General features: G+C 45.3%; 1 protein-coding gene across 5 annotated transcripts; it reads left to right on the top strand.

Annotated features, from left to right (window-relative positions):
- Positions 1-20,090: 20,090 nt before the first annotated feature.
- On the top strand, positions 20,091-171,964 carry LOC142495812 (uncharacterized). 5 transcript variants are annotated; one of them, XM_075601797.1, is made up of 7 exons: positions 20,091-20,146; positions 120,363-120,421; positions 137,842-137,890; positions 148,118-148,289; positions 149,089-149,448; positions 152,204-152,328; positions 171,559-171,964. In XM_075601797.1, the coding sequence occupies exons 2-7, from the start codon at positions 120,369-120,371 to the stop codon at positions 171,865-171,867; spliced, it is 1,068 nt and encodes a 355-aa protein (XP_075457912.1). In that variant the 5' UTR covers positions 20,091-20,146; positions 120,363-120,368; the 3' UTR covers positions 171,868-171,964. The 5 variants fall into 5 exon arrangements, with proteins under 5 accessions (XP_075457912.1, XP_075457911.1, XP_075457913.1 ...); XM_075601796.1 differs by lacking the exon at positions 20,091-20,146 and adding an exon at positions 119,294-119,517; XM_075601798.1 differs by lacking the exons at positions 20,091-20,146; positions 120,363-120,421 and adding an exon at positions 119,294-119,517.
- The last annotated feature ends 90,927 nt before the right edge of the window (positions 171,965-262,891 follow it).

Raw genomic sequence — 262,891 nt, 5'->3', positions numbered from 1 at the left:
GCACCTCTCATGCGCGCACGCTGCACGGCGTCTGATGTCGAGATTACCCTCAGCTGGTCCACACCAGATCCGCAGGTAACTTCCTCTTATCAGCTCTCTTGCGTGTAGACCACTCCCCCTGCCTCCTTTCTATTGGCTCCTGTTTCCTCTTATACCCACTCAGCCCTCTGCTTGTTGCTGAGCATAAACTGTTGTTTAAGCACCGTGCTCACTGCAGCCTGAGATTTTCCTGTATCCAGACCCTGCCAGACTTCTGTTGTGACCCATGCTTGTACCTGGACCTGTCTCTTCTTTATCCCTGGACTTCAGCTTGTAATTGGATTCCTGCTCTTTCTGCTCCTCGACCACAGCTAATGGACAATGACTTCTCTTATCTCTCCAACCTCAGACCACGGCAAGTACCATTACCTACCTACATTCTCCTACCCTGACCTGGCTACACCTCCCTGACTCTGCTATCCAGACCTGGCTCCGTGGTTGTAGGCCAGTGGTTATATACATCCCCACCTTGGCACTGTGGTCTAGTCCAGGTTGTAGTGAGCAACCCTTACAATATGCTCAGCCGTACAAACCTGGACCCCACTGTGTTAGGTCAACAACTACATGAAATTAAAGCCATGTTTAAACAAGTGGAGGGATGTCTGAATCAGAATAATCATCGTATGGAGGGGTTCCAACGTGCTCTAGGGGGCCTAGGTAACTGGGTTAAAGCCCTCAACCCAACCACCACTCCACCTGTGGTTTCGGCTCCTGCCGCCGCTCCCCTAACTTTAGAGCCACGCTTGCCTACTCCAAACCATTATGGGGGTGGCCCTCTAGGATGTTGGGGGTTTCCTCAATCAATGCTCTATACATTTTGAACTATTACCTACACATTTTCCTTCCCAACGCTCTTAAGGTGCCATAATCTCATTATTGACGGACGACGCTCTGGCATGGGCCTCACCTGTCTGGGAGCAAAGACCTGGCCTCCAATTTCGACCAATCCGCTGCAGAGTTCCGAAGAATCTTCGACACACTAGGGCGAAATGTAACCACAGCCTCCACTCTTCTAAATATCTCACAGTGGATCGTACGGTGGCTTGCTACACTCTCGAGTTTTGCACCGTAGCCGCCGAGACCGGATGTAATGACGAGACCTTGACAGCAGCATTCTGGCAGGGGCTGTCCGAAAACCTCAAAGACGAGCTGGTGGCACTAGAACGCCGCGCGGGATTGGAGGGCCTGATAGCCCTCTGCATATGCATGGACCAACATCTCCAAGAGAGAAGGATGGAGAGAGGAAAGCGCCAACGGGGTACGCACTCATTCTTTTCTCAGCCGGCCACAAGTGGAAATGCTCCACCATCAGCCGTAGACGAACCCATGCCGTTGGGACTCACACGCTTGTCCAGTGGTGATAGACTCCGGACTATGTTTGTACTGTGGTAACAGTGGACACTTAGTCGCCCCCTGTCCTGTGAAGCCGGGAAACACCACAGCCCAGTGAGAGTCAGGAGGATCACGCTGGGAACCATCACTTCTCCTCCTCCCAATCTTACATGCAGGGTTTACATTCCCATCGTACTATGCCGGGACACCTTCTGGACTACTTCACGGGCCTTCCTGGATTCCGGGTCAAGGGGCAACTTCATTGACCAAGGGTTTGCAGAGAGGAACAAAATACCCCTGATTATATAAGGATCGCCCATTAGGGCTCGAAGCTATCGACGGCCACCCACTCCAACCTGCCTTCATCATTCTACAAACCAGACCTCTTTCGTTGCAAGTTGATGGAGGCCATTCCGAGAGCATACAACTAGATGCCAGTCACACCCTCTCTGTTGACATAATCCTAGGACTACCATGGCTCCAGCTACACAACCCACAAATCGATTGGATGGGAGTCCTTCCTATCCGATGGAGTACCCAGTGTCAAGGGAGGTGTCTGACTCCTTCCAAAAAAATAGCAGGAGGCTACTACCAGAATCAGAGAATCAGCTGCCGGAAATCTACAAAGAGTTCCGGGATGTCTTCGACAAGAGGCAGGCTGAGGAACTACCAGCCCAATGTCCCTATGATTGTCCTGTAGATCTCCTTCCCGGAGCTATTCCTCCCATGTGGTGCTCTTATCCACTGTCCTCTCCGGAGACCAAGGCCATGAGACAGTACATTCAAGAGAATCTTCAGAGGCCTTCATCCGAAAGTCTTCTTCACCCGTAGGTGCGGGGTTCTTTTTCGTAAGGAAAAAGGATGGGTCCCTCAGACCGTGCATCGACTACCGGGGGCTCAACAAAATAACGGTTAAAAAACGCTATCCCCTACCCTTAATTTCTGAGCTGTTCGACAGGCTTCAAGGGGCCATTCTTTACCAAGTTGGATCTGCGAGGAGCATACAACTTGATAAGAATCCGTCAGGGGGACGAGTGGAAGACAGTCTTCAACACTTGTGACGGTCACTACGAATACTTGGTGATGCCCTTCGGCCTCTGCAATGCACCTGCAGTGTTCCAGGATTTTGTGAATGAGATCTTCAGGGACCTACTCGACCAACACGTGATTGTGTATCTGGATGACAGCCTGATTTTTTCAAAAAATACAGCTGAGCATCTGGAACATGTGAAACAAGGCCTCCAAAGACTACAAGCTAACCACCTCCACCAAACCTGAGAAATGCCAATTTCACCGGACCTCAGCCACCTTCTTGGGATACATCATATCCAACACAGGACTTACCATGGATCCAGCCAAGGTCAAAGTAGTTATAGACTGGCCACATCCTCTATCCCTCAAGGCTGTGCAGAGATTCCTCAGGTTCCCAAACTATTACCGGAGGTTTATTCAAGGTTTCTCATTGGTGGTGGCACCCATTACGGCTCTAACCCAAAAGGGAGCCGATACAGCGCAGTGGTCTCCTGAAGCCACCAGAGCTTTTGAAAAATTGAAGATCTTTAGCTCCGCACCCATACCGGTGTACCCGGACCCGGTACTGCCCTTCACCCTCGAAGTAGATGCTTCGGATATCAGAGCAGGGGCAGTATTCTCCCAGAGGAGAAATCCCCAAGCCAGCCTATACCTGTGCACATTCTTTTTTTTTTTTTTTAATCTTCCACCGAGAAGAACTACGATGTGGGAAATCGGGAACTGCTCACCATTAAAATGGATTTGGAAGAATGGAGACACCTACTTGAAGGTTCTGAGACTCCCATCACCATCCTGACCGACCACAAGAACCTACTATATATTGAAGGTGTGCGTCGCTTGGGGTCACAACAGGCACGATGGTCCTTGTTTTTCACCCATTTCAATTTTACCATATCTTAACTTCCCAGTTCCAAGAATGTAAAGGCAGACATGCTCTCTTATCAATTTCTGGTGGAGTATAACTCAGAGGATCGTCAGGAGATTATACTTCCTCCGGCCTGTATACTCTCAGCCAATACCTTCAACGCCCTACCAGACATTACAATGGCCCAGAGCCATATCCCAGAAGGTCTTAGGGTACCAGAGGGATGCCTGTTCACCCCACCCATCTTCCACCAGGATAGGTGGGAAAAATTATTCCCACTAAGAGATTGGCTGCACTGTTTAGGTATAGGAGTTTTAACCTTATAAAAAACCCTGCAGCCCATTGGTAATCAGATTCACCTGAGATTCACCTAAGATTCATCAAGCTTCGTAAGAAACATCTAAGATTTCGTAAGATACAAAGATTCCAAGTTCCATTACCGCGGTGGCAGAACGAAGGAAGCAGCTCCATCGGAGTACACAACTTGCACCGCTGACCGAGGACAGTTCCAAGCCATTTCGTGAGTAACTCCCGCTCCTGGGAAAGTCCTAAAGACTTTGCTTTTCAAGATTTCGTTCTGGAAGCAATTTATTTCATTTGCCTCCGTCCCAGTAAGTGTATTTTGAGTGTAATTGTGTAACATTGTGTGTATGTCAATTCGTGGAATAAATTACAATTTATTTTACCTCCTTGCTTTGCTCATATGATACCGGTATTAAAAAGGTCTTAAAAGTGCTGGTTTCCCGTGACACTGTCAAAGAGTTCGGTGATGAGAGGTAAGGGGTAGCGGTTCTTGATTATGATTTTATTAAATCCCCGATAATCAAGACATGGTCTGAGTGGTCCATCCTTGTTCTTTACAAAGAAGAACCCCGCACCTGCAGGAGACGAAGACTTCCGCATGAAGCCCCTTTGCAGGTTCTCTTGGATGTAGTCCTTCATGGCCTTGGTCTCTGGAGGTAACAGTGGGTATGAACATCCTTGTGAAGGCACTGAGCCGGGTAGAAGGTCGATGGGTCAGTCGAATGATCATTGGGGTGGAAGCTCCTCGGATTGAGCTTTGCTGAATAAGTCCTGAAATGCAGAGTAGATTTGAGGCAGATGAGAAGTTACCTGCTCTGGTACTGAAACCCCACATAGACCTTTGGACGGCAAAGAGCAGTTCTGTAGGCAGTATGAGCTCCATTGAAAAGGCTGCTCTTCTGTCCAGTCGATCTGAGGGTTATGTAGTTGAAGCCATGGGAGGCCCAGGATGACTTAGACGGTAAGAGAATAAATGACGTTAAATTGGATCCTTTCGGTATGAACCTCTCCTGTCTGCAACTGGAAAGGGATAGTTTGAAGACAAATAATGGCAAGTTGTAAGGGTCGACCGTCAATCGCCTCCAGCCCTACCGGGTGACTTTAATGTGTGAAAGGGATCTTGTTTCTTTCCGCAAACCCCTGGTCCATGAAATTTCCCCCTGACCAAGAGTCCAGAAAGGCTCGAGTTGTGGCCTTGAAGGTGTTGTCGGTTAGGATGATAGGCATCAAAAGCATGGTCGGCATCTTGGGAGGAGAAATAGAAGTAGAGAGTGTGATCCTCCTGGCTCTCGCTGGGGTCTTGGCATTTCCCTACTTCTGGGGGCAAGCAGTTACCTGGGTTCAAGCATTACCGCAATAAAGGCAGAGTCCAGCATTACGTCTGCATTGTTTCTCACCGGGCGATAGCTTGTTGCCTCGAGCTGCGTGGGTTCTTCCAGATCTGGAGGAGGAGAGTCAAGGACCTTTCTGTAGTGGCTGCGGAGGGATTGCATATCTTTCTTGCGTGGATTTCTCTTGGCCCCTCTGTCCTGTAAGCTTAAGTCCACTCGGATGCATAGGCCAATGAGCTCTTCCAGTTTCGTGGGGCATTTCTGTGCAGCAAGTTAATCCTTAAGGTTCTCGGAGAGTCCTTGCCAGAATGAGGGCAGAATAGTCGTGATACTTGCCGTGGTCTAGGATTGGAGACGTCAGATGGTTGCTGTGCGTAGTCGGGGTCCAGGGGTAGAGAGGTCAGAATGGTCATTGTGTGTAGCCGAGGTCCAGGGGTCAGAGAAGATAGAGGTCTGGGTACAAGCTGAGGTCAAAAGGTACAAGAGATCAAGGCAGAATGCACAGAGGCAACAGCAGGGCAGCAGGATGCTTGAGGCAAGCACTTCATACATAAACACAAGTTTATGCTCAGCCAATTTGCCTAAGGGCTGGCTGAGTATATAAAGCACAGAGAGCCAATGGGAAGGCTGCAGACAAAAAGTAATCACACATAGACTGTGTACTGATAGGCAGGGGTGGAGTGAATCGCAGCTGTGGAGCAATGAAGGGAATTAATGTTGTTAGCATTAACCCCTCAAGTGTTTCTGGTCGTGCGACGCCGACGTGTAGCGGAGACAGGAGCGTCCTCTGTTGCATCACGGGACGCGATGTGGGGGCGGAACCTAGGTCTAGTGCTGGCAGGAGTACTGCGGCGCTCGCACGAGAGGCATCACCCGGTGTCACTGAGGTCCAATCCTCACATATACTCACGCAGTAATTATCAATACATACTGAATTAGGAGACAATAGTGTCACCAGCTGATCCTATACAGTGTATAAAGGGATTTATTTATTTTACCCCATCACACCCCCTATAAGGGGGTTTCTCCAATCCTCATTGTAACATATCTGAGGACTAACTTTGGTCATCAGTATACACCTACGTTTAATCATGAGCACTCCTACAGAGCCCATCATACGATCAGTCACTATACTAGTGTTGTTAGATTTTATTACCCTATACAGTATTTTACATTCATTCGGACATTAACATTATTTTTAACTACTGTACTTCACGAACCATCAGCAAGTGATTGAGTGCTTCAAACTAGGTTTCTTGTGTTTTTTGCTATCCTTCAGTCACAGCACTGTAAAAACATATAACTAATATTAAGACATAGGTGCAAAAAAGGGGAAGAAAAAGCGGAGCACTACCCAATACGAAAGTGAACAGAGAGATGCGTATCCCATAGTTGTAAAAAATAGAAAATGTATTGGATCATGATATGATGGCTAGTATAACAAAAAAGATGCTGCCATGCGCTCAAAGGCAGGTGGATAGAAGCACTCCTTGGAATCCTTGAAGATCAAGAGGGGGGGGGGAGGAAGGGGGAATGTGAACAAATGACAGCAGTGTCCAGGGAGAGGAGATGGGGTAGGGGAAAAAGTAAAGCAATGAGTGTCCTCTTATCCCGCTTGATATACCCTCTAGTGTCCTCCTCCCTCACAGGAATGAAATGCAGCAGTCCTGACAGAAAGTTTTCTATCTATGATGGCTAGTAGCCCACACCAACATGTTTCATGCCAAAAGTGCTTTATAAAGCGCCTTTATCAAGCATCTTTGGCGGGAAACATGGTAGTGTGGGCTACAAGCCATCATATCATGATCCAATACATTTTCCATTTTTTACAACTATTGGATACACATCTCTCTGTTCACTTTCGGATGGGTAGTGTTATGCTTTTTCTTCCCTTTTTTGCATCCAGTTCCATCTCTTCAGAGGATTGCACACAAAGTACCTTAGGACATCGGATATCCACTGGGACCCTGCATGATAACGTGAGTTCTTTGCTACATATCCATACTGACTGAAGCAAGGTTTTGACCCCCTTATTGTGCACACCAATTTTTTCTGGACACAACTCCACTAGGTTGTGTTGAATCTTTACTGCAGTGAACTGTGGGATTCATCCAGTTAGGCTTGCTAATGGGGATACTAACCTGCCAATCTAATATTATATGAGTTACTGGAAAGGTACTATGCACTGATTGCCTAAAGCTGTATCAGATTTGATTAGTCTGTCATTGATTCTTTGAGCATCGCACAGTTTTTTGTAATATTAAGACATAGCCTATCCAATAACTGCAATATTAAAATACAGCTCGACCCAAAGCAATTATATCACACCCTCAGCTCAGGGCAATCTGCTGTGCCAATATGTTACAAATGCAACATTGCAACACCATCACGAGCTATCCTCTCAACTACAGAAGCAACACTGTTGCCTCTCCTGCTGCTTAGACATTTAGATACTTACAGTACTATTCGGCTGGTTCTATACATATACTACAGACCAGTTTAATGTCAACTGCAACTGTATCCATCATGATCTAAGATATTTTCCTGAGATACTCAGCTAAAAATAGCTGCATTTGAATGGGGGAACAATAGTGTGGACTTCCGCCCTACCCCTCTATCCCGCCTCAGGTTAAAAGCAGAGCATACTAATTTGTTCACTAAACACAGACCTGCTTAAGAAGAGAGAAATAACCTCACTTTTAAACTTTCAATACATTAAAGAGCACCGGCTATCTTTGCTCCACATGTGCCTTATTTTTATCATACCGAATAAAAACTGATTTTTTATTCAATACATTTTTCCATCAAACAAGGTGGTGTGCACCAATACTGAGATCTCTGTACCCTCTGGCATAACCCCCACTTATTTAAGGATATTTCCTAGGTAGCATCCCCGCAACAAACAATTTTGGGAGTTTGCAGCTAGGTGATTTCCCCCTTTTTAAAATCTAAATAAATGCTACTGTTTATTTCCCCAATCTATGTTTCCCTGGTTGTACCTCTGCACCCGTTTCCTATAATCCCGATATGTTAAATCTCTGTTGCTGCTTTTTTGCTTTTACTGTAAAACGATTCATCAATAGATTCCTGTCTGTCTTGTTTTTAATAAGACAAAGAAGAATTATCACTGAAATTAAGACTCTATTTGACACAAAAGCACAGTAAACATAGTTATATTTATAGCTTTATGAATGTGCAATGAAAATCATAAAACTATAAACCCCCCCAAAAATTTTTTTAAGTCCAGTATGTCCAATTCTCTTATCTACTTCCATTACTATTTTTGGCAGGCCTATCTGGACAGTACAGAAATGTTACTGCAATTTGACTTACTCAGGGGCATAGCCAGCGTAGGGCCAGAACGGGCAAGGCCTGGTGTAAAATCCCTAATTGCCCAATTGGGAAGGGCACAGAAATTGTGCTTTGTTTTTCCATAAATGTAAGGCCATTCCTTTTATCAGCTGCAGTCTTCATAAAGGGAGGAGCGCAGGTAATATATACAGTATTTGTTTTCCATAAAATACTAAATACCTGATCTAAAAATCCTGTCCCTGAATGATGCTCTGGGTGGGCTGTACGGCACGGATGGAATTTAGGACCATGGGAATAAGAGCTTCATGTGAGCAGGCCAAGCAGAGATGGAGGGCTTGGTAGTGGGGGAAGCTAGCAATCAAGAAGGAGAATGTACAGACTGTCACCCACTGCCCACGTCACTCACTGCCCTACTCTGTCACACACTGTTACCCGCTCTTATTCTTCTACCTGTCACTCTGTTCCTTTTATCCCCCATGTCAACCACTCTCCCTCACACCATGTGTCACCCCCTTTCCCAACCCATGTGTACACACTCTCCCCTCACTACGTGTCACACTTTCCCTCCCATGCAAAGGATATTTTTTTTTATATCTCTGTATGTAGTGTGCTGCACTGTTTTAGTGTTGCTTGCTTGTTATGGTAATGTATTCTGTGTTGTAATCTGTAGATTCATGTGAATCTACTATTTCAGGTAAACTGTATTGGTGTATACTGCGGTCAAGTTGTACTGTTAGTGTATATTGTGGTCAGGTTGTACTCTTGGTCAGTCGATACACTGACTGAGTATAACCAGAGGGAACTATTCACTGACATGGAGTATAACCAAAATGAATTAGAGTGCAGACAATCTCAGGGCATGGAATAGAGACAGCAAAAAGAAAAATAGTGCAATGTGTCAAAGCATTTAAAAGTAATTAGAAATAGATCACCAGCACACTCCCAAGTGAAGATGTCAATCATGCTTTTTCAATGATTTGAGTAGACAAAGATTTGAGGAGAGACTGAGCACAGGGGGGCACACTTCCAGTCCAGTGGAAGCTAGGGCATGCTGACCGGGAAGCTGCAGGAGGTCTGAGTTGGAGTGTTGTAGAGTACGCCAGGATAGCAACCCCAATATTTCAACAGCAGTGACCAGAGGCTCCAAACTCCCCGGATCTTTCCAATATGCCTATGACACACATATGTTTGTGAGTCTTTTATGTGAGTTTTATATTTTCAGTGAAGCTGTTCTAAACTATGTGTAGCTCTCTTCTGTATTCTTGAAGTGCTCCTGGACAACACACTAACCGGAACCCCACACTATATACACCCTTGAAACAGCATGATTAACATCTACACGTGGGAGTGTACTGGAAATGAATTTCTAATTACTTTTAAATGATGTAATATATTGCAATCATTTCCTCCTTTCTATTTCTATACCATGAGATTTAAAATTAGAATGTTAGAACACATGACATCTATTACAAAATGACATTAGGCATCCTGTGTCTAAACACATTAGTCAATGTCAACAAGGCAGTCTAACCCATTTTAGATGTGTGGCTATTGAATACATTAAACCTCATATTTGAGGGGCAGATAGGTCCAATTCTTTATATAGAAGAGAAGCATTTTGAATATTTACCATGGACACACTTATACCCAAGGGCTTAAATACCGAATGGGACCTAAGTTTTTTCTTGTAAAGTATTTGTGAGGATTCGCCATTCCAGTAGTTCAGACCCCTTAACCCTCACCTGTCCATCAGGATCTAAAGGCACTCAGAGAGGGCATTTCAGTGGCGGTTCTCATGTGCGGCACGCGGGCAGTGCGCGGGCTCCATACTTCTCCGCGGGTCCCGTTCCCAGGCTGTGTTCCTGCCTCAATCCCAATAACGTGCGACGCATGGGCAGTGCGCGCACTCCTTGGCTCCCTGTGGTCTCCGCCCCCTGACTCAGCCTCCGCTCTGACGACAGGGGTACGCGGCACAGCGGTCACGCGCGGAACTCCCATCTCTGCTCGGGTCCCGCCTCCGGTCTCCACCCCCTCACTGATGCGCGTGCCATGGCGCGCATGGGTGGCCCGTCAGGTACGACGGTTACGCGCGGCGTGCGTGCAGTCACTAGTGGCCCCACCTCCACTCCTAATCGGCTGAACAATAGGGCGTACCTGCGCAATCCAGCAGCCTATCAGTGAAGGTGCTGTAGAAAGCCAGTGCATCAGAAAAAACAAGTCCTGTTTGGCATAATAAACTGAGGTTTAGAATAAGCTCCTTCAATCTAAGCATATAGCATAACGAAGCCCTAATAGGGTTAGGGGACTAGTACCTAATGCCAGCGGCACCATAAATAAATAGTACAGACCAACGTCCCATATATCAGAGAAAAAAGGGGTACAGTGACCCACAAAGTGAACTCACTCAGTTTCTCCTGGAGTATCCAATCTCAGAATCTTCATAGGCGTGCAATCTCCCAGGTGATGGCAGGAACAAGTAGAAAAATAAGGCAGTGCACTGCCCAAAGTAACAGAAGGAGGCTCATGGTTTTAAGCAACAAAAATAGTTGACCTTTCCCCCTTCCCTTTGGATAAACCTAAGATCACATATGACCATTATTGATTCCATACTTAGGGGATTCTCCCCTTCTCTTTTTTTATTTTAGGGTTAATTTCTGGTCTATGTGCTTAGTAATCTTAAAGGAAAGAGGGGATAAATGATTAAGTAACATTTAACAATTATGTATGAATCTATTTTGTGCCCTCCTGGTCTTGCAAATGTTCTGTGTGCAACTGTGCTATTTTTGTCCATTTTTAATATTCATGCCATCTAGGACATAGTTAAAATTCCTCATGGGAGTTAATGTATTTTTATCTCTCTCACAATTTTGATTAATAGCACTTTATACATATGTTTATGTTTTTAATTTTAAGTTGTAATTGTTATTAATATTATTAATTTTAGTCCTTATGTAGAATGTCTGTTCTTTATATTTTGTTGTTTTTTATCTTTGCACTAAGGTTTAAGAAGCCCCTTTTTTGTTGTCATGGAAGTTTTTAAATGTCAGTTTAATAAAGTTACAATTGTTTCAGAAGTCAGTGCACCAATCAGAGTGCACTACCTGTTTGCCCATACTCATTGCCTTGTATTTGCAGATATGTGAGGTCTAATAAAGTTTAGTGTATTGATATGACACATCTAATAGGTGCTGCTTTCTGATTGGTCATGATGTCACGTGATAGCATGATCAGTGCTGTATTATAAATTGGGGCTATTTGGGTTGTTCTGTACACCTTGATAAAGGGCATTTTTGCCTGAAACTAGTTGGTGGACCCCTGCTGTGGCCTAAGGGGGACCCTTTTGTCCACTTTTTATGTAATAAATCTATTTTTGTTGCTTAAAACCGTGAGCCTCCTTCTGTTACTTTGGGCAGTGCACTGCCTTATTTTTCTACTTATCAGTGAAGGTGCCACTACTTCCTGGATACCTCCCATTGGTAGGAGGCCCTTTAAATACCCTGTCTTTACTTCCTTTCATTGCCGAGCATAACCTTGGTTTGTGACGCTGCATCTCGCTGCAATTCTGTACCCTGACTTGCCTGCCTTTACTCTTGCTGCCTGACTCTGCATTGGACCTTGGACTCTGTGATACTCTACTGCACTGACCCTGGCTTTGGCTTTACGTCAACTCTACTCTCTCTAATCCTGACCCCGGCTACGTACCATAACGATCCGCTACTCTCCACTCCTAGACCCGGCAAGTACCACGATTACGCTGTCTTCTATAACCCTGACCCGGCTTGCAAGACCATCCTACACTCTAGACGTGCCCTCGCGGTTGTGGTCGGCGTTCTATACCAATCCCTACCTCAGCCCCGCGGTCGCGCCTTGTTTGTGGTGAGCTACGCATTACAGTATTACAGTTGCATGAATCAACCAACGAGGTACATATTCTGTTGTATCTTGACACACACATATATATATTCTAAATTTGTCTGCCCAGTATTGGTTGTTATTATTCTAACTATCTTTTGGATACTATATATTTGCCATATGCTGACTTCATTTCCTATGTTGAATATATTATACTACTGTATACCTTAGTTTGGTTATGGGCTTTCTGTGTATATATGTATTGTTGGAAGATTTATCATTATGTCTGCTTCTTTACTCTATCACTAACATTTCTGTTTATTAACAAAAACTGTTCTTTTAAAAAAAATCTTTTGTGTATTGATTATGAGCTGGGGTCAGTGATACTGTAGTGCCATATGTACTTGGGTAGCAATATTTGTTAATATTAATAATTATTATTTTCTTATGATGGTTACTATGGGGCATATGTCTAACTACTAGTGCAGTAACTTAATTACACCCCTATATGTGTGTATGGTGTTACATAAGGCTTTTTTATAAAAATGTTTTACCATGAAGTAATACATTGAGAGTTACCTCTTGATTTCAAGTATGTCCTGGGCACAGAGTTATAAAAATAAATGGTTACATTAAAAGAACAGGGTTATACAGTCAATTCACAGTCATTTCATGGACAGATGCGTTGTAAAATTGGGTACAGGGGATAAAGGGCTTGTGATTTTCCGATTGAAATAGAGCAGCTTTAACAAAACCAAACAGCAGCGAACGGCAGCAAACAGCTCACACCCTTTGGTTGTCCTTCTGCTGCGCCAAAGGCTGTCTGCCTTTGGGGCAATGCAGATGTACACTGGGGTGGTTGATTTTAATGCAGCTGTGAACAAAACATTATTTGTGTCCTCTTGGCTCATTAACATTCCAGTGGGTGGGGTTGACGTTCCACAAAGTACAAGCAAATGTTAACCCTTAGCACGCTGGTCCTGTGCAGAGGGGAGCAGCTCTTGGGGAGCCCCATCAGGCTTTGCACCTTTGGGGCAATGCAGAGGTACACTGGGGTGGTTGATTTTCAATGCAGTTGTGAACAAAAAGTTATTTGTGTCCTCTTGGCTCATTAAAATTCCAGTGGGTGGGATTGACGTTCCACAAAGTACAAGCAAATGTTAATCCTTAGCAGACTGGTCCTGTGCAGAGGGGAGCTTAGTATACAGATGGGTATTTTGGTTTAATTATATCTGGCTTTGATTACTATTATGGATTGTGAATAGTATTTATTCAGTGACCAAGTGATCACTTACTATTCTGATGGTTATATTATAATATCAACAATCCATAAATGTATAGTATTATATCTCTTTTCAGTCAGATATATTATTACCTTATCCACCTGTTATATAATTAATGTTTTTACTAACCATTTTTGTCCAAGTATGTTTTCTTTTATTTATAAATTGTTTGCATATGTTTTTGATACTGATTGTAATTATTGGGGAGAGGTTTAAATACTACATTCTCTCCTCCTTCACCACACTCCTTGAGAAAGCGCCAGCGAGGGCGTGAAACGCGTGGGAGGAGGATCCTTTTTGTTCGTGGATGCTGTATCTTTTTTTATGTAGCTTAAATAAAGTGTTTTTAATCTTACTTTTTGGCCGGTTGAGTTCGGCTCTTTTGAGTGGTGGCCGTACTTCTGATCATTTGCTTTGCTGCATTAGTGCAATGCCAGGTCACCTCTGTGCTGCGCCGCAGTATAAGTATCACTAATTCTTCTGGCACCATTACGTGCCCCACTGCCAATCCAAAATGCCTAAACTCAGGGAAAGTCATTGCGACGCCCATGGTCTTACTTGAAATATGAAGGCAGTAAAAAGACAATCTTCTTTACATTAAATGTTCTTCCAAGGGCAATACTACTCAAAAATGATGCCTACTGTATTGTCAAAACAACATGAAGTATTAATGTAACAAACAACAAGGGAATTCCAAGCAGCTTATAAGTTATGGTTGGAAATATACAGAAGCAATAGAAATAAATATAAATGCATTAAGCACTTTTTCCATACAGAACTGTGTAATTAAAAAGATGCTTAAAGGAACTTTGTGGACATTTTTGCCCTGGTTCATTGAAAGGTAGCACAAATGGTACTGTAATCTGTAAAGAATGTGAGGAAAGGGAGAAGTGTTTAACTTTTCTGTAACAATTATTGTGATGAGGATATACAAAAAGGAATATAAATGGACCCATATGTCATTGATCCATATCCATCATAACAGCGCTTTGTGATGCAACGCACAGCAAGAAGGTGGTGACAGCAGGTCTGGCAAAAATCTTCTTTATTAGAGGAACATTAAAAACGGAAGGCTGCAACCTTCTACGCGTTTCGTGCAGTGAAAATTGCACTTTATCAAGAAGTCAGTTAAACATGGTACATTGCACCCCATATATAGGGACAGTCTGCCATTTGGCGCCAAAAAACGCTAATTGAAATTTGCATAATTACCTGATAACACATAGCTGTGCCTGCGCTGTACCAGAAGTGGCTGTATACCTGTATAGCCGCCGCGACATCCGCCTCCCATGTACACCTGCTCGATGACCCGCAATGCAGGGCAATGGAGGGCCAAATGTCGCGAGATGCGTTCCAGGACAGTCCCGTCTGGCCGCGCATGCGCAGATTGTGCTGATTGAAAAAAACAAAAAAAGACAGAAGAAACAAACCCCGATCCCGCAGGAGGGCACCACTAAAGTCCTCAATACTCGCGCATGCGCATGTATGGCTCTCTGGCATTGCATAAAGCGAAATTGGCCAGTAATTGATGTGACCAGCCACCCCGAGGGAGACAATCATGGAAATGCCCCTTAGACCCAAGGAGACACCCATGATATGCCACACTAACGGGGGAAGGGACATACCAACCATCTAACACATAAAGGGTTTTAAATTGATGAGCCTATTCAGGCAGACTGTACCCTATATAAACAGACACATATAATAACTGTAAAATTAAAAACTAAGTGGTTAAATAACAAAAATCTTAATTCTAACTTATACCTATATTAAAAACATTTGAGCAGCCCTCCAAAGGAACAGAGGAAAACTTATTCAATTAATTTGCATAACCTTTTTCACAAAAATCTGAAAAAAATCTGAAAAAAATCAGAAAAAAATCAGAAAAAACAACAATCATGGACATCAAAAGCACTTCTCCTTAGTTAATATATTAACAAATTTCATAAATCAATAAAGCTGTTTATATTGTGGACAATGTATTTGCGCCAGATAATTATTTTTAAGAATTTACAGAGGCTTGTAGATACAATGTGGCTGACTTAAGACATATTCACTTCTTGTATGTTATTTGGATAAGCTTATATGATCACAACCGGGATATTAGTTTTGTATTATTTATTATGGAACACTGGAACGACCATAATTATTCCTTGTGTTATATTCCCAAAATTATACATATCTTTGGCGTACTTTTAGTTTTATTATTTCAAAAAATGATTTATGCTCCATTCTATATTTATTCCATCTGGAGAGCGGGTTTTTAGCGTGAAGATCCAATAAGACTCTCTGCAATCTAGTCTTTTTACTAGATCTCCTCCCCTCATTTTGGGGAGAATGTTCTCAATTCCCATAAATGAGAAGTTCTTAATGCCACCCCTCTCACATTCAGAAAAATGCTTGGAAACCGGATGTGCCAGGTCTCCTCTTTTTATTAATCTAAAATGTTCTTGCATTCTAATTTTTAGAGACCTTGTTGTCCTTCCGACGTATCTTTTCCCACAGCCACAGTTGATCAAATAGACCACGAAGGATGTGTTACAATTAATAAAATCTCTTATTTCGAAACGTCTATGAGGGCTGTGGGAAAAGACATATCTGGAAGGTTTCATGTACCTACACATATTGCAATTATTGCATCTGAATGAACCTTTTGTCCTGAAGGTGTTGACATTAATGTTGAGGTCTGGAATAACACTAGGGGATAGATAATTAGCAATAGTCTTGGCCTTCCTATAGACAATCTTAGGACCCATTTTGGTGTACTCTCCCAGAATGGGATCCATGCGTAATAGGCCCCAATGTTTGTTAATTATCTTATTCACTTGGCCACTGGCCTTACTGTATTGTGTAATAAACAGGGGTGGTGTACATCCCAACCTATTCATATCTCTCTTCTTACCAATATCCTTCACCCTTGACTCTCTGGCGGGGAGTAATGTTTTTCTATCTTTTTTAATTATTCCCTCCACTATTAATTGAAGGGTCTCCCTGTTATAACCCCTTTCAATGAACCGATTGGTAAGAGCCTCAGACTGAGTTAGGAATCCATCCAGTGTGGAGCAATTCCTCCTCAGTCTGAGATACTGGCTTTTCGGGATGCCAGTAATCACCGATCTGGGGTGACAGCTGTCCGCCCGAAGAATTGTATTTCTAGAGTTACTTTTTCTGAAAGTATCTGTTTGGATTTGCTGATTCATATCCACATATAGTAAAATGTCCAGGAAGCTGATGTGATGTGCATTGAAGTTGGTGGTAAATTGAATATTAAAATCATTATTATTAACATATTCAAAAAATGATTCCAATGTGTCTATACTCCCGTGCCAAACTATGAGTAAATCATCAATAAAGCGCTTATAGAAAACTATATTGTGTCTAAATTTATTAGTGCTGTTATAAATGAAAACGTGCTCCCACCACCCCATAAAAAGGTTAGCATAAGAGGGGGCAAAACTTGTCCCCATTGCTGTCCCCCGTTGTTGCAAGTAAAACTGGTGCTCAAAAAGAAAATAATTGTGTGTGAGAAGAAAAAGAATAGATTCAGTGATAAAAGTGGTCATTAACATTGAGCTTCCTGGACATTCAATGAAGTGACGAACAGCTGACAACCCCAGATCGTGCTCAATAATTGAGTACAGAGAGACCACATCCATGGTTACCCATAGATAGTCAGGTTTCCACGTGACCTTTTGTAATTGTACCAACAAGTCACCAGAATCAAGGATGAAGGAAGGCAACGCCCTGACAAAGGGCTGCAAATAAGCATTGACGTAGCGGGATAAACCATCTCCCAAAGATCCAATGCTGGAGACAATTGGACGACCAGGAGGGTTGACCAATGTCTTATGGATCTTTGGGAGATGGTGAAAGACTGGGATTATGGGGTGGGGGTTGACCAAAAATCCTATCTCTTTTTTGTTGAGAACCTGAGTTGCGGATCCCAAGTCAATTAAGTCCTGCAATTCTTTCAAGAAGGTTGGTGTTGGATCAAGTGGTAGTTCAGAGTAGGAGGACATATCCCCAAGTTGGCGAAAGGCCTCCTTGAGATAGTCTGTCCTACTCTGAACCACCACAGCACCTCCCTTATCAGCATTTTTAATTATCAACAATGGATTACTCTGTAAAGTTTTAATGGCCAAACGCTCCTCCCCATTCAAATTGTCATCACTAATACTTGAAAAAGAAAAACCATGAGCCAGAAACCTAAGGTCACGAATCACTAGATTTTCAAACATTGAAAGATAGGGACCCTTGGCAAAGGAAGGATAAAACACAGACTTTTCTTTAAACTTAGAGTCCCAGTCTCCAAAAGTGTAGGTCTGGGAATCCCCAACATAATTGCTTTGGTCATCGAGGTCATTCAAATCACTTAGGGCACATATGTCTTGAAAAGAGTCCAATGACACCTGTGGTGGGGGAATATCAGAGGTAATTTGGGTTAAGGCAGAACCAATAGAGTTCTCAAGAGGACTAGCCTCGAGTGAAGTCTCAGTCAGAGATTTGTCCCCACTTTTTTGATGAAAGAATTTCTTTAGGGTCAGCTTGCGGACATACTTGTGTACATCCACAACTGTTCCAAAAAGATCAATGCCCATAGAGGGCGCATACTTAAGACCCTTATTGAGGAGAGAAATCTCTGACTTTGTTAGCTCAATACCTGAGAGATTTATAACATTATTAGAGTTAGCTAGTAGTTCTTCTTTCTCTTGTGTGCTCTTTTTCCCTCTACATCCTTTCTTCCCCCTCCTGGTTCTTTTTCGTTTTTCCTGAAAACTGAGTAGTTTTTTGACTGCTGTCCATTATGATAAGAGTCATTTAATCTGCCTGCTTTAGGATCTCCTCTTGAAGGATTACCATCAGTTGGCCCCCTTGTGTCCCTGGTTTGAGAATTTGTTTCGCAATCAGCATTACTGGATCTTGTCTCCATATCCACAAATGAGACAGAATGTGAAGCACTTTCTCCATCTGAAAATTCAGAATCACCGCTTAGATGATCACTATTACTGCCTTTTAGTATTGATTTATTTGGTGTTGATCTACGAGTGTTACTCCTAGATGTATTTTGGGTGGATCGATCAGAGACAGTAACAGTTCTTTGCCATCTGTATATTTGTTTTTTCTCATAATCAATGCGGTCTCGATCATATTTATTCTGTTTCCTAATCATAATTTCACGTTCTGCTTCTTCAACAGTATTAGATAGTATTTTATCATAATTGGCGAAACCTCTCATGTCCTGGAACTGGCGCAACTTATCTTGTAAATCTTTGATCTGAATGTCAATAGAGTCCTTTTCCTTAATCTTTTGTTGCAATATTAAATCCATCAGCTCAAAAGAGCAGTGGTTAAGCGTTTGAATCCACTGATTCTCAAAATCCTTATCAGGAAAACCGAAGGTTGGAGCTTTTTTCACCCTTAAACCTCTGGGAATTCTTTCCATTTTAATGTAATTTTCGGTAGCCACAATATCCCACCAAATCCTTGTCTTGTAAATTAGCAGTCTTTCCAATCTCTGAAAATATATCTTTAGGTCGGCAACATCATTTGTATCAATGTCCACCACATTCTCAAAAACACGAAGTGCCTTCTTTTTCCTTGAGGAATCATCCCCACAATTAAAGGTATAAGAAATCAGTGGTACTGTGACATTTGAATCCTCTGATACTTCCATTACGGTTCCAATTGCAAACAATATATTAAAAGTCCTTAAAAATTATGTGAAAAAATGCACAGACCTGCTTAAACCACCAAAACAGTCATCCGATCCTTTGTAGAAAATTACTGTTTAAGTATAGTCATCCAATGCGAGCTTACCATGTATATGAGTAGACATGCAGAAAGGGTATTATGGTGCTCAAGCTTGAAATCCCATCACTAATAAGTACAGAGGCCACCTCCTGGGACATAAATAATGTGCAACCTAATAAGGGGCTCCAGTTACCCTGAAGGCAGGGGTAGTTGCATAAAAACACCCACCCCTCACCACATCCGCCTCCCATGTACACCTGCTCCATGACCCGCAATGCAGGGCAATGGAGGGCCAAATGTCGCGAGATGCGTTCTAGGACAGTCTCTGGGGTGCAATGTACCATGTTTAACTGACTTCTTGATAAAGTGCAATTTTCACTGCACGAAACGCGTAGAAGGTTGCAACCTTCCGTTTTTAATGTTCCTCTAATAAAGAAGATTTTTGCCAGACCTGCTGTCACCACCTTCTTGCTGTGCGTTGCATCACAAAGCGCTGTACTGGAATTTTCCCATTGGCGACAGCACGCAAACTGAGAGGATCCCTGGTGACTTCAACCATTGTGAGTAATACCTGGGGCCAGCCCAATGAGGTGAGGGGTGGGTGTTTTTATGCAACTACCCCTGCCTTCAGGGTAACTGGAGCCCCTTATTAGGTTGCACATTATTTATGTCCCAGGAGGTGGCCTCTGTACTTATTAGTGATGGGATTTCAAGCTTGAGCACCATAATACCCTTTCTGCATATCCATCATAAGCAATATAATGTCATAAGTCAAACACAGTATCTATTTCTTAGTCAGCAGAAGAGGAAGCCAGGTAAGATAATAAAGTAACACATGAAGGTGTTTCTCAACTCAAGTGGGAAGATCATGAGTTTCCTTATAAGTATCAATTAGTGTTTTTGCATAGGAAGTAGCAATTACTGTGGGTATACGGTATATTTAACACCCACACCAGCTTTTTGTAGCTATAAAACTAAGGCACTTTCCAGGAAGAAAACAGAAACACAAAGAAACCAAGCAGAAAAGCAAGCTCTAATTTGAACAGGTAGGTGTTCTGGTACTTGATCATGCTGTGTTTCATATGAAGTGTTTTCATTAAGTTTCGAGCTTGCTCTGATCAGCAAAATGCACTCTGCTTTGGTATCTTTAGCAACATTTTGTTAAATGGAGGTTGGGAATGGAAGTTCAACAATGTAAATGTGCTGTGACTGGTGGTTTCAAGGGGCTCAGATTTACTTTGTTCAATGTTGGACAAAAATCTTTCACTACTTATCAGGTTTTGCTGACCTAGTACAGTAATTGATCAATTGTACTCAAAGGAAGTTCACGACTTCACGTAGGGTTTGATGATGAAGGAAAGGAGAGTTTCTGAAGCTATACTGTATGCTGTTAAAATGTGATTTCCTGTAAAATGTTGGTAAATCTTTTTCTTAGAAGTTAAATTATGCCAAACACAGGTTTTTGCTAATATAGGTCTGCTATATTGGTTTCGAGCAATAGCTGCTCTATGACTCACAGTATTGTACATCTGCACACCAGTAGATCTTCTAAAGGTTTTTGGAAGGCGTTAAAGAGTAGAAGAACAAGTAGTTTTAGTCAAATATGTGTGTTGTCATTCTCAAGACTGTTCTGAAGAATGTTCAAGTCTAATTGGAATTCCATAAGCAGTGCAATTCCATAAGACACCTTCTGTTGCTGAAAGACAATAGCACTGATTATTAAATATGGCCCCACATGCTTTCCGTCATAATACTTCAATGTTTTTCATTTACAGCTAATCATGGCAGCATATCGTGTTGGCAACTCTACTACTGGACCAATGGAAAAATATTGGTAAGCATTCTGCTCTCTACTTAACCACCGATGTAGCCAACGCTATTCCAACTGTGGCACTCTTCCTCAGGTGTATGTCACAATAGTCCCCTTTTCACACACGGCTGATTAAAAACAATGGCTGCTTCTCACACTTGCGTGTTGTGTAGGTCCCACTGGAGTGGGTCACGGGTTGCAATAACATTGGTTACATCTATATCTTCCACCACACCCAGAAGAAAAACTGAATTTTTTTCCCCATGGAAAATATATGACAAATGGTGTTGAAACAATTTGAATCAGCCTTGAAAAATTACATAGAATGCTTCTGTAATACTGTACCGCTGTATTTCCCCAGACTGATTGTACATATCCTAGGGCGGGGTCCATGTCCTGCACCCCTATGTGAACGATATGCTAGGCCGCTAGTGGAGAGCTTGGCGGAGATCAGAGTGTATGACACAACGCATATCTATGAGTAACAGGGGCTTATATTTATAGGCTCACACAGTAAGACATTGGTGATTCTATAAAAGGAGAATTATACACTTATTATGCAACTCAGGTTATATAACAATACACCAACACGTGAGTCACTGCGTGCTAGTCTCTCAATGTCTTTCTTAAAATCCAAATGTGTTTTATTAAGGGACCCTTTATAGGTACTGGTATAGTATTGGAGCTCTTAGGTGTGTTGGGTTAATCGTTGCATGCTTGTTACTTCGCAACGACTTGAACAGTATCGGGTATGTGTATTGTGGTGTTTGCAAGTGAAATCTCCTCAGGGGTTACTCACGATTCCCATAACACAAGCAGCTCCTATCTGTGGCTGCTCTGAATCAGCAGAACTGCAGTAGTTCTGCTCGCGTGTTGGTCTCGGTCTCCAACCTCACTGGTACGGTGACATGACCCTCATGGTCTCGGCTGCTCTGCCCCATGTGCTCTGCTGGGAGCTCTTAAATTCCCCTCCTTTAGCCCCTCCCCCTCTTGGTAACCAGTCATATCAAAGCTCCCTTTGATTCTTAGTCATTGGCTCAAGAGCCTGTCCATCAATCACAGGTATCCTTACAAGGGGGTTACATTTCATTCTACAATGATCACAGATCAGAGCAGTAGTTTCTTTGTTGTTTTTTTTTCTTGTGTATGGGGAAGTGGTCTACACAATGTGAGGAGTATCGGAGCCTGTCTTGAGTGCCCTATTTGACTTAGCCATGGCTCCCAAATGTTGTTAAATGTAACATTGTTCGTCTCTGAATTGGAAGCAGACCCGCAGGGCTGAGGTAGGGGTATAAGATCACCAACCAGAGCCAGGGGACAGAGTCCTGTTAGAGTAGTCGTGATCCAGGTAGAGGTCAAGGCAGGCGGCAAAGGTGCAAGTCCGGGTACAGGCTTGGGTCAAGGCAGGCGGCACAGGAGCAGTGGTCGGGTAACAATCTGAAGGTCAGCAGCAGGGAATCCAAAAAAACAGGGAGGCCACAGGAACAGGGCAGGCTCACGAATCCGAATACAAGGGGCCCAGGCACACAGAGAAATGCATACAATGCTCAGGCAGGGGCTGGAAGTCACTGCCAGCTATTTAAGCCCTGAAATAGGTGCAGCCAATATAGCAGGCTGCCCGTGATCAAAATGTCCACAGCATTCAGGTAAGGGCAGGTTCCAGCCAAAGCCTGGACTGGAATCCTTACACTAAATGTATTTAAGGAGTCTTTGAGGTAAGCTGTTACTTTTTTTTATAATAAAGCACTTGCCAGACTTTATTGATGATTCTGGTGATATTTAGTACTGGCCCTTTCCAAGAATCTGTTATAGTCTACCTTGTGACTGCCAGAATATGGGATATCAATTTACGTTCCTTTATATGGTATTTTGGGTCGATCTGCGAGTAACGATGTCCATGTGGGATGATCTCGATTGTCCAACCTATTACCATGTTAATTAATTGGTAGACTTTCTGTCATAGTGCAGCTTCACCATATATGCACCACTGTGCCTCTCTAACCACATCCTCATATACATCTAAGAGGACTCTGGCTGAACATATTAACTCTGTTGGGGGTCAAGTACCATCAATAGAGAGCTTTGTACAGTAACCATTCTCTTTGATTGCTGAACTAATGGAAACTGGGGCTGTAGAGATCCATATGTCAACCCAGTCATTGAGGTCAAGAGTTTCCTTTAAATCTGCCTCCCAGTGTCTGATGTAGTGCAGATCTCCTTCTCTACAGGGAGGAATACATGGGACAGTAGTAAAGAGAGATACCCGGGCGCTATCTCAAAAAATAATATATGGGGGAATAAAATAGGAAATTACAACCTTATTAAGTTTATAAGGTTCCCCTCTGCTTCGTACTCTCTTCCTATGACTCAGACCCCAATAGGATCTATCCAGGATCCTTAGTGGTGCGAAAATACAAGAAAGAAGGGGGAGCACAGTTTGAGGGATGATCGGGGTAACAAAATTAAGGTAATCGAGTTAGAGTGTATAAGTCCTCGAACTAATTGACGTGGGGATAGTAGAGTGTATAATAACATAAACACTTACACGGCCTTGTGCAAATGCTGTCGCATCAAGGTTTCTTTTGTTCTTCTTTATTCTTCTGGTATGGTGTTCCTTCTCTCCTGGTCCAAGTTGTGGCTTCTAACACAGCGGGGGTCCCTGGCAGTCTCATTCAGTTTGAATGGGACTGCCAGGGACCCCCGCTGTGTTAATCCGATGGGCCATTAGTCTGGCTGCAGAAATGTCACAGAAATGTTGCAGCATTACTGGGGTATTGCCCCAGATTTTCCCAGGCAAGTGTTCGGATACCCGTGGCTGCATCAGTACACTCTAAACTGAGAAAATACATTTCTCTCTCCACCTTATACCTGGTGGGAGATAAACTGAACCCCGTTCTGGGGTATTTGGGCATATACCGGGGAACCTTTGAATGTGAATTATTCCCCTGCCTGGTCTTACTATTCTTGTCCGTGCTGAAGCAGGGAAATCCTTGCTGGTTGATACGCCTGGAATAGTAAGACACACACACATTTTTATTGCAATATGTACCACTGACTGGAAAGAATATATGTTCAAAATAATAAAATGTTATTTCAACAAAGGCTTGTGTGTATCTTATTTACAGTGATGGTTAACATATAATTAAAATCCCCAAACGGAGGAGCATCTCAAAATTGCTGACCATTAGTGTTATTTCCAAACGTAATTGGTATAGGTCATGCAATTTAAAGTAGTACCTTTGATAATTACAACAGAATCTCAATGTATTATAGAAATTATTGTTTTAGTACTATTACGGACAAAATCGTGGTACAGTAGTGTTAGCTTGATAGTAACATTTTATTATTTTGAACATATATTCTTTCCAGTCAGTGGTACATACAAGGTGTATTCAAACATCCTGTCCTAAAGGAAATACTAATTCTGATGAATTAATCATGTTTATATAATACTAAATGTACACTTTGAGTGCAATGAAAGGGATCTAGTGTGAGAGCTATATCTCACACAACAAGTTGTTATATAAATAGTATTTATTCTCCCTATGCACCAAAGTATCCAAGCATCAATTTGAAGGCAAATTAATATCTAAAACATCTAAGAGCGAGCGGAAGGTTTTTCTCAGTTATTCACTAATACAGTTTGCATGCCATAACTGGGCTGCAGAGATGACACTTCACAAATTCCCTGGGAACCCCCTCACAATTACACAGAGTTTTAAGAACTCAAGCGCAATATCAGGGTCGGGAATTAAGTCGATTCTGTACCAAGGGCACTTGGTAAGATCAGCCAGAAACTGTCGTGGGTTCAAGTTTCTAAATGTTCCAGTGAGGAGAACTTTAGGGCTTGATTGGGGTGGTTTAATTTTTGTTACACAGTACACTATTGCATGGTCACTGAAAATGTCAGGAAGGATACCAGAGGATTGGATTCTGCTAGGATTTGAGGAGAGAATCCAGTCTAGCAAGGAATGGTTGTGAGATTTCAGGTTTATCCGTGTGGGTTTGGAAATGAGTTGCGTTAGGTTAAGTGACTTGAGTTGTGTCTGGATTTTGTGGTTTTTAGGGCCGAGCCAATTGTAGTTGAAATCTCCAAGAACTAGCAGCTCACTGTTCTCATTCAGAGAGGAAATTGATCCAAGAAACTGGGTGATATCAGTCAGGGACTGTAGAGGGGCTTTAGGGGAGCGGTAGATGCCAACAATCAAGACGGGCTTAGAAAAGGGGAGGCAGATTTTGCCAACTAGGATTTCAAAAGAGGATGGGTTTGGGGAGCAATTTAAAAGTGTAAATGGTAAGGTGTTTGCAATATAAAATAACACCCCTCCTCCTCTCTTTGACCTATCTTTCTAAAAAATGGATTATCCCTGAATGGCGGTTTTTAGGGGTTAGCATGTTTCTGTGAGAATGATATTGCCTTAACAATATCGGAAGCCAAAGTGAATACTCTGGACTAAGCCAAATAATTCAGCCATGACCTATATATTAACCCCTTGGACTTGATGAAAGGTCCATATGGGACATGAAACGTTGTCTTTCCACCGTTCTTGGCTGTCAAATTAAAGGAGAATTTAATTATGAACTTGTGAGTAGAGCTCTACTTTGTATATACTGTATATCTTTGAAGAGACCTGAACCTTGAAGAAATTGTTTAACTCCTTGGAAGCCATAGTGGTCATGAAGGCATGCTTTATGGGGTTAATACAAACACCCTAACTACCCTACTACCGATTGTATGTCATAGCAGTGCAAATAGTGCTAAGCAATGCTTTACTAGCCCCTAACGTGATGGGTGAACCACTCTCACCATCCCCCCGAGAGGCCTAACCCGCCAGCCTGGGGCAATTACCCCATCAATCCCCCCTTAAAGTGATGGACCTCTAAGGATCTATCCCAAAGTGGCATATAGTGGTAGAATTCTATATTTGGGATCTGCTTCATTTCTTTGAGGTATATGAATGTTTTAATGGTCACGTTGTTAATTAAATCTCGAACTCTAGTGAGCTCCCTCTTTTTCCTTCAAGCAAAACTATCCTTCTTGCTCCCAAGTTTGAATAGGGGGTAACGAAAGAGAACATCATATTCAATTCAGATGTACAGTAGTAAGGCCTATTTTTTATTTTAACCCTGTCCCATTGTATAAGTGAATGGTGTGTAGTGGGTATCACTTTTTTTGTATCTCTCAGCAGTCTTAGGGCTATAGTGAATAGTTTATTTGAAGCAGGTAATGTAGCAGTCCTTGATGTCAACCTACCCGATTGTGCCTGTGGGGTCATATGATAGTGCCAGCTGTGTGATTTGTGCTGCTTGATAGTAGGAGTTTGTGTGAGGAGCAAAACCACACATTTTATATTTTTTTCTACTAAAACCATAATTTCCAGTATTTCTTTTAGGCTTTATTTGTTAGTGTCACAGACCTAAATCCTGGGGCCCAGGACAAATGAAAGGATCAGTCAGCTCCCACCACACCTTTACCCCCACCACATGGCACACTGAGCTTCCCTGAGTGGGGAAGAGAAGGTATGGGCTGGGGGGTGGGGGGTAGTGGGAGAGGTATGGGCTTGAGGGAACAGATATATTTGGAGGATGGGGGGAGGAGCAGTGCCAGCTTGATGGCAGCTCCATCGGTGCACCGTGCTTACAGAGGCCCCATAGTCTTTTCCAGAACAATAAACCTGATTGCCGATTGTAAGTGTCTCTTACTTTGAAAGGCAGCATTTCTTCCTACAGCATACCATTATTATGTTGCCACAACGTCAAATGGCGTCCCATTGCCATGACAACGTGACATCACAATGTCACATAGCATTACGTTACATGACAATGTGCCGCCGCATGGCGCCACGATGTCACATGGTGCCGAGACATGGAGTTGACTGAGGAGAAGCCATGCCAAAAATGGTTAGCAGCCCCGCAAAAGCCCCACGCACGAGCCCTACAAATTTCCTAGTTGATCTGGTGAGAAGATATGGGCTGGGGTGGAAAGGGAGAAGGAGATATGGGCTTTGAGAAGGAGGTATACGCTTGATGGGGGGTGAGGTATTTAACTAGGGGAGGAGGTATGGGCCTGGGAGGTATAGTTATGTGCCATGAGAGGGGAAGAGTTATTGGCCAGGGGGGGATAAGTTTGAGGCTTGGTGGTGACAAGTATGGGTCTGGGGAGGGGGGAGGGGAGGATAACTATGGGCCTTGGGGGAGAGGTAAGGATCTTGGGGGATAGGTATGGGTTTGGGGGATGGGCCTGGCCGGCAGGGAGGACCACAGCAGAGGGGGGAGCCATGTTCCTACCAAGAGCCTCGGAGGGTGGAGGGGGTCGGCTAGAGGCCCATTAAGGGGCCCGAAAAGGTACCTGCGGGTGGAAGGGAAGCCCTTATAGATTGTGGATCTGGCCCTACAAATTAGGGTCACTTGCAGGGGGGCTCAGGCCCCTTGACTCACCGGGCCCGGGACAGGAGTCCTGGCTGTCCCACCTTGTCAGCGGCCCTGATCAGAGCCACTGTGTACCAGAGTGGCTCAGCTTCAATACCCTCACTGTGTTAAGATCTCTTCATATTGGCTTAACTGATTTGATTTAATGCTAAATTTGATGCAAGGTTATTGTAAACTCAGACTCTAAGAAATAGTAAAACAAAATTATAGCAAGAAATAGAAAAATATTGTTAGATCACATTATAATTTGTGTTGTAATTAACTACTCAACTAACTCTTCCTATTGATCCAAACAATCTATCCTATAGTCAATGCAATGTTCTATATGACGCTTGTAATACCAACATTTTAAGATATGGAGCTTGACACATAGCCTATGTGTTTACAAGAAGTTTCTGAAATACAACAATAAAAATGATAGTATTTAATTTAGCATATTGTTGTATCATTCCAGTGGACACAAAGGAACTTTCCAGGGAGGAGTCTCATCACTGTGGATTGAGGTAAGATTTGTATCAAACATCCTATGAAATTCCATATCATTTAGATAAGTCTAATGATTTTTATTAAGGCGAATATCTATGCTATTCCTAGAAAGAGTACACGCTTTTTTTTGTTGATATGTGACAAGGAGGTGCAACTGAATAAGGAATGAGGTTTCCAAAACATGTCTTCTCTGTAGAATGCAGCATCTCCAGGAAGTTTGCATATGTTGGCAGTAATAATCATGCAGTATGCGCAAATCAGTTAGTAAAAATAATTTGCGGTTGATACAGAATAGTGTCAATAAAAAAATCTAGTTGGTACTATTTCTGGAAATATATTAACTAATTTATTTTATAGTACAACAAAGGTGTGTGGGATTTGTTTAAAATTTCTGTAACATTCTTAAGATGTGTAATGTGCAAGGAAATGACAGACTAGTAAATTTCGTTAGCATCAACTGGGATCATAACAGCTCTGAAAAGTTGATGATACGTACTGTATGGCAGATGGATGCATAAAGCATTCAAGCTACAATGTTAACCTATGGCAGGGTACACTTTCAAATGTGATTTAAATTACTTACAGTTGTGTTGTGTTTTTTTTAATTTTTTTTTATAAAGTGGCATGAATCACCTAGTTTTAAACCTATTCAAATTGTCAGTTAGGTGCTACATGGTACTGCATATTGCTGCATTTCAGTTCTCTCGTCTTGATACACTGAACATATGTTTGTCTATTTATGTTTAAGCGCAGAACTCCATGGGCAACTTCCCGTTGAAGACCAACGATGATTCTGTGTCATATTGGTTCGCACCTGTAGAAATCACATACCCTGTTCCTCCCTATATGTCCCTTCGGGAGAAAGTAAAAAGAATTCAGACTTCGATTGTGAGGCGTAGGAAATTCTTGGATATGACAAAGAAATATGATTCAAATGGTAGGATGAGATATTACTTTCCATATAACAATATAAAATTGATAATCTGGGCTCTTTTATATAGTCGCATTGTGATGCTTACAAGTAAATTATCATGTACCAAGACCAGAGAACTGAAATGCAGCCACGTGCAGCACCATGTTTTACAAACTAGCTGATTCATGTCTCATTGGTAAAAAAAAACCAGACAATTGTAAGTAATTTAAATCACTTGTATGTGTATCTATACTTGAGTGTATTCTGCAAAAGGTTGTTAATATTGTGATTTGAAGTTTAAGTTGAGATTTACAGCACTTACGTGTATTATGCCTTCCCTTAATCGGCCAGTGTGCATCAATCTAATTACTACTTTATGATTGGATTAACAATCACTTCCCTACTTAAAGAGTAGTAACCAATGTTAATGAACACACATGAACATGTTTTTTTTTTCCTAATGGAATCAATCATCAAAGTTTAACCAGATAGAAATATAACTCCCGGTTAATAGTTTTGGTCCTACTGTATGTGGAGCAACACAGCTCAATTGCGAGCCTACATTATGTTAACAACATAGTATTGATGCGTTTAATACAAACTGATACATACATCCTTACTCTATTTCCCGGGGTTTATTATTTAAAAAAAAAAATGCTATTTGTGACACACTGCTGCTTTTAATTCATCACTAGTGAGGAACAACAACAAACTTATCCCTCCATCAGTAAAAAAAAAAAAGTGACATGTTTCTGAATTGCTACAAATATTTTTTCAGAATGCTTTAATTAATTAAAGTACAAATAATTTTTGTATGTTTATTTCAGATATCTCCTCTACATTTCTTAATCCAACATTTATGCCAAGTTCATCCATGAAAGGCTCATCCATGAAAGGCTCATCCATGGGAGGCTCATCCATGAAAGGCTCATCCATGATAAGCTCACCCATGGGAGGCTCATCCATGGGAGGCTCATCCATGGGAGGCTCATCCAAGGAATGTTTCTCCGGGAAAGGGAGCATTAAAAATTCTGGAATATATTATATTACGGATACATCAGACAGGTGGTTTCAAGTGAAGAATGGAGAACTTTTTGCAAGAGCATTGCAAGGAGATAATTTACCTAATAGAGGTCAGTTCTAATTTCTTAATTTTATCTGAAGTATGGAGACATTGCTTAGTCCAGTCAGGATAGCCCATGAACACAGCTATTCATACAAATTACTGTTCAAACAATACTTTTGTTAAAATACTAATTGCTGTAGTTCTGTATTAGTCGTAGAAAAAATATTTTTGTTATTATTTATTTATTTATAAAATATTTCACCAGGAAGTAATGCATTGAGAGCTTCCTCTCGTTTTCAAGTATGTCCTGGGCACAGAGTTAAATTGTAAATTGTGACACCATTTAGGGGAGCAGCAAGAGAATTCTTGTTAGGTGGAAATATAGTGGGCTAAACACTTGAAGAAGAGGCCTGTGTGGTTGTGAAAAGTCTGACCACTATAATTCCACATATGAAGAATTCTCAAGTCGGTCCCCTAAAATGTGTGACAACCTACTGTACTGTACAATTAATCCAAAACTTTACAAATAGCCCAGTGAGAATGTATACTGTAACTCAGAAAGTACTGTAGACATGTATAACTTAATTCTAAAGTATGATTAACTAATTATCTGGTAAACTATTCAAATCTACTAATAATTTGGTCCTGATTTTTTTTAAATGCTGAAGCTTTCAAAATCGGAAAAAATCAGATCCTTTACAAGGCAAGCAATTCACATTACATTGTTCAATACTGTATACCAGAAAGTATCATATTTTCTGGATTTAAATAAATATAGGGATTTGAGCCACTACTTTTTTGAGTGGCTGTGCTAATAACAAAAATACTAACATTTTGCACTAATAAATTTACATTGAACATTATTATATATTTTATTTGTAGATGGTGTGCTATATGAGAAAAAAAGTAAATAATAGTATTCAGTATCCATCTCAGTCATTAACCTTTGTGATCTCTTTTAATGCCACAGGAACTTTCATAATTTCTTCCTGCAGTTCAAAAGATAGCAAATGGGTTACTTTGCAAAATAAAGGTAAAGACAAAGACCTCTACCTCTCTATCTCTCAGTTTGGCACTCTTCAACTGCAGGTGAGTTCATAAAAAGGGTTGCAATCAGTATAAAGTCTGAACTCCTCTCATAATATATACTGTACTTATTTTTACCTTGGAATTACTTAGTATAGTGTTTGTCACATATACTGTACAGTACAGTACAAGTACATATAACCAGAGCAAGGGGAAGGAGACAAAACCCTAAATGAGAGAAAACCTTTCTACTGTGATGAATTGAACCAAGCCTGCTAAAAACTAAAATCCCTCTGGTGTAGCCCAGGTTAATGTTTGATTACTCTGCATACTAATCACTCATAATACCTACTGTTCTAAAGTCTCCTTGATTGGGATCGGGGGTTGTACAACCCCCGGGACATTAACCCGGGCATTCTATGAATTTGCAGTGTCTCCTGCAAAGGGCCGCTGACAGAACTGATGTCCTGGGCCCCGGGGAAATCTAACTGACCCACCATCAGTAGTGTTACGAGCCCCATTTCAAATGTTTGCAAGCCCCCTCTATTTCCCTCCTTTTTCCCAAGTATTTCTCTCCCCTCTGTCTCACCTTTCACTCTCCCCCCTCCATCAATTACCCCACTCTCACTCAATCCCGGCCCCCACGCCTCACATGTATTTCTCTCCCCTGCGTCTCACTCTTACTCCCTCTTTTCCTCACTCACCCTTCTTTCCTCTCACTCCCCCCTGCGTCAATTATCCCACTCTCACTCAATCCCCTTCCTAACACTCATTTCCTCCCCTCACACAATTCCGCCCACAAAATGTATACCAAAAAAACCCACCCCCAATGCAAAAAACTTTCCACCCCAAACACATACAACCCCCCCTAAATACATACAACCCCTCCCACCTCCCCAAATATATACAAACCCCTCCAAATAGATTTTTTTAAAAAAACACCTCACCAACATATTTTTAACCCCCCAATAAATATACCCCAATACAAATAAAAAAACAATACATATATGAAAAAACTATACATATAAAACCCACCAAAATACATATAACCCCCCAAAAAACATATAAAACCCCAATACATATTAAACCCCCAATACATATAAAACCCCCATTAATATAAAATAGACCCCAATACGTATATAAAAAAAAAATACATATAAAAAAGTCCCAATTCATTTAAAAAAAACAATGTACATAAAAAAACCTCAATGCATATAGAAAAAACCCCAATTCATATAAAAAAAACCCAATACATGTAAAAAAAACCCAATAAATATAAAAAAAAACATATTAAAAAAAATGCATATAAAAAAACACCAATACATATAAAAATAACCCCCCCCCTCAATACTTTAAAAACAGACTTACCTTGTGGATGGTGAGGCCGGGCCCGATGTCTGCGAGGGGCACAGTGTCTGCGGGGTGCCCGGTGTCTGCGGGGGCCCAGTGGCTGACACTGCACGTTGGGCCCGACGTCCAGCCAGGCCCGGCTGCCGGTCCTCTTGTGGCCGGGCCCCGACTCACCTTCAGCTGCAGGCTTCTTCCACTTTGTTCCACGTACTTCTAGCACAGGCCTCCCTCTGCTGCCGGGTGCCGGCAGCTGAGCCAAGCTCAGTTCCGTGGCGCTGATGTCACAGAAGCTCGGCATGGGACAGAGAAGGAAGAGGCCTGTAATTGAAGGAGAGCCGGGCCTGGCCGTGAGAGGACTGGCAGCCGGGCGTGGCTAGAGGTCAGGCCCAACTTGCAACTCCGACGCCCATCCGGGCCCCCCGCAGACACCAGGCACGGGATACATGTTCCTTCTGTCCCCTCCTTTCGGCAGTCCTGCTCCTGCATACTGTATGTATACCCTCACTTGAGAACATCCTTGAAACTCTACAATGATCTACTTTATTGCTCTGTGAAAAATTAGTACCTCGTTACTTGTTTATACGCACTTGGGTTCATCTTAAAAATTTCTCTGGAGATGTGTGACAACTCCTGTGACAGCAGGGGCAGCATAGCACCCACAATAAAGGTTATCGGGCCTATTCTGCCCAGGATCAAGATTGGAAGGAAAACCCTTGTGGTATTCTTTGACCAAGGCAGGAGAGTGGACGTCCGTAGCCTTGACCCAACTCCTTTCTTCTGGACCATTCACCTTTTAGTCACAGGTCCTGAATGGATGCCTTAGAGATTCGAGAGTCCAAAATCTTCTGGAAGGGATACTTTGATTGACCATCCACAGAAACAGGAGCGGGAGGGGGTAGAGTCCTGGACAACCGGTTCTGGGTGACCAGTTTCAACAAGGATACATGAAAGGTGGAGGGGATCTTTAGTGATGTGGAAGCTCCAGCTGGATGGATATTTTGTTCACTATCCTGGAAATCTTGTAAGGACTGATAAAATGTGGTCCCAGTTTAGCGGATGGTTGCCGTAAATGAATATTCCGCGTCGAGAGCCAGACCTCATCCCCAACTTAATATTCAAGGGAAGGCCTTCTATATTTGTCTGAGTTTCTCTTCTGAGTCTAAGCTGCTGAGCGAAGAGTGGCCTGTATGCCCTGCCAGAGATCCTGTAGATCATAGGCCTTGGTATCCACTGCAGAAACCCCTAACGTGGGGAAGTCGCTGGGAAGGGTATTTAGGTTATACTCTAATGTGGCGCAGAACAGAGAGCACTTCAGGGACTCTTGGGAAAGCGAATTCATGGTGAATTCTGCCAGAGGCAACAGGTCCACCCAATTGTCCTGCTACTGGAGACATAGAACCGGAGAATCTGTTCCAACGTCAGTTTAGTCCTCTCAGCCTGAGGGTGATAAGCAGAGGAAACATGGAGGTCAATGTCCAACTGGCGACAAAAAGCCTTCCAAAATATTGCAATGAATTGGGAGCCCTTGTCGGAGACAATCTGTGTTGGTAAGTCATGCAGGCAGAATACATCCCTGATGCAAATATCTGCCAAATCTGGAGCAGAGGGAAGTTTCTTCAGAGGGATGAAATGTGCCTGTTTGGATAAGCGGTCAACCATGACCAGGTTTACCGTCATGCCCTGGGAAGGAGGAAGCTCTACAATGAAATCCATGGACAAGTGTGACCATGGACGGGAAGGGAATGAAGTAACCCACATGGTAGAGAACGTGGCACCTTGGTTTGTGCGCATACCGTGCAGGCAGAGACAAAGTCCTTGACATCGTTCCTGATCGCTGGCCACCAGAAGGTCCACTCGAGAAACTTAGCCATTTTCTTAATACCAGAGTGTAGCACAATCCTAGATTGATGGCCCCATTGGAGGATTTGTAGACAAAGAGTGGAGGGAACGAAGAGCCGACAAGGAGAAGCAGAAAGACCAGTAGGGAGTTCAGACTGGGCTTTACAGATGAGGTCCATAACGGTAAGAGTGATTGCGGTGACCATCCTGGAAGGAGGAATAATGGGTGCCTCGTCAGTCTCCAGTGCATCCTCTGAAGCAAACTGGTAGAAAAGGGCATCGGCTTTAACATTCTTGGATCCCGGTCTAAAGGAAATAATATAGTTGAAATGGGGGAAAAAGAGAGCCCATCTCGCTTGGCGGGTATTCAGCCTACGACCGCCCCCCAGATACTCCAGGTTACAGTGATCAGTTAATATGGTCACAGGCATAGACGTTCCCTCAAGGAGATGTCTCAATTCTTCCAGTGCCATCTTTACCACCAAGAGCTCCCAATTCTCAACATCATAGTTATGCTCTGCTGCAGAGAACTTCTTCGAGAAGAAGCAACATGGATGCAGACATGACTGGAAATCCGTGTGCATAAGAATAGGAGCCGTGGAAAAAAGTCTCTATGATTTGAGAAAGGAAGCTTTGGCCTCTGGAGACTAAAAAACATGCTCTACCCCCTTTTTGGTCATGGCTGTTAAAGGTGTGACAATTTTGGAAAAATCCCAGATGAAACAACGGTAATAGTTTATGAATCCAAGGAAACTTTGGATGGGTTTAAGTCCCTTGGGCAGTGGCCAATCTAGAATGGCAGAGACCTTGGCAGGATCCTTGAGCAGAAATTATGTATCCAAGGAAAGCAAGACTAGATTTCTCAATTTCGCATTTTTCAAACTTGGCAAAAAGTTCATTCTCATGAAGGTGTTGAAGCAACTCCTTTACCTGCTCACGATGTTGTTCCAAGGATTTTGAAAAAATAAGGATGTCGTCACAATAGACGATGATACAAGAGCTCAGTAAGTCTCTGAAGATCTCTTTGACAAAAATGTGAAAAACTGCGGGGGCCTTACATAGACCTTAGGGCATGATGAGATACGAGTAGTGACCATCTCTGGTGTTAAACGCAGTCTTCCACTCACCCCCCTGCCTGATTCGGACCAAGTTATATGCTCCTCTTAGATCGAGTTTGAAGAAGATGGCTGTGCCACGAAGGCGATCGAGGAGTTCCGGAATCTGAGGGAACTTGTAGCGATTCTACACCATAATGTTGTTAAGATCCCTGTAGTCTATACAGGGTCTTAGGGAACCATCTTTTTTCTGGACAAAAAAGAAGCCCGCACCTGCGGGAGAGCTGGACTTACGAATAAATTGGCGAACCAGATTCTCTTTGATATAGGCCTTTATGGCTATAGTCTCTGGTTCTGACAAAGGTTAAGTCCGTCCCTGGGGAGGAACCGTACCAGGGAGCAGATTGATGGGTCAGTCAACAGGACGATGACAGTTCCTCCACCTGCCTTTTTCTGAAGACGTCCTGAAAAGCCTGGTAGGCCAGAGGAAGGTTTGCAAATGCCTCTGGTTTGGAGAAATGTACTGTAGGTTCTCCAAGGATTGTGAGAAAACCAGACACTTTGACCTAGAGGAAGGGGCCCATTCCATCACCTGACCCGATGACCAATTGATCCGTGGATTATGGACTCACACCCAATGGAGTCCCAGAATAATGTCCGTACCTGGGGAGTGTATCACAGCCAGCTGTATGGGCTCATGATGAAGCACAACAGTAGCTGTGAGGCAAAGAGTCTCCTGTAGGATAGTCCCGGGGCCCAGCGGTCTGCCATCCAGAGTCATGATAGTCACAGGCGAAGATTTGTTCATGAGAGGTATGCCGACATGAAGAGCAAAGGCCAGGTCCACGAAGGAGCCTGCCGCACCCGAATGCATGCATTCCTGGTAGACACGAAGCACCCCTGCCAGGAGAGGCAGATGGGTAACATCAGACGGCAGGAGGAAAGAGGACAGAAATTAGATGTGCCCACATAAGGTCCTCTCTCCTTCTCTAGGCTTTGGCATTTCCTGACTTCCTCGGACAAGATCGAGCTGTATGTTCCTTCTACCCGCAATAGAGACACAGCCCGGTCGTGCGTCGGACACACCGTCTCTTCCAAAAGCCACATTCCCCCCAACTCCATAGGCTCTTCCTTAACGGTAGTTGGGGCCGGAAGGGGGTTCGGAGGAAGAGGTTCCAGTAGAACCGACAAGATTTGCAGATCCGGCCTCTGCTCTTGTTGCCACTCTAGGATGCGGATGTCCAAATAAATGCAGAGTGCGATCAGTCAATCTAGATCTGCTGAAATGTCTCTGCAGGTAAGTTGATCCTTGAGCCTCTCGGAAAGACCTTGCCAAAAAGCTGCTTTCAGGGCTCCCTTGTTTCAGTCAGTCTCTGCAGCCAGTGTCCGGAATTCAACTGCCTAGTGGCCTACCGGACGACTCCCTTGTTGGATTTGCATAATGGTACCTTCAGCAGTGATAGCCCGACCTGGAGTGTCGAAGACCATTTGGAAAGCTTGGAAGAAAGCTGCAGAGTCATGAATGAGGGGTGAATCCCTCTCATACAAAGGTGACGCCCATGTAAGTGTCTCACTGCAAGGAGAGAAATGATAAACGCCACCTAAGAGCGATGCGAACTGAAGGAGGAAGGTTTTAAGTCAAAGTGAATCTGGCATTGATTAAGGAATCCCCTGCAACTAGTGGGGGAGCCAATATAGCATTCAGGATTGGGAATCGGTGGCTCCTTGAGAACCACCGATATGGGTGTACAGTAGCTTGCTCGAGTGGAGGGGTGGGTGTCGACGAAAAATCTGCCGGGGATACACGAAGCACATGGGTAGCAAGGGTTTGGTAGCTGGCGGTGATGGAAGCCATAGCAGAATCCACCATAGACAGGTGAGTGGAGTGTTTAACCAGGAGTTGGCCCTGAAGAGACACGGCAATCTCCACATCTGCAGGGTCGATAGCGTTTGGCCTGTGCAACGTGTTATGGTCATGTACGTCACTGTGTACTGTCCAGGAGACAGATCCTCTAGGCATAGGTGGAGAGTAGAGACCGACCTGTACCTGGGATACAACTCCTGAAGAGTAGAGTAGTAAGGTCTAGGTCCAAAGTCACTATTTCAAGGTCAGGGCTGTGGAAGGCAGAGTAGTAGAGGTCACAGTTCCGTGGTCGTCAACGATAGGCAAGAACAAGACAGGAAGGACATGGCTTCCAGCAGGGAACAATGTAAGATGAACCTTGCACAGGCAAAGAATAGAGGGGAATGAAGCCTTATAAAGGGAGCTGGCAGTTGCAGGCAATAAGTCCAGAATAAGGCTAACTTCCTGCCTCGGTGGCCATGTTAGTAAAGGCAGATGTCCTGCCTCTGCAGCCATGTTGAGGGATCCTTATAGGTACTTGACCACTATGAATCTGAGTAGAAGATACTGGCAAATTGACTTGATCCCTGAGGCGGCAAAACAAGTCAGCATTCATCCCTTCAAATGGCTTTTACGAATTTACCATAATGAAGTTTGGGATGAAGCATGCTCCGGTCACTTTTCAGCACCTGGTAAATCCGTTGCTGGAAGGCAATCAGGGGTATGCCCAGGCGTACTTGGATGACCTGACTGTGTTCAGCAGGCAGTGGGATGAGCACTTGGGGCATGTGACCATTGTACTAGATAGAATCCAAAAGGCTGGGTTGACCCTCAAGCCTGATAAATGCCAGCTTGGCTTAGCCGAGGTCTTATACTTAGGGCACCAGGTGGACAAGGGGTGAGCTAAAGCCAGAACTGACTAATGTAGAGGCCATAATTCAATCCTCACACTGAAAAGCAAGTGTTGGCTTTCTTTAGGGTGGCCAGCTACTACCACAAGTTTGTACAGTGGGACCGCCTTCCAGTATCTGAAGGCTGCCCTAGCCAGCGCTTCAGTCCTGGTGACTTCCAAAAGCAGTTCTACATCCAGACCGATGCCTTCAGCATCAGTGCAGTCCATAGTCAGGCAGGGAAGGATGGGGCTGAGGCCCCTGTTGTCTACCTCAGCAGGAAACGTTTGGATCACAAGGTTGCTTATCTTGCAGCCCTATGTGTATGGTCCGGCTTTTACAGTGGTAATGGACCACAACCCACTAAGCAAGCTACACTGGTTCTCGTGGGCAGAATGGCAAGTTGCTGCATTGGAGTCTGGAATACATCTTCATCATTCAACACAAAAAGGGCAATGACCACAGCAATGCAGATGGTCTCTCCCCAAAAGAATGATCCCGGACTGGTCAAACAGTGAGGCCCCAACCTAGATCGAGGAGGCTAGCCCATCGGTACTGACACCCCAAAGGTCTAATTTTGAAAGGGAGTTGTGATGGCGGGAGCAGCACAGGTTAAACCTTCATGCTGCCTCTGCCTGTCAACAGGGCTACTCTGTTCTTGTTCCTCACTTGAAGAAGGAACCCAGCCTTGGGTTACTGTGTAACCATTTATTTAATAATATGTTTGATGTGACTTTGTATAGCTCATGTTGAGGTCATTGTATGCCTGGGCCAGTAACAATGGTTGTTTATGTTTGGGGCCAGGTGCTGTGTGCTCAGGACAATTGGGTCAGTTTGGAGGGATGCGCTGCTTGCTGGGGAAGCACATACTCTAAAGACACTGCGTGGCACCTGGAACTGTCTCCGGTGATCGGCAGTCGGCTCCTAGCCCTGTCGGTGCTGTTTCTATTGGTCCATTCCAATTTTCCACACTCACAGTCCCCGCAGAGCCACCCTTCTGCACTTGCTTCCACCCTATCACTGGGATTGGCCCATTCCTGATATCCCCTTTGCTCAGGATTTTTGAGGCGATTAAGGAGACATTGCTGATTGGTCGGCACCCTGTTCTCCATTATTCTCTATGGAGACCGGGACTCTATATGAGCCACTGGCAATTTGTGTTTCGGGAGTTGTGAGGGTTGGTCTCGGTGTCAAGAGACCCCACTGTTTGTGGACTCCGGACTCGAGAGAAGTCCCATCGATTCATGGACCTAGGACTCCATTGGAGGCAACTTACTCAGGCAGTTTGTGGTCCTCCTTAGAAAGCCTATTAGGGATTGGATACTTATTGTGGGCTATTGGCATCCAGGTGAAGCTTGCTTTCGCAGTGCAGTGCACCTAGTGAGCTACTGTAGGAGCTCTATAAGTTCACCTTGTGTTGGGAGTATTGTATATGTTTTGTGCGTGTTGCCACTGTTAGCTTGTGCTTAATAACTGTTTATTAACACCTGTATTCTACCTGGTGATTATGGCCCCTAGATAGTCTGGCCAACCCCAAATCCCAGTGGAGTAGAAGAACACATGAAAAAAAATCTAGTATGTTGACTGAAAGTGATCGAGCATTTTTATTGTAGCTAGAAGAGATGCAGGACAGTGCATTAGAAAAAAAAAACTTAAGAAGCTATAAATCCAGCGAATAAATTTTCTTTTTTAAAAACCAGAACCCTATAGAAGATGTTTCAACTTAACCAACAAACTGTCAGATTTGACAAGGCGGTACAAATAATTTTTATAAAGGAAGACAAAGTTTCCAATCTCAAAGTTCAATTGCAGAGATTAACTCTGGAATCAAAATTGAAGAACCTTACGAATAGATTTCAGAGGAACAACATGAGGTTTGTACATTAGGATTCCCAGAATTGGTGGTATAATAATGCCTACGTTATATCTGTGATCCCAGAAAAAATACCTACAGTAATATATTGGGTTTTCGAAAACTACTGATGATAGTGGCGGGCACAGTGGGTCCACCACAAAATACAAAGGGAAAAAGAGGCACAAATAGTTACCCGAAATGTATTAACTTCCAAGACAAGATCAAGGTAACGTGTCTTCATAGAAAGGATCTGCACCTCTGCTTAATTTCCTTCACAAGATTGAAATGACCCTGAGTGCTAGAATACCTGAGGTTATTTACTGACGCCTTCTCCGTCTGTTCTTCATCCATCTCTACTGATTTACTGTGATTCTGCAAGATGCTTTTTAGAATCTTCTAATAAGGGCCCCCCAGCTCCATATTATTTGTCTTTAGATTGGTTGAGAGTCACTCTGCTCTCTAATATATTAATGTTTAATTGCAACACCATTTCTTTCTTTCAATGTCATGTTTTAGTAAGGTATCTACTGTACGCACTCCCAGTGCAAACAATTCATGTTTTTTTTTTATATGTCGGGCTTATTCTCAGTGATCTCTACTTCAAAAATGTTATAACTTCAAACAAAACCATAGTTACAATAATTTAATGGAGAGTCAAAATGTTATCACACCTGCTGATATAGCGATCTTGCAAGAGAACCTTATCTAACCCAGGGGGCGCAAACTTTTCCCCGGGCGCACCCCTGCCTGCTCTCCTTGGCTCCTTGCCCCCTTGAGTCAAATGACGGGCAGGGTCATGTAACGTTATATTGCCATGGTAATTGGTTACCATGACGACACGTTGCTGGAAGGGAAGTGTGTTATAGAGGCCTTGCACAGTGCCCATGGCATTTAATTTAAATGCCTGGGGGGAGAGTGCGGGACCTCTATAACTGCAGCGCCCCCCAGTTTTCGCACCCCTGATCTAACCCAAAAAAACATGATACACTCGTAAGAGGCTGAGTTGAACACTGTGCTGTAGCAGCATTTAAAGGAGTAAACCAAGCAATGTCCTGCGTGTTTTATTTTTAATCAATTCAGTAGTATTAGATAATTATTTTTTACATTTAAAATTCAACTCTTTATGCCCTTTGTAATTAGTTTAATATACTGAGCATCCTTTGATTTCAATAGCAGACTTTAGCACACCTCCCCAGCAGTTCAAGATCTTTGTAGCACTTTCCTGTTTGTGATTATTTGCTGACAATACTCCCAGCAGTTTGAGCTGTAAACTGTAGCAATAGATAATGTTACCATAGTAATATAAGAATACATTGTAGCTGCTGAGTTATTCGGACTGAAGGATTGATTTGAAACTGAAAGGCAGTCATTTAGTGAACCCTGGGGAACCGGATTTTGCTAATCAATCACGGGAGAACTAATCGATTGGCAGCTTAGGTCATTCGTTTTCAATCAAAGGCTGTGTATATTAAAACAAGTTTTTTAAGCTGCTTGGAATTGCCTCTTTTACTGTGGTTAATGAAAACATTCTCTTTTCTGACACAAGATTTGCCTGCAAGAGTATTTTTAAACAGCTTTAAATCTCCGATATAATGTACATATATACGGTGACCAGACGTCCCGGTTTAGCCAGGACAGTACCGGTTTTAAATGAGCTGTCCCAGTGCTCCAATAATTGTCAAAATGTCCTGGTTTTGCAAGGACAGTTCCGGCTATAAATGAGCCGGTGTCCACCCGGTTTGAGCAGGTAGAAGGAGAGCAGAGGTTAGAGGAGATCAGAGGAGGGTGCTGGTTGCTGAGCGTAGAGCTGATCACAGAAAACCTGTAGGAGGGAGGAGAGCAGGGCTATCTGACTGTTTAACCACTTCTGGGCAGCAGGTGGCGCTGCAGAGCACAGCATAGCTACTCCTCTCTAGATCTCCCTGTTCCGTATGTGTTGGTAAGTGTGCGTGAGACAGTCAGAGACAGTCAGAGACAGTCAGAGACAGTCAGAGACAGTCAGAGCGACATAGAGATCAAGAGCGACATAGAGATCAAGAGCGACATAGAGATCGAAAGAGAGAGAGGGAGAGACAGAGAGGGAGAGACAGAGAGGGAGACACAGAGAGGGAGACACAGAGAGGGAGACACAGAGAGGGAGACACAGAGAGGGAGACACAGAGAGGGACACACAGAGAGGGACACACAGAGAGGGACACACAGAGAGGGACAGAGCATGGGGAGAGGGGAAAGAGGGAGGAGGGAGGCAGGAGGAAGGGAGGAGAGAGGGAGGATAGGGAGGGGAGAGGGAGGCAAGATATGAGGGAAGAGGGTGGAGAGAGGATGGGTGAAGAGGGAGAAGAGAGGATGGGTGAAGAGGGAGAAGAGAGGATGGGTGAAGAGGGAGAAGAGAGGATTGGGGAAGAGGGCGGAGAGAGGATGGGGGGGAAGAGGGAGAAGAGAGGATGGGTGAAGAGGGAGAAGAGAGGATTGGGGAAGAGGGCGGAGAGAGGATGGGGGGAAGAGGGAGAAGAGAGGATGGGGGGAAGAGGGCGGAGAGAGGATGGGGGAAAGATGGAGGAGAGGATGGGGAAGAGGGAGAAGAGAGGATGGGGGAGAGGGAGGAGAGAGCATGGGGGAATAGTGAGGAGAGAGGATGGGGAAGAGGGAGGATGGGGAAGAGGGAGGAGAAAGAATGGGGGGGGAAGAGGGAGGAGAGAGGATGGGGAGAAGAGATGATGGGGAGATAGAGGAGAGGGAGGGGAGAGAGGATGCGGGGAGAGGGAGGAGAGGATGCGGGGAGAGAGAGGAGAGGATGTTGGAGAGAGGGGATAGGATGGGGAGAAGAGAGGATGAGAGGAGGGAGGAGACAGGATGGGGGAGAGGGAGGAGAGAGGAACAGAGAGGATGGGGAGAGTGAGGGAGAGAATGGTGAGAGAGAGGATGGGAGGAGAGGAAGGAGACAGGATGGGGGAGAGGGAGGAGAGAGGAAGAGAGAGAGGATGGGGAGAGTGAAGGAGAGGATGGGGAGAGACAGAGGATGGGGAGAGAGGATGTGGGAAGAGGGGGAGAGAGGATGGGAGGGAGGGAGGATGGGAGAGAGAGAGAGAGAGAGAGAGAGGTTGAGGGGGAGAGAGAAGATGGTGGGAGAGGGACAGAGAGAGGAGGGGGGAGAGGGATAGAGAGAGGATGGGGGAGAGGGCTAGAGAGTAGAGAGGGAGGAGAGGATGGGGGAGAGGGAGGAGAGGATGGGGAGAGAGGATATGATGGGGGAGAGGGATAGAGAAAGGATGGGGGAGAGGGATAGAGAGAGGATGGGGGGAGAGGTATGAGAGGAGAGAGGGAGGATAGGGAGGAGAGGATGTGGGGAGATGGAGGAGAGGATGGGGGTGAGGGAGGAGAGGATGGGGGAGAGGGAGGAGAGAGGCGAAAGCAAAAAAAGGGGATGGGGCACAGTTTGAGAGTTAATTTGTTTTCTAAATATTTTGTAATCCCGGTTTTTACATTTCAAAATCTGGTCACCCTATACATAGACATACTTTTTTGTAGGCAACGCTAAATTTGTAGCAGGAAATGATGCCAGCCTTTTCCATATTTGGTTAAAGAGGAGTTTAAATAGTATCTATCAGTTGCTTGACTTAGAGAGTAAGTTATTACTTACCTTGTATAATTAAAGGGAACAATTTAACTATATACATGCAAAACCATCATTAAATGTAATTATACAGCATTCTGTGGTTTTCTGGATTGAGATCTCTATTGATTTCTACCTAAACATCATTCCATTCCCAAATTTAAAATTATATATATATATATATATATAAAGATATATATATATATATATATATATATATATATATATATATATATACACACACAACACAGACAGTATATCGAGGATACATCAGAATATATGGGCATTTTTAATAACAACATAGAAATACAACCTCTCAGGTTTCCCAAAGAGGTATTTTAACAAGCATGGAGGTGGAAGACTCTGAGGAAATACTTCTTCACACAAAGGGTGGGGGATTCATGGAACAGCCTCCCAGCAGAGGTGGCAAAGTTTAATATAGTAAAGCAATTAACAAAATGCTATCCTACACATGAAAGAAAAGCATGGTTTGAATAGGGCTTGAGGTTATTACATCATATAGGATAATGGGCAGACTGGGTGTTTAACCAATGCTAACAAATTATTTGTATTTTTTATTTAGCCAATGACAAATGAAGACTCGACGAAAAACCAATTTCATTTCCTAGAAACAAGCGACACAAACAACAATAATAAAAAGCTTCAGCCAGCCGCAAATAAAGACTTGTACCTCTGTACCCCAGCAAATGGTGACCGGGTACCTGTTACTCTAGAAACATTTTCAGATAGTCAAAAATTTAATGTTGACTTTATTTATACGAGTTTATAACCAGAGACATAACATAAAACACAGACAAAGCTCAGTGCACATCCAGAAAAACTTATATACGGTACAGTGCCTAAATATACATGTATAAATAACTAATAAATAAAATGGTCTTTTAGTTTAACATTTTGGCCAAATTGTTGTAAGCCCTTGAGCCAAACTTCACGGCAGACCACGTTTCAAGGGTCCCTACACTAATATAAATTCTTAATAACCTGTGCATTGCCAGGAAGAATGATTTATAATAAATCTGTCAATATAAGTTGCAAAAGTTCTAAGTCTGATTGAAGCTTTTATTAACCTGTACATTACCATTACCTGTACATTACCAGGAAAAGCACTCTGTAATAGATTTGTCACAATCACACTGCATGCAGGCAAATGTTAAACTAAAAGACCATTTTATTTATTAGTTATTTATACATGTATATTTAGGCACTGTACCGTATATAAGTTTTTCTGGATGTGCACTGAGCTTTGTCTGTGTTTTATGTTATGTCTCTGGTTTTAAATATATATTGCCATGCTCAGTAGCACTCCTCTGTGAAACTTATATGCTTATATATATGTTGTGGGTATTTTGGGGGTTCAATTTGAGCTTGTAGGTGTTCTGTATGTTTTATTTATACGAGCTAAGGAATGGAAGCAGGCACACGGTCTTTCTCAAGGTGCAGTTTATTGTGCCACCAAAGGTCCAACGTTTCGGCAAATAGATTGCCTTTATCAAGGAGAGGGCTACAGAACATGCTAAACATACCACAATTTATACACAACTGGGTACTCACCCCCCATGATCACTGCTGCCTTGCTCCTGGATGTTGACGCCCCCATCGTGACGTCAGAGCGCCAGCGCAACGTGGCGTGATGACGCCATGTGCCACCAGGGGAGGATCCCAGGGCTCCATGAGGAGACAGCCTCCCCAATGCCTGTAACAGGCTAAGATGGCTGTCCTGCAGGAAGCTGGAAACTCAGAGAGCCGCCCCCTCACTGGCAGCAGAAGCTCCCTTGGTGACGTCAGCGTGCCCTCACGGGGGGGGGGGGAGGACAGCCATCTTAGCCTGTTACAGGCATTGGGGAGGCTGTCTCCTCGTGGAGCCCTGGGATCCTCCCCTGGTGGTGCATGACGTCATCACGCCACGTTGCGCTGGCGCTCTGACGTCACGATGGGGGCGTCAACATCCAGGAGCAAGGCAGCAGTGATCGTGGGGGGGTGAGTACCCAGTTGTGTATAAATTGTGGTATGTTTAGCATGTTCTGTAGCCCTCTCCTTGATAAAGGCAATCTATTTGACGAAACGTTGGACCTTTGGTGGCACAATAAACTGCACCTTTAGAAAGACCGTGTGCCTGCTTCCATTCCTTTGCTCGAGTACTTCTGGGATGTCTGGACCTCCCTGGATACAGCGCACCGACAGATAAGTACCCCCCTCCAGCACCTACCAGCGGTGTGCATGTGCTTCTATATATGACTTTATTTATACGCCTGTCAACACATTTACATCTTTACAGAAACATCGAAAGCGTGAGGCAAATTTCAATTATTCCAAATATCAGCATTCAAACAACTACAACAACTATTTTTTTTAGAGGTGCAAACCCCGATGCCCAATTTTCAAAGACACGGTTTCTGTTGACATTAACCCTTTGAGTGCCGAAGGGTGACCGCGGCATCCAAAGTACCGTGGCCCCTCCGGCAGAGCGCGGCCACATGACCGGTTGGACTTTAACTTGGGGAACGGAAGGGGAGGAGTCTCCTCTTCCATTTCCCTTCGCTGCAGATCACGTCTAGCGCTCCATGGAAACTGAAATGTTAAAAAAGCACTCTGTGGGAATGACGTGGTCACTATGTCAGAGGTGGTCAATTCCAGTCCTCAAAGGCCACCAACAGGTCAGGTTTTAAGGATATCCCTGCAACTGCACTGACTGAGCCACCTGTGGGGAAGCAGATATATCCTTACAACCTGAGCTGTTGGCGGTTCTTGATGACTAGAGTTGGCCACCCCTGCGCTACATCATAGGGTCCCTGGAGTGGCAACAATAGGGTTAAAAAAAATGTATGGGGGCGCATGCGCGACGGACCAGGGTATGGAAGCATAAGTACATAGCTCCGGGCCGCGCTCAACAAAGATTACATTAAAAATACCCCAAAACCCACAAAATACTTATAAAACCTCTAGACAGCACCGCATAACCATATCAGGATGGCCCCAAAGAAGCAAGCAGGTCAAAATAAGCAAAAGTTGGCTGAAGTCAGGGCATACTTTAGAGGCTCGGGCGCGAGCGAGCAAGCAGGAGAAATGGCGCCGGCTTCAAATCCAGACACCGATACGGAGCAAGAGGGGGCCGAGGAAGGAATAAACAGTCAATCCCTTCTCCCAATACGGCGCTGTGATTTTGAAAGAAGCTATAATGATTTAAAATCGCTACTGCAGGCCGAAATTAAGGAGGTCAAGCGAGACGTGGTGAAGCTGGGGACCAGAACGGATGATCTGGAGACTAAAGTAGATCTCACCATAAGAGCAGGGAAAAAAACGGAGAAGAAGACAGGCAACTTGCAGAGACAAATAGACGAATTACGAGAGCGGCAGGAAGATGCAGAGAACCGCGACAGGCGGAATAACATCAGAATAAGGGGGGTCTCCGAGGAGGTAGGAGACTGTGAAGAGTATACAGCACGCTGGCTGGAATCCCTGCTGCCGGACTGTGGCAAGGAGGCGCTAGCTATGGACCGCTGCCATAGGGCCCGCCGCTACCGACCAATTCAAAACGAACAGCCGCGGGACATTATTATCCGGCTACATTTCTACACCACAAGGGAGGCAGTCTTACGACACACAAGGGCCCTGCCTTTCATTGAATTCGAAAACAATAAAATGTTCATTTTTCAAAATTTAGCCCCAGTAACCCTAATGAGACACCGTAGCCTGCTGCCGGTTACTAAGGTTCTCCGCGAGCAGAACGTGCGGTACCGATGGACCTTCCCGTTTGGGTTGCTGGTGGCGCGGAACGGGAGGTCTATCACGATAAAAGAACCTGCAGAGGGGCCAGAGTTCCTAGCTAAACTGGGCCTGAAGGGTGCCCCAATGGGGGCAGCAGACGAGGCAGACACACTAGAGCTGGAATGGAGCGGAGGAGCGGGCTCACCAAAGTCCAAGGGGAGCAAGCGGTGAAGGACTATGACAGCCACAACAATGGCTCACACAAAGTTATAAGTTATCCCGTTAGTCCCAAGAAAAGTTGCCTGCCTGTACATTAAGGGGTCTTCCCGCCTGGAAAGGCATAGCAGTGGCAATGCCTCGTGGAAAGGAAATATTGGAAGCCCCCGGACGATTTACGAACCCCCCCCCCTTCAATCAGCAAAGTTTGCGGCAGCTCCTGCTAAAGAAAAGAGGGAAAGTCACCTTTGACTCCGGCCCTGGAGGATGCAAGAAAATGGCGGGCGAAATGGCGCTCTTCAAGATCCAGCGTGAGGTGCAGAACCAGGAAGAGGTAAAACAGCGGGAGGAGAGAGCGCGCTCCATCCTCCTCGAGGCAGCAGACGATCCAAAATGGCGGCCGCCGGAAACTGGAAGTCGTCATCTACCGGAGCCAAACAGAAAGACGCCATCTTGGTTGGGGCGGCTGACGTCATCAGCAGGCGGGGGCACACCGGCGAGCATCATCAGGGAGAAGAAAGCCCCACGCAGGAGCCCAGCCTGGCGCCGGTCACAATGAAAATGGCAGAAAGAACGGAGGGGGGGTCTAGAAGGCCGGAGGGTTAGAGGGTGGGTAAGGATAGACAGCGGGCCGCCAGAAAAGAATGAGCCAGCTATGCCCAGACGACAGGGGGAGCCAGAGAGGAGAAGAGGAGGAGGAGGGGAGGAAGAGCAGCGTTATAGGAGCTGCGAAAGAAGGGGCAGAAATATATATGGAGGGGGCCTGGAGAGGGACTGGGGGAAAGGGGAGTTAGGAGCACCTACTGCACCGACACACTTTATTAGAGCAAATACCCGGTATGTACCTGGCAGATACCTGGAATGCGCCGCTCCTCACCTCTGACAAGCCCCGTTGCATTTGCCTTCCCAGCCTGGGTTCATGCCTGGCTGATGGGCGGCTGATCTGTTAAATGATAATGATTAGGATTTAATAGGCTGCAATGCTTCGCGTGTCTGCCAGATGGCATAAATTCATGAATTGTAATGCAGTATATATATATATACTGTGCAGTATTGCAGCCAGCGGGAATAAAATGCTTCAATCCCTGCCTGGAAAATAACTCAATGCACTCGGGCAGAAAACAGTCACAAACCTCAATACACCCGGGTTAACCCGAATTCGTGGGACTAGCCAAGCTCGAATAAAGTGTGTCGCCAGTGTAGGTGGGCAGAGAAGAGGGCAGAAAGCAGGTAAACTGGAAGCGCGCTATAGGGGCAGTTCGAGTCTCACAGAAGCTCAGGTTAGAGCTCACGCAGGCTAGTTACGGTTACTAAGGTTATGGTTATGGGTTTAAGGGGTTAAATGGGGTATAGAGAGAGCGCGGGCACGGGGTGGGGAGGGAGCTTCACGCCTCGAGGTTGGCATGTGCTGCGAATGGGGCCAGGGGAGGTGGGTCCCTCTGGATCCTGTTAAAGTCCTTTGGGGGATAAGGGAGGGTCGTGGTCTGGAGGCCGCAGGAGTCACCCCAAAGGCGCTGGACTTGGCTACAGGATGGGGAGGTCCTGGAGCGGAGAACATACTGTTTTTTTTGTGCTTGTATTTACGTGATGTTTTTCCTTCTGTGTTCCCTACTGGTCTTTCCCTATGTGTCACACCACGCCATCCCACACCCCTCCCCCCCTTCCCATGTGCGACCAAGGCAGGAAGCAGTGGAAGTCGACTAGCCAGAGTTGGGAAGAGCGCACCGCTGCGTCAGAACAGAACAGCCCGGAAAGGCACCGATAGAGAGCCGTATCAAGACAAGCACAATGAATAAAGAGATCAGGTGCATCTCCCATAATGTTAAAGGTTTTAACAGCCCCGCAAAACGTAAGTTGGCCTTTAAAGACTACAAACGACACAAAGCTGACATTCTCTTTCTCCAAGAGACCCACTTTTCCAAAGTTAGCTTTCCCAAATTTTTAGACAAAGACTTTAGCACTGTACACCTAGCATCAGCAAAAAAAGAAAAAAAGAGAGGGGTAGCCATTGCAATCCACAAGAGATTATCGTTCAAGCTAGAAAAGAGGGTGGTGGACGCAGAGGGCAGATTCATTATCCTTGTTGGGTCCGTCCAGGGTCAGTCCCTTACATTGGCCTCAATATATTCTCTTGCGAGCCGGCTTCAGACTTTTTTTCCCTTTTCTTCCGGAAACTGCAGCAGGAAGCAAAGGGAAATATGATTGTGGCAGGGGACCTGAACAGGACATTAAACCCTAAACTAGACCATTGCACAGCACCTAACCTCCCCCTCAGACAGGACGTACTAAACATTACCCAAGGACTACGTGACAGTCAGCTGCTGGACATCTGGAGGGAGCAACACCCACAGACCAAAGACTATACGTTTTACTCCCACCCCCATAACCGTTATAGCCGGATCGATTATTTCCTTCTATCCAATAGACTGGTCCCAGTGGTCTCCCATTCGGGAATACACGACATTTCGTGGTCAGACCACGCACCTATAGAGCTGTGGTGCACACTAAATTTGCTAGACAGACCAGGAGCGGGCTGGAGACTGAATGAGCTGTTGTTAAAAATCCCAAAAATTGAAATAGAGATCGCAGACAAGATCAAGGAGTACTTTACGGAGAACGAGGGTAGTGTGTCGTCACTCGCCACGTTGTGGGAGGCCCATAAGGCTACCCTCAGGGGATCTCTTATGTGGCTAGCCGCTAGACGCAAAAGAGAACAAGAGAGCCAGATCAAAGAGCTGCGGGAGAAATTGGCATCCCTTACTGCAAAGCATGAAAGCTCCAAAAATGAATCTGCCCTTGAACAAATTCTAGATACCAAACGACAGATGAATATACGACTGGCTTCCCAGGCTGAAAAAGAGATGAGCTGGACTAAGCGCAGATTCTTTGAGAAGGCGAACAAGCCGGACACCCTTCTAGCCAATAGACTCAGAAACAAAATACCAAAATACCATATTCAATCTATTCGCATGCAGGGGGGGGAACTTACCTCAAATCCTAAGCGGATCGTAGCGGAATTTAAAAACTACTATGAATTGCTCTATGATGGGGGTAAGGTCATACACAATCAGAAAACAAGGGACAATCTCCGAGAATTTTTAAAAGAGGCGAACTTGCCCACATTGAGCAGGACGGAGAGAGAAGCGTTACAGAAGGACTTCTCTATAGAAGACTTAACGTAAGTTGTAAAGTCCCTTAAGCCAGCCAAGGCACCCGGTCCAGATGGCTTCTCAAACCCCTACTACAAAAAATATGTGAAAATACTAGCCCCGTATATGCTGAAACTCTTTAATTCGGTCTTGCAAGGGGCCTCGTTCCCAGCACAGATGCTTCAGGCGTCTATCTCTCTGATCCATAAACCTGGAAAGGACCCGACAGACTGTAAGAGCTACCGGCCCATCTCGTTAATCAATACGGACATAAAAATTTTCTCTAAGCTTATAGCTAATAGAGTGGGTATCGTTCTTCCCAGGTTGATACATCCAGATCAGGTGGGCTTTAGAGGAGACAGGGGGTGCCCAATGCTGCATCCACTTGACAAAACATATAAAGTAAAATACTTCAATAATAATAATTGGTTATTTAGTTAACCCTTTGGCCAAAGGCGTCATAAGCCTGCATACCAACGTCAAGGTATAACCAAAATAATGCAGGTCCTACACTACACTGTGAAACCTTTCCTTTTACCTCTGTGAGAGGGGAAAAAACCATAATGGGTCTTGTTCCTGCAGCAAGTGAAATGACCTTCCAAGTTAAAAGGGTGAAGGAGGAGGAGTGAGCTCTGGGGGGAGGTGCCACAGCCTCCAAAGAGACATAGGTTAACACAGATACCCAGCAAGCTCAAACTCCCCCACCCACCACAAAGTGAATATATATTTATGTCAACCAGAGAGCTACTGAGCGTGGCAATTGTATATAACAAGAGACAGGGGGTGCCCAATGCTGCATCCAATTGACAAAACATATAAAGTAAAATACTTCAATAATAATAATTGGTTATTTAGTTAACCCTTTGGCCAAAGGCGTCATAAGCCTGCATACCAACGTCAAGGTATAACCAAAATAATGCAGGTCCTACACTACACTGTGAAACCTTTCCTTTTACCTCTGTGAGAGGGGAAAAAACCATAATGGGTCTTGTTCCTGCAGCAAGTGAAATGACCTTCCAAGTTAAAAGGGTGAAGGAGGAGGAGTGAGCTCTGGGGGGAGGTGCCACAGCCTCCAAAGAGACATAGGTTAACACAGATACCCAGCAAGCTCAAACTCCCCCACCCACCACAAAGTGAATATATATTAATGTCAACCAGAGAGCTACTGAGCGTGGTAATTGTATATAACTGTATATAACAAGAGACAGGGGGCTTTAGAGGAGGAAGGCAAGCGGCAGACAATACCAGGCGAATAATCGATTTGATTGATCTGGCTCAAAAGCAAAATATTCCGTCAATGGTATTAAGTCTGGACACCGAAAAAGCCTTTGATAGGATCGACTGGCCCTACCTGAGGGAGACGCTAGAAGCATTTGGCTTTGAGGGATGCCTATTGGGAGCCATTATGGCACTATATGAGGGGCCGGCGGCGAGGGTGCGACACCAGGGGTTCCCATCGGAACAGTTCCAGATCCGCAGTGGCACGAGGCAGGGATGCCCGTTGTCCCCCTTGCTGTTCGCCTTCTGTGTAGAACCCTTGGCAGCACATCTGAGGAGTAACCCGGATATCTCGGGAATAACTTTAAACGAGCAGTCACATAAAGTGGCACTGTACGCGGATGATGTGATCCTGACATTATCTAAACCTCTCACCTCTCTGCCCAATGTTTTTTCAATTCTAGGGAAATTTAACCAAATTTCGGGGTTCAAAGTTAATCAGGCCAAGTCGGAAGCCCTCAACCTAAATTTACCTAAACCAGTGGAAAAACTAATTGGACTAAACTTTAACTTTAAATGGCAGCCCTCCACGATCAAATACCTAGGGGTATATATCACCAAAGACTACAAAGCCTTGTATAAGGCAAATTATCCCAGGTTGTTTAAGACTCTACGAAAGGATCTCAGGAGATGGGCGGAGTGTGGTATCTCCTGGATAGGTAGAATTCAGAGCGTAAAAATGAATCTCCTTCCACGGGTGCTATACCTTTTCCAGGCCCTCCCGATCCCCCTACCAAAAGATGAGATCCTCTCGCTACAGTCCGCAATAACGAAGTTTATCTGGAATAAAAAAGGCCCAAGAATTAGAAAATATATCTTGAGGAGGCCGACCTCAAGAGGAGGGTTGGGGGTGCCTTGCTTGTTCGCCTACTACGAAGCGGCCCAGTTAACGCAGATTCTGCAGTGGCACGCCGACCCGACTCTCCGGAGGTGGGTGGAGATGGAGAGAGAGTGCTGCGCACCCGTGGAGCTGCGAAACCTGATTTGGCTACCCAAGATTAGCCGGTCCAGAATGCAATCACCTCTGCAGGCCATGTGGAGTTCTTTGAAGGTTTGGGAGGCCACCAAATTTAGATGTTCTCTTACAACACAAAACTCCTTAATGACCCCCATTTGGGGTAACCCGGACTTTGCTCCAGGCCTGGTTAGTTCTAATTTTTCAAAATGGATTCAGGCAGGGTATCTCCGACTAAATGATCTGGAAGGTAGAAAATTAGTCAAAACTTTTGATCATATCAAAGAGGAAAAAATATCCCTAACGCTGAATTTTTTAGATACCTACAGATCAGGGCATTCTATAACAAGGCCCCGATTCGGCCCCGGAGAACAAATTTTGAGCAGCTGTGTTCAAGAGGAACGGACACAAGAGGACTAACCTCTAGAATGTACAAGGAAGTGATCTGCCCCGAGACAGAAGACAAGCCCAGACTTAGCTATATGGGACAGTGGGAAGTGGACTTGGAGAGGAGACAGTAGAGGACGAGGACTGGGATAGGATCCTGCAGGCAGCAGCTAAAAGCTCTATCTGTACCACGTTAAAGGAGAACGCATATAAAGTCCTGATGCGCTGGTACTACACCCCAACAAAACTATCTAAATTTGTCAGAGGCTATTCTCCGCTTTGCCCCAAGCAGTGTGGAGAAAGAGCGGACCTGCGCCACATGTTGTGGTCGTGCACCAAGGTGGCTCCGATTTGGGCGGAAATTAAGGAGGGGCTACAGCGGTTGATTGGGGTGGAGATCCCCCTTGACCCGTGGCTGTTCCTATTGGGCAGGCGGGTCCGGGGGCTCTCGAACGCAATGCATAAATTAATTACACATTTTGCCACTGCCACCAGATGTGAGATCGCAGCATTGTGGAAGCAACCAGATATCCCAATTATACCCAAAATCAGAAACAGAATTTGGTTTGTTTGCCGGATGGAACAGTTGACAAGTCTGGTCAACGACTCCGGCACAAAGTTCCTAAAAGTCTGGTCACCATGGCTGGCGCTGACAGACACCCAGGGGGTGGACAGTACCACTATATTGCAATAATAGCTAAAACATGCGTTCTCCGGTGACCAAACCGATCCAGGACCGTAGGGATCTACTACGACGGATTGTAAGCTGGAGACCATAGAGGCGGGGTCTCTCCGAGCGGTGGAGACATAGGCCATTATCATTAGAAGGAAATTCGCGCATACACAGGAAAAGCGGGTAGTTGGAACAGCAGCTCCTATCAACGAGGTCGCCCCCTCCAATTCCCCCCCCCCCCCGCTCCCCCCTCCCCAGCTTTCCCGAGATCCTGTCTTCCTGTCTGTCTTGTGAGTCTTGTTGGTCAGTTTCTTGTTTTTGGCGGCGGGTGGAGAAGAAAATACGGTGGTCTTTTGTAAGCCAATGGGTTGTGTTACCTTATATGTAATGTATCACCCAATAAAATCAAAGTTATAAAAAAAAAAAAAAAATGTATGCTGTTCCCTAACTTGTAATCTAAAAATTAAGGACAAATTAAAAAAGTTTAAAAATCTATGTTCGGGGGGGGGGGGGGGGAGGGGGAGGGATAGGGGTTGGGGGGGTTGTTGGTGAGGACTTAAGCCTATGATATATTCTTTAAAAAGCAAAGGGTAAAAATGACGGCCACTCTTTCTTTTTTCTATTTGCCCGGTCTTGCAGCAGAGGGCAAACAGCACCAGATTTATTGATTAACATTCCCCATAGAGAGCAACTTTTTTTCTACAACAAATCTGCTGGTATCTTTCTTCCTGGGTACTAAACTGTCACCTGAACAAAAGGTTGCAATTCTAACACTTGCTATTTCCTTTCATATTTGAATAAAATATTGTGAATAGAAACATGTTGAAATAAAAAAAAAATTCTTGTGAAACCAAGCACTACATGAAATGCACTTCTGGCTTGTTAATTATATGCAAATGATACAAAATAGCCGAGCTTAATGCATGTACTCACGGCACAGACATTATTGAATAATTACAACAATTAGTAAATAATGCACACATTTATTCATTAAAAAGTTGGCGTAATCTGGATTTGAATAAAAATTAGTGGTATTTGGTGTGAAAATGAATAAAGTAGAGGTACTCCGGAGTGGCAATAAAATAAATTGTGCTATTCTGTGTCCCCTACAATCACCACACTTCAATCACTCAACCCCTGATGAAGGGACGCAATGTCTTGAAATATTGCTGGTTGTGTGGCAGTAGTCACCCATATGTCGCGTGTCAGCTGTATTGTCAACCTGCCCCGCAAATGTGCTGGTGAACCAAACATAGAGTGTTCACAGCCAAGTGCAGAGCAGGTGGGGATTGCCCATCAGGATTAACACAGTGAGGGTCCCTGCTTCTGAATGGGACTCACGCTGTGTTAATCATATCGGGCTGCATTAGTCTGGAAAGCTGCACAGTGAGAGCAGACAGAATTAGTCCCTGTCTCTGCACAGCTCTTACAGGCAATCACACTGCTTTTATTTTATTTTGATAATCTAGGTTTGAAGCAGGGGGGTCACCGGAGCTGAACTGCATTAATTTCAGCTACAGGGATTCCCTGCTTTTCGAGTTACAGCCCCTGATATGGGGTGCCGGTATCTCTGGCAAGTTTAAATATCCTGGCCACGTGACAGAGGAGAATTAATCTTGCCGGAGATACCGACACCCCATACTGGGGCCTGTTACTCGGGAAGCAGGGGGTCCTCAGAGCGGAAATTCATGCGTTTTAATCTCCGGAGACGCCCTGCTTCAATATTGTGTTATTAAAATAAAACCAGCTTCATCTCCAACATGTAAGGGCCGATGCCCAACCATTTAAACGCCAGTAACCCCTTAACTACCTTACAAAAGGTGTTAAAGATTTTGGGGATATTGCTACTTTAGAAAAATATATTTCTGTTAAGAGAATCCCTAGGGGACTGAGTCTATTTAAAACACCTACTATTGATCCTATTGATTAGACATTAATCAATGAATTGAATAAAAAATTAGATAATTGTTCATTTGAATTAATTAAACTTTTGATTATTCAAAGGAAACAATCATTGGCCAATGTTGAATTTGAAATTAACAGGTAAAAATATAACCCAAATCATCTAATGAGGATTACAAAAAATGTGAAAATATCCTTAACAATAATATTCAAAACATAGAAAAAGAGGTAGTACAGGTTAAATTGAATAAATTTAGGAGAGACAAAGATGACTAGCATAACAAGTGTTATCGAAATTGGAAAGAGAGAGCTCAGTCTACTCAAAGACTGTCTAAAGTAGATAGTGCTCCATACAGAAAATAACCCTTTTTCCTCCAAGAACACAGAGGTACAACTCACTATGTTAACCCTAATGCTAAAAAAACAGACATATAGGGGAAAGCCTAAAGATTTTAAGGTTCAACATAAAAATGAATACAGTAATAGAGATGTAAAAACACATGGAAATAAATATAACGCATATAATCAACTTCAAATAGAGGAGATAAACAAGAAGATAAATCACCAGAATGAAATGAGTGGTCTAGATTTAATACACTTAATAAATTTACACCATTGGAGTATTCTTCTCCTTTTTTAAAGGTCACCAAAAAGATACCCAAAGGGAAGCAAAGTATAGTGGAGAAGAGAACACAAAAGAGTCTCTAGTGAGGAAGAGAGAAAACTCACTAAACGAGGAAGAAGTGAGGGACAAAAAACAAAAATCAAGAAAGATAACAATATAGTTACTAAACAAGAAGGGTTTTTTAACTTGAATAAAAAAAAGTGTTAACTAACGAACAAATACAAGTTTTAAATTAAGGTCTCTCATTTGCTCCGTCAAATAAGATGGGTGCTTTTAACACTTATAAAATACATATATGATGTGGGCAAATATATGACATGGGAATCTTTCTTTGAAGAAATATATTATAAAACAAAAATTACATAATGACAAAATATAGACAGGACACATAAATGTATAAAGGGTAATAGGTGTAATTAGGTAGTATAAAGTGAAAAAAAGTGATCTGCGCTCATAAATTTGTGATTAAGTGCTTATATGCTAGTGCAAATGTGAACCCTTGTAGAATTCTAAATAATATGACCTGTTTTAGGATGAGGTAGATGCTGCTGTAATCATGGGATGGCTCAGCATACAAAAACTAATACAGAAACAAAAAGAAAAATAGCGCAAAAAAACCTCATAGTGTAGTAAATTTAAAAATTATTTATGGCTTAAAGGTGAGTATTGCACTACATCAAAAATGAAAATTAACAGCAGGACATGTTAGGGACATGTTACTACTCGGCGAACTGGAACACGCCGTGACACCTTATGTCTCTCTCCTCCAGTAGTAAGGGCCAGATGAGTGCTTTCTCCACTCCGGTTTGGAGTTCTCACTGCGTAGTGAGGATATGGCCGCCGCTGCTGTAGAGAGGGGGATTCCTCTTGCCGGTTCCGGGTTACTGCATGTGTGTCGGTGACGTCATCAGTTTGCGTCGTCCAGAAGTTCGTGTCGCATCGCGTCTTTAGGCAAAGCAGCCAAGTAAATTGTCCCGAACAATGTCAATGCTGGTATACAGATTATAACCTCAATAGGTAATAGGTTAATCAGCAAGAAGGCGCGTTCCAACCTATTACCTATTGAGGTTATAATCTGTATACCAGCATTGACATTGTTCGGGACAATTTACTTGGCTGCTTTGCCTAAAGACGCGATGCGACACGAACTTCTGGACGACGCAAACTGATGACGTCACCGATATACGTGCAGTAACCCGGAACCGGCAAGAGGAATCCTCCTCTCTACAGCAGTGGCGGCCATATCCTCACTACGCAGTGAGAACTCCAAACCGGAGTGGAGAAAGCACTGATCTGGCCCTTACTACTGGAGGAGAGAGACCTAAGCTGTCACGGCGTGTTCCAGTGTTGCAGTTCGTTGAGTGGTAACATGTCCCTAACATGTCCTGCTGTTAATTTTCATTTTTGATATACGTGCAATACTCTACACTATGAGGGTTTTTTGCGCTGTTTTTCTTTTTGTTTCTGTAACCAAGTAGTGTATCCTTTTTAAATTACATAATATTGTGGACGTTAATTCCACACCCCCTACTAAAACTAGTGACACCAATCACACTCCGTTTAGAAAGAAATCACAGTTTTATCCAAGTTCTTTGAAGTGTGGTTCCCTTATTCTAATCGAGAAACTTGTACAAGATGATTTGGACAAATTATAAAAACAAAATAAAAATATTAAGCAAAACTTAAATAAAAAGCAATATGATGCAATTAATGAATTGAAAAACTATAATTCTATAGTTATCAAATCAGCGCATAAGGTAGGAGGCGTGGTGATCCTGGATAAGGAGAACTATATCGCCGAGTCCCCTGGACTGCTGAATGATACAGAAACTTATATTAGATTATTACAAAATCCTACAGAAGATTACCTGTATGAATTGGAAAACATTTTAACAATAGGTTTAAAAAAACATTTTCTGTGTAAAGAAGAATTTGAATTCATTTTAATCAAAAAACCAACATTGACAATTTTTTATTATTTACCTAAATTACATAAAGACCCTATACATCCCCCTGGTAGACCTATAGTTTCTAGTGTTCATTGTATCACATCTAATCTTTCTGCTTTTATTTATTTTTTCTTGCAAAAATTGGTCAAGAAACTCAGGTCTAATTTACAAGACACCACAAATATTTTAAATGTATTGAATGATATAGTTTGGACTAATCACTATTATTTAGTCACGTGTGATGTTACCTCACTTTACACTGTAATTGAGCATGATCACATTGCACAACTGCATGTTATTTTTTAGAATTAGAAGGCACTTTTACTACAACACATATTGATTATATTATTACATTAATAAAATTCACTTTAACACATAATTTTTTTTGTTTCAATTAAAAAGTTTTTTACAAATTAAAGCCACGGCGATGGGACCCAGGTTTGTGCCGAGTTATGCTAGTCTCCTCATGGGGATGTGGGAAGACCAAAACATCTGATCTCAGCATGAATTTGGTGCAAACCTGGTGCTCTGGACCAGGTATGGGGATGACATTTTTTTTCATTTGGGATGTTGATCACGAGACTTTATTATTATTTTTTGATTATTTTAATCAAAATAATTATAATCTTAAATGCACTTATAATTATAGCACTACTGATCTGGAGTTTCTTGACCTATTAATTTATATTGATGAAGGTCAAATTTGTACTAAAACATTTCACAAACCTGTGAGTTGCCTTAATTACATTGAGGCAGATAGTAATCACCATAAACCCTGTGAAAACATTCCACAAGGAGAGCTAAGAAGAGTAAAAGAAACTGCTCTAGTAACACCATTTATGAACAACAAGCAAAAACTATGTTGTCTAAATTTGAATTAAAAAAACTATAAAAAAGTCACATTGGAACAAGCTTATTTGAAAATCTGCAATATTGATAGAAAAGACCATCTGAAATACAATTCTAATAAATTATCAATTACAAATAATATTGATAATAAATTCAATATCCGTTTTGATGGCCTGGCCTTGTCGATATGGTCAGAAAAGAGCTTACACACCACTTTCTTGCAATGAAAAGTGCTTTATTTCCCTTACCAAGGACGCAGGTTGTAGTTGCACAGAGAATAAAGCAATGAAAGTACATGGCATCAGTCTGCAACAAAAACAATATTCCTCAGTTCCAGGTACACAACAGGGATTTCAGGCTTCCCCTCAGCCAGGCTCTCTGCAACCTCTTTCCTCACAGGTTGAGAGCAAAATGACAACCTGGAAGAAATCTGCTGTCCCTTTTAAACCGCCCCTTTCCAATCAGCTAGCAAAAACACAAATGGTGACAGAGTCACCCAGATACCTGTTGGCACGCACTCATGGTGCAAAAGTACAATTAACAAGGATAAATATCCACTGATTTAACCCAAATCCCACTACCTCAATGAGGGTATAACAACAGTAATAGACAGACGGTCTGTATAAAAACAGAAAATAACAAAACTTTAATGTTGACAAATAGTCACGCCAAAACAAGTGTAGGTATGTACATGTGGATTAAAAGAGGAATAAAAATGATCCCCTGAGGGGGGGGGGGGGGGTGAGGTGGGAAGCTGGTAGTGAAATCAATCAGCTTAATAGCTATATTGTGATTATCTTAGCCTCACTACCAATCAATCCATATACAATGATGGTAAGGTATAGTGGTGCGGTATAGTAAATACTAATATAGCCCTGCTAAGGTATATATACCACAAACTGAATACACATGTAACATATCATTAGCTGCAGCCGCAGCAGAGGTAGGTATGGTAAGGAGTGTGGTGTGTTACAACATACACGCTGTATGTGCAGGCAGTATATAGTGGTGCAATGGTAAACACCTATACACCTAAGGATGCCTCTGTCAAATGACGCCCCAACACTCAACCCCAGAACTGATATCAGAAAGCTGCAGCTGCAGCACCACAATGTCAGCAGTGTCCTGTATACAACCATATCACCGAGCAGAGTGAGAAGATCTCCCGCTACCACCATCCTGAACACCGTCCCGCTCGCAGGCGCCACTACCGTGACGTCACTGCACTCCGACGCCGTTTCGTGACCGCAGACACTTCTTCAGGGGGAGGAGCTACATACCGGTCGCGTCATGCGAGGGATATACCCTACAAAGTGGGTGGGACTAGTACAACAGACCAATCAAAGTAATGGTCTGATACAATTATTGGTGACAAAATATTTAGTGACACAATCTGTCCCTTAGTAGGTAAGTAAATCCAAACAAGTACACATACAAACAAATTTGAAGAGGTATACATATTAAATCAAATTAACTAGCAGTGTGATGTAACTAGAGTGTAAATGGAGACAGGATTCCTAGTGATGATCTATAGCATAACAGAGCAATATATCGTGATTATTGTAGAAATGTACTGACCTACATGACCCGCCCCCCAAGGGGAGGTCAAAGCGGGTCTCTAGTATTAAACTGTACAGCTATATATCCTTAGTCCCAATGGTTAAATTAGTCAGGGTTTGAATAGTGACTGTCATACTTGATAGTCAGATGGATGGAAGGAATGTAGGTGGAAGTTGAAAATCAGTATCGTAGGACTGTACTGACCAACGGATCTCTAAGTTTTAAATTAAACTGTATACCCAATTCCCTCTACCCCAAATAACAACATAATAATAGATAGAGATGGACATAATACATCCTAGTAGAGAAGCCCTCATTCAAATCTGATGGTGCTTTTGTGCTCAGTGTGTGTATCCACCTACATTCATGCTGCAAAAGTTTGCGATCCCAGTCTCCCTTACGGGGACCCCAAGGTACATGTTCGAGTCCCATAAATGATAGGACCCCTGTCTCGCTCCCATGTACATCATATACATGACGCGCTACCGGTGTATCCCGTCTATTGTGTACCGAGCCAAGGTGTTCCAAGACTCCAACTTTGAGGGGCCTGTGTGTCTCACCAACATACTGTTTCTTACACACACATGTGATCAAATGAATAACCCCACTCGTGAGACAGTTGATGAATGTCTTAATGGGAAATGTGTGGGAATTTTTGGAATCTGAAAAGTATTGAGCTTTATTCATAGAAGGGCATGCCTTACAATGACCACAGGGATAGAATCCCTTCGGTTTGGGTCCTAACCAGGTCCTGGTACGTGTGTTCTTAAAATGGCTATGTACCAGGATATCACGGATATTCCTGGTCCGCCTACATACCATATTGGGGGTTGACTTTAAGACCTTCTGTAGGTCTTTGTCTTCTGTCAAAATGTGCCAGTGTCTTGACAGGCTCTGTCGTATCAGTCCCCACTTGTCATTATAGGTACTGATAAATCTAATGACAGTATCCCCCAATGGTTCAGGAGCCCGATGTTGCCCAAGAAGTGTATGTCTAGGTGTTAACAAGGAACTGCGGTATGCCCGTTTTAACACTTTATTGCTGTACCCTCTCTCTATAAAGCGTTCCTTCATGCCCACTGCCTGTAGATGGAATTCAGTAGTAATGGAACAATTACGTCTTAAACATAAAAATTGGCCGGTAGGAATACTGTTGACCATATAGGGGGGGGGGGGGGGTGATGGCTAGTAGCCAAAAGAAGACTGTTAGTAGACAGTTCCGGAAGATGGTACTTTCAAGATTGCCCTCCCTATTTTTGGTAATGGTAATATCAAGGAAGTTAATACTGTGGGCACTTGACTGATAAGTGAGTTTCAAGTTAATATCATTGGTATTTAGTATGTTAATGAACCATGTCAGTAGATCTTCCGTGCCATCCCACAGAAGTAGTATATCATCTATATACCTTATCCAAATCAGCACATGTGCCGTAAACTCAGCATACTCATCCATGAACACCACTGTCTCCTCCCACCATCCCAAATATAAGTTTGCGTAGGTGGGAGCACAGGCGGTGCCCATGGCGGTATCCTGTACCTGATGGTAAATTTTCTCATTAAATAGAAAAAAAATATTCTTGAGGGTAAATTGAAGTAGTTTCATAACAAATGCATTGTGCTGGCTCGAATGTGTATCTTGTGCCCTAAGAAAATGTGAGACGGCCTGTAATCCAACTTCATGCAAGATACTAGTATACAGGCTTTCTACATCAATACCCACCAACAATACATACCTGAATGTCCTCCAATCTCATCAAAACATCAGTGGTGTCTTTAAGATGAGACGGAAGGGATCCCCCAAAGGGTCTCAGGAACTCGTCTAAGTAAGTGCTTATGTTTGATGTTAGATTACCCACTCCAGATACAATGGGTCGCCCCGGTGGGGGATCCTTATTTTTATGCATTTTTGGTAGGTAATAAAATGTAGCTACCGTGGGATTCTTTATTTGCATGAAGTTAAATTCATTCTTAGATATAACTTTATTGTCCAAGCCCTCTTTCATTACTTGTGAGACTGCTTCTGAAAACTGTTTGGTAGGGTCAGTGGCCAAAACCTGATAACAATTCGAATCTGAAAGGAGTCTCAGCCCCTCCTTTACATAAGCCTCTTTATTCAGAAGGACCACATTGCCCCCCTTATCAGAGGGCTTGATAACAATAGAGCTGTCATTTGCCAGATCCATCAAAGCAGTGTGTTCGCTTAATGTAAGGTTATGGCCTCTATTACTATCCTTAATTGACATAATCTCTTGAGTTACTAATTTAGTAAAAACATCAACATTGGAACAAGATGCTATGGGAGGTGTAAAGCTTGATTTTGGTTTAAGGTCAGTAAAGGGCCCTTGACCCAATGGATGTTCATTTGTTTCAATAAGATCTTCCAGTAGTTGTAGTAGGGCATGATCTCTATTATCAAAATCTTCCAATGGGGTATTAATGGTAACTGTTGACGACGTGCGAAAAACTTGTGAAAGCATAACTTCCGTGCAAATAAATTAAGATCTTTGATGCATACAAATTTGTCAAGTCTACCTGTAGGGCCGCCCCTGGATCTCTCATCATTTTTTGGGGTAACATGATGTCCTGAGGATCTGTGTTTTTGGCAGCTGCCAGACAAGAGGCAAACGGTTTTAGAAGAAACCCCTCTACAGAGTTAAACCCCTATGGGTTTTTACTCACACTGGTCCGTGTATTGACTGTAGTTCACTTGATTTCACCTCCCTATTTCCACTATGTGAAGATTTTTCTCTATTTGAGGCCACCATTAATAGTGGATACTATCATAGCAATCTTTGCTGATCATAATATACCTATATACAGTGTTCGACAATTAATGATAACCACACGCCCGTGGCGAGTGGATTTAGGCAGCTGGCGAGCCGTGCTGTGGCTCTATGAATTTCCCTGCTCGCGCCAATTTTTTAAAAATAAATAAATAATTAAATAAATAATCCCCCTCCCTGATTGGGTTAATGCGGGGAAGAGCCCCACCCCTGATCTCCTCCCCCTCCTGATCTCCTCCCCCTGATATCCTCCCCCCCTACCCCCGATCCCTGCTTGCTGCCCGGGGGTGTCCGCCTCTGAAGGGGGTCCGCTTCGCTTCGGTGGGGGGAACGTGCTGCGGCGTGGGGGGAGTGGGCCGCTTCGGGGGGCGTGCTGCGACGTCGGCCGCTTCGGGGGGGGGCACGTGCTGCGGCGTCCACGGCGTCTGCTTTGGGGGGGCGGCCCCTTTCGGGGGGCGGCCCCTTGCAGAGGCCCTCCTGCCGTGCGGTGGGCCCTGCTGCCTTGCGGAGGCCCCCGCTGCGATGTGTGACCCCCCATGCCTTGCAGAGGCCCTCCTGCCGTGCGGAGGGCCCTGCTGCCTTGCGGAGGCCCCCGCTGCGATGTATGACCCCCCCTGCCGTGTGGAGGCCCCTCTGCTGCCACGTGCCACCCAGTGAGTGTGTGAGTGACAGACTGAGTGACTGTGTGTGTGTGTGTGTGTCTGTGAGTGTCTGTGTCTGTGAGTGTCTGTGTCTGTGAGTGTCTGTGTCTGTCTGTGTCTGAGTGTGTGTGTCTGTGAGTGTGTGTGTCTGTATGTGAGTGTGTCTGTGTGTCTGTGAGTGTGTGTGTCTGTGAGTGTGTATGTGTCTGTGAGTGAGTGTGTCTGTGAGTGAGTGTGTGTCTGAGTGTGTGTCTGAGTGTGTCTGTGAGTGAGTGTGTGTCTGAGTGTGCCTGTATGACCCCCCCTGCCGTGTGGAGGCCCCTCTGCTGCCACGTGCCACCCAGTGAGTGTGTGAGTGACAGACTGAGTAACTGTGTGTGTGTGTGTGTGTGTGTGTCTGTGAGTGTCTGTGTCTGTGAGTGTCTGTGTCTGTCTGTGTCTGAGTGAGTGTGTCTGTGAGTGTGTGTGTCTGTGTGTGAGTGTGTCTGTGTGTCTGTGAGTGTGTGTGAGTGTGTATGTGTCTGTGAGTGAGTGTGTCTCTGAGTGTGTGTCTGAGTGTGTCTGTGAGTGAGTGTGTGTCTGAGTGTGCCTCTGAGTGTGCCTCTGAGTGTGTGTCTGAGAGTGAGTGTGTCTCTGATTGTGTGTCTGAGAGTGAGTGTGTCTCTGAGTGTGTCTCTGAGTGAGTGTGTCTCTGAGTGAGTGTGTCTGTGAGTGTGTGTTATACAATCAATGCAGACAATTACATCAGCGCTATGGTGACCAATCTTTACATGATTATTCCAATTAGGATTTCTATATTACACATATAACATACTTTGATTCATGATGAAACATCATTCTCATAGGTGTTAATATTTATATAGTGTTATCCATCTACAGGAAAATTATATCTATTCAGCACTTAGAATATATATATGAAGTGTCAAGTTTAATAGTATTTTGATTTATAATTAGCAATTTAAATTTTATAAATGAAGGTAGGCTGATTTCTTTTAAAATTTTCATTGAGACTTATATTTGTCTCTATGTATAGAATAGAGGCTGCATCACAAAAAAAAGGGGGGGGGGTTGTTTTTGTTCAAGAGTAAATGTATTAAGTCAGCAGTTGACAATGGGCATTTTTAGTTTATTTTAATGTTATTGAATGATTCATGTTGCTGCTGTTATATTGCAACCTGATTTACTATGACCCAATTTATATTGATTCTTATCTTAATGTCAGTATTAGTTTCATTATTATTTCATCTAGCTAAACTAATTAGAATCTGCTTCTGTGTGAATAATCCTAGATGACAATACAGATGCTTCTGGGATAAATAAATTCGTATCTGGTGTTATAGTTAATTGGTTCTAATGCTAGCTGACACTAGGGGAAACTTCAAGTAGATATTACTTATAAGGTAATTAAGTTCTTAGTACTCATTATAAATTTTAGTGTTTTAGTGTATATAAGTGACTACAAATTTGGGTGGAGAATGACATTTCATTTACATTATAATATACATATTTATACAATTTATATATTTTTTTTACATTTTTAAACATATGTTCTCAATGCATGTTTTTAACACAAACGCAACATACAACAGGACATGTATAATCTACTCTAAAGATCTATAATTATAGAGACTCATACACATTCCAACAAGTTTATACATTATGTCATATCAAAAGGTGTTATACAATCTCTGACTATCAGTGCCAATACACATAGTGTGATGTCACTATCTGAAAACACACGCAGATAGGATATATTGAGCCTAGAGGAGAGGAAAAAAGGAGAGGCATAAAAAGGATGGGAGAGGAGATTACATTCAGTTAGATATTCAGACTAGGAAGGGTGTCAGGTCTATTTCTGCATTCAGGCCCCTTGGTGTCATAGTTTTTAGGCGGTGGATCCAAAACGCTTCCCTTCTCAATAGTTCCAAACCTCTATCGCCACCCCTCCAATGTGGCAGAACATGCTCTATAGCTTGATAATGCAGGCCTGTCGGTTCACCAGCATGGAAGTCAGAAAAATGTTTTGGAATACTATGATTCTGCAGCTTCCTGTGAATCCCACTAATATGTTCCAATATTCTTGTTCGTACAGGCCTTATGATCTTTCCAACATATTGTAACCTGCAGGAACATTCCAAGAGATAAACCACATGGTCTGTCCTGCAGGTTATGAAGCTTGATATTTGGAAGCTTTCGCCTGTAACGTTTGATACAAATTGGTTTTGGTTAGGTGATTTAAACCGACAGGCTGTGCATGTCTTGCATCCATAAAACCCCTTTGTATGTAGCCAACTATTATCTATACAGTTTTTCTTACTTCTCAGAGCACTTGGTGCAAGTTGATCTTTGAGATTCTTGGCTTTTTTTATAGACTATACTAGGTCTATTAGGGATAACTGGGCCTAAGACAGGGTCATTTTTTAATATATCCCAATGTTTAAATAGGATTTTTTTGATCGCATTTGCCTCCCTATTGTAACCCGTAAGGAAGGCATATTCAAAGTTCCTGTTCTCCTTTTTTGTCTTATCTTTTACTTTCAATAGGTCAGATCTATTCATGTTCCTAACTTTTTCCCTAGCACTATTTAATAGTTCCTCATTGTAATTCCTCTCCAGAAATTTGCTCTGGATCCTATCTGACTGTGTTTCGCACTCTTCTACATCGGTGCAATTCCTTTTAATGCGTATCAGCTGACTGATTGGAACGTTGTCCATCCAATTGGATAGATGGCAACTATCTCTCCTGATGTAGTTGTTTTTATCAGTGTCTTTGAAATGTGTTCTTGTCTTTAACATCTTATTTTCAACATAGATGTTTAAATCTAGATAGTTCACCGCTGTGTTGCTCCACTCATTGGTGAAAGAAAGATTACATGTGTTTACATTCATATTGTCCAAAAATGTAATGAGTTTGTCTTCTCCCCCACTCCAAATAATAAAAATATCATCTATGTAACGGCGATAGGTGACAAGATCCGCGCCCAGCTCGTTATCACTCCAGATGTTGTCTTTTTCCCAATCTGCTACAAATAGGTTTGCGTAGCTGGGCGCAAATCTCGTCCCCATCGCCGTTCCACATTTTTGCAAATAAAAAGTGTCACCAAACCAAAAACAATTGTGATGTAATATAAACTTAATGCTATCTATAATAAAATTAACTTGTGATTCTAATAAAGTATCATCTCCCTGGAGGAACCCTTTCGTGGCAGCACATCCCTATCTATATACATTGAGAGGTTTGCAGTTAGCGAGTCAATCCCCGAGACAATTGGTCTGCCCGGGGGATTGACTACGCTCTTGTGTATCTTGTCACCTATCGCCGTTACATAGATGATATTTTTATTATTTGGAGTGGGGGAGAAGACAAACTCATTACATTTTTGGACAATATGAATGTAAACACATGTAATCTTTCTTTCACCAATGAGTGGAGCAACACAGCGGTGAACTATCTAGATTTAAACATCTATGTTGAAAATAAGATGTTAAAGACAAGAACACATTTCAAAGACACTGATAAAAACAACTACATCAGGAGAGATAGTTGCCATCTATCCAATTGGATGGACAACGTTCCAATCAGTCAGCTGATACGCATTAAAAGGAATTGCACCGATGTAGAAGAGTGCGAAACACAGTCAGATAGGATCCAGAGCAAATTTCTGGAGAGGAATTACAATGAGGAACTATTAAATAGTGCTAGGGAAAAAGTTAGGAACATGAATAGATCTGACCTATTGAAAGTAAAAGATAAGACAAAAAAGGAGAACAGGAACTTTGAATATGCCTTCCTTACGGGTTACAATAGGGAGGCAAATGCGATCAAAAAAATCCTATTTAAACATTGGGATATATTAAAAAATGACCCTGTCTTAGGCCCAGTTATCCATAATAGACCTAGTATAGTCTATAAAAAAGCCAAGAATCTCAAAGATCAACTTGCACCAAGTGCTCTGAGAAGTAAGAAAAACTGTATAGATAATAGTTGGCTACATACAAAGGGGTTTTATGGATGCAAGACATGCACAGCCTGTCGGTTTAAATCACCTAACCAAAACCAATTTGTATCAAACGTTACAGGCGAAAGCTTCCAAATATCAAGCTTCATAACCTGCAGGACAGACCATGTGGTTTATCTCTTGGAATGTTCCTGCAGGTTACAATATGTTGGAAAGACCATAAGGCCTGTACGAACAAGAATATTGGAACATATTAGTGGGATTCACAGGAAGCTGCAGAATCATAGTATTCCAAAACATTTTTCTGACTTCCATGCTGGTGAACCGACAGGCCTGCATTATCAAGCTATAGAGCATGTTCTGCCACATTGGAGGGGTGGCGATAGAGGTTTGGAACTATTGAGAAGGGAAGCGTTTTGGATCCACCGCCTAAAAACTATGACACCATGGGGCCTGAATGCAGAAATAGACCTGACACCCTTCCTAGTCTGAATATCTAACTGAATGTAATCTCCTCTCCCATCCTTTTTATGCCTCTCCTTTTTTCCTCTCCTCTAGGCTCAATATATCCTATCTGCGTGTGTTTTCAGATAGTGACATCACACTATGTGTATTGGCACTGATAGTCAGAGATTGTATAACACCTTTTGATATGACATAATGTATAAACTTGTTGGAATGTGTATGAGTCTCTATAATTATAGATCTTTAGAGTAGATTATACATGTCCTGTTGTATGTTGCGTTTGTGTTAAAAACATGCATTGAGAACATATGTTTAAAAATGTAAAAAAAATATATAAATTGTATAAATATGTATATTATAATGTAAATGAAATGTCATTCTCCACCCAAATTTGTAGTCACTTATATACACTAAAACACTAAAATTTATAATGAGTACTAAGAACTTAATTACCTTATAAGTAATATCTACTTGAAGTGTCCCCTAGTGTCAGCTAGCATTAGAACCAATTAACTATAACACCAGATACGAATTTATTTATCCCAGAAGCATCTGTATTGTCATCTAGGATTATTCACACAGAAGCAGATTCTAAGTAGTTTAGCTAGATGAAATAATAATGAAACTAATACTGACATTAAGATAAGAATCAATATAAATTGGGTCATAGTAAATCAGGTTGCAATATAACAGCAGCAACATGAATCATTCAATAACATTAAAATAAACTAAAAATGCCCATTGTCAACTGCTGACTTAATACATTTACTCTTGAACAAAAACAAATCCCCCCCCCTTTTTTTTGTGATGCAGCCTCTATTCTATACATAGAGACAAATATAAGTCTCAATGAAAATTTTAAAAGAAATCAGCCTACCTTCATTTATAAAATTTAAATTGCTAATTATAAATCAAAATACTATTAAACTGCACTTGACACTTCATATATATATTCTAAGTGCTGAATAGATATAATTTTCCTGTAGATGGATAACACTATATAAATATTAACACCTATGAGAATGATGTTTCATCATGAATCAAAGTATGTTATATGTGTAATATAGAAATCCTAATTGGAATAATCATGTAAAGATTGGTCACCATAGCGCTGATGTAATTGTCTGCATTGATTGTATAATAAGACCAGAGAGGGTATATAAGGATATTTATTAACCCCACAACTCACACACTCCTGACGAAGCCATTGACAGCTTGCTGAGCTGGGCGAAACGCGTAGAGTGGTGTTTTGGTCTAGTGAGGGATCCGTAGCTGTACCTTCCACTGAGCAGTGACGTCACACGCACCGGAGGAGAAACGGAGCTGAGTGTTCCAGGCTGCAGACGGCTGATATCCAGAGCCAGAGAGGAGGCGGTGAGATCGGACAAAACCCCCTAGAATCACTGTGATTGTGATAAATGCATTTTTAATTCTGGCACATTGTAAGTGCACATTTTATATGCTTATATTCATTTTATAAAGTTTTTGGAAAGACAGATCGCGCTATGTAGCTTTGTTTCCTCCCATATGTACACCATGGTTACCCTGACGAGATAAGCCTGGAGGGATATCCACAATACACAGCTACTACCTGGGGTGGCAGCCCAATCTGCCAACTGCATACTTACCACTTACATCTTGTGAGTAGATAGACCGACAGAGCCAAGATATTGTCATTATATTTTCATCATAGTCTCAACGTCTGCACTTAAATTTGCACTGTTTTCTGTTTTTTATTTCCCTATATTTTGCTCCTCCTGGATTGTTTGCAATACATCTTTCTACTTGGAACCCTGGAAACAGGTTCTACCAGAGGGTTTGAGCAGGGTTTATTATTTGAGCACCTATATTAATTTATATTACACTTGCACGTATCACTATTGTATGTATTTAAGTTGTTAGCGCCTTATATTCACTTATTCACAATATGCCCGCTATATCAGCCTCTATCTTCTCCATCCGTCGATCCATCCGTTGTTCCATTTGTAGCATCCGTTGCTCCACATTTAACATGGTCTCCAGAAGCACATCTATCTTTGCTAGCACAATAGAATTCCCGGGGAGATCCACACTTATCCCATTCAGCATCCGCTCTAACGAGCTGCTCCTTGTGCATGGCGTGTGGACATCTGGGGGGATGGGTGCAACGGAGGATGAGATGGGGGTTCCATGGAGAGAAGCAGCATCAATGGAGAGTGGAGGAGGTGACCTGTGGATACCCACTAGAGGAGAAGCGGCAGCGTCGTCGAAGAGGGATGGAGAAGGTGACCTTTGGATTTCCGGGCGAGAAGCAGAGTCGTCTAAGTGCAAAGGAGACAGTGACCCGTGGATTTCAGAGGCGGCAGCGTCGTCAGATGGAACTGGAGAAGATGGGGGGGGGAGAAGACGGGCTGAAGTTTTCCGGGACAGCTACAGCAGAGTTGTCGAAGCATATGGGAGTAAGTGGTCTGCGGATTCGATGGGTTGGCTGCCATTCGTTCTGCATCGAGAGTACATCACCGTATATCTTCTTCACATAATGAGGCTTACGTCTATGAAAACCCTTAGCCTTTGGGGTCAGCAGAAGGTTTTCTTTATTGGCCTTAGCCTGTCGGTTTGCTCTTGGCGTGGAAACAGCAACCGCCTTTCGCTTTTTCAGCATGACAGGCACGGCAGAGATGAGTGGGTTCTTGCATCCATAGAAACGGGGCTGCTCCATGGAAGCAGGTGGCACAATGCAGTATCTGGACAAGGTCAAGTTCAGATAAAGATCATCGAGTGGTGGGCTATGCAAAGTGTGTGATCTTTTATGCATGGCTACCAGGTACAGGTGTTGAAAGTGTGCGTACAGTACTCTAATGTGAGTCATTACCGTATAAATACACCATCCATTTTGTGGATTCACTGCACATTGAATACACATCGACTAAACATCGAATATACATTCTTGTGTTTGTATTTCTTTCTACTCGCAGCAATGCCTGTTAAAAAGATTTCAAAGGATCTCAGCATGCGAATTAAGGACATGTACACGAGCGGACACCGAATTGCTGCTATCCAATGCTGGTTAGCTTCTTGTGGCCTCGTTGTACCATCAAACACCGTGGGCTATCATGCATACGGAAAAAACAGAGACCGGAAAAAGGCACCAAGGGTAACTAACACGTAAGTATATTTAAAAAACTTAACAAAAAAAAAATATAGAAAACTGTACTGTACATCTATAGTACAGTTCTGTATCTACTGTAATACTGTTGTTATTTCTGTTGATTTATATTACAACATAGTTTGTCTATTTATATTTATAGTACAGCAGTTTACTGTACATATTTTGTATATTTCAATTTAACTTACAACAGTATATATAGGATGTATATTTATATTTATATTACAACAGTATATTTATAGTGTATATTTATAGTACAACAGTATATATATTTTGTCTATTTATATTTATAGTACAGCAGTATACATATTTTGTATATTTCAATTTATCTTACAACGGTATATATAGGATGTGTATTTATATTTATATTACAACAGTATATTTATAGTGTATATTTATATTTATAGTACAACAGTATATATATTTTGTCTATTTATATTTATAGTACAGCAGTATACATATTTTGTATATTTCAATTTATCTTACAATGGTATATATAGGATGTATATTTATATTTATATTACAACAGTATATTTATAGTGTATATTTATATTTATAGTACAACAGTATATATATTTTGTCTATTTATATTTATAGTAAAGCAGTATACATATTTTGTATATTTCAATTTATCTTACAACGGTATATATAGGATGTATATTTATATTTATATTACAACAGTATATTTATTGTGTATATTTATATTTATAGTACAGCAGTCTATATTTTTTGTATATTTCAATTTATTTAATATTACAACATTATATTTACAGTATATACATTTTATATTGCTGCATATTAATAAAACAATATATTTTCTTTACATTGTAGGGAGACAACTCTTCTGGTGGACAAAATAAGTGAGGAGAATGATGAGAGGAGTGCATTAAGGGTTAAAAACACTCTGCAGGAAAAGCACAATCTGACTGTATCCGAGAGCAGCATAAAGAAGATGAGACGCAGCATTGGATGGAAATATGGACGTGTGAGGTTAGTACTGGACAGTACAGGAGGTAAAAGTGTTGTTTAGCAAACTGTACTGCACTGTGCCGCTAAAAGTTTTTATTCCTTGTCATTACAGAGCGTACCCCATGATACGGGACGCAAACAAAATCAAGAGAGTGCTCCAGGCCCAGGCATGGATCGACAGTGGGGAGACTTTCCAGGATTGCATCTTCACTGATTAGTCTACTGTGTCACTGGAGAGATTTGCAAGTTTTGCATTCCACAAAAAAGGCCGCATATCTTTGAAGCCGCGGCCAAAACACCCTGTGAAGCTGCATGTGTGGGGTGCCATCTCTAGGCGTGGACCGGAGATGCATTGTCATCTTTGAAGGAAAAATTAATCAAATATAATGTCGCCTAATGCACTGTACTTGACTAGTGTTGCCTTACCGTATGCACTGTACTGTACTATTGTGCAGTTTTTTGAGCACTTTTCTTTTCTTGCTATAGGAATCATGAATAAAGCTTTCTTCCAAGACAACATTGTGCCCGAGATAGTGCAATACATCACACGCGAGTTCCCCGATGGTCACCGCTTCTACCAGGACAACGATCCCAAGCACACCGCGTCAACGGCGCATATCCTTGAGCGCGGCATCAACTGGGTGAAGACGCCAGCGGAGTAAGTGCAGTAGACCGTGTCCCATTTTTGTTCCCCACTGTTTTTAGCTCTTAAACCAATTATCCTTTCTTTCCAATGACAGGTCGCCAGACTTCAATCCGATCGAAATGGTCTGGCATCAGCTGAAGGACCATATCCGGAAAGTGGCGAAACCCTCCAAAAAGGACGAGTTGGCGAATGGCATAATGAGTTTTTGGAACGATGTACTCACCGTGGAACGCTGCAATAAATATATAGACCATATTGCCACTGTGTTGCCCATTGTCATCGCGCGTAATGGGCAAGCATCAGGAAAGTAGTACTGTGCTGTAGTATTGTAAGTACAGTATGATACAGGTAAGTATGGCACAGAATTTTTCTTTCTAGATAGTAAGAGTATACACTACAGTAGTTAGTTTATTCTTTACAGAGAGAGCAGCACCAGCCATCAGGTTCAAGTACAGTACATAGAATTTAACCGTAGTCAGAGTATACAGAGTGTTACAGTATACAGTAAACTAGTTTGACAGTACTACAGTAACTGCGTACTAACTGCTCCATTTTTTTATTTCCAGAGAGGAAGCTGCACCAACCACCTACAGTAGTTCTGCCATAATATAGTACAGTACGCACATACAGTACAGTACAGTAACTGCACTAATTTTTTGTTTTCTTGTCGTTTCAGGAAAAAGGGTGGCCTGGGGGGGGGTGGGGTGTTGCGTCCAGTCTAATCTGCTTGTACTGTACAGTCAAATGTACAGTATATAAACAGCAGTAATGATGTACACAAAACCTCTCCTCTCTCAATGAACTACTGTACTGCAGACAGAATGAGGAAAAGATAAAGACGAAAAAAAAAATATTACTACAGTATACAGTATATAGTACACAGTATATATTATACAGTACATTACAGTACTATATATAGTATTAAATAATATTCTTATAAATGTGCATTACTCATGTTTCCCCATGTTTTACAAACGTTTTCCAAATGGTTATCCAATTTCAATCTGCCAAAAGAACTTAATAAAGACTGCATTACTGTATGTATTATTCCTGATCGTTATTTTTATATTTGTATTTTTTGGTTCCTGATAAAATAAAATAAATATTTATTCACTTTCCTGCACATCAGATTACATTTCCAATTCGAGAGGGGATTATCCAAAGCATTACCGTTTAAACAACAGGCCTCTAAGGGTTGGGGGAGGGGGATGGTGTGATTAGACGCAGGCATACTGAGTGTTTGTAGCTCGGCTATGGGCGGATTAAGAACACAATGGCAATTTGCAGAAGATCAACGACCCAGTGGAGAGAGGGGGATGGTAGGCTAGGGTGACTCAGCCGATTGACGCTTGGCTAGGGAGGGATTAAAAACTCTGGAGGTGTGTGGCTGAAATAGTTAACAGCAGTGTCATTTCAAAAGGCAGTTCACCATAATAATTTGATGAATAAACCCCCAAACACAACCCCCAAATACAGTACATAAAAAGCAAGTCACTTTACCTCCCTTTGCCCCATGCACCAAAAATGTTTTGTGGCAGAAGAATTTAATAAAGGCTGCAGAATGTATTATTGTGTGTTGATGGTTAGAATTGCTGTGCACTGTAAATGTTTCAACATTGTACAGTATTTGTAAATAAATGTTTTTGTACTGACTCCACCAATAAAAGAACATGTTGAATTGCCTCACATTGTTTCCATTTGCTCCTTTGACAGTGTAACAAATGTAGAGGCTTGCTGCACTGTTTTTTTACTGCCTGGTCGCGCAATTGGCGTAGGAACTAGGGCAATTGGCGTGGGAACTAGGTCAATTGGCGTGGGAACTTCTGTTCTAGGGCACCTAGAGATAAAATTCATTTTGTCCCTAGATGTTAGGAACCCCCTCACTTCACCCCAACAGGGTCCGAGCAGTACTGGCGGCGAGAAAGGGTCACGCCGGCGAGGAGGGTCCTACCATTGAGCGTAATGGCGGAGAAAGCTTTGAACCAGCTAAGTCAGAATGAGCAGAAACCTGGGACCCATAACTCCGGTTCTGTTCGACCTAGAGGGCTCAGATTCGGTCACCACGTAGTCCTAGTTGCGGCAGGATTGCATGGCAAATTGCGACCCTCTCGTGGCAACAGAATGGAGTCAGGGTGATGTTAAAGTTCAGGTTTCTGCCATTGACTTGCATGGCAGAAAAAAAGCCACTTTGGTAATGTGCTTTTAAACTGCCTTTTGGTACCTTCGGTTCCGGGGGTCGTGCAAGGCTGATATTTTGCCACTGTGGCAAGGGTCATTCCGCATGAGGACCAGGCAAATTTCAACCCGCTCAGACACACAGAACGGGTTATTTAAAATAATTTTTATATATTTATATATGTTTATTTTAATGATATTAAAGAATGTACTGTATTGTATTTAAAACATGTGACTGTAAACCATACTGACTGACAAATGTTTTCACACCCTGATGCAATATCAGTGTACTCTCAATTCTCACTGTGCTGTGCACATCAGATTTACATTTCCAATTCGAGAGGGGATTTTCCATAGCATTACCGTTCAAACAACAGGCCTCAAAGGGTTGAGGGAGGGGGATGGTGTGATTAGACGCAGGCATACTGAGTGTTTGTAGCTCGGCTATGGGCGGATTAAGAACACAATGGCAATATGCAGAAGATCAACGACCCAGTGGAGAGAGGGGGATGGTAGCTAGGGTGACTCAGCCGATTGACGCTTGGCTAGGGAGGGATTAAAAACTCTGGAGGTGTGTGGCTGAAATAGTTAACAGCAGTGTCATTTCAAAAGGCAGTTCACCATAATAATTTGATGAATAAACCCCCAAAGACAACCCCCAAATACAGTGCATAAAAAGCAAGTCACTTTAACTCCCTTTGCCCCATGCACCAAAAATGTTTTGTGGCAGAAGAATTTAATAAAGGCTGCAGAATGTATTATTGTGTGTTGATGGTTAGAATTGCTGTGCACTTTAAATGTTTCAACATTGTACAGTATTTGTAAATAAATGTTTTTGTACTGACTCCACCAATAAAAGAACATGTTGAATTGCCTCACATTGTTTCCATTTGCACCTTTGACAGTGTAACAAATGTAGAGGCTTGCTGCACTGTTTTTTTACTGCCTGGTCGCGCAATTGGCATAGGAACTAGGGCAACTGGCGTGGGAACTAGGTCAATTGGCGTGGGAACTTCTGTTCTAGGGCACCTAGAGATAAAATTCTGTCCCTAGATGTTAGGAACCCCCTCACTTCACCCCAACAGGGTCCGAGCAGTACTGGCGGTGAGAAAGGGTCACGCCAGCGAGGAGGGTCCTACCATTGCGCGTAATGGCGGAGAAAGCTTTGAAGCGGCTAAGTCAGAATGAGCAGAAACCTGGAACCCATAACTCCGGTTCTGTTCGACCTAGAGGGCTCAGATTCGGTCATCATGTAGTCCTAGTTGCGGCAGGATTGCATGGCAAATTGCGACCCTCTCGTCGCAACAGAATGGAGTCAGGGTGATGTTAAAGTTCAGGTTTCTGCCATTGACTTGCATGGCAGAAAAAAAGCCACTTTGGTAATGTGCTTTTAAACTGTCTTTTGGTACCTCCGGTTCCGGGGATCGTGCAAGGCTGATATTTTGACACTGTGGCAAGGGTCCTTCCGCATGAGGACGAGGCAAATTTCAACCCGCTCAGACCCACAGAACGGGTTATTTTATATTATATTCGCGCAATTGGCGTGGGAACTACTTAGGGCCTCGGTCAAGTTCACTGCCAATTGGCGTGGGAAATTCTGTTCTAGGGCACCTAGAAATAAAATTTATTGTGCCCCCAGATGTTAGGAACAACCTCACTTCACCCCAACATGGTCCGAGCATGTACAGTACTGTACTTTAAAATAAATTAAATATGCAATTTTACTATTACTGCGCGCGCACGCACAGACTGTGTTGAACCGCGAAGGTATTAGACTTCGAAGACAACAGCTCGCAAACGCCCCCATGTGTTTTTTACATGGCATTGCAGTATTGCAGACAGCGGGAATAAAATGTTTAAATCACAGCCGCGAAAATTACGCAAAACATCCCGGGCGAAAACGATACAAAACCGCACATCACCGGGATATTCCGAAATTCGCGGAGCTAGCCGAGTTCGAATAAAGTTGGTCGCCACTGTATACGATATCAAAAGGGGATTTGAGCTCCATAATGTGTCACTCCACTTTAAAACAAAACATGCACAAAGTCCAGCAGGACTGAAATGCCATGCCATCGAATGTCCCACATTCTGTAAGCAAGGAGGAGACAAATTAAATCTTATCTCCAAAAGAGAATCCATTTGGATTTTTGAATTAAAACCGCTTAGTTCACAGGGGTTAAACATCGAATTTGACCTATCAGCCTTCCTAAAATATTATTCCTAAAATAATATTCCTAAAGTAACATCACATTATATAAAATAAACATCCCAAATGAACAATGGATTTGTCTGCCGACAAGTGTTGCAAGTATTACACTTCTGATTCATTGTTCACCATTTGTTGTTGTTGTAGCCTGTTTAATATATATTTTTATAAGTTCACTTGTTTATTTTTCTTTTGATAAGTTGACCTATTTTAATACCAATGTTTATCATTTATAAATGCAATATTGTAATTGATGATTATTATTAACACCAATATTAAATTCACCACTTTAATAGTTAAACTTATTGCACAATAATATATTGTAATCTCTCTCCTAGGGATATAATGTCTCTTCAAATTCTGTAAGGTATCATGTTATTAGTAACAATATATGTTTAATACAATGATATATCATGTTGTTTTCTCTGTATATTCAAGCATTAGATTGCTTTCAATTGATTTTGTTGTATATGTGGAAGCAAATTGCTTTATAATGCTGTCTAAGATGCTTAAGCACGGTTGCTCTATATTTCACTTGATAAGTGTTATTAACCACGAAGAGGGTTTTCATTCCCCCTGATTAAATATGAACCGTGATTGAGGCATTTATGTTCCAGCATTGATCGCAATTGTATTTAAATTAGTTTCCATTTGCTATTACCAACTTTCAAGTTCTATCAAAGGATTTTAAAAAATACTGGGTGTCTACCGAAGTATTCAAGTGTAAACAAGTGTTGTTAATCATTGTAATTGGACAATCTGGGGTATAAATAGAAGCACAGACCCATGCAGCATCTATCCCTGACGAAGAGACCCACTATTAGGAGTTTCGAAACGCGTTGGAGGTTTTTTGGCATCGCAGGGACACCGTAGCAGTGAGATACAGGAGGTGACGTCAGCGGAGGAGCCGATCGACCAGACTCTGGCAGCAGCTGACTCCGAGAATTGAAGGCGATTTTCCCTCAGCGTCTGGCTTAATTCACCCCACGGCGAGCGGTATACCTGCGAGAAAGACCTTAAAACAAATGTACATGTCCTAGTCACCTTTGGTGAGTAGGATTTCAATTTTTATCAAGGCGGAGCAAGTTCTTTCTTCACAGTGCAGCAGCACAAGAAAGTTTTTTATAATGATATATTGATATAATGTTTGTTATTTTATTATGTTTTGTTTAATTGTTTTATATTAAATTGCTCTATTTAATTTATCCATTTTGTCCCTGGGTAATGCACTATTGCAGTGTTTTTGGCATGTTTTGTCTTCTTTTCTTGAGGTAATTGTCTAAGAAAAGAACTCTATCCACGACCACATCCATATCCTTGCCTCAGCACCGGACCAACAACCACTATTACCACTTTTGCAACCAACAACCACTATTATGATGCCTTTTAGGATCTGTCATCATGGAGTGTATCTCTCAAGCATACAGCATCCTCTTGTATACACAGCCACTATTTGGTGAATTTAAAACTGTTTCACCACAAAGTGTAGATAAATCACCTACAGTAAGACCAAAAAAATCAGTTATTGACATTCAAGCACTCTCTCAGTGAATATATACTGTATTCACATCCCAGTGTTAGTAGAGATGACTTAGGGCCTCATACAGTAAGCGCCGAAAAGCCTTTTTTCGCCATTTTCTCGCCAAAAATGCCTCTCCGATTCAATAAGCGCCGATAAGATGCCGAAAACACGAAAAAATCGGCATCTTTGTTTGCCGAAAAAAACTTATCGGCAGCCGCTTGCCGATAAACCACTTTTCGTCACTCATCGCCACTTTTTGAAACCCGCTCAATTCTAGTAGCCCCGATCTGCTTTTCGCTGCTGATTGCCTCTCTAGAATTGAGATTTTCACGGCAATCCGCCCCGCCAACTAAAGTTGGCAAGTTGGTGGTGGAGAAGCATCGGCAAGGGCGACACTTAGAAAAAATCAGGCCTTTTTCCTGCCTGGGATTGATGCCGGGGGTCTCCGGAGCTGATACCCATTAATACCAGCACCGGAGCCCCCCGGCATGCATCTGAGGCAGGAAAAATGCATTTAAAGCCCACTTCATTACCTTAGCAGCTAACCGCTAATGAAGGGGCTAAGCACCCATGCCAGGTTTATTGTGGGTAGCGGGATGGGTGAAGGGGGTATTTGGCCCTTGGTGGCTGTTTAGGGCTTGCGGGGGGGTTGCGGGTGGACTTAACCCCTTTATTACCTTAGCGGTTAATACCGTCATGAAGGGGTTAACCCCTCCCGCTAACCACCCGCAAGCCCTAAACACCCACCGTTGTGGCTAATACCCACTTCACCCTCCCCCGCTACCCACAATAAAAAAAATACACACTACAGCCACACAATAAATAAATATATATATATCAGGTATTACCAGATATTCATCCGGAAAGGAGAGTCAGCACACAGCCAAGTAGTGAAACAACTGTATTTTTAGTAGAAAAAATCAATGGCACTTCATCCAACGTTTTGGTCAGCTACATGTGACCTTCCTCAGGGATGTGCAAAGAAAGAGTGCCAGTGAACATACATATATACCCAAACCAATCATCATAATTGAACTCACCCTTGCAGGACCCAAAAGACCGCGAAGGCAGACGTGTGGAGACAGTGACACGCAATCAGAGCTGTGGAACGCACCGCCATCTTGGAACACTATCTAGCCTGTCTTGAGTAGGCTCGGTTGCAGCCACCTCTTGTCTAACGCGACCGCGAGTGACGTCGCTGCGCATCTTGTATAGTGGTGATACAAAAACTCCCTCAATAGTAAAGTGTCCGCACATGTGCGGCAGTGCTGAGCCCTAGAATCCAAGAGCGCAACAGAGAACTGAATGCCCAGTTGTTGTAAACACAGCAAAGACATGGGTCCTGTTTGCACTGGATATTATAGGCGTCTGCATAGTTAACCCCTCCCGCTACCCACCCGCAAGCCCTAAACACCCACTGTTGTGGCTAATACCCACTTCACCCACCCCCGCTACCCACAACAACAAAAAATACACACTACAGCCACACAATAAAGAAATATATATATATATATACATATATATATATATACATCTCAAACCCGTTATAGCGCGGTCCTCGGGGGCCACCCGATCTAACCACCCTATTACCGGGGTCGAGCTAATTTTAAAAAAAATGGCCACCGCGCACCCGATCGGGAGGATGGAGGGAAGAGGTGGCCGGCAGCCCTACATGTCCCCCAGCAGCCACTGTAACTTTCCCTAGCAGCCTCACTTCCCCCAGTAGTCCACTCCGATCCCCCCCCACCAGCCACGCTCCGATCAACCCCCCCTGCCAGCCCCGCTCCAAGCAACACCCCCAGCCAGCCCCGCTCCAAGCAACACCCCCAGCCAGCTCCGCTCCGACCCATCAGCTCCGCTCCCCACCAGTTCCGCTCCGACACCCCCCTCCCGATGCCAGCTCTGCTCCGATCTCAGCAGCCGACATCAAAGCTAGGGAGGGGGACTGGGAGGGTGTGTGTGTTGTGAGTGTGATGTGTGCAGTGAGCTGTGTGTGCAGTGTGCAGTGTTCTGTGAGTGTATGCAGTGTGCTGTGAGTGTATGCAGTGTGCTGTGAGTGTGTGCTGTAAGTGTACAGTATGCAGTGTGCAGTGAATGTATGCAGTGTGCTGTGAGTGTGTGCAGTGTGCTGTGAGTGTGCAGTGAGTGTGTGCAGTGTGTGCTGGTGCTGTGAGTGTGAGTGTGAGTGTGTGCAGCGTGCAGTGTTCCAAAAAATAAATATTTTTTTTTTTAAATTTGGGGTCCATGCTCAAACCACATTATAAGCGGATCCGGGTTACAGCGGATGGCGCTATAACGGGGTTGAGCTGTATATATGTGAAAAAAGAACATTAAGCACAATCTAAATTGAATTACCAACACAATATAAATAGTGATATATAAATATAATAACACAATTTATAAAAGAGGAGGTGCAGTCGATACTACCTTGCCCTATTCAAAATGCTGCCGTTTAGGTCCACGAACCCACCACAGTCGAGATAGAGAAATTGGCACAGATGACGTAGGCGCAAAAAAAAAACTGGGAAAGGAAATATTAACCAAGATTAAAGTTCAAGGTATCATATATTAAAGAGGCACATAACGTGACTAAATGCGAAACACAGTTCCAATGGAGTGAAAAATGAATAATATATCTCCTAATGGTATTTCCTCGAATCACCAACAGGTACTTGATGTGGAATAAATTGGTAACAATTCAATGTGAGGTAGAAATAGATCATCCTTAGATATAAAGTAGAAATATTTAATAAAATAGCTTGTCAACACAAATATATAAAAACTGCTATTGCAATTAATGAGAGAGGATCAGATATCTCTACTGTGTAGAGTATTAATGCCCCAATGTACATTTACTGTATGTCTTTAAAAAGACAATCAATATCAGTTCATTCCATAAACAGTAAATAGAATGTAATGTAGGTTAGAACTCCTTACCCCCAGTGATGTTCTTCTGGATGGTGGGCTTGGGACAGTGTATTTATCCAAAAGCGTGATGTAAATGAGCACGATTTTAAGAAGGGGAGGGGAGGGAGGGTTTTTGCTTACCCAACTTTCTCCTCCTCACTGGAGACTCTCACTCCACAGTGAGTCGTAGATGTCCCCTGGAGACCACCTGAGGACTCCCCGGATGCCCATGTGTACCAGGCTGTGGACTCACGGAGGACACCTGCGTGGAAGAACCAGGGGCCCCACATCTGTGGGGGCTCCGTGGACCCATAGGGACCACCCGAGAGCACCCAGACCCCTGTGGGAACCACCCGAGGACCCTCAGACACCTGTGGGGCTGACCTGGGGCCCCCCAGACACCCCATTTGGGGCCCACGGTGACCCGCGGAGACCACCTGGAGGACCACGGTGCATGACGGAGACCACCCGTAGGCCTCCAGACCCTTTGTGCACCCCTTCTCTGGGCCACTGTGGGGCCTGCAGACACCCGCCAGGACCACCAGGGACTCCCGTGGGCCTGGGGTATTAACCCTGTATTTAAAATAATAAATCATGTATTTATGGGGGGGCACAGGAGGTGGGTTATGTATTGTTTATTAAATATAGTCCTGTTTATTGTGGGTAGCGGGCTGGGGGAAGGGGGTCTTGTCCCCTTGCCAGGGTGGTTAGGCCTCCCGAGTGGGTAGTGGGTGAGGGTGGTTAGACCTCACGGGTGGGTGGTGGGTGAGGGTGGGTTAACCCCTTAATGACTATAGTGGTTAATGACCGCTAAGGTGATTAAGGGGTTAGGGGGCATTACATTGGCTTTTTTTTATTCTTGTTTATGTTTTGCAGCATCGGAGTGGGGCATGGACGGTGATGAAGATGAGGATGGCCTTCATCGTGGCAACTGGGCATGGGTGAGTGCAATATGTATTTATTGTATTTATTGTGCTTTATGTATTTTAAATGGGCAAATGCACTATTATCCATATGTGAATAATAGTAATTTTGCTCATTACTATACTGTATGTGTTAGGGGGGGGGGTGTATTTATTTAAAAGTATTTATGTTTGGAATTTATTTTTGGGGGGGCACAGAATTGGTACTGACGGCCCGCGGGGACACCTGCGGGGAACACCCGAGGGCCACCGCCGGCCTATAGATTCATTGCTGTGCATCACAAAAATGTAATATATGTACTGTATATTAGGGGGTATAGGGGTTGTTGGGGGCACAGGGTGTGTATGTTGTTTATTGCAATGTTTATTGGGGGCAATGGTCCCCAATAAACATGCTATTATGCCTTAACCCCTTCATTGCCTTAGCGGATAGGCGCTATGGTAATGAAGCAGCATTAATGTATTTTTAATAATATTGTGCAGGAGCAGAGGGTCTCCTATGCTGAACCGCATTGATTTCTGGCTCAGGGACCCCCTGCTTCCCGAGTTACAGGCCCCGGTTTGGAGCATCTGTGCCAGTGTCGCCGCCATCTTTATAGCGGGCACATAGCGTCTGCAATGCTATAAAGATGGCGGTGACACTGGCACCCGATGCCCCCTTGCTCCCGTACACTATTATTAAAAATACATTAATGCTTCTTCATTGCCATAGCGGATAGCCGCTACGGTAAGGAATGATTATTTATTGATATGTGTGTTTTATTCATAGTGTAGATGTGCAGGGGGTCTCCGGAGCTGAACCACTTTGGTTTTAGGCCCAGGGACCCCCTGCTTCCCGAGATACAGGCCCCTTTATGGGGTGCCAGTATCCCTCTGCTTTGTTTACATCCCGCGGTCACGTGATCAGAACATTTAAATGCTGAGGGATAACGGCACCTCATAAAGGGGCCTGTATCTCGGGAAGCAGGTGGTCCCGGACCTAAAACCAATGTGTTTCAGCTCCGGAGACCCCCTGCACATCTACATTATGAATAAAAATTTATTAAAAAGATTTTTTATTTTGCCGATGTTTGCGCAGAGAGAGTGGCGGATCTCTCTCTGCTGCTGGCTGATCTCGGCAGGGGATGGCTTATCGGCAGCTTATCGGCAGGCAGACTGTCTCGCCACTGGCTACTCGGCGTGTTGCTCTCGCAGGGATTCGCCAGGGATTCGGCCCTTCCATCCATACTGCGAGGGCAACACGCCAAAAACATGCCGAGTTTGAACCCCTGCCGAGAGTGTCTTTTCGGTGCTTACTGCATCGAGCCCTTAGTTACTATAGTTAATACTGTGGTGGATGTAAAAATACTTCAACCACTGTTTCAGTGAACATGGTCATGTTGGTCATGTTTCACTTTGTAGTGTAATACAGGACGGCCATACGTGATTACTGATGTGTATCGTATAGGCCACTATCTCAGTAGTTACAACATGGTTACCAATGTGCAGTGTTTGAGATAGAATGACACAAATCACCTGGTAATGTGTGTGCTGACTTCTGGTAACAGGAGATCATGCTGAAAACGAAACAAGTTGGAGCCTGCTGGTGTTTTGTTATCGTCCTCACAGCTCACTGCTCCGACTGCCATGTTCATACAAGATGCTTTCTTACTATTTGTTTTAAATATTACCAGTCTTATTAATTTTTAACACACATTTTTTTCTTTTATTTATATATTGTTACTCGTTTTGAATCCCGTTTTTTTAACAAATTTAAATAAAGTTTTCAGGTTGTTACGTCAGTATATAGCAATAAAGTTGTTTAGGATTCACTACAGTATTTTAACAAAATGATCAATAAAGTTTTTGTTTGTACTCGAATTGCGCGCTGACGTCACCAGTCCAGGCCATGCATGGTGCGTCATTCGTGACGTGCTTATGCGATGGATGGATGGCGGCAAATGGCGGGAAATGAGAGTATATTAGGTAAGTTTATTGTGGGCATCACTATGCACCTTGAAAAAGAGCTATCAGCTCGAAACGCGTTGGTGGGGGCCTGAGGGCTCAGTTTTTGTATTTGCACTGATCCAATAAACATTTTTTATCTGGGTCCCACTCTCTATAACAGTTTATTACTATCAGCTGTGCTCCATCTCTCCTTTCTTTGGATGTCCGGTCACTGTGGAGTAACGGCAGCACGCACCTACGGAGGAAATTCCATCAAGACCCCACAAATGTGAGTTATTCCAACCTATACATCTGAATTATCCTATACTTACCCAACCGATGCTATGTCTGGTCACTAGCCAGTGAAAGTCACACATTATTTTGGTGGGACTTTTTCCAGCTATTCGGTATCTAGTGGAAGTGGTTTTATTTCAGTGTTGGAGTTTATCTGGTCTGGGAATACATGGGACTTCCAGGGGACACTGTAAATGCTCAAATGCTTTAATGTCTATAGGCTATGCGGCCAGTGGCTCATGTTAGAGCACCATACAGTTTTTGTGATTTTTTTCTGGTAACAGGAGATCATGCTGAAACCGAAACAAGTTGGAGCCTGTTGGTGTTTTGTTATCGTCCTCACAGCTCACTGCTCCGACTGCCATGTTCTTCCGGGTAACGTCATCATGCAACCTCTGGTAATGTGGGTGTTGACTTCTGGTAACAGAATACCCTGCTGAAACCTAAACTGATAAAAAAACAGTAGCAGGCTCCAACTTGTTTCGGTTTCAGCATGATCTCCTGTTACCAGAAGTCAGCACACACATTACCAGGAGATTTGTGTCATTCTATCTCAAACACTGCACATTTGTAACCATTTTGTAAGTACTGAGATAGTGGCCTATACGATACACATCAGTAATAACCTATGGCCGTCCTGTATTACACTACAAAGTGATACATGACCAACTTGACCATGCTCACTGAAATAGTGGTTGTAGTATTTTTACATCCACCACAATATTGACTATAGTAACTAAGGGGGCTGTGCACTAAGCAGCGTGTTTTTGCACCCGATTGGAAAATTTTACTTGGCCGATAAAAAGTGAAGCCAAACGCGGGATTCACTAACAAGTTCTGGGCATTTTTTTTTCCGGCCGAACAAAAATCTGCCCGATCGCACAAGCTGCTCCCCCCCCCCTGCTATCGCGCTAAAAATTGGAAAGCGCGATAGCTTATAAAAAAAATACCGCCTGTAAGAACTGCATGTAGATGCTGCGTCTCCATACACGGCTCTTACAGGTGATCGTGAAGTATAAATATACATTTTAATAATAGTGTAGATGTGCAGGGGATCTCCTGAGCTGAACTGCATTGGTTTCAGCCTCGGGGACCCCCTACTTCATGAGATACAGGCCCCGTTATGGGGTGCAGGTATACCATGTTCTTTTAAAGTTCCCACGTCACGTGATCGGGGGATTTAAATCCTGCAGGGGGATACCGGCACCCCATGACGGGGACTGTATCTCATTTAAGTAGGGGGTCTCCGAGGCTGAAACCAATGCAGTTCAGCTCAGGAGACCTCCAGCTCATGTACACTTGTAACAAAACACACATCACAATACAAAAATAATTAATTACCGTAGCGGCTAGCCGCTATGGTAATGAAGCTGCATTAATGTAATTTTTATTCATACTGTGCGGGAGCAGGGGGTCTCCTGAGCTGAACCGCATTGATTTCAACCTCGGGGACCCCCTTCTTCCCGAGTTACAGGCCCAGATATGGGGTGCCAGTATCTCCTCCATTATTTACATGTCGCACGTCACGTGGACGCTTTAAAAATGGTGGTGACACTGGCATCCGATGCCCCAAACTGGGGCCTGTAACTCGGGAAGCAGGGGTCCCTGAGCCAGAAATCAAAGCGGTTCAGTTCTGGAGACCACCAGCTCCCACACATTATTTAAAAAAAATGACATTAAAGCAGCTTCATTACTGTAGCGGCTACCCGCTAAGGCAATGAAGGGGTTAAGGCACAATAGCATGTTTATTGTGTCCCCAATAAACATTGTAATACACAACACACCCACCCCCTGTGCCCCCAACAACCTCCCTAACATCCATAAAATATCTAAAAAAAATGTATGCACAGGAATTATACTATAAGCGGGTGGTGGCCCACGGGTGGTCCCCGCGGGTGTCCAGGGGTCCCCGCTTGCCTGTGGTATCAATCCTGTGCCCAAAAAATCCCCCCATAAATAAATACTTTTAAATAAATACACCCCCCTCTCCCCCTTACACATACAGTACAATAATGGTCAAAATTACTATTATCCAGATATGGATAATAGTACATTTGCCCATTTAAAATACAATAAGCAGCATAAATAAAGTAAATAAATCTCGCACTCCCCATGCCAGGCTGCCACGATGAAGTCCGTCCTCATCCTCATCACCGTCCATGTCCTCCGTTGCTACAAACAATACAGAAGAATAAAAAAAATCTGATGTCCTCTAACCCCTTAAACTCCTTTGCGGTTAGTAACTGCTATAGTAATTAAGGGGTTAACCCACCCTCCCCCAGTACCCACCCGGTAGGCCTAACCACACATCCTTGGGGACAATACCCCCTTCACCCACCCCCGCTACCCAAAATAAAAAAATACACAACAGCCCCACTACCCAACTCCTAGGCCCCCAATAAACCATTATAATATTTAATAAACAATACACCCACCCACCCTGTTCCCCCACATAAAACCATTATTTATTTATTTTACACACACTATTAATAACCCAGGCCGGCGGGGGTACCCGGGTGGTCCCAACGGGTGTCCGCAGGCCCCACAGTGTACCCCTGGGGGTACCCACGGGTGTCTGGGGCCTCTGGGCGGTTCCTGCTAGGCTTTTGTGGCCTCCAGGTTGTCTCCGTGAGCCCCAATGGGGTCCACGGGTGGTCCCAGTGGGTGTCTGGAGGTCCCTGGGTCATCCCCACACGTGTCTGGGGGCCCTCAGGTGGTTCCCATGGGGGCCTGGGGGTAACCATGGGCGTCCGTGGGTCCTTGGGTGGGCCCCATGAGCGTCCGGGAGTCCTCGGTTGGTCCCCTTGAGTCCCGCAGGCCTGCGGTACCAATCCTGTATTTAAAAAAAAATTAAATACGGCCTACATTTAAATCAATACACCCCCACCACCAAACACATACAGTACAGTAATGGGCAAAATAACTATTATCCAGATATGAATAATAGATTATGTGCCCATTATTAAACACAACATTAGCCATGCAGCATAAATAAAGTAAATAAAACCATTCTATTTACTCCTGGCAATATGAAGGGCGTCCTCATCAGCTTACTGCAGGGCATGTCCTCTGTTGCCAGAAAAAATACATAGCAAAATACATTCTAATGGCCCTATCACCTTAATCATCTTAGCGGTTAATAACCGCTATATTAATTAAGAGGTTATCCCACCCTCTGCCATTACCCACCAAGGAGGCCTAACCACCCTCCCAGGCAACCACTCCCACCCTTCACCCATTCATTGGTACAGTGGGTACATCATTCCCATATAATATGTGCATGATTGACCAATATACGAAGAAATGGGGGAGGATTAAAAAAACAGGCACAAATAAAAAAACATTACATAGCCAAATAAAACACAGCACAAAGCCAAATAAAACACAGGACATATCACAATAAAACACACCACATAGCAAAATAAAATACAGGACATAGCCAATTAAATAGATAACAAATGCCAATAAAACAATTGAATGGCACAGTGTGTACATGATGCCCATATAATCTGTGCAGTGCTTTTAACACTATGCCAGCCAATGGGCAAAATAAAAGAAACAGTCACAAACAATCTCCAATGCCATCCAAACAATCAGAAAATAAAACAAATCAAGAAGTAAACAGAACTAAGTTACCAACAATCAATCCAATCCAATATTAATACCACAATTCACAATTAAAACACCAAAACAAAACCATTAAGAAATAAATGAAAGCTCAAAGTACAGTGGCGGCCGCCTTTACCCTAGTGTGGCCATCGCGGCACAACTCTGATAACCACGGGTAGATGCAGTATGTTTTTTTTTTCCGGAGTATATAGCGGTATTTTAGCGCTCGTAATATGTATTAGCATGTTATGTAATACATGTATTAGCAATACCATCTAAAAACTCAGAGGGGCGTTCGCGAGTCTTCAAAGTCTAATACTTTAGCTGTTCAACCTACTGTACGTCAGTACACAGTCTGCGTGTGCGCGCACAGTAATTGTAAATTTGCATATTTATACATGCATGTGCAGTGCTGTATGTCTCATTTGAAAATTGTTGAAATGCATAGGCGTGTACTGTACTGTAACAGTATCACATTTTGGCATACTGTATACAGCGCTCTACCCTCGCTCGCCCCTGCACACACACAGGATAATTTACTGCACTGCAGTATTTCAACTTCTTATCTTATCTACAGTACAGTACACCTCTCCCACACCATTCCTTTGGATGTGTGTCTTTCTGGTTTCAATCACATTCCTGCTTGATAGCTGATGATTACAGCACATGCGTCTGTAACTGTAACTTCACCACTGCTTGCTTGCAAAGTTCAAGTGTGAGCAAAAAAAAAATTTTTTTTTCCTCACTTTTTATTTTTATTTTCTCCGCAAGCCTGCCTAAACCATCTTGATATTATGATATTCAATGTGTGCTGTAGCTTTTGACTGCGACACTGTGTGTTTGACTGCACATGGTTGATTTGTGTGCTTTTTATGTACAGGTATTTGGGGGTGTAGGGATGAAATTATTATGATGACCTGCCTTTTGAAAATATGTCATTTCTATGAACTGCAGTACAGCTAATTTTTCATGCAGCTGTACCCTGTACCCCCCTCCCCCACGCACACACACAAGGCTCGCTCAAGGATTTTAACCTCTTATCGACAGACACCTCTCCAGAACCAGCGCATGTGCATTACGATTCATGAATATCTGCCATCTGGCGGATACACGAAGAATTGCAACCAATTAAATCCGAACCATTATCAATAAACACATCAACCGCGGGTATGAATGCGGTATTAATGCGGTCAGAAAGCGGTCAGAATGCGGCATGAACGTGGTGAAGTGCGGTGAAGTGTGTGGCATTCGGAAAAAAATCCCGGAAAAATTCGGAGATGGAGAATAAACGGGGCCGCGGCTGTAAATACAACCCGACCAAATCTAACTGCCATCTAAAGGTAAGAAAAATAAATGGAATGTATGTTATTTTACTTTTACAGGTTTTTATTTTTATTTATTCTTTTATTGAATTTTTTTTGATTCCCTTCATTGCCAATGTATTTATGTATGTCTCTATGGATATACATACATACAGGAGACAATCAATGATTGTTTTTGCCAATGCTTGTTTTGATGTACCGTATTTCCTCGATTCTAAGCCGCACTTTTTTTCTTATTTTCACATGGCTGAAATAGGTCTGCCTTTTAGAATTGATGTATTTAAAAAAATCAGCCAGGGGGCGCTGCTTCACAGTGTGCAGGAACAGCACATGGCTGCGATCATCCCCCCCCCTCCCCTCCCACACTCCCCATGAGGTACAGAGGGATGGGAGATGCCTGCCAGGGCACATCAAATTACCCAGAAGCCCCCCCCATTCCTGAGTCCCCATGTGAGATGCAGGAGGTGCAGAGTTAGCTGTGTGTGTGTGTGTGTCTCTCTCTCTCTGTGTGTCTGTGTGTGTCTGTGTATGTCTCTCTCTGTATGTGTCTGTGTCTCTCTCTGTATGTGTCTCTTTCTGTATGTGTCTGTGTGTCTCTCTGTATGTGTCTGTGTGTCTATCTGTATGTGTCTGTGTGTGTGTGTGTGTGTCTCTCTCTCTGTGTGTGTGTGTCTCTCTGTGTGTGTGTCTCTGTGTGTTAGGGTGACCAGGCATCCCAGTTTTACCGGGACAGTACCGTTTTTTTCTATGCTGTCACGGCTGCCAGTCCGTCCTGGCAATGTCCCGGTTTTTCTCCCTGGTCCCGTTTGTTTTGCACTGTAGATGCGGTGGCGGTGTGCGGTGGCGGTACACGGCACAGTGGCGGCGAGGATGCGGCAGCCCGGCCGGTGAGTATTTTTTTGAATTTCAGGGGGTTGGGCTTCTAATATGCCGGGCTGCAGGTGATTGGCTGGAGGATGCCGGGGCGGGGCTTTCTCCGCTTCCTCCCCCGATCCCCGTGGCCCGCGGCCCGCGCGGGGACAGCAGTTGGCTGTTTGGCGCTTTCCCCCCCTTTGCCTCCGTTCCCTGCTGCTGCTGCCCGGGCGAGAGGTAGGCGCGGGGGGAGCAGGGTTTGCGGGAGCACGGATGGCTGGAGCCCAGGTGCGCGGCCTTATCCTCGATAGGTGGGAGAGAGTGGAGCCAGCTCTGGCGGGCGGGTTCTCCCCCCATCCCGTCCACGGGCTCGGCGAGCAGTGACTTCCGTCGTAGGTGGGCGGTGCAGGGGGAGGCGGGCTGTATCAGTGTGTGTGTGTGTGTGTATATCTGTGTGTGTGTGTATATGTGTGTGTGTATAGGTGTGTGTGTGTGTGTATAGGTGTGTGTGTGTGTGTGTGCATAGGTGTGTGTGTGTATGTATCAGTGGGTGGGTGTATCTGTGGGTGTGTGTATCAGTGGGTGGGTATATCAGTGGGTAGGTGTATAAGTGGGTGGGTGTATCAGTAGATGGGTGTATCAGTGGGTGGGTGTATCAGTGGGTGGGTGTATCAGTGGGTGGGTGTATCAGTGGGTGGGTGTATCTGTGTGTGTGTGTGTATCAGTGTGTGTGTGTATCAGTGTGTGTGTGTGTATCAGTGTGTGTGTGTGTGTGTGTGTGTATTTCAGTGTGTGTGTGTGTATCAGTGTGTTTGTGTGTGTATCAGTGGGTGTGTGTGTATCAGTGTGTGTGTGTGTGTATCAGTGTGTGTGTGTGTGTGTGTGTGTGTGTATCAGTGTGTGGGTGGGTGTATCAGTGGGTGGGTGTGTATCAGTGGGTGGGTGTGTATCAGTGGGTGGGTGTGTGTGCATCAGTGTGGGTGTGTGTGCATCAGTGTGTGTGTGTGTGTATCAGTGTGTGTGTGTATCAGTGTGTGTGTGTGTGTATCAGTGTGTGTGTGTGTGTGTGTGTATCAGTGTGTGTGTGTATATCAGTGTGTGTGTGTGTGTGTATGTGTATCAGTGTGTGTATCAGTGTGTTTATCAGTGTGTGTGTGTGTGTGTGTGTGTGTGTGTGTATCAGTGTGTGTGTGTATCAGTGTGTGTGTATCAGTGGGTGTGTCTCCCTCCCTGTCTCCCTCACCCTCCCTGTCTCCCTCACCCTCCCTGTCTCCCTCACCCTCCCTGTCTCCCTCACCCCCCCTGTCTCCCTCACCCTCCCTGTCTCCCTCACCCTCCCTGTCTCCCTCACCCTCTATGTCTTATCTTAACTGCCGTATACCTACACCGAAGTAACCTACCCTGCTTTCTTCCAGATCTGACTCAAGTTTCACGCGGGAGACATCGGAAGACAGTTAGGGAACACCTCCCCTCCAGTATAGTACCTTGAGGGACTGCGGATCAGGTAAGATCCCAGGCGGGATTGCTGCTTTAGAAATTGTGAAGAGGGGGCGTCCTGACACAGGTTAATGGGTTCAGAATCATTCACATATGGCTTTTTTTTTGTTCGATTAGTGAGGTCATTTGACACACACACGTACACACACGTAACTATGTAACAAGGACTAATGGTAGTAAAGTATAAGTGTACAACAAGAAATAAACTGTTATGTAAAAAAAAAAAAATGTGTCCCGGCTAATGTGTCCCGGTTTTTCATTTTCAAAATCTGGTCATCCTACTGTGTGTGTGTGTCTCTCTCTGTGTGTCTCTCTCTCTCTCTGCTTGTGTCTGTGTGTGTGTGTGTGTGTGTGTGTGTGTGTATGTGTGTGTGTGTGTCTGTGTGTGTGTGTGTGTCTCTGTGTGTGTCTGTGTCTCTCTCTGTGCGTGTGTCTCTCTCTCTGCTTGTGTCTCTGTGTGTGTCTCTCTCTCTCTCTCTCTCTCTCTCTCTCTCTCTGTGTCTCTCTCTGTGTGTGTCTCTCTCTGTGTGTGTGTCCCTCTCTGTGTGTGTGTCCCTCTGTGTGTGTGTGTGTGTGTGTCCCTCTCTGTGTGTGTGTCCCTCTGTGTGTGTGTGTCCCTCTCTGTGTGTGTGTCCCTCTCTGTGTGTGTGTCCGTCTCTGTGTGTGTCCCTCTCTGTGTGTGTGTGTGTGTCTCTGTGTCTCTCTCTCTGTCTGTGTCTCTCTATCTCTGTGTCTCTCTCTCTATCTTCTGTTTCTCTATGTCTCTATGTCAGTCTCTCTCTCTGTGTCTGTCTATCTCTGCTATCAAAAGCAAGATAGGAGATTATGTTAGAACATGTTCTTTTTACTTTAAGGAAAGCAATGAGTACCGGGGGAAAAAAAAGGTGCTTGGTAACATCATAAAAAGGGCCACTAAATGTAAATGGCTAGTGTGTTTATTTACCCAGGACACCTTCCTACCCATCCTGTTCTTACTGCTGTCTCATGCTTCACTCTTTTGCTGTTTTGAAATCTGATGCTGGCTGCTCGGACAGCAAAAGGGTTAAGAAATATCCCCCCCACACTGCCCCTGCCATGTGTGTGTGTGACCCTCCATTCTCTCTCTCCCCCCCCTTCCCTCCCCCCCTTTCCCTCCCATTCTCTCCCCCCCCTTCCCCTCCCATTCTCTCCCCCTTTCCCCTCCTATTCTCTTCCCCCTTCCCTCCATTCTCGCTCATTCTCTTCCCCCCTTTCCCTCCCCCCATTCCCTCCCATTCTCTCCCCCCATTCTCGCCCATTCTCTCCCCCCCATTCCCTCCATTCTCTCTCTCTCTCTCTCTCTCTCTCTCTCTCTCTCTCTCTCTGAATCTCTCTCTCTCTATCTGAATCTCTCTCTCTATCTGAATCTCTCTCTCTCTCTCTCTATCTGAATCTCTCTCTCTCTCTCTCTATCTGAATCTCTCTCTCTCTCTCTCTATCTGAATCTCTCTCTCTATCTGAATCTCTCTCTGAATCTCTCTCTCTCTCTCTCTCTCTGAATCTCTCTCTCTCTCTCTCTCTGAATCTCTCTCTCTCTCTCTCTCTCTATCTGAATCTCTCTCTCTCTCTCTCTCTCTCTATCTGAATCTCTCTCTCTCTCTATCTGAATCTCTCTCTCTCTCTATCTGAATCTCTCTCTCTCTCTATCTGAATCTCTCTCTCTCTCTCTCTCTCTCTCTCTCTCTCTCTCTCTCTCTCTCTCTCTCTCTCTCTCTCTCTCTCTCTCTCTCTCTCTCTCTCTCTCTCTGAATCTCTCTCCCCATTGGTTATTGAAGTGTCATGTGACCCTGCTAGTTAAAAAATAAAGAAAAAAATTCTGCACTTTTAATATAGTGGGTTTTTTCCCTGCAATTTTTTTTTATTAAATCAAGGGTGCGTCTTAGAATTGATGGTGTCTTACAATCGAGGAAATAGGGTATTTTAAATGTATCTTGCTTGTTTGTTTAGAAATGTTTGGGCAATTTAATTTTTATTTAGTAAGTGTAACGGATCGGGGGACACGCACCTTCCCCGCTCTCTCGGTCTCTCACCTGTTCCTCCTCGGCGAGCCGTTCCTCCGCGGCGCACGCCGCACTCTCACGCACGCGACCGGGGCGCGCGCACGGCAGCCTTACAGAGGGTGCACGCACACGATCATCTTACCAGCCCTTCCACACCACTGGCTCCGCTCCCCATCGACTGCAAGCGATTACCGTGCAACACACCCCTGTCTCCTTTCCTGCTTACCTGGACCTATCCCTGCAATCATCCAGACAGGCCTCCGCTCCACCCCTTGCTTCCATTGGCCCTCCTTCCTTTATAACCCCAGTCTGCCCTCTCCTTCCTTGCTCTGCATAGCTTCTCTGTGACTCCTGTTTGCAGTGTCTATGCCAAGCTCTGTTATCTGTTACAGCTCTTGTTCCTGTCCCTGCCCCTGTTTGGATACCTTTGGATTGATCTCGGCTTGTTTGACTACGTGTACCTCGCTACCCCTGGACTCTGCTTTGGACCTCACTACGCTGCTTTCTCCTGCCCCTGACCCATGGCTCTTGGATCTGGATCTCTTTACCTCTGGCACCCCGGACTCAGCAAGTATCACGTTAACCCTTTTTCCACCAGGCCCGGCAATGCACTTTACCACACTCTGGGCACGCCCTCACTGCAGTGGGTACTGCTGTGCTGAGGTTACCCACCTCAGTATTGGGGACTGGCCAGGTCTGCGGGCATACAGGCTTTACAGTATGACGTCATTTTTAGTGGTGTTTTAAGTAGTTTATTTCAGGGGGTGGGGGCAGCTTGCTTTTTAATAGTGGCTTCTTTTTGGTATTTAGATTTTGTCGGATGGTGTTTACTTTGAGCTTTCATTTATTTCTTAATGATTGTGTTTTGGTATTTTAATTGGAAATTGTGGTATTTATATTGGATTGGATTAATTTATTCTTGGTAATTTAGTTCTTTTTACTTATTGATTTGTTTTATTTTCTGATTGTTTGGATGATACAGTAGGAGATTGTTTGTGATTGTTTCTTTTATTTTGACCATTGACTGGCATAGTGTTAAATAATGCACAGTTTATATGGGCATCATGTACACACTGTGCCATTCAATTGTTTTATTAGCATTAATTATCTATTTAATTGGCTATGTCCTGTATTTTATTTTGCTATGTGGTGTATTTTATTATGATTCTAGCTTTTGTACCTGGGGAGCTGCCGGCACATCTCCCCGCGCTGCCGGCACATCTCCCTGCGCTGCTGCCACATCTCCCCTCGCTGCCGGCACATCTCCCCGCCCCCCCGCTAGCTGGCACATCTCCCACCACTAACTGGCACATACCCCCCCTTCTGCTGCACATCTCCCACGCACATCTCACATTACACATACACAGCCCTGATCCAGCCAAGGACACGCCCCGTCCCTTAGTAGCCACGCCCCCCAACTCCTGCTCTAACATTTTTGCAGGACACCAAATGGAAAAATAGAATGTCCATAATTTGGGAGGTGATTCATATTGGAAGCTCAAAATAGTTGCGTTGGCCTACAAATCTGCAGCAGAATGTCCAGTAAAAGTTTTGTTGTGCTACGTTGTGCCATTTGTGAGATTTCGATGCTTCGGACAAACAAGCAAATAAACAGAATAACAAACAGAAATATAGTATAGATGTGCTGTGTTTTATTTTGATATGTGCTGTTTTTGATTTGGCTATGTGCTGTGTTTTATTTGGCTATGTGCTGTGTTTGATTTGGCTATGTTATGATTTATATTTGGCTATGTAATGTTTTTTTTTGGTGCCTGTTTTTTTAATCCTTTACCATTTCTTGGTATGTTGGTCAATCATGCACATAATTTGGGCATGATGTACCCACTGTAACAATGAATGGGTGAAGGGTGGGGGTGATTGCATGGAGAGGGTGGTTTGGCCTTGTGGGTGGGTAGTGGCAGAGGGTGGGTTTGCCATGAGTAAGTAGAACGGTTTTATTCAATTTATTTATGCTGGCTAATGTTGTGTTTAATAATGGGCAAATAATCTATTATCCATATCTAGATAATAGTTATTTTGCCCTTTACAGTACTGTATGTGTTTGGTGGTGGTGGGAGCAGAGGTGTATTGATTTAAATGTAGTGTATGAAAGGAAATAACATGGGCACTGCGGATTTCTGCATAGAAAATTTATTAGCCATACATTTTCTATGCAGAAATCCGCAGTGCCCAGGTTTTTTCCTTTCATACTATACATGATATTGGGAGTACCTAGCAGAGAATCATGAACCATGAGCACCGGTATTTATATCATTTTTTCCCCTTTTTCGTTGATTTAAATGTAGGCCATGTTAATTGTTTTTAAATGCAGGATTGGTACAGCAGGCCTGTGGGGACCCACGGGGAAAACCCGAGGACCCCCTGACACCCATGGGAACCACCCGAGAGCCCTTAAACACCCGTGGGGTCGACCGGGGTCCCCCAGACACCCGTGGGACCACCCATGGACCCCATTGGGGCCCACGTGGACCTGCAGGGACCACCTGCAGGCCACAAGAGCCTAGCGAAGACCACACGGAGGCCCCCAGGCACCCGTGGGTACCCCCCAGGGTGCACTGTGGGGCCTACGGACACCCAACGGGACCACCCAGGGACCTCCACTGGACCACCCAGGGACCTCCACCTGTGTGTAAAATAAATAAATAATGATTTTATGTGGGGGCATTTGTGTATTGTTGTTTTTTAAATATTGTAAAGGTTTATTGGGGGCCAAGGAGGTGGGTAGTGGGGCTGTTGTGTATTTTTTTTAGTGTGGGTAGCAGGGGTGGGTGAAGGGGATATTGTCCCCAAGGATGGGTGGTCAGGCCTACTGGGAGGGTAGTGAGGGAGTGTGGGCTAACCCCTTAATTACTATAGCGGTTACTAACCGCTAAGGTGATTAAGGGTTTAGGGGACATTAGATTGTTTTTTTTATTCTTCTGTATTGTTTGTAGCAACGGAGGACATGGACGGTGATGAGGATGAGGACGGCCTTCATCGTTGCAGCCTGGCAGGGGTGAGTGCAAGATTTATTTTATTTATGCTGCTTAATGTTTTATTTTAAATGGTTAGATGCACTATTATCCATATCTGGATAATAGTAATTTTGCCCATTACTGTACTGTATGTGTTAGGGGGTGGTGGGTGGGGAGGGGGTGTATTTATTTAAAAGCATTGTTTATGTTTTGAGGCACACCATTGGTACCGCAGGCCAGCGGGGACCCCCGGAAACCCATGGGGATCACCTGAGGGCCACAGACACCAGCAGGGATCACCCGGGGACAACGGCAGGGATCACACAGGGACACCCACTGGCCTGTTGTATGAATGGTGTGCCTGAAAAAGTAAACAAACGTTTTTTTTGTCTATTGCCAGCTTCTATTTTTCTGGCGTGCTTTTAAAGCATGATTCAGTTATCGCCGCTACGTGAATCCCGCTGACTGGCAAAAAACAGCGCGTTTGCCTTTTTTTGCCTGCTCAGATGTGTTTTGCTTGCAGGTCTGAAAAAATGCCCTTTAAGGCCGATAAAGCGCTGTTATCACTGCTTAGTGAATTGTGCAGGAGGCTGTTTCAGCCTTAAAAGCCACATTGCATTCTTTAAAGCAGTTATCACTGCTTAGTGCATAGCCCCTAAGTCATCTCTACTAACACTAGGATGTGAATACATATCCTGGAACTAGATTCCATATTCCTCTGTCTCCCTTTACAGCCTATGGGATTCATTTTTCCCTAGTTCAGTTGCCTGTTATTTCCCCTGTTCCAGCAGCTTGCTGCATGTGAAAGGGCAACATTTTGCTACACATGTTGTTTACTTAGACATATTCAGTGAGTTGCTATAGCAACCTCAGCCTTTCCCTCAGAATGGGCTAGTCTGCTTTCTCCCCCTCTGCCTTGCCTACAGATGGTCTGTCCCCAGGCTATCTTGTTACCCAGAATACACTCACACTTCCTTTTCCACCTTCAACAGTGGCTGAGTGAGTACCTTCTGTAATTTGCTCTACTGGCAGGGCCTCATCCTTTTCACCTGCCCTTACTACAAAGCACCCACAGAGAGACATTATTCCATCATAAACATCTCATCCACAAGTGCTTGTCTTTATTGCTGCTTTCCCTAAATAAAGTGAAGAAAATATACAGGACTTGTGTTTTGGAAAGAGGGCTGAGTTGAAGCTAGCTGGGTTCATTCATACATCCAGACATGACCCTGGATCCAGAATAATACAGTATATATTCACTGAGACAGTGCTTGAATGTCAATAACTTCCTTTTTTTGGTGAAACATATTTAAATTCACCAAATAGTGGCTTTGTATACAAGAGGATTCTGTATGCTTGAGAGATGCACTCCATGATGACAGATACTATAAGTCACCATAACAGTGGTTGTGTTTGAAACGGTTAATATGCTTTTGAATCAGGATGTTTACATCATTGGTTATATACTAACAATGTGAAAAAAACATATATGTGTAGCTAGGCTCCCTCTGGCTCTATTCCCTTCCCCTCCCCGCCGCTCACCTCCGCTGCGGTCGGGAGAGTTGCGGCCATTTGCGGGGGTGGGCGGGTCCAGGTGGCAGGTGCGCGCATCTTCGGGAGGTGTCGGGCTAGTGGGCAGGCTGGCAGATGTGCAGGGAGCGCTCCGGACGCTCCGCGGCGGCCCAAGCGCTCAGGGCGCCACCATTGTGTGTCACGCATGCGCAGTGCAGACTTCTAGCGGTGGCCACTACAATAAGCTCCGCATGGAGAACTACATTACCCAGCAGCCTCTGGGGCTGCAATGTCACCTGCTACAATACAGCCAATAGGGCTTCTGGATTTCCCTGCTCTGCAATTAGATATTTTTGGCGCACTGTGAGCCACGCCAGTCGGTGCTGGGACAGGGACAGGGTAGGAGGTATGTGCAGGGGTCTGTGACCCTCTGAACTAGGCCAGATCCCCCCATAGGCCCCAGCAAGGCCCCGACTCATTCAATAAGATTGTGGCTGCTACAGGGACAGGCCCTTAGGTAGGGATCCTGCCCCATTAGCTATTTGGTAAATCAGGGACACAGCTGCAAGCTGCGCGGCCCCTAACAATTGTAATCTGGGATCAGATCACCCTGCAAGGAGTAAAGAATGTCTTTGTGTGGGACACTCAAGCGGGACACCACCCCATGCGGCGGCGGACTCGTCGCAGATGACATCGCTGGATCCTCTCTGTCTTCCAATCGGCGCGCCCGGGTGCTGGAGCACCTGGCAGGTACCTATATCTTTAAGTGCACCAACCAAATACACACACGATAGTGGTAGTGCTAACCACATATAAGGAGTGGGGGTTGTATACTTATGGACATCAAGGGTGGTTTGGTGCCCGGGGGTCCCGTCAGGTACTGTGGGCACGGTGGTTGGTTAAGGCCCTGCGTGGCAAAGGGGTAGCTGTAACCAGTAGCATTACTATTTTTATTATTGCTGAATATCTATAGGTTCATAAGTAAAGGTTATCGTTATATTTTGTGTGCTATTATTGTTTGTTCCTGTGCTGGATTATCCCATCTAGTTATGATCCTGCGCAGGTAGAAACGACATCACCTATCGAATCAGGTACACCCCAGGCTCCCAGCGGCAGAGGTTCAGGCCTCCGGTGAGGCACCGGTAAAGCACCATATACACCATAGACGCCTTATCTCCCAGAGGGTGGTGGAAAGTGCACTACATATGCATCCCAAGTACCAAACTAAACAAGCATTTATACCGTTTAACACATGCATCTCCATGTTGAAAAAGAATTTAAAGTGCGCAACAAAATAACTACTAGTGATTTTTGCGCTGGTTTTTTGTTTCCATTTCTTTAGCAATAATATTTAGATTTACTTCACTATTTGCGTTTTGCGCTGTTTTTTTGTTTCCATCTCCATGTTGAACCTACAGTATGTCAGGTTCATATAGGAAATGTTTCTTCTATGCATACACTTCACAGTAAACCAATAGTAGGCTCGCTGTACTAGTGAACCAAAGTACACCTACCATGTATCCCACGGTCCACCAACAGGTATATTACAAGGTGGCTGATACATCCTACATCAGGCTACTCCACTGCTGGGACAACAGAAGTGCATGAGATAAAGTAACTCTTCAATATCAGAAATTCTGCCACCCTAATTAGGGTTAAGGAGACTTAAAAGGGATGCAATTCACGTCATAAATACAATACATAATTTGGACAGTATAGGAATATACCGTCCTATACACTAGGTACTAGGGAAGCTTATATAGTAAAACACCTTACGTGTATCTTATATGTATATATGTCAACTATTTCACCCCGTCTTATTTTAATTATTGAGTTTAATAAATTATTTTAATATTAACAACTATCTGCTACTTCAAAGGGGTTACTTATAACCATTTGATATTTCACACTGTGCATCAGTACCAGTCCTGTCTGTTTTTTTTGATACTACTTATTGTCCAATCTATAGGCGAGTGCATTTTAAAGGGTTTCTTGGGGAGATTGTTGCCAGTCTTGCAGCAACCACCCTACTTTCCTTTCCTGTATGTTGCTTATCCACGACTGTTTATGATTGCACAACACCAGTAATAAACTATTTGTGTCTACCTTCTTGAAGAATATCTTAGTATTTACAGGATAACTAGATCTTGCCTCTAAATGTAAACCTATAAAATCTATAGAAGTATTATTGCTCTCTGAAGTAAACACAAGATTATATTCATTGTTATTTAAATAAATCTTAAACTCTTCCAAAGAATCTATATCGCCTTCCCAAACACAAAGGACATAATCTATCAATCTCCGCCATACAATAATTTGATTGGCGAACTGGTTATTACCCCAAATATCACATTTCTCCCATGCCCCCATGTATACAGTATATACTGTACTGTGTATACTGTAGTGTATGGGGGACATCTGGCGCAATACAGTATACTGTAAATATAACATTGCGTGGGGTAATTAGGGTAATTGACTTGATGGAGGGAGAGGAGAGTGTTGGTGAGTGAGTAATAATGAAGTAGTGAGTGATAATTAAGGGGGGAAGTGCAACTCACTTTGAGACACTGCACAATGGGTGCAGGAAAAAGGTACTGTTAAAAACACTAATGCAGGCCTGCACAACTCCAGCTGTGCTGATTTAGGGATATCCTGAAAACCTGGCCTGTTTGTGACCCTCGAGGACTGGAGTTGTGCACGCCTGCACTAATGCATTTCATGAGTAAAAGTGTAATTACAGTACATACTGTACAGTAAAGAAAACAAAAATACTTACTCTGTAGTGACTGTAGGGGTCCACTTGACACTTCTGGCCTTACCATGGGATTGATAGCTGACAGTGCTTGCTGCTAAAATGAGGCCCAAAGTATTTAACCAGCGCGGGGATCTATTCTTTGCTTGGAGTCCCTGCCTCTGTACCTGTATGTCTGATGCAGGAGCAGGATTTGGCCCCCCCACGCTCACCCCCTCCATCTGTAGAATAAATGTACCTGTGTGCCCTTTAAGAGACAAGATGACAACCCCAATAAGGTCACGACAAGAGATGACAACCCCGATAAGGCCACGACAAGAGGTGACAACCCCGATAATACCACGACAGGAGGAAAGCATCCTCCCAGACCACCTACCCTCGCCTGCTGCCAGAAGCACACCCGCTCCCATTGTAACGCTGCCAGACATCATCTTGAGCGACCTATCCATGCAAGTCCAGGAGAAATACAAGATCGTAAGTGGTGGTGTAGCCCAGAAATTTGCCCTGTCCATCTTTAAACACCACGTCAGTTTTGAGATGTACGGCGGGTGGACCCACAGCGTAACTTATGAAGGAAATAAAATCAAGAAGGCTCTGTCGGAAAATTTAAGAAAAACAATTTTGGAGGAAGTGCAGCGTTATTTTGTTGTTAGCGATCATGTTATGAGAACCGTGAGAGACACCATCAATGGCCTTTTCAGGCATATAAGCGCTCGTCCCTGGAAGGCCAGCCCATTTGGGAACGACTTTGCTGTTTGATTGTACTGTGCTGTAGTTCAAAAGTTATCGAAAAATGTTTTAACTCATCAAAAAAAAAAGTTGGTTGTTTTAAATTGTTTCGTTGTTTCATGTTTTTAATGCTTGATATGCATGTACAGTATAATCATTTATTTCTATTTCTGTTTTGCATGTGCATGTCTGGAGGTGGGCGAAGATAAAGTACAGGAAATCCTCCCCGCCCCCCCCCCCCAATACTGGCAGGTAAGACACCGTGCTCCAATATAGTGATATACACAATGCCTTACAGTAAATGCCCTTTAATGCACTAATTTTTTCTTTTCTTTTCAGAGCGCTGCGGCACTAAAAAAGAAAGGGGTGGGGGGCATGTGTAAATGTATTGGACTGTGTGTATATTGCAGCAGTCTTTCATTTACACAACCCCCCCCCCTCTCTCAATGACAAAAGAACTACAGTAAGAATGCAATGTAGCCATTATGAAGAAGATAAAGACTGTAAATTTGTATTATTCATGATAATTTGTATTTTTCATTCTTCCATGAATATCCAGATTAAATAAAAAAAAATCTTCTGTAAATTCACGAGAATCATTGAAACACCCCCAAAGAAAACATGGTTCACATTATGGTTTCTTTAAATCAGTCCTTCAAAAAGGGATGGCTCGTTTTTTTTTTACCTTTTTTAATGTGAAATTTACTGTAAATTCTAATGAGACATACACGCATGCGCCTAAATGTGAGGACACACATATGCGTTTCAACAAGGTTCCAATGAGACATACACGCATGCGCATTAAATAAAAACAGTATGAAAACAAGAGAAAGCCTAGCAAAAGTTGAAAGTATTGAATAATACATATACAATAAAAGACATACATTTTTATTTTTGGGGTTTCTTAAACGAGTTACTTAAACATGCAAGTAGTGATGATTACAGTACAATGTAAAAAAGTATTGAATATGAAAACAGCAGCATACGGTTTAAGGTTTTCTATAAAGCTCACAATTATCTTCCTGAGCGATTACTCATGGTGCCTTCGGGGTATCGGTGAAGGGAACAGTGAAGTCTCTGGTGCTCTTTAGAAGGGTGTGTCAGTTGCTACTTGTCTGAAGAGCTCGCAAGGTCTGAGGTCCTCACTATATTACAGAGCCCCGCAGGAAACTGCAATATTGGTTCAATCAGAATCCCACACGCTGCCCCAGTTATTTAAAAGCCTGTCACGATGGACACCAACTTTACCAACACTTTTATATTTCTGGGTACTCGATTGAACAGAACAAGTTGCAAAATAAATTGTGATTTATTTCCTTAATAGACAAACACACGACATCTGCAGAATACACTTAAAACAACACTTACTGGGATACTGGACAAGCATCTCTTCTACCTCCCGCTCTATACTGCCCTTAACCTCTGCTGACACTCTGTAAGTGTACTTATGCAGAGGTCTCAGATCTCCTGTCAGCACTGGATGATCTGCAATGTGTGTCTTCCCTGGCTTTTCTGAGAACAGATCCCTATACTTCTCTAGCATAACCCTGGCTTCTGCCCTCTGCCTGACAATCAGCTGAGACCCTATCTCAACCTGCTCTACTGTAACTCCCTGCATAGCCTCCCCCAGGAGATCGGGCAGAGCATTGCTCGCCGGATCCCCCATCGATGGGCTGCAAATGGCCAGCACCGACGCCACACTCGGTGCTATGTACTCCTTCAGCATGTTGATGTGATAAGTCTTGTTTCTCCCTGTCTCAGCATCTACATGTACAACATAGTTGCACTCATTCATCTTTCGTAGTACCGGATACGGTCCCGACCAGGCAGCCATTAATTTGTTCTCCCGAATGGGCTTGAGAACAAGTACCTGCTGTCCTGGGATGAACTCTCTGCTACAGGCATTCTAATCATACCAAGTCTTCTGCTTGGTTTGAGCGGCCCTGAGGTTGTCCTATGCCAACTCCATAAGCATCTCTAATCAGTCTCTGAGATCTATCACATACTGAAGCACAGACGCATCAGTAAGGGAAGTCTCCCCTTCCCATCCCTCACGGAATAGGTCCAGAGGTCCCCGTACCCTGCGACCATATAGCAGCTCAAAGGGAGAGAAAGTAGCTTTTGGGGAGCGCAGATTTCACCATATGTGGAAAAAATAATAATAATATAGTGTAGTATTTTCTACATAAATGACAACTAGGTAATCATAGAAATGGGGACTCACACTCTCCCAATTGGGTATCAGCAGTGGGTGTATCAATGTAGTTTACGTTCTTCCCACTAGTAGAAGGCAACTGGTCTCAGCAAGATTTCCCTCGGTGTGACAGAGATGACATTCTTAGTGCAACATTGCATGTTCAATAAATATATATTTAAACAATAAGTATTGCACTTACATTTGCATTATGTGCATGGACACAAAACTATAGATGCGTGGCTAGTATGTCCACAATCAGCCCCTGCTGTTTGGAGTCACGTCACTTCCGGTAGTCCGTTGCGTCACTTCCGGTTGCGATCGATCACGAATATGGAACGGCTGGCACAGGGCAATGCTGGGGCCACTCTGGGCTCACTGCAGTTCAACTCTACGCGTTTCGCTTGTCACATAAGCTTCATCAGCTAAATGCGTAGAGTTGAACTGCAGTGAGCCCAGAGTGTCCCCAGCATTGCCCTGTGCCAGCCATTCCATATTAGCGATCGATCGCAACCGGAAGTGACGCGACGGACTACCGAAAGGGACAGGGCAACCACAGTAATGCATGGCAAACACGTTTAACCCCTTCACTCCCACTGCAGGTCAGGATTAATCAGCCGGGTATAACCTTTATTTCAGGCCTGATTAATCCTCCCCCCGCCATAACCAGGTTTTCACTGACGGTCGGACCGTTATTGTAAGCCGGTGCATTCGCTCTTGTCGGCGCTGTTGCATTGCTGGATTGGGATTGACGAATTTTACATGGATTCAACCAAGACTTTCTCCTTTTGAAGTTTCCATGATCAAACACAATGGAAAAAGCTGGTATAACACACCAATAGCCTATTCTATCTCCGCGTGCAGGGTCACGAAAAAATAAAAAACACGGATCGCTACTTAACTTTTTTCTTATCACACGCTTCCACACATGAGCATCAGGTGAAAATTTGTAAAAATCATAGTTCGAAGTGAAATATTCATAAATTTTGATAACAGTTGCATGTTATCTGCTGCAGCATTAATTGCAGAACAAATTAAAAATGCATATGTACAGTCAGGCCTTTTATACAGTGGTGTACTCATTGTGTCCAGTCAGCAATTGTGCAGGAGAAAGAATGTAAAAAAAGACACAGAGCATTGAGTTTTTAACAATTTTTTATTACGAAATGCCTAAAAAAGATAACTTCTTCAAGGTCAATTCACAATGAACCACTGTGGCAGACATGGTTTTTATCTGTTTTTTTAAACACCTGCAAGTCGACACAGTATCGCAAGTACTGTACACATTACAATTCATTACAATTCATTACAATTCATGAATTTCTGCCACCTGGCGGATACGCGAAGAATTGCACCCAATTAAATCCAAAACCATTAAATTAAACAGACCAACCGCGGATCAGCCGGGCGGCGTGAATGCGGCATGAACGCGGGAATGCAAAATTAATACTGCGTGGAATACAGAAGAGCCAACGGCAACTGCTCCGTGATCTTTTACATATACGGCCGATACAGCTGTATCAATATTGCAACACTGTAGTGATTAATCTTATATTTTATTATATCCACAGAACAAAACCCCTAGAGGGAAATGCAGTGATAAATCACTGAATCTTCAGCACACGTACATGTAGCACAATGGGAGACAAAGAATATGAATTAATAAACCTGTTCCACTAGTTAGTGTGTATCAATTCTATTTTTCAATCAATATGCTGAATTAATACTCTTTAATAAAGTTTGTACATGAAACTGGTAAGTCTAGCTGAGTAGTGTGGTACATCTAACCACTATAGACCCTCCTATATGGTGGTTTGTAATAGCTAACACTCCAAAAAATGACTAAATAGCCTAATCTCAATGCCACATTAAAGGCATAGCGTATAGATAACCTGCTTAGGCTGCCATAGCCCCTGATCTTATAATGATAAATTACATATTAATTAAACAAAAATATTTAGTTCTGCAGTCTATTGGTTTCACAGACAGACCCCTAAAGAGAAGTATAGTAATGAACTCCTGGACATTCAACACATATCTGAGTAGCACTACTGGAACTAGGAATATACAGTAGATCAAAACAAAAATGGTAGACAGCACTCACAAATTAAATACAATGATCATGAATTTTGCAAAAAGGAACCAGAGGGGGAAACCCAAATTCTCCCCGCTACAAATATCCAAATAGCCACAAAAGTTCCAGCACTCACTGACTATGGTAACAATGCACAAAACATAGTATATGAAAAATAATAATTAATTTAATGAAAGCACAAGATAATATAGTATAACTTGGAGTGATGTAGCACATGCAGGTATATACAAAATATTACACAGGAGTGGTCAGGAAAAAGGTGCACAGGGAGAGGGAGTGGGGAAAACAACAAGGTGTGGGCGGTTGACAAAATATATGATGGGGGGGAGAGGGTGATTGGGGGGCAATGTTTTGGGGGAAAAACCCTTCCTCAGGCCCATTCCCTTGGATCTAAAGGGACCACAAGTTACTTCCCTTGACCCTGTTGTCCCCAACCAACAGAGCAGCACACAGAAATCTAGCTATAAGCGTGATACACACGGAGACTACGTAAATGGTAAAGTCCAAAGTCAGCAGGAGTATCAAAGTAGTTTGGTAAAATAATCAAACCGTCAGGTTATCAGCACTGGAGAATATATTTTCTCTCTCTCTCTCTCTCTCTCTCTCTCTCTCTTTAAAAACCTAAGTCTTGACTGTTCCAGGGACACCTCACATCCCTATGCCCCTTTTACCTTTCTTTTATGTGCTGAACAAGAAATAAGCGCAACCCCAAATCACCTACAGTAGTGTTATAGTATTCTCAAACATGAAAAGGACTGCCTGTCTGCTCTGCTACTTGGCACTACTGCTGTGAGACCGGAGGAGTCAAAGACAGAGGATTCCATTGGCTGTGACTTCACCCGCTGTCTGCTCTGGAACAGGATCACACAGACCCTCCAGCTTCCAGCTACTGCAGAGAGGCACAATCGAAATTTCTACTGGACCCAGAGTGGTCAAATTGCTTGTGTTCTTGTGTGAACATGTTAGTTGATTGGGCTCACTGCTCATGTATGTTTTTTAATTAAACTGTATTACACTATATATTTTTCTTTTTATTTATGGTCCGGGAGAGTTCCTGCCTTATAACTGCTCCAGATCAGAAATCTGGAAACACCTGATTTAATCCTTTACTACGTGAGTGTGCATTCATAAGTATGGCTCTAACTAGATACACATTTGCACTATGTTGTTTTTCCTTTTTTTACATGCCTGAGGGGAGTTTTTGCGCTTGGGAGTGTTCTTGTGGTCTGTGCTACAGCAGGGAACCCCTAGTGGTGAGTCGCGAAAGCATTTTCATGGAAAGGTATTGCCTGGACAATGCGCCTACATGTATCCAGGATTCACTCATGATTCCCGGTTACATTTTGGGGTATCCAGCAACTGTGGAACTCAGCTACCTGGGCACAATCTGACAACACTTTCTCTGCAAAAAAAACCTTGAAACTCATACCACAGCAATCTCTGCTTGCTGGCACTTCTGGAAAGATAAAAACACATAAAATACTTTATTGTTGCACAAAACATTTTATTCTTTACACAGTACTAGGCTCAAGAGCTCTCTTCTTGAACCCTTATTACGGAACAGGGGTAACCAAACGGGCTCAAATCTTTATTTACGAGCCTGGTTACCCCTATACTGTCACAATTGTCCACTGAGGCTCTTCTAGCTTTTGAGAAGCTGAAGTCCGCCTTTTCGTCCGCTCCTGTGCTGATCCATCCAGATCCTATGAAACCCTTCGTGCTTGAAGTGGACGCATCTGATCTGGCAGCCGGAGCCGTTCTTTCTCAAAGAAAGGAATTTCATGGGAAACTCCACCCTTGTGCATTCTCTTCTAGAAGGCTGTGGCAGAAAGAAATTATGATGTTGGAAATCAGAAACTTCTAGCCATGAAAATGGCTCTAGAAGAATGGACATTTGCTTGAGGGGGCAACTTCTCTGATCACAATCCTTACAGATCACAAGAACCTCGAATATATTGATGGAGCAAAAAGACTTGGGATGCGTCAGGCAAGGTGGGCTCTCTTCTTCACTCGGTTGAACTTTGTGATTTCCCATTGTCCAGAAGACAAGAACGTCAAAGCATATGCTCTATCCAGGCAATTTTCCCTAGAAGACACCAAGGAGATAGAGCAGGGGCCCATCATTCCATCTTCTCAGATCATTTCTGCAGTTTCTTCTTCACTCCTGCAACAGATCTCACAGGCCCAGGTAGAAGTTCCCACAATTTCAAAGTGTATTATTCCAATTAAGTCATAATTCCAAGATAGCTGGCCACCCAGGAGTTAGGAAGACGTGATTTCCTTGAACGGATCTTTTGGTTGCCAGAGATAGGCAAAAACGTGAAGGAGTTTTTGGCAGCCTGCGCTGTATGCGTCAGACTAAAGTGTCGAGGACGTTACCCTGTGGATTGCTCCAGCCCTTGACAGTTCCCACCCACCCGTGGACCCACCTTTCCATGGATTTTATTGTCGAACTGCCTCCCTCCAGGGGCATGACTACCATACTGGTAGTGGTTGATCGATTCACAGGATTGGCCCATGTGTTACTCTCAGGCAGCTACCCACGGCCTCTGAACTATCGGAGATCTTTATCAAAGAGATATTCCACCTCCATGTAGTCCTGACGGATATAGTCTCGGATCGCAGATCCCAATTTGTCTCCAGATTTTGGAAAGCCTACTGCCAAAGAATGGTTTTCTCCCTACATTTCTCTTCTTCCTACCATCCCAAGCCCAATAGTCTCATGGAAAGGGCCAACCAGACCTTAGAACAATTCCTCCGCTGCTTTGATTCTGAGCTAGAGGACGACTGGGTTGATCTGCTCCTATGGGCAGAGATTCCCCGCAATTCCATAAAGCACGATTCAACAGGAGAATCACCGTTCTTTTGTGCCTACTGGTACCATCCCGCTGCCCTTCCTCCTTCCACTCCCCTCTCTGGAGTGGATGACAAAATCCAAGAACTCCAATTACTCTAGAAGAAAATCCAGGCCAATCTGACCAAAGCCACCCTTCAGCAAAAAACCCAGGCGGATAAACGTCGATGATCACCACCCCGTTTCAAGTTGGAGATCAGGTTTGGCTGGCTACAAAAAATATTCGCTTGTAACTGCCTTCCTCCAAACTGGGGCCCAAGTTCATTGGACCTTACAAAATCCTGAAACAGGTCAACCTGGTGGGGTTCAAAAAGGAACTTCCGGATAATTTAAGAATACCCCCGTGTTACATGTCTCCCTCCTCAAGCTGTTCATCCAGAATAACTTCTCTCCTCCTACCCTCCCTCTTCCTAGACCGTTCTTGGTGGATGGCCAGGAGGAATTTGAAGTTAGACAAATACTGGATTCCCTAGATCCCATGGCGGGCTACAGTACTTGGTCCATTGGAAGGGTTATGGATCCGAGGAAAGTTCATGGATCAAATCCAGGGATGTCCATGCTCCCTGGTCTGGGAATTTCATTGGAAATTCCCTGCCAAGCCGGCTTAGATCGCCCAGAGGTCTCTCCTCAAGAGGGGGGTATTGTAAGGAATCTGCTCAATCCGTGCCTGGTTTTTCTGCAGTTCAGGTTTTTCAAGTCACCTGCCCTGCTGCTCACTGTTGCCATTTTGGGTACTGGAAGCCTGCTATATAAGGCTGCAGTTCCTAGTGGTCGAGCAAGGTTCTACGTCTAGGTTCTACGTAGTTGCCAAGCAAGGTTATACGTTTGCAGTTCCTGTTTGTCTACGCTGTCACGGGAGACTCCTGTGGCGAGTAGGATCTCAGTGGCCAGAACAGCAGGAGCGTAGTAGGTGTCACAATCAGAGGTCCGAGGCAGGCGGCAGATAGCGAATTCGGGCGACAAGCAGGGGTCCGAGGCAGGCGGCAGAAAGCGAAGTCGGGCAACAAGCAGAGGTCGGCAACGAGAAGACTGGAACAGGACAGGGGTGCAGGAACAGGTCTGGGAGCAGGAACTGAGACCGGGGAGCAGGGACTGAGACCGGGGAGCAAGGAACAAACAGGGACAAGCCAGATTACCAGCATGGGCCTTTACTAAGAACAGAATCAATACAGTAACATATCAGGATCAGAGGCATGTGCAATAGGAGTCTGACTTGAAACAAAGGCAGAAGCAACAAACAGGAAGCAGCGCTATAAGACAGAGAGAGGATCAACAAGAGGACAGACAGACAGACAGACAGAGGAACCCAGAGGAAACAGAAGGCAGCAGCACACCCAGTGGACAAAGAATAACTATGGTGAGGCAGGAGGTCTAGGAGACCCCGACATTACTCCCCCCTCTCGAGAGCGTTCTCCGGACGATCCTCCAGGCTCTTCCCGAAGGCCTTGATGAAAAGTGGACTCAAAGTGACCCACCTCTGGTTGTTTGTCAGCGGGCAGAGGGTACTCCACAGGTACATTGGGTGCTGCAAGGAACCTCCGAATGGGTGCGTTCAACCCAAATGCAGGGGCAGAGACATCAGGAACGTGGGCATCAAGGACGGGTGCAGCCTTTCCACATGAGTCAGTGGGGACACAGAGTTCTCTCTCCATGGTCTCCTCTTGCGACTGCCGTTTTGTGGCATCACCCAATGAAAGACCAGCTATTTGAGTTTTCAGCTCTTGAAGCTGTCTTTCTGCACTTATTTTCCCACTCAATGCAGTTGTCAGTTCAGCTTCTTTGGAGTTGAGTCGCGACTCCATATCTCCCAGCTGACTTAGAACAAGGCTTAAATGTGTTTCTTTTTCTTTATTTCTGACCTGTAGCTGCCGGTACTCCTCCCAGACCTTGTCCAGCTCCAGCTGCAGCCGGGATTTCTCATGGGCTGTGTGATTCAACACTTTGCAGGCATCAGCCATCTTGACCTCATAGCGCAGTGTCAGGCCAACCACTTGACGGACGGACACCTCCTCCCTCTCTTTTTTGGCAAGCTGTGTCTTGAGCTCAGCGATCAGCAGTGCTGTGAGATGCTGTGATGTGTGTTCAGCTGTCAGCTTTAGCTCTTTCATTTTTAGGTGTTGTTGCAATTTCCACTCCTCGGTGAGAGATCCCTGGTTAAGTGCACACTGCAATTCTCTTCTCAGGGCCTTCATCTCTTCACTGAGATCATTTTGATCTTGCTTTCATGCATCCCTCATCACGTCTTGGAGCTCTGCAAATTCCTTTGCTATGGTCTCAGCAGCTTGTCTTTTCCAGGACCCTTTCTCTTGGGTGTACTGGCTGTTAGGGATGGAGCAGTGTCTCTGATCCTCTAAGTCTTACTTCAGTTTCTTCCCCGCCTTGTGCTCACTCTCATACAGGGTTACCTGGGCTCTAAGCTCCTCAGGCTGCTCTTTGGGGACACACTGGGTACTCAAATACTCTTGCAAAATCTTTACTTTGTAGGCAGTCTGGAAACTTTCTTCCTGCAGAACTCGCTGCTTTTCCTCAGCATTCACCTATCTCTCCTTGGTGTCCTGCAGATGTGTACGCAATTCTTGTGTACGCAATTCTTGCAGCTGACTCTGCAGCATATTTTCTGCTTGTGTGCGCTGCTCCAGCGAGACACGTTCTTCTTGCAGCCCTCTCTCTGCATTCTGCAGTGCTGTCTGTACGTCTAACTTTTCCTGGGCTAACTGTTTCTTCTCCTCTCCTAATTCATGGAGCTTCTTATCTCCTTCACTGACTTGGACATAGAGATTCTTGCACTGTTGGGTTACAGTTTCAAAACTGCTATTTAACCCTCCGAAGATCGCTCTCAATGAGCATAGCTCTGTGTTTAAGTGGCAACTCTTCTCCTTAGAGGCTTCCAGCTCTGTAGTAAGCCTGTGAACTCTTTCTGAGATGCTTCCAGTGCTGTGCCAACTTGAGCCATGAAACTCTGGTACTGGGCATTACCCGCGTAAGCTTTCTCCAGCTTACTTGACAAGATCACCCTGTCATTCTCCAACTGATACTATTCTTTTTCCAAGTCACCTCTGCTTTTTCCAGTGCTAATTGCATCCTTGACTTTTCTTCTATCAATAGTCTCTTCTCCTCTTCTGATTCATGGAGTCTTTTATCTCCTTCACTGGCTTGGACAAAGAAGTTCTTACTCATTTGGTTTATAGTTTCAAACCTACTATTTAACTCTTCGGAGGCGTCTCTCATAGAACGTATATCTCTGTTTTCAAGTAGCATCTCTCCTCCCGAACGACTTCCATCTCTTTTTTCAAGTAGCAAATCTCCTCCCGGGAGACTTTAAGCTCTGTATTAAGCTTTTCAATTTCCTTCATAGAGATTTCCAGGAATTCGTTACTTTTAGAAGCGAGGCGCTGATCCTCAGCAGCATCAGCATATGCCCTCTCCAGCTCACCTGACATGACATCCAGGTCACTCTCCAACTGGTGCTTTTATTTTTCCTGGAGAACACACTTAGCAATTGCTGAGGATAGGCAGCTCTGTAATGCAGCCTTTGCTTCTTGCGCTTTATCTAATCGTCCATGAAGACAATCAATCTCTTTTCGTGCAGATTGAAGTGTCTGAGTTAGGGCATCTTTTCCTTGATTAAATACTTCTTTCTTTTCCTCATTCTTCCTTGCTTAGAGAAGTTCTGAAGAATCAGTGGTACTGTGTTCACATTTACTGCTCAAGACTGTTTTTTGAGCGGGAGCCATAATTTCAGACATGGGGAAACCACACTTCCCAAGAAACCAGTAAAGAGGATGTGTCTTTAAAGCAGAAGCAGAAGAATAAACAACAGAAATATTAGACACAGAGAGACAAGATAGGAGAGCTGACCCTTTTGAGACCTTAGCATCAGTCACGGAGATATCATAAATGCAAGGAAAAAATATAAACAGAGAAACCTGTAGTTAAATCTGAATCTTTAGAAATCAGGCATAGAAATATCATAGACAGCAGGAAACTACTACAGAGAAAACTTGCAGTTAGATCTGAAACTTTTGACATCAGACATAGGAATATCAGACAGAGAAACCTGCAGTTAAATCTGAATCTTTAGAAATCAGGCATAGAAATATCATAGACAGCAGGAAACTACTACAGAGAAAACTTGCAGTTAGATCTGAAACTTTTGACATCAGACATAGGAATATCAGACAGAGAAACCTGCAGTAAAATCTGAAACTTTAGATATCAGGCGTAGGGATATCAGACAGAGAACCCTGCAGTTAAATCTGAAACTTTTGATATCAGGCGTAGGGATATCACAGGTTGCAGAGAAACAAACTTTAGGGGAACTTGCAGGTAAACCTGAAACCTTAGAACCAATCATAGGAAGAACTACAGATTGGAGGAAAAATCACAGCATGCAGTAACAAAATAATGGAAGCACTCTTGTCTTTTGAAATGGGAACCCTGGGAACAGCAGTGGTCCAACCAGGGATACAGAGACAAGCCTTGTCCAGGGAATGAAAGTCAGAGTCTAAAAAGGTGGCAACAGGTACTACAAGGGTTAACCCAGGCACTGCACAAAAGAAAAAACCTCAAAGAAAGGTGCACTAGTCTCTGCAGCAACAGTTCTAGTCTCAGAAAAACTGTTTTTTCTTTATGAACGCAATAATTCTTGCAGCACACTTAGCAGCAACAAAAAAAAACCTTCAAGATCCCAACTGGGATTTCCAAAAAAGAAACAAAAGTACTTATCTTCAACCATGCGGATGGGGTCTGCTGCAGCAGGCAGGCAGAAAATCTGTTCCGGCAAGATCCAGATGTGGCCTTTGTTTTCTGTCACGGGAGACTCCTGTGGCGGGTAGGATCTCGGTGGCCGGAACAGCAGGAGCGTAGTAGGGGTCACAATCAGAGGTCCGAGGCAGGCGGCAGATAGCAAAGTCGGGCAACAAGCAGGGGTCCGAGGCAGGCGGCAGATAGCAAAGTTGGGCAACAAGCAGAGGTCGGCAACGAGGAGACTGGAACAGGACAGGGGTGCAGGGACAGGTCTGGGAGCAGGGACTGAGACTGGGAGCAGGGACTGAGACTGGGGAGCAAGGAACAAACAGGGACAAGCCAGATTACCAGCAAGGGCTTTTACTAAGCACAGAATCAATACAGTAACAGATCAGGATCAGAGGCATGTGCAATAGGAGTCTGAATTGAAACAAAGGCAGAAGAAACAAACAGGAAGCAGCGCTATAAGACAGAGAGAGGAGCAACAAGAGGACAGACAGACAGACAGACAGAGGAACCCAGAGGAAACGGAAGGCAGCAGCACACCCAATGGACAAAGAAGAACTATGGCAAGGCAGGAGGTCTAGGAGACCCTGACACACGCCTTACCCTTTCGTCTGTTTGGATTCCCCAGTTGCTGACCCTGGACCGTGACCCTGACCTCACTGCTTTTTGCCTGCCCTGACCATTTGCCTGTTTACTGGACTTTGCACCACTGTCGCCAACCCTGACCTCTGCCTGCTTACCAACTACGGATACTCTTATAGGACTTTGTCCCTGGGCTCTGGTCAGTTTATTTGCATCCCTACCTCAGCCCTGCGGGTCCGCATCCTGATTTGAGACAAGCACCATCATACTATTCGTGCTAGAAGGTTTAAAGTTTCAAGTTAGGTGCTCACTTTAAAATAACCTTTGGGAAATACAGAATATCACCCCCAGAATGGGGTCCTTTTTTTTAGTATTTGCCAATGGTTGGCAGTGTTGTATTTAATTTTTGGGGCATCCCTGTTATGGACAAGAGAAAATTAGCACAAAGATACTGTATATAAACACAATAGTATACTTAATAAAACTGGTCCGATGGTAAATCGATAGTTCTGTGATGGGTGCTGCAGAGGTTGTGGGTTCATTCCAAAACCACTCTTGTTGTCACATCCCTGTTATACTGGGTTGTGAAGGTGGCATGGAAGTCATTGGAGGATGGAGTTTTGAATTTTAGAATTAGAGTCTGTTCTCTCTTGAGCATGTTGGTTCTTACAGTGGCTTTATCTATGTTATCAAAGTAATTAATTTCTATCAGTAAACTTCTGTTTTAGAATCTTAATCTGGCTATGGTACACATCCTCACCTGAACAGTTGCATCTTAGTTGTCTCACATCACTCACAATTTTTGGTTTTGCTACATGAAACTTACCCTATATTCCTTTGTGTGCTACCTATGTCCCGGGATGATCGGAGAGAACTTGCGACAGTTATCGGAAGGGGTCCACACCAGACAACACAGCTGATTACGTATTTGATAAATACCACTAATCGTTAATATATGGGGCTATGCGATTTGTGACACTTTTAGATTTAATTGATAATCTATCACTCTAGCACAGGGGAGCGCAATCTTTTCCTGCAGCACCCCCCTGTCTAGCTTGCCCCGGTAAGGTGCCCCCCCCCCCACCTTACATCCGCGTCGAATGATGCTGCGGGGTCATGTGATGTGATGTAACGTGACCCGTGGCGTCATTTGATGCTGCGTTGTCATGGCGACGCGTCACACAGCCAGCTGAAACAAGGTGAATGGAGTGTTGCAGGGGCCTCACATGATCCCCCGGCATTAAATGCCTTGGGGAAGAGTGCAGGACCTCTGCAACCACCCACACCCCTCCCCTCAGAAGAATCTCACGCCCCCCTGGGGGGCACGCCCTCCAGTTTGCGCACCGCTGCTCTAGCATATTGCATTATTGCACCATGTATTCTTCTTTTTTTTTATCTGCTATGATCCTGCGCTACCTATTTTGAGAGGACACAACATTTGAGAACTTCAAAGATGGTTCTACATGGTTCTGAACAGTGTATTTGTTCTTGTTATTTATTCACCTATGAGCACAACATTGCTTTTCACTATTCGTTTTGATCATTCACTATTTTGTTGGGTTTTACTAAGAGCACCCAGTGCCTTTCACATTTTTTGCACTTACCAAACAGAGATGCCACAGGTCAATCAGAGTGGATAAAAACTCTGCCCAGGTTGAACCGCCCATGATCATTGATAATGAACCTGGTACAGGTGGTCACCCTAGTCTCAGGGAAGAAAAGATGACACGCAACAGGAGAGAACTCATTGCCAAATGATTAAAAGAAGTCTTGGTAAAGTGGAAAAAGGAGCTTGAGCCAGGAATCCTCTACAAAGGTGAGGAAGCTAAGCACATCATAGAAAGATTGTGCTTGGAAAAAGTCCTCCCCGAGCGACTAAAGCATGCTGAATACAAGCACATACAAGAAGATACTGGTTATCTGCACCAGACACAAAGACTGCATAACCTAGGTTTCCTCTTCTACCGAGGTGTCCTCATATGGCCACATATCGGGGACACCAACTGATAGAAAGATGGTAACACTTGCTGGTGCATATCAGGAATGTAAGATGGTGGCCCAAAGGCGAACCCCAAAAATGCTGGGAGGAGTGAAAGGCACCTGGAGAAAGGGCTCCAGTCCCAGCGTGAGTGAGTGTTCTTTCCCTCCAACCACTCTTGTTTCGAGCCGAAGGCACATCTCAAGAGAGTGGAGGGATGGGCTGTGGCTAGCCTGAGCTACCCATAAATGGGGTGATGAGTGGAAGAAAACATTTAATAACTGATATAAATAGCCCCCTGCTTATACTGTAGGTACCTCTTTGGACTTTGTAGTCGCCCCTTAACTGCCCAGCCCTGCAGATATGGACTGGGAAGTGTGAGTCAGCCCTTACAAAGGGATAGGACTGTTTGATTTGTTTTTGTTGACAAAAAGCTGTTTAGTTTTTAAGCTATGGGCTAAATAAATGCTACTGTTAATTTTCCCAGTCTATGTCTCCCTGGTTGTACCTATGCACTCATCTCTTATAATCCCTATTATGTTGAAACTCTACTTCTGATGCTTTTTTTTTTAAGGTGTGTGCACTTACTGTAAAACAGTTCGTCACTAGATTCCTGTCAGTCTTGTTTTTAACAAGACAAAGAAGAATTATCATTGAAACTAAATCTTTATTTGACGCAATAGAACAGTAAACATATTTATAGTTTTTGAATGTGGAATGAAAGTCATAAAACTATGAACTATAAAACCATAAACAAAAAGTTTCAAGTCTAGTATCTCTAATTATCTTATTTTATTTATAAAATGTTTTACCAGGAAGTAATACATTGAGAGTTGTTTCTCGTTTTCAAGAATATCCTGGGCACAGTTATGACAGATACATGGTAACAAATACATGGTTTCATTAGGTGAACAGGGTTATACATTATGTATAAAGACATTGCATGAACAGTTTAACATATCTTCTGTATACGCACGGTAACTGTTTTCTTATGTTATATCTAAAATGTAGCAATCTTTGAGTTCTGCTTGAAACCGTTTACCTTTTGAAGTGTCTTATTTTTGGACATGTTTCACCATTGTTTTGTTACATTTGCGTATTTTTCTTGGGAAAAGGTGACCAACGAATCCTTAGGTGTAAGCCCTCAGTTACACTAAAATGAATCCTAGCAGTGGCAGAGGAATTGGAGTGCGGTGTCAGGATTTATGGGGTAGACGTTCAGTTTGGTGGCATGGCAGAAGGTGAGACAACTGGGCAGCAAATTTGTTGTTAACCCATTTCACACACACTGAGTCCGAGTGAGTGAGTGTGTATACGTGACAGTGACGAACAGTATAGCAATCGTACTGTATAACATGTTTTGTGGGTCTTGACTCCTGCAGGAGAATAGGAAGCAGCAACACCATTGGACAAATGACATAGCTTCCTATTGATTGACCGCGACAGCCATCTTCAATATGTCCTCTACAGGACCGGGTTTAATGCTACTTCCATTAATATTTTTGGCAGGCCTATCTGGACAGTACAGAAATGTTACTACAATTTGTCTTACTCAGGGGCGTAGCCAGCGAAGGGGCCGGCGCGAGCAAGGCCCAGCGTAAAATCCCTAATTGCCCGATTGGGTGGAGCACAGGAATTGTGCTTTGTTTTTCCATAAATGTAAGGCCATTCCTTTTATCAGCTGCATTGCTCACAAAGGGAGGAGCGCAGATAATATGTACAGTATTTATTTTCCGTAAAATCCCAAACACCTGATCTAAAAATACTCTCCCTGAATGAGGCACTGGGTGGGCTGTATGGCACGGACGGAACTTAAGAGCTTCATGTGAGCAGGTCAAGCAGGGATGAGGACTTGGCAGTGGGGGAACCAAGCAATCAAGAAGGAGAATGTACAGACTGTCACCCACTGCCCCCGCAAAGTCATGGCTACGCCCCTGGTCTTACTTGGAATATGAAGGCAGTAAAAAGACAATCTTCTTTACGTTAAATGTTCTTGCAAGGGCAATACTACTCAAAATGATGCCTATTGTTAAAACAACATTAATTATTAATGTAAATAAACAATAAGGGAATTCCAAACAGCTTATAAATTATGGTTGGAAATATACAGAAGCACTAGAACTAAATATTAATGCATTAAGCACTTTTCCATACTGAACTGTGTCATTAAAATGATGCTTTCCAACTTATCCTTTACATAAAGGAACTTTGTGGACATTTTTGCCCTGGTTCATTAAAACGTAGCACATTTGTATTGTCAATTACTATGTTTGTATGAAGTAGAAGGGTTACAATTTGATATATGCCAGAAAATGTGTTGTTGGAACATGTTAAGTATTAAAAAAATGAAGAATGTGAGGAAAGGGAGAAGGGTTGCATTTTTCTGTAACAATTATTGCAATGAGGATATAAAAAAAATGCATATAAATGTATCAATTTCTTAGTCAGCAGAAGAGGAAGCCAGGTAAGAGAGTATAAGTAACAAATGAAGGTGTTTCTCAACACAAGTGGGAAGATCCCGAGTTTCCTGTTTAATTATCAGTCAGTGTTTTTTTGCATGGGTAGTAGCAATTATGTATATATTTAACACCCACACCAGCTTTTTGAGCTATAAAAGTAATGCGTTTACCAACAAGAAAACAGAAGCACAAAGAAACCAAGCCGAAAAGCAAGCTCTAATTTGAACAGGTAGGTGAACTAGTACTTGCTGTGTTTCACATGAAGTGTTTTTATTTCGTTTTGAGCTTCCTCTGATCAGCAAAATGCACTCTGCTTTGGTATCTTCAGCAACATTTTTAAAATGGAGGTTGGGAATGGAAGTTCAACAATTTAAATGTCATATGATTGGTGGTTTCAAGGGGCTCAGATTTACTTTGTTCAATGTTGGGCAAAAATCCTGCTCTGCTTATCAGGTTTTGCTCACCTAGTAATTGATAAATTATACTCAAAGGGAGGTCAGGACTTCACGTACGGTTTGATGATGAAGGAAAGGGGAATTTCTGAAGCTATACTGTATGCTGTTAAAATGTGATTTCGTGTAAAATGTTGGTAAATCTTTTTCTTAGAAGTTAAATTATCCCCAACACAGGTTTTTGCTAATGTGGGTCTGCTATATTTGTTTGGAGCAATAGCTGCTCTATGACTCACAGTATTGTCCATCTGCACACCAGGAGATCTTTTAAAGGTTTTTGGAAGGGGTTAAATAGTAGAAGAACAAGTAATTTTAGTCAATTATGTGTGTTGTCATTCTCAAGACAGTTCTGAAGAATGTTCAAGTCTAATTGGAAATGAATGATAAGCTATTTGATCAATATGCAATGCTTGTTCTCCGTATCTCTAAGAAATGCCTCAAGGGAAATATTTAAAGTACTAAGCAGTGCAATTCCATAAGACACCTTATGTTGCCGAAAGACATCTCACTGCCCACACACTTACAGTAAATGGGGTGTAAAGTGTCTTCTGCAGTTGCACTGGTTAGTAAATATGACCCCAAATGCTTTCCTTCATAATACTTCAATGTTTTGCATTTACAGCTATTCATGGCAGCATATCGCTTTGGCAAATCTATTACTGGACCAATAGAAAAATATTGGTAAGCATTCTCCTCTCTACAAAACCACCGATGTAGCCACAGCTATTCCAACTGTGGCACGCTTTCTCAGGTGAAATGGCAGGATAGTCCCCTTTTCGCACATGGCTGATTTAAAACAATGGCTGCTTCTCCCACTGGGGTGTTGTGTAGGTCCCACTGCAGTGGGCAATAAGTTGCAATAACGTTGGTTACATCTATATCTTCCAACGCAAGAAGAAAAACTTAATTTTCCCCTCTGGAAAATGTATTGAAACTGGTGTGAAACTACAGTATATGAATCAGTCTTAAAAAAAATTACATAGAATGCTTCTGCAATACCTCTTTATTTCCCCTGACTGATTGTACATATCCTAGGGCGGGGTCCAAGTCCTACTTCCCTATTTGAACGATTTGCTAGACCACTATTGGAGAGCTTGGTGGAGATCAGACAGTATAACACAATGCGTATCTATGAGTAACAGGGGCTTATATTTATAGGCTCACACAGTAAGACATTGGTGATCCTAAAAAAAGAGGATCATACACTTATTATGCAACACAGGTTATATAACAATAAACCAACATGTGAGTCACTGTGCCTCTCAATGTCTCTCTTAAAGTCCAAATGTGTGTTATTAAGGGACCCTTGATAGGTTCCGGTACAGTATTGGAGCTCTTAGGTGTGTTTGGTTAACCATTGCATGCTTTTTACTTCACAACGGCTTGAACAGGATCTGGTATGTGCTTTGTGTACATGATTTATGCATGCCTTCATGGCCACTAAGGTAGCCATGGGGTTAATACAAACACCGTAACTACCCTACTACCAATTGCATGTCATGGCAGTGCAAATAGTACTAAGAAATGCTTTACTAACCCCTAAGGTGATGGGTGAACCTCACCCACCATCCTCCTGGGAGGCCTAACCAGCCACCCTGGGGCAACTATCCCATCAATCACCCCCCCCCCCCCCCATACCTCTGCAAAAGTGAGGGACCACTAAGGATCTACGCTGTCATGGTAATATCATGAGATATTATGTAGTTAATCAATGTGGTGCTTGAGGGGTTAAGGAGCTACCCTTGTTTTAGAAAAATACAAAATACTGGGCTTGAAACAGGTCAGGACTTCAAAGGGACTTTATTGGGGTAGGGGTTCATCTTGGATAGCCCACTCAAGGTGTCAACTGTTCTACACAAATTCTATAGACATGGTCTGGGTAGAGGAGCTTCAAAGCCTCCTCTACAAGGGGTGGGCTTATGCTGGTGCCATGAGGAAAAAATGTATTTAAGTCAGGGGAAAAGATTTTAAAAATCAGATCTCACCAGAGGCATGCTTTTAACAAAGTATGTGAGACCTCCTGTTCCTAGCCGGTGGCCTCTCTGGGGAAAATCCATAGCATTTGGTAAAGTATAGGATTTTCTGTTTTACCCTTTTATTTTAAGAAGCTGTTCTGCTTTATATTGTATGCAAAAATGGAGATGGTGAGCGCACATAGAAAACAGAGGGGACACTAATACACAGTCTATTAAAGACAGACAAACCACAAAATCATCCAAAAATACTGATTAATCAGAGGATGGGGGGGGGGGGGGGGATATACAATGATAACAATAATAACTGTTTTCACACGGCCGTGTGTGAGCCTAATCCTGCTAGAATCTAGTATCTTTACACCGTCCTATGAGCCGCAGTCAATAAGACAACAACAGCATGGGACATCAACAGTCCCACCGGCCGTCCCACGAAGTCCCAAGTAAGGAGATTATAGGCAGGAAATAAGAGATATAAACTTTATTCCATGTTGAAAAAAGCAAATGTACACTTACAAATATGTATGCACTCTGGTGCAAACATAGTTGTAAGTGTACATTTGCTTTTTTCAATCTGGAATAAAGTTTATATCTCTAATTTCCTGCCTATAATCTACTTTCTTGGGACTTCGTGGGACGGCCGGTGGGACTGTGGATGTCCCATGCTGTTGATGTCTTATTGACTGGGGCTCATAGGACGGTGTAAATATACCATCTATCAGGATTAGGCTCACACACGGCCGTGTGAGTACAGTTATTATTGTTATCATTGTATATCCCCAACCCCCCCCTCCCATCCTCTGATTAATTAGTATTTTAGGGTGATTTTGTGGTTTGTCTGTCTTTAATAGATTGTGTATTTGTGTCCCCTCTGTTTTCCATGTGCGCTCACCATCTCCATTTTTGCATACATCTTTGAGGATCAAGGGATCATCCTCTTCAGGTTGAGCAGCCGATTCAACCAAGGGCTAGTATAATACCATTTTTTTGTATTTTTAGATTGTTTTCTACTGTATCCACTTCCCCTTGGTGTATGTGACTCTATTTTTTGGTCTAGACACTGTCTACTAAATTGATAGGGAGCGCCGTAGTCATTCTCTCTTCTGCTTTGTATTGTAACTGTATGTTTTTTGTAATACCTTTTCTGTAATCTAAGCACTGTATTTTTATATATATTAAAACATTTAATAAGTAATGCTTTGGGCTCTGAATGAACTGATTGCACGCTCTGGGGATAGTAATTATGATTCGGGCACATTTAGATACAACTGATTTTTGTGGTGTGTATAGTTTATTCTATAATATACAGGGACCTGAGGCCCTGGCAAATATTCCTTTGACATCTTATTATATATTATTATATATTATTATACCCAGATGGTGGCAGTGGATAGTTATGATTTGCAATTGAGTAGGGGATTAATATTAACTCACTGGTTCTTGGAGAAGGAGAAAAGTGGGGTGGCTTGAGTAGCCGTGTGTATTACCCCTGGTTGCTTATCTAAGTCACGTGCTCACTTGTGTGCAGTTCGTTGCGGTGGAATATTGGGACGGATTGAGGGGAGATATTACTAATTTGAGGGACTTTTGCAAAGGTGAAGAGTGGGGCAGTTTGTGAGCTGTATATTAATCCTTGATCCTGTAGAGGAGATATTGTCCATTTGACGGACCTTTGTGGAGGTGAAAAGGGGGAGCGCTTGCGAGCGTCAGTATTAATCCTTGTCCCGTATGCAGGGTGCCACACGTAACATGGGACCTGAAACGTTGTCTTTCAGCTGTTCTTGGCTGTCACATTAAAGAAGAATTCAGTTATAAACTTGTGAGTAGAGCTCTATTTTGTATCTCTATCTTTGAGGAAACTTGAATCTTGAAGAAATTGTTTAATCCCTTGGAAGCCATAATGGTCATGAAGGCATTCTTTATCCATGACTTCATGGCCACTAAGGTAGCCAAGCGGTTACTACAAACACCCTAACTACCCTACTACCAATTGTATGTCAAAGCAGTGCAAATAGTGCTAAGCAATGCTTTACTACTCCCTATGGTAATGGGTGAACCTTTCCCACCATCCTCCTGAGATGTCTAACCAGTCACCATGGGGCAACTATCTCATCAATCACCCCTTATACCTCCGCAAAAGGGTCTAATTGGCATGTAGTGATAGAATTCTATATTTGGGATCTGAAAAAGATGTTATATCTATGGCGCTCAGCACTAATATCACTATATTAAAAAATAATATAAAGTAATAATGAAAGTCAAAAAATAATAAATATCGATATACAACCAGTATCAATGATGTGGCCCGTCCATTGAGGTGCTCCACGTGGTGATAGGTACATGAAAAGATAAAAAAATCATAGCATAATACTGCAACAAACAATAAACCAACATACAACACACACTCAGTACTAGACAAACGCTGAGAACAACAGGTGACAATTAGCAATATAAACACATTTAATTAAAACATACAGTATCATGAATAAAATACATATGAAAAGGTCCAAACAGGACACTCATGCTCAGGACAAGGTACCTGCTTACCAGAGGCAAGGAGGTATCAGGCACTGGATATATTAAAGAGTATCCCCTCTTATGGATAAACAGCTGCTGGCTCTAGCGTCTGCGTTTGGGCGTGGAGCTCTCCTGTGTGCACAGGAGCAGACCTCTCCGGTCTGTGGTGTTTACCTCCGTCTCCAATTCAGTCTGCGCATGTGCAGTGGCTGCCGTGGGATCGTTGCCTGCAGAGGTGTCTAGCCCAGGCTCCGCCGAGTAGTGTAGTATAGCAGATGGAGGCAGATTCGCTGCCGATCAATAGTCAGGCTGCAGCAGTGGGCTTCCAAGGGGGGTATCAGATAAATAAAATGTATCACGCAGGACCACCCTACGCATTTCTGAAGTCTTGCTTCCTTCCTCAGGGGTGCAAAGATAATAACAAAAAAGTCCCTGTGTGTCCCAGTAAATATAGTTCCAGTTTAAAGGTACAATACACATATCCCAAAACTTGGTCATGCGCAGTTGGTACAGTATACTAACGAACGGACTGGGATGCTCAGCAAATACAAACATAAACATGGACAAATAAAACAAAAGACAACAATTAAAACATGAGAATATCTGGTTTGAATACACATAATTGAATGAAAATAAATATAAATATAAAGATAGATAACAGTAGCATTCTAAACAAATCATCACTTAATTAAAACATACATAAATGTAATGACAGTGTATATTAGTTTGGTCATATAGAAATTCTAGAATGCTACTCCATATTAGTCATTGCAAATCAATTATTTTTACCAAAGAGACCATAATAATACGCCCAGTGGCTATCTAGAGAAGTATGTTGAGCAGAACGAGGATCGAGACACCAGTTGATGTGATGTGACCATTACGTATATAGGTCACCATTATAACAATATTTTCCTATAGTATGCCCTTAATGTGAAGTGGCTAATCTATTAAAAATACTATGTGAATATTGATTGATAAAAATCAATCCTATACTTTATAGATGTATAAAGTTTATGTGAAATGACTATCTAAAGAATCACTAAATAAGATATCTACTAATAACTAAAGGTGAGTATATAGATAAATAATAATAATAAAACTGTGTATAGTGAGACTGAAAATATATGTAATAATATATAAAATATATGTAATAACATATAATAATATATAAATATATATAAAAGTGATGAAAGAAATCATATGAGTGCTTAATTCTAGTACAAATGAGTATCTGCATATTAATCCAGTTCTAATGGCCTAAGCCATCAAACCGACCCAAAAATGAAGCATGGCACATACCACATATGCCTCCTATATCTTATTTATCCAGAAGAAAGGGCTTCAGGTCAAATTCTATATTTAATCCGGACGGTGCTAAAGTTTGTAATTTGTAGATCCAAAAGGACTCTCTTCTTCCCAGTATACTTTTCATATCACCTCCATGCCAATTAAGTGCCATGGCCTCAATGGCCACACATTTAAGGCCCTTTGGGTCTTTATTGTGCACTTGGAGAAAATGGTTGGACACATTGTGTGAGACCAGGCCCCTAGTGATGTTATAAATATTTTCGTATAAACGACGTTTGATGGGCCTGGAAGTCATCCCCACATATTGCAGACCACAAGGACATTCAAGGAGATAAATAATATTCGTACTATTGCATGTGATAAATTGTTTTATGGTGTATGTCTTACGTGTTTTGGTAGAAGTGAAGGAAAGTTTTCTGGCACTATATTTACAAGCTGTACATGTATTGCATGTATAATAACCTTTGATACCATTTTTAATTTGACAACTTTTACGTTTTAGAGGGCAGCTGGGGGCCAGCTTTTGGCCTATGTTGGGTGCTTTCGTAAATATTATCTTTGGTTTAATGGGTAATATTTCTGCTAGGTCTTTATCCTTCCTTAAAATTGGCCAATATTTTTGAATGATTTTCTTTATGCCAGGGGCCATCTGGTTGTACTGTGTGATGAATGGTATCTGAGATGTAGTTGTGGTTTGTTTTGGTTTATACTGTAAAAGAGTCGACCGATCTACTAATTCTATTTCTGATATGATTTGATCTAAATGTTTTGATGAATATTTTCTATTAATGAATTTGTTCTTGAAATCTTGTGCCTGTGTGTGAAATGCATCTGCTGTGGAACTGTTTCTTTTAAGTCTGATAAATTGCCCTTTGGGAATGTTATCGATCCACGCAGGGTTGTGATGACTATTGGCATGTAAATAGTTATTAGCTTGAACCTTCTTAAAGTGAGTTTTGGTATGTAGTGTGTTATTGTTGATGTAGATAACCAAATCTAAAAATTCTATAGAAATATTGCTAGATGCAAATAAAAATTTCAAATTAAATAAATTGTTATTAATGTAATCTTTAAATAGCTCTAGCTGCTGTAGTGAACCGGACCAAATGAAGAAAATGTCATCGATGTAGCGCCGCCATAGTACCAGGTCTGCTCCAAAGGGGCAGCTGGACCAGATGAATTTGTTTTCCCAGCTGCCCATGAATAAATTAGCATAGCTAGGAGCAAACCTGGCACCCATGGCAGTGCCACATATCTGTAAAAAATATGAATCATTAAAATTAAAAAAATTGTGTGAAAGAATAAATTGTGTACTAGAAATAAGAAATGATTTAAATGCTGGTGAAACTGAAGGGTCATTGTCTAAAACTTGACCAATAGCATCACAATCCTGTACGTGGTCGATAACAGTATATAATGACGTGACATCGGCTGTAACTAAATAATAATGTGGCTACCATTGAATGTCATTGAGGGTCTGCAATATGTGGGTGGTATCCCTAAGGTATGACGGAAGTTTAGTAACGTAGGGTTGTAGATGGTGGTCTATAAATAGTGACAGATGTGATGTAAGTGACCTGATGCCCGATATGATCGGGCGTCTCGGTGGCTGTTGTAGATTTTTGTGAATTTTGGGGATTATATAAAAGATGGGAATGATGGGGTGCTGGCGGGAAGGGGTTGGTAGGTGGACCTATCTCCAAGAATACGCATTGATTCCTGGATATACTAGGATTTGTCCATGATCACCAACCCGCCCTCCCCCCCTTTGTCAGCAGGCTTAATAACAATCGAACCATTATCTCCAAGTGCACATAACAGGTTTTTCTCTTCTACATTGAGGTTATGTTTTTTTAATTTGTAGTTCCGACTTTGTTGCTTCAAATCGTCTGTGACCATTTGTGCAAAAGTATTGACAAATGGACCACTTATGAATTTGGGAAAAAATGTGGAAGGTTTCTTAAATTTAGAAATAGCAGCAGGTGTTGGATTAATAGGAAGATTCATACTAGTGTCCTGGCGGGAGGCTGCGTCTTTTATAAAATACTTTTTAAGGCACAGCTTCCTGACATAACGCTGTACATCTACATATAGTTGAAAGCTGCTGGGGCCTATGACTGGGGCAAAGGACAGACCTTTTGAAAGTACTTCTCTCTCTTTGTTTGAATTAGGGTATTGGCTAATATTAAATATGTTGGTGTATGTGGAAGTTACCGTCTGTGAATTTTGCCCAGTCTTTCTACCTCCTCTTGTTCCTCTATTGTGTTTTTTCTTTTTCTGTCTTTTGATGTCCCTTCTCTCCCTAGTAGATCTTTGATTGCTTCTCTGGCATTCTGCTGTTCTCTTGTTTTTCTCCAGTCTAAAAAAGAAAAAGTGGGTTTATCCTCCCGAGACTGGGTAGAGCTAATACGTTCTTGTTCAAAGTCTACTAGTGGTTGGTACTTGTTACTTTGTTGGAACTGTTCGAAAATACACTAAATTTCCCTATCTAATTGTGCAACATTTTGTACTGGCATATCAGGTTTAATTGCCTGATTGGACCTTGGACGACTATCCCCTCTTTTAGGTTTGGGGGACATGAACTGAACTGGATTAGGAGATTTCTCATTTGTACTCGGAATTAGTTTTTGAAGTGAAACTTCTTTTGTGGCACCTAGTCCTGATAGAGCAAAACTGGATAGATGGGGGGCGAAACGTGAAACGGAAGTGACGTCACGTAATGGACGCCGCTCCGCTCACACGTCCCCTGTCACATGCGGCGGCGATAGCCGCCGGCGCCGCTCCTAATTGCCGCCACAGCCCCCCACACACCCCCCCCCCACACCCCCGGCTGCTGACATATGCGGCGGCGATAGCCGCCGCCGCTCCTAACAGCCCGCCTATCTTCCACGACCACTGACATGCCGCGCATGCGCAGTTGTGATGGCGCTGCTGAAGGACGCCACACATGCGCAGAAGCGGCTGGCAGCGGCGCCGCTCCTAATCGCTGCCACAGCCCTCCCCCCTCCCCCCACCACCCTCCCCCCACCCCCCCTCCCCCCACACTCCCGGCTGCTGACATATGCAGCGGCGATAGCCGCCGCCGCTCCTAACGGCCCGCCTAACTTCCACGACCGCTGCCATGCCGCGCATGCGCAGTTGTGATTGCGCCGCTGAAGGACGCCACACATGCGCAGAAGCAGCTGGCAGCGGCACCATTCAGCCCTCCAGTGACGCGGGCATTTGCGGGCCCCCCAGGAAGCGGTGGCACACGGCGCAAACCCGGGCGCAACCCGCGTGGACCCCCCACACACTGATGGACCCCCCCACACACTGATGGACCCCCCCCGGACCCCCCCACACACTGACTGACCCCCTCAGACCCCCACACACACTGACTGACCCCCCAGACCCCCACACACACTGACTGACCCTCCAGACCCCCACACACACTGACTAACCCCCCCAGACCACCACACACACTGACTGACTCCCCCAGACCCCCACACACACTGACTGACCCCCCAGACCCCCACACACACTGACTGTATAGTTCCAGTTTAAAGGTACAATACACATATCCCAAAACTTGGTCATGCGCAGTTGGTACAGTATACTAACGAACGGACTGGGATGCTCAGCAAATACAAACATAAACATGGACAAATAAAACAAAAGACAACAATTAAAACATGAGAATATCTGGTTTGAATACACATAATTGAATGAAAATAAATATAAATATAAAGATAGATAACAGTAGCATTCTAAACAAATCATCACTTAATTAAAACATACATAAATGTAGTGACAGTGTATATTAGTTTGGTCATATAGAAATTCTAGAATGCTACTCCATATTAGTCATTGCAAATCAATTATTTTTACCAAAGAGACCATAATAATACGCCCAGTGGCTATCTAGAGAAGTACAGTATGTTGAGCAGAACGAGGATCGAGACACCAGTTGATGTGATGTGACCATTACGTATATAGGTCACCATTATAACAATATTTTCCTATAGTATGCCCTTAATGTGAAGTGGCTAATCTATTAAAAATACTATGTGAATATTGATTGATAAAAATCAATCCTATACTTTATAGATGTATAAAGTTTATGTGAAATGACTATCTAAAGAATCACTAAATAAGATATCTACTAATAACTAAAGGTGAGTATATAGATAAATAATAATAATAAAACTGTGTATAGTGAGACTGAAAATATATGTAATAATATATAAAATATATGTAATAACATATAATAATATATAAATATATATAAAAGTGATGAAAGAAATCATATGAGTGCTTAATTCTAGTACAAATGAGTATCTGCATATTAATCCAGTTCTAATGGCCTAAGCCATCAAACCGACCCAAAAATGAAGCATGGCACATACCACATATGCCTCCTATATCTTATTTATCCAGAAGAAAGGGCTTCAGGTCAAATTCTATATTTAATCCGGACGGTGCTAAAGTTTGTAATTTGTAGATCCAAAAGGACTCTCTTCTTCCCAGTATACTTTTCATATCACCTCCATGCCAATTAAGTGCCATGGCCTCAATGGCCACACATTTAAGGCCCTTTGGGTCTTTATTGTGCACTTGGAGAAAATGGTTGGACACATTGTGTGAGACCAGGCCCCTAGTGATGTTATAAATATTTTCGTATAAACGACGTTTGATGGGCCTGGAAGTCATCCCCACATATTGCAGACCACAAGGACATTCAAGGAGATAAATAATATTCGTACTATTGCATGTGATAAATTGTTTTATGGTGTATGTCTTACGTGTTTTGGTAGAAGTGAAGGAAAGTTTTCTGGCACTATATTTACAAGCTGTACATGTATTGCATGTATAATAACCTTTGATACCATTTTTAATTTGACAACTTTTACGTTTTAGAGGGCAGCTGGGGGCCAGCTTTTGGCCTATGTTGGGTGCTTTCGTAAATATTATCTTTGGTTTAATGGGTAATATTTCTGCTAGGTCTTTATCCTTCCTTAAAATTGGCCAATATTTTTGAATGATTTTCTTTATGCCAGGGGCCATCTGGTTGTACTGTGTGATGAATGGTATCTGAGATGTAGTTGTGGTTTGTTTTGGTTTATACTGTAAAAGAGTCGACCGATCTACTAATTCTATTTCTGATATGATTTGATCTAAATGTTTTGATGAATATTTTCTATTAATGAATTTGTTCTTGAAATCTTGTGCCTGTGTGTGAAATGCATCTGCTGTGGAACTGTTTCTTTTAAGTCTGATAAATTGCCCTTTGGGAATGTTATCGATCCACGCAGGGTTGTGATGACTATTGGCATGTAAATAGTTATTAGCTTGAACCTTCTTAAAGTGAGTTTTGGTATGTAGTGTGTTATTGTTGATGTAGATAACCAAATCTAAAAATTCTATAGAAATATTGCTAGATGCAAATAAAAATTTCAAATTAAATAAATTGTTATTAATGTAATCTTTAAATAGCTCTAGCTGCTGTAGTGAACCGGACCAAATGAAGAAAATGTCATCGATGTAGCGCCGCCATAGTACCAGGTCTGCTCCAAAGGGGCAGCTGGACCAGATGAATTTGTTTTCCCAGCTGCCCATGAATAAATTAGCATAGCTAGGAGCAAACCTGGCACCCATGGCAGTGCCACATATCTGTAAAAAATATGAATCATTAAAATTAAAAAAATTGTGTGAAAGAATAAATTGTGTACTAGAAATAAGAAATGATTTAAATGCTGGTGAAACTGAAGGGTCATTGTCTAAAACTTGACCAATAGCATCACAACCCTGTACGTGGTCGATAACAGTATATAATGACGTGACATCGGCTGTAACTAAATAATAATGTGGCTACCATTGAATGTCATTGAGGGTCTGCAATATGTGGGTGGTATCCCTAAGGTATGACGGAAGTTTAGTAACGTAGGGTTGTAGATGGTGGTCTATAAATAGTGACAGATGTGATGTAAGTGACCTGATGCCCGATATGATCGGGCGTCTCGGTGGCTGTTGTAGATTTTTGTGAATTTTGGGGATTATATAAAAGATGGGAATGATGGGGTGCTGGCGGGAAGGGGTTGGTAGGTGGACCTATCTCCAAGAATACGCATTGATTCCTGGATATACTAGGATTTGTCCATGATCACCAACCCGCCCTCCCCCCCTTTGTCAGCAGGCTTAATAACAATCGAACCATTATCTCCAAGTGCACATAACAGGTTTTTCTCTTCTACATTGAGGTTATGTTTTTTTAATTTGTAGTTCCGACTTTGTTGCTTCAAATCGTCTGTGACCATTTGTGCAAAAGTATTGACAAATGGACCACTTATGAATTTGGGAAAAAATGTGGAAGGTTTCTTAAATTTAGAAATAGCAGCAGGTGTTGGATTAATAGGAAGATTCATACTAGTGTCCTGGCGGGAGGCTGCGTCTTTTATAAAATACTTTTTAAGGCACAGCTTCCTGACATAACGCTGTACATCTACATATAGTTGAAAGCTGCTGGGGCCTATGACTGGGGCAAAGGACAGACCTTTTGAAAGTACTTCTCTCTCTTTGTTTGAATTAGGGTATTGGCTAATATTAAATATGTTGGTGTATGTGGAAGTTACCGTCTGTGAATTTTGCCCAGTCTTTCTACCTCCTCTTGTTCCTCTATTGTGTTTTTTCTTTTTCTGTCTTTTGATGTCCCTTCTCTCCCTAGTAGATCTTTGATTGCTTCTCTGGCATTCTGCTGTTCTCTTGTTTTTCTCCAGTCTAAAAAAGAAAAAGTGGGTTTATCCTCCCGAGACTGGGTAGAGCTAATACGTTCTTGTTCAAAGTCTACTAGTGGTTGGTACTTGTTACTTTGTTGGAACTGTTCGAAAATACACTAAATTTCCCTATCTAATTGTGCAACATTTTGTACTGGCATATCAGGTTTAATTGCCTGATTGGACCTTGGACGACTATCCCCTCTTTTAGGTTTGGGGGACATGAACTGAACTGGATTAGGAGATTTCTCATTTGTACTCGGAATTAGTTTTTGAAGTGAAACTTCTTTTGTGGCACCTAGTCCTGATAGAGCAAAACTGGATAGATGGGGGGCGAAACGTGAAACGGAAGTGACGTCACGTAATGGACGCCGCTCCGCTCACACGTCCCCTGTCACATGCGGCGGCGATAGCCGCCGGCGCCGCTCCTAATTGCCGCCACAGCCCCCCACACACCCCCCCCCACACCCCCGGCTGCTGACATATGCGGCGGCGATAGCCGCCGCCGCTCCTAACAGCCCGCCTATCTTCCACGACCACTGACATGCCGCGCATGCGCAGTTGTGATGGCGCTGCTGAAGGACGCCACACATGCGCAGAAGCGGCTGGCAGCGGCGCCGCTCCTAATCGCTGCCACAGCCCTCCCCCCTCCCCCCACCACCCTCCCCCCACCCCCCCTCCCCCCACACTCCCGGCTGCTGACATATGCAGCGGCGATAGCCGCCGCCGCTCCTAACGGCCCGCCTAACTTCCACGACCGCTGCCATGCCGCGCATGCGCAGTTGTGATTGCGCCGCTGAAGGACGCCACACATGCGCAGAAGCAGCTGGCAGCGGCACCATTCAGCCCTCCAGTGACGCGGGCATTTGCGGGCCCCCCAGGAAGCGGTGGCACACGGCGCAAACCCGGGCGCAACCCGCGTGGACCCCCCACACACTGATGGACCCCCCCACACACTGATGGACCCCCCCCGGACCCCTCCACACACTGACTGACCCCCTCAGACCCCCACACACACTGACTGACCCCCCAGACCCCCACACACACTGACTGACCCTCCAGACCCCCACACACACTGACTAACCCCCCCAGACCCCCACACACACTGACTGACTCCCCCAGACCCCCACACACACTGACTGACCCCCCAGACCCCCACACACACTGACTGACCCCCCCAGACCCCCACACACACTGACTGACCCCCCCAGACCCCCACACACACTGACTGACCCCCCCAGACCCCCACACACACTGACTGACCCCCCCAGACCCCCACACACACTGACTGACCCCCCCAGACCCCCACACACACTGACTGACCCCCCAGACACTGACTGACCCCTCCTAGACCCCCACACACATTGACTGACCCCCCCAGACCCCCACACACACTGACTGACCCCCCCCAGACCTCCACACACACTGACTGACCCCCCCCAGACCCCCACACACACTGACTGACCCTCCCCCAGACCCCCACACACTGACTGACCCTCCCCCAGACCCCCACACACTGACTGACCCCACCCCAGACCCCCACACACACTGACTGACCCCCCCAGACCCCCACACACACTGACTGACCCCCCCAGACCCCCACACACACTGACGGACCCCCCCCAGACCCCCACACACACTGACAGATGCCCCCAGACCCCCCCACACACTGACTGATGCCCCCAGACCCCCACACACACTGACTGACCCCCCCACACACCACACACACACACACACACACACACACACACACACACACACACACACACACACACACACACACACACACACACACACACACACACACACACACACACACACACACACACACCACCCCCCACACACACACCACACCCCCGCCACACACACCACCCCCCCCCCACACACACCCCCCCCCCCCCCACACACACACCACCCCCCCCCCCACACCCCCACACACCCCCACACACCCACCCCCCCACTAGCACCCCCCCCCCCCTCACACCCCCCCCACACACACCACACCCCCACACACACCACCCCCCCACACCCCTCACCCACACCCCCCCCCACACACACACACCACCCCCCCCCCACACACACACACCACCCCCCCCACACACACACACCACCCCCCCCACACACACACACACACCACCACCCCCACACATACACCCCACCCACACATACACCCCCCCACACATACACACACACACACTGACATACATACACACACTGACTGACTGACTGACATACATACACACACACACTGACTGATACACATACAGACACTGACTGACACACATACACAAAAGGAATTCACACTTAGTGCAAATAGCTAATACAGGGGATGTGTGCCGAGCACGCGCATTATAAGTCAAATGTATTTGCGTTTTGTCAATGAAATTGTATTTTGATTTTTAATTAAAACATCACCAATACAAATACAATTTCTGTGACAAAAGTCAAAGAAGTTTCACTTACTATGCGCGTGCACAGCACACATAGCTTTTTTTTTTGTAGTGGTTGGGTATTTTGTGTTAGTAATCTCTGTGGGTGTTTTCTTTGGGATGTTTGTATTTTACATTTTCCTTAGCTGTCTTTTTCCAATTTCTGTAACATCCAGTTTTGTAATCAATTCTATCTCTTTGGAATTTGACCTGCTTACGACTAATTGTTTCCTTCTGGAAATTGTCCATCCTGGACTTAATTTTTGTCTCTAGGGCTGGCAAATCACTATGGTTTTTAAATGGTTCAAATTGTTCCTTCAACTCATTGATTTCTTTATCAAGTTTTTGCAATAGTATTTTGCGTTTAGATATCAGTAATTGAATGAGTTCAAAGGAACAGTTATCTAGAATCCGATTCCATTCCAAAAGGAACTCTTCATGCTGGAAATCAGTAGTGGAAGGCTTGAATATTCTCAAGCCGCGGGGAATTCTATTCTGCTCAACATACTTCTCTAACGTGATGACATCCCACATTTGTTTAATTTCACTCATGAGTACTTTTTCAAGTCTCTCGACAAGCTCATACATGTTGTCAGGAACATTCTCTATTTCAATGGGTGATTCATCCTCAGAAAAGATTTTTTCAATATCAATATTTCTATTTGCCCGTAAGGCAAATAGCTGTGACATGGTGGAAACACGTGGGACTAAGCTGCTAACCTTGAAGGGGATGGATACAAGGGAAGGAAAAAAAAAAAAGGGTAGCGCTAGGTCCTAGAAAATAGGCCGACTGCCTGTGATATAACTCTGACCCATGGTCAGACAGTGCTGAGCGCCATAGATATAACATCTTTTTCACTTCTACTGTCTGACCAGGGGTCAGAGTTATATCACAGGCAGCCGGCCTATTTTCTAGGACCTAGCGCTACCCTTTTTTTTTTTTTCCCTTATATTTGGGATCTGCTTCATTTCTTTGAGGTGTATGAATGTTTTAATGGTCACGTTGTTAATTACATCTTCAACTCTAGTGAGCTCCCTCTTCTTCCTCTAAACAAAACTATCCTTCTCGCTCTCAAGTTTGAATAGGGGGTTATGAAAGAGAAGCATAATTTTCAATTCAGATGTAGAGTGGTAAGGTCTATTTTTTTTATTTTAAACCTGTCCCAAACGGATAAGTGAATGGTGTGTAGTGGGTAGCACTTTTTTGTATGTCCCTGGCAGTTTTAGGGCTATAGTGAATAGTTTAATTGAAGTAGGTTGATGTAGCGGTCCTCGATGTCAACCCACCTGTACCTGCTGTGTAATTTGTGCTGCTTGGAAGTAGGAGTTTACATGAGGAACTGCAAAACCGCACATTTGATCTTTTTTTCCAACTATGTAACACGGTCCCCCCCTCCCCCCCAACCTCACGTAGGGACCAGTGTTTGGGAGTAGGCATATTACCAGGTGTGTGTGGTGCTCTATATGTAGGCTTGCAGGAGTTCTGAGTGGTCTGCCAGATGGTAAGGAGACAGGAACAGGACTGGCTCAAACGGTCTCTGAGATCTTCTGGGTTGGTGTCAGCGCCTCCAGCGGTGATGGAACCCATTGGGTGTGGGTGTCAGCCCCCATCACTGCACAATCATATCCCTCCTGCCCAGGAACTGACACAAGAGGCAGAGGTATCTTTGAACAGACTTTATTGCAGGGCATGCTGCATCAGCTCTTCTTTGTAGCACATCTCATTCTCCACTCGCCCCAGGCTTTCAGACGGTGCATACCCGTCAGTAGGGCTCTGATCCTGATGGTCTCTAGGCCAGCCGGCCTAAAGTGAGCATGCTTTCCCCGCCATGGGGAAGGCTGACAGCTCCATCCTCTCTCACTGAGGAGCAGAGGACAAGGACCTTCTCTCCCTCTTCACTCTCTGAAGAGCTGAGGGGAAGCACACCCTCACTTCCGGAGGAGCAGGGGAACAATCTCTTCACTCTCTCAAGGGCAGAGAGGAAGAACCTCTTCACTGAGGAAGAACTACTAACTTTTGGCTACTCCCATAGAAATCTCTGAAAGGGGCGGGCTCATGGACTGTACCCACCTACAAGCTGTACATAGGCCATGAGTCATCACCTACCTTCCTTCACTTTCAAGGGAAGCAGAGGGGGGGGGGGGGCACTGGCTCATAGATTAACCTGCTAATGCCTGGAACTTAACAGGACTTACATAGCAGATACACTAAGTGGAGAGAAACAGGTACTTATGGAACATACCCTGTTATAACCATCATTTCTAGGGTTACTTTTAGGCTTTATTTGTAGTGTCACAAACCTAAATCCTGGGGCCCAGGACAAATTAAAGGATCAGGTAGCCCCCCCACCATACCGTTACCCCCCACCACATGGCGCACTGGGGTTCCCAGAGTGGGTAAGAGAAGGTATGGGCCGAGGAGGGGGGGGAGAGGTATGGGCTTGGGGGAGCAGATGTGGGTTGAGGGTTGGGTGAGGAGCAGGGCTGGCTTGATGGCAGCTCCATTGGTGCCCCACACTTACAGAGGCCCCACGATCTTTCTCTGAACAATAAAACTGATTGCCAATTGTAAGTGTCTCTTACCTTGACCGGCAGCATCTCTTCCTACAGTGTCGCATTATTATGGTGCCACACCGTCAAATGGCTTCCAATTGCCATGACAACGGAACATCACATGGCATCACAACGTCACATAGTGTTGCGTTACCATGACAACGGCCCTGATCACAGAGCCACTGTGTACCTGAGTGGCCCAGCTTCAATCCCCTCACTGTGTTAAGATCTCTTCTTATTGACTTAACTGATTGATTTAAAGCTACATTTGATGCAAGGCTATTGCAAACTCAGAACCAAAGAAATAGTTTAAAAAAATTATAGCAAGAAATAGAAAAATATTGTTAGATCACATTATAATTTGTGTGGTAATTAAATACTCAACTAATTATTTCTATTGATCAAAAAAAATCAATCCTATAATCAATGCAATGTTCTACATGACGCTTGTAATACCAACATTTTAAGATATTTAGCTTGATACATAGCCTACGTGTTTACAAGAAGTTTCTGAAATACAACAGTACAAATTATACTATTAAATGTAGCATATTGTTGTATCATTCCAGTGGACATGAAGGAACTTTCCAGCGAGGAGTCTCATCACTGTGGATTGAGGTAAGATTTTTGGCAAACATGCTATGACATTCCATATCATTTAGAAAAGTCTAATGATTTTTTTTAAGGCGAATATCTTTGCTGTTCCTTGAAAGAGTATGAGATCTCCCTATAAGGGATCAACTGGGGCTGAAGGGAATGGGATACACTCAAAATATGAAGAAAAAACTGTGGTGAATAAAATAATTCCTTCAATAGTATTGATGATTATCTTCATGGACCTGGCCCTTTAGCAAGTGTACAGAATGATAACTTTGTATCTTGTGGAGGTTAGTACCAGATTAGAATTCCACTCTATATAGAAACGGTATGAGTCCTGTATATCCTAGTGCAGAGGGAGAGAGGGTTTGAGCTGGTATAAAAGGGGTTGCACCCCATATGGCCACCCCCTGACCTCACCAGGGAGACAAGGGGCTAACTGGACTGCGGTCCCGGAATGTGGTTTGCACCTTGTTATATCATGAAAATGTGTGTTCCCCTGTTCCCATGTTTTATTATTATGTCAGTGTCTGCAGCACACACTGGGATCCATCCGGGAGGGCAAGGGTTAATAGCTGTATAGTGATTATAGCCCTTTGTTTAATTTTCCCGCCTTTTCAGGCACCATTTTGCAGGGTCCCATAGGCCGCCATTGAAGCTCCATTCATTTCAATGGCGGATCTAGCTGTTTTGGACCTGTTTCCCTCAAAGACCAGCAGGTGGCGTCCGAGAGGAGGAGCGGCGGTTTCCCATTGTAAGTCAATGGGCTCATTGACTTCAATGGAGATTCCTCGACGGCGCTTTCCAGGAACGAGTTGGCTGCCGTCCAAACCGCGAAACCGCAAAGCGGATACTTTATCTGAAAAAGGGCTTTGATCACTGATTAGTCAAGTTCAACGTTAAGTGGCGTGGGAATCTTCAGTTCTAGGGCACCCAGAAATAAAATTATTTTTGCCCCTAGTTCCTAGACCACCCCCCACTCGACCACCACCGGGTCCCCGAATCCAGGACCCCCAGAAAGGGTCGTGCTGAAAGAGCGGGTCGCGCCATAGGTTCCAATGGCGGCGGCAGAAGCAGCTCAATAAAATAACTAAGTCAGAAACGCTACAAACCATAAGCCCATATCTCCGGTTGTGGAGGGTCCAGAGGGCCAGGATTTGGGGTACCTGTAGTCACTGCTCCGGCATGACTGCAGAACCATCCTTGACCCTCTCTGACCAACCCGACGGAGTATGGACCACCTTAAAGGTTCCGTAGTTTTTCCCATAGATTTCAATGGCGGCCGGTTCCCATTGACGGGCTATGGCGGAGAAACCCCATAGGCTTCAACGGCGGCGATGCCCTGTTGAAAGTCTATGGCGGCGGATTCCCATAGCCGCCAATAGTGGCGGTTTACCATTGAAAGTCTATGGCGGCGGAGCCCATTGTTTTCAATGGGGATTTAGTGAAAAACCGTGATTTAATTTACAGCGGAGAATTTTGTATTAAAATAGGAAACGGTTTAAGTAGTATTTGTGTATCTCCGGTTCCGAAGGCCGTAGCGGGCTGAAACTTGGACCATATGGTGTCCCAGTTCTGGCATTGAGATCTGGGTAGATAGACCCGCTGGACCCAACGAAACCGGATATTTTAATATGTTCATGTTTTACCTTTAATGTTGTATCCCAATGCAGGGATAAAAACCCGAGGAGATTCCTTTGCACAAAGGGAAGCAGATGGTCACAGAGGCGACCCAATGTCTAGAGACTTAGTACTGTTCAAAGGGTTTTGCCACCTTCACTGTTTACCTGAAGGCGGAGACGCCTCAAACTAGAGTGGTCTGTGAGTGTCATATTTTACACCTACAAACAAGGGGCATCCTGCCAGATATTCCTTTTGGTAGATTGTCCGGTGTCCCTGATGTAAATGTGGGGCTACAGAAATGAGACCCTCAGGGTCCTAATTCGCATGGGCTAACTAGCTGGGGGGCATGGGTTAAAATGTGTTCCCACGTTAAAGATTGGCTACAGGTAATTGTTATCCAATAGCCTGTACTCAATGTTAAGAATAGGGTTACAAAGATATATAAACTGTGGTCAACCCTATATCCATTGTCTTCAAATTCCATCTTGATTGTTACCTGATTGCTGGAGAATTGCTATCTGATACTTCTCATCCCCCAACCCCAAGTAAGTGTTACCCTCTTGCCTGTTACTGTACTATATTGCTGTGTTCACCTATTTAAGGAATAAATATACTTTATTATATCTAAGCCTCGTTCAGTTCAACCCAGTTATTTCGTGTATTATTATAGCCTTTCACAAAGTTACCATCACAGGCTATTAATAAAACTGGTGGCAGCGGGGGGACTGAACTTATATTACAGTGTTCTGTGGGACCCTGTCATATAGTGGGAACTCGAGAGTAATTGCAAGTTCCTGGGACTAAAGATATTGAACACACAGTAGTGCAACAGTAAACACAAGTTGTAACACCACCTCCCTGCTGCGACCGTGAACCATGAGCGAGGCTGAAGGCTCATCCAACCTGAGAACTAGAACTCAGCTGAAGGACAAGTGCTGTGAATATGGACTGCCTTATGAGAACCAGGAGGTTGCAGAAATGATAGCAGCAATCAGTGACTATGAAGCCCGGCTTGCAGAGCCTCAGGATACGGCTCAGCTTGCCCTTGTACAGCCGCCCAGAGATCAGGGAAGGAACCCAGTGCCGGGGTGGCAGAATCCCGGGGAGGGAAGGAGTGCACCTCCCGGGGCCAGTGCAACAGGCCAGTGGCTGCGGCTACCAGTCCGTTCACCCCTGACATGTTGGCACTGATTACTGCATGGGGAGACAGGGTGACACAGGAGGAGCGGCTGCAGTTTATCACTATGGCAGTGAACAGACCCGCTTATTGCCCCCCTGTCCAACCCAGCAAAGATGAACTCAAACTGGACCAGCACAGTCTCACCAAGTTCGTGGAAGGTACTGACCAGATCGACAGTTTCTTAAAGAACTTTGAAACGCAGTGTCGGCGGTACAAAGTGCTTCCCCAGCATAGGGTTGCACGTTTGGACCCCTTACTGTCCGGCTTGGCTAAACAGACGATGATGGCACTTCCAGATGAGTATGCTGATGATTATGACCACCTGAAAGAACTGTTGTTATTTCAGTACGGTTTTACCCCTGAAGCTTACCAGGGTAAATTCCGGCTGGAGGAGAGACAGCCTCTGGAGTCCTATGTCACCTATGTGACCCGCATGGCTTTGTACGGGATAGGCTGGGTGGAGGGCTATGAGGCCAGGACTTACCAATGCCTGCTGTACCTCATCTTTCAGGAGCAGCTCATGCAGCAGTGCCCGCCGGCGGTGAGGGCTTGGGTGTATGACAAAAAGCCTAAGACTTACCAGGAGGCGGCGAGGCTAGCAGATGACTATGTGGCCAGCCGAGCTCTGATGCCCGCCAAGGCACCAGCCAAAGCGGCGGCGGCGCCGGCCAAGAAATCTGCTAATACCCCCCAATGGACTCAGAGGCCGCCTGCGGGCAGCAGTCCACAGAAGGCGGGGGAGCTCCGGCACGAGTGCCGGTGCTACAACTGCAACCGCACTGGTCACATAAGACCAGATTGCCTGGAACCCCGACGTTCCAGCGGACCCCATCAGGGGCAACGCACCCAAGCTGCGAAGCCGGTAACCCACGTGTGGGTGGCTTCCACCAAGGCGACCGGACCGGTCATGGAAACAACTCCCAGCGAGACATCCCATACCACACCTGTACCGGTTTCATCGGTGCCTACAGCCAGGAGCGCAGGACAGATCAGCGCAGCCCTGCAGTAGATGGACGGCCGGAGCAGACATCTCACACAGTCGGTGACCGGCAAGCAGTCGGCTTGCTGGATTCAGGAGCTGCAGTGACCCTGGTCCGACCTGATATGGTCCGGCCAGAGGAATTGCTCCCAGGCCCTGGGATGCAGATCACTGTGGCCGACGGAGAGCCACGTTTCTTGCAAGTGGCCAGAATCTTTTTGGATTGGGGGGAGGGCCAGGGTGTGTGGGAGGTGGGGGTTTTACCCGGTTTGGATGCTGAACTTATTCTTGGCAATGATCTGGGACCGATGACCTGCACCTACGACCGGGTGCCCAAGCCCGCTGCAGTGGCGGCGGTTACCCGGAGCTAGACCGCGGCAATGGCGGCGGCGCCAGTCCCCCAGCCTTTGGGACCAACGTTAGCGGAGGGCGCAGAGGAGCCCGGGGAGGTAAGCCAGGATCAGTTGCAACCACAGACTGACTTACTGTTCCCCCTCACCCTTCCCCATTCCCCGGACAATGACATGACTGGGGGGTGGCCAGAATTAAGAGCCCAGTTTAGGGAGGCAGTGAAGACAGACCCTACCCTGGCTGGCGTGAGACTTCGGGCGTCTGAATCTCAGGCAGGGGAAGGCACTGAGCACTGCCTATGGCATAAGGGACTCCTGTATAGAGAAGAAGGGAACCCAGGGATAGAGGAGGGGGTGACCGGTAAGCGACAGCTAGTAGTGCCCCAGGGGTACCGACAGCAACTGTTACGGGTAGCTCACTCTATTCCGTTAGCGGGACATCAGGGGGTCAACAGAACGCGAGCCCGGATATTACAGCGTTACTCCTGGCCGGGGACATCACGAGATGTGGGCAATTTCTGCCGCTCTTGTGATGCCTGCCAGCGAGTGGGTAAGCCGGGCGACCGTGTGAAGGCACCCCTGAAACCCCTACCGATAATAGGGGAACCCTTCCAGAAAGTAGCTATGGACCTTGTTGGACCCCTTATGATTCCTAGCAGGTCAGGGAAGCGCTACATCCTGACGGTGGTGGATTTTGCCACCCGGTACACTGAGGCAGTAGCGCTTGGCACCATAGATGCCAAGACAGTGGCAGCAGCTTTGCTGAACATTTTTTCTAGGGTAGGTTTCCCTAGTGAGATCCTAACCGATCAGGGGGTCGCAGTTCATGAGTGAACTGCTACATTGTCTCTGGGATGCATGCGGTGTACAGCACCGGTGCACTACCCCTTACCATCCCCAGACAAACGGATTATGTGAGAGGTTTAACGGTACCCTGAAGCAGATGCTTCGGACCTTTATAGAGGTGGAGCGGAAAGACAGGGAGATTCATTTACAGCACTTGCTGTTTGCCTACCGAGAGGTACCACAGGAATCTACAGGCTTCTCCCCCTTCGAGCTACTATATGGCTGCAGGGTACGTGGACATCTGGACCTATTCTGTGAGGGATGGGAAGGGGAGGCTACTGCTACTGATGCTTTAGTGATCGAGTATGTAGTAGATCTCCGAGACCGGTTAGAGATGCTCATGGGGGTGGCCCAGGACCACCTCAGGGCAGCTCAGACCATGCAGAAGCGCTGGTATGACCGGAATGCCCGTAGCAGAGAATTCATCCCAGGATAGCAAGTGCTTGTTCTCAAACCCACTCGGGAGAACAAGTTAATGGCTGCCTGGTCGGGACCGTACCCGGTTATCCAAAAGGTGAATGAGTACAACTATGTTGTACAGGTAGAGCCTGAGAGGCACAAGACCTATCACATTAACATGTTGAAGGAGTACAGAGCACTGAGTATGGGAGCAGTAATGGCCATTTGTAGCCCACTGCTGGAGGATCCGGCGAGCAATGCTCTGCCTGATCTCCTAGGGGAGGCAAGGCAGGGAAACACTGTGGAGCAGGTGGAGATAGGGGCACAGTTGAGTGCTAGGCAGAGGGGAGAAGCCAGGGACATGCTAGCTAAGTTTAGCGCCCTCTTCACTGACATGCCAGGGACCACACATCTCACAAAACACCCAGTGCACACAGGGGACCTGCAACCTCTGCATAAGCACGCTTATAGAGTGTCAGCAGAGGTCAAGACCAGTATGGAGAGGGAGATAGAGTAGATGCTGACCCTAGGGATAATTACTCCGTCCCAGAGCCCTTGGGCTAGCCCGGTACTCCTAGCCCCTAAGAAGGACAAGACCACCCGGTTTTGTGTGGACTACCGCTTGCTCAATGCTGGGACGGTGTCAGATGCCTACCCCATGCCCCGCATGGATGAGTAACTGGATTAACAGCGAGGGCAAAGTATCTGACCACCATGGATTTGAGCAAAGGCTATTGGCAAATTCCACTGACCCTGGAGGCTAGGGAGAAGTCAGCATTCATCACTCCAAGTGGCCTCTATGAGTTGTTAGTGATGCCATTTGGGATGAAGAATGCCCTGGCTACCTTCCAACGCCTGGTCAATAGGTTACTGGAAGGGATGCAGAGCTATGCCAGGGCTTACTTAGATGACATTGCTGTCTTTAGTAGTTCCTGGGAATACCACTTAGGACATGTAGCTGCGGTGCTGGATAGGATCAGGGAGGCTGGGCTTACCTTTAAACCCACTAAGTGTATGGTAGGGATGGCAGAGGTCCTGTACTTAGGACACAGGGTAGGTGGAGGGCACCTCAAACCAGAGCCAGCCAAGGTAGAAGCCATAGTTCAGTGGCCTGTTCCAAAAACCAAGAAACAGGTCATGGCATTCTTGGGCACCGCAGGGTACTATAGGAAGTTTGTCCCACAGTAGAGCGCCGTGGCCAAACCCCTGACTGATCTGACTAAGAAGCAACTGTCTGTGCTTATTACCTGGACTCCTGCCTGTGAAACTGCTTTCCAGGCACTGAAACTTGCGCTTGCTGGGGCCCCCATACTGGCTGCCCCAGACTATACCAAGCATTTTCTCATTCAGACTGATGCCTCAGACTTTGGTATGGGAGCTGTGTTGAGCCAGGTGGGGGACGACGGCAGGGAGCACCCTGTGGTGTATCTCAGTCGCAAACTACTCCCCAGGGAGGTGGCATATGCCACCATTGAGAAGAAGTGCTTGGCCATTGTGTGGGCACTCAAAAAGCTCCAGCCCTATGTATATGGAAGGGCTTTCACGGTCCTCACCGACCACAACCACCTGAATTGGCTGCAGAGGGCATCAGGGGAGAATGCCAAGTTGCTGAGATGGAGCTTAGCTTTACAAGAATTTGAATTTACCATTCAGCACAAAAATGGCAGTGAAAACAGCAATGCTGATGGACTTTCACATCAGGACTATCCCTCTGAGACTGAGTTCATTAATGGTGTCCGCAGTGCCCCACTCCCCATTAGGGCCAGTGGGCCACAGGTCACCCATTAAGAAGGGGAGGTGTAGAGGGAGAGAGGGTTTGGCCCTGTATAAAAGGAGTTGCACCCCATATGGCCACCCCCTGACCTCACCAGGGAGACAAGGGGTTAACTGGACTGCGGTCCCGGAATGTGGTTTGCACCTTGTTATATCATGAAAATGTATGTTCCCCTGTTCCCATGTTTTATTATTATGTCAGTGTCTGCACCACACACACACTGGGATCCATCCGGGAGGGCAAGGGTTAATAGCTGTATAGTGATTATAGCCCTTTGTTTAATTTTCCCGCCTTTTCAGGCACCATTTTGCAGGGTCCCATAGGCCGCCATTGAAGCTCCATTCATTTCAATGGCGGATCTAGCTGTTTTGGACCTGTTTCCCTCGAAGACCAGCAGGTGGCATCCAAAAGGAAGAGCGGCGGTTTCCCATTGTAAGTCAATGGGCTCATTGACTTCAATGGAGATTCTTCGATGGCGCTTTCCAGGAACGAGTCGGCTGCCGTCCAAACCGCAAAACCGCAAAGCGGATACTTTATCTGAAAAATTGCTTTGATCACTGATTAGTCAAGTTCAACGTTAAGTGGCGTGGGAATCTTCGATTCTAGGGCACCCAGAAATAAAATTCTTTTTGCCCCTAGTTCCTAGACCACCCCCCACTCGACCACCACCGGGTCCCCGAATCCAGGACCCCCAGAAAGGGTCGTGCTGAAAGAGCGGGTCGCGCCATAGGTTCCAATGGTGGCGGCAGAAGCAGCTCAAGAAAATGACTAAGTCAGAAACGCTACAAACCATAAGCCCATATCTCCGGTTGTGGAGGGTCCAGAGGGCCAGGATTTGGGGTACCTGTAGTCACTGCTCCGGCATGACTGCAGAACCATCCTTGACCCTCTCTGACCAACCCGACGGAGTATGGACCACCTTAAAGGTTCCAGAATTTTTCCCATAGACTTCAATGGCGGCCGGTTCCCATTGACGGGCTATGGCGGAGAAACCCCATAGGCTTCAACGGCGGCGATGCCCTGTTGAAAGTGTATGGTGGCGGATTCCCATAGCCGCCGATGGTGGCGGTTTACCATTGAAAGTCTATGGTGGCGGAGCCCGTTGTTTTCAATGGGGATTTAGTGAGAAACCGTGATTTAATTTACAGCGGAGAATTTTGTATTAAAATAGGAAACGGTTTAAGTAGTATTTGTGTATCTCCGTTTCCGAAGGTCATAGCGGGCTGAAACTTGGATCATATAGTGCCCCAGTTCCGGCATTGAGATCTGGGTAGTTTGGACTCAGCGGGACCCAACGGAACCGGATATTTTAATATGTTCATGTTTTACCTTTAATGTTGTATCCCAAGGCAGGGATAAAAACTCGGGGAGATTCCTTGGCACAAAGGGAAGCAGATGGTCAGAGAGGCGACACAATGTCAAGAGACTAAGTACTGTTCAAAGGGTTTTGCCACCTTCACTGTTTACCTGAAGGCGGAGACGCCTCAAACTAGAGTGGTCTGTGAGTGTCATATTTTACACCTACAAACAAGTGGTATCCTGCCAGATATTAATTGTGGTAGACTGGCCAGCGTCCCTGATGTAAATGTGGGGCTACAGAAATGAGACCCTCAGGGTCCTAGTGCACATGGGCTAACTAGCTGGGGGGCATGGGTTAAAATGTGTTCCCACGTTAAAGATTGGCTACAGGTAATTGTTATCCAATAGCCTGTACTCAATGTTAAGAATAGGGTTACAAAGATATATAAACTGTGATCAACCCTATATCCATTGTCTTCAAATTCCATCTTGATTGTTACCTGATTGCTGGAGAATTGCTATCTGATACTTCTCATCCCCCAACCCCAAGTAAGTGTTACCCTCTTGCCTGTTACTGTACTATATTGCTGTGTTCACCTATTTAAGGAATAAATATACTTTATTATATCTAAGCCTCGCTCAGTTCAACCCAGTTATTTAGTGTATTATTATAGTCTGTCACAAAGTTACCGTCACACCTAGTACACATATAATACTTCCAAATATAATCAAGACTGTTCAATGAACAAAACAAAGTACTCACAATGAGATGAGTGTTGATAAGTTTCCAAACTTGCAGGGTGTTGGTCCAGGCGTGCAAAGCGCAGAGTACATCCACAGGAACAAAACTTGGCACACAGCCAGAAAAAACGCTGCACCGCAGAAATAATTAGCCAAAGAGGCTGAATTGAACCGATTTATTCACTGATGGCAATCACACTGACATGTTTCGCCCTTGCAGGCTTTATCATATTAGACTTTGATAAAGCCTGCAAGGGCAAAACATGTCAGTGTGATTGCCATCAGTGAATAAATTGGTTCAATTCACCCACTTTGGCTGATTATTTCTGCGATGTAGCGTTTTTTCTGGCTGTGTGCCAAGTTTTGTTCCTGTAGAAAGAGTATGCGCTTTATTTTTGCCTATATGACAAGGAGGTGCAACTTAATAATTGATTAGGTTTCCAAGGCATATCTTTCGTCTTTTTAGAATGCAGCATCTCCAGTGAGTTTGCATATGTTGGCAGTAATAATCAGGCAGTATGCGCAAATCACTTAGTGAAAATAATTTGTGGTTGATACAGAAAAATATCCTGTTCAAAAACACGTCAGAATTGTGTCAATAAAAAATCTTGTTAGTACTACTGGAAACATATGAACTAATTTATTTTATAGTACAACAAAGGTGTGTGTGTGTGATTTGTTTAATATGTCGGTAACATTCTTAAGATGTGTAATGTGCAAGGAAATGACAGACTAGTAAATGTCGTTAGCATCAACTGGGATCATAACGTCTCTGCAAAGTTGATGAAATGTATGGTAGATGGATGCATAAAGCATTCAAGCTACAATGTTAACAACTTTTTTTGGTAGAATACACTTTCAAAGGTGATTCAATTATTTACAGTTTTTTTTTTTTTTTTATTATAAAAAGAGGCATGAATCACCTAGTTTTAAACGTATTCAAATTGTCAGTTAGGTCCTACATGGTAATGCATATTGCTGCATTTCAGTTCTCTCGTTTTGATACATTAAACATTTTTACAACTTCATATGTTTGTCTTTTTATGTTTAAGCGCAGAACTCCATGGGCAACTTCCCGTTGAAGACCAACGATGATTCTGTGTCGTATTGGTTCGCACCTGTAGAAATCACATACCCTGTTCCTCCCTATATGTCCCTTCGGGAGGAAGTAAAAAGAAATCAGACTTCGATTGTGAGGCTGGATATGACAAAGAAATATGATTCAAATGGTAGGATGAGATATTACCTTCCATATAACAATATAAAATTGATTATCTGGGCTCTTTTATATAGTCCCATTGTGATGCTTACAAGTAAATTAACATGTACCAAGACCAGAGAACTGAAATGCAGCCACGTGCAGCACCATGTTTTACAAACTAGCTGATTCATGTCTCATTGTTAAAAAAAACCCCAGACAATTGTAAGTAATTTAAATCACTTGTATGTGTATCTACACTTGAGTGTATTCTGCAAAAGGTTGTTAATATTGTGATTTGAAGTTTAAGTTGAGATTTACAGCACTTACGTGTATTATGCCTTCCCTTAATCGGCCAGTGTGCATCAATCTAATTAGTACTTTATGATTGGATTAACAATCACTTCCCTACTTAAAGAGTAGTAACCAATGTTAATGAACACACATGAATTTTTTTTTTTCCCTAATGGAATCAATCAAAGTTTAACCAGATAGAAATATAACTCCAGGTTAATAGTTTTGGTCCTATGTGGAGCCACACAGCTCAATTGCGAGCCTACATTATGTTAACAACATAGTATTGACACGTTTAATACAAACTGATACATACATCCTTACTTTATTTCCCGGGGTTCGTTATTTAAAAAAAAAAAATGCTATTTGTGACCCACTGCTGCTTTTAATTCATCACTAGTGAGGAACAAGAACAAACTTATCCCTCCATCAGTAAAAAAAAAAAAAAAAGGGACATGTTTCTGAATTGCTATTAATATTTTTTCAGAATGCTTTAATTAATTAAAGTACAAATAATTTGTGTATGTTTATTTCAGATATCTCCTCTACATTTCTTGATCCAACATTTATGCCAAGTTCATCAATGAAAGGCTCATCCATGGGAGGCTCTTCCTTGGGAGGCTCATCCATGGGAGGCTCATCCATGAAAGGCTCATCCATGGGAGGCTTATCCAGGGGAGGTTCATCCAGGGGATTCTCATCTATGGGAAGCTCATTCCTGAGAGAACCATTCATGGAACGTTTCTCCAGGGAAAATAGCTATAGAAAATCTGGAACTTCCTTATATTCGTCAATTCGGGACATTTCAAACCGATGGTTTAAATTGGGAAATAACGTAAATAAAACAAATATTCTTTTGGCAGTGGCATTGCAAGGAGATAATTTAAACAATAAAGGTCAGTTCTAATTTCTTCATTTTTTCTGAAATATGGTGACATCACTAGGCCATGAACACAGCTATTCATACAAATGACTATTCGAATAATTCTTTAGTTAAAATACTAATTGCTGTAGTTCTTATGGTCCTAGAAAAAAAAATTGAATTGTAAGTTGTGACACCTTTTAGCGGACTGGCAAGAGAATTCTTGTTACAGTAGGTGGAAATATAGTGGACTAAACACTTGAAGAAGAGGCCTGCGTGGTTGGTAAAACTCTGAACACTATAATTTCACATAAGAAGAATTCTCAAGTTGCTGCCCTAAAATGTGTGACCTGTACAATGAATTTACATATGGAGACAAAGTGATGCTCAAATGCCTGGTCCTATAGTAATTGAGTCCATCAAAGACAAGGGAGAACACGCTGGGTTTAACAATTGAGCAATAATCCTGTAACACTCTAAACCTTATGAGAGGCTCTTAAGAACCCTGAAGGTAGGGGGTGAGCAATTGACTACCCCACCCTTCCTCATTGGGTTAGCCTAAAGGTATAAGTACTCACATAAACCCCCAGCAGTCTTCCTTTTGCGTGTAGCTGTGTCCAAAGTCCAAACGATCCAAAAGAAGTATGTGCAGCGCACAACATGAGAGAGAGGCAGGTCTGACCAAAACAATATAGCTTTATTAGGAATACATAAAATCGAGGGTAGTGGCCCTTCTACGCGTTTCGTGCAGGCTATGCACTTTATCAAGAAGTTCCACATCCTGGTACCACAACCTGTTTAAATACAGTCAACTGCTGGCTTTGGCGCCAAACACAATTACGTCACTTACCGTAATCCTCCAATGCGCCACCGCATCCGTCACACCTGCGCAACAGCGCGCAACAAGGGGAGTGAGGGGGGATGGGGAACGTCCCCATATAAGCGATCAAATGACCACGCAGCATATGGAGGTATAAACTCACCCAATGCTGATAGGCGTCACGATCATGTCAGTGGAGGACCTCCCTCCCCCACGTCATCCCGCGCATGCGCAAGAAACGCGGGGAAGCAGTCAAGGACCTCCCCTGCTCATAGGTTCGCGCGCATCCCCACACAACCCCATACAGACACAATGGCCTGAAGGGAGAGGGGTAGAAATTGCACACGCATCCTCCACAGATGGAGACGCAATAGTGAAGAAAGCAACAAAGCCAGCAGTGGCTGTAAAAAAACACATTAAAACTACATACACATGTCACAAAAATTTTAAAATGGTTAATAAAAAGGAATATATATATAAAAAGTATATATAACCTATGTACTCTACTTGAATGTGAAAGACACACTACTAATGATGATACATACTTCCATAACCCTAATATAAATTATAATATAACATTCTTATGTGGATGAATATGTTGATGTTTATTCCAGGACAAAAAAGAGAAGAAGAAAAGTGGGGGGGGGGGGGGGGGGGGTGGGGGGGGTGGAATATATATATATTCCTTTTTATTAACCATTTTTAAATTTTTGTGACATGTGTATGTAGTTTTAATGTGTTTTTTTACAGCCACTGCTGGCTTTGTCGCTTTCTTCACTATTGCGTCTCCATCTGTGGAGGATGCGCGCGCAATTTCTACCCCTCTCTCTTCAGGCCATTGTGTCTGTATGGGGTTGTGTGGGGAGGCACGCGCACCTATGAGCAGGGGAGGTCCTTCACTGCTTCCCCGCGTTTCTTGCGCATGCACGGGATGACGTGGGGGAGGGAGGTCCTCCACTGACATGATCGTGACGCCTATCAGCATTGGGTGAGTTTATACCTCCATATGCTGCAGGGTCATTTGATCGCTTATACGGGGACGTTCCCCCTCCCCCTGCTCCACTTGTTTCACGCCGTTGCGCATGTGTGACGGATGCGGTGGCGCATTGGAGGATTACGGTAAGTGACGTAATTGTGTTTGGCACCAAAGCCAGCAGTTAACTGTATTTAAACAGGTTGTGTACCAGGATGTGGAACTTCTTGATAAAGTGCATAGCCTGCACGAAACGCGTAGAAGGGCCACTACCCTCGATTTTATGTGTTCCCAATAAAGCTATATTTTTTTGGTCAGACCTGCCTCTCTCATGTTGTGCGCTGCACATACTTCTTTTGGATCGTTTGTACAATGAATCTAACAATACTTTACAAATTATCCAGTGAGAATTTATGACTCAGTAAGTACTGTAGACATGAATACATTATTTCTAAAGTATGATTAATAATAATAGCATGTTCTTGTATTGCACTGCTAATTTGAAGAGACATTTTACAGGCACAAGTCCCTGCCCTGTGGAGCTTACAATTTATGTTTTTGGTTCCTGAGGCACAGGGAGATGTAGTGACTTGCCCAAAATCACAAGCAGCCGACACCAGAAATTGAACCAGGTCACCCTGCTTCAAACTCAGTGCCCGAGTCAGTGTCCTTACTCACTGAGCCACCCCTTCCCCCTAACTAATTATCTGTTAAATTATTGAAATCTACAGTACTAGTACTTTGGTCCTGATCTTTAAAAATTCTGAAGCTTTCCAAATCTGAGAAATAGAACAAAAAGTAATATGCTTTAAAAGGCAAGTCATTCATACTACCTTGTCCAATACTAACATATACATTTGCATTGATTAGTATTATATATTTTGATATATTGTATTTATAAATGTTTTGCTAATGTGCTAAATGAGAAAAAAAAGTAAATAATAGTATTCAATATCCATCTCAGTCATTAACCTTTGTGATCTTTTAATTCCACAGCAAATTTCATAATTTCTTCCTACTATTCAAAGATGAAGGAAAGACCTGTTACTTTGCAAATTAAAGATGAAGACAAAGGCACAGCCCTTTACCTCTCATGTCAGTCTGGCACACTTCAACTGCAGGTGAATTCATAAAAAGGGTTGCAACTCAGTATAAAGTTTGAACACCCCTCATAATATATACTTATTTTTACCTTGAATTTTCTTAGTATTAGATTGTTTCTCACATACAGTATGCAAGTACTGTAAATATAACCAGGACAAGGGGAAGGAGACTAAACCCTAAATGAGAGAAAAACCTTTGTACTGGGATTAATTGAACCAATCCTGCTAAAAAAAAAATCCCTCTGGTGTAGCCCAGGTTAATGCCTGATTAATCTGCATACTAATCACTCATAATACCTACTGTTCTAAAGTCTCCTTGATTGGGATCGGGGGTTGTACAACGAACATTAACCGGGCATTCTATGAACGTGCAGTGTCTCCTGCATACTGTATGTATACCCTCACTTAAGAACATTCCTGAAACTCTACAATGACCTTCTTAATTGCTCTGTCTGTACAATCAGTACCTCGTTAGTTGTTTATACTTACTTGGGTTCATCTTGATAGAAAAGTTAATCTTAAAACTTCTCTAGAGATGTGTGACAACCCCTGTGACGGCAGGGGCAGCATGGCACCCACAATAAAGGTTATGCTGCCTATTCAGGTAGCTTGGATTTTAACACTGAAACATTGATTGTGTTGGCATGTTAATACTGTTTGGTATGAAACATGTGTAAAACCCGGTATTCTGTAGATATATCGCTTGATATATACACCAGGGGGCTGCAACCTCTCAAATAAAATATTCTGAGAACTGCAACACATGCATGAATATTACACTCCCCCAAACACATACTGTACACACACTAATATGTATATACTGTATAATAATCAATTTGATTATTAATATCACATTTAAACACAATTGGTGCACAGTTTTTCTTTTCTATATACTATATATACAACAAAAGACAGGGGTGCCCAATGCTACATCCAATTGACAAAACATATATGGTAATAAGTATAAAGTTTAAATACTTCAATAATAATAATAATTACTTGGTTATTTAGTTAAACCCTTTGGCCAAAGCGTCGTAAGCCCGCATACCAAACGTCAAGGTATAACCAAAAATGCAGGTCCTACACTACACTGTGAACCCTTCCTTTTACCTCTGTATGAGGGGAAAGAACCATAGTAAGTCCTGTTCTTGCAGCAGAGTGAAAAGACCTCCCAAGTTAAAAAGTTGAGGAGGAGTGAGCTCTGGGGGGAGGTGCCACCTTCCTCCATTACAACTGTTACCAGTCAGAAATTGAACACACATTCCCAGCTAGCTCAAACTTCTACACCCACCACATCATGAATATATATTTATGTCAAAAAGAGTGCTACTGGGTGTGGCAAATGTATATAACAAAAGACAGGGGTGCCCAATGCTCCATCCAATTGACAAAACATATATGGTAAATAGTATAAAGTTTAAATACTTCAATAATAATAATAATTACTTGGTTATTTAGTTTAACCCTTTGGCCAAAGCGTCGAAAGCCTGCATACCAAACGTCAAGGTATAACCAAAAATGCAGGTCCTACACTACCCAGTGAACCCGTCCTTTTACCTCTGTATGTGGGGAAAAAACCATAGAAGTCCTGTTCTTGCAGCAGAGTGAAAGACCTCCCAAGTTAAAAAGGTGAGGAGGAGTGAGCTCTGGGGGAAGGTGCCACCTACCTCCATTACAACTGCTACAAGTCAGAAATTGATTAACACACATTCCCAGTTAGCTCAAACTCCTACACATCATGAATATATATTTATGTCAAAAAAGAGTGCTACTGGGCGTGGCAAATGTATACAACAAAAGACAGGGGTGCCCAATACTACATCTAATTGACAAAACATATATGGTAATAAGTATAAAGTTTAAATATTTCAATAATAATAATAATTACTTGGTTATTTCGTTAAACCATTTGGCCAAAGTGTCGTAAGCCTGCATACCAAACGTCAAGTTATAACCAAAAATGCAGGTCCTACACTACACTTTGTACCCTTCCTTTTACCCTTATATGATGGGAAAGAACCATAGCAGTGAAAAGACCTCCCAAGTTAAAAAGGTGAAGAGGAGTGAGCTCTGCCACTCCCAGTATCACTCTTTTTTGACATTAATATATATTCATGATGTGGTGGGTGTAGGAGTTTGATCTAGCTGGGAATGTGTGTTAATCAATTTCTGACTGGTAACAATTGTATGGAGGTAGGTGGCACCTCCCCCCAGAGCTCACTCCTCCTCACCTTTTTAACTTGGGAGGTCTTTTCACTTTGCTGCAAAAACAGGACCTACTATGGTTCTTTCCCCTCATACAGAGGTAAAAGGAAGGGTTCACAGTGTAGTGTAGGGCCTGCATTTTTGGTTATACTTTTATGTTTGGTATGCAAGCTTACGACGCTTTGGCCAAAGGGTTTAACTAAATAACCAAGTAATTATTATTATTATTATTATTGAAGCATTTAAACTTTATACTTATTACCATATATGTTTTGTCAATTGGATGTGGCATTGGGCACCCCTGTCTTTTGTTATATACATTTGCCACGCCCTGCAGCACTCTTTTTTGACATAAATATATATTCATGATGTTGTGGTTTGACAGGTACTGAGTATTTCGCCGGGCAAAACATACATCTGAGTCCTGCATCCAGCACTCAGAAGGCTAACCCAGGAGAAAAAGCTGGGCAATCAGGAAGTAGCTGTTGTGTATCCTTGGGGCAGTAATTTACACTGTTCATTTAACCCTAAGGCAACATAGGTACATTATCTTATCAAGATTTTAATGACACTCTATTGCTAACTACAGGCTGTGCAATCAACCACCATTAGCACTGTCATTTTAATACTATTGCACCAATGCACTACAACTATATAATTGGCATTCCATATAAGAATAGTACTTATAATCCCTCAATCTAGCTTTCCCCCAGGCTTCCCTAATTAAGGTGGCTGGGGGCTAGTGTACTCAAGCAACACTTCAATAACGACTACCTACCTGGGGACTATCATATCCCTTAGGTAATTAAGCATAGTGATACAGAGTTTAATCCTATTTTAATCCCCATTGTTTTACTATGTTTCTAATAAAGTTTAGTTTTAAATTTACACCATCATCTCAACACAGTGTATGAGTGCTCTACTGGGGTTCTTTCCTCCATTGTTTATCAATCAGGAAGTAAGCAGACACCTGACAATCAGCATGATGAGATATAAGGAAGTCTTTGCTTGTAATCAGGTGGCTGTCTCAGACCTATCCTAGACAAGCTGCTATGCAGATAAATTCACAACTATATCTCTGAAATCACAGTAAGATCTGTTCCTATTGTTTTCTGACTGTTTGATATATGTTAACAGTTTGGTAAATGGATTAGCCAGCCAGCCTGATAGATAGGCTTGCAGTGCTAGTAAGTTCTCCCAATGTGGAGCAGGATTTATTTTGCTATGTTTTGTTTATGCCTCATAGGGAAAGTGTGCCCACATGTTTAGTTATGCTGTGGAGAAATAAAGCCACTCAAGATTTGCTTTAACCTGAAACTACACGTGTGGACTATTGCCTGACCTCGGCTACAGGCCTTCCTGCCACAGGTGGTGTAAGAAGTGGGATAAAAGGACAGCCCCTGCATCAGAAGGGCCACACATTGGAAGAAAAAAAAATGGAGAAAATATTTTCTCAGTTCCTGGAGCAACAGGTCCAGCTAGCAGAGAAACAAGCTGAGCAACAGGTCCAGCTATCAGAGAAACAGGCTCAGCAAACAGAATGGCTGATTAAACAGCAAGCAGAAAACCAGGCCCTGCAAACAGAAACGCTCCTCCAAATGCTGACTCCAGGTCCAGCCCCAGTCAGACCGGAGATTCCAAATAACCCACCGGTGATGCGGCCTAAAATGAAGCCAACCGAAGACCCAGAGGCATTTCTCCTCACTTTTGAAAGGGTAGCCATGGCCCACGGCTGGACAGTTGATCGCTGGGTAACGACTCTGGCTCTACTCCTCATAGGAGAAGCTCAGGCAGCCTACCAGGGTCTTCCGGCAGATGAGGCCATGGACTAGCAGCAACTAAAGGCTGCTATTCTAGATCGCCTAGGCCTCACCCCAGAGACCTAATGACAGCGGTTCCGACGGTCAAATATACAAACAGACAGACCCCGGGTTATAGCCCACCGCTTGGTAGACTTATGTACAAGGGGGATACAACCAGAGAAGCATAGCAAGGCAGAGATCCTTGAACAATTTGTGCTCGAGCAGTTCATACAAATACTACCCCCCTCCTTCCGCTCCTAGGTAAAAAGACATTCCGCATTTTCCCTGGATTTAGCGGTCCGCTTGGTGGAAAACTTCCTTGGTGAGGACAGCTGGGATCGGTCCGTGCAAACACGAGCTGCTTCTTGTGATGCCAGAGGCAGGAGAGCAGACAATTGAGGGGTCTACAACCCACCAGCTCGGGAGGTCCAGTCATCCCGGTCGGAAGGCCCTTTCCCATTTCGGAGGGGTCCGGGTACAAACCCCTGCAGAGACACCCATCCCGGATCCAAGGCCATTGGATCACCGAGGGGAGGACACCACTCACAGTATTCCAAGAGAGCCTGGTCTCCCGGCACCCATCCGGCGGACAGGATTCCGCCACCAAACAGAAGGGAGGATCCTGTCCCACAGCAGAGAGGTCCAAACGCAGAAACTCGTTGAGAACCCCAGCTGATGACCGAGTTTGCTGACTCAGGAGAGGATGAGATGGGTTGTTCCTGTGGCAGAACCATTGCCACTGCTTCTCTTCGAGGGGACCACGACCCATGATTGGTTCCCACATCTCTGGAGGGGAAAACAGTAAAAGCCCTGGTGGACTCGAGATCTAGAAAAACCCTGATCCTAGAGGGTCTAATTCCAAACAACCGACTATCCAATGAAGCTCCATGGAATATCGAATGTATCCATGGGGATACAAAGAAATACCCTACGGCGGCCATCCTCCTCCTCATCAATGATCGAGAGGCTAGACTGCTAGTAGGAGTTGCTCCCTGGCTACCTGCTCCTGTTCTAATTGACCGAGACTGGCCCTACTTCGGAACATTGTTGGCCCCTACTCTTACAGATCCTACTTCCCCGGTTCTGGAGAAGCCCGGGGATTTGTTCCCTTTTTCCCCAGAGATTTTTCCCCACAGACACCGCGTCCCAAAGACACATAAACAGAGATGTGCGGAAAAAGAAAGGCTGGGACTCTTGGTAATGTTAGTCAGCCCACAAGACTCCAAGTCATGGCAGGAGATGACCAGGGTGGGGAACAGATAGAAACAGGAGTTTTGCCAGACCTGGAACTTCCTGACTTCCGTCAGAGGCAGAGGGAAGACCCAGCTCTGGCTAGACAATATGAGAATGTGGTACAACAATATAATGGATGAACAAGGTGTAAGAGTCTTTCCACATTTCGAACTATGGAAAGGCATTCTATATCATGTGAATAAGGTTACACAAACAGGGGAGGTCATTCGACAAATATTAGTCCCTAAAGGTTTGATTAAAACAGTGTTTGCCCTTGCCTATACTCTCCCATGGGGTGGTCATTTGGGCAGAGATAAGACCACGGACCGCATCTCGTCCCGGTTCTACTGGCCAGGCAAACATGGTGACATCATGAAACTATGTGAGACATGTCTGGAATGCCAGTTAACTAGCCAAAAGGGACAGAAGTCGGCTCCTTTGGTTCCTCTGCTCTTGGTATCAGTCCCATTCGAGAGGATTGGTGTAGATCTGGTAGGACCTTTAGAACCCTCTGCGAAGGGACATAAATTCATACTAGTTGTCGAAGATTATGCCACCAGATATCCTGAGGCCTTCCCTCTGAGATCAGCCACTGCTAAACAGGTTGCTCACAGGCTGTTAGAGCTGTTATCTCGGGTAGGACTTCCCCAAGTAATGTTAACTGACCAGGGAACAAATTTCATGGCGAAGTTAATGCAGGATGTCCTGAAGTTATTGGAGTTTAAATCCATCTGGACCTCGGTTTACCATCCTCAGACTGATGGATTGGTAGAAAGGTTTAATTGTACTTTAAAAACCATGCTTAGGAAGTTTGTGGACACTGAAAAGCGAGCTTGGGATGAAGTTCTCCCTTTCCTATTGTTTGCGGTACAAGAAGTTCACAATCATCCACATGCTTCTCCCCATTTGAGCTCCTATATGAACGCCAACATCAGGGTATTCTCGACTTACTGAAGGAATCCTGGGAGGAGGAGCCCTCCCCATCCAAGAATACCCTCCAGTATGTCATAGACCTTAGAAACCACCTAGACATGATAGGTTGGTTTGCGAAGGAAAATCTTAAATCTGCTCAAGAATGTCAAGAGAGGCAGTGTAACCAAAATGCCCGCATATGGGTCTTCCAACCTGGGGACCAAGTGATGCTGCTACTACCGACTTCAGAGAGTAAACTCCTTGCATAATGGCAGGGTCCTTTCCAAGTTATCCGCCGCACTAGGGAGGTGAACTATGAGATCTCTCACCAGGGTCCAGGAAGGGTAAACAAATCTACCACGTAAACCTCCTGAAACCCTGGAAAACGATGAGATCGCCATTCATCCGCCCTCGGAGAGACGGATTTGGGTCCACAGCCTCCAAAGGGGAGTACGTACAATGTCAATCAGGTTCCCATGGGAGAGCAGTTAACAACGGAACAAAGGTCAGACCTACTGGAATTATGTGACCAGTTTCCAGATGTTTTTTCTGAGCTGCCCGGACAGACTGATTTAGTGTCCCATAGGATTGAGACGGAATCTGGCGTAAAAGTACGGTCCCGTCCCTATAGGGGCGAAAAGACCTTGTAGAGAGGGAGATAATAGACATGTTTGAATTGGGCGTGATTGAGGAGTCCCACAGCGAATGGTGTAGCCCTATAGTGTTGGTCCCTAAACCAGATGGGAAGGTGAGGTTTTGCATGGACCTCCGAAAGGTAAATGCCTTATCCAGATTCGATGCATACCCAATGCCAAGGGTGGATGAATTGCTGGACTCCCTTGGTAAAGCGGAGTATATCTCCACCCTAGACCTCATGAAAGGACATTGGCAGATACCTTTAGCAGAAGAATCCAAGTACAAAACTGCCTTCACCACCCCTCTTGGTTTATACCAATTCGTCACTATGCCATTTGGGTTACATGGGGCTCCAGCCACGTTCCAAAGATTAATGGACAAAGTGCTATGATCACATAGGGCATATGCCGCTGCCTACTTGGATGACATCGTCAGCTATAGTAGGCACTGGCAGTCCCATATGAAAAGGTTAAGAGCAGTCCTAACGTCCTTAAGAGAAGCAGGGCTCACTGCCAATCCAAAAAAATGTGCACTGAGAAAAGCCACTACAAAATACTTGGGCTATGCCGTTGGGGGAGGGATTAGTAAGGCCACTGGCCAGCAAGGTGGCCACCATCAAGGAGTCCACACCCCACAGACAAAGACACAGGTCCGCTCCCTTTTGGGGTTAGCAGGGTATTACAGGCGATGTATAACCAATTTCTTAGAAATTACTGCATACCTAACAGATCTAACAAAAAAGAGTGCCCCGACCCAAGTTAGATGGTCTTGGGAGTGCCAAAACACATTTGACGTGTTAAAGAAGTGCTTGTCAGAGGGCCCCGCTCTTCGGAGCCCAAATTTTAAAGAACCCTTCATAATTCAGATGGATGGCTCCGAGGTTGGACTGGGAGCAGTTCTGTCCCAACAATTTGATGGTGTTGAACAACCCATATTGTTCATCAGCCGGAAGCTGTTCCCAAGAGAAGTGAGGTATTCCGTCACTGAGATGGAGTGCCTCGCTGTAAAATGGGCAATTGAGGCCTTAAGACATTATGTCGCCGGGGTACACTTCAGCCTGGTCACTGACCACGCGCCCTTGAAATGGTTAAACACAATAAAGGACACAAACTCGAGGCTGACCAGGTGGTATATGGCCCTCCAGACCTTCTCTTTTGATATACAGCATAGGCCTGGGAAGGACCATGGAAATGCCGATTTTTTGGGGAGGCATGAGGGCATGATACTGTACTTACCTCTCTGTAGAAAAGGCAGGGCGGGCCTGGCTGCACACAAACAAAAAAGGGAGGGGGGGGAAGTCCTGGCAGCGAGCGCGAGCCAATCAGGCAGGGGGATTTTTTTTCTTCTCCCCTCTTCGAGCAGGGGAATTGTAAGTCGCCAACCGGCAATATCCACTCGCCAGGTGCGACCTGGCGACTGGGTTTGTCGAACACTATATATATATATATATATATAGATATATATATATATATATCTATAAATATATATATATATATATATACACACACACACACATAGCACATATATATATATATATATATATATATATATATACATACATACATATATATACATACATACAGTGTTTGACAAACCTATACATTTGCTCGCCCCGGGCGAGTGGATTTAACCCCCGGGCGAGTAAATATTGGCCCAAGCAGCACACGTTTGATACTAGGTGGCGAGTAGATTTTTTTGTGTGGCGAGTAGATTTTTTGGTGATTTGTCAACCACTGTGTATATATATATATATATATATATATATATATATATATATATATATATATATATATATATATATATATATATATATATACACACACATACACACATACACACATATATATATACACACATAGTATATATATTAAAATACTAAATCAGAATTGTATATATGTTTCAATTTAACCAACAAACGGTCAGATTTGACAAGGTGGAACCAATAATTTATATAAATTAAGTCAAACCACCCAATTAGGGAGCTGGTGAAGTAGGTTTGCTCCTATGAAACATGTTGGATGTCTTCTATAAGTGTATCTCCTATTGTCGCTTCTGAGCAGTTTTGCTTTATCTGTGCAGAAATTAGTGGCTTTGTTTGGACGTTATTATCCTTGCACTTTAATTAGTGCTTGAGTGTGACACCCTGCAGCATTGCCCTCTGCTTATACGATAAGCTCTGCTACTAGCCAATAGAGAAGGACTTTCCCGTGCCGTTCTAAACAGTAACTGTGCCATCGGGACTATTTTGTCATCTGACATCACAACTGCAGTAAACAGCAACTAGCTATTCACCTGTGCAGGTGTGGATCTGAGTCGCCATTCACCTCACGGCGAGAGCTGTGTACCGGTGATCATTGTGTGCTCACCTGCTGCGCTACAGGTCTCTATACTTCTGTGCGAGCCCTCACCAGTGACTTTTATTACTCCCGGGACCGTCTGGATGTTTTGATCCTTTTCTCCTACTGTTACGGAGCCTGGATTGTGTCTGGACGATATCTGGAGGAAAAGATCGATATACAGGTGTGCCGACGAGTATTCTAAAACTTGCCTTAAACGTGCTTTAAACTTGCCTTGGAAAATCTGGGGCAAATCTGTGACTATCACTCATGTATCAGCTTGTTTATGCATGACACACTTTAAAATAGTATCTGTCCTGTACATGCGTTACTTACCTCCACCTTTTTCACAAAATATTACATGATTTACTACAGTATGAGTTGTGTGCTCTTCTTGTTTTTTCTGTTTTTGTTCCTGTGATGCTGAGCCATCCCATCTGATCAACAGCTAACACCGTTTATATTTCCGTCACTAAGGTCATAGTTACATAGTAGATGAGGTTGACAAAAGACATGCGTCCATCAAGTTCAACCTATGTTTATTTAGAAAACAGATACTTTATCCTATAGCTATACTTACTTATTGATCCAGAGGAAGGCAAACAAAAAACCCCAGAGTCATATCATCCAATGATATCTCATAAGAGGAAAAATAAATTCCTTCCTGACTCCAAGAATTGGCAATCGAGTTAATCCCTGGATCAGCATCCTTCCCATGTTGTGACGACTCAGGAGATTCCTTCCTCTCCTTGTCCCTCTCTCCCAGCTCATGTTACCCTTTCTACTTCTTCCCACTCCTCTCCTTCACCTTCTACCTCTCTCCCCTTGCCGCAGCGCGTTCCCCACAGGTCCCGCATACCCACGCGCTCTCTTAGCCCCTGCTTTGATCCTCCCGCTCCCTCTCCCCCGCGGTAGCTCCTTTACCTTCCCCTGTGGTGCCATCCGTCCCGTTGCCTCCTCCTCGCGTGGTGCCCATGGCGCAGCATTCCACGTGCCTGGTGACGCGTCCGGTGCGTGCACCCCCTCAGCCCACGGAGGACGCATGTGCATGCTCCTCTCTGTCTTTGCTGGCCATCACGCGGCCACAGGTCTCGCGTGCGTTCCACTCCTCTTGGCTCCGTCCCCCTCCTGTGGTCTTCACCTGCTCCGTGCGGGCCGCGCCTGTGTTGCAACCTGTGCACGCACATCCCCAGCTTACAAGGGGCGCGCGCACAGACACTTCTTATCAGGTTCCCCCTGTCTCCGCCTCCCAAGCTGTTCAGGCCATTCCCCTGACTGCCCCTTCTGTCTCCTCCTCTTCTCTCCCTGACCTATCTCTTGCTTCTCCATCAGAAGCATGTGTGAAGAGCACCCAGGCATTTGGTAAGGAATCAGCTTTATTCTTTCTTTATTTGGTATATTTTGCTGTGGATCTGTGGGGGAGTATACTGTGAGTATACTGTGAGGTTTTAGAGGGTTTTGGGTGCTTTTTCAGGTTTAAAAAACGTTTTTGTTTTTCACCCAGAGGCTGCAGTGATTCAACCCAGCAAAGCTACACTGTGGCTGGCTGGAAACTGTAGTCTCAGACCCTCTCTCCTCTCCTACCCCTGGCTGTTTATTTTACTTCTAGTTTCACTTTAATTTAAGCCTGATTTCCCTTTGTCATTTGCAATTTTTGGGAGCTCTGTGTCTTACTTTAAGACCTTCAATATTGTGGTCTGGTTTCTTGTAAGAGAGAGAGTTAATAAGGGGAGAAAAGAGAAGATTACAGCAGGTTTTTTTTTTAAAAAAAAGCTGTTTTTCTTCCCCTCCCTGTGCAAAGAGTTAATTGGTTCTTAAAGGGACAGTTTCCTCTCTGCATCTCTCTCCCTAAGCACTATTTCCTCCCCTTACTTAGAGGCTTATTTTATCATGCCTGGGGGGAATAGGACTAGTGCAGTAATGGGGGCCATACCTGGACATCAGACTCCAAAAACTGGGGCCCCTAGGATAAATAACCACAGCCCTAGGCCTGGTACATCCAGTGCCCTGGCCACACCTCCCCCGGCTCCTGTTGTCAGTTTAATCCCTGCAGTCCCAGTTCCAACATGGGCACAGGTGGCAGCTGCAGGTGTTGACCCCAGCAACAACAACGCTAGGGTCACGCCCGGTGTGAGCAGGAAGCTTGGGGTGAGGTGCCCAATGTCACTTGGTCTAAACATGGAGATCTATGTGAGGGCTGTGGCAGATGTTGTGGGTCCCTCTGCTGTGGTGGCGGCCAGCAAGATGTATGGGAGGGGCATTTTCTTCCTCCGTACGCTGGCTGCAACCCACACCCTGGTGCAGAAAGGCATCAGTGTAGGGGGGACCTACAACCCCATAGAACCCATGGAGGGGTTAGGCACAAAAATCATCCTGTCCAATGTGCCCCCCTTCATCCCAGACAGCCTCATGCGCCCACGCCTGCAAGCCCTGGGAGATATTAAATCTCCCATAACAAAAATTCCGCTGGGCTGCAGGGATAGAGCGCTGAGGCACGTGCTCTCATTTAGGCGGCAGGTACAAGTGCTGCTGCCGGGGAGCACAGAATCTGTGGAGGGTTCTTTTGGGGTGCCTTACGAGGGCATAACATACACCGTGTACTATGGCACGGAGGGGGTAAGGTGCTATTTGTGCAAGAAGCTGGGGCACACTCGTAGGAGTTGCCCCAAAGGGAATAGAAATCCCACTTCAGCTCCTGCACCGCCCCTCCCTCTGCCAAGACACCCGGTGCCGCTGTGCCCACCACAGCGGGCCACTCGGGGTCCCAGGTCCATTCTGGAACCACAAGAGATCTCGCTGTCCCATCTCCAACAGTGACGTCTGCGCCCACCACAGCGGGGCCCTCGGGGGCCCAGGCCCCCCCTGGGACCACAGCAGATGTCGCTGTCCCATCTCGAACAGTGACATCTGCTCCCACCACAGAGGGGTCCTCGGGGGCCCAGGTCCCCCCTGGGACGGCAGGAGATGTCGCTGTCCCATCTCGAACAGTGACATCTGCACCTCTCCCTGGGGAGTGGAGGGAGGGGGTCGCCCTGGAGCGGCCACCCTCTGTTGTCGCTGTCTCCCCTGGGAGGAGACACCCTGTGCTGCTGCGCCCACCGGGGCGGGGCCCTCGGGGGCCCAGGTCTCCCCTGGGACCGCAGGAGATGTCGCTGCCCCGTCTCGAGCAGTGACATCTGCACCTTTCCCTGGGGAGCGGAGAGAGGGTGAGGGGTTCGCCCTGGAGCGGCCTCCCTCTGTTGTCACTGTCCCCGCCCGGGAGGAGACACCCTGTACCGCTGCGCCCACTGCGGCGGAGCCCTCAGGGGCCCAGGTCCCCCCTGGGACCGCAGGAGATGTCGCTGCCCCATCTCGGGCGGTAACGTCTGCACTTCTCCCCAGGAAAAAGAGGGAAAAGAAAAGAGTCACCCTGAAGAAGTCACCCTCTGTTGTCGCTGTCTCCCCCCAGGAGCACCCTACCCCCAATGTAAGCATCGTACAGGGTGCGGGGAAGCGGTGGGAGGCTACCGCTGAGGAGATAGCGGTACCTTTTTTTGGGGGGGAATCAATCCCCAGGAAGAGGAAAGAAAAAACTAAGAACAAGAGGGTGATTGAGGAGGGCGAGGAGGGTGAACCGTATTACGTTCACCCTCAGAAGTCTCCGAAGCGGAATGCAACATCAATTCCACACATGGTGGCCCTGTCCGGCCCACAGGTTAGGATTAGCCAGTGTAAGCCGGACCCCATAAATATGCAGTCCCCCCCCCTCGAAGATCTGGAGGGAATGCAGGAGGAGGTACCCGGCGTCCCTGGGGTGGAATATCAAAATGCTCAACAACATGAGGCTTTGCTCCTAGAAATGGACGTTAGGGACCCTTCCAACACCCCTCCCAGTTGGAGAACATCCCCCGGGGACTCGTGTTTCGGTGAATCTGCCGCACCGGACGCAGTTGTCTTCGGGGACTCGGAGGTCGGCCAGGATCCCCCTCCGGCTGTGCCGCCTTGGGGTGGCACACCTGAGGCTGAGCCCCGGTTTGTGTCACCGGAAGAAGGGGATGGGCTAGGGCTGACCCCCGTGGTTGGGGGTTTGGATGATGGAGCGGGGGAGGCGGGTGTGGGTGACGGTGTTTTAGTGAGCACTTCATTTTGCATCTGGGAGATGCCAGATGTGAGCTCTCCTGGTAAGGAGTTTTGGTCGGGCAATTTGTTGGAGGCGACTGCTGGGCTGGACCCTCCCTATGAGGTGCTTGCTGAAAAGTTCCCTCCCGCGATTAATGCAAACGCCCGTGGCATACCGTTTGTTCGCATGGTGGTAGAGGAGACCAGGAGGGCACTGTGTGCCTCGTGCCCCCCGAGGACACTAGGGAGACCGCTACCTCCACCATGCCACCACCAGCTACCCCTGAACATCCCACCCCGGGGTTGGATGTGGAGGATATAGTGGACCCCCTCGTGGAAACACCGAGGAGGGGACCCACTTTAAGGCTGAGAACGGCCCCCTGCAGGGAAGGGCGGGGATCCTCAGTTTTTCAGTCAAGAGGAGCTCGGAGAGTTGGGGCTCAGTGAGGAGTCATCTGGCGCCGCGGAGGCGGTGGACTCTTTGACCCCCATTATCCCTGCCCAGGAGCTAGTTGGTTTCCTGGAGGATACCCTCTGCAAACACGGAACCACGAAGGTGCAGTTGGCCCTTGGAAGGTGGAAGGATGCCTCGGTCATTCTCCACTCTCTCTTAGTATACATCAGGGCTATCCACAAGGCCAAAATATCTGGGTCTATCCATCTTCGTGTCCTGAAATTTCATAAATTGATGCGAGACCACATAAAGGCTTCTCGGGGTGTAGCTCCCTGAGTGCCTGTGGAAAGCAAAACTCCTGGTTACCAATGGCTTTGAACATCGGTACACTTAACGTGAATGGCTGTAAGGATGGGTTTCGCAGGTGCCAGGTACTCTCCTTTTTATAGAAGGGAAAGTATTCTGTGAGTTTCCTGCAGGAAACCCATACCACTCCAGAGGATGAAGCCAGCTTGCATCTGGAGTGGCGAGGCAAGGTCTTCTTCAGCCACCACACTTCGTCATCTAGTGGGGTGGTGACCCTGTTCTCTGAGTCCTTTCAACCAGAGCTACTGCTTGCCAAAATTGTTCTTCCAGGTCGCCTGTTGCATCTCAGGGTCCGGCACGAGGACTACATGTTTAATTTCTTGAACGTGTATGCTCCGGCCACCTGGACCCCTGAGAAGGCAGTTCTTCGTCAGAATGTCTGAATACCTGGAGACAGTCGACGCGGACGAACACATGGTGCTCGGAGGTGATTTCAACTGCACCCTCGAGGCTCTGAAAGACCGGAATGGTCCAGAGCCACACCCGTGTTCTGCGTCACCCTCGTTAGGGGTGAACGGATGTACTGGTCCCGGATCGACAGGCTGTATATATCCAGCCACAGCCTGTCACGAGCCCAGTCCAGTGCCATTAGGCTGGCGCCATTTTCGGACCACAATTGTGCGTCCGTGACGGTAACGCTGCTACCTGCAGCACCCTCGGCCGCATATTGGCACTTCAACAATACGTTGTTGGAGGACAAGGGGTTTGCAACGTCGGTCCGAGACTTTTGGATGGCCTGGAGAGGCTGCAGATCAGACTTTGCCACGTTAGAGCAGTGGTGGGACGTGGGCAAGGTTCATCTGCGCCTCGTTTGTCAGGAGCACACCAGAGGTGCCAGCAGGCGGCGCAATGATGAGATCGGGGCTCTCAGGGAGGAGGTGCTCGATATCGAGAAGCGGCTGTCTGTGGCGGGAGACCGGGACCTGCAGAGTGCATACGTGGAGGGGAAGTGTGCTCTCCAAGACTTGGAAGATCGGAGAGCTCAGGGGGCGTATGTGCAATCCCGCATCCACTGCCTTCGGGAGATGGATCGCGGGTCGCGCCTCTTCTACGTGCTGGTGAAAAAGAGGGGAAACCGTAGACATATCACCTTCTTGTTGGCAGAGGACGGTACCCCTCTGACTGACCCGGAGAGCATCTGGGACAGAACCCGGAGATTCTATGTAAATCTTTTCTCTCTGGAGTCCATCCAGCCAGATAAATGCAGGGTCTTATGGGAGGGGCTTCCCACGGTCGGTGAGGATGGAAGGGAGCGGCATGAGTTACCATTAACTCTGGCCGAGCTCTCTGAAGCCCTCAATCTCATGTCCCGTGGAAAAACACCGGGGCTAGACGGGCTGACTGTGGAGTTCTTCCGGTTTTTCTGGGAGATGTTGGGACCTGATTTCACTGAGGTCCTAGCCAAAGCCCTGGAGACCGGTGAGATGCCCCTTTCGTGTCGGCGGGCAATACTGTCTCTGCTGCCGAAGAAGGGAGATCTCCGCCAGATCTCTAACTGGAGACCGGTCTCACTGCTCAGCACGGACTATAAGATCGTAGCCAAAGCGCTTTCGCTGAGGCTCAAGTCCGTGCTGGCAGAGGTGATTCAACCCGACCAGTCCTATACTGTCCCGGGCAGGAGTATTCATGACAACATCTTTCTGGTCCGGGACCTGATGCACTACGCACAGAGGACTGGTCTATCACTCGCCTTCCTGTCCCTAGATCAAGAGAAGGTGTTTGACAGAGTGGATCACCGTTACCTTATGCAGACCCTGCAGGCGTTTGGCTTCGGCCCACAATTTGTGGGCTTTCTCCAGATGTTGTATGCCTCTGCAGAGTGTCTGGTGAAGATCAACTGGTCCCTGATGGCACCTTTTGTGTTTGGTCTGGGAGTACGTCAAGGGTGACCCCTGTCTGGGCAACTGTACGCGCTGGCCATTGAGCCCTTCCTCTGCCTACAGAGGAGGAGGCTCACCGGGCTGGTGCTGCGGGAACCCGACATGCGGGTAGTCCTGTCGGCTTATGCCGATGACGTGCTCCTCATGGCCCAGGACCTAGATGATCTTGAGCGGGCACAAGCGTGCCAAGAGGTCTACACCGCGGCCTCTTCTGCTCGGATCAACTGGTCCAAGTGCTCCGGCATTATGGTGGGTCCCTTACAGGTGGACTCCTTGCCCCCCGCGTTTCGGAATGTCTCGTGGGAGAGCGATACTCTCAAGTATCTGGGAGTCTACCTGTCTGCTGCGGAGAACCCGGCCCTGGAAAACTTCAGTGATCTTGAAGAACGGGTCATTGCTCATCTGGGGTCATGGGTGTATCTGTCAAGAATGCTTTCCCTCAGGGGAAGAACCCTGGTGATTAATCAGCTGGTGGCCAGTCAGTTATTGCACCGGCTGATAGCCATGGGTCCAACCCCCGAATTTATTGATGAATTTCCTCTGGATGGGGAAGCATTGGGTCTCTGCGGCAGTTGCGTGTCTCCCTTTGGAGGAGGGAGGACAGGGAGTGGTGTGTGTCCGCTCCCAGTTACACACTTTCCGCCTCCAATACTTGCAGAGATACCTATTCGCTGATCCGTCTCCGCAGTGGTGCCAGCTGGCGACCAGTTTCTTTAGCCAGCTGCGCAATATGAGGTATGACCGGCAACTGTTTATCATCAGGCCCAAGGGTTTAGGTAGAGACCTCTCGGTGCTGCCGGCATACTACCGGGACTTACTTAAGGCCTGGAAACTGGTCTCCGCGACCAAGAAGGAACAGGCGGTGGGGGTTGATTTCCTCGCCACGCCCCTGCTGTATAATCCGGCAGTGGGGGCTCGGATGTTGGATTTACCCTCTATTTGCTGCCAGCTAATCCTGGCGCAGGTGACCAGAGTCGGGGATCTCCTGGATTTTGAGTGGCGAGACTGGATTAGGGCAGACGTGCTCGCGCCCCGTATGGGTCTGCGTACTGCCCGCGTCCCTCATCGTTTGATCCGGGAGATTAAAGATGCCATCCACCCCGACTCACGCACCTTCATTGAGGGGGTATTGCAGACCGGAGAGCCTTGTCAACCTATCAACTTCAGCTCTCCGGATCTTTGCGTGGAACCAAAGCCACAGCAACCCCCTCGGGTTCTTCTCTCCCCCAACCTCAGTAGGTTGGGGGATATGTCCCCGGCATGTTTCCGCGGCATGCCGAGGAAAGTCCTGTATTCTCTAGTGCTCCAGATAGTGCACTACCTCGCCCTTGTCACCCGCCCCGATACTATCTGGAGGCGGGTATTTCCTGCGAACGAGGGCGAGAGACCCCGGTGGAAGGAACTCTATTAATCCTTGGTTCCCCGTCCCGCCGGGGATTTGAGTTGGAGGGTCCTCCACAGTGCACTGAGCACAGGAGAGTATTTGGTACATTTCACGGACTCCCCCGCCGCATGTCCCTTTTGTGGCGAGCGGGAGTCCATATATCACATTTATTCGAGTTGCGCCAGACTGCAGCCCTTCTTTTCCTTCTTGAGGAGCCTTCTCCTGCAGTTCTGGCTACACTTCTCCCCTCATCTTTTTATTTTTGGGTGCCCAGTGTCCCGGAACGATATGCCTAGGGATCTCCTGGTCAACCTGCTCCTGGCATTGGCTAAGGTAGCCATTTGTAAAACCAGGAGGCAGTGTTTGGAGGGGGGGGGGGTCCCAACAAACCTCGTGGTCATGTTCCGGGCGCTGGTGCACTTCCGTATTCGGGCAGAGTACTCGTACACCGAGTCTACTGGGACGGTTTCAGAGTTTGCCTCCCAGTGGGCGTTAGGCGGGGTGCTCTGCTCGGTATCCCCCATCAAGGGTTCTTTAGAGTTAACCCTTCTGCTTTAAGTGCACTTCAACAGTGCACTTGTTGGTCTTCTTTTGAATATTTGTTTGACTGGTTTTTCTTTGTTCTACTTGGCAACAAGTAGAATTGCTGTTCAACTGAATTGTCAAACCAGATCAAAATAGACCCACTTCTCTCTCTACTCCTCCCCTCTCTGTCATTGGTGCACCTTCCTTTATAATCCCTGTCTGTCCACCTCTTCCTCGCTCTGCATAGTTCCTGGTTCCCTGTGTGTACCTGACCTATGCTGTGCTCCCTCTGTGCTCCTGTGATTACCTGCTCCTGTGTTACTTTGGATTTCCCTGGCTTTGACCCCTGCTTACCCTGGACTACTCTGCTCTCTGGTATCCCTTTGAACCCTGCTACACATACGACTCCGCTGACCTCTGGCTTCCTAGGACCTGGCTTGCCCTCTGACGACTCTACACTCTGGATCCCTGAACATTGGCAAACGGACAGGACTATTCTCACGGACATTCCCCAAGCGTTGCAAGTATACACTAACAACTCTTCCAACAGGCCCAGCAACGCTATACCACACTCCGGGCTTGCTCCCACTGCTGTGGGTGTGTGGTATCATACCGTTCCAACCTCAGTACTGGGGTCTAGCTTGGTCTGCGGGCATACAGGCGTGACACATGTATACTTATTTGGTATATCCCTGTATACCTTTCCTATCTAAAAAGATGTCCAACATTTTTTTGAACAAATCTATTGTATCTGCCATCACAGTCTCCATGGGTAATGAATTCCACATTTTCACTGCCCTTACTGTAAAGAACCCTTTCCTTTGTTGCTGGTGAAATCTCATTTTCTCCAACCTTAAGGGATGGCCCCAAGTCCTTTGTACTGCCTGTGGGATGAATAGTTCTTTTGAAAGCTCCTTGTATTGTCCCTGAATATATTTGTATATAGTTATCATATCCCCTCTTAGACGCCTCTTTTCTAATGTAAATAAATCTAATTTAGCTAGCCTCTCCTCATAAGTTAGATTGTCCAACCCTTTATTAATTTGGTGGCTCTTCTCTTCACACTCTCTAGTTCCATAATGTCTTTTCTTAGGATTGGTGCCCAAAATTGCCCAAAATGTGTCATGTATTCTTTTTTGTAATTGTGATTTTATGTTTTCACACTTTTCACATTTATTATTGATTTGTTATTCACAATTTTTAGTGCGCAATTTTATATCTATCTGTACACTTTGAAGCCAGGGAGCCTGGTTTAATTCCCGCTGTCGGCTCCTTGATACCTTGGGCAAGTCACTTTATCTCCCTGCGCCTCAGGCACCAAAAATATAGATTGTAAGCTCTACGGGGCAGGGACTTTGTCTGCAAAATGTCTCTGTAAAGCACTACATAAAACTAGCAGTGCTATACAAGAACAAACCATTATTATTATTGTTATTTTATTAACCAACGCTAACAATTGTTTTTATTTCTTCTTTAGGAATTGGGAAAAGAAGAAAACCTTGACAAAATAGACTCGGATACCGAGAGATTTATCTTTCTCCTAAATTATACCGGCAAAAATAGCTGTTCATTTGAGTCAGCCATATCTCCAACGTGTTTCATCAGCACATCAACACAAAGTGATCAAGTTGTTACTTTGCAGCCCAAGTCTCAAGACTCCTATATTATGGATTTTATGCTTACATCTAATAGTGGGTCTGAAGAAAGCTTGCAACCTGGCGATGAGATAATATATTTGGAACATTCAGAGATTGAGAAACTTTTCAGTAATTCCAATCGGTATTGAAACACCTGTAACACATGTTTTCCTTTAGAGGTGCAAACAATGATATTCAATTTTAAGACACACTTTCTGTCACCATTCAATAAACAACTACACATTACTTTTGATGCTGAATAGATAAATTATTGTATTTATTGGTTTTCTTTCTACGGGGGGAGGAGATAGAGATGTAGAAAATGTTTCTGCTTTACCATGCTGCCTTATCCATTAAAGTAGCAATACCGCCCATTTTTTTTAACCTATTCACCTTTTTTGCCAATTCATCTTTTTGACAGCATTTAAACTGAAGGGCCTTCCGTGGATGAAGAGCTGAACCTCCTGGTTTCTAAGACACTTAGGGGGCCATGCAGTAAACAAATAAAGGGGAAGGGGGAAGGGAAAAGCTCTTGCTACAGTCTATATAGATAGGTGCCAGGGGTGAGAGAAACTTGACAAAATGTGCCGCTTGCCGGGGCAGGCGGAGGAGACCCCTCTACAACTAGCACTCAAGGGAAAGATAAGTAAACGAAATACCTAACAGGTGTATACAGGTAAAAGTGTTCACATAAACACACAACACTAAAGTTTAATGATTAAAATAGTATTAAATCCAAATAGTAAATTAATATATACCACCACCTGAATAGATGGGGTAGAGGAAGGAACAGTAAGGCTCTGGCACCATGTAATGAATGCTGGTATTACAAATGGTGCCTTGGGGGGTAGGGGGGGCTGTGGAAACAGTCAATAGTGTGAGGGAGAGGTGTTGTAAATATATATAAATATATATGTTGTCCTCACATACCCCAATCCACCCTAAAGAAATGGGAACACTACAGAGTGGACACTTGCAGGCTAGAGGCAGCAGTTCTAAGAGTATGTAGTGATAATTGCCTCTGACTCGTAGGGCCAAGTAATGAACACCCTATACGGTGTAGAGCCGCTGGTAGTTGCCTGATAGAGAGTAAACTATAGGCTGATAGCAGCAATAAATATATTAGTTCCACTGGAGGTAGTGCCTAGTGCCTAAAGTTCCTGAAGACGCCACGCAAGTAAAATAAAAGTGGTTCACATAGATTGTGCTACTAAGTAGCTAGGATAAAATCACTGTAGAGTGGAAAACCCTGAAGTGAATTAAATGCGTGACACGCAGGTTCAGGGAATCCATTCACATAGTGTGACAATGGTATTGCTATATATCTATATACCAAAATCAGAGGAGCGCAGGGTATGAATAGAGGCACTGCTGCTCAGATGTACCGTGAGGGCATAGGTCTCAATAGCTGTTAGGCTGCGTAAAATATATAATATATATTATTATTATATAGTGCAGGTAGATGCCTCTACAAACAGATAGAATGGGTAAATCTATTTTGATTGACATCTGATTTGTAGAGAGAGTGTACCTTCAGTGTCTCTTTTGCTAACACCTCCTCCTCCTCTATTGATCTCTCTGTGGGGGTACCCCAGGGCTCTGTCCTGGGACCCCTTCTCTTTTCTCTCTACACACTCTTTCTAGGTGACCTAATCACATATTTTGGGTTTAAATATCACCTCTATGCTGACGACACACAAATTTACCTTTCAACCCCTGACCTTACACCTGCAATACAGACCAAAGTTTCTAAATGCCTCTCTGGAATATCATCCTGGATGGCCATCCGCCGACTGAAACTTAACATGGCAAAAACAGAGCTCCTTATACAACCTCCCAAACCTGGCCCTACTACATCCTTCCACATTGCTATTGGAAATACGATCATTCACCCAGTAGCCCAAGCACGTTGCCTAGGGGTCACACTTGATTCCTCTCTCTCATTCTCCTCTCATATTCAAAACGTTTCTAAAACTTGTCGCTTTTTCCTCCGCAATATCACAAAGATACGCCCTTTCCTCTGTTACTCAATTGCTAAAACTCTGACTCAGGCCCTCATTCTCTCACGTCTCGATTACTGCAACCTCCTGCTGTCCGGCCTTCCTACCTCTCACCTGTCTCCCCTACAATCTATCCTAAACACTGCTGTCAGAATCACTCTACTCTTTCCTAAATCTGTCTCAGCGTCTCCCCTGCTGAAATCCCTCTCCTGGCTTCCGATTAAATCGCGTATCTCACACTCAATTCTACTGCTCACTTTTAAAGCTTTACATTCTTCTGCCCCTCATTACATCTCAGCCCTAATTTCTCGCTATGCACCATCACGACTCTTGCGTTCTTCTCAAGGATGTCTTCTTTCTACCCCCTTTGTATCTAAAGCTCTCTCCCGCCTTAAACCTTTCTCACTTTCTGCCCCACACCTCTGGAATGCCCTTCCCCTCAATACCCGACTAGCCCCCTCGCTATCCACCTTTAAGACCCACCTTAAGACACATCTGCTTAAAGAAGCATATGAGTAGCACTGGATAATCATGGACACATGACACAAAGCTTGGCCCCCTGCAGACGCACTTACTAGTATTCCCTCCTACTGTCTCTGTACGTTCTCCCTACCTACCAATTAGATTGTAAGCTCCTCGGAGCAGGGACTCCTTCCTTAATGTTACTTTTACAGTATGTCTGAAGCACTTATTCCCATGATCTGTTATTTATATTTGTTATTTATATGACATGTATTACTACTGTGAAGCGCTATGTACATTTTATGGCGCTATACAAATAAAGACAAACATACATACATACATAATGGTTCTCACATATATAGCTTACATAGGTAATCTCTGCCGGATTCAGAGCACATAATATTCAAGCGGACACTACAGTGTAGATACCCATCCGGCGTGGTGTATTCATGAACACCACAGAGCCTTAAAAAGCCGGATGGGACACTGACCTACTATCTACAGCATAAACGCGGCGATTCCCCGTTTAAAGAGCCGAGGGTGACCGCCGTGATCATGCCTGCACGCCGAACAGTGACGTCACGGAAACACGCCCACCACCGTGACGTCAGTGTTCGGTGTGCAGGCATGATCACGGCGGTCTCCCTCGGCTCTTCAAATGGGGAATTGCCGCGTTTATGCTGTAGATAGTAGGTCAGTGTCCCATCCGGCTTTTTAAGGCTCTGTGGTGTTCATGAATACACCAAGCCGGATGGGTATCTACAGTGTTGTGTCCGCTTGAATATTATGTGCTCTGAATCTGGCAGAGATTACCTATGCAAGCTATATATGTGAGAACCATTATCGGACACTCTCTCTACAAATCAGATGTCAATCAAAGTAGATTTACCCATTCTATCTGTTTGTAGAGGCATCTACCTGCACTATATAATAATAATATATATTATATATTTTACGCAGCCTAACAGCTATTGAGACCTATGCCCTCACGGTACATCTGAGCAGCAGTGCCTCTATTCATACACTGCACTCCTCTGATTTTGGTATATAGATATATAGCAATACCATTGTCACACTATGTGAATGGATTCCCTGAACCTGCGTGTCACGCATTTAATTCACTTCAGGGTTTTCCACTCCACAGTGATTTTATCCTAGCTACTTAGTAGCACAATCTATGTGAACCACTTTTATTTTACTTGCGTTGCGTGTTCAGGAACTTTAGGCACTAGGCACTACCTCCAGTGGAACTAATCAATTTATGGCTGCTATCAGCCTATAGTTTACTCTCTATCAGGCAACTACCAGCGGCTCTACACCATATAGGGTGTTCATTACTTGGCCCTACGAGTCAGAGGCAGTTATCACTACATACTTTTAGTACTGCTGCCTCTAGCCTGCAAGTGTCCACTCCGTAGTGTTCCCATTTCTTTAGGGTGGATTGGGGTATGTGAGGACAACATATATATTTATATATATTTACAACACCTCTCCCTCACACACTATTGACTGTTTCCACAACCACCCCCCCCACCCCCTAGGCACCATTTGTAATACCATCATTCATTACATGGTGCCAGAGCCTTACTGTTCCTTCCTCTACCCCATCTGTTCAGGTGGTGGTATATATTAATTTACTATTTGGATTTAATACTATTTTAATCATTTAACTTTAGTGTTGTGTGTTTATGTGAACACTTTTACCTGTATACACCCGTTAGGTATTTCGTTTTCTTATCTTTCCCTTGAGTGCTAGTTGTAGAGGGGTCTCCTCCGCCTGCCCCGGCAAGCGGCACATTTTGGCCATGCAGTAAAGTGCGAAAAAAAGCACTCTCGGCAGGGGTTTGTCCGAATACCTCCCGAATCCCTGCGAGAGCAACATTTAAAAAAAAATGCGAGTTGCCTGTGGCGAGACGCTCTGCCTGCCAAGAATGGCTCCCTTGCCGAGATTTGTCTGCAGAGAGAGAGATTCAAAGAAAATAAAATAACTGCGCCAACCGTATAAAATGGGTTCAAAGTTCAGTCCCTTCTGGAGTAAAGTCCTGCTGCCAGAGTCTCTGTAAGAGGTGGTTCAACAACCTCTTGATTGTAACAGGAGAGTAAAGAAGGGGGGGATCCTCCGGCGCGATGTTTTACTCAGGTTTCCAGGACACACGAGTGATCCAGCTGCATGTGCGCGCATGCTCTGACAGCAGAGCGGGAGTGCGCGCGTTCTCAGGCACCAATGCGGGGGTTGCTGGGAAGCCAACGCTTCAGCATGGGAGTCTCAGTAGAATACTCATCGCATACCTGCCTGGACCTCCTTGGGACCTTTACTTATCTCCTGTGGATTCCGGAAGACTGGGACAGTCACTCTTATTCTACTGAGACTCCTATGCTGAAGCGTTGGCTTCCCAGCAACCCCCGCGTTGGTGCCTGAGAACGCGCGCACTCCCGCTCTGCTGTCAGAGCATGCGTGCACATGCAGCTGGATCACTCTGTGTCCTGGAAACCTGAGTAAGACATCGCGCCGGAGGATCCCCCCCATCTTTACCCCAGAGAGAGAGATTCGCCTCTCTGTGCAAATCTCAGCAGGAAAAAAAAATGTTTTAAATAAAAATGTAATTCATAGTGGAGACGTGCAGGTGGTCTCCGGAGCTGAACCGCGTTGGTTTTAGGTCCGGGGAGCCCTTGCTTCCCGAGATAGGCCCCGTTATGCATTTAAATATCCCGATATTTTTGCATTTAAATATCACGATCACGTGACCGCGGAATGTAAACAAAGCAGAGGGATACCGGCACCCCATAACGGGGCCTGTATCTCGGGAAGCAGGGAGTCCCAGACCTAAAACCAACGTGATTCTGCTCCGGAGACCCCCTGCTCCCGAACAATATTATTAAAAATGCATTAAAGCAGCTTCATTACCTTAACGGCTATTCGCTAAGGTAACGACGGGGTTAAAGAACAATAGCATGTTTATTGGGGACAATTGCCCCCAATAAACATTGCAATATACAACACACACACCCCCTGTGCCCCCAACAACCGCTATACCCCCCTAACATACATAACCTAGCTTAATTTTTGGGGATGCACAGGAATTATACTACAGGCCGGCGGTGGTCCCCATAGGTATCCAGGGTCCCCGCTTGCCTGCAGTACCAATTCTGCGCCCCAAAAAATTTATTTTAAAATACATCAATACTTTTAATTAAATACAAACCCCCCCACCCCCCGCCCCCTAACACATACAGTACAGTAATGGGCAAAATTACTATTATCAACTTATGGATAATAGTGCATATGCCCATTTCAAATACAAGAAGCAGAATAAATAAAATAAATACATCTTGCACTCAAACTTGCCAGGCTACCACGATGAAGGCCATCGTCATCCTCATCACCGTCCATGTCCCTCTCCGGTGCTGCAAGAATAGAAAGGTGATGCAAGAGTAAAAGGAGCCAATGTAATGTCCCCTAACCCCTTAATCACCTTTGCGGTTATTAACAGCTATAGTAATTTAGGGTTAACCCACCCTCCCCCACTACCCACCCAGGAGGCCTAACCACCCTACCCTACTATCAACCCGGGAGGCCTACCCACCCACCTTTGGGAACAATACCCCCTTTTCCCACCCCCACTACCCACAATAAAAACAAACCAGAGAACAGCCCCACAATAAACATTACTATATGTAATAAACAATTGTCACGGTAGAAAAAGCTTCTTAAGACTTTTTATTACCGGGATCATTGATTGAGAAAAGCAGAGAGATAAATATAAATTGTGTTTATTCACATAACAAACGTACACAACTATGTTACACAAATTACAGGAAAAAGACACACTTACTTTGTAAACTGGGATTATAAAACTAATCTTTTCTAGTTGCAAACACACAGCAAAATAATTCCCGGCCACTTTTCCTTCCTGTGGCCTCTTGCTGTTGGATTCTGATCACTTAGCCACTGAGAAATGTAGGCAATTTACTCAGAGCTGGAACTTCTCAAATGGGACTGAATCTCAGGTGAATCACACAAGATGGAACTGATGATGGAACTCATGAAAAACTTAGATGCAACTCTTAGTTGGAACTAACTTTCTGACAGACTGCATGACCTTTTAAAAACTCCCAAAAGTCCATCCTGTCAGTCTGCAGCGAATCACTGCGTGGGAACCAAACCCCTCCACCTACGGGCATGCTCCGCCAGTACTTCAGTTAGCCTGGCAGAAGCTTCAATGTATGCTGTGAGCATGTGCCAACTTTGCATTTCAGCCGCTTAGCATATCTAGAAAGCCTACTTCCCTGGAGACATAATGCCTCCCTGTCGTAAATCAGTGGTGAGATTGACAGTCTTAACCCAGAGTAAAACTGCGCCCCCAAAGGACGTTTAAAAACTGCTTTTCATATCTAAATGTACTCATAACTTCAGTTCTGTAATACTTCCTGACACGTGAGACATATTAATACATTCCGGCACGCATTCCAGTCCCAATGATACTAAACATAACCGGGTCATTGTCACGGTGGACTGACCTGATTAACAATTTTATATTTTGGGGTACGAGATTGTGCACACAAGTTGAGCAAAATAAACTGACATTCATTTCCTTGATAGACAGACACACGACAACTTTAGAATATAGTTGACAAAAACACTTACTGAGGGAGAGAACACGATAGAATATCCAGAAGTAAAACAAAGCCCGACATATTGTCTTTTAAAATACGTGTCCTTTGATAAGGGGCGCGCAGTTCCAGCCCAATAAGTCCGTGAATATGGCAAAGTTCGTTCTGGTTCATTAAGGTTCATTAGATAACCACCAGCACTAACGAAATCCTGAAGCAGAGTTGTGTCCTTGGTTCCGTTGTAATTAACTCGTTGCGTTCAGGAATCGTTGCTGCTGCTGTCATCCGCTTGTAGAAGCAAAGTGGAAATTCGTTCACGTAGAACAAAGACGAAAGACAACGGGGATAGCTCAGGGGACATGTATATAGGGTCTGAGATCATATCTCCAACATAAGCACCCAATTCCTCTCGTGGGAATTTTCCCATTCACCAATCCCCAAATTGCCCAGTTTGCAGAGTGGGCAGTATAGGGATTTCCGGTTAATACAGCGACTTTGTGACATTGCCACCTTGGCTGCTTAACAAAGGTTTACTCCCCTTTTTACCTGGCTTCTCCCAGGCTGGGAGGGGGACTCAGGGTGTGAACTAGCCCAGATGGCTAACAGGATCTCCTATTCAGTGGGCATCCCAGCTAATTCACACATCCTGACTCTGGGACTTTCATATGCAACACTTCCCTTGACTCACAGACACTGCCTCAGTGTGGGGTCTATGAAGTCTGCATAGGAAAGTGGCCCAGCTCATAGGTGTTAAAACATTTGGTCCCTGGGTGCATTACAATGACAGTAGAAAAAACCTCATCCTGCCTGTACATTTAAAACTTGCAGCAAAAAATACAGTTTATTTAAAATACATGTTCCACTTGTCCTAAAATTATATTTTTAATATGTGTGTGCTTGGGGTGTTACTCTGGGGCTGCACATCAAATTTCAGGTTGCTAGCCCTTTCCGTTCCCTAGTTATGGCTTCTCCTTGAGCTGGCAATTCTGGGCTATGGGCTTCTCATGTCAATTGACTTGCGGTTATGGAGTTCCCACGTCAATTGACCGAGTTGCCACGCCAATTGCCGGTTGCCTTTCAATTGCCTTTCAAGTTACGCCATTAACCGGAACGGAGATACATTGTATCCGAGAACCACTTGAGACTGACAACTGCAACTCTTTGATTCAATTGACTCTGCGGTTACGATTTCCAGCCTCAGTAAAGGATACCTATACCTCTCACTGGAACAAAGAGACAGGCCCACGCTTATCCAATTAACTTGTGACTGCAGGCATACTGTATACAATCCTGCAAAATGTGGACAACAAGGGACAGAGGGAAAAATAGTACATGTCTGGTGCATATCAAATTAACCCCTTCATCCCCAATAAGAAATAGGGGTAACCAACCGAGCATGCAGCCTTTATTAATGCGCTGATTACCCTCAATTTCGTTACAGTCATCCTAAAATTAAGAGAAATATTAATATCTGTCTCTTAATACCTGCTAGATATCCGCTGCTCTCTCTGCGCAAACATCGGCACATAACAAATTATTTAAAATACATTTTTATTCATAGTGTAGATGTGCAGGGGGTCTCCGGAGCTGAACCGCGTTGGTTTCAGGTCCGGGGACCCCCTGCTCCCCGAGTTACAGGCCCCTTTATGAGGTGCCGGTATCCCTCTGCATTTAAAGGTCCCGATCACGTGACCGCGGCATGTAAACAAAGCAGAGGGATACCGGCATCCCCTAAAGGGGCCTGTATCTCGGGAAGCAGGGGGTCCCCGGACCTAAAACCACAGCGGTTCAGCTCCAGGGGGCCCTCTGCACATCTACAGTATGAATAAAACACAAATAAATAAACACTCGTTTCTTACCTTTGCGGCTATGTGCTATGGTAACGAAGCAGCATGACTGTATTTTTAATAATATTGTACAGTGAGCAGGGGGTTCCCTGAGCCACAAATCAAAGCTCAGGGGACACCCTGCTCCTGCACAATATTATTAAAAATACAGAAATGCTGCTTCATTACCATCGCTGATAGCCGCTAAGGCAATGAAGGGGTTAACCCACCGTGCCCGCTTTATTGTAGGAAGCAGGGGTGGGTGAAGGGGTATTTGGCCCTTGGTGTGAGTTTAGGACTTGCGGGGGGTTGCGGGTGCACTTAACCCATTCACGGCCGTAGCAGTTAATACCGCTACAGTCATGAAGGGGTTAACCCCTCCCGCTACCCCCCCGCAAGCCCTAAACAACCATCATTGGGGCTAATACCCCCTTCACCCACCCCCGCTACACAATAAAAAAATTCACACACAGCAGCCGCCCAAAAAATAAATAAATAAATCTAAATAAATAAATAAATACATGAATATAAATAAATACATTTAAAATATATTTTTATTCATAGTGTAGATGTGCAGGGGGTCTCCGGAGCTGAACCGCGTTGGTTTCAGGTCCGGGGACCCCCTGCGCCCCGAGATACAGGCCCCTTTATGAGGTGCCAGTATCCCTCTGCATTTAAAGGTCCCGATCATGTGACCGCGGCATGTATACCAAGCAGAGGGATACCGGCTGAATGCGGGACAAAACCATGCCAGGACCCAAGATGCAAAACCTGCGCAATGCTCTACACAGCGGACACAATACAAATACCACACAAGAATCGGGAATACAAAATCAGAGGAGGGTTCACCTGTTCCTCCAGCAATGTCGTGTACCTCATCATGTGCATGAAATGCCCAGGGGGCTGCTACTACATAGGTGAGACAGGACAGGGGCTAAACAAGAGAATGAACCTGCATCGCCACAGCATCACACGCGGAACAAGAGACAGTCCTGTTGGCGAACATTTCTCTGACTCTGGCCATAAGATGAACGATCTGAGGGTTGCCATACTCAAAGGTAATCTTAAAACTCCGAAAGAGAGACGGTTGCATGAATACAAATTTATGCAACTGTTCGGGACACTTAGCAGTGGCCTAAACAGAGATCGAAATTTTATGTGTCATTACTGACACTAGCGAACTCTCTTCCCATGAGCGCTAAAGGCCATGTCTGTACATACTGTGCTATATGTATGCACACACAGCTGTCTCTCACACATACTAATACTCCTTATTTTTCCATCCATATACACCAATAGGGACCACATAGTATCCACACACACTTTTAGTTGTGCTACAAACTCTCACATTTCCACACCCACCCACACCATTTATATCCCTCTCACTCCACACACACCTTGTGTAGAGCACTGTTTATACTGTGGGCTCTCCATTCATTTTTATTCACACTGATACACATACACACTCTTTCTTCACTTGCTTTCAGTTACCCTTTGACACCTCTAGCCATAAAACACATCCACACCGGGGGAAGGAGAAGCACAGATAACATTCCAAGAGACACTGTTTTTAAGTAATCCTTGCTTCATTCATTGTAACATCGCCGGAAGAAGAGATCAGTGTATCTCGAAAGCTCGCACAAATAAAAGCATTTCGTTAGCCACAGAACGGTATCGTCTATTTATTTTTTGATTATATATATATATATATATATATATGTATATATATATATATATACAGTATATACACACACATGATGAACCAATATACAAATATATGTAGAAGGGTTATCAAAATCATACTGTACTACAAATAACACTTCTCCATACAGACACACTACATTACAATGAATTTCCTTTAATAATCCTAACTGATCTTACAATCTAAATCATCAAATGCCAATGAAAAACCTCACATTCCAATCAATACATTGAATTTACATTGTATTTATGATGCATAAAATCTATGCACCATATACATTCTGCAAATGAATGTGAACAATATCATTGCAAGCTAAATACAAATACTGTACCTCCAAACAAGTAAACTATTTTAACCAATCAAGTAAACAAAAATCAATATATAAGTACCAACCAGAAAACAAAATTTAAAACCAAGGCTAACCCTTACAATACCAAGGATTACATCTATCTAATTGTAAAAAACATTATACTGTACACACATTGAAGCATTGCAATAAACAACATACAGTACAGTACATCCCCTGTATCTCCCTGCCTTGAGTGTAATCTTTGTAAAGCCCCCTCCCCCTAATGTTTCTGTTAAATCTCCCTGCATTGAGTGTAATCTGTTTAAAGCCCCCTCCCCCCTAATGTTTCTGTTAAATCTACCTGCCTTGAGTGTAATCTGTATAAAGCCCCCTCCCCCTAATGTGTCTGTTAAATCTCCCTGCCTGTGTTGCTGTGAGTGCAGTTTATGTAAATGTGGGGAGGGGGAGTGGGTTATAACCCCACCTCCTTGACTGTGATCTGTGTAAAGCCCCCTGTGTAAAGTTATTAACCGCTACAGTCATTAAGGGGTTAACCCACCCTCACCCACCACTCGGGATGCCTACATACCCTCCCACACTAACCCCTCACCCTGTGAGGCCTAACCCCCCTCACCCACTACCCACAAGGGAGGCCTACCCACATACCGTTGGGGAACCCCCCCCACCCCCAGTACCCACAATAAAAACAATACAGTGACCCACAATAAACATCATTATATTTATTATATACATTACCCACCCCCTGTGCCCCCCCATAAATACAAGATTTATTCTTTTACAAACAGGGTTCATAACGCAGCCCCACGCGAGTCCCCGGTGGGCTGGCGGGGCACCTGACAGACCTACAGGGTACCAGCAGCCCTTTTCAAACAGTTTCTGGAGGCCTGCTGGTGGGTCCCGCCAGCACCATGGCCCCCAGGTGGTCTCCTTGTGTCACCGTGGGCCACAATTGGGTCCCCACGGTAGGCCCAAGGATGTCTGGGAGCCCTGGATCAGACCCACAGGTGTCTGCGGGGCCTCGGGTGGTTCCCACGGGGGTCTGGGGAAATCACAGGTGCTCACTACGGGTCCGCGGTGCCCCCACAGAAGTGGGACCACACATCTTCATCCCCGCACCTACGGGTCGGCGATGCCCCCACAGAAGTGGGACCACACAGCTTCATCCCCGCAGACTACGGGTCCGCGGTGCCCCCACAGATGTGAGGCCACCGCTTCATCCCAGCATGTGTCACTCGTGGAACCACCAGCCTGATACCTGTGAGATACCCGAGAAAACCACAGGTGGTCTCCAGAGGTCTCATGCGGAACCACGGAACAAACCCTGAATGTAAAAAAAATAACCCTGGCCTATACATTCAATACATACTGTACACCCCCCCCCCCCCCAATACCTACAGTACAATAATGTGCAAAATAACTATTATCCAGATATGGATAATAGATTAATTGCCCATTATTAAAAACATTAACTAGCATATTCAAATAAATAATAAAGTGCTACTGACCTCATCAAGAAGAAGTCTCTGTCGCCAGAAACATTCTTGTCTTGTCCACAAAATACATTGCCAAAACAAAGCCAATACATTGCAATTACATTCAGATATCAATTAACCCCTTAAACACCTTATCGGATAATAACCGCAAAGGTAATTAAGGGGTTAAGCCACACTGGCCCGATACCCACCCTTCACCCATGAATTTGTACAGTGGCTTCATCATGCAACTATATTTATATATATATATATATATATATATATATATATATATATATATATATATATATATATATATATATATATACACACAGAGAGAGAGAGAGAGAGAGAGAGAGAGAGAGAGAGAGAGAGAGAGATACAGCATATACACACACATGATGAACCAATATACAAATAAATGTAGAAGGGTTATCAAAACCATACTGTACTACAAATAACACTTCTCCATACAGACACACTACATTACAATGAATTTCCTTTAATAATCCTAACTGATCTTACAATCTAAATCATCAAATGCCAATGAAAAACCTCACATTCCAATCAATACATTGTATTTACATGTGGAAAGGATGTGACGTCATTGAAAGCTTGTCACATGGTACTAGAGCCAATCAGAGCGTGGGAGAAGCATCAGGAGAAAAGATGTGATATCTCCTGATATTGCCAGAATAATAAAAGATATTTTTTAACCCATCCAAGGTTCGTGGCCCCCCCCCCTTTTTATTATTCACTTACTCTCACAGTGCTCCGCTATTTTTTCCACTTGAATCCTCTACTAGCAAGTCTTCCATGTGTGATGCACGTGGATCTACAGGACAGTCTGCAGAGTGTACCGGTCGTGAGTAACCATACTCTTTCCTGACCTGGAAAACCATGTGTATACATTGTGTGTAGCTCTTAGGAGTTGTCCTAGGTAACTGATAGGAGAGATTGTTTATATACAGACTTCCTTGTCTATAGCCCTTGGTATCTATATACTCCTTCTCTATGAGCTCAGTTATACACCAACACATTGGCATACACTTTGAATTATATGGTCCTGTATCTACATAAGTGATTCATCTATCCATGTTACATTTGGAGCTTGAGCACGGACACAAAGAAGTCTGGTTTCTTGTTACCATCCCTCTCTACACTCTGCTACCTCTGCTGCTACCTGATAGGCATACATATGCAGAGGTCTCCACTGGATGATCCGGGCTATGTGCTCTGCCCAGCTCACCTGGGAACAGAACCCTATGCTGTCCTAGCATAACCCTTGCTTGCACTTGCTTCTGTGCACTGCACTGGGACCCGATCCCTACCTGCTCCCCTGTGCCCCCCTGCCTAGATTCTCCTAGGAGGTTAGGCAGAGCCTTGCTCGCCGGGTCCTCCATCAGTGTGCTACAAATAGCCAGCACTGATGCCACACTCTGCTTGAAATACTCCTTACACATGTTAACATGTTAAGCCCTATTTCTCTCTGTCTCACCATCTTCCTGTACACCATAGGTGTACTCATTCATTGTCCTGAAAAATGAGTATGGTTTGGACCAGACAACCTTTCATTTGTTCTGCGGAGTGGGCTGCAGAACAAGTCCCTTCTGACCTGGAATGATTGAGCTGCTAGGGCCATTGTAATCACACCAAGGGCCTCATGCAGTAAGCGTTGATAAGGGAATTTTCGGCATTTTATAGCCAAAATTGGGTTTGAGATTCAGTAAGCGCCGATAAGTGCTTGATTTCGGCAGGTTTCGGAGCCGATAATTTTGTTATAGCCAGTCGGCTGCCGATAAGCCTGTTTTCGCCACTGATCGCCACTTTTTTAAATCGGCTGGATTCAAGAAAAAAAATCAGCTTATCGGGGCTGATCGGCACTACGAAATTGAGATGTTATGGCCAATTTCTCCCGCCAACTAAAGTTGGCAGTTTGGAGGGGAGAACGATCGCTAAGGCTGCCGGAACGGCACTTAGAAAAAAAAAAACTTCTGTACATCAATGGAGTCTATGGAGCGGGGACGTATAACAGTATAGTACTGTTTACGTTTCATTGCTCACAATACAAACGTCATTTGCATTACAGTGTGGGGGCATTCCCTGCATTGTGTCACAGCTGACGTGTATTATTTGCATAACATTCTACTTTGACATGTTTTCAGCATTTGCGGGTCACATTACTCATCATGTGATGATGTGTCAAGGGAAAATACTATACTCAACTCTTAAAGGAGAACCTCACATCATATCACACATTTTAATGAACTGAGCGACAATTATTTACATGATGTTACACATGTCACACATGTCACACATACACCGTATATTCATGTTCCTTTACATTACACAATGCTTGTAATGTGTCACGCATCTTTAAACGTTCATGTACATCTTTCTTCTCATGTTTACATCTAGGTTTGGTCCTCCCTATTTTCATGACGTCACTTATTGGACGCGCAATCACATTGCATGTTTACATTATAACCGTTGCATTACAAGCACTTCAACCTAACTTATACACACATGTACAGTAATTCATCATTGTGACACCTTGTAAACTCATTCTATAGCAACTATCCTCCTTACAGAAATGCATGCATATGCACACGACTATTCAGTGTTGTCAACATGTGACAATAACATGGCTAATTACACATGTTACACCACACTTTTCCCACGTCAATCTCAGCCTTTTTGTCTAATTACATGACTGACTGTTGCCTTCAGAAGTGTTACATGCATTGCACATTACACTATTTATTTTCAAGCAATCTTTGTACAAAGCTTCACGTCACATCATTGGCAAATATCATCATTCCCTGCAGAATACACACAACAAATACTTCTAAGAACAACTGCACACAGCTTGCCACAGAAGTACTTTATTATGTTAATGTAACACCTTGCATTTTACTATGTCACCTGACATCATCACATACCTATTTAAAGGACGCCCATTACCTGCTCATTCACAGCTACTCATTTCAAAATGTTGCGATTGTTTAGGAGACGGAGGAACATTCTTTTCTATGACATGCTTGCTGATCAAGAGAATGATATAGGGCAAGGGAGGGACAGACCGAGGGACAGTGACAGGGACAGGCACGCGGATACGACAGGGACAGGGAGAGGGACAGGCCGAGGGAGAGGTAGAGGGACAGGAGATCAGAGGAGAAGACAGAGGAGACAAGTTGTGCCTCGTCCGCGTGTGTACAGGGAGAGAACCCTGTTAGATGGGATGAGTGAGGAGGAGATAGTAAGTTGCTATCGTTTGAGTTCAGCAGCAATCTTATCTCTTTATGAGGAGATAAGGGGAGATTTAGATTTTTTCACAGCCAGAGGTCGTGCAGTCCCTGGGCTTGTTAAAATGCTGTGCTCATTACATTATCTTGCTTCCGCGTCATACCAGACAACTGTGGGCATAGTGGGCGGGGTCTCGCAATCTACATTCTCGCGGGCCTTTACCCAGTTTCTCTATGCACTCAATAGACGCGCTAGGAATTATATTCATTTTCCTACAGAGGCAACAGAGTGGCTGGAAGTCAGGACTGGCTTTTATAATATAGCAGGTATACCATGTGTGCTGGGTGCAATCGATTGCACACATGTTGCTTTGATTGCACCTAGTCAGAGTGAGCATGTGTACCGCAATCGTAAGCACTACCATTCACTCAATGTACAGGTGGTATGTGATGCCACAATGAGGATAATGCATGTGGTACCCAAATTCCCTGGTTCCAGTCACGATTCCTCTATCCTGAGGAACTCTTCAGTCTTCCATGCGTTCGAAGAGGGACATTTTGAACATGGTTGGCTGCTGGGTGAGTACACATTTACATGTTCTAACACAAAACACATTTTTATTTAGGAATGTTGGCATTGTAGAATTTGATCACTAATGTCAGCTTATGTGTGCTCCATTCATTATAGGTGACTCAGGATACGGAATTAGGCCGTGGCTCTTGACTCCGGTGCTAAACTCTCAAACTGAAGCAGAGGAGAGGTACAATGCAGCCCATATATCTACAAGATCTGTTATAGAGAGGACATTTGGCCTAATCAAGGCCAGATTTAGGTGTCTGGACAGAACTGGTGGGGCTCTTCTATACAAGCCTCAAAAAGTGTCTGATATTATCCTTGCCTGTTGCATTTTGCACAATGTTGCACTCAGGCACAATGTACAATCAGACCTAGCTGAGTCTTTGGTAGACGAGCATCCCACCCATGTAGCTGCTGAAAATGAACAAACAGCCAGTGGTGGCCAGACACGCCAGAATCTCATCAATTCATTTTTTTCTTGTAAGTAAAAACATATATGTTCCTAGTACTACTTTTATAGATTAATTATGTTATATTAACAATAATCTTTTTTTATATAACCTTCTGTTAGGACACAGATGAATATGGGTTGCACACCTTTCTTTTCTCTGCTGTGTGCACAAAGGGATGTGGCACCGGTATGTTATTGTTGCACAGGTTATATAATCCCTCTTCCATTGTACATTAGTTGTGTGCATGTGAATACAACTGGGGTAACAAAGCAGTAATATTTTAGCATTGTGTTGTTCCTTATGCAAACACAATACACATAATGGCCATAGTCATTCATTCTTCTAGTATGCTTACATACAATGTTATTGGTGCAGTGTAACATGTACATCCATATGATGTGTACACCAGGCTGATTTACATTTGGAATGTGATTAAATATACATGGTGTTGCACATTTAACACCAAATACACACTTTGCTGTGTTGCTTACGGTACTGAAGATGGCATGTCAATGTTTGCAATTTATATATTGTTCCTTTGCATTATAGGTATATCTCCAGTATGACTGATCATGGTATGTATATTTGCTGACATCTCTCATAAGATGTGCCTACCTCAATCTTCCTATAATTATTTGAAGTAAAAACCCAAAATATTGTTTTAAAGACAAATGTAACATACATGTAGTTTCTGTATCATGTATATGCATTTAGCTACTCTTGAGGTTTCATGTGCAATGTATTAGAAAATGATTACTCACATTTCATCACATTTTATGTATGTTTACTTATAAATTCCATTAATGTAATATAGAGGTGTTTGGAGAAAAGGGGATAACTGTACTTATTTGTTTACTTACGGGAGCTCATTCATCACGGATGAAATTGACTGATCATAACACTCCATGCATGAATGCCTGTAATCACAACAATGCGTACTACATCTTATATTTAGCAATGTAGGTGTTTATTAATGCTAGGAATTAATAGTCAACATTAATTTACATTTGTGACATGTGTATGTATAAGTCACACGTGTGTGGATGTGTCCTACATGTACCAAGTGTAAAACTGTTAAGAGAAACCACAATTTTGTCGCAAATGTTACTGTAATTTAGCATTTCTAATTTCCCAATATGACAATGTTGGTAATATTTTTGCAATGTCAATCACGTCACTTCATCATTATCATGATGATAATTATCAAGTATTCTCACAATTGTAACGTCAATCACGTGCACATTAGCATAGACACACTTTTTAAGACAACTGTTTGTGTCTGTATCAATTTGTGTAGGATCCATGTATAACACCGACAAATGATAACAGCAGCTATTATGGTAGCTTATATCATCATATTGACTATACTATGTATTTTTAGAACGTTTAATAAACACAGTAAACTATAGTTAGTTAGGTTAATGAAATATACACAGAAACGTACTTCATTACATGATGTTGATGTCATATTCAGAACATCATGCATTGTAGGGGACCACAACATCTGGCCAATAACATTATTTGCTACAGTCCCAAACCATTTTATCAACATACCCATGTAACAAGAGATTTTTAACAATAAATGGCTAGTTGGTTGTAAGTGTCCTTTACATTGGGAGAAGGAGTGGCTCAGTGAGTAAAGACACACACTGGCACTGAGAGTTTGAAGCAGGGTAGTCTGGTTCAATTCCCAGTGTCGGCTCCTTGTGACCTTGGGCAAGTCACTTTATCTCCCTGCGCCTCAGGCGGCAAAAAATAAATTGTAAGTTCCACGGGCCAGGGACCTCAGCCTGAAAAATGTGTCTGTAAAGCGCTGCGTACAACTAGCAGCGCTATACATGAACATGCTCATATTATTATTATTATTATTGTTACATAGTTTCGACAGTCATACGTTCCATTACACAATAGAATACACAAATGTGTTAGCAGAGTGGGAATGGTTGTTATATATAAAACACACCATGCCATAAAATGATAGTAGTAATTAAAGAACACTAAATAAAAATTCATGAGGCACTCTTTGGCAACATCATTATGTTAATTAAGTGCTTATGCAATATAGGCATAAGGGTATCACATATTTAATTGTTTGTTAATAAGCGCTGCAAGCAATATAAAATTAGTTCCATATGTTGTATAGTAGTCGGTGGCTCCTCCTCACATTCATCTCATATAAAGGTAGACTCTTCTGAAATCATACATTGATCCGATTGTATCTTCCCCGACATCTCTGAAATACAGCAAACACATGATGGTCAAAGATGGCACCTTACTATATATGTATCCGTGACAACGCGTTACACAGCTCTATATGATTGTGTACATACACACGTCAGTCACTTATATGTTAGAAGTACAAGTGTACATCAGTATGTAATTTTTCTTTAAATTTGTAGCAGGCATAACTATGTATATGAAGTGAACGTTGCCTGTATACTGAAAAATGTGCGCGCACATCTTAGTGTGCGCACGCACTTCACGTTTGGGTCAACTAACTGTTAGCGCATGCGCAAAGCAATGCGTACGTTGTGCGTTCAATACATGTTGAAAATACCAGTAAACATAAAATATTTATTTCAAATACAATGAAGACGAAACTACATTCGTTCTGAACGAGTACATCTGTATTCTTTTGAAACAGACGTGTTTGGACAGAAAGCACGGCCGATAACAAAATGCGCAAATGCAATACGTGTGACGTCATGTTAAGCCAGCGTGAAACGCACGCTAACACTCCTCCCACTCAATTAACATTCTGCTAACGCCCAGTGTACGCCCCCACTGTATGACACACTGCAGTTACCGTTACTATAACAAAACAAGACAGCCAATAGGCTTTGAGGCGCGCACGTCGCTTGGGGGCGGGACTTACATCCGTAATCCTTTTTAAGGACGCCTTGGCCCATGACAAGGGTCCCACGTCATACGTGGTGGACCCGGTTTTTTATTTTGTAGATGTTGCATGATAACAAAACAGGTATGTGTTAGAGTTATGTTAAAATGTTGCTAATATGTTTAAAGGGATAGGAAAGTACGTATATTTATTCCGTCAGCAATGTGTACTACTCTTTCAGGTTATACTATATTGTATTAGGAAACAATTTGTTTGTGATCGCTACATGTTATGCAGTCTGCAATGTTACGCTGTATCCACGCATTGAAAGTGAAAATGGTGGTTAAAAAAAAAAAAATACATTTAAACGCAGAGTCAACGCATAACGATTGTTATATTTACCATTCTTCTAGAATTAACTCTTCGTCTGCCTACAACTGTTCGCTCCAGAAATGCAAGGCATTTTCATCCACGCTTGACCCAAACGCTGAATCCAGTATGACACACATCTCCTCCATGAAGCGCTCATAGGAATCGCCACTGCTTTCTTCAAACAATTGGTCCGGAGGTAGGTTCATTTCTTCGGGTACCCATTCCAATGCATTTTCAGCTGAAAGGCTTGTTACATAATCATAGTAGTTAGGTTCTTGTACAATGTGGCTTTCAGGAATGGAGGGTGCAGATATTGCAGCAGGTATCGATTCACACGGAACTGTAGTAGCGGATCCATTGCTTTGGCATTAGGAATAAATATGCCATTAAGCACAATATGTGTGCCCTCTTTCACGGTGAAATGTTTATCCTTGGCAATCTTCCAGAAACCATACCGGTCTTCTAGCTTATCCTGCACACGTTCAAAACAGTCATTAGTTGATAAAGTGAATCTTACTGACGAATTAAAATTGCGCGCATGTCCACGTTCTTGGTAATAAGGATATTTGGCTCTAATCAAATCATAGATTTGACGTGTGTTAGCTTTGTGTCCGCAAGTGGACAAAATCGCTTCTGCTATCATGAATTTATACCCTCGCTGCGGATTCATAGTCGTTACTAATTCATCAGCCATTGCAGATTAACGCAAAAAATGTGTGCAGGTCTCTGTTCTTTGCTCATAAGAATGAAAGTGCTCACTGCCTAACAATTTGCTGTGTTTCCTTTTCAAGGTCATAAAAAGTATCAACTGTTACTCCTTTTTTTGAAAGTCCAATTGAATATGTTGAATTAATTGGTTGAACGTTTGTGGTTTCTGATAGCCGTTTGTCTGACAAACATGTATCCTTTTTTTATCTCGCTTCTCACAACATTCCGACACTTTTAATTAAGTAACATTGTGGTTTCTTGAAAAATAAAATAGAGCACTGTGTGAAAATAGTGCTTACACAGCCATATCATGAAATACACAGACACCTGCAAAAGTAAATGTTTTTTTTCCCCATAAAATTCTGTGTGTATTTGAAAGTCTGGTTAACTCCCTGTCTGCATCAGTTGAAGTACGTCTGTATATCTATAAATATATCTCTCTCATAAATATATATATATATATATATATATATATATATATATATATATATATATATATATATATATATATAAAAAGTATATATTGTACTATATGTATATTGGTGTGTATATATATATATATATATATATATATATATATATATATATATATATATATAATGCAGGAGTACACACAACATATTGATGGCAGTAAGTAGTCCTTGTATGAAACCTATTAAAATGGTCTTAAACATGAGTGAATTAAGAAAAAAACATTTGTTTTAGGCCAATACTGTTATAGGCTCACAGTTAGTATAGTTCTCAAACATTAGGCCTGTATTCTTAAAATAGTGTGTTTTCACAAGGAAGCATGAAGTGTATGTTGTTTGTAAATACATATATACCAGTTTAGATAGTAATATATATACATACACACACACACACACACACAGTGAGTGTCTGTGTGTGTGTGCATATATCCATACATACTACATATATATTAGTATAAATTCAGAGATGTTCTTGAAACAAGAACACATAAATGATTAAAGTACAAACATTACAATGGCCAGCAAAGGTAAGTAATATTGAACACAAAATCCTGCTGTACACGTACAAGAAAGATGTTTGCAGTTAATTAGGTGTTTTTTTAATTGCATGTGAATAATATGCACATGCAATGATTACATCAAGTAACACACCCAAATGCAATGTTTTGCTGCAAAGTCAATGGCAGCTTATCTAAACTTAGCAATTGGCTCCTGGTGGACCATTACTGAATACACGATTCATACATCAATATTAATAACACTATTAATTAATTACGACTGTTAAAATTTCCAAAAGTTCACGTGTACAAGAACATACTTGAAATTTTGGAAACAACACAGTCTTCAGCATACATACAATATTAATTAGATAATCTGAAGTCAACAAAACAAGGCCAAAGACATATTTAGTGAATTATAACATTTATTTTTTTTGTTCCTTTTGAGAGCGAGTAACAGGCCTGCTTGTTGTCTCTTGGATTTTCCTTTTTCGTTTTGCAACAACTTTAGCCACAACAGAGCCACTTTGACTGGCCTCTGGCACTTCACTGGCACGGCTTGTGGCCAGTGACTCACCTACAGGGCTTGTGGGCATTGACTGTTCACCTACAGGGCTTTTGGGCAGTGACTCACCTACAGGGCTTTTGGGCAGTGACTCACCTACAGGGCTTGTGGGCATTGACTGTTCACCTACAGGGCTTTTGGGCACTGACTCACCGACAGGGCTTGTGCCCACTGACACATGTGAGCAAGTTGGTAGACACTGCACATGTGATGGTTGGTCTGTTTCATGTGTGTCTTTTTTTGTTTGTGCCCAAAAACTGGTCAGTAGTAACTGCTTGTGGTGTTTTGTTTTTTTCGCCTCCTTTGTAGGTGTCAGCTCCTGATTTTGTACAGATGGCAGCGGTAGGATGTCGTCAGGAACCTGCACAGCAATGTCTGCTACTTGAGCGGTAACATTGGGACCTGGGGAATGAAGCTCAGATGCATGTGGTGAAAAATGACCAGCATCTAATGATCCTGCCTGTGAGGTGTTGAAGTGTAAATGTGGTACAGTAGTCATTCTCAAGTAATTTGCTTGGGTTTGCTGAACAACTAATGCTTCGAATGAGGTGTTGATTTTTTGCAACTGTTTAGGCACTTCAATGAAGACTCTGTGGAGATGTGCCAAATGTGCTATCGTTTCTTCCTGCAGTGCAATCATCCTTTCCAGCACTGTCATCAGATCAGAATGGCATTGATTTTCTGCTTCCACAATTTTTCCCTCAGAAGCTGCAATTGCATCGTATGTGGTAGTTGCTGGACGATTTGGCGGTAAAACTGTTTCAATTGGAACCTCTTCATGCTCACTTGATTGTATTTCTGTGTCTATGGCGGTGGCATCATCATCATCATCTTCATCATCATGTTCTACAAATAAATGTACACATTATTAAATGGCATGTTAATCTCTGCTGTGTTACTATGTAATTATACTGTGTCATAAGTAACAACTAACATGTTTCCATACGTTTTATAACCTCACATTAAAAACTACCTTGACTTAAGAATAATTTTTGGACTCAGTATGAAATATGAGTGAATGAAAACTTGCTCTAAACTCACAACTCCTACATGATAGTTAACATCACTAACACAATACATGTTGCCTTACACTTCATTTTCACTGACACTAAGTAATCCTATTTAAAGAACATGTGCAAAACAAATAATGAACATGACAACATAACATATAGAAGAGCACATATTATATGGCCACCAACTGATACACTCACCTTCTAGGTGTGTTGAGCTGGCTGACCCAGGTGAAGACACTTGTTCCGTCTCAGGTGACACATGTCCTCCAGGGGCAACTATATATAACAATAACATAAGTTTTACATTTACATGTGTAAATATTGAACAAACAGTTATTGTATGTTCTGTATTTATGAGTACCTAACAGCATCAGTTCCTTAACCCAAAATGTGTGTGTGAAAGTGAACATAAATAGTTGTAATAACAATGTACATGCCTGTGTACTTAGAACTTTTGAGTTCCCTAACATACAACATACTATGTTTCTGCAGTAATGCGTGTGGATAAATAGATTAAAATAGTACATAAAAATCATATGTTGTGTAGTGATATCAGTATCATAATGTACATAACTATCATGAGATGAACATTCACAATGGTTATCATGAAGGTGGTCATATTGGAAAAAATTTTGTTTTTGGTACAGGATATGTGTGGTACATTAATAGAATATGTGGCACACCTGAATGTGGCTGTCACTCAACAAGACAACACATGCAGTGTGTGATAATGTGTCGTTGATAGTAGTTCAACTATTGATATGAGTGAACTAATGAGTTGTTGGGGCATTTAGTAGCTAGAGTTACGCTTTCAAATGAGTGTGATGAACTTCAGTTGTGCTAGTCAGGTTGTAAGAACGGTATTCCCTTCCCCAAAAAGCCTAATCAGCCAGACCTTTCAATTACTTCAAACAGGTGAAAATGGTGTGAACTAAGTTGACCCTAAGATGAGCCTGTAATTTGTGTGTGTGCTGAACCCCACCCCCTCTGTTGAAGTGTATGCTGTGATGAGATATTAATTGCAGCTGCTTTAACACAATGGTAGAGGAGATAAATAGTCGTTTGCAGTGTTTAAGTTATGAAAACAATGACATAACATATGATACGTGTGCCTCATTATGCTTTCTGTATATGACTTAAAGCAAAAATGGACCTTTTCATAAACAACTATAGATGTGTTAGTGCAAGTGATGTTTGTAGGCCGTTGCATGCAATATATTTGATGCATGCTTAAAATAGGCAGTAATGTCATGTTTGTCGGAGTAAAATAAATAAAATACACAATAATATTATACATATTTATGTTCTGTACCTGTAGCTAGTAATAATTTCTCATTAGCATGTGTTACACATGTGTACTACCCTGTTGTTCCCCATCTTCGCCCACCATCAATTGCTTCCACTGCAGCAATGCATTTTGGGAATTCACATGTAAATGAGCACGCAATGGCACGTGCTATATTAGTTACTGCTTTTAGTAGGACTACAACATATATGTCTATTTTGAGATATATATATAGAGAGAGAAACAGACATATACATATATAGATGCAGGTATGCTTATATTGTGAAGACAGTATAAAAAGCAGTGTAAATATGCAAAATAACTGTAAGCAACGACACGCCTAGTACAGTAATATTTCTCACCTGGTGGAAATTGTGAGGGATAAATTCCAATATCACGGTCACCAGGCAAGCCTTCCACGACGACGGGAAGTAATTTTCCCCGAAGCAGCTCCTCCAATGGAGTTAATATCAGACGTTGTGGTGTCGGCCCACCTCCAGTGCCAGTAGCATGCACGCGTTGGTCTTGTATTTTCTTTTTCAATTTTGACCTAATATCATCAAATCTTTTCCGACAATGATACTTGTCCCTGACACGATTCCCACACGCATTGACACCAATGACTATTGTGTCCCACATTTCTTTTTTGCTTGATGCACTTGTCCGCCCTTGAAAAACATAGAAAATATATGAGGTTAATTAATAATAATACAAGCACCAGTTTCCTACACTGCTAGCTGTTCCAAGAGAAAGCAAACATGCTGTTTTAGGTGTAATATGTGAAGCACATGAGCATTCACTACTAAACCTATACATGTAAGCAAGGTTGCATTAATATTGTATGCAGTTATGGCAAATTGTACGCCTGAGTTTTGTTGTCCTTGTAAGGCATGATAAAAAGCTGTGTTTCCACACTAATTAACATAGAAAGATATTCTGTACCCATATTTGCATATGAACAAAACTCAGATGACCTAGAATCACATGTATTTGAATAATAAATGTAAAGGTACACTTACCTACTAAATGTCCATAGATACTGTCATAGTGCTCCAGAATCCCAGTGACAAGAGCTGTATTTTCCTGGTCATTGAAGCGAGGATTACGTGGCTTCTCCACACGTTTCTTCCGAGCAGGTTTAGGGTCAGAGCTTGGCTGGTGCTGACTGGACTCTCCTTCTTCCAATGGAAGAGACTCCAAAAGCTGGCCACCAGCAAGCACGCCACCACCAGACACCCCATCAGCAACTGAGCCACCAGCAGCACTCCCACTCCCAGCAACAGCACTCCCACTCCCAGCAACACCACTCCCACTACCAGCAACAGCACTCACACTCCCAGCAACACCACTCACACTCCCAGCAACACCACTCACACTCCCAGCAACACCACTCGCAGCAACAGCACTCCCAGCAACAGCACTCGCACTCCCAGCAACAGCACTCGCACTCCTAGCAACATCACTCCCCTGAACAGTACGTTCACTCCGACGTGTACTCGCACGAGTAGCACTCCCACTCCCACCAGCATCACTCTTCCCACGCTTTGCGGGCATACTTACAGCACTCACAAAAAACAGACAACAAATGTACAGCCAATCACACGAAACACTTCCACATATAAAACAAGACAAAGATGTACTGTAAACAAAACAACAAAGGACAAAGCTCTCCCAATACACAACAAGTCTCTCAGTCAATATGCAAATCTTCAATCAGCCAGCTCTGTGCGTCTCTCTCTCTCTCACTCCCAACAACATAGAGAATGATTAACAGTACACGTTGCCTTTAAATATGGCGCGCTATCCAATACATGCTTGGTTCGCCTGATTCAGCAAGATTTGTGATTGGGCAACCTAACAGCACCCCGCCACGCACGCCGATACACCTGTGTGTGATCGGCTAATCATCGTGAGAGTGGGCGGATATGTTTTCGGCTTGATTTTGAATGTATTCGGCACTTACTGCATACGGAGAGGAAAAATCGCCAATAACATGACTAATCGGTAAGCTTGCCGATTTCACATAATCGTCGCTTACTGCATGAGGCCCCAAGTCTGCTGCTTGGTCTGAATCTCCCTGAGATCAGCCTGTGCCAACCTCATAAGCATTTCTAACAGGAGAGTTGCCACAGACTGTCGCACAGACGCATCAGTCTGGGTAATTTTCCTGTTCCACCCCTCCTAGAGTAAGTCAAGAGGTTCCCGGACCCTGCGACCATATAGCAGCTTGAAGGGAGAGACCCGTGTAGATTCTGGTAGTAGCTCTCGGTATGCAAACAGCAAGTGCTGTAAGTGAATCTCCCACTCTGTTCCTTCAATCCCTATACCTGCCGGAAGCAACTGCTTCAGGGTCCCATTGAACCTCTCACATAAACCTTTTGTCTGGGGGTAATAAGGGATGGTGTGCTGGTGATTTACCCTGCACACATCCCAGAGACCCTGTAACAATTTACGCCTGAATTGTGACCCTTGATCAGTTAGAATCTCACTAGGGCAACCTACTCTAGGAAAAATCTCTAACAATGCTTCTGCCCTTGCCCTCACATGGATGGTGGCAAGCGTTACAGACTCAGGATCCTGGGTAGACAAATCTACCCCCCTGAGCATGTAACATTTGCCAGACCAACTGTGGATCATGAGGGGTCCCACTATGTCTATAGCTACTCCTTGGTAAGTTTCCCCTATCACCTGAAACGGGTTCAGGGCTGGCCTCGCATGATCACCCTCCTTACCTACTTGCTGCCAGGCATCCCTGGCATGGCAGAACTCTGCCCCAGCCCTGGATGGTCCCAGCAAGTAGGAAGGCTGCAACAGCTGTGCTCTCTTGCAAGTGGCCCCCTCATGCCCCACTAGTGGTATGAAATGGACCCCGTGTAATAACTGTTGCCTACACTCCCTCTGTACCACTAGCTGTCTTCTACCAGTCCAAACCCTATCTAAACTGGTTGTCCCTGGCTCTGCACACAAGAGCCCACGGTGCCAGGAGTCCCAGTGTGACCCACTGGCCGAGTCAGACTCGTACACCTGGAGCCTCCTGTGCTCCTCTCTGGGCTCAGACCGCACCGCTGTCACGCTTGTGCTCTCCTCACAAGCACAGGGAAGAAAGGGAAGGGCCCGTTAGCGAGGTGGGGAGGCCGCAGGGGATACGAAAGGAGTAAGTTGCCGCGCAGCTTGGGATCGGTGCACGTAGTCACGAATGATCCAGCTGCACGCGCCACACATGCTCTAACAGCAGAGCAGGAGTGCGCGCGTTCTCAGGCACCAACGCGGGGGTTGTGGGAAGTCAACGCTTCAGCACAGGAGTCTGGAAACCAGGAACATGGAACAGGAACATGGGCATGGAGTCCAGAGCACAAGGTAACATCCAGAGAAGGATTGCTTCTTGGAGAATGTCCAGATATCCTAAAGGAATAGTGACAGAAACAGCAAGGTGCAGCGAAACTAAACATAACATAAGGGATCTCTGAGGCTTTTCAGTCCTGGCTGTCTCAGAGATGCATAGGCACCGAGCTTGGTAGCCATGACTTCGAAAACCCAGTTCTTTCACAGGGCATCAACATATATACACATTAAACCATACCTATGTAATATAATATATTGTGGCCTGTCTTATGTGTGGTACAATATACACATTCTGCTGCTACAATGTGTTACAGTTTTCTCATATTTTACAAACATTCACAGTAATGCATACATAATGCCCGGGCCCAAGAGCTGACACTCTAAGACCCCAAAACAGGGGTCAGGGGCTTGACCTTTATTATAAGCCTGATTAACCCTTTCCCCGCCACAACAATACATTACTCACCCACCCCCTGTGCCCCCTATAAAAACATGATTTATTATTTACATACAGGGTTAATACCCCATGCCTACGGTAGTTCCCGGTGTTCCTGATGGGTGTCCGCAGACTCCACAGTGCACTAGAGGGGTGTGCCCACAAGGTCTGAGGGTCTCTGGTTGTTCCCCACCAGGCACCATGGGCCTCCAGGTGGTCCCTGTGGATAACTGTGGGCCCCAAATGGGGTCCACAAGTGGGCCCGTGGGTGACTGGGGGTCCTTGGGTCAGCCCCTCAGGTGTCTGAGGCCCTTGGGTGGTTCCCAGGGGGGTCTGAGGGTCCTCGGGTGGTCTCTGTGGGTCCGCAGGGCTCCCTCAGCTGTGGGGCCCCCGGTTTCTCCCCGCAGGTGTCCCCCGTGGGCCGCAGGTGGTACCCGTGGGCATCCGCGGGTCCCCAGGTGGTCTCCAGAGGTCCCCGCAGACTTATGGAACCAACCCTGTATGTCAAAAAAATAAAAATGTAAAATATATTTAAATAAATCAATATATAAATATACTAGCTGAGAGACCCGGCGTTGCCCGGGATGTAATTTTGGGGGGGCAGACGACAGGGTTGGGCTTCCCCCGGGTGACTGGGTGACTGACTGAATGGGTGGGTGACTGGGTGACTGACTGAATGGGTGGGTGACTGAATGGGTGGGTGACTGGGTGAGTAACTGAATGGGTTGGTGACTGGGTGACTGACTGGGTGGGTGACTGGGTGGGTGACTGAGTGGGTGGGTGACTGAGTGGGTGGGTGACTGAGTGGGTGGGTGGGTGACTGAGTGGGTGGGTGACTGAGTGAGTGGGTGGGTGACTGAGTGAGTGGGTGGGTGACTGAGTGAGTGGGTGACTGAGTGAGTGGGTGACTGGGTGAAAGTGGGTGACTGGGTGAAAGTGACTGGGTGACTGGGTGGGTGTGTGGGTGACTGGGTGGGTGGGTGTGGGTGACTGGGTGTGTGGGTGACTGAGTGAGTGAGTGGGTGGGTGACTGAGTGAGTGGGTGGGTGACTGAGTCAGTGGGTGGGTGACTGAGTGAGTGGGTGGGTGACTGAGTGAGTGGGTGGGTGACTGAGTGAGTGGGTGGGTGAGTGGGTGGGTGACTGAGTGGGTGGGTGAGTGAGTGGGTGACTGGGTGAAAGTGGGTGACTGTGTGAAAGTGACTGGGTGACTGGGTGGGTGTGTGGGTGACTGGGTGGGTGTGTGGGTGACTGGGTGACAGTGCGTGGGAGACGGTGGGTGATTTACCTTGACCCCATGGCATCTGGCTGGGGCAGGAGGTGAGTTCGGGAAGCTGGCGGGGGGGGGGCAAGAGTGGAAGGAGGCCCGCGCCGTGCTTCCCCTCCATCTGGGAGCCGGTGCACGTGAGGAGGAGGCCCGCGCTGCGCTTCCCCTCCGTCCGGGAGCCGGCGCACATGAGGGGGAGTGCAGGAGGCCCGGGCCGCGCCGCGCTTCCCCTCCATTCCCCATTGTGAGCGAGGGGGGAGGAGCCTGGAGTTTGCTGATGAGCAGGAGGGCCGCGCTTCCACTCTCCGGGAGCGGCGCACGGTGAGGGTGATGGTGCGGTTGGGGATGTTGCGGAGCGTGGGGATTTGGGTGAGGGGGGGAGGGGGGAGAGAGTGAGGGGCACCGGGAAAGGAGGGGCACCGGGAGAGGAGGGGGGGTGTGGAAGGTGAGCTGCGGTCCAACTGACGGGGGAGAGTCCCCCGGCTCTCTCCAGATCTCCCTTCCCCGGCTTTCCCCCAGAGCTTGCTCACAGCCGTGCTCAGTGCCGATTCCTGCCCACCTGCTACCTGCATGCTTCCACCTGAGGTATGGGGGACAGAGGGGGAGATGCATGGGGGGAGAGATGTAAGGTGGGGAGAGATGCGGGGGGGGGAGAGATGCGTGATGTGGAGGGGTGTAATATGAGGGAGATGCAGGGGGTGTGAAGAGGTACATGCGGGGGGGTGTGAAATATGGGAGATTTAGGGCGGGGGTGATATGAGGGAGATGCAGGGGGATGTGATATGAGGGAGATGCGGGGGATGTGATACTGCACTGACACACTTTATTCGAGCAAATACCCAGTATGTACCTGGCAGATACCTGGAATGCGCCGCTCCTCACCTCTGACAAGCCCCGTTGCGTTTGCCTTCCCAGCCTGGGTTCATGCCTGGCTGACGGGCGGCTGATCTGTTAAATGATAATGATTAGTATTTAATAGGCTGCAATGCTTCGCGTGTCTACCAGATGGCATAAATTCATGAATTGTAATGCAGTATATATATATATACTGTGCAGTATTGCAGCTAGCGGGAATAAAATGCTTCAATCCCTGCTTGGAAAATACCTCAATGCACTCGGGCAGAAAACAGTCACAAACCTCAATACACCCGGGTATACCCGAATTTGTGGGACTAGCCGAGCTCGAATAAAGTGTGTCGCCAGTGTATGAGGGAGATGCAGGGGGGTGTGATATGAGGGAGGTGCAGGGGCGGTATGATATGAGGGAGATGCAGGGGGGTGATATGAGGGAGATGCAGGGGCAGTGTGATATGAGGGAGATGCAGGGGGGATGTGATATTAGGGAGATGCAGGGGGGGTGATAGGAGGGAGATGCAGGGGGTGTGATATGAGGGAGATGCAGGGGGGTGATATGAGGGAGATGCAGGGGGGTGTGATATGAGGGAGATGCAGGGGGGGGTGATATGAGGGAGATGCTGGGGGGGGCGTGATATGGGGGAGATGCAGGGGAGGTGATATGAGGGAGATGCAGGGGGGGGTTGATATGAGGGAGATGCAGGGGGGGGTGATATGAGGGAGATGCAGGGGGTGTGTGATATGAGGGAGATGCAGGGGTGGGTGATATGAGGGAGATACAGGGGGGTGATATGAGGGAGATGCAGGAGGTGTGTGATATGCGGGAGATGCAGGGGGTTGTGATATGAGGGAGATGAAGGGGGTGTGTGATATGAGGGAGATGCAGGGGGTGATATGAGGGAGATGCAGGGGGTGATATGAGGGAGATGCAGGGGGTGATATGAGGGAGAAGCAGGGGGTGTGTGATATGAGGGAGATGCAGGGGGGGTGATATGAGGGAGATGCAGGGGGGTGTGATATGAGGGAGATGCAGGGGGTGTGATATGAGGGAGATGCACGGAGGGAAAGCGCTCACACCGCTTCCCCGCGCTGTGAGGGGGGGCGAGCTGTGAAAGGGGGGGGGGGGAATCACACATGTGAACACGGGGGGGAGGGAAACAGCTGTGAAGGGGAGAGGTGCACAGCTGTGAAGGGGGGGCGGAAACACAGCTGTGAAGGGGGGAGGACAGGAGCTGTGAAGGGGGGAACGGAGCTGTGAACGGAGGGGGGGCAGACCTGTCAAGGGGGGGGAATCCCTGATGTGAAGGGGGGGATGGAGCTGTGAAGCGTGGCAATGGAGGTGTGAACGGGGTGGCGGGTTCGGAGCTGTGAATGGGTGGGAACCGCATTCATGTGCAGGGGGGGGCCAGATTGCTGTCAACTGGGGAGAAACAGACAGGGGGGAGAAAGGGGAAGGGGGGGAGAGAGGGAAAGGGGGAGAGAGAGAGGGCAATGGGGGAGAGAGATAGGGGGGAGGAGAGGAGAGAAAGTGGGGAGCGGAGAGAGGGGGGAGCAGAGAGAGATAGAGAATGGAGAGAGAGAGGGGAGCTGAGATAGGGGGTGAGCGGAGAGAGAGGGGGAGCTGGGAAATTAAATCCCAGGCAACGCCGGGTATATCAGCTAGTAGCATATAAAAATATTACTTGTGAGCACATTCACATGTCTTAGACAGGTCTGCAACTCTGCCCTTCACCATTATCACCTAGCCTACAGCACTTCCACTGCAGCAAGGGATTCTGGGAAATGACATGCAAATGAGCACACAGTGCCACCTTTTGTCTCAAGACCACATTACATGGTTAAACCCTTAAGCCTATGCATGCTGCTTTAAACACCGCTTTTAAACATAGCCTGGGATGAGATGCAAAGCCCCTCCCCCAACCCCCCACCGTGCGGCAAACCCCCCTGCCATGCAGAGGCCGCCGCTGCTGTGCAGAGGCCCCCGCTGCCATGCGGCGACCACCCCTGCCTTGCAGAGGTCCCCCTGCCGTGCGGAGGCCCCCCTGCCGTGCGAGTGAGTGTGTGTGTGACAGTGTGTGAGTGACAGTGTGAGAGTGACAGTGTGAGAGTGACAGTGTGTGAGTGACAGTGAGATACAGTGTGTGAGTGTGAGACAGTGACAGTGTGTGACAGTGTGAGACTGTGAAAGTGTGAGACAGTGTGTGACAGTGACAGTGTGTGACAGTGTGAGACAGTGACAGTGTGTGAGTGTGACAGTGTGTGACAGTGTGTGACAGTGTGTGACAGTGAGTGACAGAGAGTGACAGTGTGTGACAGTGACAGTGTGTGACTGTGACAGTGTGAGACAGTGACAGTGTGTGAGTGGGAGACAGTGACAGTGTGAGACAGTGTGAGACAGTGACAGTGTGTGACAGTGTGAGACAGTGACAGTGTGAGACTGTGACAGTGTGAGACTGTTACAGTGTTAGACAGTGTGTGAGAGACAGTGTGTGAGTGTGAGGCAGTGACAGTGTGAGACAGTGACAGTGTGTGACAGTGTGAGAGTGACAGTGTGAGTGACAGTGTGTGAGTGACAGTGAAAGACAGTGTGTGAGACAGTGACAATGTGAGACTGTGAGTGACAGTGAGTGACAATGTGAGACAGTGTGTGACAGTGATAGTTTGTGACAGTGTGGGACAGTGTGAGACAGTGTGTCACAGATTGTGTGACAGTGACAGTGTTAGACAGTGACAGTGTGTGACAATGTGAGACAGTGGCAGAGTAAGAGAGTGTGAGACTGTGACAATGTGAGACAGTGAGTGACAGTGAAAGTGAGTGACAGTGTGAGACAGTGTGTGACAATGTGAGACAGTGTGTGACAGTTACAGTGTGTGAGAGTGTGAGACAGTGACAGTGTGTGGCAGTGTGTGACAGTGTGAGACAGTGTGTGACAGTTAGTGTGTGAGAGTGTGAGACACTGACAGTGTGTGACAGTGTGAGACAGTGACAGTGTGAGAGACAGTGTGAGAGACAGTGTGTGTGTGTGTGTGTGTGTGTGTGTGTGTGTGTGTGTGTGTGTGTGTGTGTGTGTGTGTGTGTGTGTGTGTGTGTGTGTGTGTGTGTGTGTGTGTGTGTGTGTGTGTGTGTGTGTGACAGTGTTTGTGTGAATACAGACACCCACCCACAGTCAGTCACCTACCCACCCAGTCTGTCATAGTCACCCACCCACCCTTGTCAATCAGTCACCCACCCAAGTGTCAGTCAGTCACCCACCAGAGTGTCAGTCAGTCACCCACCCAAGTGTCAGTCACCCACCCACCAGTGTGAGTCAGTAAACCCACCCACCCAAGTATCAGTCAGTCAGTCATCCACCCACCCAAGTGTCAGTCAGTCACCCACCCACACAAGTGTCAGTCAGTCAGTCAGTCAGTCTGTTAACACCCAAGTGTTAGTCTCCAATCCTGAACTTGGCTATGTACTCCGACAATCCTCAACTCTCCACTCCAGACCTGGCAAGTACTTACACTACTCTCAAATCTATAACCCTGACCTGGCTTGAACGGCTAGTTTACATCCTAGGCGCACCCGCGTGGCTGTGAGTCGGTGTTAACCAATTCCCTACCTCAGCACCGCGGTCGCGCTTCGTTTGTGGTGAGCTACGCGTTACAGTATGCTCAGCCACACAAACTTCGACCCCGCTGAGGTAGGAAGAGTCCTGCGCACACATGCAAGCTACCTAACTACCTTAGATGAAAAAATTGTGGGAAGCGAGCAAACCATGCTCTCCCTTCAGGAGGACTTTTGCACTCTTTCTTGTGCAGGAACCGCATTCCCCTCTTGTGCCTGCTGTCCCTGATATTCCCACTACCCCAGCTTTGCCCTGCTCTCAAGAACCTCGTTTACCTACCTCCAACTGTTATGGGGGTGACCCTCATGAATGCCGGGGGCTGTGAATCAATACTTTATACAATTTGAAATGAATCATTCACACTTTGCAGCACCCCGCGCCAAGGTGGCGTACATTTTTTTCTCTCCTTATAGATGACACCCTTGCCTCTCCCATCTGGGAGCGAAGTGCCGACCTCACACAGGATATTGGAGCCTTTGCCCGGGAATTCCGGAAAGTATTTGATACACCTGGTTGTAAAGTATGTGCTTCCTCTGCATTTTTTCACGTTTCCCAACGCAATCGTTCAGTCGCCAAATACGCTCTTGAGTTTAGAACTATAGCTGCAGAAGCCGACTGGAACGACGTAGCTCTGGCCGAAGCCTTTTGGCAAGGTTTATCGGAAGCCTTGAAGGATGCGTTGGCACCCTACGATCGCATCACCGATTTGGAGGAGCTCATTGCCGTCTGTATCAAGGTGGATCGTCGCCTCCTGGACAGACGTTCAGAGAAGGTTCACCATCGTACCATCCCATCCCGTATCAATCCCGGTCAGGTGAGCCAAGCTGAGGTTTCTTCCCCGGATACGTCTGAACTTATGCAATTAGGGGGTACTAGCTTTTCCAAATCGGAGAAATTACGACGCAAAAATGCTGGCATATGTCTTTACTGCGGTGTTTCTGGACATTTTGTATATTTTTGTCCCCAAAAGTTGGGAAACGCAAAGTTCCCATGAGACCCGGTGGAGTCTCATTGGGAACACTTTTTCTCTCCCCTATTTCTACTGACAACCCGTCTCTCATTCTTGTCCCCATTACACTCTATGGGGAGGGCTTTCCCGTATCTACGCTTGCTTTCCTTGATTCAGTTGCCGGAGGAAACTTCATAGATCAAGCTTTCACAGAACGCAATCTGGTTCCAACCAGGCACTGAAAGAAGCCCATCGCTCTTGAAGCCATTGACGGAAGACCTCTGCAGCCGGCGTTCATCTCCTTGGAGACAGGGGTGCTTCAACTCATGGTACAAGACACACACCTGGAAAAGATCTAATTCAATGTTATCCATACTCCTTCCATCAGCATGATCCTCAGGCTACCCTGGCTACAGATACACAAACCTTTGGTAGATTGGCTCAACAAGGAACCCATCCAAAGGAGCGCCTTTTGCAGTAAAAACTGCATTCTGGAAGCATCGTCTCCAAGCAGACGGTAAAATTGCCAGACGAGTACGCTGAGTTTTGGGACGTCTTCGATAAGGTCAGATCGAAGATTCTTCCCCCTCATCACCCATTCGATTGTGCCATCGATCTGCTTCCAGGCACTATACCTCCCAGAGGGACTTCCTATCCATTGCCTATACCTCAGACCAAGGCAATGAAGGAATATATTGCGAAAAACTTACAGAAGGGGTTTATACGTAAATCCACCTCTCCCCCAGGCGCAGGGTTTTTCTTTGTGAAGAAGAAGGACAGGACCTTATGCCCTTGCATTGTAACGATGCGTGGAACACGCCCCCTGCGGCGTGTTCCTTCCTTACCTGTTTACTTCTGATCGCCACCCTCTAGCTGCGAGTCAAGATTCTGTGTCTTTAAGGATTCTGAAGCAAGCATCACCATTTTGCTTTCTGGCATATCCTGCCCTCTTCCTCCTGACAGGAAGTAAGCCTCTCTTTGACTTTCTCTTTGCATTTAGTCTTTTGCTGCCTGCACTGGTGCCTGCAGGTACTCATGGCATACTGTTCCTGGCTGTAACCTCATTGGGACCTTTACTTATCTCCTGCGGATTCCGGAAGACTGGGACAGTCACTCTTATACTACTGAGGTTAGTTTACCATCGGGTAGTGTAGGTACCTGCTTAGTAGGGTTCACCTTGACGTGGTAGCAGGCTTATAATTCCTTGGCCAATGGATTAGACTAAGAACCCTTATGTTATGTTTAGTTTCGCTGCACCTTGCTGTTTCTGTCACTATACCTTTAAGAAGTCTGGACGTTCTCCAAGAAGCAATCCTTCTCTGGATGTTACCTTGTGCTCTGGACTCCATGCCCATGTTCCATGTTCTTGGTTTCCATTTCCAGACTCCCGTGCTGAAGCGTTGGCTTCCCGCAACCCCCGCGTTGGTGCCTGAGAACGTGCGCACTCCTGCTCTGCTGTCAGAGCATGCGCGCACATGCAGCTGGATCACTCGAGCCTCTGAGTAGGCACCGCACCTCTGGACGCGTCGCGCATTCTCATGCGCACGGCGCAGTCACGTGACTACGTGCGCCGATCCCCAGCTGCGCGGCAACTTACTCCCTTCGTATCCCCTGCAGCCTCCCCACCTCGCTACCGGGTCCTTCCCTTTTTCCCTGCGCTTGTGAGGAGAGCACAAGCATAGACTACTGGTCCCTTAACAAAATCACCGTCAAAAACCGCTATCCCTTGCCCCTCATTTCTGAACTGTTTGAACGATTACAAGGAGCTAGAATCTTTTCAAAGTTGGATTTACGAGGTGCCTATAATCTTGTCAAGATCCGTCAGGGTGATGAATGGAAGACGGCTTTCAACACCAGAGATGGACATTATGAGTACTTGGTCATGCCTTTTGGTCTGTGCAAGGCCACAGCCGTGTTTCAGGATTTCGTAAATGAAGTTTTCAGAGACCTTCTTAACTCTTTTGTAATCGTTTATCTTGATGACATTCTAATTTTCACTAAATCCAGACAAGAACACATCTCTCTTGTGAAACAGATGCTCCTTTGCTTATGCCTGAACAAATTTTTTGCTAAACTGGAGAAATGTCATTTTCATCAAACATCCAACATTTTACTAGGCTACATCTTTACTAGGCTACATCATTTCTGATACCGGCTTCACCATGGATCACGCCAAGGTCAAAGCTGTCCTGGATTGGCCACAACCTGCCACCCTTAAAGAAGTACAATGCTTCCTTGGATTCTCAAACTATTACCGTAGGTTTATCCCAAAAAAAATTTCTCTAGTAGCTCCACTTACGGAATTAACCAAGAAGGGAGCGGACCCTGCTTCTTGGCCCGCTGCTGCCCTCCAGTCTTTCGCCTGTCTCAAAAAGGCCTTTGCGTCCGCCCCTATACTCATTCATCCTGATCCCAAACTCCTTTTTACCCTTGAGGTCGACGCCTCTGATGTGGGCGGAGGCGCTGTTCTGTCTCAAAGGAAGAATTCCCTGTTCAGGTTGCATCCTTGTCCATTTAAAAAAAATAAAATTCTCCGGCCCAATACAACTATGATGTCGGGAACCGGGAACTCTTGGCCATGAAGCTTTCTCTCGAAGAATGAAGATATCTGCTTGAGGGCACTGAAGATCTGATAACCATCCTCACATATCATAAGAATTTGCTTTACATTGAAGGCGCACGCCGCTTGGAAGCCCATCAAGCCAGGTGGTCACTGTTTTTCTCTAGGTTTAATTTCATAATTTCCTACCTTCCCGGATCCAAGAATATTAAAGCTGACGCTCTATCTCAACAATTTTCCCTGGACGACAAGACTGAGGATCAGCAAAAACCCATTTTACAGCCCAAATGTATTCTCTCGGCCACATCGTTTGGAGTGCTCAAAGACATTGTCCGTCACCATAGCCACATCCCTCCTGGCATCTCGCCTCCGCAGGACCGTCTCTTCACTTCGCCCTACACTGTAAGAAGTTCCTCGAAAGGAGGCATTCGTCCACATCTGCAGACCATCTTTCTCACCTTTTGGTGGCTAGGAATGCAAAAGGACATAACATTTTTTGTAGCTGCGTGCCCTACGTGTGCCAGGACTAAAACACCCAGGATACCTCCTGCAGGTCTCCTCCAACCTCTACCTGTTCCGAATCGGCCATGGACACATTTGTCCATGGATTTCATTGTGGACTTGCCTAGTTCCAAGGGTATGGACACAATTCTTGTAGTAGTAGACCGTTTCTCGAAGCAGGCCCATTTCATAACCCTTAAGGGTCTGCCCAATTCTCCCAGATTAGCTGACATTTTCATCAGAGAGATCTTTCGGTCACATGGAGTACCCTTGGTAATTGTTTCAGATAGAGGATCACAATTTATTTCTCGTTTCTGGCGCTCATTTTGTCTCCAGCAAGGTATTGCCCTCCATTTCTCGTCGGGATACCACCCACCGACCAATGGTCAAACGGAGAGGAAAAAACAGTCCCTTGAACAGTACAGTGGTGGCCGCCTTTATCCTAATGCGGCCGGATCCGCGGTGCTCTGATAATCGTGGGCAGATGCGTTTTTTTTTTAGTACGGAGTGAATTGCGTTATTTTAGCGCTCGTAATATTAGTATTTTATTATCGCTGTCTGCAATACTGCAATACCATCTAAAAACTCAGGGGGCGTTCGCCAGCTGTTGTCTTGGAAGTCTAATACTTTAGCAGTTCAACCTACGTCAGTACACAGCCTGCGTGTGCGCGCACAGTAATTGTAAATTTGCATATTTATACATGCAATTGCAGTGCTGTATGTCTCATTTGAAAATTGTTGAAACGCATAGGCGTGTGCTGTAACAGTATCACATTTCGGCATATACTACAGCGCTCTCCCCTCGCTCGCCCCCGCACACACACAGGATAATGTACTGCACTGCAGGGTATTTCAACTTCTTATCTTCTCTACAGTGCAGTACACCTCTCCCACACCATTCCTTTGAATGTGTGTCTTTCTAGTTTCAATCACATTCCTGCTTGCTTGCGAAGTTCAAGAGTGATTTTTTATTTTCTCCACGCGCATGCGCCTGTAAATTCACCACTGCTTGCTTGCAAAGTTCAAGAGTGAGTGACCAAAAAAATATATATATTTATTTTTCTCCTCATTTCTTATTTTTATTTTCTCCACAAGCCTGCCTAGAACAACTTTATAATACGATAATCAATGTGTGCTGTAGCTTTTGCCTGCGACCCTGTGCGTTTGACTGCACATGGTTGATTTGTGTGCTTTTTATGTTCTGTATTTGGGGGTGTAGGGATCAAATTATTATGATGGCCTGTTTTTTTGAAATTATGTCATTTCTTTGAACTACTGTAATCCTTCATGCTGCTATACCCTGTACCCCTCTCCCCCACGCACACACACAAGGCTCGCTTAAGGATTTGAAACTCTTATCGACAGACACCTCTACAGAGTCATTCATTTTCTGAAGCTTGCCATTGCGTTTTTAATCCATCCCTAGCTGAGCGTCACCTCACTGTGCCTGTGTGTAATCCTCTTTGGGATGGAAGCTAGTTGATGATTACTGTACATGCGCCTGTAAATTCACCACTGCTTGCTTGAGTGAGTGACCAAAAAAAAAACAACATTTTTTTTCTCCTCATTTTTTTTCTCCTCATTTTTTATTTTTATTTTCTCCACAAGCCGGCAAAAACCATCTTGATATTACGATATTCAATCTGTGCTGTAGCGTTTGACTGCACATGGTTGATTTGTGTGCTTTTTATGTACTGTATTTGGGGGTGTAGGGATCATATTATTATGATGAACTGCCTTTTGAAATTATGTCATTTCTTTAAACTTCTGCACAGCTAATCCTTCATGCAGCTGTACCCTGTACCCCCCTCCCCCACGCACACACAAGGCTTGCTCAAGAATTTGAAACTCTTATCGACAGACACCTCTACAGAGTCATTCATTTTCTGAAGCTTGCCATTGTGTTTTTAATCCGTCCCCAGCCGAGCGTCACTTCACTGTGCCTGCGTGTAATCCTCTTTGAGATGGGAGCTAGCTGATTACTGCGCATGACTCAACCAACCCGCCCTCCCCCCACCAACCCTTTGAGGCTTTATTTACGGTAACGCTTTGGAAAATCCCTTCTCGAATTTTATATGTAAATCTGATTTGCACAGCACTACTGTGAGAATTGAGAGTTAAAAAAAACCATTAACTGATTCATGTTGTTTTGTCATTCTTTCTTTTTCTTTGGTACTGTAGGTGTGTGGGGGGTGTGGGGAGTTGTTGTCAATGATTATGATTAGCATGAATGTAAATAAATATTTATTTTATTTTATCAGGAACCAAAAAAACAAATATACAAATAATCATGAATAATACAAAATGCAGTCTTTATTCAGTCCTTCTGTCAGATGAAAATTGAGGGCCGGTGGATAATCATGAATAATGCACATTGATAATAATATTAATTAATAATATTTAATATATAAGATATAATATATAATAATATGTATATATAGTAATATAATTTTTTCCGTCTTTATCTTCTTCCTCATTCTGTGTATAGTACAGTAGTTCATTGAGAGAGGGGAGGTTTTGTGTACATCATGACTGCAGTTTACATACTGTACACTTAACTGTACAAACAGTTCACAGACTTTACACGATATCCCCTCCTCTCTCCCAGGCCATCCATTTTTCTGAAAAGACAAGAAAACAAAAAATTAGTGCAGTTATGTGCATACTGTATTATGGCATTGTGTGCTGTTTAGTACTGTCAAACTAGTCTATACTGGAACTACAGTATACTCTGACTACTTTTACTGTAAATACTTTGTAACCAGATGGCTGGTGCTGCTCTCTGTGGAAAGAATCCTACCTCTCCCATCGTATTTTCAGTGTCTCTTCTGCTAACACCTCCTCCTCCTCTATTGAGATCTCTTTTCTTTTCTCTGTACACACTCTCTCTAGGTGACCTAATAGCATCTTTTGGGATTAAATATCACCTCTATGCTGACGACACACAAATTAACTTTTCAACACCCGACCTTACACCTGCTATACAGACCAAAGTTTCTGAATATCTCTCTGCTGTATCATCCTGGATGGCCCTCCGTCGCCTTAAACTCAACATGACTAAAACAGAGCTCCTCATACTTCCTCCCAAACCTGGCCCTACTACCTCCTTCCACATTACTGTTGGAACTACGATCATTCACCCAGTAGCCCAAGCACGCTGCCTAGGGGTCACACTCGACTCCTCTCTCACATTCGCCCCTCACATTCAAAATATTTCTAAAACTTGTTGCTTTTTCCTCCGCAATATCACAAAGATACGCCCTTTCCTCTGTTGCTCGACTGCTAAAACTCTGACTCAGGCCCTCATTCTCTCCCGTCTTGATTACTGTAACCTCCTGCTGTCCGGCCTTCCTGCCTCTCACCTGTCTCCCCTACAATCTATCCTAAATGCTGCTGCCAGAATCACTCTACTCTTTCCTGAAATCCCTCTCCTGGGTTCCAATCAAATCCCGCATCTCACACTCCATTCTTCTCCTCACTTTTAAAGCTTTACACTCTTCTGCCCCTCCTTACATCTCAGCCCTAATTTCTCGCTATGCACCATCCCGACTCTTGCGTTCTGCTCAAGGATGTCTTCTTTCTACCCCCTTTTTATCTAAAGCCCTCTCCCGCCTTCAACCTTTTTCACTGACTGCCCCACACCTCTGGAATGCCCTTCCCCTGAGTACCCGACTAGCACCCTCTCTATCCACCTTTAAGACCCACCTTAAGACACACTTGCTTAAAGAAGCATACAAATAGCACTGCGAACATTCTGAACACATGATAGATACATAAAGCTTGGCCCCCTGCAGAAGCACTTACCAGAACTCCCTCCTACTGTCTCTGTACGTTCTCCCTACCTACCAATTAGATTGTAAGCTCCTCGGGGCAGGGACTCCTCTTCCTTAATGTTATGTTTATGTCTAAAGCACTTATTCCCATGATCTGTTATTTATATTATCTGTTATTTATTCGATTACCACATGTATTACTACTGTGAAGCGCTATGTACATTAATGGCGCTATATAAATAAAGACATACAATACAATACAAGAAAAAAATTGAGCAGTTACTGTAGGTGCATACTGTATTATGGCATTGTGTACTGTATAGCTACTCAATATTGGACTACAGTATGCAGTTAGTACTGTCAAACTACTGTAGTCTATACTGGAACTACAGTATACTCTGACTACTAGGAAAGAAAGAAAAAATCTGTGCCATACTTACCTGTATCATATTGTACTTACAATACTACAGTACAGTACTACAGTATACCATACTACCTTCCTGATGCTTGCCCATTACGCGCGATCACAATGGGCAACACAGTCGCAATATGGTAAATATATTTATTGCATCGTTCCACGGTGAGTACATCGTTCCAAAAACTCAGTACCTGTATGCCTTGCGCCAACTCATCCTTTTTGGAGGGTTTCACGACTTTTTGGATATGGTCTTTCAGCTGATGCCAGACCATTTCGATAGGATTGAAGTCTGGCGATCTGTCATTGGAGGGGGAAAAAAAGGACAATTAGTTTAAGAGATACAGTACACAGTAAAAACAGTGGGAAAAAATGAGACATGGTTACCGCACTTACTCCGCTGGCGTCTTCACCCAGTTGATACCGCGCTCAAGGATATGCGCTGTTGACGCGGTGTGCTTTGGATCATTGTCCTGGTAGAAACGGTGACCATCCGGGAACTCATGTGTGATGTATTCCACAATCTCAGGCACAATTTTGTCGTGGAAGAAAGCTATAGTCATGATTCCTGTAACAAGAAAAGAAAAGTGCTCAAAAAACTGCACACTAGTACAGTACAGAGCATAAGGCAAAAGCGTGTGACATACATTTTACTGTACCTTCAAAGATGACGATGCATCCTGGTCCACGCCTAGAGATGGCACCCCACACATGCATCTTCACTGGGTGTTTCGGACGTGGCTTCATAGATATGCGACCTTTTTTGTGGAATGCAAAGGTGGCAAATCTTTCCAGCGAAACAGTAGACTCGTCAGTGAAGATGCAATCCTGGAAAGTTTCTCCACTGTCGATCCATGCCTGGGACTGGACCACTCTCTTGATTTTGTTAACGTCCCTTATCATGGGTTACGCTCTGTAATGACAAGGAATAAATCATTTTAGAGGTACAGTACAGTTTCTTAAACAACACTTTTACCTCCTGTACTGTCCAGTACTAACCTCACACGTCCATATTTCCATCCAATTCTGCATCTCATCTTCTTTATGCTGGTCTCGGATACAGTGAGATTGTGATTTTCCTGCAGAGTGTATTTGACCCTTAATGCACTCTTCGCATCATTCTCCTCACTTATTTTGTCGACCAGAAGAGTTGTCTCCCTACAATGTACAGAAAAGCAACAATCCGGTAAGTTACAGTGCAGTAGGCCACAAGCACAGCACATCATTTGCAGTAAACATACTGTAGTATACAATGAGATAGATCTACACAATATATTGTTCTATTAATATTCAGCAATATAAACAATATATATACTGTTGTTATAAAAATATACAGAAATAACTACAAAATTAGATAGATCTACACAATATATTGTTCTATTAATATGCAGCAATATAAACAATGATAGATCTACTGTATTATATAGTTATATAAATATACTTACATGTTAGTTACCGTTGGTGTCCTCGTGGGTTGTTTGGTTTTTCCGTGTGCATGTTAGCACACGATAGTTGATGGCACAACGAGGCCAGAAGCAGCTAACCAGCGTTGGATATCTGCAATTCGGTGTCCGCTTGTGTACATCTCCTTAATTCTCATGCTGAGATCCTTTGAAATCTTTTTAACAGGCATTGCTGCGAGTAGAAAGAAATACCAACAGAAGAATGTATATTCAATGTTTAGTCGATGTGTATTCAATGTGCAGTGAATCCACAAAATGGATGGTGTATTTATACGTTAATGACTCACATTAGAGTACGCCCACTTTCAACACATGTACCTCGTCGCCATGCATAAAAGGTTACACACTTTGCATTGCCCATTACTCGATGATCTTTATCTGAACTTGCCCTTGACCAGATACTGCATTGTGGCATCTGCTTCCATGGATCAACCCCGATACTACGGACGCAGGAACCCACTCGCCTCTGCCGTGCCTGTCATGCAGAAAAAGCAAAAGGCGGCGGCAGCGACAGCCGTTTCCAAGCCAAGGCCAAAGCGACAAGCTAATAAAGAAAACCTTCTGCTGACCCAAAGGCTAAGGGTTTTAAAACATGCAAGCCTTATTATGTCAGGAAGAAATTCGGTGATGTACACACAACGCAAAACAAATGTCAGCCAACCCATCGAACCCGCAGACCACTTCCTCGTTTATGCTTCGACGACTCTGCCGCCGCTCTCCCTGAAATCTACAGTCCATCTTCTCCACTACACGTCCAGGACGCTGCCGCCGCTCTCCCGAAAACCCACAGGCCATCTTCGCCACTGCTCTTCAGCGACGCTGCCGCTGGTGCCCCTGAAATCAACAGGTCTCTTTCTCCATTGCGCTTAGATGACTTTGCCGCTTCTCGCCCGGAAATCCACAGGTTGCTTTCTCCATCTCTCTTCGACGACGCTGCCACTTCTCCTCTCCCGGAAATCCACAGGTCACCTCCTCCACCCTTCTTCAGCGACACTGCCGCTTCTCTCCATGGAACCCCCATCTCATCCTCCGTAGCACCCATCCACCCAGATGTCCACAGCACGCCATGCACAAGAACCAGCTCGTTAGACCGCATGCTGAATGGGATAAGTGTGGATATCCCCGGGAACTCTATTGTGCTGGCAAAGATAGATCTGCTTCTGGAGAACATGCTAACTATGGATCAACGGATTCAGAAGATAGAGACTGACATAGCGGGGATACATCATTTGCTCGGTGTTCATGCCCCTGTATCCCCGACGCCGGAGCAGGAGGATGATGTGATGAATGGGACCTTCGACCACCTTCCATTAGCAAGCGCACCCCCTCCACTAGAAGATTTTGTGTACATGTATGCCGTTGAGGAGGAGGATAACATGACAACCCCGTCAAGACCACGCCAGGAGACAACACGGCGACCAAGACAGGAGGAAAGCTTCCTCCCAGACAACCTACCCTCGCCCGCCGCCACAAGCACACCCGCTCATAGAAGCACACCGACTCCCGGAAGAACACCCGCTCCCAGAACCCAACCTACATACGCTTGCATCGATACGATGCTCGACATCATCCAGCTCGTGCTGCCACCGGCACTCAGGGAGAAGTATAGGGTGATGAATGCTGGTGTACCCCACAAGTATGCCGTATTCATTTTTAAGCACTACGTGTCCTACTTGGTGTACTGCGACTGGGCCTACAAAGTGAACTATGAAGGAAATTGCGAAAAAAAGGCGCTTCCTGAAAATTTAAGAAAGACTATTGTGGAGGAATTGCGGCGCTTTTTTTCAATTACAGATCCTTTAATGAAAAGCGTTCAAGACTGCATTAATGGCATTTTGCGCCATACAAGGCATCGGCCCTGGAAGGACAATCTGGTGGGGGAACGCATTTGCGTGAGTGTTCAACTGTTGTTTATTTTTTGAAAATGTTTTGTTCCAGTCCCCGAGGGCCGCAAACAGGCCCGGTTTTCAAAGGTTATCCTGAAAACCGGGCCTGTTTGTGGCCCTCGAGAACTGGAGTTGTGCAGGCCTGACTGACTGTTCTGTACACCATCCTACTGTAAATGTTTTGACTTGCTGTACTTTAATAAAGGAGATGTTGCGTGTTTTAAATTTTCCGAATAAAGATTTTTTTTTACTAAAACCATACTGTTGTGCTGTAAATAAAGGAGATGTTGCGTGTTTTAACTTGTAGTAATAAAGAAATGTTTTTACTTACTGTACACACAGGACCTGCTCAATTCCAGTCTAGTCCCCCACAACATGTGACTGTAAACCATACTGACTGTAAATGTTTTGACTTTCTGTACATAAATGTTTTCACTAGCAGTAAACCATACACCTGTTGATGTTTTGAATTGCTGTGCACTTTAAATGTTTTTAAATTGTACAGTATTTGTAAATAAATGTTTTTGTACTTACTCCACCAATAAATGAAAATTGATTTATTTTAAATTGTTCCACTGTCTCCTTTTATACTGCAACAAAATACAGTGTTTCTAGAATGTACAGTACTGTCCAGGCATACTGTACTGTATACTGTAGGCATACTCAGTACTGTACATCACAAGAGTATTAAAACAACACATGCTGTACGGGTATAGAATACACATATGTACTGGAATACATGTAGAATAAATGCATCCTTTTTATTTTCTCGGGTTTATTATAAAGTATATATAAAAAAACATCAGCATACTGTTTCAGGTATTCTATCCTAATCAATAACAACGGCCACTAAACTGTAGACTCCGGTACGTGTTTTTTTAAATCCGATTCAGCAATGTGCAGGCATTGTTACACAAAGCGATATTATCCATCGAAATCCCTCCATTTGCCGTTTTCCGCATGAGATGACAAAGTTTTCTTTTCTGAGGAAAAACAAAAATAAAAGTTGTACTGTTATGGTCAGTCCCCTAAAGAAGTTCCCAGTCAGTCCCACCAATAATTATCTCGGGGGACGTCTCCTGTTCACATGCGCCTACCGTCAATGTGATGACACGCATATGCGTTTCAAGAAGGTTCCAATGCGCATGCGCCTAGCGTTCCACCAATTGTTCAGTATCTACAGTACTGTAGAAGCCGCTCAGCCAATGATATTGCTTACAGGAGAATCGCTTGACTTTTAAATCGCACTGATATTGATATTTTCAAAACAAAAAAAACAGAATAAAATACGGCAACATTACTCACCATAGAATTTCCCATTCAGCTGGCGCCGGCGCTGGTCACTGCCAGTCCCGTATTCTTGATCATACACGTTGACAGGTGACAGCGGGACTACTACACCTGTAGTCAGCTAATGAAGCTGGAAATCGCTTAGGTACATGCAAGCTTGCTCGAAACTGTGCGCGAAATCCGGCTCAGTCTGCAGGTATCTGTGCGTGGACAGACAGCAAGGGTTGTCACTGACGGTCGGACCGTTATTGGAAGCCAGTGCTGGTGCTGGCGAATTGCTTGCCAGCGACTGACGTTTCTTACTTGCTTTAAACACGACCTTTCGCCTTTTGCCGTCTGCATCAAAGATTCGGGAAAAAAACGGTGATACACACCAATACCCTCCAATAAACTCAGGATCAATACAAAAAAAACATGGATCGCTACATAACTTTTTCCTTATTGCACGCTTCCACACATGAGGATCTGGCAAAAATTTGTAAAAGTCATAGTTTTCGATAAAATACTGATACATTTGAACAACTGTTGCCATCTTATCATCTGTTGCATTAATCGCAGCCCATATTAAATAAGCGTACATTCTGTTGGGTTTTTGGAACATGGGCTGCACTTGTACACTCATGGCGGGACTCTCTGGACAATAACCAGACCAGAAACTGGTGCTTGTCTTTCTTTAATATGAAAAGCCTAAATTGATACATTATTGTAAACTCTTCCTTCAGTCCCAAGGCCAGTTTACAATAGACCACTGTGGTATCTTTTTTAAATGAAACACCTGCAAGTCGACACATTACTGAAGCGCATGCGCATTACAATTCATGAATATCTGCCATCTGGCGGACACGCGAAGAATTGCAACCAATTAAATCCGAACCATTCTCAATAAACACATCAACCGCGCATCAACCGCGCATCAATCGCGGCTGTGAATGCAACATGAATGCGGTATGAATGCGGCATGAACGCGGTGAAATGCGTGGCATTCAAAAAAAATCCAGGAAAAATGCGGTGATGTTGGAGAATAAAAGGGGCCGCGACAGTATCTACGTTGCTTTACGTCGGATTCCCAAGATGACTGGGCTGAACTCTTACCCTGGGCAGAATTCACCCACAATAACGCACAAAGCAGTTCTACCCTGGAGTCTCCATTCTTTGTAAATTACAGATTCAACCTATCTACTCTTCCTCTTGTTTTACCTTCCTCAGGGGTCTCAGCGGTGGATGACAGGATAAAAACCTTACAAGATCTGTGGAAAAAGATCCAGGTCAACATCAGGCAAGCAGTCAATAGGCAAAAGAATCAGGCAGATCGCCACCGCAGACCTGCTCTGGACCTTAAACCTGGGGACAAGGTCTGGTTGTCATCCAGGAACATCAGGCTGAAAGTTCGCACCCAGATTTCTGGCCCCTTTGCTTTATCCAAAAGGATCAATCCGGTGGCGTACCGCCTCGCTCTCCCGCATTCCATGAAGATGTCCTTATTTCATGTTTCTCTTCTCAAACCGGTGGTCCAGAATGCCTTTTCAGTTTTAGTGGCTCCCACCTCTCCCCTCATGGTTCAAGGACAACCTGAATACGAGATCCAATCTATCCTTGACTCTAAGTCTCCAGAGGCTCATTGCATTATCTGGTGCATTGGGGAGGTTTCGGCCCGGAGCAGAGATTCTGGCTTCCAAGTCACCGGGTTCACGCAGCAAAACTGGTCTGTATGTTCCACGCCATATTTCCGGAGAAGCCAGGGGTGGGGGGTACTGTGAGGATTCGCCATCCCGGCGGTCGCACACCGTCTCCTCACCTCAACAAGACTTCCATGATGGACACTAAGAATGCACGGTCTCATGGTCCCAGTACGTGCGCGCATGGACCTTGCGCGGCCTGCCCCCCGCCTCCTGCTCTGACGCACGATGGGTGCGTTCGGCCTGCCTTCCTCCTTACGCACGGTCCAAGTTCCGCCCCCGCTCTGATGATGAACAGGACCGACGTGGGAGTGACGCGCGCTCGGGGCTCCGCCCCCTGACCTCTGTGAAACGCGTGGGTCGGCGCGCAATTTTTCCCGCCCCCTCTTGCTCTAAGGATATTCAGAACCGGATTGGGAGTGACGCACGCTCCAGGCTCCGCCCCTGACCTCCGTGATGCGCGCGGGTAAGCGCACGAGCAGTTCCGCCCCCATCCCCGATTAGGCTGCCTCATAGGGCTCACCTGTGTGCACCAGCAGCCTATCGGTACTTACTTCCTTTTTCCGCCCTGGCTGGCTATTGGAGGCTCTGCCTTTATATACCTTGAGTCTGCACTCATTCCTTGCTGAGCATAGTCTAGTGTGACGCCGTGCCTTGCTGCATTCCAGTTCCTGTGACCTTGCCTTGCCTTGCCTTGCCTTGCTGATTAACCTCTTGTTGCCTACCTTGCTTGTCTTTTGGATTCCGCACCTCTCCTCTCCTCATCCGGCTACAAACGACCATTCTTCTGTCTCCTGTTCTGACCTTGGCTAAGTACTCCAGCGATCCGATATTCTCCTATCCTGAACTTGGCTACGTACCCCGACTATCCGCTACTCTCCAATCCTGAACTTGGCTACGCACTCCGACGATCCGCAACTCTCCACTCCAGACCTGGCATGTACTTATACTACTATCAAATCTATAACCCTGACCTGGCTTGAACGACTACTCTACATCCTGGGTGCGCCCACATTGCTGTGGGTCGGCGTTAACCAATTCCCTATCTCAGCACCACGGTTGCGCTTTGTTTGTGGTGAGCTACATGTTACAGTCACCCTCTCTCTCTCTCTGTCACCCTCTCTCTCTCTCTCTGTGTCACCCCTATCTCTCTCTGTCCCTCTCTCTCTCTCATCCTCTCTCTCATCCTCTCTCTCTCATCCTCTCTCTCTCATCCTCTCTCTCTCTCTCTCTCTGTCACACTCTCTCTCTACTGTATGTCAAACTCTTTCTCTCTGTCACATTCGCTCTCTGTCAATCTCGCACTCACTCTGTCACACACTCTCTCTCTGTCAAACACTCTCTGTCAAACAGAAAAAACAATAGGCAGACAGGCGCACTGAAGGGTATGACTGGTTTATTAATCTAAAACAGTGGACAAAGTATCCACTGATGCAAGGAATAAAAATAACAATAAAGCAAATTATTACAAAATTGCGGCAAAATTATAACAAATAGGGGTTTAAAACGGGACTGGATAATACACTAGTATATTCGGTAGGGGCAGGGGGTAACCACAGGGTCTAGCTACGCACTACAGAATGGATCCGGACCAATCCGAGTACTTACCCAGCTAGAGACAAGGGGACCCGCTCCCACCGGCTGCAAAGAACTCCACAGGAACTGCCACCACGTGACCTCTACGCGTTTCGCACATAGTGCTTCGTCAGGAGGTCACGTCATAGCGTTGTCCCTGGAGCTTAAGTAGAGAGCGGCAGCCAATGGATCTAGTGTAATTAGAGCAAGTAGGAACACATGTAATACAAAGCAGAGGCAAATAAAGTTCCCTGCAGCATGTGGGGAGGATTAAAAGCACATATTAGATAGGAGCAATGTTAAACAGGTCCCAATTTAGCTTTAAATAAATCCAAAATCATACCAGCATAACTGTAGTGAATGTAAACCAGTATATACTGATATGGACAATTTTAAGGTAAACATGTATTAAAAATCTGTTTAAAACATATATAGTTATTAATTACTAAAACATGTTATCTAAAAATACAAAAAATGCTTGGAAACCGAGTAAACACCTAATAATTAATTCATTAGAATTCGTTCTTTTAAGAATTCATTCTTTTAAGAAAGGGACCAATTCTATGTAATCATTTAAACCATGAGGAAACCTCGTTCGCATGGTATAGATCCAGAATTGCTCCCTTCTACTTAGGCGTAAATCTCTATTGCCTAGGCGTTGATTGGCGGTAATTACTTCAATGCCCATGAAGGAAATGCCACTCGGGTCACACTGATGGCAATCATGAAAGTGTTTTAAAAGGTGGGTTAGGGGCATGTGTTTATCAATTAATTTTTGCACATTTTTGATGTTCCTCATGTGTTCCATTACCCTCACTTTCATGCATCGTTTAGTTTTACCGATGTACTGTAACCCACATTGGCACTGTAAAATGTACACTACATATGTTGTGGAACAATTGACTAAACGATGCATGAAAGTGAGGGTAATGGAACACATGAGGAACATCAAAAATGTGCAAAAATTAATTGATAAACACATGCCCCTAACCCACCTTTTAAAACACTTTCATGATTGCCATCAGTGTGACCCGAGTGGCATTTCCTTCATGGGCATTGAAGTAATTACCGCCAATCAACGCCTAGGCAATAGAGATTTACGCCTAAGTAGAAGGGAGCAATTCTGGATCTATACCATGCGAACGAGGTTTCCTCATGGTTTAAATGATTACATAGAATTGGTCCCTTTCTTAAAAGAATGAATTCTTAAAAGAACGAATTCTAATGAATTAATTATTAGGTGTTTACACGGTTTCCAAGCATTTTTTGTATTTTTAGATAACATGTTTTAGTAATTAATAACTATATATGTTTTAAACAGATTTTTAATACATGTTTACCTTAAAATTGTCCATATCAGTATATACTGGTTTACATTCACTACAGTTATGCTGGTATGATTTTGGATTTATTTAAAGCTAAATTGGGACCTGTTTAACATTGCTCCTATCTAATATGTGCTTTTAATCCTCCCCACATGCTGCAGGGAACTTTATTTGCCTCTGCTTTGTATTACATGTGTTCCTACTTGCTCTAATTAAACTAGATCCATTGGCTGCCGCTCTCTACTTAAGCTCCAGGGACAACGCTATGACGTGACCTCCTGACGAAGCACTACGTGCGAAACGCGTAGAGGTCACGTGGTGGCAGTTCCTGTGGAGTTCTTTGCAGCCGGTGGGAGCGGGTCCCCTTGTCTCTAGCTGGGTAAGTACTCGGATTGGTCCGGATCCATTCTGTAGTGCGTAGCTAGACCCTGTGGTTACCCCCTGCCCCTACCGAATATACTAGTGTATTATCCAGTCCCGTTTTAAACCCCTATTTGTTATAATTTTGCCGCAATTTTGTAATAATTTGCTTTATTGTTATTTTTATTCCTTGCATCAGTGGATACTTTGTCCACTGTTTTAGATTAATAAACCAGTCATACCCTTCAGTGCGCCTGTCTGCCTATTGTTTTTTCTGTTTGTGAGCCCCCCTTGTGGGAGCTCACTCTTATAGGGGACGTGTGGAAGCCCCTTCAGACTACAGGCTGCAAGAGGGATTTCTTTCAATATCCACGTTAGCGCGGAGCAACTCTACCCTTATCTGTCAAACACTCTCTCTCTATCAAACACTCTCTCTCTGTGTGTGTTTCTCGCTGTCACCCTTTCTCTCGCTCTCTCTGTCACCCTTTCTCTCTCTCTGTCAACCTTTCTCTCTCTCTGTCACCCTCTCTCTCTGTCAAACTCTTTCTCTCTGTCACATACTCTCTCTTGGCCAACACTCTATTTCTCTGTGTGTCTCTCTCTGTGTGTGTCTCTCTCTCTATCACTTGTTCTCTCTCTGTCACCCTCTCTCTTTCTCTCCCTGTCACCCTCTCTCTCTCTCTGTCACTCTCTCTCTCTTTCAACCACACTCTCTCTCTGTCAAACACACACTCTCTCTCTGTCAAACACACACTCTCATTCTCTCTCTGTCAAAAACTCTCTCTCTGTCTCTCAGTCAACCACTCTCTCTCACACTCTCGATCGGATATCTTATTTACCCTATATATATTAACTGCCCTATACCTATACCAAAATAACCTATACTGCTTTCTTCCAGATCTGACTCAAGCTTCACACGGGAGAAATCGGAATCCCCCCTAACCCTGAATACAGGCAGGGAACACCTCCCCTCCAATATATAACATTTCGGGAATGAGGGTACATGGACAATGGACTGCGGATCAGATAAGATCGCAGGTGGGTTTGCTGCTTTAGATATTGTGAAGCGGGAGCATCCAGATACTGGTTAAGAGGTTCAGGAAAGTCATTCACATCTGGCTTTATTTTCTAGATCTGACATTTACAGTCTCTCTCACTCTCTCACTCTCTCACTCACACATAACAAGGAGTAATTGTAGTAAAATATAAATGTAATACAATAAACTTATTTAAAAAATGAATGTAGTTATAAATTCTTTTTAGTTCAATTTCTTTCCTTTAAAAAAAAAGTGGGGCGGGGCTAGGGGCGGGGCTAGGTGGCGAGAATTTTTTTTGTTTCGGCGAGTAGATTTTTGGGTGATTTGCTGTAACGGATCAGGGGACACGTGCCTCTCAGTGGGTCCCCGTCACCTCAGGCCACACGGCGGCTCTCTGCCCTGGTTCCCCGCTCCCTCGGCCTCTCACCTGTTCCTCCACCATGCCAAGCCATTCCTCTGCGGCGCACTCCGCACTCTCACGCACGCGATCGGGGCGCGCGCACGGCAGCCTTTTAGAGTGCGCGCGCACCCGGTCTTCTTACCAGCCCTCCCGCGCCGCTGGTCCGCCCCCATCAGCTGCAGGCGATTGCCATGAATCACACCCTTGTGTCCCTCCATGCTTACCTGGACCTATCCCAGCGATCACCCAGACAGGCCTCCGCTCCACCCCTTGCTACCATTGGTCCTCCTTCCTTTATAACCCCAGTCTGACCTCTCCTTCCTTGCTCTTCATAGCTTCTCTGTGACTCCTGTGTGCAGTGTCTATGCCAAGCTCTGTTCTCTGTTACAGCTCTTGCTCCTGTCCCTGCCCCTGTTTGGATACCTTTGGATTGATCTTGGCTCTGTTTGACTACGTGTACCTCCCTACCCTTGGACTCTGCTTTGGACCTCACTATGCTGCTTTCTCCTGCCCCTGACCCACGGCTCTTAGTCATTAACCTTCCGACTTCTGGCACCCCGGACTCAGCAACTATATCGTTAACCCTTTCTCACCAGGCCTGGCAACGCATCTTACCACACTCCGGGCACGCCCTCACTGCTGTGGGAGCGTGTTAAACCCTTACCCACCTCAGTACTGGGGACTGGCCAGGTCTGCGGGCATACAGGCGTTACATTATGCAGAGCCCAACAAATGCAGACCCCCCTGAGGTGGGCCAAGGTGTCACTATGGATCACTGGCAATTTTTAAGCGACCAAGTTACCGCTGTGGCGCAAGAACTTTCTAAACTTTCCCTGCGGGAATCTCCAGCTGCACCATCCCCTCCTTCCTCAGTACTTATGGGCAACTCGGAGCCACGTATTCCACCTCCCAACCGGTATGACAGGGACCCCCTTACTTGCCGGGGATTCTTGAACCAATGTGACGTCCAGTTCGAGATGTCCCCATCTCGCTTTCCCTATGGTCGTTCTAATGTGGCCTATGTCTATGCCCTGCTCATGGGCGATGCTTTAGCTTGGGCCTCTTCCCTCTGGGAGCACAGATCTGATTTAACACAGGACTACCCCAAATTCCGGCGAGAGTTGCAGCAGGTCTTTGACACCCCTGCGCGTATGGAGACTGCCCCTTCTTCCTTGTTTCATCTCTACAAGGGTCGCAGGTCGGCTGCAAGATACGCGGTGGAGTTCCGCACCATCGCTGTAGAGACTCAGTGGAATGATGAAGCTCTTGCTGCGGCGTACTGGCAGGGTTTGTCCGAATCCCTCAAGGATGACCTCGCAGTTCATGTTCGTCCTTCTTCTCTAGAGGATCTCATTGCCCTCAGCATCCGGATGGACCAGCGCATTCAAGAGCGACGCCACGAGCGCCAGCGCCCCCGTTTACTGTCCCCCTTGCCTGTTTCTCCTATGTCTCCTTCCTTGGCTCTCCCTGCGTTGGACGCCCCAGAACCGATGCAAATCGGTAGCCAACAGCTTCGGACCATTGCGAGAACACGCCGCCTGTAAGGATCCGCGCTGTGGGGACTTCCGTTACCAGTGCCTCCTTACCTCTTCTCCCGGCTGCATTGGCTCCCCGGCGGCGTGCCCCGGTACTCGCTGTCTCCCCCACACTTCCGGGTCACGCGCGTCACCCTTACGGGAGCGCGCGGTCCCATGCTTCCCTTTAATTGTGCCGGGAGCCTGACCCCGCCTTGTCAGGTGCGGCGTGCGCATCACCACGTTTCCCTGCCCTGCTCCACCAGGTCCGCCCCCCTGGCCCTGGCCTATCAGGGCCTCCCTCTGGCCACACCTCCGCTCCTCCCCTTCCTCTGATAGACCCCAGCCCACTATTTAGTCTCCCTTCACCATTACCACTTTGCTCTGCATAGCTTCTGTACCTTGCTGCTGTCTGCTTTTGCCTGGCTCTCTTGTCTTTCAGTCCCTGTTCCTGTCCCTGGATACTCTGCTGACCTCCCTGGATTTTGACCCTTGGCTTTGTACTTCGACCACGCTGCTCTCTGGAACCCCTTGGATTTGGCTTTAGACTCTCTACCTTGCAGACTTCTATATCCCCTGGACACGGCTTACAGACCCCTACTACGCTGCTCTCTCCACTCCACGACCCAGGCTTACGGACACTCTATCACGCTGCTCTCCCTACACCTTGACCATTGGCTTACGGACTTTACCTTTCGATGCTGGAGTTGGCAAGTACTGAACTGTTTCTATTTTTGTTCCTTGGACCATCTACGCTACTTCCACACTCCGGCCGTGCCCCCGTTTACTGTTAGGTGTGTGGTATTATCCCTTTCCACCTCAGTCCCGGGGTCTCGTCTGGCTTGTGGGCAGGCCGAGCGTTACATTATGCATAGCCCATCAGACCCAGACCCCCCTGAGGTGGAAGATACACTAACCACCATCTCCAAACACTTTACCTTCTTGGACAACCAGGTCACCGCTCTTAACCAACAGGTTGCTACCTTAACCTCTCAGATTCCCCAGGTTAATGTCTCCAGTTCCGTTATCTCTACCACTGTCTCCCGTGAAGGAACAGGTTCTTCGGAGTTGCGTATCCCTACGCCTAGTAAATACGCGGGAGACCCGCTTGCATGCCGTGGGTTTTTAAATCAGTGCGAGATACAATTCGAACTGTCACCTTCTCGCTTCCCCACGGATCGTACCAAGGTAGCTTATGTTTTTTCCCTTCTTATCGGGGACACCCTGGCCTGGGCTTCACCAATCTGGGAGATAAAACCTGAACACACTTACAGCTTCCCTAACTTTAAGAGAGAATTTCGTTTAGTCTTTGACACCCCTGGACGTAGTGATATGGCTGCTTCCTCGTTGTTCCACATTTTGCAGGATCGGAGATCTGTGGCACATTACGCTCTTGAATTCTGGACAATCGCAGCTGAGACTGACTGGAACGATGGGGCACTTTCCGCGGCTTTCTGGCAGGGACTTTCGGAATCTTTAAAGGACGAACTGGTGGCTTGTGAGAGGCCATCCTCCTTGGAGGCCTTAATCGCTTTGTGCATCAGGGTGGATCAACGACTTCTAGAGAGGCGGGCTGAACGTCACCATTCTCATACTTCTGTTTCTATGACTTCTACTTCCAGGTCCCCTGCTCTTGCTTTACCAGCATTGGACACTACGGTACCCATGCAACTGGGCAGCCATCAACTTTCTTCTACGGAGCGACTACGTCGGAGGAACGAGGGCCTGTGCTTCTATTGTGGATCCCCTGGGCACATCCTGCCGCGTTGTCCCTTGAGGCCGGGAAACGCCAACACCCAGTGAGGTGTGAGAGGATCTCACTGGGTACCATCTCTTCTTTCCCCTCTCCTGCATAGGGTCTCCCCAAGCGCATCTTACTGCCTGTTCTTCTTAAGTACGCAAGCATTCAAACCCCCGCTCTGGCCTTCCTCGATTCTGGATCCAGAGGGAATTTCATGAATCATGCTTTTTCTATCCAGTACAACATTCCTCTCCGGGAGAAGGCCTTTCCGGTCGGGTTGGAGGCTATCGGTGGTTGACCCCTGCAGCCAGCCTTTATGTCAAGAATTGGACTTCGGCTGAAGTGGATCCCAGTGGCAGGAACAGCAGGGAGCGAAGTAGGGGTCACACACAGAGATCAGAGGCAGGCGGCAGGTAGCGATGTCAGGAAACAAACAGGGGTCCGAGGCAGGCGGCAGGCGGCAGGCGGCAGGTAGCGAAGTCAGGAAACAAGCAGGGGTCTGAGGCAGGCGGCAGGTAGCGAAGTCAGGAAACAAGCAGAGGTCGGCAATGAGGAAACTGGAACAGGATGATAGCAATAGCTAACACAGCAGTAAACACAGGAACCTTGCAGGAGCTAAGGAACCAGTATAAACAGGCAAGTAGGAACAGGAAAGGGAGGTTTATATAGGCAGGCTGAGAGGTGAAGCACAGGTGCAGAGGTGTCAGGTATCAGGTTCTGGAATGTTCCTTAGTTTAGCAGCAGCAATCCCGGTGGACAAGTTTAGGTACTGCAGGCTAGAACAAGACATTGAGAGTGGCAGCAGTCCCGGTGGCCAAGCATGGGTACAGCAGGCTAGAGAATATGACACTTTATTTCCTTGGAGACACTTCCCATTGAACTTTCTATGAATGATGGACATTTCTTTTGATGTCATCCATTCACCTTCGGTTCAACTGATCCTGGGCTTACCATGGCTACAACTTCACAATCCCATTATCGATTGGACTGCCGAGTTCCCCGTTCAATGTCTCCATTTTGGAATTCACCCCATGTGGAATTGCCTCCTCCGTCCGCTGCGGTATTGGCTGTCTTGGAAACCTTTCCCCCGAAGACGCCACCCTACCGGACGTCTATTCGGAGTTCCTGGATGTCTTCAGTAAGACCAAATCCAAGGAGCTTCCCCCTCATCGCCCTTTTGACTGCCCGATTGACTTAATTCCGGGTGCCCCTTTTCCCAAAGCCAGGTCATATCCATTATCTTTGCCTGAGACGGAGGCCATGGCCGAGTATATCACAGAGAACCTTCAAAAAGGCTTCATTCGGAAATCCACTTCTCCCGCCAGAGCAGGATTTTTTTTTGTAAAAAAGAAAGATGGGACGCTTCGCCCGTGCATCGATTTCTGTGGCCTAAATAAAATTACCATCAAGAATCGCTACCCTTTGCCTCTTATCCCAGAGCTCTTCGATAGGTTGCAAGGTTGCAAGGAACTTGATTTACGGGGATAAATAAAAGCCACCAGCTATATGCCTGGCAGACATATGTTTAGTCTGCAGTGCAGCAGTGATGAGGTTAACTTCAGCTGAGAAGCTCATGACAATTAGTTGGATCCCAGCTGCCTAATCAAGGTGTGTTAAAAACCCAAGGATGTACACACATGCAGCCTAGCTGGTCAGGAGACAGGAGTGAGATACTGAAGAGATTACTGATATAAGGTTTGTTTGCAAAGTACATGGTTTATAAACTGTTGTGTCCTGCATGCTAAAGAGAAACTGCTTTGTTTGCCACTCTGAAGATAAGCTATTTTGTTTTGTCTGCTGAAAAGAAGCTATTTCGTTTTGTGTGCTGTATGTTTTTAAGGCTAAATAAATAAGCCTTGTAAGAGACCCCGCGTGTGTAGTTGCATGTACCCTGCAACAGGGGGGCATATAACCTGATTCGCATCCGCAGTGGTGACGAGTGGAAGACCACGTTCAACACATGCAGCGGTCACTATGAGTACCTTGTGATGCCGTTTGGGTTGTGCAATGCCCCTGCAGTCTTCCAAGACTTTATGAATGAGGTTATTCGTTATCTATTGAATTCTTTTGTGATTATCTACTTGGATGATATCCTCATCTTTTCCAAAACCCTCGAGGAACACATTCTCCATACCAAGATGGTGCTCTCTCGTTTACGGGCCAACAAGCTCTACGCCAAAATGGAAAAGTGTGTCATCATCAATCCTCAACTACCTTCCTGGGATACATTGTTTCGGACCAGGGGTTCACCATGGATCCAGAGAAGCTCAATTCTGTATCGAATGGCCACAACCTAACTCTTTGAAGGCGATTTAGCTTTTCCTTGGCTTCGCAAATTATTATAGGAAATTTATTGCTGGTTTTTCTACTTTGGTAGCACCAATTACGGCCCTTACCAAAAAAGGGGCAGATCCTTCCTCTTGGCCATTGGAGGCCAGCTATGCCTTTGAGTCCCTTAAAAGAGCCTTTGTCTCGGCCCCCATTCTGCAACATCCCATCCCCACCCTCCCCTTTACCTTGGAAGTTGATGCTTCCGACGTGGGAGCTGGTGCGGTTCTCTCTCAAAGAACAACCCCCGAAGATGAACTCCACCCCTGTGGGTTTTTTTCTAAAAACAATTCTTCAGCAGAAAGAAATTACAACGTGGGGAATAGGGAGTTGTTGGCCATCAAGATGGCATTACAAGATGGAGACATCTTCTGGAAGGAACCAAGGAACCCATTCTGATCCTGATGGACCACACAAATCTTTCTTACATTGAAGGTGCTCGTCGTCTTGGGCCCCGTCAAGCTCGTTGGGCATTTTTCTTCTCAAGGTTTAACTTTATCATCTCTTTTATTCCTGGGACAAAGAATATCAAAGCTGATGCATTGTCCCATCAGTTTATCACTGAGGAGAGGTCACAGCAAGTCCCGGAGAGTATTCTGTCCCCCAATTGTTTATCTCTGCCGCCTCCTTTGACATACTGGATAAGATTTTGGAGCACAGGCACAGGTCCCCAAAGGGCTAGAGGTCCCTGATGGTCGTCTTTACGCATCCCCACATTTTCATCTCAAAATTCTTGAATGGGGTCACTCCTCCAGATCTGCCGGCCATCCCGGCTTTAAGAAGACTACGAATCTGATTCGGCGAACCGTCTGGTGGCCCAATATGATAAAGGACATTAGAGCTTTCACCTCTTCTTGCCCAGTCTGAGCACAAAATAAGTCTGTCCATCAAAACCTTCTGGTCTTCTACAACCTCTCCCGGTCCTGGACCGTCCTTGGAGTCACATTACTATGGACTTCATCGTGGATCTTCCCCCTTCTAATGGTATGACTACTATTCTAGTAGTTGTTGACAGATTCTCCAAGCAAGCTCATTTTGTTCCCCTCAAGGGTCTACCCAATTCTAGTACTTTGGTTGATATTTTTGTAAAAAAAATTCCGGATTCATGGTGTTCCGTGGTCCATTGTCTCAGATCGTGGTAATCAATTTGTTTAGAATTTCTGGCGTGCATTTTCCCAGAGGCTGGGCATTACCCTTCTTTTTTCCTCAGGCTATCACCCCCAAACGAATGGGCAGACTGAACGCATGAACCAGTCCCTCGAACAGTATTTGCGTTGTTTTTCTTCCGATTCTCAGGATAATTGGGCAGAGATACTTCCTTGGGCGGAATTTGCAATTAACTCTCTCAAGAATGAGTCCACTCAAGAATCACCGTTTTTTGTAAACTATGGATTTCATCCTACCCGCCTACCCATGCATTCTTCCAGGTCCGGAGTTCCTGCAGCAGATGATAGGGTAACCACCTTACAGGGGTCATGGAGGAGGATTCAAACAGCTTTACAGGTGTCTGTCCTAAGAAAGAAGAGACAAGCGGATAGGCTTCGTCGGGAGTCCCATAAGTTCGTACCTGGAGAGAAGGTCTGGCTTTCTTCTAAAACATTAAACTGAAGGCCCCAACCCCTAAACTGTCTCCCAGGTTTCTGGGTCCTTTCTCTATTCTGAGACAAATTAATCCTGTGGCCTATCAGCTTCGCTTACCTCCCTCTATGATGATTTCTCCCGTCTTCCATGTTTCACTCTTGAAACCGTTCATCCAACACGATTTGCTCATCCTTCACTTCGGCCTCCTCCCCCCATTGTACCAGGACAACAGGAGTTTGAAATTCAGTCCATCATTGACTCTCGCATTTCCAGGGGCAAACTCCAGTTTTGGAAAGGATACGGACCTCAGGATCGTTCTTGGCTCTCGCATGCGGATCTTCACGCTCCGTCTCTACTCAAACGATTCCACCAAAAATTTCCCCTCAGACCTTGGATGGATTGTCCGGAGTCCGACCCTCGAGGGGGGGTACTGTAAGGATCCGCGCTGCGGGGACTCCCGCTACCAGCGCCTCCTTACCTCTTCTCCCCGCTGCATTGGCTCCCCGGCGGCATGCCCCGGTCCTCGCTGTCTCCCCCACGGCTGCTCCCGCACTTCCGGAGCGCGCGCGGACCCAGGCTTCCCTTTACTGGTGCCGGGAGCCGGACCCCGCCTCCTCAGGTGCGGCATGCGCATCACCACGTTTCCCTACCCCTGCTCCACCAGGTCCGCCCCCCAGGCTCTTCTACCATATCAGGGCCTCCCTCAGGCCGCACCTCCGCTCCTCCACTCCTCCCCTTCCTCTGATAGGCCCCAGCCCACTATTTAGTCTACCTTCACCATTACCACTTTGCTCTGCTTAGCTTCTGTGCTGGTGCTTGGTGCTGTCTGCTTTTGCCTTGCTCTCTTGTCTTTCAGTCCCTGTTCCTGTCCCTGTCCCTGTCCCTGGATACTCTGCTGACCTCCCTGGATTTTGACCCTTGGCTTTGGACTTCGACCACACTGCTCTGTGGAACCCCTTGGATTTGGCTTTGGACTCTCTACCTTGCAGACTTCTATATCCCCTGGACACGGCTTACGGACCCCTACTATGCTGCTCTCTCCACTCCACGACCCAGGCTTACGGACACTCTACCATGCTGCTCTCCCTACACATTGACCATTGGCTTACGGACTTTACCCTTCGACGCTGGAGTTGGCAAGTACTGAACTCTTTCTATTTTTGTTCCTTGGACCATCTACGCTACTACCACACTCCGGCCGTACCCCTGTTTACTGTTAGGTGTGTGGTATTCCTCCTTTCCAGCTCAGTCCAGGGTCTCGTCTGGCTTGTGGGCAGGCCGAGCGTTACACCGCCGAGTTGAGGGTCTCTGCTACTACTGCGGCTCCCCGGAACACCAACTACGTCACTGTCGCTTGAGACCGGGAAAACAAGAACGCCCAGTAAAGGTAGAGGGGCTTCTACTGCGTACCATTTCTCCTTGCCCCTCTTCCCCCAAAGAGCTACCGAAAAGAATCCGTCTACCCATAACCCTTGAGGGTCCTAATGTTAAGTTAGAGGTTGAAGCCTTCATTGACTCCGGGTCTGGTGGCAACTTTTTGGATCACGAATATGCCTGCAACAACCAAATCCCGTTAGTCAAGAAGAAGTCACCCATCGGCCTGGAGGCTATCGACGGTCGACCGCTCCACCCTGCCTTACCCTGACCACCGCGGATGGTCATACTGAAGTCATCATCTTCGATGTCTTTCACACTCCTACTGTCCAGGTAATTTTGGGATTGCCGTGGCTCTAGCTTCACAACCCGCGTGTTGACTTGACCAACGAACTACCGATCCAGTGGGCTCTTACCTTGGAGAAGACGGTCACTCCTCCTGTTACTGTGCTCGCTGGTCTCGACACCACTTCTCCTTCTCTCTCTACCCTGCCGGAGGTATACATGACTTTTTGGATGTCTTTAACAAGGCTGAAGTTCAACCACCTCATCGTTCATATGACTGCACCATCAAATTAATTCCTGGAACCACACTCTCCAAGTCTAAGTCGTACTGCACCGACACACTTTATTCGAGCAAATACCCAGTATGTACCTGGCAGATACCTGGAATGCGCCGCTCCTCACCTCTGACAAGCCCCGTTGTGTTTGCCTTCCCAGCCTGGGTTCATGCCTGGCTGACGGGCGGCTAATCTGTTAAATGATAATGATTAGGATTTAATAGGCTGCAATGCTTCGCGTGTCTACCAGATGGCATAAATTCATGAATTGTAATGCAGTATATATATATATACTGTGCAGTATTGCAGCCAGCGGGAATAAAATGCTTCAATCCCTGCTTGGAAAATACCTCAATGCACTCGGGCAGAAAACAGTCACAAACCTCAATACACCCGGGTATACCCGAATTCGTGGGACTAGCCGAGCTCGAATAAAGTGTGTCGCCAGTGTATCTCTAATCTGTGCCCGAGACCGAGGCTATGGCGACCTACAACTAGGAAAATCTTAAAATAGGGTTAATTCAGAATTCCACCTCCCCCGCCGGGGCAGGTTTCTTCTTCGTGAAAAAGAAGGATGGCTCTTTAAGACCCTGTATCGACTTTCGTGGGCTTAACAAGATTACAGTTAAAAACCGGTACCCTCTTCCTCTAATTTCAGAACTCTTTGACCGGCTCCAAGGAGCCTCTATATTCTCCAAACTCGACCTGAGAGGAGCCTATAATCTGATCCGAATACGAGACGGTGACGAATGGAAAACTGCATTTAACACGCGTTCGGGTCATTACAAATACCTAGTGATGCCGTTCGGCATCTGCAATGCCCCTGCCGTCTTCCAAGAATTTATGAATGATATCTTCCGGGACATTCTGGGTATTTTCGTCATTGTATACTTAGACGATATCCTCATTTTCTCCAAGAACATGGAAGAGCACATTCGTCACACCAAAGTGGTTCTCTCTCGGCTTTGTGCTAATAGCCTCTACGCGAAGATGGAGAAATGTCTCTTCCACCAATCTTCCACAGCCTTCCTTGGCTATATAATCTCTGATAAAGGTTTCACCATGGATCCTGAGAAATTAAAGTCTGTTCTGGATTGGCCGTTGCTGAATTCCCTAAAAGCCGTTCAGCGGTTCCTTGGCTTTTCTAATTACTATCGAAAATTCATCCGTAATTTCTCCACTATCGCTCTACCCATTACTGCTCTGACCAAAAAAGGTGCTGATCCGACAGCATGGTCCTCTGAAGCCATCAAAGCTTTCGAGTTCCTCAAAAGAGCTTTCGTCTCCGCCCCCATCCTTCGGCATCCGGATACATCCCTTCCTTTCACCCTGGAGGTTGACGCTTCTGATGTGGGAGCTGGGGCAGTACTATCACAAAGATCTTCTTCACAAGAAAGACTCTATCCGTGTGGATTCTTTAACAGGAAATTCTCGTCGGCTGAGAGAAATTATGATGTCGGGAACCGTGAACTTTTGGCTATCAAATTAGCCCTGCAAGAATGGAGACATCTCCTCGAGGGTACCAAAGAACCAGTAGCTATTCTCACCGTACATTGAGGGGGCTTGTCGTCTGGGATCCCGTCAAGCACGGTGGGCACTGCTTTTCTCTCGTTTCAATTACACGATTTCATATATTCCGGGTACCAAGAATATCAAGGCCAATGCTCTTTCCTGCCAATTCTCTACGGAGGAAGGATCTAACGAATCTTCAGAGACGATTCTCCCCGCAAAGTATATTATAAAGTATATTATTTCTGCCAATAATTTTGATATCCTGGATGAGATCAATAAAGCCCAGGCTCATTTCCCTAGGAGATTTAAGGACATCTGTACGCTGCTCCACGTTTTCGCCACAAGATCCTAGAGTGGGGGCATTCTTCTAGATCTGCTGGTCATACAGGCTTCAAGAGGACACTGGATCTTATTAAATGGACCTTTTGGTGGTCTAAAATGAACAAAGACATTTTTTATTTCACCAGAGCTTGTCCAGTCTGTGCTCAGAGCAAGTCTGCCTGACACAAAACTTCTGGTCTCCTCCTGCCTCTTCCTATTCCGGAACGGCCTTGGAAGCATATTTCCATGGACTTTATTGTGGAACTTCCAAATTCTAAGGGGATGAATATGATCCTTGTGGTAGTGGACAGGTTTTCCAAGCACGCACACTTTATACCCCTCAAGGGTCTCCCCAATTCAGCTAACTTGGCTGTCTTTTTTTCTAAAGAAATTTTCAGGTTACACGGCTTGCCTCTCTACATCGTTTTGGACAGGGGTACTCAATTCATCTCTAAGTTTTGGCGAGCGTTCTCTCAGAGACTTGGCATTTCCCTCCTCTTCTCCTCAGGTTACCACCCACAGACAGCAAATCCTCCCGAGGGGGGTGAAGACGTCGCACAGCCGCAAGCGGATCCGCTTGCACAATATGTGGGAATAAAGCTATTTTTTGAGTCACCCATCAGCCTTCTCCATTATTGCGGCTGTGCGACGTCTTCACCCCCCTCGGGAGGATTTGCTTACTGCTGCTTTCTACCGCCTGCACGCCGAGCTGCGCATCTCTCTCTCCTGCGACCAGGACACGGATATCTCTCAAGGGCCGCGGGTCAGGTGACCGCCCACCGCGATAGCGGATGCAGGGTTGGCGGTGAAGAGGCCATCGATTCATTGTGAAGCTAGGAAGTGGGGGGGTTATGCTATACCCCCATATCCACACAGCTCCAGAAAAAGGTCCATCTACAGGAGAAGCTACATCACAGGAGGACATTACGGGCATGGAACCAGCTACCCCTGAATCAGATAAGTAAATCTTTTTATCCCAACTACATGGTGCTCTTAGGGAGCCTGTTGCTGGAAAAGATTGTTTACACAATTTATTGTCTCTATGCTTGGGGTCTACCATAGCCTAAGTTCCAGTTACATCACTGTGCAGCATTGCCTTATTTCTGAGCGCCTGGTGGGTCAATCGTCAGATTTACCTGGTTACATACCACCCACAGACCAACGGCCAGACGGAGAGAATGAATCAGACCTTGGAGCAGTATCTCAGATGCTTCGTGTCAGAATCTCAAGACAACTAAGTGGACCTATTACCCTGGGCAGAGTTCGCTATTAATTCGCTGAAGAATGAGTCCACGCAAGAGTCGCCTTTTTTCATTAATTATGGTTTCCATCCCAGCAGTCTTCCCCTTTCCTCCCTCCCCTCTGGTGTTCCTGCAGCAGATACTCACGTCTCCAATCTACAAAACTCTTTGAAAAAGATTCAAAGAGCCTTGCAAGGGTCCGTCCAAAAATAAAAGACGCAAGCAGATCGGCGACGTCAGATGGGCCCAGAATACAAACCTGGAGACAGAGTTTGGCTATTTTCTAAAAATATCAAGCTCAAAACTCCTTCCCAGAAGCTGGCTCCTAGATTCTTGGGTCCCTTCAAGGTCCTCGAACGTATCAACCCGTTAGCATATCGACTTTCGCTTCCTCCCACCATGAAGATACCCTCTGTGTTTGACGTATTCCTTTGTCCAAAATGTACATTTTCCGGACCGTCCTCGGAGACCCAATCCTGTCGTAATACAAGGACAACAGGAATTCAAAGTCCATTCTTGATTCACGTTGGTCCAGGGGCAGACTTCAGTTCCTCGTTCATTGGAAGGGATATGGCCCGGAGGAACGCTCCTGGGTACCTTGTCATCATATTCATGCTCCAGTTCTTCTCAAATAATTTAGTCGGAAATTTCCTCACAAATCTTTGGAGGATCGTCCGGAGTCGATCCTCAAGGGGGGAGGTACTGTAACGGATTGGGGGACACGCGCCTCTCAGCAGATCCCCGTCACCTCAGGCCCTATGGTTGCTCTCTGCCCCGGTTCCCCGCTCTCGGCCTCTCACCTGTTCCTCCCCCACGCCAAGCCATTCCTCCGCGGCACACGCCGCACTCTCACGCACGTGAACGGGGCGCGCGCACGGCAGCCTTACAGAATGCGTGCGCACCCGATTTTCTTACCAGCCCTCCCGCGCTGCTGGCTCCGCCCCCCATTGGCTGCAGGCGTTTGCCATGAATCACACCCCTGTCTCCCTCCCTGTTCACCTGGAACTATCCCAGCGATCACCCAGACAGGCCTCCGCTCCACCCCTTGCTACCATTGGTCCTCCTTCCTCTATAACCCCAGTCTGCCCTCTCCTTCCTTGCTCTGCATAGCTTCTCTGTGACTCCTGTGTGCAGTGTCTATGCCAAGCTCTGTTCTCTGTTACAGCTCTTGTTCCTGTCCCTGCCCCTGTTTGGATACCTTTGGATTGATCTCGGCTCTGTTTGACTCCAAATGTTTATTGAGTTTTCTAGGATTCATCAATCCTACATGGGCAGGTAGCATGTACAGTAGGATTGATGTATCCTAGTAAACTCAATAAGCATTTGATTGGCAATGTAAACGAAAGGGTTAACACATTTGCCCATTTTCGCGGACTTTTTAAAGTTTAAATGTCAGGCAGTCACCGCATCTCCCCACTCCAAGACGAAGCCCTATTCCAGAGGGTGAAATGCGTAGAGGAGAAGATCGCGGTGTAGCCCTTGTGTGTGGTGTCAATAAAGTTGGTTGAATATCATCCTGGAGCTTCATTCAGTCAGTCATGCGCAGTAGCGCCGAAGTTTCTATTCTTTTCTTTCTTTGCTAAGAAGGTTATAGCCCAGTTAGGGGCAAGGTTATAGCTGCCAACTAGTGGCAGAGGGTGGCATATATATGGTTGTGTATGCTGATGATATTGCACTGTTATATATGATACTATTGTGTTGTGTTGCTCGTCCAGTAAACCTTTTAGCCATAACCCTGGTGCATGTGGTTTCGGTGCGGGGCGATGGGCCCACGGGCATGAACAGTGCGGACGGTGCCTCTGCCAGGCATATATCCGCAGTGTGGGTTACTACAAAAAGAATGATTTTCCATGTGGACGTGGGATTTTGTTCTTCATCTAAGAAACATGAGTACGGCCACCCAGGAATTTTACACATATACTCCCGGACCTTGATTGCGGGTATAATTACGGGAATGCCTCCTACCGCCACTACCTGGCCAGGTTCTAGATATTGCCTCAAAGCCCAGGCAAGTACCTCGTGTCCGGACTTTACAAACATGGTGACAAAAATAGGGACGGGACAATTTGGAAAAAAATGGAACAGGGCACCCCAGGTGGCCTCTCAGCAGCGCCTCCAAATGTAACGGGTATTCCACCCCACCCAATCGCATATATAGTGTGGGTGAGTAGAACATGCAGTGTTACCGGTGTGGTGCGTATACCTGCCGGCTCACAGGAGGTCTGAGCCTCCGCTAGTGAGAGCCTGGGGTGAATCCTCTGGAACGTATCTTCTTTCAGCGCCTCCACCTATGCAGGATTCTATGGAAATGTAGAATGACCCTAACATAGGAACCCACTCAGAAACCACATACACCAGTATTATGGATAACAGGTTTACTGAATGAACAAACACTTTACTAACACACATATAAGACATTACACAACATCATAACCTTATGCTATAACCGTATCACCTTCTGCCCAATGTCTGGTGTTCCCACCCAGTGTCCGGTAATCCCCACCCAATGTCCCGTACTCCTACGGAGGTCGTGGGTGACTGCGCAGTCACTAAGAACTACTAGACCTGTTGGTGCACATAGGATTCAAAGTTACCTGCCGAGCACTCCGGTGCTCGGGCCTGCAACAATCTTCTCAAAGGGTCAGACATGCGATGCATCCGTCTGATCCTATCCAGGTGATATTCTCCAGAACCCCAACGTGGGTCCAACCGCTTCACGGGAACAGCAACCGCCGCTGAATCCCTATCTCTCTAACGGGCAGTAGCGTGACAGGAACCCTAACCTAGGGCCTGTCCCTGATGTACCGCAACCTGAGGTGATTTGGGGAAAACTCCTAGGGCCTGCGGGGTTAATAACCTACCCCCCTCCCCTACTACCCCAAGTCCATAAACCTCACTAACCACTAGCTCCTAACTCGCTAGTACTACCAGCCTGCAGCAGACACACAGCTCTCATAGTCAGCCTGCAGACTCCCACACACGCTGCACACACTGCGCCCAGTACATGCAGTGACAACACACACACAGTCCTATTTGCCAGTGCACACAGCATTACCCGCTGTGGCACTGCAAAACCTGCACCTTACACACCTAAGGGTGACCTCCCTATCTAGGGCCGTCCCTTATAAATTACCCACTAACCTGGTGGGGAATTGGGGCCTACCTGGGATGTAGGGGACCTTACGCGATGCAGGAGCTTCACTCACTCCCTGCACCCTTCCTTCCCCTTCAGCTCCGCTGCTCCAACTAACTGCGTAGCTCTCTGCCCGCGAAATGTATCCAATCTATCCAGGGCAGTCCTGCAGCCCTATTGGCTCCTATGAGGCACCTGGTGCCTCCCTCGCTAGGCACTATGGGAATTGTAGTCCCGGGGCACGTACAATAACATTGGGGCCGCGTGCGCGCCCTCCCTCTGCCTACACTAACGCTTAATGGCCGCCGCAACCTTTCCGGCGCTTTCCCTGCCCTCACGCAACTGTTCCCTACCTCTCGCAGCCTCCCTGTGCATGCGCGAGCTATCTGGGCTGCCGGGGACCTACTGCGCATGCGCGAACTGAAGCGCAATGGCGGCGCCCTATCCGCCCGGCTCCGGGAGCCCTGAGACGCACGTGCGGCCTTGGCAACCGGCCGCACGCGTCCCCGGCAACCCCCGAGCCGGGACCTGACCGCCCTCTCCCCTGCCATCGCCGAACGGAGCCGCCATTAGACGCGGCGGCCCCCGCGGTCGGCAGGCAGGTGAGGGGGATGCTGGAGTGCTGGGGAGACCTGGCTACACTTTATATATATATATATATATATACATGTAGAGGTATCAGTACCGTGTTAGCCGAGCTTCAATAATCAAAAAATAAATAGATTATACCGTTCTGTGGCTAACGAAATGCTTTTATTTGTGCGAGTTTTCGAGATACACTGATCTCTTCTTCCGGCGATGTTACAATGAATGAAGCAAGCAAAATCTATACTATAAACAGTGTCTATTGGAATGTTAGAACACACACTTTTAGTTATGCTACTAACTCTCACATTTCCACACCCACCCACACCATTTATATCCACTCCCACTCCACACACACCTTTTGTAAAGCACTGTATATAGTGTGGGCTCTCCATTCATGTTAATTCACACTTATACACATACACACTCTTTCATCACTTGCTCTCAGGAACCTTTTGACACCTCCAGCCATAAAACACATCCACGCGGTGGAAGGACCAGCACAGATAACATTCCAATAGACACTGTTTATAGTATAGCTTTTGCTTGCTTCATTCATTGTAACATCGCCGGAAGAAGAGATCAGTGTATCTCGAAAGCTCGCACAAATAAAAGCATTTCGTTAGCCACAGAACAGTATCATCTATTTATTTTTTGATTATATATATATATATATGCAGTGCTCGACAAACCCGGTCGCCACTCGTCAGGTGCGATTGGATATTGGCTCGTGGCCAGTTAGATTTCCCCTGCTCTGCAAAAAAATAATCACCTGCTCGATAAAAAAGAAAATCCCTCTAGCTGATTGGCTGATTGGGCGTGACGCGGGATGGAGCTGCCAGGCGCTGAGCAGTCAAGCCGCCACTGCACGTGTAAGTAAGTGTGTGTGTTGCTGCTGCTGCTCGCGCGCGGTTTCCCCCCCTCCTGCTTCCTGCCCCTAGTCCCTGTGACTGGCTGCCCGGTGGGAGGTGGTAGCGGGGGTGTTCTTTCACCGTCGGTCTCTGGCGCCCCCTTGGCTGCCTGTAGCGGGGCGGGAGGTGGTGGCGGGGGGTGTTCTTTCTCCCCCGGTCCCTGGTGCTCCCATGGCTGCCCGCGCGGGGTGGGAGATTGGCGTGGGGGGAGCGGGGCAGTGGTGGGTGGTCGCAGCTGGTTGGCTGGCTCCTGGTGAGGAGCTGCCTGCTTGGTCGCCGGACTTTCCTCTGTCCCTCCTCCCCCCGTCCTGTGTGTGTGTCTATGGGAGAGAGAGAGAGTGTGTGTATAGGAGAGAGAATGTGTGCGTATGGGAGAGAAAGAGTGTGTGTGTATGTGTGTGAGCAGGACACAAGAAGTACCCCCACAATCAGTCATCCCCCCCACACCCAATCACCCAGTCAGTCACCCCCCCACCCAATCACCCAGTCAGTCACCCCCCCCCCCCACCCAATCACCCAGTCAGTCACCCCTCCATCCAATCACCCAGTCAGTCACCCAGTCCGTAACCCACCCCCCACCCAGTCACCCAGTCAGTCACCACACCTCCCACCCAGTCACCCAGTCAGTCAAAGTCACCCACCCCAACCCAGTAACCCAGTCAGTCACCCCAACCCCCACCCAGTCACCCAGTCACCCAGTCAGTCACCCCACCCTCACCCAGTCACCCCCCCCACCCAGCCACTCCCCCAGTCAGTCACCACTCTCTCCCACTTCGTCACTCTCCCACTCCCTGTCTCTCTCCCATTCTCTGTCACTCTCCCACTTTCTGTCACTCTCCCGCTCTCTGTCACTCTCCCGCTCTCTGTCACTCTCCCGCTCTCTGTCACTCTCCCGCTGTCTGTCACTCTCCCGCTCTCTGTCACTCTCCCACTCTGTATCTCACCCTCTCTGTCTCTCTGTGAGGATTCGCCATCCTGGTGGCTGGAGACCGTCTCCTCACCTCAAACCTGCTGCTGTGACGGACACTCAGGAAGCACAGTCACACATCCCCGCTGCGTGCACTCGTGTGGATCTTGTACGGTCTGTCTGCCCCTCCGTGGGTTCTAGCTCCGCCTCCTGCTCTGGCGCTCGGCGGTTGCGCTCGTCTAGCCTCCCTTCTGAAACACGCCCTGTCTCCGCACCGACCCGCTGACGGACAGGACCGGCATGGTAGTGTCTTGCGCACCGGACTCCGCCCCCTGACCTCCGTGACGCGCGCGGGTCAGCGCGCGCTCCGTCCCGCCCACTTTCCTAATCGGGCTGCATCATAGGGTACACCTGTGCGCACCAGCAGCCTATGGGATACTGCATGGAATTCAGCAGAGCACTCGAAAACGCCTCCGTGAAATGTTCGAATAACGGCCACTGCATCTGTAATATTACAACCGAAAAGGGCTACAGGGTGCTAAGGGGAACAGGGAGGACCCTAAGATCTCCAAACAATATCACTGAAAACAGTGGTTCCAGCATTCACTGACGCAAAATGATAACAGAAACAGAAATATGATAATGCCAATTCCAAAATGTAATAATAGAAGCACAACATTTTAAAAATGGAAACATGTCATACACGAACACAGCAACACAAAGAACGCATGATTCTAAATTTAAATGGAAGGGAAAAACACAGGGACAGGGAGACAATAGACAAGGGAAAAACCACACAGAGGGAGGTATGTGAAGGGTGAAAGGGGTAAAGCAGCCCCACTGCAGCAACAAGCTGGGTTAAATGAAGGTTTTGCCTATACAGCATTTCTTTAGGCTTTTTACCTTCTGATACCCTATAGATTATGAATGTCGATGTTTATGTAGTTCATATACCCTTTTGGCAATGGTTCATTAACAATGATCTGAGCAACATCAATGTAGGATTGTTAGTTATCTATGAAGCATAGGCACCTGACTATAAGACTACCACTTTAAATCACTGATCTATGCACAATGTAATTGGTTGCTATGACAACCAGTGGGTACATTACCACTAGCAGGCACAGTGTCAGAATGAAACACGCGTCGAGTAGAGATGACGTCCTGGTCATCTGTCTCATAGCGCTATGTTTCATTATGAATGCTGATCACTTAGATACTCTTTAGCAAGCTTAAACTTTGTTGTGGAGCCACCAGGCATCCACTAGAGGGAGGTTAGCACGCAGGGTTTACCGGAGCCAGCGCGCTCTCAGACCAAGTATCCTCTCTGCCATACAAGCATTGCTCGCTCCTACTCCTAACCCCCCCCCCCTTCACTGCGGCGGGTTGGTATTTCAGGGCTGGGAAAGGAGTTATAGCTGGTCACCATTGACAACCTGGTTGGTTGGCTGGCTCCTGGTGAGGAGCTGCCTGCTTGGTCGCCGGCCTTTCCTCTGTCCCTCCTCCCCCCGTCCTGTGTGTGTGTCTATGGGAGAGAGAGAGTGTGTGTATGGGAGAGAGAATGTGTGCGTATGGGAGAGAAAGAGTGTGTGTGTATGTGTGTGAGCAGGACACAAGAAGTACCCCCACAATCAGTCATCCCCCCCACACCCAATCACTCAGTCAGTCACCCCCCCACCCAATCACCCAGTCAGTCACCCCCCCCACCCAATCACCCAGTCAGTCACCCCTCCATCCAATCACCCAGTCAGTCACCCAGTCCGTAACCCACCCCCCACCCAGTCACCCAGTCAGTCACCACACCCCCCACCCAGTCACCCAGTCAGTCAAAGTCACCCACCCCAACCCAGTAACCCAGTCAGTCACCCCAACCCCCACCCAGTCACCCAGTCAGTCACCCCACCCTCACCCAGTCACCCCCCCACCCAGCCACTCCCCCAGTCAGTCACCGCTCTCTCCCACTTCGTCATTCTCCCACTCCCTGTCTCTCTCCCATTCTCTGTCACTCTCCCACTTTCTGTCACTCTCCCGCTCTCTGTCACTCTCCCGCTCTCTGTCACTCTCCCGCTCTCTGTCACTCTCCCGCTCTCTGTCACTCTCCCGCTCTCTGTCACTCTCCCACTCTGTATCTCACCCTCTCTGTCTCTCTGTGAGGATTCGCCATCCTGGTGGCTGGAGACCGTCTCCTCACCTCAAACCTGCTGCTGTGACGGACACTCAGGAAGCACAGTCACACGTCCCCGCTGCGTGCACACGTGTGGATCTTGCGCGGTCTGTCTGCCCCTCCGTGGGTTCTAGCTCCGCCTCCTGCTCTGGCGCTCGGCGGTTGCGCTTGTCTAGCCTCCCTTCTGAAACACGCCCTGTCTCCGCACCGACCCGCTGACGGGCAGAACCGGCATGGGAGTGTCTTGCGCACCGGACTCCGCCCCCTGACCTCCGTGACGCGCGCGGGTCAGCTCGCGCTCCGTCCCGCCCACATTCCTGATCAGGCTGCATCATAGGGCACACCTGTGTGCACCAGCAGCCTATGGGATACTGCATGGAATTCAGCAGAGCACTCGAAAACGCCTCCGTGAAATGTTCGAATAACGGCCACTGCATCTGTAATATTACAACCGAAAATGGCTACAGGGTGCTAAAGGGAACAGGGAGGACCCTAAGATCTCCAAACAATATCACTGAAAACAGTGGTTCCAGCACTCGCTGACGCAAAATGATAACAGAAATATGATAATGCCTATTCCAAAATGTAATAATAGAAGCACAACATTATAAAAATGGAAACATGTCATACACGAACACAGCAACACAAAGAATGCGTGATTCTAAATTTAAATGGAAGGGAAAAACACAGGGACAGGGAGACAATAGACAAGGGAAAAACCACACAGAAGGAGGTATGTGAAGGGTGAAAGGGGTAAAGCAGCCCCACTGCAGCAACAAGCTGGGTTAAATGAAGGTTTTGCCTATACAGCATTTCTATAGGCTTTTGACCTTCAGATACCCCATAGATTATGAATGTCGATGTTTATGTAGTTCATATACCCTTTTGGCAATGGTTCATTAACAATGATCTGAGCAACATCAATGTAGGATTATTAGTTATCTATGAAGCATAGGCACCTGACTATAAGACTACCACTTTAAATCACTGATCTATGCACAATGTAATTGGTTGCTATGACAACCGGTGGGTACATTACCACTAGCAGGCACAGTGTCAGAACGAAACGCGCGTCGAGTAGAGATGACGTCCTGGTCATCTGTCTCATAGCGCTATGTTTCATTATGAATGCTGATCACTTAGATACTCTTTAGCAAGCTTAAACTTTGTTGTGGACCCACCAGGCATCCATTAGCAGGGAGGTTAGCACGCAGGGTTTACCGGAGCCAGCGCGCTCTCAGACCAAGTATCCTCTCTGCCATACAAGCATCGCTCGCTCCTACTCCTCCCCCCCCCCTTCATTGCGGCGGGTTGGTATTTCAGGGCTCGGAAAGGAGTTATAGCTGGTCACCATTGACAACCTTGTAATGTGACACAGCAAATCCTATATGACTAATCTCATATGAGAATCCTTTTGTGTGCACGTGGGATATATGACTCGAGTATATAATTACACAGTACATATGAGGGAATTGCCAATAGCTGCTATCTCTATTTATATACTCTGCAAGAACACAGGAGGGAGTTATACTCACATATTCACATTATTTAATCACCATCACCTAGTTCTTATAGGGACCTTACATATCTGTACACACGCTTTTAGTTCAATCACTTTTTCATTATTATCACTTAGTTTAGGATATGTTGCTATCCAGTGTATGTGTACATGGTTGATTTAGAGTAGATGCAGGCGGTAAATGTAAGTTGAGAGCAATGTATTCGGACAGGATTATCTACCTACCGACTAACATATGTAGCACTATGAGTTTTGATATTAATCATCCTTTTGGTTCATTTTGTAAATAAAGTTCTCTCTATATTAGTGGAGGTGGCCAACACCACCTCTTTAAAGTTAAAGTGATCTTATTCATTTAGGTGGAGTGAATGATCCAAGTGGGATCTTTTTCCCTTTTTCACTCCCAATTAAGCAACTACTATACAGTACCAAGACAAATTTCCCTAGCTAATTCCAATCTGGCTTTCGCCCCAAATACTCCACTGTAACTACCCTGCTAAAAGTTTGCAATGAAATCCAGTGTGGAATGGAATGGGGACAACTCACTGGTGCAATATTCCTATATTTTGCAAAGGCTTTTGATACTGTTGATCATGTTATCATGCTTAACAAACTCCAGTGCTCTGGTATAGGGAAGGAGGCTTGAAACTGCTTTCATTCCTATGTATCAGGAAGATCCCAACATGTGCCCATCTCAGGCTCTAACTCCAACCCCTTGGATATCACCTGTGGTATCCCGCAAGGCTCTGATTTGGGGCCCCTACTCTTCTCAGTGTTTATCAATGATCTCCCTACAGCTTGTAAGGGAGCTTGAATACACATGTATGCAGATGACACAATCTATATGCACACAGCCATAGCCTCTCCGACCTTGAACACATACTTCAATCTGACTTTTTGAGACTTTAAAATTGGATTTCCCAAAACAAACTGTTTTTAAACACTGACAAGTCTGTAACAATGGTATTTGGAACCAAGGCTACATTTTTAAAGCTTCCAATGACTTAGCTCCAGATCAGAACCAACGCTAAAACCTCCCTAACTCCTGTAACTAGTTTTAAATACTTGGGCATATGGTTTGACTCCCATTTAACATTTGGGATGCACATTGATACCCTGACATCGAAAACCTATGCCAAACTAGGTGTACTTAACAGGAACAAATCCTCCCTAAGTCTGCTGGTCAGAAAACGTATCGCACAGCAGATGCTAATGCCAATAATCGACTGTTGGATATAGTATACGGCTCGGCACCCCAAACCCACCTTAGCAAACTTGACACCCTCTACAATTCAATATGCCATTTTGTTCTCCAATGCAACTACAACACACACCACTGCGAAATGCTCAAATAACTAGATTGGTCATCACTTGAGTCTAGGTGCAAAGTTCATCTTTCCTGTCTTGCCTTCAAATACTTTCTGGGAAAACTACCAATCTATCTGAACAAGCTCCTCGCCCCTACAACATGCAGCACTTATCTGAGATCTGACTCCAAAAGATTGTTCATGGTCCCAAGGTTCAGCTCCTCCTTCTCTTACCGTGCACCACACAACTGGAACAATCTACCAGAGACTCTCAAAGCCACCACCAGTCTTTTTCAAAAACAAAACCTTTCTCACATTTTAATTCGGTCTTTAACTGTTACATACGCCTATAATATATACCATCTCTAACTGTGCATGCTATGTCTTGTATATAATGTACACCCTGTTCATGTATGTAATTGTATTTGTAAGCATTTATTATTTGTCATCTTAACTCTATGCCCAGGGCATACTTGAAAATGAGAGGTTACTCTCAATGAATTACTTCCTGGTAAAACATTTTATAAATAAAATAAATAGTGTGGCAGAGGGTATATTATATCTGTGGCTTCTACAGCAAACTCAATGATAATTTAGATCCTAAGCTTCAGACACACCCCACCTGTTAAGTGCTGGGCCTTCATTAAACCGCACTGGAAGAACCGGTTACACAGTTGCGGCTTCCTGCTTATTTATGTGGCTGTAGTGCATGGCTTATCTATTGATCAGCTCCAAAGCCCTACAGTATCTAGTTGAAACCGCTTCCACTCTCTACTGGTAATCTCTGGCTGGTTATCTGTGAATTGACACAGCACTACTGCACTATAAGGCTGGGGCCATAGAGGGGTGAGGAGTTCCGAGCCGCGCTGACGCTGAGGCTCGCCTGCTGAAATCTGCGCGATTCCATGGACTTGCAGGCGAGCCAGCGTGCGTGAGGGAGCCGGGGGGGAGGTGGTTGGAGGCGGGGCAGTGACGTCGCTGGGCCAATTGCCCGCGATGCACTGACGTCAACATCACGGCGCCAACATCACGGCGCCATGACGTTGACGCTGCTTCAGGCTGATTGGATGTTTTCAGCCGACAGCATGCTGAAAAACAGTTTGGCTGTCGGCTGAAAATTCCAAAGCCTCAGCACGCCTGCGGACGCTCGCGTGAGCCCCCTCTCAAGGCATCCTCATTGAGGATGCAGGGCCAAACTGATATCCGTCTATCCTATTCACTTTGTTGATATCATGGTACTCCTACCTGGATCATCTTCGCGTCTATTCTCGTTTTTAACATCCATTATTTTAATATTCGATTTTGTAAATAAAGTTTGTTAATTCATTCATTAATCATCCAGACCGGCGGCAGACGGTTCATACTGGGTTTCTTTTTCTTGTATAGTATAGCAGTCTACAAATGTAGTCATACAGTTTATAAAGGTTTTGATTTTATATTCTTCCTTTATACTATTTGTGGCATGAAATACATTTCCCTTTTTGCAATACTGACACCCTAAGCACTTACCACAACAGAAACAAACAGTGGGTTTAAGTGGTAACCAATCTGTATTTGAGGGTGTACTCAACTCTATATTACAGCAGTTCTTGCTCTTTTATAAATGACCTTTGGAATTGGGGGGTAATAGAGTTTTCAGTATTTGATCACTTTGTAAGATTTTCCAATTCTTCGTAAGGATACAAAATGCAAAAAAGCCAGTAAATACCATAGGAATATATCATCTTTCTTTGACAATATTGACACAGAAACAGGAACAACTATTAGCAAAGGAATTTTCTTTTGCTCCGGCATGTGTTCAAATGGTTTTGAGTTATTATTGGATCCTAATAAGTTTACCAAGAAATAGTGTTAAAGTGACACTTTAGTGAAATGGATTATAGACGAAATGCATAAAGATGCAGCGGCCGTTATTCGAACATATCATGGAGCCATTTTCGTGTGCGCTGCTGTACTCCACGCTGCCAATCAGGCGGTTGCTTTGTTTGAATTTCATGGATCCCGATTTCTTTGGGTGCAATTCTTCACGTTTCCGTGGCAGAAATTAATGAATTGTAATGTGTACAGTATAGTACTGGGTCAATTTGCAGGTGTTTAGAAAACAGAACATTAAAATGCCATTTTCTGCACTCGATAAAAACGAGTCAACACACGGTAATGACGCGGCATGACATGGGTATTCCGAGGTATAAACGTGTGATATGTTTGAATAACAGCCGCTGCATCAGTATCTTCTAACCTATCTACCTGCGGAAAATCCAGGACCAATAGATACCATAACATCTTCTACACATACTAGCCTTAAACCACAATCTACAATCTACCTACTACTCAGTGGGTTCAAAAGGTCCTGGCAGAGGCACCTTTTATAATATAGTTAAAAGTTAATTTGGTCAGATGTGTTCTAAAAAAATAAACATCAAAAATAATCTTAATAGATAGGAAAGGGAAGCCTTACAGGAACTTCCCAACTTAAAAACAATCATTATAAAGGATGCCGATAAAGGCAGAGGCATAGTAATTCAAAATAAGGAAGATGATATAAATGAGGTCCACAGATTGTTAAATGACAAAGTCTCCTACCATCGTTGTCTTCTGACCCTACTTTGGAGTTTTCGGCTATATTACAAAAGATACTGACTAGAGCTAAGGAATAAAATATTTGATATAAAAAGGAATTTGATTATATACATGTAACGGGTTTCCCCCCCCCCCCCCCAATCTCACATTGTCCCGGGTACTCTAATAACCAACCCCCATTACGTGTTAGTGTTTGGTGGTGCACCTGTAGGCAACAGGACTCCTGAGTCTCCCGCTTGTTGTTATTAGGGGATTTCCAGCAGGACAGGTAGCTGAGGTAGTGGGTGCGAGTTCAACTTACATCATGTGCAGCGCCTCCACCTCATCAGGATCTGTGCTTCCGCAGGGAGATGGTCCTGGTGAGGAACTCCTTCTTGGTGGTGACTGCCACTGTTGAGTAATTTCACACTCACACAGTGGGGGTATCGTTAACAAGGCCATCTTTATTGCAGGTTGGGATGTAGCAGACTGCCCCATGCAGCTGCCGGCTCTAGCCGCACATCTCTCCGTGCTGTCCCTTTGCCAGGTATGCCCTCCCAAATTGAAGTGGGATTCCCTCTTCTCCTAGAGAGATCCTCTCTGTGCCAGGTCCCTGGACACAGAGTGGCTTAGACAGGCCGATTGGTCAACCTGGACCGCTAGTTACTGCACTAGGGTCACAAAGTGTTCCTACAATCCCTTATGCAGGAAAATACAACTTCCCAACAACTTCCCACAGCTGCTGGAACACACTGTAACTAACTGTGTTGTGCCTTATATACTTCAGGAGGCAGGCGCATCCCTGATGTCACTATCCAGGGACTCAGAGCATACAGCCACTCCCCTCCATACATAGGGCACCTCACCATGGTGTGAGGGTAAACCTCCATAACTACTGCTGGCATACCTGTACTTACCAGGACTTACTGCCAACAGAGAGGAAAGTAATATACCATTATTATGCATGGCTATATACTCCCCCTGGTGAATCCCCACCGTCCCGGCTGGGGCCTAAATTTGGTGTACCTTGCTCCAGGAAACACTGAAAAAGAACACACAAATTAAGCGTCAAATGGTATCACATCCACATAATAATGTAAGAACCTTTTACTCACTGACCAGCAGGGAGCGTTAAAGAAAAGGGCAGACCACTCTTTGATGGAACCTAATAGTAGTGTCTAGGGTCTGGTTTCTTCACCTCCCGCCCCGCTGCATCGGTGACTGTCACGCTATACTCTCGGGGCAAGCCTCGCTCATTACAATACACCACCTTGTGCATATAAATGCTGCGCCCGATTTTCCAAACCCTCATCAGTTGGGAAACCCTCTGCTCAGCCTGAACTCCCTTAATGGCTCCCCCCTTATTAACGATATAATATTCTATATCATTACGAAGCCACCTCTCTCGATTGTCCTCTATTTCCCTCATTAGAGGTTCGGGGACATATTGGTATTCAAGCCCATGAGACCTTTTATATTTGGCTGTAATAGCCCGTTCAGCTCGGCAGGCCCGGGTTAATTTAGTTTGCCCAGCCTTTCCCGGTAACACCCATGACAGGGGCTCATCTGACTCCACCGGATCATCTAACCCTTCAGATCCCTTTGGGGTAATAAGACCTCCTTGTATTCGATTCCACCTTACTCGCAGCTCCTTGAGATAGGCCTCATCGTCGAAATCCCCAGAAGCCCACCATTGGTCAACCACCCCATCCCTTTCTAGAATGAAACAGGTGCGGTCTATCCAGGCGACATAACCCTCATATAATGATGCCCACCACCTAGTTTCCCGTACCTCCTCTGAGGTGGGTTCTAGTGGCTCTTCCTCCTCAGGCCCACCCGATGATACCCCTGAAGTACCCTCAGATGGCGTAACCTTTCCCCGACGCTGTGACCAGTGTCCACCTGTGATACTCAGCATACTAGTGCTATCACTGGGTATCGACCCTCGTCGGGAAATCCTCCCTCCACCCTCTGACCCATCATCCGAAGTTCCCCAGTCCAGGCTTCCAGTCCGTTCTTCGGTAGGACCCTGGGAATCCCCTGACATCCCCAGGCTAGAGGTAGACCTGAAGGAACAGGTGACAGGGACATGGGATTGAACTAGGGCCTTGGGGCTAACTTTGGGGATGGACGGGGTTGGGGGACGGGGCCAGACAGTAGGTACCGGCAGGATCACGGCCTGCTCCTCCGCCATACCTGACTCACGTCCGCCACAAAGTCCATTCTTTCCTTCGGCAGCTGAGCCTCTCGCTCTCCGGTTCAAGCGCCCACTCCGTCTGTCCGTAGGGGATCGACTCCCACTGCTCGACCGTAGAGGCGCGATCGCCTCCCACTCGACACCGCTCTGGTCGTCTGGAACTGCCTCTGGAAACGCACGTGCTGCGACGCCATCTTGGGTTGGGTCCCCAATCGAGACCTCTTCCTCCACGAGGACATCCGGCAACGCCCTTCTGCTGCGCGGTCCAGCCTGACCCTGGATCCGCTCTTTGTTCACCTCCACCCCCTCGGTCTGCGGCGAGCACTGAGCTAGCCTACTGCTCCGCAGCGTCGGGGGGAATCGACCTCCTTCCGACCCGCTAGTCACCACGGCAGTGGGACTCCGGAGCTCGGGTTGGCGCGGTACTGGAGACACTCGACTCCGTGTCTCCACACCACGAGGGATAGCATCTCGCCACGGAATACCACTGGTATGGTACTCCGTCAACCATTCATGTGCATCTGCCGCCTGGCACACTCCTCGTCCGAGGACTCTAATTTACAGTTCCGGCGGGGTATTCCAGTAGGGGACCGTCGATGGGCTCCTTTCCGGTCACCTCTCCGATGGCTGGTTTTCTTGGCCTTAAGAACTCTGCTTGATTCCGGCTCCGCGGGACCTGCACTCGCACTCCACAGTGCACCCGGAAGCTCCGCTGCCGACATCAGGGTAGGATCTTTCATCCCCACGGCTTGTATCGGCACAAACGTCGTCATAGGCCACATATATTGCAGTCCACAATGAGGACATCGAGCCTCGCTGCCCACAGCTCCGCCCGGCAGTCTGCACTGCAGGCAGAGACAGACCACTGTCTCCACACCCTCTACGCGGATAATCAGGAAGCCTCCTGGAGCCGAATAGGGGTGGGTAGATATCAAGGCACTCTGTTCCACTTTCTCCGCTTGCTCAGCCATGGTCACCAATGGAAGCACTCGTCCTAGCGGTCTGTATTGATCAATGGCTCTTCGCAACTGAAGTGCAGGGGATGGTTGAGCAAGCCTTCCCCCCACTTCCTCCATCGGCATCCGGTGGAATTGCAGACCACTCCCCCTGGTTGAAACTAGGGGGATGTCTCGCCGCTTTGTAGGCTGACCCAGCACAGGGGCGGAGTGAGTCATAGTCCATGAGGGCGCGGCTCCAGCTTTCGCGCCAAACTCCCCAACTGGGTGGAGTTTCCTCGTTGCCGCCAAACCTGGCCAACAATTAGCAAACTGCAAAGTTGCAAGACTTTCTGCAGCTGGCCCACGCGGTGTCCCGGGAACGCGGGAACCGCCATTTTTGTTTATTGGTGTATAACAAAGTCCATTTCGTTCCTCCCATCTCACAAGGCTGTCGTCCTCACTAGTCTCGGGGGTATCTTCTCGAGAACATAGGCATGACAAACACGGCGCAGCCACGGCTTTCACGCCATTCCATAACAAACTCACAAAAGTCTATTCTGTAGTTTGTTCTTCTTCCTCGGTCCGACATCCTGGACCTTCTTCTCTTTGCAGATCCTCCATTCTGATGGTCGCTTCTTGCTCACTGTATACTGGATTATTGTACATGGAGCTCCGCTCTGCGGAAAAGCTACCACATCCGTACAATAAACATGCCTTGTGCACCACCTGTGTACCTAACGTAGATCTAACTCGTATTTGCACTACCTCAGGCTAGGCTCACTCTCTCAGTGTCTACTGTATCTCCGTCCTCCCAGTCTGTGCTCCCTTCGGTAAGTGTTCTGGAATGGCTAGAGTACTCTGGGGCTTCCATGCAGTACTTGGGCGTCTACCTCTCTTGGTCAGCCTAGTGCAGACCCTCTCCAGGAGTCCTGACCTAGTTAACAGGCTATCCCTTCAGGCATCCTGTCTCCCGCTTGATGGTATTAGGGGATGTCATCAGGACAGGTAGCTGAGGTAGTGGGTGTGAGTTCAACTTACATCATGTGCAGCGCCTCCACCTCATCAGGATCTGTGCTTCCGCAGGGAGATGGTCCTGGTGAGGAACTCCTTCTTGGTGGTGACTGCCACTGTTGAGTAATTTCACACTCACACAGTGGGGGTATCGTTAACAAGGCCATCTTTATTGCAGGTTGAGATGTAGCAGACTGCCCCATGCAGCTGCCGGCTCTAGCCGCACATCTCTCCGTGCTGTCCCTTTGCCAGGTATGCCCTCCCAAATTGAAGTGTGATTCCCTCTTCTCCTAGGGAGATCCTCTCTGTGCCAGGTCCCTGGACACAGAGTGGCTTAGACAGGCCGATTGGTCAACCTGGACCGCTAGTTACTGCACTAGGGTCACAAAGTGTTCCTACAATCCCTTATGCAGGAAAATACAACTTCCCAACAACTTCCCACAGCTGCTGGAACACACTGTAACTAACTGTGTTGTGCCTTATATACTTCAGGAGGCAGGCGCAGCCCTGATGTCACTATCCAGGGACTCAGAGCATACAGCCACTCCCCTCCATACATAGGGCACCTCACCATGGTGTGAGGGAAAACCTCCATAACTACTGCTGGCATACCTGTACTACCCAGGACTTACTGCCAACAGAGAGGAAAGTAATATACCATTATTATGCATGGCTATATACACATACCCTTCCCAACTTTCTGGATCTTCAATTAGAAATCACTGATGAAATGATAATTAAAACCAGTACTTATATGAAAAGTGTCAACAGTAATAGCTATTTACATGTTAAGAGTATATACTATGGTGATTGGCTAAAAAAATATTCTATACTGCCAGTTCCAAAGGGTTAAAAAAAATTGCAGCTCCAGTCTAGATTTTCAAGAGCAAGCTGAGATATTAAAAGTGTGTTTGCTAGAGAGACACTACGTGGAGACATTGGTAGAATCAGCTATGCATAGGGCAAGAAAATTAGATAGAAACAAACGAAATAATAAAGAGAGAACACAAAAAGAAAACAAATCATGTAATGATGGATGGTGTCTCATTCATAACAAAATATAATTCTTCGGCAGATAAAATTAAAAGTATCATTACAAAGAATTGGAAAACCTTACAAAGTGATCAAATACTAAAAACTCTATTACCCCCCAATTCCAAAGGTCATTTATAAAAGAGCAAGAACTGTCAACAGTATTCTTGCACCAAGCGAAATTAGTAAAATAGAGTTGAGTACTCCGTCAAATACAGATTGGTATCTTAAACCCACTGTTTTTTTCTGTTGTTGTAAGTGCTTAGGGTGTCAGTATTGCAAAAGGGGAACGTATTTCACGCCACAAATAGTATCAGACTAAAAGAACATATTAGAAATACAGCTCAACCCCGTTATAGCATGATCCGCTTATAACGCGGTTTAAGCGTGGACCCCGAATATTAAAAAAAAAAAAAAAAAAAAACATTTTTTTACACACACTGCACACACTCACTGCACACACTCACAGCACACACTCACTGCACACACTCACAGCACACTGCACACTGCACACACTCACAGCACACTGCACACTCTCACAGCACACTCTCACAGAACACTCTCACAGCACACTCTCACAGCACACTTCACACTGCACACACTCACAGAACGCACACAGCCTACTCCCCTATCTTTGGTGTTAGCTGCTGGGGCATCGTGGGGCTGCTGGCGGGGATCAGTGCGGGGCTGCGGGGGTGGGATTGGTGCAGGGCTGGGGGATTGGTGCGGGGATCGTGCAGGGCTGGGGGATTGGTGCGGGGCTGGGGGGGGGGGTATCGGTGGTGGGATGGTGCGGATCTGCTGGGGGGAGTGAGGCTGCTGAGGGGAGTGCGAGGAATGTTGGGAGAAGTATGGTGGCTGCTAATGGATGTGTAGAGCTGCCGGCGCCTCACTCCACCTCTTCCCCCCTCTCCCCTCCTCCCCCCTTCTCCCTCCTCCCCCCTCCTCCCCCCTCCTCCCGATCAGGCACGGACATTTTGTTTTTAAATTATAGGGACCCCGGTTATAGCGCGGTCGGATCGGGTGGCCCCCGAGGACCGAGCTAAAGGGGTTGATCTGTATCAAGAAGGGTTTTATGTAGCACAGGGTGTCACAACACTTTTTTTTCATTTCACAATCAGGACCCTAAAGGTTTAATAGCTAGAGGTATAGAACATTTCCTACCCAACCAGAGACGGAGGGATAGAAATATAAAATAAACTGGCACAAAGAGTGTCCTTTTGAATCTATACTTTGAATACAATGATTGATACCTAGTGGGCTAAATGAAGAAATTTACATAATTTCCTTTTTGTAGGTCAGGTTTAGCTTTTCTCTCTTGGTTCTCCATTTGCAGAAACTTTAATATCTAAAGATACTATCCTGTTTGTACTAACTTATTATGGTTAAGGGGAAATATTTATTTCTTATGATTCTCCATTTGAGGATGCTACTTTTGTGTTTTCTAGAAATTGTGGCCTAGACTATTTTTCCCTTCTGTGGCAGCTAGTCACTTATGGAGTCCCGTTGCTTACCATTACGATTTAGCAAAATGTGATGATTTTGTACATCTGTTCTGTTCCTAATTTTCTTTTTTTCTTTTATATTATATAACATTATTAATCATTTCCACTATAAAATGAGGAAATCACCATTTATTCAACAGCCCTGATGAAGTGATTGATATAATGAAACTGGTAGGGTTGGTGGTTTATTTTGAGGTTTGGCGGGTAGTCCAACTGTGGATGTGAAGTCCTGGTCCCTCTGGTTTTCTGAAAAACGCTGCGGAGGTAGATCACAGAGCTGATGATGTAACAGCAGAGCCTGCATCAACTGAGTACATAGATGTAACGGATCGGGGGACACGCGCCTCTCAGTGGGTCCCCGTCACCTCAGACCCCACGGCGGCTCTCTGCCCCGCTTCCCAGCTCCCTTGGTCTCTCACCTGTTCCTCTCGCATGCCGAGCCGTTCCTCCACGGCGCACGCCGCACTCTATATCATGCGACCGGGGCGCGCGCACGGCAGCCTTACAGAGGGCGCGCACACCCAATTGTCTTACCAGCCCTCCCGCGCCGCTGGCTCCGCCCCCCATCGGCTGCAGGCGATTACCATGGATCACATCCCTGTCTTCTTCCCTGCTCTCCTGGACCTATACCTACGATCTCCCAGACAGGCCTCCGCTCCACCCCTTGCTATTATTGGCCCTCCTTCCTTTATAACCCGAGTCTGCCCTCTCCTTCCTTGCTCTTCATAGCTTCTCTGTGACTCCTGTGTGCAGTGTCTATGCCAAGCTCTGTTATCTGTTACAGCTCTTGTTCCTGTCCCTGCCCCTGTTTGGATACCTTTGGATTGATCTCGGCTTTGTTTAACTACGTGTACCTCGCTACCCCTGGACTCTGCTTTGGACCTCACTACGCTGCCTTCTCCTGCCCCTGACCCACGGCTCTTGGATCTGGATCTCCGTACCTATGGCACCCCGGACTCAGCAAGTATCACGTTAACCCTTTTCTCACCAGGCCCGGCAACGCACCTTACCACACTCCGGGCACGCCCTCACTGCTGTGGGTGCATGTTATACCCTTACCCACCTCAGTACTGGGGACTGGCCAGGTCTGCGGGCATACAGGTGTTACATTATGCAGAGCCGAACAAATGCAGACCCCCTGAGGTGGGCCAAGGTGTCACTATGGAACACTTGCAATTTTTAAGTGACCAAGTCACCGACGTGGCATAAAAACTTTCTAACCTCTCCCTGCGGGAATCCCCAGCTGCACCGTCACTCCCAGCCCCAGTACCTATGGGCAACCCAGAGCCACGTAGTCCACCTCCCAACCGGTACGACGGGAACCCCCTTACTTGTCGGAGATTCTTGAACCAGTGTGACGTCCAGTTCGAGATGTCCCCATCTCAGTTTCCCACTGGCCATACTAAAGTGGCCTATGTCTATGCACTGCTCACTGGCGATGCTCTCGCTTGGGCTTCACCCCTCTGGGAACACAGACCCGACATTACCCAAGACTACCCCAAATTCCGGCGAGAGTTCCAGCAGGTCTTTGACACACCAGCACGTAGCGAGACTGCCGCTTCTTCCTTGTTTCATCTCTCCCAGGGTCGCAGGTCAGCTGCAAGATATGCGGTGGAGTTCCGCACCATCGCTGCAGAGACTCAGGGGAATGATGAAGCTCTCGCCGCGGCATACTGGCAGGGCTTGTCCAAATCCGTCAAGGACAACCTCGCGGCTCATGTTCGGCCTTCATCTCTAGAGGATCTCATTGCCCTCAGCATCCGGATGGACCAGCGCATTCAAGAGCGACGTCATGAGCGCCAGCGCCCCCATTTATTGTCGCCCTTGCCTGTTTCTCCTAGGTCTCCTCCCTTGGCTCTTCCTGCATTGGAAGCCCCCAAACCGATGCAAATCGGTAGCCAACTGCTTCGGACTGCTGAGAGAACATGCCGCCGAGATGAGGGTCTGTGCTATTACTGCGGCTCCCTGGAACACCAACTACGTCACTGTCGCTTGAAGCCGGGAAACGAGAACACCCAGTAAAGGTAGAGGGGCTTCTACTGGGTGCCATTTCTCCTTGCCCCTCTTCCCCCAAAGAGCTACCGAAGAGATTCCTTCTTCCCATAACTCTCGAGGGTGCCAATGTTCGTGTAGAGTTTGAAGCCTTCATCGAGTCCGGGTCTGGTGGTAACTTCCTGGATCATGATTATGCCTGCAACTACCAAATCCCGTTAGTCAAGAAGAAGTCACCCGTCGGCCATGAGGCTATCGACGGTCGACCGCTCCAACCTCTAACCCTGACCACCGCAGATGGTCATACTGAAGTCATCATCTTCGATGTTTTCCACTCTCCTACTGTCCAAGTCATTTTGGGGTTGCCGTGGCTCCAGCTTCACAACCCACGGGTTGATTGGACCAACGAACTACCGATCCAGTGGGCTCCTACCTTGGGGAAGACGGTCACTCCTCCCGTTATCATGCTCGCTGGTCTCGACACCACTTCATCCTCTCTCACTACCCTACCGGAGGTATATCATGACTTTTTGGATGTCTTTAACAAAACTCAGGCTGAAGTCCTGCCACCTCCTCGCTCCTACGACTGCCCCATCAAATTAATTCCTGGAACCACACTCCCCAAGTCAAAGTCGTATCCCTTATCTGTGCCCGAGACCGAAGCAATGGCGACCTACATCCAGGAGAATCTTAAGAAAGGGTTTATCCGGAATTCCACCTCCCCCGCCAAGGCAGTTTTCTTCTTCGTGAAAAAGAAGGATGGCTCTTTAAGACCCTGTATCGACTTTCGTGGGTTTAAGAAGATTACAGTTAAAAACCGGTACCCTCTTCCTCTAATTTCGGAACTCTCTATATTTTCCAAACTCGACCTGAGAGGAGCCTACAATCTTATCCCAATACGAGACGGTGACGAATGGAAAACTGCATTTAACACGCGTTCGGGTCATTACAAATACCTAGTGATGCCGTTCGGCCTCTGCAATGCCCCTGCCGTCTTCCAAGAATTTATGAATGATATCTTCCGAGACATTCTGGGAATTTTCGTCATCGTATACTTAGACGATATCCTCATTTTCTCCAAGAACCTGGAAGAGCACATTCGTCACACCAAGGTGGTTCTCTCTCGGCTTTGTGCTAATAGCCTCTACGCGAAGATGGAGAAATGTCTCTTCCACCAATCTTCCACAGCCTTCCTTGGCTATATAATCTCTGATAAAGGTTTCACCATGGATCCTGAGAAATTGAAGTCTGTTCTCGATTGGCCGTTGCCGAATTCCTTAAAAGGCGTTCAGCGGTTCCTTGGCTTTTCTAACTACTATCGAAAATTCATCTGTAATTTCTCCACTATCGCTCTACCCAATACTGCTCTGACCAAGAAAGGTGCTGATCTGACAGCATGGTCCCCTGAAGCCATCAAAGCCTACGAGTTCCTCAAAAGAGCTTTCATCTCCGCCCCCATTCTTTGGCATCCGGATTCATCCCTTCCTTTCACCCTGGAGATAGACGCCTCTGATGTGGGAGCTGGGGCAGTACTCTCACAAAGATCTTCTCCACAAGAAAGACTCTATCCGTGTGGATTCTTTTCCAGGAAGTTCTCTTCGGCCGAGAGAAATTATGATGTCGGGAACTGTGAACTTTTGGCTATCAAATTAGCCCTGCAAGAATGGAGACATCTCCTCGAGGGTACCAAAGAACCAGTAGTTATTCTTACCGATCACAAAAACTTACTATACATTGAGGGGGCTCGTTGTTTGGAATCCCGTCAGGCACTCTGGGCACTGTTTTTCTCTCGTTTCAATTGGGATGAATACGATCCTTGTAGTAGTGGACAAGTTTTCCAAGCACACACACTTTATACCCCTGATGGGTCTCCCCAATTCAGCTACCTTGGCTGACATTTTTTTTAAAGAAATTTTCAGGTTACACGGCGTGCCACTTTCCATTGTTTCAGACAGAGGTACTCAATTCATCTCTAAGTTTTGGCGAGCGTTCTCTCAGAGACTTGGCATTTCCCTCCTCTTCTCCTCGGGTTACCACCCGCAGACCAACGGCCAGACGGAGAGAATGAATCAGACCTTGGAGCAGTATCTCAGATGCTTTGTGTCAGAATCGCAAGACAATTGGGTGGACCTATAACCCTGGGCGGAGTTTGCTATTAATTCACTGCACGAGCCCACAAACAAGACCTGACCCCGGCACTGAGGTGGGAAGGACTGTGCCACACACCCACAGTAGCGGGGGTGAGCCCAGAAGGTGGTTTGTAGCATTGCTGGGTCTGGGTATGTAGGAAGGGTTAATCCAATACTTGCCGGGGTCTGAGGGTTGGAGAGGTACTCGTAGTTGAAGTCCGTAAGCCTGTGGTCTGGGGTTGGAGAGGTACTCGTAGTCGTTATCCGTAAGCCAGGGGTCAAGAGCCAGAGAGAATCCAAATGCAAAGCCAGGTCGGTACACGAGAGGTTAACTGCAGAGAACAAGACAAGACTGGGCTGACAAGACAGGCACACGCAAAGGCTACACAAGGTTATGTTCAGCAAGGTATCACAGGAAGAGGCAGTTTCTTATAGGAGACAGGAACCAGTAGGAGAGGGGGTGGAGTGGAGGTGGAGCCTCTGCAGATGCCAAGGATAGGCTGCAGGAGACAAGGGCTCACAGCAATCTTGACTCGCAGCTGAAGCTCGTTGTGCAACATCACGCATGCACGCCACGCGCAGCGGAGGCGCGGCGTGACCGAGGAGGCGGAGCTAAGGTCTGTGACCTGATAGAATAGGAGCGGGTGCGCACGCGCTCTGTAAACAGAGCGGGGGTGCGCGCACCAGCGGGGGGCAGATCGGAGGCAGCAGCCGCTGCAGTATTGTTATGTAGAGAGGAGGAACCGCGCCGCAAGGGACGCAATCCCCGAATCCTCACAGTACCCCCCTTGAGGATCGAACTCCAGACGATCCACAAATGGCTTGTCTGGGTACCTGGCGTGGAAGCGTCTGAGCAAGCCGGGAGCGTAGATCTGGTCACTGGAGACCCAAGAATGTTCTTCTGGACCGAAACCCCTCCAGTGTACAAGGAACTGCACCTTTCCTCTGGAGATTCTTGAGTCAATGATAGAGCGGATTTCGAATTCCTCTTGACCATGCACCAACACAGGGAGAGGAGGGGGAACATAAGGATACCTGGAACTCTGTTTGACAGGTTTCAGAAGAAAGACATGGTATACCGATGGTATCTTCATAGAGGGAGGCAAGTCCAGGCGGTACGCCACAGGATTAACCTGTTCCAGGATCTTGAATGGTCCCAAGAATCTGGGAGCCAATTTTAAGGTAGGTGTCTTTAATCTGATGTTCCTTGATGAGAGCCATACCTTGTCTCCTGTCTTAAACCTGGGCGCCTCTAGACGATATCGATCCGCCTGGGTCTTTTGTCTCCGAACGGATTCCTGGAGAGTTCTCCGAATCTTATTCCATGTCTCTTGAAGAGCATTGACTCTGGCATCAGCATCAGGGGCTCCAGAGATATTAGAAGAAATAGGAAGAGATTAGGGTGGTGGCCATAATTGACGAAGAAGGGCGACTCTTGGGTGGATTCGTTTCTAAGAGAGTTATGTACTGTACAGTACGAACTTAGCCCATGGTAAGAGATCAGCCCAATTATCTTGTGTATCAGAAACAAAACAACTTAGATATTGTTCTAATGATTGATTTACCCTTTCAGTCTGTCAATTAGTTTGTGGGTGATACCCGGAAGAAAAAAGAAGCGAGATATTGAGTCTTTGAGAAAAAGCTCGCCAAAACTTTGATACAAATTGGGATCCACGGTCGGATACAATTGAAACAGGAACCCCATGTATACGAAAGACTTCTTTGATGTAGATATCAGCTAGAGTTGCAGAGTTAGGGAGGCCCTTGAGGGCTATGAAATGGGCCTGCTTGGAGAACCTATCCACAATGACCAAGATGGTATTCATGCCATTGGAAATGGGCAGCTCCACAATAAAATCCATTGATAAATGGGACCAGGGACTTTCAGGAATGGGAAGCGGGCGTAGCAGACCAGAAGGCTTTTTTCGAACAGACTTATTACGAGCACAGATGGAACAAGATGAAACAAATTCCTTAATGTCGTTCAACATC

Source organism: Ascaphus truei, chromosome 5, assembly GCF_040206685.1.
Source record: "Ascaphus truei isolate aAscTru1 chromosome 5, aAscTru1.hap1, whole genome shotgun sequence".
NCBI lineage: Eukaryota > Metazoa > Chordata > Amphibia > Anura > Ascaphidae > Ascaphus > Ascaphus truei.
Note: the sequence above shows the minus strand (reverse complement) of the source record. Positions and strands in the feature narration are given on the sequence as shown.

What these genes read in the sequence shown, in the direction of transcription:
- LOC142495812 (XM_075601797.1), top strand. Translation starts at nt 120,369, where the DNA reads ATGGCAGCATATCGCTTTGGCAAATCTATTACTGGACCAATAGAAAAA. An exon ending in TCTCATCACTGTGGATTGAG is followed by an intron (nt 137,891 to 148,117) that starts GTAAGATTTTTG and finishes GTTTAAGCGCAG; the next exon opens with AACTCCATGGGCAACTTCCC. An exon ending in AGATAATTTAAACAATAAAG is followed by an intron (nt 149,449 to 152,203) that starts GTCAGTTCTAAT and finishes TTAATTCCACAG; the next exon opens with CAAATTTCATAATTTCTTCC.